The 223,965-nt window shown below is 39.4% G+C and overlaps 5 protein-coding genes, 1 non-coding gene and 1 pseudogene across 10 annotated transcripts in view; all 7 read right to left on the bottom strand.

Moving 5' to 3' along the window:
• LOC122640132 (2-isopropylmalate synthase A-like) overlaps window positions 1–14,775 on the bottom strand; it is a 22,564-nt gene extending 7,789 nt beyond the window's left edge. The window contains exons 1-6 of one of the 3 annotated variants that reach the window (XM_043833269.1): window positions 14,235–14,775; window positions 9,845–10,058; window positions 8,823–8,903; window positions 8,533–8,622; window positions 8,336–8,422; window positions 4,235–4,335 (exon numbers count right to left, since the gene is read on the bottom strand). In XM_043833269.1, coding sequence (XP_043689204.1) covers window positions 4,235–4,335; window positions 8,336–8,422; window positions 8,533–8,622; window positions 8,823–8,903; window positions 9,845–10,058; window positions 14,235–14,746 — 1,085 coding nt within the window. In that variant the 5' untranslated portion in view covers window positions 14,747–14,775. The remainder of the gene's footprint in view (window positions 1–4,234; window positions 4,336–8,335; window positions 8,423–8,532; window positions 8,623–8,822; window positions 8,904–9,844; window positions 10,059–14,234) is intronic. The other 2 variants (XM_043833270.1, XM_043833271.1) reach the window with 2 other exon arrangements.
• Window positions 14,776–16,813: 2,038 nt separating this feature from the next.
• Window positions 16,814–24,378, bottom strand: LOC122640133 (clavaminate synthase-like protein At3g21360). Of its 3 annotated transcripts, none has more exons than XM_043833275.1 (4): window positions 24,355–24,378; window positions 18,923–19,288; window positions 18,120–18,373; window positions 16,814–17,191 (listed from the first exon to the last, which is right to left on the bottom strand). In XM_043833275.1, the coding sequence occupies exons 2-4, from the start codon at window positions 19,286–19,288 to the stop codon at window positions 16,846–16,848; spliced, it is 966 nt and encodes a 321-aa protein (XP_043689210.1). In that variant the 5' UTR covers window positions 24,355–24,378; the 3' UTR covers window positions 16,814–16,845. The 3 variants fall into 3 exon arrangements, with proteins under 3 accessions (XP_043689210.1, XP_043689208.1, XP_043689209.1); XM_043833273.1 differs by lacking the exon at window positions 24,355–24,378 and adding an exon at window positions 19,363–19,384 and having other exon boundaries at window positions 18,923–19,302; XM_043833274.1 differs by lacking the exon at window positions 24,355–24,378 and adding an exon at window positions 19,363–19,381 and having other exon boundaries at window positions 18,923–19,296.
• A 3,076-nt stretch (window positions 24,379–27,454) lies between these two features.
• On the bottom strand, window positions 27,455–145,552 carry LOC122640130 (brefeldin A-inhibited guanine nucleotide-exchange protein 5). Its single transcript, XM_043833268.1, has 33 exons — window positions 145,372–145,552; window positions 127,463–127,538; window positions 114,132–114,363; window positions 110,733–110,854; window positions 110,585–110,643; window positions 104,377–104,434; window positions 104,215–104,299; window positions 103,835–104,068; window positions 103,636–103,694; window positions 103,454–103,523; window positions 103,273–103,341; window positions 85,239–85,361; window positions 85,100–85,153; window positions 84,927–85,015; window positions 75,489–75,585; window positions 75,278–75,376; window positions 74,969–75,169; window positions 74,599–74,709; window positions 74,343–74,527; window positions 72,712–73,338; window positions 72,154–72,571; window positions 69,139–69,378; window positions 68,895–69,018; window positions 68,618–68,766; window positions 63,726–64,082; window positions 37,517–37,683; window positions 37,126–37,427; window positions 36,826–37,007; window positions 35,240–35,356; window positions 30,849–30,985; window positions 30,457–30,745; window positions 29,938–30,033; window positions 27,455–27,673 (listed from the first exon to the last, which is right to left on the bottom strand). Exons 1-33 carry the CDS (start codon window positions 145,478–145,480, stop codon window positions 27,611–27,613), a joined length of 5,400 nt encoding a protein of 1,799 aa, XP_043689203.1. The 5' UTR covers window positions 145,481–145,552; the 3' UTR covers window positions 27,455–27,610.
• A 23,219-nt stretch (window positions 145,553–168,771) lies between these two features.
• LOC122639418 (transcription termination factor MTERF5, chloroplastic-like) lies at window positions 168,772–170,737 on the bottom strand. The gene has a single exon (XM_043832273.1). The coding sequence runs from the start codon at window positions 170,468–170,470 to the stop codon at window positions 169,307–169,309; it is 1,164 nt and encodes a 387-aa protein (XP_043688208.1). The 5' UTR covers window positions 170,471–170,737; the 3' UTR covers window positions 168,772–169,306.
• Window positions 170,738–181,426: 10,689 nt separating this feature from the next.
• LOC122639417 (tubulin beta chain-like) lies at window positions 181,427–184,528 on the bottom strand. The gene is made up of 3 exons (XM_043832272.1): window positions 184,046–184,528; window positions 182,478–182,747; window positions 181,427–182,324 (listed from the first exon to the last, which is right to left on the bottom strand). Exons 1-3 carry the CDS (start codon window positions 184,437–184,439, stop codon window positions 181,651–181,653), a joined length of 1,338 nt encoding a protein of 445 aa, XP_043688207.1. The 5' UTR covers window positions 184,440–184,528; the 3' UTR covers window positions 181,427–181,650.
• Window positions 184,529–185,513: 985 nt separating this feature from the next.
• LOC122640463 lies at window positions 185,514–185,963 on the bottom strand (annotated as a pseudogene).
• Window positions 185,964–211,408: 25,445 nt separating this feature from the next.
• Window positions 211,409–211,492, bottom strand: TRNAL-CAA. The gene has a single exon. It is a non-coding gene; the product is annotated as a tRNA-Leu (tRNA).
• Window positions 211,493–223,965: the final 12,473 nt, after the last annotated feature.

The raw sequence follows: 223,965 nt of genomic DNA, 5'->3' as shown, positions 1-223,965 counted from the left end.
TGCATGAACTCAGCAACCTACACCTATTTCACTAGAACATTATTACTTCATGATTATGAGTGTTAAAACTATGATAAAGATCCACTTTTCAAATTATGGTCATTGGTTGAAATAAATATCTATTTTCCCCCTCATTTTTAGTGTTCACTTTGAGGTTATCATAACAACTTTGTAAACTTGAGAAAAGTAAATACATATTGACTGAGTATTGATAGAGGCCAGAGCATTAAGTTAAGAATGTGATAACTGATAAAAGTCAAAAACAGCAACTCGGTTACTTAAAAGAAGACCATATAAATATTTGATGGATGTTTATTACTAGACAATATAAATTGCAGGACCCTGATACACAATTATCCATGGAAGAGATTAAAAAAATTTTCAACCTTAATCATAAAAATCCTCATATGAGAGAATGAAATCTTGAACTTCTTCTTAATGAGGAATAACCACTAGGGGTTTTATGTTATGTTTATTGGCAATGAAAAGATGCGTACGGTCAAAAAAGAAGGAAGCAGTTTTCCTGGATGGCATGTTCACTATGGAATTCATGGACAGCACAAGTATCTACCATGTGGCAGGTTGGATGAGGCTGAAATTTTGTGGACAAATAGAGCCCAAGATCCAGTTTGCATGTGTTTCATCCTAGTTGGCCAAATGACAACAGTGTTTTGGCCTCTTTTTCTTGGCCCTTCTAGAAGACCTGCTGGGCTGACTTGATCTGGTCCAGTTCTGCTCCATCTGGAGCTGGTTCAATGGGCCTTGGTTCTTCTTCTGGTCAGTCGTGGGATCTACATCAACTGTTGAAAAGATATGAAAGGATGAAAATAAAAGAGGGATCTGCCAATACGTGGGAGGGTATATGATCGAATATGCATGAAATTTAACACAAGGTCAACCCAGCCCAAATAGGTTTCATGAATGGCAGTGATGATAGTTTAATGGAGGAAATGAAGAGGAAATAAATTTGATAGTAAGGACTGGTAATGGTTGCCAAAATTGCAACACAAAATATGAACTAGAATGGATAACAAAGAAAGAGAAGAAGAAGAGATAAAAAACTGTGAATCCACACAGCTGTTCTTAGCCTTGACAAGAAATAAGAGAATTCATTCAATGCTCAGAACATGGGGCAGTACATGTGTAGATAGAGCTGCTCAGCACAACCCAGTTCCCAACAAAACAAGGATTCTCATATCCACCCTTTCTATTTTTTTTTTTTTTCATCCTTAGTATCCATTAACAATTTTAATAAATAGTAAACACCTCTGCTGAAAAGAATAAACTAAATGTAAACCAAATCATATTGGAGAAAATTAATTTTAAAATCCAAATTCCAAAAGAAACCGCTAAAACAATTAAAAATCCAATCTTGCTTAATCTAAATGGCTCCTAGTGTGAGGCTCACAAGCAAAAACAAATCAAAGAAATTCTGCTAGAATATGTAGAAATAATTTGATTTCAACTGCATTTCTTTGTTCCTCAACCTAGCAAAAACTCAAGTAACAAGATTTTCATTTAACTACTTAATCGTGGTTGGAGGCCAAAAGATAATGTTTGCTAAACTTTGCATTCCAATAGTCCTAATACAGAGGGACACTCACGTTATTACACTGTGTTGTAAAATATTCTTTTGGGATCAAGGGGAAGCTCAAAAAAAGGCGTGTATTGGTGTTTGATGAAACCAATCTAGAACCTCCATCAGATAGGGAACCCTCTGAATCAGCCAGATGTCATATGACAAAATTCACTTCAATTGTATGTGCCACTATATATTATGTCTCTTTTATAAAGTCAGAAATTCTAACAAATTCTACTTCAAAAAGGACTAAAGCTAGAGGTATAGTGCTTTTTTGCTGAAAATAACAAGGATAGAGGATGACATTTCCAAAAATGTGGAGCCCCCTGCAAGCTGCCAACTAAGCTATCCTGTGTGTGGAATGTGTATAAGTATGCAACCCATCACTGCAGCTTGTGCCACTTAGGTCAGGTGAACACATCCTACTTCAATATACAAAACTCATGTCCTTGTTCTCTATCTTTGGGAAGCCTACAATAGTTCAAATCCGTGGACTATGAAACGTGGAACGGGAACTTTAATGGGTCGGTCTGGTCAGTTTTGGGTCAGGCTGACCCAATGCATAACCAGTAAGTAACCAACTGATGCAGATACTCACATAGAAGGGCTTATTCTATTAGAAATCAGCCTTGGGTTGGGTTATGTATGTGTTGGGCCTTTGATGCCATGGGTTTTCTTTGTAATGGGCCACTTTAATGGGCCTAAACTAAGGGTAGAAGGTAGGAGAGTACGGGATTTAATTCATTAGTTAGTTAGTTAGTTAGCTAGTCTATTATTTAATTTAAGTTGTTTAGATGTTTTCCTTTGAGGATTATGTTTCCTATTTCACTTATGTTTGCTATTAGCAATAGGATTTGAATTTCCTAGTCAGAGTACGAGTTTGACTTAGTTTTTCTATATAAAGCTTGTAAGAGCCATTGGCTCATGGACGATTTATGATTTATAAAAGTTGAAGTTTTCTTCATGAGTGTTGTGTGATTCAGTCATGGTGAGAAACCTTGGATAGTGAGATTCTGATCCTGTTGGTGGGAAGCCTTGGACGGTGGGATTCTGATCCAGTTGGTCGGAAACCATTATTATCCTTCTCTTTTTCTTATACTCTGTTTTTCCTGCAATTAAGATACTGTTATTCTGTTATTTTCTCTGCTAATCTGGCCAACAAAGTTCCCTGCGGTTCCCATTCCCTTAATCACTAGGACTTCAATTTAAAGGCGAGTTTCAAGCTTGATTTTCATTCTGAACACAGAATTCCTTAATCGATATTGTTAGCTTTCAAGTTCTGTTTTTAGTTTCAGCTCTATTAGCTAATTACAACAGTCCTACTCTTATTAGGATTATCAGATTCTAATAGTTTTATGATGCTGTTTTCTAATCTGTTGACAGAATTCTTCAATTGAAAATTTTATCTATCATATTCTGTCTTCAATTTTAGATTTTGTCAAGTATTTGATAAAATCCTATTTCAAGTAGGATTGGTTCTATGCTCTTAATTGCTGAAATAGATACCTGTTTTTGTTGATCTGATTCTTCTGATTTTAATAGCATACATCAATTTAGAGTTGGATTTAATATTCTGCTATCTGATCATTCACCAAAATTTTAGTTTGCTAGTTTTGCCCCTTTCCTACTTGTACTAGGAATCCTACATAAAGTCGGATCCACCCGTCAGATCAAATTGAAATTTTCAGTATTGATTCTGCCCCATAAAAAGGCACTTGACCAGATTTATAAGCTGATCTGATTTTCTGATCTTGAGTAAGTAAGTTTTCTCCTGTTCTTGAATTTCTGCTTCAAGTTTAACCATTCTTCTAATTACTCTTATTCCAACTGTTGGATCATTACTATATTTTGAAGGACATTTATATTATTAATTTGTGATTAATTGTTAGAGTTTAACCTTCACTTTCATCTAAGAAGGTTGACTTTTGTTGACTTTTTGGGTTTGGGTTTGCTTGGGTCCTTGTAAGAAGACTGTAACCTGAACCTAGAGTTCATCCTACCTAAACCCCCACCAGCAACCCAAATCAGCCCATTTACTGGCCATGTTGGAAAGCTTGAGTTGTGGGCAGATTTATTGCAGGTAACGTGAATAGGTTCTTTAGTAGACTACTGGTTTATTCAGTTTAGACAGTTCAAGAACAATAACTAATCATCCCAAACCTGACCGCTGTTCTTAATTGGACAGGAAAGAGAAATATCAAATTTCAAACCCAGTATAAGAAGACAACCGTAACTAAACAGTGATAATATTAGAGAATGTAAGAAATTAGGAAATTAAAGTATCAATTTTACCCCTACAGAAAAACCCAGGCTCCATCTCTGTAGTTAATTCGAGTCCACATTTCAGAAAAGCAAACACCCAAAGAGAAACCATATGGAAAGATACATAGACACCATTTCAGAATTTAAATTGTTAGTACCCAAAACATTGTCAATAAAAAGAGGAATATGGAAAGATAGACACCATTTCAGAATTTAGATAATTTAATACCCAAAAAGAGGGAAAAAAGCTTCTTTCAAATGGAAAACAAAGTCACAAAAAGTCAATTCCTAGACAGAAGACTTGGAAATTCACACCATAGCCATCATAAAGCCAGTATTAAATTATCAAAGACTGACATCTTAAAATATGGTATTGAAGAAAGTATTCCATACCTAAGTTTTCCAAGGACAAAAGCAGGTTCACTTGACCGAGCTAATCCAATATCTTCAGGAGAAAGGATCTCATATGTACTTCTATGTTTAAGTACTCCATCCTACAAAATAAAGAACATTACAAAATCTTTATAACCATTATCATGTTGCTTTAATGAGAATGACATTGGAAAACAAATCAGCAGAACAAATTAGGCATTAGGCAAGCACATATACTTTTATTCAAAAAATCAATAAATAAAAAGTGAAGTACATGAACGCAAGTGAATAAATGTTTTGTGGAGGCCATTTTATGGGCAATGTGTTTACCTTGCCTTTATGTCAGAAATCACAAGTATAGGGAAATGTGTCAAGTCCTGATACGTATCGACCGTATCAGTCTGATATCTATTGAGTTGTCTATACGATACAAAACCAAAAAATAAGAATATTTATGTAGAGAAATGTATCAAACCGATACGGTAATGATAATGACCAATCCAGTTCAATACGAACATAACCGCTATGGACTGATACTAATGCAACCCCGATTACGGAAACCTAAATTTGGCCCATAGGTGACAAATAACTTAGAACATTTTAGGATCCTTTTGAAAGAGATAAACAAGAATTGGGGAAAATTAGAGAAGAGGATGAATCTGGAATTTAAAACAAGCATGGGACAAACAGAATAAACTTTGAAGAAGAGGGGATTTTGTGCAATTTAAACAGTAACATCCTTAATTGCAAATAGAAGAATAGTCTTCTTCTTCAACCTCACGAAAAATCAGAACCAAAGAACAAACCTAGTTTGATTTCAAGTGGAACAACTCATCCATGGCTTCAATTAAAATGAAAAATTAAATTTATGCTGCTAATCCACAACCATTTGAGATACAATCAACAATAACTCAATTCAGCAAGCTAAAAATTAATAAAGAGTTCTTGAAGCCAGAGAAGTCAGTAACTTCAAACCCAGATTTACAGTCACCCAACAGATAGGTCCTTGAGGGATTTATTCTGGGGTTTCAATTACACAATGAAAGGCAGATTAAGCCCAAATATGCAGAGGCTCAATGGGGCTGGCATGAAAGATCCGTAAGTATATCGTTTCAGTCCCAACAGTAACACCAATAAAGAATAATCCAAACAGGAACAGAAATCAACCAAATAAAAGGGGAAAGAAAGGGAGGGTGAAAGATGAACAGAAATAAGGAAAACGAAGACAGTAGAAGAAGATAGATAACAGAGTATATCGAACAGACCTGAGAGTAGGATTCAGACTAGACAGAGCAGGAATGAATGCGAGAGGAAGGAGAGAACCAGATTTCGACTCTCACCATTGCCAACAACCAGCACGTCAAACCCAAATCAAATGCCTAGCCAAAAAAAAAGAGAGTAATTTATACATACCACCCCGGAGGTTTGACGAAAGTATAATTTTGCCCTCCAGTTTTGGATAATTCTGTATACCCCTATGGTTTACACTTTAACTAATACATCATTCCGTCAGTTCATGACTAACAGTGTTAAAATCAAGGGTTAAAGTGACAAAATACCTCTTCTAGAAGAAGAAAAAAACCTGCAACTCATCATCTTCCCCAAATCGTTTAGGGTTTGAAAAAGGGGAAGATGAGTTGCTGGTATGTATCGTGGTTTCAAAGATCTTAGGAGGCTTTGATGAAATGTCTGGGTCATCAAAGTTGTTGACTTCAGATAATCGAATGGCAATCTGGATTAAGGATTGTGCTAAGGATTTTAGGCGAGCTCTAGCAAGTACATGAATCATAGTGGAATAAGTGAGTAGGTCATGAGTGCAAAGAGATTTCTCTGACCAAAGAAAGAACTGGAGGGCAAGACGAGGATTGTTTCTGATATGGATGATAATTTGAGAAATCTCTGTTGGTGAGAAGCCATCAGGATAGAGAGGGATTTGATGAAGTTCCATCGGCTCTTTGAGCATTGTTCTCTAAGAATCGAAACAACAGATTAGATTAAAGTTTCGTGAGGAGGATTTTGATCTGATGGGGATGATGATGGCAAGGAATGGAAAGATAATAAGATATAGATGGAGAACTGTCTGTATGGAGAGACCGATAGACAACGATGTCATTTCAATATCGCCATTTGGAAAAGCTCAACAGGAAACACAGCCGACAAGAGGTTATCTGCTCTCAACATGCCCACTCACCAAAGCTCTGTGGAGAGAGAAACAAGCTGAAGAGGCAAAATAGAAAAATTCTTCAACAAATAAATCTCTATTGGTCCATCTCGTCTTTGCGCAGAGTTCATGCCAATCTCAATTAACGCTTCTCATTTTTCCAATCAGAACCCAAAAACAAATAAAATGAGTTCATCACATCAAAGACCACATGATATCAATACACACAACTCATCTTCCCCTTTTTCAAACCTCAAACGATTTGGGGAAGATGAGTTGCAGTTTTTTTTTTTTTTTCTTAAAGGGGCATTTTTGTCACTTTACCTTTTGATTTTAACACTGTTAGTCATAAACTAACGGAATGGGTGTATTTGTTAACGTTTGTAAACCTTAGGGGTACATAGAATTATCCAAAACTGGGGGTAAAATTATACTTTCGTCAAACCTCAGGGATGGCATGTGTAAATTACCCAAAAAAAACACCCCTCAAATCAACAAGAATTTGAAAAAAACAAAAGGCAAAATTATAAAAGTAACCCTAACAATTATATAAATCCCTAACTATCCCTAGTAGATCAGGAAAATAGGTTTGGACCTAGTTCTTCTTAGTCACAAATCTGGATTCCCATATTGGGTCAAGCCGATTTAGTAATGAACGTGTAACGGCATTGATACGGTACCAATACAATTCGACATGGATGTCACACTTGATACAAGCGGATTATTATCCTCTCCAATTCCTAAAGTGTGGCAGTGCTAGGTGGAGATGTTGACACCTGGCAGCTATCGTATCCAACGGTCCAATCTCATTGATATGGACCGTTGGATGCAGCAACTACCAGGTGTTGACATCTCCACCTAGCACTGCCGCACTGCCACACTTTAAGGAATTGGAAAGGATAATTTTCTTGATAGAAGCTGCTAAACTTAAAAATCCCAGTTTTGAAAGAAAACTTCTTCCTACATTTTTTTTTTGGAGAAAAAATGCTAACCAGTGTTATGCATCAATGTGTACTTGTGCCTAGACTCAACCCAGCGTGAAAAGACCATCGCACTCTAGTCCTTTCCGTCTTTCCAAGGGGTGTGCCGGACTTTTCACGTTGGGTTGTGTCTGGGCACAAGTACACATCGTGCTAGCGTTCGGTTAGCGTTCCATTTCCCTTCTCTTTTTTTTTGGGAAAAAGAAAGTTGTTTGGTCGCCTGGTTCCTACACTCAAACACATGAGCATGCAAAATGACTGTTTAACCCAAATGTAATAAAAATTCCCATCCAGATAGATGCCATTGTGTGCACTCTCATTGGCCCCCAACCTGATGGACAAAATTTGGCTGCTGCCCGGGTTGCAGTCATGTTCCCTTTTGTGACCCCCCCAAGGGGAAGGGAATTATTCGAAGTTGGAGTCTACGATTGGGGGCAGCAGGAACATGGCTGCAACCCAGGTTGTAGCCAAGCGGATGCATGGGCTACACAATCAAGCAGCAATCTCTTGCCATTTTTTTTCTTTGCAAAACCTAAGTGGATCTCATTTACACTCACAAAAGACCTGGAAGAAGTAAAGAAATAAGCAATAGTTTGCATTAACGCTCATCAAGAGGACTTATAATTATTTTTTGGTCAAACATCAAAGTTGCAGATGGAAGTAAGTTAAAGCTCATTAAGAGGATCTCATTCACCGTGGGTGGAGGGAAACTCGATCCTATTTTTAATGTCAAATCAAATAAGGATGATGTTGCATCAAAAGCAAACAGAACAGTGTAAAGATAAATAAAAGCCAATAAATAAATAAAATAAAATAAGTAAAAGATAAAACTGCTTTAGAAATGAGAAGAGCTTTTGTAAATTTGTTTTGAGACGAAAGGGTGTGCAGATTTACAGAAGTGGTGAGGGTTAAGTTGATCCAAGAAAACAAGCATTTTAAGAGAGTATCTCAAGAGAAAGATATATATATATATATACAAACCTGATGGATACCACTTTCATGAACAAAAGCATTGGCTCCAACAATAGCTTTGTGTGGTTGAACCATGAGTCCAGTATACTCTTCTACCTGCAGGGTAAGGAAACTAATTAAGGGTCAGAAGCTTTCAAGGAGAAGACTACTCAGCCAAAAGACACAAGAAATTAGTCTAAAGAAGTTAACACTTGAAATTAAAATACCATCTTGCTTGTTGAAACAATGTGCCTAGTGTTAATCCCAGTATAAAGCCCTCCCAACTTCTCCCCACGGCATTTCAGAGCCATTACAACCTAAATTGGAAGGAGAGAACAGAAAAAAAAAAAATTAGTTAATAGACCTACTTTTAATCCCCCTTTTCATTTAGTTTCTTCTAAGCATGTCAAGACAGTATACTTCAGAAAACCATTATTCTCTGGCAAAACCTCCATTAATTAGCATGAACCACTTCAACTTATTTATAATAAACCTACTTTTAATTGATAGTTAATACCTCTTCAAGGGAAGCATTTCCAGCTCTTTCTCCAACTCCATTGATAGTTACTTCTAATTGTCTTGCACCTGCAATTGCTCCCTGAATTGAAGTGTCATCAACAAATAAATCAATACTACAAAGTCCCCCTACCCTTTTTTTTTTTTCTAAGGCTCTTTGGCGTAGTTTATATTTATATTTATGACCTATTTATGAGTAATCAATTATGATAATAGGTTATATAGGCTATAAACAATAAGGGAAAAAGATCTCTACGTGGTGGTGTTTCCTACGCCCTCTCATAGGGCATCATGAGATGACGCCTCTGCCCCTTGGGTAGATACCCAGGCATGCTCACCCATTGGCCCAAATGCTTGTGTAGAAACCATGCGACCAAGTAGAGATCTCTCGCCCAAACAATAATTATTTGATTACTACTAGAGATAATATATTGTACAAGCAAAAATAGGTTTGGTATACCTAAGTGAAGAATATATTATGTACTATATTATTCATAATATATTATATATAACAAAAGCCTTATTTTTATACTATATTATATAATATAGTATATATATTATATTATAAGATAACTATATCATATATAGTACATATCATATAATGCATAATTTATTTATATATTATATTATAATTTCTTCAATTGACAAACAGGGGATGAATCGGAAGTCTAATATGGCTTTAAGAGATATATAATATAATATATATAAAGAGAGAGAAGGTTGGAGCAGGGTGGGGCTAGAGAGATATATAGTAGATATCTAAGTTTTGTTAATTTTACCATTTTATCCTCACTTAAGTAGCAATTCTGCACATGTTCATTAATAGTACCCGTATAAACAAACATTATTAACTCTTGAGCTATTTACGAATTTATGTTTATATTGATTTATTTTAATGAAAAATATGGGTTATAAATCATACCAAATACATCTATTTATGTTTGTATTAGATAAACATATATTTAAACTATACCCAAGAGATCCTAATAAGAAAAAGGATTTTTTGAAACGTAAAAGCATTACCGTTATAGCACTAGAAGAAGCTTGCCCTAGGTCATTATGACAATGTGCAGAAATGACGGCATTATCTATTCCAGGAGTGTTGGCCTTAACCGCAGCAATAAATTCTTCAAATTCAGTTGGTAAGAGATTTCCTACTGTATCAGCAACGCATAAAGTCGTTGCCCCACCCTTTAGAGATTCTGAGAAAACCTGACAAAGAAATTCCATCTCGGATCTGAAAAGCAACCAAGTAATGTTATACTGACCATTCAAAAACAAAATAAACGGGGGAAAAAACAAAAGAAAGTTTGATTAGGTCTCATGGAATGCAAAGTTGGGAATGGGACAATAGTAGTGGTGAAGGCAATAAAAATAAATGAGGGATCTAGTGACTCTGAGATATAGTTAGATGAGAATGACAAAAAAAAACTAGTGTTTGATATGGCCATGTTTAAATTGGAATAAGACGGTAAAAAATACAATCAAATATTTTGAGACTAATAAAAATTTGAAAACAAAATATAGGGGTGAAAAAACACAGATATACTCACATAAGTTGAAAAATCATTACCTAAAGTTACTATAACATCTAACAAAAATGCATAAAACATCTATAACATATTCTAAACTCTGAGATTTTTTTTTGGTTAAAAAAACTCCAAGATTGAACACCATATAAAAGAGAGAATATTTCAACTTCTAAAGGCGAGGGAACAATCAACTATCTATTATCTTGTGAAAACATCTCTTTCATCCAAGACCATATTATTACATAAATATATAAAGCGAATAGATCGTTCTCTATCTATGTCTTCATTTTGATTGTAGATCAACTCAACAAAATTGAATCTTCCCTGGATTTTACCAAAAAAAAAGGGAAAATTTCACGAACACCCCCTGAAAGTATCCAATATCTCAGAAACTTACCATACTTGGTCAAAAAGGCACAGACTACCCTTATTTTATGAAGATATATGAACTTAGTCCACTCCGTTAGGCTTTAGGGGTTAAGTTGCTGTTAGTTTTATCATAATGGCCAAATTACCCTTAAAAGGGATAAATGTACCATAATACCCCTTAAAGGTAAAACCCTCTTTTACCAATCTATGGCAGAGAACTGGCATTCTGAAAAGCCTACATCTATCCATCACCGGCGGCATCCAACACCGGAAAGTTTAACAACTGAACCAGAGATCCTTGACTCTGTTTATCCAAGTTTAACAACTGAACCAGAGATCTCTGATCCCTTCATCACTACCACCATTAAATGCAGATTTCTATAGAACCTTTGTCTGCAACTAAGGGCCAATCCACTTTCCGCTATTGTTATTGCTACTGCAACTTCAGACGTTGTTACTGCCATTAGAGCTCTGGGGTATTGTTAATTCCATGTAATTTGGTTAGGAGTAACCAGCCAACCACCGTACTTTGGTTCTCACATCAATGTGTAGCATCAAGCTAAAATGTTATGTCGCTTGTACTACTATCCTCCTCATATGGAGCACTCTATTTCGTTTCTCCACTGCCTTGTTATCCCTCTTCATTCTAACAAAATAAATAGTCAATTCCCCAGCTTTTCAAGCAATTTGTTCATTATCATCCGTTTGCAATCAGGATGGTGTTTTTATCTTTCACAGAAATTTGTCCATCTTCATCCTGTCTAAAGACCAGATAGTTTCGGCAATATTACACCTATCTCTCCAAGTAGGTTCTCCATATATATATTGAGCAAAACCTTCCACTAAAGTTGAAATTTTCTCTCAAACAACCAAAAGAAAGCATTTCTGCTCTCTAGGAATTCATAAGAATGATTAATTCAAATTAAGTTTTATTTCCATAATCGAATTTTTGAAACTTATCATTTTAATAGAAATTCCAACCAAAATAAAATACTCAAAGGGCTCCAATTGCACCAATGAAACCGAAAAAAAAAGGAAAAATGAGATAGACAAATTCAAGCAAGATGGAGAATCTACCAGTGAACCGGAAGTAACAGAAAGACATTTCGGGGTCGATGCAGAAAGTCCAACCAAAGTGGAATCATCAAGAGAATCCACCTTGGCGCCCCGACCCTCCGTTTGATCCATCGAGCAACGGAGAATCCCTGCGTGTAACCGCAGAGACTGCAAGTTACCATTGTCAGAGACTCGGTTTCGTTCAAATCCATCTCCATCAGTGATCTTCGATGAATTGAGTACAGAGTGAAGAAGGTTTTTGGTCGAACAAAGTATCAGAGGCTTCCTTCTCTCCACCATTGATGGTTAATTAACAACAGAATGGAACTACTGCGTGTCGCCCTAGACTAGCTCACCTTCAAACCCACGACTTACCTCCCCAATCTCGAGTCTCCCATAAGGCTGAAAACTCCTACACCATTATCTCTTAACCTTGATTCTGTCTCAACCCCACGCTCGATTATCGCCATCAAACCTAAGCGCCACTTCTCCATTCTAGGGTTATCTCTCACAAGTATTGATTCCTATCCCTGAGCTGGTATATTCCATCTGGTTTCTTCAACTCTGATTCCGTCGAACAGATTATCTCTCTGAAATCGCCGGAGATGAAATCGCCGGAGATGAAATCGCCCACGGTGGTTCTGTTGAAGAATCTGGTCTTGCCCTAGTAATTTCTCCAAGAGGGTAAAATCGACATTTTATCTTAAGGGTCACCCTACTTAACGTCAGGAAGAAATTTATTTTTTTGACCAAATATGGTAAGTTTTTTAGATATTAAATACGTCTAGGGGTGTCCTTGAAATCTTCCCAAGAAAATATTCTTCTTTGGATTGGGTTACCCACGCTACTATAGAAGATATAGCTTTGCTTTAATCCCATTTTCATTTTATCTTTTTATGCTTATCCCTTGCTCCAGCAACCTAGTGGCTCATGCGCATCCCGTGTGCTCCGGCCACATACGTGCTAGTGTCTCAAGGGTTGGAAATTCTTCCTTTCATTGGGTGGGGCAGTCATTTTACTCTCCACTGTATTCTCATAATAATAATAAAAAAGGCTTAATCGGTATTGGTGTAACCCATCATCCTATGTGACACACAAGAGACCAAACCCATTAGTGAGGTAACGTTTTTATTATCTAAAATGCCCTCGTCATAGTAGGAGTGGTAATAGTAGTAGATCCTATGTGACACAAGAGAAGAAACCCATCAGCGACGGTAATTTTTATATCACCTAAAATGCCATCCTCATAGTAGTAAATCCAAAGTGACACGAGACTAAAACCCATTACTACTGAGGGTAATTTTTTTTATCATTTTAAACCCGTTTTGTTGTATGTTTTTCAAATATATAGGAAAAAATGTTAAACAATAAATATTCTCATTTTAAATGTGTTTAAAATACATTTCTTTTGTTTTAGACCTTGGATTTTTTTTAAACAAAGGGTTATTAAACTGACCATATCTCTCTCTCTCTCTCTCTCTCTCCCATACTTTGATCGACTTGATTCTTTTACCGACGTAAAGATAGTTCTAAGGATTACATTTCTCATGATATCATCTTTAACTCAAAGTCAATGCACGGACCCCGAAAATAGAGCTACAAATTGATGCATCTACTGAAAGAGTTTTTAAAGTTAATTTTAAATGTTACAATTATTTTGAACATTAGAAGCATGTTATTTCAATTAAAAATTCCTCAAATTTTATGAGAATTTTTTTGTCATTTTTTTGAAATATGAACATTTAAAATCCATACTATTTATTTGCCATTTTTCACTGTATATTTTTTTGACCATCAATTTGCAATTTTTTACCATTTAAAACTTGTACCATTAGGTTCCCTTTTTTAGCCATTCCCATTTTTGCTAACTATGTACGTGACTCAAATTCAACTACCACAAAATAGAATTTTTCTCTTCTCAGGTTCCCTGCCCGGTCAGGTTCATAGGTTCCTCTCATAGGGAGGATAGAAATGATGACCTCATCCCACCAGGTCAGTGTGTTTGGGCGGGGTGAGGTCGTCATTTCTAGCCCCTTATAAGAGGAACCGACTGGGCAAGGAACCTGAGAGGATTTAACTCCCACAAAATGTTGAGAATGGATCATCTACATATACATGTAGGTGAACATACTTGTGGGAAGTAACCACTTGTCTTTTTTGTTTCCACTAATACCCCTCCTCCCTCTTATAAATGGTAAACACAGGGACATATAATTACCTCTCACACATAAATGCAGAGGAACTAGGCTCACCATCCGTGGATGATACCTTCTATCTCTTTTTGACTTTTTGTGTGTGCCTGAGTGTTTGCTTTTGTCCCTGTTATGTGTTTGAGTCATCACTCATCACCATCCCCAGCATTGATCAACACTTGTGGGCGTGCATGGAGGGTTAGGGTTAGGGTTAGGGTTAGGGTTGGGGTGGGGGGAGGGGGAGAGAGAGAGAGAGAGACCAACCTGGCAGCATCTTCAGCACCAAACTCAATGTCCACAAATCCCAAGCTTTTTGCATAACTAACCATCTCCCTCACAATCTGCAACACTTGCTCCTTCGTCTTCCTCAGTTTATACTTCATATGTATCTCACTCGTTGCTATAAACGTTAAAACCCTCGGCCGTTTCGCCCATTTTAATGCTTCCCAAGCCATATCGATATCAGCACGAGTACACCTAGCCATGCCACAAATAACAGGTACATAACCATTCTCATCAATCAAATTCCCAACTTCTTTTGCAATTATTCTCACAGCTTCAAAATCATCTTTACTAGATGAAGGAAACCCTGCTTCGATTATATCAACACCCAGCTTCGCAAGGCTCTTGGCAATATCAAGCTTTTGTTTGCCGTTTAAGGCTGCACCGGGAGCTTGTTCACCATCACGAAGGGTTGTATCGAAAATGCGAATATAGTTTGGATCAGAGATTTGGTTGGGAATGTAAATGGGGCGGGATGGAGAAGAGTTTGCCATTTTTGGAGGATTGAGAGCTTTAGAAATGAAAGACTGATGATGATAAGAAGAAGATGGCGAGCAGGCTTGAGCCTCCTTGAAGGGAATATAGATGGAAATTTGTAAATAAATGCCAAGATTTAATAAGTGGTACAATTCGACTCCTCTACTTTCGCCTGCAGAGTACTGCCACATACAAGCGTGATAAAAAATATCGCCTTACCCTCATTCAGACAAGAATCCGGATCAGTTATTCACATGAGGATGAGTGGGGACAGATCTGACCTCTCCATGAGGTATGGGTTCCACTGTAGAGTTGGGTCCCAACCCCATGGAGGGTTTAGATCTGTCCCCACCCATCCCCATGTGACACTGAACTCCTTAGACAAGGAGTGATAACCAACTTATTTGACACTTGGTCATTACATGGACAAGAAATCTACTTATTCTTGATTGTTAGTTGATTTGCTTTTGATAAATCTAAAAGAAAATGGATCAACTACACGTACCAACAGGTGAATGTACATGTGAAAGCCGATCATAAGATATCACCTTGAAAAGTCTTCCAAAAGAAATCATGCTATATTGGAAATCTTTGAACCTCTAAAAAGAAGAGTCCTCCAAAAATAGTCATGTTATGTAGGTTATTTTAGTACATGGTATTAAATTGGATATAGATCATTTTCAAAATCGACACAATACCGATATGAATCAATACGGATCGGTCCATTGACAGCAGGCTATATAATGCAGCACATGCCTGCTTTAATTGATTGAGAATCCCTTAATAAATAAAGTTTTCCTTATTTCTTACTTTTTTTCAACATTTGTTTTTTTGGATAAATGCTTCCACCGCAACAACTTTTTTACTGTCTCAAGTGAATGATATAGAAAGTGCTAGGAATCATTTACCGAAAACAGAAAGGTCTAGGAATTGAATAGTTACAAGTATTGACTGCACGGATTTGCTATTGCACATTTAGGGGTTACTAATGACCAAAATTTGTGTCTTCTTGGTTGTCTCATTTTTCAACAATCATTTATTTTAGGATCGAGTTTCTGTTCACCCATGGTGAATGAGATTTTATTCACCGTGAAGTGGGAGAAGTGGGAGAAGAGGGAAATGGGTATCAGAAAGGTATTTTGGAACATACCAAAATTCTAGGAGGGGTTTGTGAACCCTAGGATGGTGGGTGAATCATCCTCTATGGGTGGAGGAAAAATTTATCCTTCATTCTTATCTCCATTTGAAAAAAAAAAAAAAAAAAACTTATAAATAAAAAGGGAAAGGGAACACTATCTGAGCATGTGTAGTATGTTTCCCCTGCGCCAGACCCAGGGGCATGTTAAATGACAGCCCCACCCCTATAAAATTCGGCCTTTTAATGGGGGCGGGGTTGTCATTTCACCCGCCTCTGTGTCTGGGCACTGGGGCAGCACAGTGCACCAGGTAGCATTCTTTCTACCAGGTAGCATTCTTTCTCCCAAATAAAAATAAGGCAAAAGGAACGCTATCCACTGTTGTGCCTTGGCGTGTACCTGCTCCCAAGCACAGTCACACACAAAATGACCGATACGCCCCTGGTCCTTTCCAGTTTTCCTCATTTCCAGGGGTGCATCGATCATTTTGTGAATGACTGTGATTGGGGGTAGATACACGCTGAAACACAACACTAATTAACATCTTTCTCCCTAAAAAATAAAAGAAAAAATTTTGTCTGATAATGGGAAGTAAAGTGAAGCAAGCTAGTGAGACCTTATCATTACCAAAACTTACAATCAAATTTTTTTCCTGAAAGCACAAACATGCATAACAAAGTGGGTTTCAGTTTGTTATTCCACATAATGCATACTTCAACATGAGATTTCCAAATCCACAAAAAAACAAAAAACAAAAAACAAAAAACCAAAAAGAGCTGTCTCATATGTTTATCCCCTCTATTTCTCTGTCCGGTCTAGTACATCAGTGCCCCTAACAATGGAGACGCAATGACCACTCTACCCTTGCCCGGGTGGGGCCTACCTTCCCCCTTATTAGAGGCACTGAGGAATTGAACCGGGCAAGAAACTGGAGGAGATAATTTTCCAGTGCACACACCTACACTCTCCAATGTTCAACTTCACTTACACACAGACACTAACACAGTTCGTGGTGGCTTCCCAGGACGCCTAGCATGTTGAACAGTGAAGTTATCAAGTAACAACACATCTCCCTTTTGCCACTTGAGATCTACACAATTCTCATTCAAAATCTGTTTAAATGTCTCAAATGCCTCAGAAGGAAGAGCACTTCCATCCCCAAAGCTTACTTTCATGTCCTTTTCATTACTAGTGTAACCTAAGATGGTATTGAACCAAACCCTCTTTCCTTCAAGTTCCTGGATTGGATTTAGGGGACCAAATACAAGGTCAGCACTCCCATCCTTGTTGAAGTTGATGGAGCATGAACGTAGCCTTTCGGTAGCCCTAGAAGAAAACAAAACCAACAAGAAAGATTATTAATAACAAAGATCGATAATAAATAGGGTTGAACATGGTGAGTACAAATAAGAACTTCAAAACCCCGATTGTTTTTAAATCATGTCAAACACTATGACTGAGTTTGGTATGTGTTCTCGAAATAGATTCTAGGTGTAGAAAGCATTCTAAAGCGAGAAAATAGAGAAGAACCAGGTTTCAGAATGGGTTTTAGACTCATAATCTATTCCGAGAATGCATTCTAGGTTGATAATGCATTCCAAAAAATCATACCAAACAAGGACTTTAGTTTTCCAACCATTATCTTAAATATATATCTAGACTAACTATTTATTTAACTTATTTTTATAGTTTCATCATCTTATCCTCAACACTTTATGGGTCGCAGGCAGCCCACGGATCATTATCTGCTCCGTTTCCTTGCCTGGTCCATTTCTCCAAGTCCCTCAAATAGGGAGGCCAAAAATGACCACCCTACCCCCTGCCAAACATATTGCCCAGGTGAGCTCCACCCCTATTAGAGGAACTTAGGGAAATGGACCGGGCAAGAAATGGAACAGAAAATTTTCTGGCACCCTACCCCCTGAAGATCTCAACTCTATATTGCGATTACAGAGACTCAACTATATAACTATACTTTGAAAGCATTTCGAATCATGTAGTGGATTTTTTTAAGGCCACATGTTCTCTGTGCCGGGGGTGCAGGCTGCACCAAGACACATGGGGTGGGCGAAATGACCACCCTGCCCCCTTGAATGGCAGGCCCATAGAACATCAACGCTTTTTTTAATTAGGGCTTTAATTGGCATGATTTCTTGCAATGGATTATCAACCTAGAATGCATTCCAAACCAAAACACAACCTATTAATAAACTCCCCTCATTTTGCCATAAAGTCTTCGAAATGTTTTATGTACCTTTGTTTGGCTTCATCTTGATCTTCTGTTTGTAGAAACCATTTCCAAGATCTGCCGCTGATAATATTAGTATCATTCCCTTTTGGAAGACTTCGACCAAATACACAACCTTTTTCCATTAAGTCGGCAACAAATTCCGGCAACTTCTCTTCCATCTTTTCTACTACAATGGAGCTTGGTACAATTGATGTCTCGCCGCCTATCGGTGGTGGTTGGGAACAGAAAAAGAATAGCTTGGAAGGACAGTCCTTGATCTTCAATTCATTCACCCAAAATCAAAGTGTATGTCAAAATAACAAACAAATAAACAATATATTATGGGAAAAAGATCTATGTACGGGAGTGTGCCTACGCCAGCACTCCTATGAGTCTATCTCTCTCCTCCCCATGTAAAAAGACTCCTCTACCCCATTGTTTTAAGGAGGAGAGAGATAGACACACGGGAGTGCTGGTATAGGCCGCACTCTTGTACAGAAAACTAAAGTTTTCCTTCATCATAGGCTGAAGGTTCACCAAAATACCCTAGCTTGACGCACATATGAAGCTCGAGGATGAATGAATTCTCATTCACCGTGGCTGAGGGAAAACTCGATCCTATATTTATCTACAAGGATGAAGGATCCATGCAACCAAGTTTAAATATTTCAGTATTTTCAGTCCAACCGAGTCAACTCAGTGAAATCATAAATCGACTCTGAAATTTCACCTAGCGAGTGAGAGATTCCAGCTGAGTTGACTCAGTCATATCGTGTGAGAGAGAGAGAGAGAGAGAGAGAGAGAGAGAGAGAGAGAGAGAAGTAAACCAGGGACATTTCATGATGGAAGGTGATGAATTTGTCAGGAGGGGATTCATTGGTGGTGTGAACCCTATGAGCAACCTTGAAACGAGAAGCAACTCCCCAGTACTCCATTTCTTCCCATCCGAATCCTTCCACCACTCTTCCAAACTCTTCCGCAGAGTCAACTCGGAATCCCCTAAACAAAATCGCCGAGTGACGTTGCAGCAGCTCTTCCAGCCACTCCCTTTTTGCTTTCACCATCTCTATCAACTCACTGGAACCATACTCCACACCCTGGTCACCATCATTCTTTGGAGGATTCAGTGTCTTTGGGAACACTAAACCCCCAAATTTCTTCTCTTCTTCTATCGTTCCTTCCACAAACTCCATCTCTCTCTCTCAATCTACACAGAACACAGCCAAGTCTCCCTGCCTTTATAATCAGTCTTCCTCGTTCACATCACCTCTTTCTCTCTCTCTCTCTCCATATGGAACGATTGCTGCTACCCTGCTGGCAGCCAAAGAAATGGACAGCTATTGTGGATCCAGATCCTCTACTGGCGAGCTGTTCGTCCTGTCGTGCTGCGCAGACACAGCAAGACGCGCAATGACCGCCTTACCCCTGCCCTACAGCACAGGATGGCAGCTCGGCAGTAGAGGATCCAAATTGCAGCTATTGATAGACGAAGATTTTCGACTATCATTGTTTTTAGTTCAATTTTTTAATACCAACTCATTGTTTGAGGTATCGGTATTCATATATGTCGATCCGTATCAGTATTGTGTTGGTATCAGTAGTCACTGTCCTATGCCGATATCATATCGGTGAAATATTATAGATAAAGGGTAAAATAGTCAAAATATTAAATTTTTTTTTTAAAGAAAACCAGGTTCTAAATCTTGTCTGATAGACAAGCTGACCTGTGTTGACTGTCGATCCATATCAATATAATAGCAAATTTAAAAATGACTGATACTTGATCTGATATCATGCAGTAAAACCATGGCACCGATGTTGATTGAAGGGACTAAACCAGTAAGGGGTATTATATTTTGGATTGTTCTACCTGCAGGTAAACCAATGTGGGGATTTTTTTTTTTATGGGAAGCAGTTCTCTATCCGGGAGTGTGGCCTACGCCAGCACTCCCATGTGTCCATCTCTCTCGTCCTTAAAACAAGGGGGCAGAGGTGTCTTTTCACATGGGGAGGAGAGAGATAGACTCATAGGAGTGCTGGCGTAGGCCACACTCCCGGACAAAGAACTTTTTTCCTTTTTTTATATACCAACATTGGTAGAAACCGATATCAACGGAGGACATTTTCTTTATTATGTTTGCAAATAAAAAATATATATAAAAAAAAAAACAAAATTTATGATGAGATAACAATTTGATTTATGTGTCTCTTTTTCCTTCTCAAATGTTTTAAAATTTTTTATTTTTTTAACTTTTGAACTTAGTATTGTAGAAGAAATGTGCTACGTGCTTAATGGGATTCAACTTAGTGTATGGGTGCTAGATTGGGTCAGTCTAATATGGGATATGTTGAAAGGCTTGATTTAATGCGTTCCATCAACTTTGGAGCTTTTGGCGTATCGGTCAAATACCTAAGATACTCCACTTCGGAGCAGGATTTATTTTTGGTGATATTTAGCCATTTTTTGAGGTTTTCACTTTACTCTAGGTAGTCCTTTCTCTGACTCAAACCTGTGACGCGGGTCGTGTTGTCTGACTCTGATACAAAATGTTAAGTATTTCGCCCATATGCCAAAAGCTCTAGAGTCAATGGAATTCGTTAAATTAAGCCTTTCAACCTATCCCATACTGGGTTGGTCCAATCTAGCAATTCACTTGATCCAACCCCATTACAAATATTACAAAATGAAAAAGCTTTTTGGCAAGACTCCAGAGATTTTTAGAGGTTATTTCATCTCTTATTATTGTGAAGTGAAATATTACAACCAAGTGAGATTTGAGAGAAGGGTAATATCGTGCAGAATTCTTTCATAAGAGAGAGAGAGAGAGAGACCACTGCCTTCGTAAAATTTGCTGGAGTTGAGGTCTGGGCTAGGGTTGTGAAATTAAGGCGCAGTCCCACCCCAATCAGTGTCTTCGTTGACAGGCCCTGAAAAACACAAAATGTATGAAAAAACAGAAACAACACAATGAAGAGAATGGATGAGTTTACTAATAGAAAGTAAATTAAATTAAAAAGGGGGAACATATAATACGTCATGAAGAACAATGGAGGTACTAAGATGACAAGTCCCTCGGTGAGTGAGGGGCATAGTTGTGTCATTAGGGAGACGAACCGGGTTAGGGTGAGTAAGTACTGTGACATTAGTAAGAAGGGAAAAATTGCAGACCATGTGGTCTGAGGCCCCACTATCAAGTAACCATGAGAATGAATTATTACCTGAAACAGAAAGACATTGGTGTGTACCAGTAAAGTTGGCGCTCGATGGGGAAACATCGGTGCTTAGCAAAGAAAGCAATTGTTGAACCTGATTAGGCGTGAGGCAGTGAAACGAACCAGTGGAGGTTGGCTTAACATCAACAGAAGAAGTCGAAGAACCAGGTGGTGCCTTAGCCTAATTTGCAGTGGAAGAAGAGGCACGTTGGGCAGCAGTATCTGGGTTAGACCGGCTATGGCGGGAGTATCCAGGTGGGTAGCCATGAAGGGGCCAACAAATGGTGCGGGTATGGCCATGGACTTTGCAATGATCACAGAAGGCCCAATTGTGGTTAGGATTGGAGCCAGGTTGAGAAGAAGTGTTCGCTAAAGGGCGTGGCCGATTGGATTGTGCATGCGGAGTGGGTCGATGGGCTGCCATGGCCGCTATGTCGGGCACATGAGGTTGAGTGAGATGACGTTGTTGTTCTTGTAAGATAAGGTGATACGATCGATTCACATCATGCAAGGGATCCACAGTGAGGATCAGAGAACGAATCGACGCATAGGCATCAGAAAGCCCTATGCGGAATTGATATATAAACGCGTTCTACTGAACGGCAGCATGAAGAATACCCTAAGCACAACAAGTGCAAGATGGGGCAGTGGTGTAAGAGGAAAGTTCATCCCAAAGGACTTTCAATCGGGTAAAATAATTGGAGAGTGGATCCGTGCCTTGCTTGATTGTTGCAATCTGACCATTTAAGATGAAAAATGCGAGGAGCATTGCTGCGGGCAAAACACTTTTCAAGAACCTTCCAAGCTGAGGAAGCCATGTCGGCGTAGATCACGCTGTCGGCAATGGTGCGGGAGACAATGTTCCGAAGCCAAGAGAGAACCATGTTGTTTCAACGATCCCAATATTGAACCTCAGAAGGAGAGGATTAGGGGCGAGAAGAGAGCCATCGACGAACATCATCTTGTTTTTGGCGAAGAGGGCCATGTGCATAGCACGCCGCCAAGTCGGATAATTGTCACCATCAAGAGGAGTGGAGACGAGCACAATACCCGGATTATCGGCATGGGTAAGATGGTATGGAGAAGACGGATCAAAGCTGCCAGGAGTGGACGAAGAGGACGCCTGGTCGGAGAGAAGAGCGCTGGTGAGCTCGGTTGTGGCTGGAATATCGTCTGGCATAGTGGAAGGAGAGGATAAAAATAAAAATGAGTGGAGAGGTAACAAGGAAATCGAGTTGGACTCTAAGGAGAGGGGAGGCCAAGATCGATCAAATTGATACCATGTGAAATTGATAAAGTAGAAGAAATAGAGATAAGAAAGAGAGATAAGAGAAGAGATAGCACACCAAAATTTAATGTGGTTCGGTTCAATTTGAACCTACGTCCACAAGAATAATTTTCACTTCTGTAGTTACAACGACACGGTTCTCCCTTCTTATAGAGAAGGAGAGAATCAAGGGATGAGGATATGATTGATTAATACAAGGAAAGAGAGTGAATAGGAAACAATTAAGTAGCTGTTGAATGAAGAAAAAGAAAGAAAGAAAGAGCCATTTGAGAGAGGGAGAGGATTTTGATTTACAACACGTTTATCCTCTCCCATAGTTATTTGTTCTTATCTGCAACTGTATTTCCTTGTTTATTGGCTTTGAAATTCTCCAAATTCGATTCTTTTGAATCATATCCTCTTATAGAAATTAAGGAAGACTTATTCATTCAACCGGGAGAGTATTGAGATTACAAGGGTGCAATTATACAGCACCAAGAGAAAGAAGGAATGAAATAGGAAACTATCTCATATCACTTGTGGTAATAGAAGATTGTGATTTACTTAGACTTCTATAACCACATGTGATAAGGATAGAAACAAATAAGATATAGATAGAAACAAATGGGAAAGAGATAAAAATATCGATGGAAGCCAATCTCTTCTAGTAGATTCCGCTATTAAGGGTTGAGGTCTCGGGTTAAGCCTAGCCGGGCCAAGCCATGTGTTAGGTTATGCTTTACAATTTATTGTTTACATTTTCCACTTTTTTGTTTAGTATCTAATTATCTATTGGTTCACCAAAAAAATGTTAATTATCTATTGAACGAAAAATATTTATAATTTTAAGATTAGGCTAAGTTTTTTAACCTGAAGAAAAGTCTAACAATCAATTGAGTATGAAACAAACCAATACCCAATCACTTTTGCCTTATTTTTTTAATGCATAGGACGACGTAAATGGCAAAAAAGTAAGGTAAGTCAGGGCCAACCAGACCTCAGCAAAAATCAAGATCAATCAGGGCCAACTTGGCTCAGCCCGGTCCGATAAGGGTCAATCAGGATTGAAGTGGGTTGGGCTGATCCCGGCAGGGTTGGGCCTGGGCTGAAATGTCTAAGTCCAACCTAGGGCCGGGTTGGGCTTGGGTTGAGCTAAGAGGACTCAGGGTTGGACTAGGGTTTTAAAAAACCCGGCCCAACCTAACCCTATTTCACCCCTAACTATACTATCTTGTGGGCAAAGACAAAAAAAAGTGGTTACAAAAGTTGTAACCACTTTGGTTAAAAATGCTTTATGTGTGATTCCTCTTAAAAGGTAATCACAATGGAAGGGGAAAGTCACCCGTAATCCTCCATGGAAAATTATCCTCTCCAATCTTCCACATATATAAAATCTTAGCAATCAATAAACCATTCCCTAAAGCTTGGGAGTTTGGCAGTGTTAGGTGGAGATGTCGATACGTGGCAACTTGGACATCCAACGGTCCAAGCTCATTGACTATGTTGAGCTCGGACCGTTGGATGTCCAAATTGCCACATGTCAGCATCTCCACCTAGCACTGCCGCACTGCCGAGCTTTAGAAATTGGAGAGGATAATAATCCTTCCTTGTTTAGATTTTTACTGCAATATATAAGGAGATGAATAGTATAGCATAGAGATCTAACACAAGAGGTTTAGAGCAGCCCTGCAGGATGGCTTTTAAGGTTGTCATCGTCCCTAAGATCCTTGTTTACTTACTTCTCATTGCTCTCCTATTGTCTTCAGTTCATTCAGGTAAATCTCTCTCTCTCTCTCTCTCTCTCTCTCTGTATAGAGAGGAAGGCTGACTGAGTATATTGATTGTGTAGGTAGGGATACGAAGGAAGTAGAAGAAATCGCTGGAAAAGTAGAACAAAATTGCACTTTATGTGGTCCACATTTAGAGGGATGTTTCCTTCAATGCTTTCAAAAGAGATGCAATATACAGACTATTATACCAGGTGTTCAAGTCAAATGTTGCTGCTAGTCAGGGGAAGAAGATGGATGATCTGGTGGATGTATTACTCTACCGTGAATAAATAATTGAATAAAAGGGCTCTACTGGCTTAACTTTAGCCTCTCTTGAACTTGTTATCTTGTTAGCGTCTCACGCATGGACAAATTTCATTAGAAACCCTAGACTCCCTAATCGTTGGACTTTGATGTGTAAATTGTTAGGGTTTAGGGTTTAAGCATAAGGTTGCTTAAAGCATTACACCCTGAGTATCTAGTTTGGAATACTCAAACTGCTGCCTCCAGCTAGTATTTATAAGAAAATTAGGGTTTAGGTCAGATGGGCTAATTCTTAGATTGCCCCCTCATAACCTAAGTATTAATACAAGTAAGATTATATTAGAACATATGAAGGGATATTACATAAATATCCTTACATAAATGAAGGGAAAACTACAAATAATACCCATACTTTCCTTTAATTTGATTTTGTTTCTCTCTCATGGAGGCTGCCTCATTAGAGTCTGTGAGAAAGTCTGGAGGAATATAAAAACTTAAGATCTAAGAACTTGAATAAATTATGATTAGGAAGTTAATAGAAGGAATCCTACCTGAAGCAGTTTGGAAAGGTTCGATGGGCACTTAGTGCTATCACATGGTAGGGCAGATGAGGCTAAAATTTTGTAAACAGGTTTTTGTGTTTTTTTTTGCATCGAGATTAATAATATTCTAAGGGCTTGTCTGGTCCCAAGTAATATTTGGGTTACCAAATCATTGGGATGCCATAAAATGTTCAAATACAATTAACATATTCAACAGCATATAAATACACTGGAAATCTAAATCTATGGGATCAATATATACAAATGGGTATAAAAATAAGGAGAAATGTTCTGTACGCGAGACGCAGGGGACACGCCTAGACACACAGGGGTATGGAAGTGACTGTAGCGCCCCCCCCCCCCATGAATGGCGAAAATTCCACCCCCAAATGTGCTAGCGCACGGGCTCTCATTGGCTGTCGCACACGGTGTGGCCCCTACGCTCCACGTAGAGAGCACTCCCCAAAATATAAACTTCAAAATATTTTAAAATTTAAACTATTAAACAAGGGAAAGAACGCTAACCGGTGCTGTGTGGATGTGTATACCTAATCCCAGACATACCGGTGCGAAAAGACCGCCGCACCACCCTAGAAAGTTGTAAAGGTGCAGAGGTGTGGCGGTCTTTCGTGCCGGGCAGGTACACGCCCACACAAAGTACCCCTATTAAACAAGGGAAAGAACGCTAACCGGTGCTGTGTGGACGTGTATACCTAATCCCAGACACACCCGTGCGAAAAGACCGCCGCACCACCCTAGAAAGTTGTAAAGGTGCAGAGGTGTGGTGGTCTTTCGTGCCGGGCAAGTACACGCCCACACAAAGTACCTGTCAGGGTTTCCTTTTCCCATTAAACAAATTGATTCTATAAAAGCCCATCAAATTTAAAAGTTCACCAACACCACAACCATCTCAACTCTCAACTCTCCACTCTCAACTCTCAACTCTCAACTCTCAACTCACGATTGAGGAAAGGTCCGAAAAGTGGCAAAGGGTCACTCTCGAAAACGAAGAGTTTTTAGAATTTTAAGGGGTAATGGTTTTGGATTGATACAATCAAGATTCAGTTCAATCAGTTTATGGTTTTATACGGCTTATTGGTTTTTAATCAATTTGGAACCAACACTTATGAAACCCAACCGAAAATTGATAACCAAATCTGAACCAATTTGTTTCGATTTGGTTCGATTTTAAACAACCAGTTTCAATTTCAGTTCAGTTTTGATATCCTTGGTGAGGTGTTTTTTCCAAAATTTTACCTAAGAGTGCTTAAGCCCGACTGAGTGCACGTGAGGAAAGAATTTACTACCATTCTCCATAATTTGGAACTGGGAAAATGATGTTCACATCAGCATACCAGCAAGGTGTAATTGAATCTTATATGCTCACACTATGTTGAAATGAAAACAAAGTTCAACCTTTTTCGTTCCCATTGTCAATGCAGCACACATCCACTAGAAGCTTATATGCCCTACTTTTGAAAACTCCTCTTTGGATTTCATCAGTAGAAAATGAGTTGTATACAGAAGCATTTTGTTCTTCAGTGACTACTTGAGACACAACTAAGGAATTTGGTAATGCCATATGGAAAACAAGTTGTAAAAGAAACAAAGCATATGAAAATGTGAACAGGATTTGGGTTTAACGACAAAGACTGACCAGAGCAGGGATGGGAATAGATTAAGGTCTTGGCTAAACCTAAAAACAGAGAATAGAAGAGGGGAGAGATTAAGGCCTTAGTTTACATAACCTTTGGCCTTTTCCTTTTTTAATTTGAGTTGTTAGTGGAGTAACAATCATTTGTGACATACTTCATGTCATAAGCAAATTTGAACCGTTCACATTCTTTAGGTTTCTTGACACCATCCATTCTCAACACAAGGATACCATTTTCTGCTCTCTCTAGCCAAATTCAACGGAAAGCCCACCAGAATCATCAGTTCTACTCATAACTTTACAAATCAGAATCATCAGTTCTCACTAATTCTATGCCTTTTTTTTTTAATGAAAAAAAAAAAAAGCCAAAAAGAGCTCATTACTATAATAGTATACAAGTCCATAAAATGGCTGGGAAAAAAAAGGATCCCACCCCAGGGAGAAACCCAAACATGTAACTTAACTTAATCTTGGATACAAATCCATCATGACTTGGAGCACAACCGGGTTTATGCTATGATTCTTTATGTAAGGGATTTCCCAAAGCACCATCAACTACTTATACCAGCATATCTGATCCTCCAGAAAACCTAAAAGAACATTGCCACCCAATATAGCATCAGTGATACATTCTGCTTTTGGTTTTTATCTTTATTCTGTCATCTAGTTTTGGTCTCAACGCCAGCCTACCTGCAAAAATGGGATGAGATTTTGGATTCACAGTGGAGAACTGACTTGTTCAGCAGGCTGTCAGAAATGCTGAAGCCCCAAACTGGAAAAAGACTCAAACAAGTATCCCGACATAACTATGGTAAGAGTGCAGCAAGTTGTGCTCTGAAGAGATCACCAAGAGCTCCACGAACATCCATCTGAAACAAGTCAAGACATCATTCATCATCATCAACATCATCACAGAAACATGATTTAGGCATCTGAAAGGTATAAGTTTCATGGGAGTATTTTGCATCCAGAATACGAGCCCTGGACCAATGCAATTAAAAGTGAAGCCTCGGGTATGAGTATGGGAAAATGATGACCTCCCTTGTATACTTACAGTGTACCCGAAACATGCTTTCTTCCAATCTCCCTTGTATACTTGGAGGGGGGAGGAGGAAGGATGGCTGGTGAGCTCCACAAAATCATCAAGAACTCGGAAACCATAATTTTTGAAATATCATATGGATGCCACTCATGTAATAATTGGGGATGCTAAATCAGAAACTCATTTCGTTGGCAAATCCATTCCATAGTATCAATGATGACTGATTATTTCATACATAGTTGTCAATCGCCTAGGCGAACCAAGGCGGTCGAGGGGGGCAAAATTTAAGGTGACACCAGCAAGGCACCAAGGCACCGCCTGGACGCCTAGGCAACGCCTTGACAACTGTGATCTCATACTCCAGTGCATGTGATAAATGAGATACAATGCTGGTTAGAAGAGAAACCAGACTGTTTGGAGGCCAAAATCATGTAGAATAAAGGCTGGCAAGCAAACTTCATTATTGGGACCTTACAAAGGGTAAGCAATAAAGTAGGGTCCTCATCAAGTCAAAGCTGGAAATTTTATTTTATTTTTTTGTGCGCAGGCGCGGAGGTGGGGGGTGTATTATAAGATTCAATAATCAAGTAGGCATCTGACTGGCACATCTTTCAAGTCTTGCATAACATGTATGATCAAAAGAAAAAAGATCAGAGCTGTGACTAATATATCTGACATTGTTTCTTGATCAGAATCTTAGGGCTTCAAGAATCCAATTAGATCCAGTGTTTTAGTTTATTATCTTTACTTCCAACATGAGTACTTGATTTTCTGCAGTAACACAGTACTCTTATTTTATCTGGCTATTCTTATTTTTTTATTTTTTAAAGGATTTGATGCAGTCGAGACTGCCCAATTGGGCTCAATCTGACAATTAGTTTCAGAGCTACATAATTTCTCCTACCATCCTTCTATCTGATCCTGTTCTAGTGCTATCGATTTCTAAGTGATCCTGGTCATAATTGTAGTTCTTGCTTCAAAAAACTCTTTCTACAACCTGAACTGCAATAGGACTTCAGTTCTTGAAGAAACATAGGCCACCCTGTCAGTTGCACACTAATTAGTGAGATCAATCATGTCTCTCCCTTAACCGCATTCCTTAACACCATTCATAAATAATATCCCCTATCAAATTCGCCTTAATCTGAAACCTCTTCAGATGCTTTCTTGGTTTTCTCTTGCTTGATCCTAGCTACAATACCCTATTTTTATTCTTTACCTTTTATTGCTCTTGCAGCTTCTCGAATCCTACTTACCTTGAATAGCCTAGCATTACAGGATCAGATTACATAATTAGGACTTTGACTATCAGAGACCCCACATTGTTGAAGCCTCTGTGATTCTTATCATAGTTATAAAGGCGGGAAGGCGACCATGGCTTTTTAGTGGGGTAAAAAATCAAGGCGACACAGCCATGGCGGCAAGGCGCCCGCCATGGCACCCAAGGCGTCCAAGGCAACCAAGGAGCCTGGACGCCATGGCGACGCCTTGATAACTATGATTCTTATCGATCCAACATTAGTATGCGGGTATGAGTCGCCTGGTATTCTGTTTCCCCATCCCATCCTGAGCATTCCTTCATTAAAAATATTTCAAATGTTCCAGGTTAAGGTTTAGGTGGATTTCAGCCCTACAGATCAAGTGGATTCCTGATCACATCTTTTCTTAAAAAGGTGAATCCTGAAAAGAAGACCAACATCTGATAAATCAGAGCCATTTTGGGAAAGTTATGGCCATGTTACTGAAGGGGGAATGCTGTGATGGGCATTAGGGTTTTTGGAGATACTATTAAAAAAATGGGAAAAAGAGCGCCACCCAGTTGTGCAGCGCATGCCGCCCCTGCGCCCTTACACAGGAGCGCGTGAAATGACCGCCACACCACTGGTCATTTCCGGGGTTCCAGGGGGTGCGGCGGTCAGTTCGTGCACCGGTGTCAGGGTGCAGTGGCGGCATCCTAAAAAAAATAATCAAAAAGGTGAATCCTGAAAAGTACAAATCTAAATTTGTAACCAGAAATCAAAATAAAATCGAAGAGCCAAGTTGGCCTCTTTGAGCTTATAAAAAATGTTTATCAAGGAGAGGAAGAATTACCTGGTCACAGCATACAAGTTTGGTGATCAAGGGATAGAACTCCCTCAGATGTTTCCTGAAAATCTGACGGTTCATAATGCACATCCCGTTAAGAACCTGGAAGAAGTCAAATAGGCATAAATTGACCTAATCATCATAATACACACAGGAAAACGAAGTTTGGTACCTTTAGATGATTGAACATCATCACCAAGAGACATGGTAGTATATCTAAACAAGGCAACGAGAGAGAGATGTCCGGGTAATTCATTAAGCACACTTTACTTACATAATAAGGATGCACAAGACAAGATAATCTAAGCTTTACCTTAGGTTATCAACCTAGGTCTCAGCTACAGAAAGAATGGGCTAGGTAGATGTAGATCTATTCAGAGGAACTAGATGAACGACATCATTTCATAAATAATTCATGTGGTTGGAGCAAATTATATCAGCAGCACTTGTGAACTACTCTACATTCAATAGAACATAACGAATAAGTAAAACGAGATTTCAATAAAAAAAAAAAAAGATTCATACCTTAACAATAATTGGAGAACGTAACTCTAGCACTCGATGAACATCCACATTAGCTTCCCCTGTGCCAGACTGGAGGTCAGATGCTTCCTTCAGAATCTGTCCACAGAAAGACACCAGTTTCTCTTCTGCTAGGCCTTCAACGCCTTCTTCCACGTTCGAATTTTCAGTATCGGTTGGAACATTTGCTTCAGTCACTTTGTCAGTATTAAATGCTGAAGTTGTTTTCTGTAAGATATCCAAATAAATGCACGTTCCAGCTAATTCTTGGCGAAGAAGATTTGAAGGTGGCCTGTCAACATGAGTGTGTTCGTAAATAATTCACAAGCAGTTAGAGAGTAAGGACCAGAAGAACTTTTGAGCATTTAAAAATGATAAGCTGGAGCAATGAATACCTTTCCGCAGGAATTTGATGCATACGTAGTCTGAAGTTTGAATATGAGTTATATGAAGCAGCAAACTCCAAAACAGACAGCAAAATGTCCATCACTGTAATCTTCTGAGTAGCACTTAACTTGCTCCAGTATTTCTTCTGCATTTATCAAAGATATGTTAATGAAGAACCAGCTCTAGTATAACTGCATTCTACATCAAACTAGAAAAACCCCTTTATCCAAGGTTTTGAGGCCAAAGATAAAACCTTAAACATAAAATTTCATAAGAAAAACTCAATTATTTAACCCATGCATGGGCATTTTCCCTTTGTATTCCAGTCCATTTATTTTAAACATTGCTTAAAACCTCACTTTTAGTGGATTCTAAAGCTTTATTCCATCACGTGACCACCTATGTTTGCACTGTAATTTGACATGAGCACTCAAGAGCCCTACTTGTCCATAAAACTTGGGTCCGCCCTGATACTGCCACGTATCAGATATTAGATCTGTACACGAGGCTGTAAACAGATATCAACAGTCCTGTGATGCAGTTCGGACAGTTTCGACTGAATCATCCTGCCTTACCCAACCTTCATTTGGAGGGTAGCTTTTAATCATTGATGATTCATTTGAAAAAGAAAGATGGGTTTATATCTTTTATGATGATCAAATTCCTGTCTCTTCAATTCGTGTCTTTAATCAATAATCAATTGGATCTTTCATGCATGAGTAGCTGTCTCAAACAATCTATAGAAGATGCAGATTAACGAAGAACCTCATTATTCATCTTCTCTAGAAATTCCAAATTTAATTCATACGATAAAATATGGGTTATATTCAATTTTTGCTAAGACTTCTCCAGATAAATGCATATCCATCCAAATATTAAATATAATATAGATAGATGAAAAAAAAGTACAGTTAACTATAATATTGATTAAGCCAATGGTTATTCATGATTCCGTATTGAATCAATTCCATGCCGGTTCCAAATTAGAGGAATGCTATGGTAAAAAAATTTTTGAAACGATGAAAGCAATGTGTAACTCGAAGGACATGATCAAATGTGGATTCTTACATCCACCATTTTCTAAAGGAATAATGGCGTTCTTGGCTCGACATAGTTAGTTCCATTCCACTAGAACCAATACTTTTTTGGGTTATAAATAAGACCTGATGGAGCTCAAGCAGAAAGTATTGATTTATTTCTCAGGAGCAAGGGTCTAGGGTTAGTCAATCAATAAGTTGGAAGAAGTTTCAACAAGTTTCAACAAATCCAAAAGGAAACTTACACACACACACACAGGTTTGTGCACAATGGCCTTCGGTGACTTATTCGTCAAATGGGAGAGGGGGGAGTTTTGGTATTTTAAGGGGACCATTGTCCCCATCCAATGGTTTGTTTTATATATATATGTATGTATATATATTTCTGTTTAGTGTAAACAGTAGGGTATTGGTAGACCTTATTCATGTTAAGATAAATTGATGCAGGTCCAAGCACTAGGAAGAAGAACCCTTGACCTAGGCTGCTGTTTTGTTTTTTCGTTGGAGCCTTCTATACTTAGTTTTTTTTCAAGTACTTTAATTAAGGGCAAATTAGTCTTTTGGCCCTTAATTATTTCAGCTGTTTTATTTGACTTTTATGTCCCCTCCACGATTTCTTTTAGGAGGATTGCTTTGTTTTTTGAAATCAGATTTGGATTACAAGTCTGATTGTTATGTTTGTAATTAGGATTCAGATTAGGATTACAACTCCTAATATGAGTACGATTTTGGTTCAGTTGTTATGTTTGTAATTAGGATTCAGATTAGGATTACAACTCCTAATCTGAGTAGGATTTTGGTTCAGTTTTGATTATAAATAAAGCTTAAATGTGGGAGGCTCCCCCACAGTTCAATTATTCAAATTTCTGCTTTCAAGCTTGCTGCCATTGCTCTCAGAGTATTACATCCTTGTGGATCTCAAGGTGGATAGGGTGGGTGGACTCCTACGACTCTCTGCATCGTGAAGATCGGGAGGTTTTCTCACAATTGCTCAAGCTGCTGTTGTTGAGGATCTCTTCAAACCAGTAAGCTATTTTAATTTCAGTTATTCCTTTCTAATTCTCATCCTCAAACCTAAACCCCCCATCGATCCAATTTAGATCATCAAACCAGCATCTTTATTCCCTCCATCAATCATCATTAAACTTCATTCACAGCCTTCATACTTTACTCGACAACAACCCTAATTTCAATTCTCCATTGCAGCCTTATAATCCCTTAAACTCTAATTAAGCCCTACAGCCCTAACTTCAACCTAGACCTAACCACCCATCAAAATCTATTCTTTTTATTTTCATCTCACTGCCCATACGGCCATTAACACTCGACCACCTCACTTTCCCCAGATTCCATCTCTAAACCCTAAATTCTAAAAAAAACCAATTTTTACAAGGCCTCTCTCTTGGTATAACCTTACGGTCTTTACATAACAGTCTATCGGGCCTTTCAAACAGGGATACATAAATAATTTAATATATCATACACCCAAAAAAATCAATATATAGTACATATTATATACTTCTGAATATATAATCCGTATTAGGCCAGACTGTCCCACCCCAGGCCAATCCCCATCCAGATATTTAATTTCAGTTTATGAGATTTAAGAGGTTTTATAAATCTTAACCTCCCCCACCCATTCCTTTTGTGGGTTGGGGCCTTGGGGAGTGTTTGCAATCAACAGGATTCTAGGGATATCATCAGTTTCTAGGTTCCTCGACAACCCACCCCAACTGCACACGTTCTCTGTCTGGCATGGCTCATCAATTGATTCAACAACATGATCATCAAGAAGTGTTTTAGCTCTAGAAGCTATAGCCAAATCCTGTAATTGACCTCTTATACTTAGAGATTGAACTTATGGGAGTACACAAGGTAGAAAATTCTATTGAAATAAGACAACACAAAACAAATTTTCCTTACTTTTTCCAATCACATAATATTTGCCCACTATTGATGATGGTGAGAGGAAAGGGTGAAAGTCGTATCAATTTATCCTTGCTACGACTATCCTTCAATCTTTTATGCCAACGTTTCAGAGGAATTCAACCAACCAGACATTAAAGGAACAATTGAGTCACTGAAACTGAAGAGCTTATAGGCGCCCGTAGAGTCAAAGGCAGGGCGCGTTGTAAGGCGATCAATTTTCTATGTGACTCGATCATTAGAATATGGATTTGAATCCGGAACTTGAACTGATGCAAATACGAATGGATCGTGGGTAAGGTAAGTATAGAAGGCACAGTTCGGCTAATGCCACATTGATCTGCTCATGGGTCGAGCAGTTCTACTACGAATAACGGAGGAAAAGTCCTCTTATCTCACCATAAGACTTTTTTTTTACTCCAATCATGGTCAGCTGTGGCTTACCTACCATTTTTGTGCTTTCACCATGGAATTTGAATAAAAAAGTAGGGAGTTACATTCGTAACTTCATTGTGATGATTGTTCAGCTCGGCCTAGCTCTTGCCTTTATCCGCTCAGTTGGCTAGCCTATTTCTTACAGTTACAGCTGGAAAAGAAAAGAAAAAAGTCCTTGCTACATTACATTAATGCGCACTAGAAAGAAGCTTTCCCGTTCACGTACAGAAGGAGCTTTCCATGAGACTAGAAGGAAGTAGGTTTGACACGCTATCTCCAATGCTCTTGCTTCCATTCCTTGGCATTCGCCTTTTTTGGGATGTTCGTTGACATTGTTTTTTTTCTTGAAGGCAGTATATTTTTTGTTTTGAAATACTAGTTGGCAGAGTTCTTTCCTTCTCTTGCAGGTTTGCTATTAAATAAGCATTTCCTCGATCTGCTGATGGGCAACAAGAAAAGCTTCCAATCGACTACTAATGTGGAATCTTTAATGTAACGCTGACTAATTCAATAGATGACTTCATATCTTCCCTACTAGATTATTTGCAAATGAAGAGGAGATCCAGACGGGTATCTGGTCAATGATGCTGGTGGACATGCACACAAGGGCCTCAGTAACCTGAATCTGTGCAAGCCGCCAGAGGTGATTGGTGCTGCTCTGTGTGACAAGGGGGTCGCAGTGCTCAACACCTTCCAACAGTCAAGCGAGCCAGAGGGAGATTTGGGGGACAAAAGAGAAACCTTATTTTCGATAAGTTTCGGACAAAATGGCATTTTGTCATTTTCATCAGAGATACATAAATTATGGCAGTGGACGAAATATACCAAAATGAAGTGAACCTAGCATGTTACTAGGAATTATCCCTTGCTTTGAAGGAGGGTGGTGTCAGGGTTAGTAATTCTTATCCATTGACTAAAGGACCAATAATGGCTAAAACTGGCTTTTAAATCAACCTAGATATACATCAGTAAGGTTTTAAAAAGTCAAAGAATCAGACTACCTGAATACTGTCAATAGCACCTAGCAGAAGTAGTTGAGTGATGCATTTGCTCCTAATTGTTTCCAATAGTGGACTTTCCTCATCATCTTTAGAATCAAGTTCAAAAGAATCAGGGACCTGCATTGATAAGAAACCAAGAAAGAGATAAACGATAGAGAAGGATCCACCAACATAAAAAACATATTCATTACAGCAGAATACTAATGTTTTAAGATTAGATGTGAAGATCTGCTGGTAGTAGAGCTGATAACTGCAACACATCAAATATTTCACTGACCAACTTTTTTTAAAAAGTGTTGCAACAAGACTAACCAACATTCTGAAAATAGAAACATACTATAACCAGACTAAGCAGGGAAAATTAAACGAATTATATTGTTAAATAATATAGTGCAGAGGGTTTTCTGTTTTGTTTTTCTGGGTTTAGTTGTAATTTTGTTAAGTCTGTCCTTACTTGTAGTTGCTTTTTTATTAAGTTATAAATAAGTGGGCCTTGGCTTACGGTAGGCTATCCTAAAACTACTGTAAGCTTCTAGGTTCTTTCCCCTCTTCCCTTCTTTCTTCTTCTTCATCTCTTCTTTCTTAGGTACTGATTTCCTGGTTCTCCTATCGTCACATGGTATCAGTATCAGACGACTCTAAATCAGTTCCTACCATTCCTTTCTCTGTTTTGTAAGTATTTTAAGGCTTTTCTTTTTGTGGTTTGCAGCAACCTATGTTGCTGTACATTCTATGAAACCCTATTTTAAAAACAAGGATGGAAAATTAGGGTTTCTTACATGCTGTGTTGTTGTTTTTATCTACCTACTGGTTGCTCTTTGTGTGTATCGCTCTAAAACATGAATCTACCTTGAAGACATCAAGTGATATCAAGTGCAGGGAGTACATGACCTGTGGTTCTCATTACTCAAAGGATCCCACCTATGACAGTAATTTTCTGGCCTTTTTATACCTGGCGGATGCTCAGTTTTGGGGTTTTCCTGGGCAGCATCGATATCTGCCTTTACTAAGGATCTGACCAACAGATCCTCCTGGTATTTTAAGGTTAAGGCCTCTTCTGGTAAGGTCCTTCGACCTTGATTTGAGGCTGATCCAAGCCACTGATTTATGTGGTGAAAAATCTCCAAAAACCTACGTTTTTTTATTTCGAATCCCTATTTCTTATCCTGTCATTGGATCATTGCTATATTTTGTGGGGTATTATATACAGTTGGCATGCTATATCAGACCAGAATTTGAGCCCCATCTATAGTGTTGACTTTGGCTTCTATTGAACTGCTACTTCTGGCCAGAATTGGTTGTTTTATTGGTGGTATTGCTATTGGTCATTCTTCTTAATATTTTCATCTGCTATTGGCTGCTGTGGACTGTGGTTGACCAATGTTGTTGTTTTTCTTGGTGATAAGTTGCTGTTTATCTCTTCATATATATAATGGATGATTCAAAACCATCCAATAGACTCTATATCGTACAACTTACATCTATCAAGCTTAGTGGTGCCTCCAATTATTTAGTTTCGGCACAAGAAATAAAGGTATACATCAATGTCAATCGTAAATAATTTAAATATCACCTGTATCAATTACCTTGACTGGAGATGAAGGTACGAGCACTTCCGAGGGAGGACTCCTAGATTTAGAGGTAAGAGTTCTAAGTAAGAGATTGTCCATCACATTTCCCATAATCCTTTGGCCCAATGTTTGACTTCGCTGGAGGCCACTAGCTTCAGGTGCAGGTTTTTGAGCTCTCCCTGATGGTGATGGCAGACCTATAAGAAAAATAAATTCAGCTATTAAAAATTCTCGCAAAAAAAATTTTCTTTGATTTTTTCACATGGGTACAAGGACATCTTCCTTTTATTTAAAGAACATGTCATAATTGCAAACCTTCAGATTCCTCCAAGTTTATTGGCGAATTAGTTTCTTGACCATGATGGTGCAAGATTGATGCACTGGGATACTTTCCAGGACTGTCACCACCAATACCAGAGGATGTTTGTCCAAGTACTTTTTGATTCTCACCACTAACAGACCTGAGACCATCCAATTTCCCATTATTTACAGACATCTGACTTTGGCCTTCACTTATGTTGACCTCTGAATCCATGGGTAGCCCCAAATTCTTCTGTGAATTTTCAAAACCCAACGAATTGAGCAGCTCAAGTGGTTGGGTTGTGTACGAAGCATCTCTGACAATCAATATGTTTAAATAAATAAATAAAAGGCATACATAACCAAATAAAAGCTGATGACAGAACACAAAGGAAACACCGTCTACCTTATGCTATTTAGCAGAGTATCCCAGTCATCATGACTGAATTGGTGACCTCCAACATCGATGAGGTGAACCAAAGCACCCAGAGAAATTGATACCACAGATTGATCTGTCTTTTTAGCACAATCCAACAATAAACCCAGGAGGGGTGGCAGCATAAAACAGACCTCCTACAGACAATACGAAGAAATAGATCAAGTTGCAGTGAATATCATTTATACACTATTTAAATGTAGAACAAGCTGTAGTGAATATCATTTATACACTATTTAAATATAGTTTAAAAAAATAAATTAAACAAACTGAAAAAAATACTGATATTTGCCTTGATACAAAGGTGATTAAGGAACTCAGGAAATTAAAATTTAATTTGAACCATGCTTCTGAATACTGTTGAGATTATTGTATATTCTCTCCCGGGTATAGTGTCTACTTCAATCGGTAGGGGGTAGTTTGGGGGTTGGTTTCTTCATAAGGGTATTATTGTCATGGCATTATACTTATTAGGGGTACAGTAGCATTTTGAATTACGTTCTTTGATATAAATAAACTGCTTGCTCATGGTACAGGGTATTCCAAGCCTACCGTGAGTCTCTTGTCCCACTCATCTACTTCTTCTCTTCTTTTCTTCCTCTCCTATTGACTGCTTATCTGATCTGATATTGCTACAAGGAATTAGAGAAATAAATTATCAATAGTTTTGATCCACATCTTTGTTTTTAAAAAGTCTTCTTAAGCCTTTCTTCACTATTGTTCACAGCAACCTATGCTGTTTTGTCTGAAACCCAAGTTTCTGAAACGTGACAACTAGAGTCTCTTATGTTGATGAAGACCACTACTTTGTTCCTTCTTCCATGCGCATAAAGCTGCTGTCTTCTACAACTTGTGGATCTGCTTTATCTTCTCTATGACTGCAACTATCGATTAGCGATATCTACCTATCTACTCACAAGTGTTTGAGATATTTTGGGGTTTATTTCTAGGAACAATGTTCTCATATTGCTCCAGGGTTGGTTCCGATCGGAAGAGTAGATTTCTGTATCTTGAATAGTTACTAATTCTGAAGTTTTTAAATTCTTTTTTGTGCATCTATTAATTTTCGATAACCAGCCATTGGATTGCACGTATTTTTTGGGCTTTTATTTCACCAGTACTGCCTTATATTCTAAGTTTTGGCATCATGAGAGGCTGCATGTTTCTGCCAAATTTCTTAATTACTGGTGATTTGATTACCTTGTGGTATTGGTGTTTTTGGTGGCTTTTCATTCTTTCCTCCGCTACTTGACTCTTTTCTAATTTTATAGGACTATCATACAACGGCTATGATGTATGGTGCAGAATGTTGGGCAGATAAGAAGCATCATATAGATAAATTCAGTGTAGCGGAGATGAGGATGTTGAGATGGATATGTGGCAAAACTAGGAAGGACAAAGCAAGGAATGACCACATTACAGTTGAGTTAGGAGTGGCTCCGTTACATGATAAGCTACAAGAAAGTCGTTTCAGGTGGCATGGCCATGTTCAAAGGAGGCCTTGGGAATTGGGATGCTCCAGTATGGAGGAGTGATTTGATTCAGATTGAAATATCTATAAGAGCCAGGGGCAGGCCTAAAATAACCCTAGGAGAGGTGGTGAGGAAAGGCATGCATAGCTTAGGCCTTGTACCATGTATGACTACGAAAAAGAGCTTCTTCTTCTTCTTGTTTTTTCTGTAGCTGGCTGGTTCCTGGTCCTCTTATATTTTTGCTACTACCCTCTAGTGTTTGTTATTATGGGTAAATCAAAACCTCCTCCGGATAGTGTGAATGTCCAGATTAGTATTATTAAGCTTAGTGGAGCTTCGAATTATCTGTTTTGGGCTCAAGCTGCTGCTAAGGTGTATATTAATGCTGTTGAAGTGTATCGAGCGTATAGGGAAAAGAGAATCTCGATTAGAATATTCCATCATTCTGATCGAGATTCCTCTCCTTATGTGTCTCTTCTATTTTGGTTTAGTTAGAGTCTCTTAGTCCTACTGTGACTCCTAGTCCTCTTCTCTTCCTCTCTTTTTCTCTCTCGGTTCTGGTTTCTTTCTAGTTGTGCAATCTGTTACATGGTATCAGAGCACAGCCGTTAATTGGTTGTTACTCTGCGATTCTGATATGAAGATTCTTTCAAGTTCTACTTAAAGAGGTGCAGAGTTTTTCCCATAAAGCTGCGGTTTCTTCTTGAAGACTATTGCTGCAATTTTCTCTTGAAGATTATTAGTATATCTATTTCTGATCCACTCAGTGGATCATTGTTGAAGACCGAAGACCCTATTGACAAGGTAGTTCTGTTCCTTTTCCGTCAATACCCTAGTTAGGGTGGTATTTCTCCAATCGATCCCCTTTCCTTTTTGGGTTCGGTTTCCCCTCTCCCAGAATAATACTCGGCTGTTTATCTTGCTGTCATTGGAGTTAGTAAACCCCAAAATTGATGTTAGTTGAGATTTGGTCGTTTAAACACCTAATATTTCCCACTGCCGATTGTGTTACTGCTGCTGATTTGGGTTCTTAAACCCTAATATTGCTCCTGCCGAAGTATACTACCGCTGGTTTGAGTTATTTCAAACCCTAATCAGGTTCTATCCAAGAGCCGATTGATATCTTACTGCTGCTGTTACTTTTGATATCAGTCCTTCTAATGGTTGATCCTAAAACACCAATGGACAATGTCCAAGTTCAGATTACTACTATTAAACTCTCCTGAGTTTCAAATTATCTCTTATGGGTCCAGCCAGTGCAAGCTTACATTCATGCCAAAGGGAAACTGAAATACATTACAGTGATCCACTTGATCGTGATCTTAAGGATCCTGCCACAATCACAGCTCATGATGAGTGGATGCAAGAAAACTCTATTATCAAGATATGGTTATGGAACAGTGTTGAACCTGCTATTGCATCCAATGTGATGTTTCACACCCTTGATAAGGATGTCTGGAATGACTTGAGTGAAAGTTTTTCTCAAGAAAGGAACATCTCTCGCATGTATGATCTCTATGAGAAACTTTTTACTTTCCAACAAGGAGATAAATCGAAAATTTTGCCAGTTATAAGGGCATAGTTGAAGAACTCCAGATACATCAGCCTCTGACTACCAATCTGGATCTATTGAAACAACAAAGAGCCGAGTTCCATGTTGCAAAATTTCTAGTTGGACGACATCCTGACTACCAGTCTGTGAAGAGTCAGTTACTCACAGGAGAGAAGGAACAATGAAGTCTTTTCTCGCATTAGTTGGCTAATCCATCCAAACCTGTCAATACACCCAAGGACAACTCAGCCTTTGTTGCCAATCATAGTAGAGGACGTGGTTGTGGCCAATCCAGAGGCTGTGGCTGTTGCACTGGTGGACAAGGTACAGGCCCGCAAACCATTGACAAGTCTTCCCGCCAGTGTTCTGTGGCAAACCAAATCATACAGTGGATACCTGTTGGGCCAAGCATGGAAAACCTGAGTGGGTGAATGAACTTGCTAATGCTGCCATGACTGACATTACTTCTGAGAAACCTACTGGTGATATGAATCAGAGTTCTAGTACTTCATCATCTGTATCTTGCGATGATTACAACCAGCTAGTCAAACGCCTTCAACAACTTAAAGCTGCATCTGCCTCCACCTCTACCGCCGCCTTAGCCTATAAAGGTAACTTTGTTTTTATCCTTCCTCTACTTCATGGCCTATTGATTCGGGTGCTCCATGTCACATGATTTAAGTCAAGTTTGTTTTCTTCAATAAATCACGTTCAAACCTCTTCAAATGTTATCCTTGTTGATGGTCCTCTACTCAGGTAGCTGGTCGTGGAACTGTTTCTCAAACATCCTCCATGACCTTCTCTCTTGTTCCTCATGTTCCTACATTACCTTTAAGTCTTTTATTTGTCAGTTACATACTAAGTCTCTTAATTGTTCGGTAACTTTCTATCCTTCTTACTATGTGTTTCAGGAGCTTCAGACATGGAAGATGATTGGTGGAGGGCTTGAGCGTGATGGACTGTATTACCTGGATGGCACCGGACCTTCTACTGTTGCTACACCTACTACAACACCATCTACCGTGCAATGGCATCTACGTCTTGGTCACCCATCTCTACCTAAACTCCAATTTATGGTTCATAGTTGCAAGTCTACATCTCGTCTTGAGTGTGAAGCTTGAGAACAAGGCAAACATCATCGTGCCTCTTTTCCTACTCGTACTACACCTAGAAGTTCTTCATTGTTTCCTTTAGTTCATTATAATATTTGGGGTCCGTGTCGAGTTCGTAATAGGTTAGGACTTTCTTATTTTATTAGTTTTGGGGATGATTATTCTTGTTCCACTTGGGTTTATCTATTGAAGGACAGGACTTAATTTCTTACTGTATTCAAAAAATTTTATCAGGAAATAAAAACTCAATTTGACACTTCCATAAAAAAATTTCGTTTTGATAATGCTCTTGAGTACACTCAAACTAAGATTTCTAATTTTTGCCTTACTCATGGTATTATTCATCAAACTAGTTGCTCATACATTCCACAACAAATGGAGTGGCCGAACGCAAAAATAGGCACTCACTGGAAGTAGCCCGGTCCATTATGCTCCACATGAATGTCCCCAAACGTTAACGACTCTATAATCGGCCGATTCGCCGGGACTACAACACCGTCCTAGGCAGCGGCAAAGCCAACGCAGCCCCCCAAGTAGGTATATCCCTCCCTCCTCCCTCGACCCCTCCTTTGACTCCTCCCCCTTTCGAGTCTCCCTTCTCCCCACGAACTATCTCCCAATCTCTTTGCCTCCTTTGATTTCCCATTCGATTCTACCTCGACCTCTCTCTCTCCCCCTGATATCTCTCCCTTTTCCCTATATTTCTATCTTGCCCCCTCTGATTTCTTCTCTCTCACGACCTATCTGCACATCTCAAGTGTTTATGTTTCTCACGACACTCTCTTCCCTAGCGTGAAACCCCTGCTTGCTGCGCCCAGTGTTTGTGTTTCTCACGACACAATCTGCCCAAGCGTGAAACCCATGCTTGCCATGCCCAGTGAACCGACCCCGATAAGCCCTTCCCTTATATCCCTCTCTCATTCTCACCCCTCGATCTCCCTCTGACTTCCACTCTATTTCTCTCTCTCTCTCTTTGATATCTTGCCTCCCATAACCTCTATGTACTCTCACGACACTTTCTTGACCCCACGATTATTCTCTCTCTCTGTGATATATCGCCCCCAACCCAACACAAACTTGATTTCCTCTCTACTCCATAGTTTTCCTCTCTCCTGCTGGAAACAAGTGCTGTTGGAGTCATCTCAACCATCCCCAAAAAATCCTGGTGAGGTTTTGTAGAGTCCCTCCATTGGTAGAGCTCCCTTTCGGCTCTACTATTTCCCCTCTACTCTCCCCCCAAACCCCGACCATCCTCACACTCCTTCCGACCTCTTTCTCCACCACCAGACTTGCCGCTCTTCCCTTACTCATCACACAACTCTCAAGACCTACTCCAGCACTGACTCTTGACCGTTTTCAACCCATCAGCCCCAGTATTGACTCTTGACCTGCCCATACCCCCAGCACTCGTTCCCCTATACCTGCCGCTAATACATAGATCTGGTACAGGCCGTGCAGATATACATCACACCGCTGCAGGAGTTGGGACACTAAGGATAGTACGGGATATCTCATATACTACCTCTTTTACCTCCGTAGTAGTTTATCATAGTAGCTCCCTTTATTTGTTTGCTTGATATCAGCATAGTAGCTTTATCTATTTACCTGTTCAATTTGCTTTACTTCCTATATCAGCATAGTAGCCTTGTGTTGATTTGTTTCCTATAATCCTCCTACTGCCCAGTTTGTTTATCTCTTTTTTACCTGATTCGTAGTCTATCTGTGGGGATCGATATCTTTCCTTTAGATTACATAATATTACTTGTGCAGCTGACACTGTTCTACTACTTATTGTTACTACATTATATTTTAACACACTAATTGTTTTTTATTACTTATTGTAAGTGCATTATATTTAATCTCTTTTCTTTAATATCAGCTTGGTAGAGGCTTTAGAGCATTCATTTGTTTAATCTTGCCTGATTTGACCTACTATGGGCCTGGTTGGATTATATATTTCATTTGTTTCACCTGTTGCACGCATTTGTTCCATTTGTCATTTTTACCTAGCTGCCCCATCAGCTACTTTTTTGAGTTAACTGCCTAGACGTTTTGCGTTTTCTTTCGGTATGTATGTCTTGAACTATGTGTGTGGTTTCCATGGTCTGATGCATAAGTGATTTTTGGTCACTCATTGTTTATACTCTACTCTCCTAATAATTTTACCTATTTTTCTATAGTGGTGCGTCAGGTCGGTAGCCGGCACTGAAGTATATTCGGCCAATCACCATTTGCATGGATCCTTTTGTTTTTTGAACTTTTTCTTGATTTCATGTCTTTCCGTCCTCTTTCTTCTAGGGCGTCCCAATATGCGGCACGCCGCGTCGACGCCCGGATGTGGTGATAAGTAGGTAAGGACAAGTGAGAGGAAGTTTGCCAGCCCAGAAACATGGGATTAAATTAGCTTCCTGGAACATTGGATCCTTAATGGGTAAAAGCACGGAGTTATAGATGTTTTGAGGAGACGACGGAGTAATATAGCTTGTATCCAAGAGACAAGATGGAAGGGTAACAAAGCTAAAGTGTTGGACGCCTTCAAACTTTGGCATGCGGGAGGCCAAAGTAATAGAAATGGGGTGGAGATAATAGTGGATAAAGATCTAAGGAATGATGTAGTGGAGGTCAAAAGAGTGAGTGATATGATTATATCCATCAAACTTGTGTTGGAGAAAGAGGTTGTTAATATCGTTTGCGCTTATACACCACAGATAGGATTGGATGAAAGTTGTGAGCCCCAATTTGGGGACCGTATGATGATTTAGTATAGGGTTTTGGCCACGATGAATCGATTATTATTAGAGTTGATATGAACGACCATGTTAGGAGTGACCGTCAAGGCTATGAAGGTGTTCATGGAGGCTTCGGGGTTGGGGATAGAAATGAGGAGAGGACCACAATCCTAAACATTGTGGTAGCTTATGATCTTTCCATTGTGAACACTTTCTTCGAAAAAAGAAAGGAATACTTAGTTACCTACAAAAGTGGGATTCATGTGAGTCAAATTGATTTCTTCCAAACAAGAAGGGCAGATGGATTGTTATGTAAGGACTGTAAGGTAATCCTTGGCTTCTTCACGCTCTATTGTTATGCTGTTGCTTAGCTTTGATTGTTTTTGGTTGTAAAGTGCTGCTCAAGCTGAGCTAACTACAGGTTCAAATGAACTAGGACACCCAGACCTTTCTTATGCAAAAAAAAATACCTGGAGACCTATACAACTCACATAGGTTTACCCTCCCTCCCTTGCCATAGCAGCGGCAACCCCAATAGAAGTGGTAATCGCAGCTCCATTCCCTCCTTCCCAAATAGAGGTTGGTAGTCCCAATCTCACCATAGCAGATCGCGGAAGAGGACATGCTGCTCGGCAGGGCAAAGCACAATCGCGACCCCTGCCTATCACGGGATTCTCTGTTTCCAGGTCTTGTGCAGCGGTGGATCTGTATCGCCATCCACCGCCTGTTCGTTAATACATATAAGGAGAGGAGGCTGATCTTGCATACGAATACGCCGATTGGTGATAGACAGAGTAAATGGTTGTCGGAAGATGATCGAATGAGTTAGAAGGGCTTGTTTGCCCTTGGGGGGTTCGATTCCCACGCGACTAGTGCGACACAAGGCACTAGCTAATTGTCCTCTCTCAATTTACACATGAAAAACGACTCTAATGTGCAATAAACTTTCCTATTGACCTCTTTCTCATCACTTGATCACACAAAAGAGTGATTTTTATAAGTATTCTTGTTTTACCAGAGTTCCTTCCGTTGGGAGCCCAAACTAGGCCTTCTGGACTCGCCCTTGGCAGGGAGATGAATACTGGTTCTTACATGAACAGGAAAAGTGGGCCGAGTGACTTACTAATTGGTTGGCCCTTCAAGATCAAAGGGCCCCAATAAAGAGACATAAACAAAAGGAGAAAAAAACGCTCTCATTACACTATCATTTTTTGGTTGTTAACCCGCCTGCGTAGGAGCTTAACAACCCAACATAGACTGGTGACCCTAGATATGTGTCTCAGTGTCCAGAAGCGTAGGAGGAGAGAACCTATACACCCAAAGATAAGGTGGTGGAGATTAAAAGGGGAATACCTAATGACATTTATTGATAATGTGGTAAACAAGGAAAGTGGGACTTTAAAGAAGACACCAATGCAATGTGGCATGAGATGATGACTTGTATTAAGAGGGTTGCCAAAGATGTGCTAGGGGAAGCGAAAGGTAGTCGCTAGGCCCCTAGGGAGACTTGATAGTTGAACGGTGAGGTCCAAGCAGCTATTAAGAACAAGAAAGTGTGTTTTAAGACTTGGGAAAGGACTAAGGAAATAGAGGATAAAAGAGGTATTATGATGCCAGAAACGAAGCTAGGAGGATAGTGGAGATGGCTAGGACAAAGAAATATCAAGATCTCTATATCAACCTAAATGCAAAAGAAGGGGAAAAGGCTATATAGAAGATAACTAAGATGAGAGAAAGGAAGAGTAAAGATTTAGATCAGATGCGGTGTATCAAGGGTGACGATGGGTTGTGCTTTTATTCTCTTACTACTTTTCATCTTTCTTTTATTTTTATCTTCCATTTGTCCTTTCCCTTTGTCATTTCTCATCTCTTTCCCCATCCCTCTTCTCCCATCTTTTCTGCACCTTTTATTTTTTAGTATAACTTTGGTTCTCTATTTTGTTTTGTATGGATCCATGTAGCCGACCCCATTAAGTTGGGATAAGGCTGGGTTTGTTGTTGCCATCCTTACTGCTTGTTACCTTATTAATCGTATGCCATCCTCTATTTTAAATAATAAAATTCCTTTTTCTATTCTTTAACCTGACAGTTCTTTATTTACCTCTCCACCACATATTTTTGGGTGCGTATTTTTTGTTCACATTCTTCACCCTGCCATTGATAAACTATCTCCTTGGTCTATTAAATGTATTTTTCTTGGTTACTCTCAAACTCAGAAATGGTATAAATGTTTTGATCCGGTTTCTAATAAACAATTTATCAATGCTCACATCACCTTTTTTGAATACTCCTTACTTTTCTCGTTCTTCTACTCTGTCTACAGTGAACAACAAAGATCTTCTAGGTCTACTATTACCTGTGACCATTCCCATCCCCTTACCACAACCGGTTCAGGTATATCACCGTTGCCGACGTCAACCACTGACCTTACCATCCATCATTACTACCATAGTTGTCAAGGCGTCACCTAGGTGTCTAAGCACCTTGATTGACTTGGGCTCCTTGGTCGCCTAGACGGGCGCCTTGGACACCTTGCGCGCCTAATTGGTATCGCCTTGAATTTGGACCCTCTCCACCGCCTTGGGTCGCAGAGACGCTATGACAACTATGATTACTACTAGACCAGCCTCCACTGTCCCGACCACTGAACCTGGTTCATTACACACTGCTCCCAATGTTCCGGACCTGCCATCTACTACAGCAGACACCACTCTTCCCGACACTCAATTTGATTCTAATGCTAAGGGCTCCATCGACTTACCAGTTACTGTTTGCAAATGTACTCGCTCTTGTACTCACAAGTCACACAAATCCTTAACTGTTTATCCTATTGAGCAGTAGGTTTCTATTGAAATAGGCTGCTTACCCGATTGGGGTAAGCAGTCCTAGTTCCACTAGGATTGGTCCTACCTGTCCTAGCTTACTAGGATTAGTCCTAGTCGAGTTAGGGTGGTTAGTCCCACTTTATTTATGTTTCTTTTTCTTTTTTTTTATTTCCTTTTATTGTTTTTCCCTAGCCGAGTCCTAGTTTGGGATTCCTAGTTGTATTAGGAATTCCTAGTAGGACTAGGACTGAGTTAAGTTTCTATTTTCAGTTGTAATTCTGTTCTCTATATAAACAGGGCCTGAATGATCTAATTAATCATTCAAGCATTCTCTACATCTCTCTTTTAACATGGTATCAGAGCTAGTCTCTCAGATCTAGCCTGGTTCCTAGCCCACCACCCTCCTTCCATTATCACTCGATCTCCATCTTCCCCCCCGACTCAACTCTCTTCACTTTTTCTGGTTTTTTCTCCACTTAGGGCAGATCTAATGAGGTGATTTGTAGATGCTGCCCTAATTTTTCACCTCAACAATTGATGATTTAAGAAGTTCTTTGATCGATAGCTGCTGCCCACACTTCTGCAAATTTTTTTTGGAGTTCTCCCTTATTGAAGATCAGATTCTCTTACAATTACAGGCTGGTTTTCTTGGGATCCAACACTGCAGGTTTTTCTGGACAGCTGCTGTCTCTGTTTCTCTTCCTACCATTGAGGCATATATCCATATCACTCTCCAGGTTTTTTTTGAACAAATATTCAAGACCTGCTGCTTCTCAATCTGGTTTATTTCTCCTCTCTGCGTGGGCAGTGTGTTGCACAGATCTGCATCAACTTTGAAGACAGATTCTGCAATTTTTTTTTACGACTTGAAGACCCCTGAATCTCAATCGACTTCTCTTCTAGGGTTTCCTCAAAAACCCTAACTATCGATTTTTATTTAGGACTGGTTCTTGTTGCTACAGAAGGGACTCATCTTTCAGTTTTTTTACTGTTTTGTCTGCAATATGGGGGACTCAGATGTAACCACGGCCAACTCTGGAGTTGATTCTCAGCCGTGGACAGAATTTCTCCCTTATGCTGCAGCTATTAAACTTGAAGGATCAAATTACCTCATCTGGGCCAGATCTATCTCCTTGACTGTGGCTGGTAGGGGACTCACTGGCCATCTTACTGGCACCACCACACAGCCTACTGAAGAAGGTGCTGCCCGTACTAAATGGGCTGCCAATGATGCTATGGTGATGTCCTTTATTACGAATTCTATGACCACTGACCTCTCCAGTCAATATCTACTCCTTGACACTGCTACTCAGATCTGGACTGCTGTCAAGGGAACTTATGGCCGTTCAGGTAATGATGCTCAGGTGTATGACATTAGGAAGACACTCCAACATACCACTCAGCAGGAGCTATCTGTCACTAAATACTATGCTGCCCTCAAGTGTTTATGGCAGCAATTGGATCACTATGCTAGGTTTTCACCTACTACTACTACTGACATCACTGCCTATCATTCCTATGTTGATAAGTTTCGGGTCTATGATTTCCTGGCTGGCCTCAATGATGATTATGATCCTATCCGGGTACAAGTCCTTGGTCGGATTCCTTTCCCCACTTTAGAGGAAACTTTTTCTTATGTTCACAGTGAAGAGACAAGAAGGGCTGCCATGATGATTACTCCTAAAGTTGAGCGATCAGCATTACTGACTGCAGCCTCCACTCCCGTTACTTCTTTTGACAGTGTTGGTGCTACCACTACTAAAGAGCCTGTGAAATGTGAGCATTGTCACAAACCTTATCACACGAAGGCTCAGTTTTGGAAATTACATGGCAAGCCTGCTGATTTTGAGGCCAGACAAGGACGGGCTAAGTCTAAAAGCAAAGCCAATCACACTGAAAGTGTAGCCCCAACTCCTACTGCTGACATCGGTTTCTCTCAGGAAGAACTCCAGGCTCTCCGTCGTATGTTGAACACATCCGCTGCCTCTACTACGTCTGCTGCCAATTCAGGTTCCTTCTTTGCCCGTACAGGTATTTCTTTTGCTGGTCATTGTGCATCGGTAGTATCCACTCCATGGATCATAGACTCCGGTGCTACTGATCACATGACAAGTTCTTCTAGCCTTTTTGATACATATTCTCCTGCTGGTAAGGATAAAGTCAAAATTGCTGATGGGTCCCTCTCCTCCATCTCAGGGAAAGGATCCATTGGTTATTCTCCTTCCCTTACCCTGCCATCTGTGTTGCATATTCCCAAATTTACAACTAACCTTCTTTCCATTAGCAGTATCACTAAATCCCTAAATTGTAAAGTGACTTTTTTTCCAACTCACTGTGTTTTTCAGGAGCTGGACTCGGGGAAGACGATTGGATCGGGTAAAGTGCATGGCGGATTGTACCTGCTTGATGGAGATCCTACACCTACTCAGTCTTTACCTTCGGCATCTTTCTCTTCTGAAATACATAAATGGCACTCTAGACTAGGCCATCCCCCCTTAGGAACTTTATCAAATTTATTTCCAGCATTAGTTAAGGATTGTAATAAGGAAGATTTTTTTTGTGAACCTTGTGTCTTGGCTAAACAGACACGTTCAACTTATCCTATTTCTAATAAGAGATCCTCTTCCTTATTTCATACTGTTCATACTGATGTATGGGGGCCTAGTAGGAAAGCTTCCCTGACTGGCCATCGGTGGTATGTCACTTTCATTGACTGCTATTCTAGGTTCACTTGGGTATACCTTATGCACACAAAAAATGAAGTTTTTTCTTGCTTTCAGCACTTTCATCAATTAATTAAGACCCAATTTACTGCCACTCTTAAAATTTTGAGGAGTGACAATGGGAAAGAGTATACTGAAGGTCGGTTCCAAAAATACCTTCTGCCCATGGAATCCTCCATCAGACCAGCTGTGTTGACACTCCAGCCCAAAATGGTGTGGCTGAGAGGAAAAATCGCCACCTCTTGGAGGTGGCTAGAGCTCTTATGTTTGCTCGCAATGTCCCTTCCCTTTATTGGGGAGATGCGATTCTTACTGCAGCCTATTTAATTAATAGGCTGCCCAGTCGGGTTCTTCTTTCCAAGGCCCCTATTGAGCTATTACTTGGCTCTTCTTCCTTCATAGTCCCACCTAAGGTGTTTGGCTGCGTTTGTTATGCCAGGGATACAAGGTCTTCTCGGTAAACTTGACCCACGTAGTCTCCGCGCATTTTCTTGGGTTACTCGCTACCCGGAAGGGGCAGTGTTATTACCCTCCTTCCCCGGACTTTTGTTAGCATGGATGTTGTTTTTCATGAACATGTTTCATATTATGTGTCCCCACCTCTTCGGGGGAGAGTGTTAGTGAAGATGTGCGACTATTGACTCTCCACCTCCACTTCATCTGCTTTACCACGAGTCGAACCGATTCGGCTGTCCCTAGTACTTCCCCGACTCGGGGGAGAGGTTCCTATACGGGGGAGACTATCTCTATTCAAGAGGAGCAACCTACCCCGGTCCAGACTCCTATCCAAAGGACTATTAGTGAATTTCAGAGGAGGATTGATGACCGTACTGTGAAGACCTATGGAAGGAAACATAAGCAGGTTCAATCAACTGTTGCTCCAGTACCCATCCAATTGCCGAACCCGGATCTAGAACCTGCCTCTCCACCTGGTAATATTCCTTCTCCTGAATTACCTATTGCTCTTCGCAAAGGTGTCGGGACTTGCACGCAAATCCCATATCTCATGTTGTTTCTTATAACTCACTTTCCCCATCCTTTCATGCTTTTGTTTCCTCTCTTTCTTCTGTTCGTATTCCTAACCATTGGCAGGAAGCTCTATCAGACGGAAAGTGGAAGGCAGCTATGATGGAAGAAATGGAGGCCTTGAAGAAAAATAACACATGGGAGCTTGAGGTTCTTCCACCTGGGAAGAAAACCGTTGGATGCAAATGGGTGTTTGTGGTGAAACAGAAGGTTGATGGCACTGTGGATAGGTATAAGGCACGGCTCGTGGCCAAGGGGTTTACTCAGACATACGACATTGATTACCAGGAAACTTTTGCACCTGTTGCAAAGTTGAATACTGTTCGTGTGTTATTACCTTGTGTAGTCAACCTTGGATGGGATTTGCAGCAGCTAGATGTAAAAATGCCTTCCTAAATGGAGCATTGGATGAGGAGGTGTATATGGACGTCCCACCAGGGTTCTCTTGTGACGATAAACCAAGGAAAAGTGTGTAAACTCAAGCGTGCACTTTATGGGCTGAAGCGATACCTCGAGCATGGTTTGGCGGTTCCACAAAGCTATGATTTCGTGGGCTATAAGCGAGTAATGCTAATCACACACTCTTTATAAAGAGGATGGTGAAAAACTCGCTCTTATAGTCTACGTCGATGATATAGTAGTTCTGGTAATGATGGTGATGAGATCAAACGATCAAGACCTTCCTTGACAAGAATTTGAGATTAAAGATCTAGGGAAATTACGATACTTTCTTGGGATTGAAGTGGCCGATCTTCTAAAGGCATTTTTCTCTCCCAGGAGGAAGTATGTCCTAGACTTATTAGCTGAAACCTGGTTGCTAGGCTGCCATCCTTCGGATACTCCTATGGACCCTCTTGTTCGACTCAAGGAGAAAGAAGGGGAGCCTGTTGATAAAGGCCGGTACCAAAGACTTGTAGGGAAGTTGATTTATCTCTCACACACTCGTCTTGACATTGCTGTCGCCGTGAGTACTGTAAGCCAGTTTATGCATGATCCCTATTCTTCTCATATGGAGGTTGTTCTTCGTATCTTACACTATTTGAAGTCGGCTCCTGGAAAAGGAATTCTTTTGTCTACGCATGGTCATCTACGGATAGAAGCATACACCGATTCGATTGGGCTGGTTCTCGGATCGCAAGTCTATTTCCGGTATTGCTCCTTTGTAGGTGGAAATCTTGTCACGTGGCGTAGCAAGAAGCAAAATGTTGTTGCCCGTTCTAGTGCCGAAGCTGAGTTTGGAGCTATGGCACAGGGTATTTGTGAGTTACTTTGGCTTAAAGGGTTGTTACAAGATCTTGGTGTTCCTATTCGTCTTCCTATGATGTTGTACTGTGACAACAAGGCTGCAATCAGCATAGCACACAATCCTGTACAGCATGATCGTACCAAGCATGTTGAGGTGGATAGGCATTTCATCAAAGAGAAGTTAGAAGATGGGCTGATTTGTATTCCTTTTGTGACATCTGTGGATCAACTTGCTGATATCTTCACCAAGGGATTGTCTGGAAAATTGTTTCATCCCAATTTAGTCAAGTTGGGCATGATCGACATCTTTGCTCCAACTTGAGGGGGAGTGTTGAAATAGGCTGCTTACTGCTTACCCGATTGGGGTAAGCAGTCATAGTTCCACTAGGATTGGTCCTACCTGTCCTAGCTTACTAGGATTAGTCCTAGTCGAGTTAGGGTGGTTAGTCCCACTTTATTTATGTTTCTTTTTCTTTATTTTTATTTCCTTTTATTGTTTTTCCCCAGCCGAGTCCTAGTTTAGGATTCCTAGTTGTATTAGGAATTCCTAGTAGGACTAGGACTGAGTTAAGTTTCTATTTTCAGTTGTAATTCTGTTCTCTATATAAACAGGGCCTGAATGATCGAATTAATCATTCAAGCATTCTCTACATCTCTCTTTTAACAGTTTCCATTCCTCATCTTCCATCCCACTATCACCCACTTGCTTCTGCTTTATCTACTAACTTTGAACTTAAACCCACCATGAGGTGTTTTCTCACCCTAGTTGGAAGGCTGCCATGGATATCGAGATGGATACTTTATTCTCTAGAAATACTTGGACTCTGGTTTCATTACCTCCTAGCAAGGATCTTGTTAAGTCTTGGTGGGTTTATACTATCAAATACAATCCGGATGGTTCTGTTGAGAGGCTAAAGACCCACTTGGTTGCAAAAGGATATACTCAAACTTATGGTGTTGATTACTTTAAGACTCTCTAATGATACCAGTTATGGGCAAGGCCTAATTTAATGTAGTCCTATATAGGTAAGGCCTAATAGGAACCAGGTGAAATCAGAATTTTGTAACTGTTTACAGATGTGCGCTGTTTAGGGTAAAACAAGGGTTAGGTCAAAGTTAGGTCTAAGAATTCGGGTATGGCTTATATATGGTTTTAGTATGCAGGTGTAGGGGATTATTATGGTATAATGTAAGTGGGGTTTGGATAGGTTTAGAAGTTCTGCAATTTTAGGGTTAGGGTTAGGGTTAGGGTTAGGGTTTTAGGTTTCAGATTTTAGGCTAATTCTAGGGTTTAGGAAGGGGCTTTGGGGTAGGGTTTGTGATTGAGTGTAGCTGGCAGTAGGGGGGGTGACTCGATCAGGCTTTGGTGGTGTTTTGATGGTTAATTAGGGCTAGACAGAATTTAGAATGGTTTTTAGGGTTTTGGGTTTTATGGGAGATGAGGGGGATTAGGGTTTGAGTGGTCTGATTGGGCTGAAAATAGGATCGAGTGTGGTGGATGTATGCTGAAAGTTTGGAACAGATTTGATGGTGGGATGATGGTTGCTTAGAAACTAAGCTATGATTCGAAGGTGGAAGTTGCAGGTTTAATGGAGGGCTAGGTTTGATGGATGGAGAGGGAATTGGAGTAGGTTTAATGGAGCGAATGCTAGGCAGATTGTGAAGGCTAGGGTTGGAGGATTAGAAGAAGAAGGGAATTGCAGGAATTTAAATAAACCTACTGGACTTGAAGATCTGCAGTAGCAGCAACTTGAAGAAACTTGAAGAAGAACCTCCCGATCATAAACAGATGCAAGGAGTCACTGGAATCCACCAGCCCTTCAATCCTTGATATGGCTCACAAGGGGGGGTCTTGATATGACTCACAAGACTGGATCTCATAGGAGAGAACAACAGCAACAAAGGCAGCAATCATAAAGCTGAGTTTTATTAATCAAATTCGTATTCAATGTTGGCCTCCTTTACAAACTTATATAGAAGGCTCAAAAATAGACTTAGACACTAAAAAAGAAAGGCTTAATCCTATCCCTAACCTATTAGCTAGCTTAAATTGACTAGGAAACTGAAATAGACTCAAAATAGAGTCCTAATCCAGCCCAACTAAACAACTAAAAGAAAAACTAATAAAATCACTTAAATTGAACAATTGGTCGAACCGGTTCAATTTAAAACACCAAATAAAAAGCTAAGTATGGAAATAAAACTAAATATGTGAGCTAATCCCGTATGCAACCTATTTACCCATATTTTAGGCCCATAAAAGTAGCCTATTACATTAGAAACCCATGGGTTCAAAGGCCCAACATGTATGTAACCCAACCCTAGACTTATTCCTAATAAAAGAAGCGCAGTTTGGGGATAAATCTGCATCACGTCTGAATTCAATATGTATCCTTATTTCTCGGGTTGTTAATTTCAATTGGCCCTTTTATCAAATGGATATCAAAAATGCTTCTCTCTATGGTGATCTTAAAGAGGATGTTTACATGGAGCAACCTCCAAGGTATGTTGCTCAGGGAGAGAATTCTACCAAGGTCTACAAGCTTCGTAAGGCAATTTATGGGTTGAAACAATCTCCTAGAGCATGGTTTGATAAGTTCAGCTCCATTATCACTCAGGTTGGGTTCTCACAGTGTTATTTTGATCATTTTGTGTTTGTTCATCGTCAAGGTTGAAAGGTGGTGGTAATGGTGGTCTATGTGGATGATATTATTATAGCTGGTAATGACGCTTCTGGTATTGCTCAAGTTAAATCATATCTTCATCAACAGTTTCAAATGAAAGACTTCAGTGTTCTCAAGTACTTCTTTGGTATTGAAATTTTGCGAAGCAAGGTGTTAGTTTATCTCAAAGGAAATATGTCCTTGATCTTCTGACTGACACTAGCATGATTGCTTCCAAACCAGCAGATACTCCCATGGATCCCCATCAAAAGCTTGGGTCAATTAAGAGTGAGGATTTTTCAGATGTTCATCGGTATAGAAGATTGGTTGGGAAACTTATTTATCTTACTGTCACTCGCCCAGATATATCCTTTGCCATTGGAGTTATTAGTTAGTTTATCCAACATCCAAAGAAAATTCATTGGGATGTTGCTCATCGTGTGTTGCGATATTTAGAAGGTGCTCTTAGTAAAGGTCTTATGTATCGGCCTAATTGGAATGCTAATCTGGTTGGGTTTTTCTGATGCTGATTGGGTTGATGTTGATGATGATAGGTGTTCTACTACTGGTAATTGTACCCTTTGTGGGTGGTAATTTGGTTCCCTGGAAAAGCAAGAAACAAACTATTGTTTCTTGATCGAGTGTTGAAGCTGAATATCGGGCAATGGCACATACTACTGCTGCGTTGATGTGGATAAAATCATTGCTCCAGGAGTTGGGATTTCCTATCACTCAACCTATGAAGATGTTTTGTAATAATTGTTAAGATTATCGTGTTAAGTTATTTGGGGTTATTTCTGTCTTTTATGGTTCTTTCTAGTTAGTTCTATTTAGTGTTATGTCTGAAGGGTATTTTGGGTGTTTCTTATTGTAATTCACTTAAGGTTGATTATAAATAAAACCTGCCTCTCACGTTTTAGTGATTAACTAAATCGTGAGAAGTCTATTCTCTCTCTCTCGGTTTTTACTTCTTCTCTTCTCAGATCTTCTTCTTTCTTTTTTGCTTTCTTCTTCTAGTTCTCTTGCTACAGGTTAGGTTTTATCTTCAGTTCTGTTACATGGTATCAAAGCATTGAATTCTGATCCACGAGATTCTCTTTCTTCTTCTTTGCTTTGAAGGTTTTTCATCCTTTTATTTCTATCGTGGTCTCAAAGAACCATATGTCGCTTATATTGATCGAACTCTAGTCATATATTCATGAAGGACTAGAGTTCCCTCCTTATGCCGCAACGATTGTGTATGTTCCTGCTTCTGTTCAAGCACTTGAAGATTGGTTCCTTGCTTGTCTAAAACCACGACAATCGATATTCCAAAACCCGTGGAAATCGATTTGTTTTTCTTCCGGGATCTGTTCTTCATTCTTGCTGCTTGAGTTACAGTAATTATACATCATTATTGGTGGTTATCTTCATCAAAGATTATACTTCTGTATTGGGCTGTTCTACCCTATTCTTCAAGGCTATCGGTTTTACCTTGATCAGGGTTTTCTTTTGGGCTGTTATCGACATTGGTGTTTACATCTATTATTTTCCCTAATGGCTGATTCTAAGTCTTCTACCGACAACTTTAAAATTCAGATTACCAGTGTGAAGCTGAATGGTGCTTCTAATTATCTTCTTTGGTCTCAAGCATTTGAGGTCTATATCACTGCTCGCCGGAAGATGAAATACCTTACCATGGCACCTCTGGAATCTACTGATGACAAATATGATGATTGGAAGGCTGAGAATGCAACCCTTCTTTGCTGGCTTTGGAATAGCATGGAACCCTCCATTGCTTCTAATGTCATGTTTCATAAAACTGCCAAGGGTGTTTGGGAAGAACTCAAGGAAAGCTACTCTCAAGATACAAATCTGTCCCGAATTTATGACCTCTATGAGAAATTCTTCTCTTTTAAACAAGATGGAAAATCCCTTGGTGAGTATTACAGTTCATTGAAGGGGATGTGGGAAGAACTTAATGTATACCAGCCTATCTCTACTGATGCTGCTGGAATTAAGTCCCCACGATCTGAATTTTTGGTTGCCAAATTTCTCTCTGGGTTAGACTCTGATCTTCAATCCATCAAAAGTCAATTGCTGATTGGAGAGAAGATCCCCTCTATGAATGAAGCATATTGTCGGCTCCAGAGAGTTGTATCCCCTTCAGTGGTGAAATCCGATTCAGCTTCTCCCAACAAAGATAATTCTGCCCTTTTCACTTCTACTGGAGGGCGTGGCTGTGGTGGTGGTGGTACCTCTTCTTGCGGTCGTGGTTCTACTTTTGGGAGTAGTCGTGGAGCTGGTTCTGGAGGTCGTGGGACTATGTCTAACACTGCTGGTTCTAGTTCTGTTGATGCTGGTTCTAGATGGTGCACTCATTGTAATCGGTCTAATCATACTATTGATAAGTGTTGGCTCAAACATGGCAAACCACAGTGGGCCCGTGAGCAATTTGCAAATTCTGCCGTATCTGATGGAGGGGCTGATTTTGTGCACTCTTCCGACACTGCCCCGGGATCCTCTACTGATGGTGGTAACTCTTCTAATGATTTAGTCTCTCAACTCTTACAACGAGTCCTACAACTTGAGACTTCATCTTCTACATCTACAGCTGTTCTTGCCCACTCAGGTTCTACTGCTTGTTTTGTGTCATCATCCTCTCCGTGGGTCATTGACTCCGGAGCATCATCTCACATGACTGGTAAGCCTAATTTGTTTTCATCTTACACACAGCCTTCTATGTCCTCTCGGATTTCTATTGCAGATGGATCCTCCATACCAGTCACTAGTCATGGGAAAGTTTCTTTGTCGTCTGACATATTTTTAACTAATGTTCTTCATGTTCCCAAGCTTCCTCTTAATCTTTTGTCTGTTAGTCAATTAACTAAAACTTTGAATTGTTCTATAACCTTTCACCCTTCTTATTGTGTCTTTCAGGATCTTGCAACAAAGACGAAGATTGGTGGCGGGTATGAGAAGGGAGGCCTCTATTACTTTGATTTGGGAACTACATCTACTGTAGCGGTTGCCACTTCTCCTGGCATATCTCCTTTACATTGGCACTATCGGCTAGGACATCCTTCTCTCTCTAAGCTGCAGCATCTTGTTCCCAGTTGCAAGTCTGTCTTCCGTATCGAGTGTGAAGTTTGTGAGCTTGGCAAGCATCATCGTACTGTTTTTCCTTTGAGTCCAGAGTCTAGGAGTACTTCTTTATTTCAGTTGGTTCATTCGGATATTTGGGGTCCTTGCAGGGTCAAAAGTCGGTTAGGGTTTTCTTATTTTGTTAGTTTTATTGATGATCATTCTCGGATGACATGGCTGTACCTCTTGAAGGATCGATCTGAATTTGTATCCGTCTTTAAACAGTTTTATAATGAAGTTCGAGTTCAGTTTGGTGTTCCTTTAAAAACTTTGCGTACTGACAATGCCCTTGAATTAATTCAGCGTGAGGTCTCTCAGTTTTGTTCACCAAACTTCTTGCTCTTATACACCCCAACAAAATGGTGTGGCAGAGCGCAAGAATCGCCATTTGTTAGATGTCACTCGCTCTTTGATGTTTCATATGCATATTCCCAAACTCTATTGGGCAGATGCGGTGTTGCCAGCTTGTTTTCTAATTAATCGTATGCCTTCATCTGTTCTAAATAATCAAATTCCTTTCAAAATAGTGTTTCCTGATCGGGCTGTTTTCTCTCTTCCTCCTTGTGTTTTTGGGTGTCAGTGTTTTGTTCATGTGCTTCGCCCCAGGCTTGATAAGCTATCTCCTCGGGCTGTTAAGTGTTTGTTTCTTGGATATTCTCGTACCCAGAAGGGGTATCGCTATTTTGACCCTGTTACTCGCCAACAGTTTATTTCTGCTGACGTTACCTTTTTCGAGAGTTCCCCTTATATTGTTGGTCCCTCTGTTGATGTTCATCTTGATGAAGTTGGTCGGGTTGCTGCCCCTACTCCTCTTCCTCCTCTTCCTCTGCCGATAACTACCCCACTTGTACAGGTTTATGTGCGTCGTCACCAACAGCAGTCGCTGCTCCCACTTCAACCTATTGCGGCCCCACCTTTACCGCCACCAGCTGATTCTTTGCCTACAGATCCTCCTATTGATGTTGATGATCTCCCTATTGCTCAGAGAAAAGGTACTCGTACTTGCACCACCCGTCCTCTTTATCCTCTGGCAAATTATGTGTCTGTTTCTCATCTTCCCTCTCATTATCGTGCTTTGCTACGGCATTACATTCTACTTTTATTCCCACTTCTTATACCCTTGCTCTGTCTCACCCTGAGTGGAAAAATGCTATGGATGTGGAGATAGAGGCTCTCATCTCTCGTAAGACTTGGTCTTTGGTTGATCTCTCACCTGGTAAGGATCTTGTTATGTGTCGTTGGGTGTACACCGTGAAGTACAGTCCCAATGGTACTGTGGAGCGGCATAAGGCCCGTTTGGTTGCCAAGGGGTTTACCCAGACCTATGGGGTTGATTACTTTGAAACTTTCTCCCCTGTTGCGCGGCTGAATTCCGTTCGTATTTTGCTTTCTTTGGCTGTTAACCTTGACTGGCCCTTTTTCAGATGGATGTGAAGAATGCTTTCTTATATGGTGACCTGCAGGAGGAGGTGTATATGGAGCAACCTCCTGGGTATGTTGCTCAGGGGGAGGATAGTGTCCGAGTTTGTCGCCTTCATAAGGCAATTTATGGACTGAAACAGTCTCCTCGTGCCTGGTTTGATAAATTTAGCAATGTTGTTGCTAGTTGTGGATTTTCTCAGTGCTACTCTGATCACTCTATATTTGTTAGACGACAGGGGTCTAATGTGGTCATCTTAGTAGTATATGTTGATGATATTATTATCACTGGTAATGATGCTTCTGGGATTGCACAGGTGAAGACATATCTACTTGACAATTTTCAGATTAAGGATTTGGGTAACCTCAGGTATTTTCTTGGCATTGAAGTTGTTCGCAGTTCTCACGGTCTAAGTTTGTCCCAAAGGAAGTATATTCTTGATTTACTTGATGAGACAGGTATGACGGGTTGTAAACCTATTGATACTCCTATAGATCCTCATGTCAAGTTTGGTGCTTCTGATGACACAGCCTTTAGTGATCCACACCAGTATCGACGCCTGGTCGGTAGACTTATCTATCTTACAGTTACTCGTCCTGCTATCTCTTTTGCTGTGGGTGTTATCAGTCAGTTCATGCAGACACTTAAGCAAGTTCATTGGGAGGCTGCGTGTCGTATTTTACGTTACCTGAAGGGTGCTCTTGGCAAGGGGCTTATCTATCGCCGTCATGGACACACTAGCATTGTTGGATTTTCTGATGCCGATTGGGCTGGTTCTGATGGTGATCGTAGATCTACTACTGGTTACTGTACTTTCTTTGGTGGTAACTTAGTTACTTGGAAGAGCAAGAAACAAACTACTGTTGCTCGTTCTAGTGCAGAGGCTGAGCACAGAGCTATGGCTCACACAGCTGCTGAATTGATGTGGGTTCATTCCTTTACTCATGAGCTTGGTTATTTCAGTGATCAGCCCATGGAGATGTACTGTGATAACCAGGCTGCTATCTATATTGCCAACAACCCAGTGTTTCATGAACGAACCAAGCACATTGAAGTTGACTGTCATTTTGTTCGCGATGCTGTTCTAAAGAAGTTGATTACTACTCCTTTTGTTCGATCCCAGTTTCAATTTGGAGATATGTTTACCAAAGCTTTGTTTCGACCACAGTTTGCAAGTGGCTGTTCCAAGCTGGATCTTGGTGATGTCTACGCTCTAGCTTGAGGGGGAGTGTTAAGATTATTGTGTTTAGTTATTTGGGGTTATTTCTGTCTTTTATGGTTCTTTCTAGTTAGTTCTATTTAGTGTTATGTCTCAAGGGTATTTTGGGTGTTTCTTATTGTAATTCACTTAAGGTTGATTATAAATAAAACCTGCCTCTCACGTTTTAGTGATTAACTAAATCGTGAGAAGTCTATTCTCTCTCTCTCTCGGTTTTTACTTCGTCTCTTCTCAGATCTTCTTCTTTCTTTTTTGCTTTCTTCTTCTAGTTCTCTTGCTACAGGTTAGGTTTTATCTTCAGTTCTGTTACAATAATCAAGATGTTATCTATATTGCAAGTAATCTAGTGTATCAAAGTGGGTGAGGTTAAGGGCTTTGCATTTAGGGATGGGGATAACGAGTTTCTGGCCAGTGCAGGATTGAATACATCTGGAGAGAACTTTAAAGGCAAGGGTGAAAAGGTAAGGAGAGAGGGTGCAACCTTGGCGGATACCAATAGAGGAAGAAAAATAGCCCGCTGGACTACAATTGACAAGGACCAAGAAGTGAGGGGAGGAGATGCAATGGTAGACCCAATGAGTGAAGATGGGGTGGAACAACATTTTATTTAGGACATCAACAATAAAATCCCAACGCAAGGAGTCAAAAGCTTTGTGAATGTCCACTTTCATAAGGGTAGAGGGGGAGTGGTTTTTCTAGTCAAAACCTCTCACAATCTAATGGCAAAGGAGAATATTATCTGAAATGCATCTACCAGGCACAAAAGCTGACTGATTGTCACTAATAAGGGAATCGACAACCAACTTGAGACTATTTGCCAAGATTTTGGCAATGAACTTGTAGAGGTTGCAAAGGGAGATGGAGCGAAAGTCAGACATTGAGATTATTTTTCAAGTTAGCCATGGCTGATGTACATGCTCCAGCTTGAGGGGGAATGTTGAGATTATTGTATATTCTCTCCTACTAGTAGAGCATAGTGTTTGAGGCGAAACGGTAAGGTTGCTCCATTGCAACCTAGTAGTCAAGGTTTGACTCGGGAAACAGCCTCTCCATGAAGTGTGGGTAACGCTGCATACATTATGGCCCTCCCCAAACCACGCAGTAGCAGGAGCCTCATGTACTGAGTACACCCTTTTTTTAGTGGAGTATAAGTGTCTACTTCTATCGGTAGGGGTAGTTTGGGGTAGTCTTCTTCATAAAGGTATTATTGTCATGGTTTCATGGCTGTGAAGGCGTCACTTAGGCATCCAAGCTCTTTCTTGGGTCGAAGACGACAATACACCTTGTTGACGCTTCATGAGTTTACGTTGACTTATGTTTATTGCTTTGTTTTTTTATGAATATGATTGTATAACCTATGCTTTGTTATTATATGTTGGTTTTCTCATATTAGGCCATTACTAGCATAATTATATCAAATTGCATTGATATAGCTTCTATGTTGCATATAAAAATAATTCTACAAAATTATCATTGCTATATTACATGTAGTGATTATTGCATGCCTAGGGTGCCTAAGCAACACCTTACCATCTAAGTGCCCTTCCAATGCCTTAGGTCGCCTAGTTGCCTTGACAACTATGCATGGTATGTACTAATTAAGGGTATAGCAGTATTTTTTTGTATCACTAATCTTTAATATAACTAAACTGCTTGCTCACAGAAATGGTAATCCACGCCTAACCTTCACGGGGAGGCTTTTTCCTGACTCAAACCCATGACCACTTGGTCCCAGTGGAGCAACCTTACCGTTGCACAAAGGTCTGCCCTCTATCTAAATTATTCTACACCATATAAAAAATTTCCTGTGTATGCCTTTATTATTTATAAGCTAGGGGATTCTAAAAATTATTTTATATCACATAAATAAAGGGGCGACATGTTTGTTTCAGATTCTGTGTCCACAAACTTCAGACATAGGTGCGGATTCTATTTCTTAGTATCCAAACCGTAGTTAATTAATGCCTGAAAGATGATCTATTAAGGATGTCAACTCATGAACCGCTTGCAACAAGTCACATCTGGCCGTTGTTACGCAGCCAAATTAATTATGTCAATAACACATGCAAGGAGTAAGAAACAAGAAACATACATACGGGACTGTCTAAATGACACCTCTATAGGTATATCTAGAACTTGTAACCTTCTTTTGATTTCCCTTTGTCTTATTCCCAGAAGTTCTTTAGGTCAGTGGTAAAAAAAGGTTTTCAAAATAATTTGAAAATGACTTATTACTATGTCACTGTCAAAAGCTGTCATTGTCTAGCACATTTTTCGAGTACACGTATGAAATGACAAGATTTATACTCAATTTAAAAAAAATGTCATACTAAAAGGGCAAAAAAGTAAGGATACAAATTGTTTGGCACCCTAAGGGATGTCAATAAAAAAAATCTCTATGCATAATATCGGAATCGGTTGTCAAATTTTGAAAATTTTAATAGTTTTCGCCAAAATATTTCAGTTTCAATAGGGAACAACATCTAACATCTAACATCTAACATCTAACATAGAGTTGGCTGAACTTGACCAAAGTCACAAGAAAATTACATGATTTTGGCCAACATCACAATCACCGAAATATTTCAGTTGCTTGGCCAACATCACAATCACCGAAAATTTTCAGTTGCTTGGCCAACATCACCAAAGTCAATATTAAAATGATTAAAATGTTTCAGTTCTATCCTTCTGATTTAATCAGAACCTAAAACAGGTTCTCTTTCTTACCAGCAACTCCAAAATATTCATTAAAAAAATTAAAGATATTGAAGAGTCCAACCCAAAAGCTCAAGCTACTTGGTGGAGAAGCCCTACTGGTATATGAAGGCATCCATGGTCCCAATGTTTTCCAATGTGCGATAAATCCCAACAAAAGATATACAGTGTATATATATAAGTATCAATCTCCAACATAATATATAGAGGCATGCAATAAAAAAGAAATACAAAGTACAGGACGCATTAGTTGGCAATAACAATAATCAAGAGAAAAACTCGTTATATAAGATCCTAGATGACAAGACTTGGAAAAACATACGGTTCTGAACACTATAAAAATAATTGTTAATACCTTGTAGAAAGTGTTAAAAAGATTGCAGAGCAACTGAAGTGAGTGAATACTGGTCTCACGAAGCCACTCATCACCAGAAGACACTAAGGTATCCCTTCCAGCATGCCTCACGTGATCAAAAATTGGAAACAGTACACGGTGGAAGATACTTTCCCAAAATGCTGATGAGAACTTGTGACCTCTCTCATTTAACAAATCAAATAGCACCTCCAGTGCACAGTTTCTGACCTCTGCTCTGGGATCTGAAGTTAGGTCAGACAAACCGGCCAGCATTGGAAACCAGTAGTGCTCAGTGACATCGAAAGTTGTATCTTCATTGGCATCAATGGGTTTCAAAGCACCACCAGGTATAAGGCCCTGTAGAACAAGGAGGGTAATAAGAAGCCCTTTCCAAATAGGGATATGTATATTAACCTCAAAGCACCATTGGTTGAGAAGTGAAGACAAACACAAAGGGAAAAAGTCGTTTCTTATTGCAATAACAGCCTACAACGGTTCCACCATTCATTGAACTCCATTGAATCCAGAAACCCAGAAAAGAAAGCACAAAGAGAGAGAAACCAACTACAGGGACTCATACAGTACATTTGAAGAAGGTTATTTGATACATAATTAATCATAAAGTGCAGTCAATGTTTCTTATTCCATTAATTTTTTCACAACTCTATTTTGTTTGGAGTTTTATGCAGAACATTGTAACGATAAAATAGCAAATAAATTCAGCTCATCAATGTAAATGAACAACTTCTTTTGCTAAAAACCCTACTCCTTTCCCTATCTATCAAAAAAAAAATGTAAAAGAATAACAGAAAAAAGAGATACATAAGCACATCTATTGATAAAATCATACTCTATAAGTTTATCCCAAACAATAAAACATAAAAACAAAGAAAAAGTTCCTCTGGATTGTGCAGTGAAGAGGGAATCTCTTCACTGCATACCTAGTTGTACCACATGGAGGATGTGGCAAATCCCACCATGGGTATCTAGGAAATGGCATGGATTGGCCTTATGTAAAATTTCAGACTCAAGTTCAATCATATACCCTCCAATGTATTGACATATTGGCCTTTCATTTTCAGCAGTCAATTCTATCAAATTTTCCAATTGGATTTTCAAACCTCTATTTTTCCACGGGCGAAGAAGACCTTGTGGTCAATCTGTCCACAAAATTGCAGCTTCATTGAACATGCCACATGGTAGAAAGGAAATCTCTCTTGACATGCTGTCCAGAAAAACCACTCCTAAAAATTGTTTGAACTCCGATGTAAGTTCTATAGAAATAATGTTCTATACATTAAACTACAATTGATGGAAAGCATGGCCTGCCAAGCGAAGTGCCAACCATGTCAACACCTAAACATCAAGACCAGTATCTTCCTACAGGAACAATTTGTTTCTGCAGAATTCATACTACACTCAACCCCAAGCAGAAAATTGGATTATGAAAGCTTCTTAGTACAGTAGTACTAGATTAAAACATCTAAGCACAGCACATGTAAGATACTTGTCAATATAAAGAGACAGAATGATGTCTAAACATCGCCAACTCAAGACACAATTCCCACCCCACCCTAACATCCTCCCTCCCAAGGAAGTGTGTTACGGTATTACTAGGTTTTAGAGTAAAATTTGTAAAGATGTTACGGTATTACTAGGTTTTAGAGTAAAATTTGTAAAGATCTACCAATTCACTGGGGAGGGTGATTCTAACTTTATCCCCTTGAAGCCACTTCTTGATATCAGTCTTTGATTAACAGCCAGTTATGACTATTTTCTTTTTTCCGCAGGATCGAATTTCAAGGCTGGATTCAATCAACATCCCTGCATTTCAACCTACTTCAACATAAAATTAATTTAATATGAGAAACGAGACCGAAGTCATTTCGATCATGTCAGCTCTCTCATTTCCTCGAGCCCCACATGATCCAGTGGATTTGGGTTTGAAGTCTAGCTCCTACACATTGTCCCCAGGATCAGACAATCCAGATACAAATCAGGACTGGATCAGCTGAGACATAAAGGATCAATCCACTGTGGATTTAATGCTGGATTGGTCTGACCAATGCTGATCCTGATTGAGATTTACCAAACCCTTGAAACCATGATAAGAAAAAGAAATTGGATCAATAGCAACCTTATCCTTGTTTTTCTTTCCCCCTTGAGCCCATTTTAATTAGCCAACCTTGTCATAGATAGATTTTCCTTTCAGAGATTGGAGCCACATCTTCGGACTACCCGCCACTAGAGCATAGCTTCCATTATTTCATAGCCTTGAATTACTGGTATCTTTGGGGTTTCAGAACTTTAAGGATAAGCAGAACTCCTCAGTGGTTCATCCTCCCATGAGTTTTTGGAAACTATCCCATGCCATTGAGGAGGCCAAGAAGCAGACTTAGATGAAGTTACTATTCAACTAAATCTATCAATAGCACAGTTGATACCCTAGCCAAAAGTGTTATTGAAAGGGAATTACATAAAGCGTCCCAATGATATTGTTGAGTTCCAATGATAAAGCATTCCAATAATTTATCTTTGTTATGAGTTGATAGGCGAAAGAGGATCCACACAGCCAACCCAATTTGAGTTTGAGGGTGGACCTTGGCGCAACGGTAAGGTTGCTCCATTGTGACCAAGTGGTCACGGGTTCTAGTCAGGAAACAGCCTCTCCACAAAGCGGGGGTTAAGGCTGCGTACAATATGACCCTCCCCAGGCCCCGCCGTGACGGGAGCCTCGTCCACTGGGTTGATAAGATGTATGGATAGAGCAAGGAAAGTAATAAAATAGGTTAGGGAGATTTAAGTTTAACAGTTGAATGGTATGCTTGTACAGGCTGATGATTAAAGGTGATATTAGGGGCTACAATTCATTTGGAATGACCAGGCTAGAGAGATTAAATAGTTGAACAGTATGGTTGTTCAGGCTTTTGATTTAAGGTAATGATTAGGGGCTACAATTTTCTTGGAATGTCCTGGTCTAGCATAGGTTATAAGAGCCATACGGTAGGCCACCACCCAGCACGGGTTTTCGTCTTACATAGATAACTCTTGCTTAGTAACAGAGGTTTTGAGCTTGAAACTTATTTAAAATAAAAAGTTTGTTCTCCTCCAAAAGGTGACTTATACATAATATGCTTTCATGGCTCACTCAGTGTGATGCATAGGAACATAGTTGACAAGGTGATGACTAGGTGCCAGCTAGGAAACAAAACATTCATTGATCTCAAATCATCAGGTCATTCAGAGTACAGAGGCAACAAGACCCAGGAAAGGAAGCAAAACTAAAAAATAATTAACCATACCTATAAAGAACTATGAAATATACAACTAAACAACTAGAAAGCACATAAAATATGTAACATAACTATATTACAAAAATATCTAAAAAAATTAACTGAATAACAATAAAATAAATTCTGGAATGGAATAAATGGCACTCGCCTTGGCACCCTGGCCCATGCCTAGGTGACATAGTGGATAGCCATCACCAGGGAACCAGGATGAAAATGCCTAGAATCTGTCAGAACCATTTGAATAACACCTATCTATCTGCTCTCACCTTTGTATTCTCCTTTATTTAAATTTCTGAAATAATGCCCCTACCCACATCTGAAACCCTATCTCCGTCTATAATTAATCCCAAAATTACATAAACCTTAACACTACTGGAGTTGGGAATGGGTGGAGCAGTAAGCCAAGCTTGTAAGCAGACAGCTCTTGGCCTTGACCTTTTACAATGGACCAGCCCCAGCTTGAGCCTGGGGAAAACTAAACAAATTAGGGATGGGCTGGGCCCAACATATCTTCTAGTGTATTTCCAGCCATTGTATTTTCAGCTGTTAGACCTGTGGAGGAGAACAATTGGATAGATATGGGAACCATGTGGACTGGTCATCAGTCAAAATTTTCAAAGCATCAATGGCAGTGACAAAGAAGCCTCCCCTTGTTATTTTTTCCCTTGTTTTTTTTAAACAGCTTCCAATAATTTTTTCTTTGATCACATGCATCCGTTCCACATCTAAGCAATTTTTTAATTTTCTATGTACAAAATTCCGATCGCATTGTTAGTATTGACATTAGAATAGGTAAAACACTGAAGGGTTGATACACGAGTTTCAATCCTAAGAGATATTCAGTGAACAGTATAAATAAAATTGGTAGTAAAGACCTGTTACAAAACAACTACTTTTAACCACTAAATTAAGACCTATGCATAGTTGTCAAGGCGATGCCTAGGCGTCCAGGCGCTTTGGTCGACTTGGGCGCCTGCTTGGTGTCGCCTTAACTTTTTACCCTCTCCAACGCCTTGGGTCGCCTAACCGCCGTGACAACTTTGGACCTATGGAACAAGCGACGGAAATAAGCCTTTCACTTTATTTACTCAACTATCAAAATAAAACCCAATAAAAATTAAAACCAGGAAAATATAATTTATTCCAGAAGCCATGGCAGGGACCTTTTCCCAGTTATCTTCGTTTGGTATGTTTTCCACAACTATTAAGAGCGAAATATATTCAAATACATTTCAGACCAGAATACTAAAAATTTGATCCAATCTCCAGCTCACTCAGTTCTGGAAACTAATTACAGTGAATGATCATCAACTCCAGCTCGATGCGATCTGGAAGCTATTTTTGCTCAGTTCCATCTCCTATTTGTATAGTTCTTTCTGCTTTGTTTTGTAAAGTGAACCATTAATAAAAACCTTGGCTCATCGAAAAGAGAGAAGGGTGAGAAAGAAAAATGAAGGGGGACAGTTTATCAACACCAACTTCCTCATTTGTAAACCCATCCTAAGGAAAGAATTACAAAGACAAGAAGCAGATAAGACCAGGCATTATGAATAACCAGCATGATTCTGACAACTGCAATAAATAAATTGCAAATCAAACCTCTGCAAGACGATCTTCACATATACGCAGTAAAGCAATAGCCTTCAAACTTATCCTATGAGAGCTTTTGTTATTGGCAAATCCAATAAGGCAGTTGACACAATCCATGAAGCAATCTCCAACGACCTGATCAAAATGTTCCAAGATAACTGGAAAAAATGTTGTTAGAAACACCTTAGTTCCTCCGTGATGAAAGACTATAAAATAAATCAATCTAGGATAACAGATAACTACAATTAACTACAAGAAGAAAAAGAAGAATCAAAGCAGAACCTACCTTGTTCAACATTTTCAAATGCACTTTCAACAATTGATTCCAATTCATCATCAGCGGCAGCAGTGAAGATCATAAACACACTTCTCCAACCTGATTTAATGCTTCCAACCTTTGATCGTATCATCTGCATTGAGCATTGGTAATAGTCAAGTCCAAAATCTCAGAGACAATTACACTGGTGGGGGATATCATTTGCCAAAACTAAATCAATGATTGAAGCTACAAATAACAAGTTATTGCATACTTGAACAATGCAGTCAACGATTAAACCCCGTATTGATTCACTTCGGCTGTTCCGCATAAGAACAACAAATGGCTTCAAAATATCATTCTGGAATGTAAAGTTGGCAAGCTCAGCACGCTCCAAATACTTAATACCTAGCTGCCTTAGTGAGTCAATGGCATACATGGCAATTTTCTCATCATGGTGGCTCCCCGCTGAAATAAAATGATTAGCCAGAACAGACCATATTCTAGCCCAGACCTGGGAAAAAAGAAATGCAACAAAAGCTTATCTACAAATTCAATGCAACGGTACAAGAATTCAAAATATGATGACACCTAACCTCGAACAGCAGCTGGTGATGCTTATTATTCAGACAACAGGATCTAGCAAATATATAAAACCAAAATATTTAACCTACTGAAATATATGGAAGATTCATGGGATGGTTCATGAGATGACTTTCTACTGTATGCACCATTCATCCTCTACTGCTTCCATGCCAGGGTGTTATGAGAGATTATTTACTGCTTCTCTTTCAGGAACTTCTTTAAAAAGATATATGCAATGTGAACTGCAATAACAATCATTCATGGGATCCTAAGAGAAAAGGACAGAGTTCTGATGGTAAATTAATGTATCCATCAGATTATTAAAATGGAAGACCAGGATCATACCAAAAACTTATCTGGAGAAAGCATATAACCACGCAGATTCGTGTCTGATCAGGTGATACAGGTTAGGGTGGATTTTGGAGGAAGAAATTATCTGAGACAATTCCCCCCCCCCTTTTCTATAAACAGTCTCTTTCCCTGTTCAAATAAACAGTATTCATGGAATGGAGTATACAGCCAAAAGTGGGATCAGGGCACCAATATTTGCTGCTGCCACCACTGTATCTGTTCTGGCGAGATTTTGAGTAGATTGTCTTTGGAAGTAAAATGTGGTAAACCTAGCGGATAGAAACAAGTCAAGAGTTTCAAGTAATTTGACATCTCCAATATGCAAACACTTGAGTCTTTTCGGGCCCTGACATGAAATTATTTGACCATTTATTCTCTATTCTTAGAATGTTACAAGTGGTTGCTACTTGAAGAGTAAACCACAAGAAGACCACTCATAATCTGGTGCACAATATTGATCTGAATGTAGTGTAGAAAGGTGCTGTATTGTTGGATTGTGGAGCAGAAAAATTTCCCTTGAAAGCCTAGACGCACCTCCATGTGAAATCTTGCTTTGGAAAGAACAGAGAAAGGTTTTCGGGGTGTAAAAAGAGCTTATTTCCAACTGTAACTGTTCATCAAGTTTGGTTGAATCTGGGTGAGAGACCATAGGGTTTGAGCAGCAAACTCTTCTGTTGAATTGAATGCAAGGTTTGAGGTCGCGGTTTCGACAAAGCCTGGGGCGAGATGGGGGTACGAAATAGTCATGCATTTTCTCATCCGAAATTCTGGCATCTCGATGAGATTTCGGACCGAAATATCATCTCGGCCGAAACTGATACAAAGTACCATATAAAAGGGCTCCATTTCGACAAGACTGGTCGATAATCTCGACCAGTCTCATTAGGTCTCAGTTAATTTCAACTGTTCTCTCCCACCCCCCACCCCCTACCCCCTCCCCCCTCCCCCCTCCCCCCTCCACCCTCCAAATGCTCAATTTTTTACCAAATACAACCAAATCTTGCTCGCATCCACTAAAATTGTCACTCAACAACATTTGGTGGAGATTTGCTGCACAACAACATCAGTTGGAGGAGATTTTAACTTGAAAGTAACACACAATTCCCCAAAAGTGTTTTTTGCAAAAAATACGATGTATAATTTCTTCTTGTTCAATATTTTTTATGTTGAACATGCTTGCCTGATCTATGACTTCATGGAATGAATTTGTTTTTCCTGTGTTAGAATATCAAGACTTTGTAACCAGATTAGAGAGAGAGAGAGAAGAGAAGAAGAAGGAAGAAGAAACACAAGCTTCCCAAGAAGAGGGGACAGCCGGCATCTAGAATAGAATAGATAGCCGCAGGAACTCTTCCTTATATTTATAATATTGCATCACAGAATAAAATAAGTACAAAGGAAAACTTTACCCCTGTACCACCGACTCTACAGTAACCTAGGAAGCAGAGGCGGAGATAACAAAAAGACAGAAATACCCTTTAGAACTTAACATCGTGTTTATAAAATATATTGTAATTTTTCTGCAAAAATAAAATGATTTTCTTGCCAAAAAAATTTAAAGAAAACACGGTTTATACTAATTTTTTGGAGTTCACCTATATATATCATGACATTCCTTTTGTAAGAATGGACACTGCTCCTTTACTTTGAAGAACTCTTCCCATCACACCCAGATGAAATAATTCATGTTTGATGTGATAAATGTTCGTGAAAAGACTATGTTTAGCTGTTGACAACATCATACAGCCATACAAAACCATAGTTGCCAAGGCATCGGCTAGGCGTCCTGACCACTTTTCTCTTTTTGGCACCTTGGTCACCTAGGTGGCAGCGCCTTGTTGGTGTCACACAAATTTTTGACCCCCCTCAACCGCCTTGGTTCACCTAGGTGCCATGACAACTATGCTTCGCATATTGGAAAATTTTAGGATTTGACAAACTCCAACACCAATTAGAAAAAAAATATCGGCCATCAAAGTAGTACCTGCACTGCTAATCCAGAACACAACTTCAAGGAATAATCATAAGGCAAATTCAAAACAGTTTATAGTCTCAGGGTTCAAATGGTCACTTGAGGTTAGATCACCGCACTAGAGAATATCAGCCATCAGAAATTCGTAAGAAATTTGTCAAGTGATTGGATGATCATGATCATCTAGTTGGTGAATTTATCAGCTATAGAAGATTGATTTGAAAGCTGGGTCAGCATCATATTTTACCATATAGACTGATAATAAAGGGCACTATCATTTACAACATGCAAATGAATCACCATATTCTTCCTCATAAATAATGCATTAGATACACAAGCAACATGTAAAAATTTTGGATGACAGAAGAGTTGCCAACTTACCATGCGTATTCGAGCCATATTATAATAACTGATCTCAACAAGCTTTTGCAAGCTATAAATGCGAGCAGGGGTTTGTTTCAGTTCTTCAGCAGATACACCACAAAGAGCTGTGAAAAACTCCACAATTGAATCACTGGGAAGTTTTACACTGCTCACAAATATTTGTTCGGCGGGTTTCCCAGCCAACTCCCGGAGTGATTGAAGAACAGAATCCCTGGAAATCTGATTCGAACCATACATGACAGTCGCAGCAATTGATGGAGTCGAAGTAATAAATTCTAGCCGAGAAACACATTCCAAGACAGCATTCCACGTGTCTTGAAGGGAGTCTGTCTCTGAGTCACACAGAGTTAGTAGAGTCCGCAGTGCCTCCACATTCTTACTACGCATTTCCTTTGGAGCATGCAGAAAAGTAAATCTGGACATAATTCAAAACCATGGTGTTCATGATAAAGATTGTTAAACATCAAATTTCAATATATAAAGTGATTCTTCACAGTACATTTAAATAACCTAATTGGCAATAATAACGGGTAAAAAACAAAATTGAAGTCATACCTAACTAGAGAGGTCAGAAAAGCATAGCGCATCGTGTCCATTCCCAGAACACGAGTAATGTGTATGCCAGCTCTGAATCCCTCCATACAGAGAATGACCCTTGGTTTGTTGTCTCCTTCCTCCATAGTGACGGAAAATGTAGCAAGCAATGGCCACCCCACAGCTTCAACCATTGGTCTCACAAGTTCAATATGTTGTGCTGTATAGAAAACTCCCCTTTTTACACCTTGATTTTTGAATAAAGATTGTGTTTGCTTGATAATATCTTCACTTTCTGATTTTGCATCTGTAGTGGACTTTCTTCTGGGGAGGGCTAAATTAAGTACACTCACAAGTCGGCCTCTTTCTTCTGTTTCTGGCCTTTGCCTGCTGTTTTTACTGGCAAAAGTTGCATCATTTTTTATTTTTATTTCCTCCTTAACAATAGAATCATAGATCTCCTCAAGGAGCCCAATCGGGGCACACTCTTCTGCATCACTCACACTATTCATGCGTACGAAGTCAGACTTCGACATTTTAGGCCACACCATCTGATTGTGGGCATCAGTATTCAACATTATAACAGCATATGCAAGAACATATGCAGTATCTGCATTCTTGAAGAGTCCTGGATTACCAGCACAATATCTGCAAGTGGTCCAACAGATTCAAGGGTAACCTGTTGTCTTAGAGCTAGTGTCATATACATGGAAATAATGGCAATAACAAAACATCAAGATGCATAGTACACATGCAGGGACGAGAACACACAAGAAGATGGGTTCTACCATGGAGATTATTTGTGTATCATTATCACAACCACCAGGAAGAATGTCAGAGTACTACAATGATTAGTATACACAGGTAGTTAGACTTTAAGTAACTACAGGAACCCATTAAGTAATGATTTCCAAAATCCAAAAAGTATTCTTCTTTTCCTGATAATGAACACAAAACGTAAATTATAGTACATAATGCATTATTCATAGATTCTCATTATAAGAGCCTGCTGAATTCATCTCTAAAGTACTACAAGTTAAAAATGGAAAAAAAAAATACCACATGGTAAAGATAACCAAATTTGCAGACTAAGAATTAATATTGATAGATATGTCCACAGACTTAGCGTAGTTGAATGTTAAAGCAGTCAAGAAACAACATATAAACAAACATAGTGTAGTGAGGATGTTGAAAAGGATGAGTGGTAAACCAGAAAAGATAAAATATGGAATGAACATGCTGGAGCTAATTTAGGAGTACCTCCGATACATAATCAGTTAGGAAAAAGTCGTTTGAGATGGGATAAACATGTACAACAAAGACCATTGAATACACAGGTCAGGAATGGTGATACGATTCAGGTTGGAGGAACTAAAGCAGCCAGGGGTAGGCCTTAAAATGACTCTAGGAGAATTGGTGAGGATAGGATATGCATAGTTTAGACTAATAACAAGTATGGCTATGAGTAGAATTGATTGACAAAAGACAATCCATGTAGCCAACCCCATTTACTTGGGATTAGGCTGAGTAGAGTGATATCTCTATAAAAGAAGGAACTTATTCACCAATGGTATTCAGTATATGTAATGTATATCCATGTCTATGCATGTACATTATTATAACTAAAAGTATCTGTATGCATTTAATCATACCGCTCAGCAAACTTTTCCATGATTCGATCTATCTTTTGTGCTTCCCCTGGAAGCCGGAATCCTCTCAGAAATTCACGTATTGCAGTATCAAACTTCATTCCCGAAAATTTCATTGAGTCGACATAAGCATGCATAACAGCAAGGGGAAACTCTTCATGTTGGCCCAAATAATCACCTATCATAGCCTACACAATCAGAAGGATTTTAGCTGTCTCTCCAAAAGCTAAACGAAAGATAAGCTATTAAAGAAACTTACCTTATCCAAACTTGGAGTATTCCTAAGAAACTGGGCAACTGAAGCAGGTGTTCTCTCCACTAATTTATTTGATATCAAGTACTCTATTCCCTTTCCTGGTTGTCTGTTAAACTGTAAAAGATATGAAATCATATTTAAATCTTCCAATATTGCCTAAATATTTTGAGATTAAAAAAAAAAAAGACAAGACAATGAAAAATTTGTTGCCTAGATACTTCAACATAATTAAGGGCATAAAAGAATAATAGAATCCATACCATATTACAACAGCAGAGAATAAGAAGAAAGTGAACACATTTCTGAAATTTATTTTACTTATTTAACATCTTTCTAGCATATAGAGTTGGGAAGTCAGCAACTAAGCAATAACCTCAGAGATAGCAGCTTCAATGGTTGACTTATGCGCCTTAGCCTTCTCAAAGCTATTAGGAACATCCTCTCTGTTTTTAGGCTCAACAGATTCTCTAACCAAGACATCTTCTTCAAGCGATTGACTGCTTTTATTCTGCTTTTCAGATTCTCTACAGGCCCGTTCCCAATCAACGAGCGACTTTAGGACGCCAACAAGGCACTGCAAAAGTAATAAAATGGAATGGAAAAGTAAATGGCAAGCCAAAATCAGTTTCATATCAACCACATCTTTCAATTAGAGTTTATTGCTGACATGAAGTTAAATTACCTGAAGAGATGAACCTTTGATAGATGCTGTTTGGGATACAACAGCTGAGTTTGGATCAGCATTTAGGGTCCCTTGAGCTATTCTTGATAGAGCCGTAACCTTAGTAATAGGCGAGTAGAAAATGTGCATGCATTAGCAGCATAATGAAAAGCTTCATATGGACAGTTCAGCACAGTTCTACTATTCTACTGAATATTACATTAGCCCATACCATGCGTTCAAACAAGTTTGGTGCCTCAAGATCACAATCGTAGTTAACAAATATGTCAACAAGCATTTGAGGATCCTTGCAAATTTTCTCGAGCATCCTGCAAGCAGAAGTAGATCAAAGGTAAGGAAGGCATATTTGGGCAAGACATTGATTCAACTAAGTTTGAATTGGTTAGTTGATTTAAATGGGTACTCACAAATTACCCTGCTCTCCAGAACTAATGTTCCAGCAGAATGAGAGAGACCCTCCATAGTCAAAGTGTCGGATTATGTACACCAGAATATCATGGGGGTATTCTGGTCCTTTGAGTGTTTTAATTATGATTTAATTATGTACTGCTGACTCTCCTTGTAAGAGTCAGCTAGAATAGGGGCAATTCTGTCCTTTTATAATTTTTCCTTCATTATAAATAGAGAGCTTGTTCGATCTATTCGGATCATTCAAGCATTGCATTCTAATTGTTCTGCAAACATGGTATCAGAGCCAATTCATCTGATCTAGGTTATAGAACAACCCCACCATCATTTCTCTCTCTTCCTCTTCTTCTCTCTTTCTCTCAGCCTCTTCTTCTTCTTTTTTTCTGCTTTTTTACCTTGCTTAAAGAGCAGCACTAATGAGGTGATCGAATGATCTAGTGCTGCCCTCCATCATACCTCACAACCAATGATATAAATAAGTTCTTTTTTGCGATAGCTACTGACTTTTTTGCTTCTACGATTTTTGGAATTTCTCTCCTCCTTGAAGATCAAGTCTCATTATTACTGGAGATAGGTTGTTTGTACTGGAGATCCATTCTAGCAGTCCTGGACAGCATCTATCACCAGTCTACATCAACAATTGAAGCCCCCTTTCCCTATATCAATCTCACTTTTAGGGTTTTCAAAACCCTGACACTCATCGATTTTAGGGTTAGGGATGTCACATCTTGCTGATTTTTTTAGGAGAGTTTTGTCCATACCAGAGGACCACTCGACCCTGATATCAGCCTCATCCTTGGAGTTTTTTGCAAAAAAATTCAGGTTTTCTTTTTTGGATTGATTTCTCCTGCATATCGATCTCCTTTTTCTGGTTCTTCTTTGGCTGGCTGCATTAATCTCCTGTTGGTTCTTTTGAGTTATTTATCTACTCCTTGATGGTTCTATTGATTGGTTTCTGCAAGTATGGCAGACCTTACTACTGCTACTTCTGGAATTGATGGACAGACAAGGGATGAGTATCTATCTGCCTTTCCCTGTGCCTATTAAACTCGATGGAACAAACTATTTAATGTGGTCCAGATCCACTTATTTAACCACTTATTTAACCATTGCTGGTCGAGGACTTACTGGCCATATTAGTGGCAGTGACACAATGCCAACCGACACTGGTCCTCTTCAGGATTGATGGGTTTCAAACGATGCTATGGTGATGTCCTATTTACTGCATTCTATGCAACCTGATCTCTCTAGTAATTATTTATTATTGGATACAACCCATCAAATTTGGAGTGCTGACAAGGAAACTTATGGACAGGCAGGGAATGATGCTCAAGTGTATGAGATTCGCAAGAAGGTTCATGACACCACACAGAAGGAATTATCAGTTTCTAAATACTATGCTGCCCTCAAGAGTTTATGGCAGCAATTGGATCACTACTCAGACTTTCAGCCTTCCACTGGAGCTAATATCGCTGCCTATCGCAAACAATGTTGACAAGATTCGTGTTGATGACTTCTGGGCAGGTCTGAATGTTGAATATGACCCTATCCGTGTGCAATTTCTTAGCCGATCCCCTTTACCTCCATTGGAGCAGTCCTTTGCTTTGGTTCACAATGAGGAAACCCGTCGGGCTGCCATGTTGCATACTCCCACTGTTGATAGATCTGCTTTGCAAGCTGCTGGTTCTAGCCCTACTCCCATAGCCGGTGGCAATACCTCCTCCAAGGAGCCTGTAAAGTGTGAACATTGCAACAAATCCTATCACACTAAGGCTACTTGCTGGAAATTACATGGGAAACCTACTGATTTTGAGGCTAAGCATGGTCGTGGAAAAACTAAAAACAAGACTCATCACATTGAAAGTGTAGGTACAGTTCCCACTGCTAACAATGGTCTCTCCCAGGAAGAATTACAAGCTTTCAAATGTATGTTACAGGCTTCCGCTGCCTCTACTACATCACTTTCTGCCAACTCTTCCACTCCATCAGGTTCCGACTTTGCTCACTCAGGTATTTCGTTTGGTGGTCATTCTGCATCGGTTGTCTCCACTCCATGGATTATAGACTCTGGTGCCACTTATGACAGGTTCCTCCAGTCTTCTTCATAAATATTATCCCACTTCTGGCAAGGATAAAGTCTGGGTGGCTGATGGTTCCCTCTCATCTTTTCTGGAAAGGGATCCATTAGTTGCTCTCCTACCCACTGTGTTTTTCAGGACCTGGTAACGAGGAAGGAGATTAGATGTGGTAGAGTGTATGATGGATTGTACATGCTTGATGATGTGGTCACCCTCAAAATACTTTACCTTCTCAATTATGTCAAAGTTCCTCGTTTTCCTCTAAACTGCATGAATGTCATTTCCGATTAGGTCACCCTCCTTTAGGCACTTTGTCTACTATATTTCCAGCATGAGTTAAAAATTGTAATAAGGAGGAATTTTTTTGTGAGGCTTGTGTTCTGGCCAAACAAACATGTTCAATTTATTCTATTTCCAATAAAAGAAGTTCTTCCGTATTTCATTTGGTTCATACTGATGTATGGGGTCCTAGTTGTAAAGCTTCTCTCTCAGGTCAACATTGGCTTGTATCCTTTATTGATTGTCACTCTAGGAACACCTGGGTTTACCTGATGCACTCTAAAAGTAAGGTTTTTTCTTGTTTTCAGCATTTTCACAAGTTGGTTCAGACCCTGTTCAATGCCACTCTTAAAGTCTTGAGGAGGGATATTGGCAAGGAATATATGGAAGGTCAGCTCCAAACCTACGTTGCTGCCAATGGGATCATACACCAGACCAGTTGTGTTGATACCCCAACCCAAAATGGTGTGGCTGAAACTGAAAGAAAGAATCGTCACCTTCTAGAGGTGGCGCAAGCTTTACTGTTTGCTCGTAATGTCCCTCCCAATATTGGGGGGATGTTGTCCACTTGTCCTTACTACTGCTTATCTTATTAACAGGATGCCTACGCGTGTCCTTGACTCTCGTTCTCCTTGTGAGCTGTTACATGGCTCCTCCTCCTTTATTGTTCCCCCAAAAGTGTTTGTTAGTGTTTGTTATGTCTGGGATACTAGATACCCTGGTAAACTTAAGCCTCAAGGGCTCCGTTGTATTTTTTGGGGTTACTCTACCACCCAAAAGGGGTATAAGTGTTATTATCCTCCTACCTGGCGTACTATGGTCAGTATGGATGTTGTCTTCTATGAACATCTTTCCTATTATCCGTCTCCACATCTTCAAGGGGAGAACATTAGTGAAGATGTGCTGCATACAGAATCTCCCCTTCAATATATTCATGATGAGTCCGCTCCTATTCCTCCCACTGTAGATCCCATACAAAGGGAGACCCCAGAGATAAATAATAATGACATTCAATTTCAGGGGGATCAAATTCAAGGAGAGCAAATTCAGGGGGAGCAAACTCCTGTTCAGAAAACCAGTACTGAATTTCAGAGAAGGATTGATGATTCTACTGTGAAAGTATACTCAAAGAACCGGACTAGAAATAAACAGCTTAAATCCACTCCAACACCAGTACCCATCCAGTTGCCAATCCCAAACCCAGAGCCTACTTCTCCATCTGGTGAGATCCCTTCTCCCGAGTTACCTACTGCCCTTCACAAAGGTACTAGGGCCTATACTCAGCATCCCATATCTCATGTTGTTTCATATAACTCTCTTTCTCTATCTGTTCGTGCCTTTGTTTCTTCTCTTTCTTCTGTTCGTCTTCCTCAAAATTGGCAAGAAGCACTTACAAATGGAGAGTGGAAGGCAACAATGATGGAAGAAATGACAACCTAGAAGAAAAATGATACATGGGAGCGTGTGGTTCTTCCTCCAAGGAAAAAACCAGTTGGATGTAAGTGGGTATTTGTAATGAAACAAAAGGTGGATGGCTTCTGTGGACAGATATAAGGCATGACTTGTGGCAAAGGGGTTGACTACCAGGAGACCTTTGCACCTGTTGCAAAGCTGAACACTGTCAGAGTATTGTTGTCATGTGTCGTGAAATTGGGATGGGATCTCCAACAACTGGGTGTGACGAATGCCTTTCTCAATGGAGAACTGGATGAGGAGGTGTATATGGATATTCCATCAGGATTCTCTTGTGACAAAACCCAAGCCAAAGAGTGCAAGTTGAAACGTGCACTTAATGGGCTGAAGCAGTCAACTCGAACTTGGTTTGGGAGGTTTCACAAGGCTATATTTTTGTAGGCTATAGACAGAGTAATGCTAATCATACTCTGGTTATAAATAGGGTTGGTCAAAAGATCACCATTCTCATAGTCTACGTTGATGACATTGTTGTAACCGGAAATGATGGTGATGAGATCAGTCATCTAAAGGCTTTTCTTGGGAAGGAGTTTGAAATCAAGGATCTGGGCAAGTTGAGATACTTCCTTGGAATTGAGATTGTTAGGTCTTCAAAGGGCATTTTCCTCTCCCAACAGAAGTATATCCTAGATTTGTTGACCGAAATTGGTTTGTAAGGGTGCCATCCTTCCAATACCCCCTATGGATGTTAATGTCAAACTTAAGGAAAAGGAGGGTGAACTTGTTGATAAGGGCCGGTACCAAAGGTTGTTAGGGAAGCTGATTTATCTCTCACATACTCGCCCAAACATTGTCAATGCAGTAAGTCTTGCGAGTCAGTTCATGCATGATCCCTACTCTTCTCATATGGAGGTTGTTCTCTATATCCTTCACTACTTGAAGTCAGCCCCTGGAAAGGGCATTCTGTTGTCTCCTCATAATCACCTACAGATAGAAGCCTATACTGATGCTGACTGGACTGGTTCTCCTGACCGCAAGTCTATCTCTAGGTACTACACTTTTGTTGGTGGTAATCTCGTCACTTGGCGCTGCAAGAAGCAGAATGTGGTCGCTCGTTTTAGTGCTGAAGCAGAATTTCGTCTATGGCACAAGGTATTTGTGAGTTGTTATGACTCAAGGGTCTACTACCAGATCTTGGTATTCCTGTTAATCTTCTTATGAGGTTGTACTGTGACAACACGGTTGCTATTAGCATTGCACAGAATCCAGTACAGCATGATCACACTAAATATGTTGAGGTTGACAGGCATTTCATCAAGGAGAAGTTGGAAGGTGGTGTGGTTTGTGCTCCTTTTGTGAAGTCTACAGATCAGCTAGCTAATATTTTCACTAAGGGATTATTAGGGAAAGTGTTTCAGCCTATTCTGGTCAAGTTGGGCATGTTTGACATATATGCTCCAACTTGAGGAGTGTTGGATAATGTACACAGTACACCAGAATACCGTGGGGGTATTCTGGTCCTTTGGGTGTTTTAATCAAGGATTTAAGTCTCGGACCGTATCGTATCGTCTCGGCCGATACGTCTCGGTATTGGTCGTGGTCGATACGATACAGGCCGAGACGTATCTTTTTTTTAAAAAAATGCAGATGTCTCAACTATATCGAGACGTATCGACCGAGACGTACCGATACGATATGATACAATCGATACGTATCAATATAGCCGAGAGTTTTTAAAAATGTTATTTTATTATATTTAAAAAAACGATACGTATCGAGTTGTCTCGATATGTATCGACCGATACATAACGATACATATCGAGACGACTCGATACGTATCGTTACTTAAAACCCACATGTCCATTTCATTTCTGAAAACCAGAAAGTCGAACTTTGAGCAGGCTGGCGGAAAAAACCTCTTTCCAACTTTGAGAAACCCTTCAAAAAACACATTTAAACTTGGTTTTTGGGTAAGATTTGTTAAGGGCTTTCAATCCTTTGCCAAAAACGACCCTAAAGCTGGTGAAATCACATCATTTGGTGCATCTAACAGCCCACATTTGAAATCAAAAGCTGTTCTTGAAGGGAAAGGTAAGTTTTTTGAAAAAAACTTGATTCTTTTGCTTAAATCTTTGATTTTTGGTATGAATCAAAGGGAATATGTTAAACTAACATAGAAATTACATTCTTTGTATACACTTACAAATATTTGACTTCAAATCCATGTTTCTTTGGCATTTTTTACCCAAAACAAAAAATTCCTTCTTTAAAATGAATTTTTTTTTATTTTCTTCTTAAATTTAAAACAAATGCGAATGTATATAGTATATGTAATACATTATATATAGATCTATGACATCCCAACAAGATTATACATTTACCCTAAAATCTGTATTTTTTTAAATTTTTTGGGTATTTTCTGAATTTATAAAATACTTAAAAAAATTGTCAAAAATCATGATTTTTCCATCTATACTCTTTCATTATAGTTTGATAAAATGTATAATTGGCTGAAATAGAAGAGAGGAGTTAGATTCATATATGTACTACATTATGCCATTTTTTTTTCATTATTTGAAAAATTAAATAATGTGTAACTAGTTGTAGAAAATATAAAAATGTTTAAATATTGTTTAGGGCAACTTTGCTAGGTAGTAAATACATGAAAATGATGCAATGCATGACATGCATCATAATGTCTGTCTATACTTGTATAAATTATTGATGTGTGCGTTTGAATATTGTTTAATATATATCTTATATAATTATCTACTTTTGTTTGGTATTTAGGACGATGCCGCGACAACAAGACATTGGGTGGTCTTATTGTACCAAGATATATGCATGATATATGAGTATATGACACAAATTGCTTGTTTATATTGTTTTTTGTGTTCAAAAGTGTATTTTCATGTGTATTTTGATCATTTTCATGCGTTTCTGCACCGATCGATACGCATCTCCGATATGATACGATACGTCTCTTAAAATCGCCTGACCGATATGATACCCGATACCGATACTTAAATCTTTGGTTTTAATTATCGATTGCTGACTCTCCGTGTAAGATTCAGCTAGAGTAGGGGCAATTCTGTCCTTTTGTAATTTTTCCTTCATTATAAATAGAGAGCTTGTTTGATCATCATTCAAGCATTGCATTCTAATTGCTCTGCTAACACAATGTGATACAGTGTGACAGAATATGGAGGAGATATTCTTAATTCTTCAATCATTAAAGTTGTTATTTATTAGGAAAAAAAATACACGAAAGATATGTGAGGCAGAAACTGGTTGGATGGAGGTTTTAAATATGGTTCCAGATGTCAATTACAGTAATCACCAACTCATATTGGCAGTCTTGCAATCAGAATTTACAGCAGTCGGTTTCCTCACCTCAAAAGATTGAGCTATTTTCTAGTGTTTTCACCCTAAGAAACCCTAGTCCTCTGTTCCTCCCTTCGTTAGGAGTCGGACATATATGATGTAAAATTAGGGTTCCAGAGAATATCTAAGCCAACAAAAAGTGGGATCAATGTTTCCACTTGTGACAAGCTACACTAAATAGAAGGCTCACAGAAATTGAAGGAATATAGCTACTGGCTACAGAAAAAGAAGAATTCTAAGAGCACTAGGAGTGGCCAAAACCGTATAGTTCTGGATTAAAAGAAATAATGAAAATATGATAGGTTACGTTAATAGAATCTCAGTTCCATTAAAGTTGATTTTCTAATGGCAGGAAAGTTCTGTGATGATGGGTTAGAAAATAGAAAGGAATATAGTTTAATGGTAAGGTTTTTATGCTGGGTGAATGGGTGAAGGCTACGATTGGTAGGAGCAGGTTATGAAGATGATACAGAAGCGATTAGAGGATGAAACAGTTGTAGAAGAAGCTAATTATGATGTTGAAGTAAGCTGCCAGAACATTAAGTAGAACATAGAAAGCAAGAGGTAGAAAAGAAGATAACTAAGAATCCACTTTAAAGGGGACTAGTGATGAATCCATACAGCAATAGCAAAAGCATTAAGAGAAATAGTTGCATACAGTGATAAAATTTGTGTAGATACATAAATATGTAGAGTTGCTACGCCGCCAAGTCCTATGACACTAGGATTTTTTACTTTCAAGTCATAACTCATAATCTAACAACAGAAACCCCAAAAAGAAATTTTTTTAAAAAATCCCCAAAATATCCTCAATATTCCGAAGGAGAAAGAAATTGCCAAATTGCATATCATTCTTGTGACAAACCAGGATATTTAACCAGTAACTGCAATAGAGGAGAGAGTATTTGCTGAACCCATGATAGATTCAGTCTACCTATCTATCATGGCTATCATCCTATTATTTTTAACAGCAAACCAAATAGACTCCTAGTAGGAGTATACACTGGATAAGACAAGGACTGCCAAATATTACAACGGAATACGGAAACTAGAGAACAAATAGGAAACTACTTAACACACGACTATGGCTAATAGAAACATAACATGACTCAGATAATGACTACTGCAGGGACAAGACAACAATACCTCTGTGGTATTACAAGCATAACTTAACAATCCTATATAAATATATTGACTGCCCTGGATTTCAGAAGAAATATCTATTCTACACAAAGCTTGACGGCTGCTGTGGTGAACATTACGGAGATATATTATATTCCAAATTTACCCTTTGCAGACAGTGAAAGAAGTTCTGGTCACTTTCTAGAATCTACCACCTTCTTCCATCTTTGACAAATAAAGAAAACAGTGACAAAGTGCCCACTGGCAGATGGAATAAATAATGTCAAAATAAGAAGGGGCTAGGTTACTGGTTTGGCCATCCAATTGAAAGAATCTTGGAGCTGAAGATTAGAGAAATAAATTGACAACTGGGTCAGTACTCATCTCCTGGCTGCAGACCTCTCAACAGCTGAACCACCAAAAAAGTCTAATTTGTAGATCTTTCGCTTCCGAGGACAATAAACCAACCATTTCACCATGAAATGGCTATGAACCATTCAAACTTTTTACTTTTTAGTGGTCGTTCTTTGGGTTCGTCTGCCATGCATAGGTGAAGCCAAATTTCAGTGTGTGACTGCAACTTCTTCTTCCTTCGGGTACAAGTCAGAATAGGAGAAACCTCTTTAGTATACCCAGCAATTGCAGCTAACTTTGTCTAGAAGATATATTTATTCCAAAACTTAGGGCACTTCAGATATTTGTTTGGGAAGGTGTTCAATTTGTTAATTTCTTTATACCATTTGAATATCAAGGATAATTTCCCAAAATCCCCAAAATCACAGAATCCTGCGCAACAACAATAACAACAACAAAATTAGGAAGATGACCATCCCTAGCGAGTACAAACCGACAACATAGAGTACCCACATTGCGAATCTCGTAAGTCATATATCTACATCTTCATAGAATGAGTAAATAGTTAGGGTAAAACACCATGTGCAATCAATCAGAAAAGAAGGTTATACCGGAGAACACTTGCTCTTTGGTTAAGGGGACAATCTGAGCCATCCAAGGAACGAAGAACTATCAAGGGGAAGAAGACACCAATTTCACCCTGAAAAGGATTGTTAAAACTGAAGCATCAACAGAAAACACACAAATTTTGTTAAAGATTAAAGAGAGATTGTTGTAAACATACTTTAAGACTTTCCCTAAATCGCAGCATAAGCACTGTAAAGATTCCAGTTGCATACTGCAGAAAAGGAAATGCATAACCATGAAAAGAGAGTCCTCAGAAGTAGATTAAGGAAAGAAATAATTTGAAACACACAAGTAACCTGAAATATGACGGGGGACTGAGAAACTGATGCCCGCAACAGAGCATATGAAAGATATGCTTTGACTGAGTCAATAAAGTGGAAGTTCTTGGTAAAAGAATTGCTAACCCCTTCCAACAAACCCTGCAGTAAAATGGCATTAACCATATAGTGTATTTATAAAAAATTTAGCACAAGAACAAAACCAGGAAGAACAAGCCTTCTTGAACCAGACTTTAACCTCCCATACGTTGCCAGTTGGTAGGAACTCTGACACAAAATTCCTACAGTATTCTTTGATGGCATAATAATTCGAATAATCAGAAAGACGTACAACATGTATGTGCATGCAATGGGTATATAGTCTCTAAAATGGTGTAAGAATAACATCTACACTTCTCCCTGCACTGCAAGGATGCAACACTAGTGCAGGAGAAATTCATGATTTAGATCATGTAGCTGGGACTAATTCTAATTAGTATTAGTTCAGATCTTGTATGTCGGGGAGGATAGTCTTTGATTAATAAGTCGGGATCAATTATTTAACTTTTCTTATTTATAAATATTGATATAGACACAAGGATGATGTAAATGTTCACACATGTTCACATAGTCAACAATTGCAACTAGGGAATTCACATTCTCTTATGCATGGCTGAAAGTTTCTCATTGGCTGGATCACATAATAGGATCGTTTAGAGTTCTCAAATTGGTTTGATGATGTAAAAAGTTAGATTGGAGCCTCCTTATTGGTTGTATGATGGAAGCTCTCTCCTAAGCCAATCACAGGCCTTTGAGACTAGCTATAAATAGATGTAACCACCCCTAGGAGCATGGTTAATGAATAAAAGTTGCTTTGGTTTGAAAACCGAGTTATGAGACCTGTAACCTGTTTCCCTACCCCTCCCTACTCTCTCCACTTTCCAGGTATTGTTCTCAAGTACTGTTCATAGTTCCCAAGGGCCTAAACAGCCCTCCATCTATTTCTACCTTTCTTCCCTCCCCTACAACACCCTACTCTTCTTACTTTTTTGTTGGCTGCAGTGAGTACTAAAATTGTTATTCTGTTTCCTAGTTCTTTACTACCATACATCATTGGGCCTATGTTGCATCTAAGATTCATATCTCTTTGGATATCAAATTGCATCAGTTTGGTATCAGAGCCTATTCTATCCTACTTAAATCCGGCTGTACATACCATGGATTGATACGAGACTTTTGTTTTCTATCAGGAACTTCAAGTGATGCAAGAGAACTCGCAAAAATTGGTGAAAATCTTTGTGTCTCAGATACGACTTGAGCAACCACGAAGCAAGGTTCAAGGTCGAAACTAAAATATGTCGCGAAACCATCGAGAATTTCAGTTGAAACTCTACACATTTCGGAGGTTGATTTTGTTCGACCATTTTGGAGGTCAAATGGTCATATTTTGGCCCGAAACTTCATGGAGTCCCTAATTAAGCATCCTTAAATACAATGGAACCTTTATATTGTTAAAAAACACACTCAAAATGTTCAATTGTTGTACCTTAGGTTGGCAGTGTACAGCGTATCTATAACATACACAAATAAATGAAAACAACTAAAATATGCAATTGCAATTCATAAATGGAGAAAAATCATTTAATATTATTAAATGTCAAAATGTTACATCTTACAAATACAAGTACTCCATTTACATACAAGTGTTACACTATAACTCCATAAGTGAACAGTCAGCCACTAAGTATTGAGTTATTTACCCTATTATTTTTTTCAAAACTTTGTTGCAAGAAAAGCAGTTTTAAACAAAAAAATAATCAGAAAAATAATTTAAAAACTACAAATTAAATCCGAATCCATGAAGTTATAGATCGTCCTATGATATCTAACATATAAAAAATTGAAGCCTAACTACTACACATGTACCCTATGTTTTGCAAAAGAAACAATTCAGGTTGAAAAAAAAAAGGTTAATCCAAAAATGTGAATCTTCAAGAAATCTTGCTCAGATGCATCAAATCTTCACTGTACATGTGTCGTAGAAGCCTCCAACACATTGTTCCACCAAGATTTGCAAGTGGAATGGAAAAAAAACATTCAAAAGCAAGGGATTGGAGTCGAATTGGCAGGTTTCAGTCGAAATATGTCTAGATTTGGTATTTAAATCAAATGAATATTTACCGTTTCATCCCTGCTGGGTTGACTGGTCATCACTGCACTCCTATTTTAGATCTCATGCGTAAGAGGCTCCCTCCAACTCTAGAAGGGCAAGCTTCACTCTTTTGCCAACTGCCTAGAATTGATCAGTTTGTCCTTCAATCCTCCTACATCTATAGGTCTGGTATTTTTGGGCTGCCTCAGTCCACCGTCAAGGATCTGGGATCCCTTATATATGCCTTTCTCTAGAAAGGATCTGAAGCTTCTAGATTTCTTCACCCTATCAGCTGGGCTTCTGTCTGTCTTCCCAAAGCTGAGGGGGTCTTGGTCTAAGAAGAATTAAAAAGGTCAACTTTGTTGGCATCCTCAAATTGATCTGGAAACTAGCGGCTAAGAAGAAAATATTTGGGTTGACTAGCGGGCCCTCTCTAACTACCTCCGAACGCAGTCTTTCCTCATTCACCGGCAGATTCCAATCTCCCCAACCTGTTGTCTTTGTTGGAATGTCTCTGAAGACGTCGATCATGTCTTCTTCGCTTGTCCCTTCTCCTCTTCAATTTAGTACAGGCTTCTAGCTAAGTGTTGCCCCAGGAGGAGAAGAAGTTTACCCTTTAAGAGGGAATGGATTTGAGTGGATATGCCCTTCGCCGGCAAGTCTATCTATGAGATGGGGGGAAAGTATGCTTTTGGAGTGCCCATATCTCATGTTTGAAGGAGCGTAACCTCAGGAAATGGTTTTCTAATTCTAGAATCTTCCATCAAATTTGAGACTCCATAGTCTATGAGGTCAATAGTAAAGTGTCGGGGATCTCTTCTAGATGTGATAGCTCCCCAAGGAACAGGCATATTGTTGTCTCTAGGGGTCTCCCTCCCACCTTGCTCCATTCCCCTATCGCCCTTATTTAAGGGATGAGTTTAGTATTTCTTTGTACTGCTAGTATTGTTATGCTTCCCCCCTCCCCCCAATTTGGAGGGTACCATGTATTTCTCTTCCTTTTGGTAATTAATTTGTATTCACTCGCAAAAAATAAATAAATAAATACCACTTCGACACTAGGAAAACAAAGTGCCGAAAAGGTCCTAAATCTCTAACCGAACCTCTCGAAACATAACATGCCTATAGAGTCACAAGAAGTTTCATTTCGACCAAGGTCTAAACCAAAATATTTTTCAACCGAAATCTTGAACCATGCTATGAGGTCAGCCGATGCTCGCGTTCGAATGCTCGGAAGCTGCTTTGACAAGTTGATATCACTCGTTATTTCGTTAAATAGTAGGTGGAAGAGTAGGAGGACGAGCCATCGAGGATGGAGGACGACCCGGCATCAATTTCCATTGAAGAAAAACCCAAGCAGTTGCTTAAACCAGTTAATCATGTGATTATTGAAGCAGTTGAATTTGGGCTTCCAAGTTACGGCTTCAACAACAAATTTCTTAACGCTGATTTGGAACTGTTGGATCATGGATAGTTCGTAGGCATCATCACTAGATTGAAGGAGGATTGATTCTAATCATGAATTGAAGATCCTCTGATGCAGATTTGGGAAATCTAATACAAGTCCAAGGTTTGGCAGAATTTGGATTGGAAGATCTACTAACACAAAATTCAAAACATGCATGCAGAAAATCAGGTCTGACAGAAGCATATATGATGAATTTTCCAAATACAAGAGCATACAATTCATTCCGAGGATTCATGGAAATTTAATAAATGATACATGATCATGATTCGAGAACTCGCAAGATCTCGGCGAGATCCCGGTTTTTTAAGAAATCGATTCAAGTTGCTATATGATTTTAAAAATCACACTATCTCGGTCGAGTTCTCAAGTAACTCGAGATCTCGGGTCGACCCAAAACTCGATCCATCTACCTCTTTAAAACTTACCTAACTCGACAGAACTCGACATATCTCGGTTGAGTTCTGTCCAAAGGCCATTTTCTTCCCCATTTGAAGCTCCTTCTTCATTTTACCTGTGGATTTCAAGTTCTGACCTTCAGGAGAGTTGAATCAGCTGCAAATTTGAAGGATTCAGCTACACATCTTCAAGTGGCATACTACGTGCAAAACTACAGCAACACTATGACATGGGAATTCTATGTGGATCGTGTTGGGACTGAACACATTAACATATCACATTTTATGTAACATTTGTTTAAAGATTGATGTATTGTACACTTTAACATTTCTAATGCTTATTTAAGTTATTTTAAGAACATTAATTGAATGTTTTGATAGCTTTCTATTACTAAATTATGTGTAGAGTAGGGTATTTTAGTATGTCGTCACCTACCAACCTATGGTCCAAAGTGAAACTCATATTTAGACTTTGTTTTTGTAAAATCTGATAGTTTCATTGTGTTTAAATGGCCTAAAATAGGCTGAATACCAAGTTTCAGTAAACTAGGTCTAAAACCCACCAAGTTGAGGCCTCGAGTCGGAAAAAAAAATGCACCAACTCGATTTTTCAATACCCTTTGCTGTCCCGAAAGATGGAGTGTTGGGATCAAGTGCTAAGTCGCTACCAAACTCCAAAGAATGTGTCCCCAGTGCCTCTTTACTGAGAATTGATTAATCCCCACAGCGTTTGGGGTTGTATTTTAAGCCAAAAGTGCAAAAAACTGGGACAAGTCTGAAAATTTGTTTAAAGCAAGTTTAGGCTACTTGGGAAAGTTGGATTTCCTCAAGTTCTTGTCAAAATATGGTGAAGTAGATCTGAGACTCCATATCAAACCACAAAAATCATATTCTAGCCCAAAGATAAAAGGGGAGAGAGAGAGGGCAATAGCCTGTGAGAAGTAGGGGACAGAATGGGTGCGGTAGCCAAAAAAAAAAAAAAGAAATAGGGGAGAGAAAAGGGGCTTGGCTTCACACCAACTTGGATTCACTCCAAGGTTTGCAGAGAATCACTCATGCTACAAGGGAACGGGGGAAGATCTCACAAGTTCCAACATATTTTCATTACCTTCCATCCCTGAATACATAGTCTTTTGAAACCCAAAAAAAAAATGAGAAATAACTCCCTAATAAGTAATAACTACTCCTCCAACAATAACTACACCAGCAATAACTCCCTAATAACTACTTCTCCAGCAATAACTTCCCAATAACTACTCCACTTAGCATTACAACATTGGTACATAGCAGTTTGACATTAAATAAAATACAATAAAATAAAACAAACTACATATAAGTAAACAGAAATATGCATCCACACAAGATGGTAAAGGACATCTAGCCACAATAAAGTGATGTGTGGTCGTGTACGTCTGTGTCTCCTCTAATATTTCTGAAATCCCCAAGTCATCAATTCTCCCCGGGTGGGAAGAACTCATTTCTGGTGAAAATATACAAATATTTCTTTAGTAAATCTGGATTAAGGCAATGAAGCTCATCCTTGGTGATCCACGTCCAATCGGTACTAGGTTTGTCTCTGCACTTGACAAGGAATTTGCAATATCCCCCTGCAGCAATAAACACGATCTGCTCATCTAAATATCTTCTACCTCTTCTCGTCTTCTTGGCATAGTTGGTAATGGTGGTAAAGGAGGTATACAATATGAAAAAGTTCGAATATTAGTTGGGTTTTGCCTAGAATTAGGAATTGATCCATGAGAGAATGATGTGGAAGGTGCAGGTGTGATCTGGGCAGTTGATGAAGAAGGCTCAAATAGGTTTGGGATGGCGGTTGATCCTTTATAAGGCATAAGATCCTCAACATTAAAAGGTTGATGCCTATATCTGGGGGCAACTCCAAATAGTATGCATTGGCGCTGACTTTATAATCTTGTAACCAGCACTTCTTGAATGCAGGTTCTTCCATGTACCCTTTGGAAACTGCTCAGGCCGGATTCTCACCATAACCATGTCTCCCTCAATAAATTCCTGATACTAGTAATGAACATCTGCACTGGACTTATAATATTCATTCTTAATGGCAATCTTTTTCCTTATTTCTACATGTAGCACATGGATATGGCGGGTAAAGGACTCTACAAGTTCAGAGGGTCTCACTTCTAACAGCAAGGGAATGAGATCTATCGGTTTCCTGGGTTGATAACCTAAGACTAACTCAAATGGGCTGCAACCAATAGCTCTATTGACTGAATTATTGTTGGCAACTCTGACATAAGTAAGACCGAATCGCAACTAGATACATGATCACCCACTAGACAACACCACAAATCCCCAAGACTCTGGTTGACCACCTTGGTCTTGCCATCAGTTTGTGATGAAAAGCAAATTAAAACCGCATCTTTGTTCCCAACATTTTCCAAAGTGTTTTCCAAAAATAACCCACAAACACTGAACGTCCTTATCGGACACTATAGTTTTCAGTAAACTATGTGGCCAAACAACTTCTTTAAGGAATAGTTTGGGTACCTATGAAGCATCACATGTCTTGGAACATGGTATAAAGTGAACCATCTTAGAAATGGTGAATATAGACCAGTATTTTGCTTTTTCTGTTTTGCCATCTGGAAAGTGTGACATTGTTTGATGATCTTTGCATATTTCGTTTCAGGCTACGTCAAAATAACCTGTCTTCCACCACGACAATTGTCTTGTCTCTATCGAAGTGCCCTAATGCACCTTCAACAAACAACTCAAGCACAACAAACTCTCTAATGGATGTACTTGGCAGGCATAATTTTCATTGCAGCCAAGGCAAGAATGACACAAATCTTGACGCCTCGAAATAAAAAATCCACTCTGGAGGGTATATTCGGTACTCATTATTGGGTGTCCCTCACTTAAAGATGCATAAATGTCCCTAAAGTCTAAGCACGATACATAGTCAATTTTAATTCTATCAAACCGGATTACCTTAACACTCATAGAGTGCAAAAGGGTGGACATACAGCACGATGCATGGTTACTTTTAATTCTATCACACCAGATTACCTTAACACTCATAGAGTGCAAAAGGATGGACATACAGCTTAAGGCATCGACGGGTTTATTTTCTACCACCTGCTTTGTGTATCAATATATGTATTCCAGCAGAAATTCAACCCACTTTGCATGTAAGGGGCTGAGCTTCTTTTGCGAGCTCAAGTACAGCAGGGCATGATGATCAGAGTAAAGAACAAACTCATACGGATTCTCTTTCCAAACTGAGGAAGGGGCAGGCAAAGAAAAGGTGGTCCGCATCTTCCACCACATTCCAAAAGAGACAACAAGAGGGGGAGACCGGAATCTGGCAATGGATTAGGAATGACTATGTTAGGAGGCAGTCAGAGAGGACCCGCCATACAGTGAAACTATGGTGGGGGATGTTACCCTTGAATCAAACAATCTTGCGGCAGGGAGACAAGGGGCCACAAACAGTGATGAAGACCCAAGCTGATTTAGAGCTGAAAAGGCCATTAGCGAAGGCTGACCAAACAACACAATCACCCCTACCAGGAGTCCCTCTTGGAATGGAGATCAAGTCATTCTAGACGGAGTGAAGGAGGGGGCTGGTCATCGGAGGAGGAGCCTAGCCATCGTCCTAAATGATTGTTGCAACTGGATCCAGCCTGCTAATACCCAAATTATAGACGGTACTTGCACCAACTAAGTGCAAGAGAATGCCCTTGGGGTGCCAGTTTTCAACCCAAAGGGAGGTAGATACACCAGTGTTTAAAGTATCGGTGTGTATCATACCGTATCGGCCGATACGTCTCGATATTGGTCGGTGTCGATACGATACAAACTGATACATATCTATTTTTTTTTTAAATATAATGTCTCGACTATATCGATATGTATCGACTGATACATGTCGATACGATACGATATGGTCGATACGCATCGATACAGCCGAGACGTACTTTTTAAAATTTTTTATTATTTTTTTAACATATATGTACGTATCGGTACGTATCGATATGTATCGAGTAATGACATACATATCGATACATACCAATACATATTGATACGTCTCGATACTTAAAGAGACATGTGTTAATTTCACTTTTTTGAGCAAAACACGAATCAGAGACTCTCCAGCGGAAAAACCTTTTGTCCAGCCAAGGAAAAAACCCCCAAAATCAAGCTTCAAATCCATTTTTTCGACCAAATCTGTCGAGGGCTTCAATTCCTTGGTGAAAAACGACTTTAGAAGAGCTCGAATCACATCCTTTGCTGCATCCAACAACCCAGATCGAAGATTGAAGGTGTTCTTGAAGGGAAAGATAGGGTTTTTTTCCGATTTTTTGTTTCAAATCTTTGATTTTAATTCTTTTTTCTTTTTTGCTATGCTCCAAAGATAATAGGTTAAACTAATTTAGTGATGCATTCTTTGTATACATTAACAAATATTTGAGTTAAAGCATTTTTCACCCAAAACCAAAAATTGCTTCTCAAATTGATTTTTTTTTTATTTCTTCCAAAAATTTCAACCTATGCTTATATGTATAATATATGTATAATATAATGTACAGATCTATCACTTTGAATCAAGATTATATTTTTACCCTATAATCTGCAGATTTTTTTATTTTTTTTTGTTGGCTATTTTCTGAAATTATAAAATACTAACAAAAAATGAAAAAATTCATGATTTTTTCATCTTTACTTTTTCATTATAGTTTGATAAAATGACTCAATGGCTGAAATACATCAGAAGACTTAGATGCATATTATTAGTATGCTAATGTAATATATTATATTATTATGTCATTTATTTAATTTCTGAAAATTTAAATAATGTGAAACTAATTGTGAAAAATATAAAAATGTTTAAAGTTTGTTTAATATACTTTGCTAAGTACATGCACTGCATGAAATGCATCATATAGACATGTACTTTACTTGTATAAAGTAGTGATGTGTGGATTTTAATATAGTTTAATACTTATATAGTTCTCTACCTATCTTTAGTGTTTGGGACGATGCCGCAACAACAAGACATTGGGTGGTCTTATTGTACCAAGATAAACAACAGATTGCATACACAGTGCAACTTCTGTGACACTCAACATCTTGGAGGTACGGTAACTCGACAAAAAGAACACATGGCAAAAAGATATGGAAATATTGCCAAGTGTACAAAGTGCCCTGTAGAGTTAAGCAGGACAATGCAAAAACACCTTAGAGATGCAAAAAATAAAAATTCACTTAAGCACATGAGGATGAGGATGTTTTGGAGGAAAATTTGATGGAAAATTTTGAAGCTTATGAAGGATCGGATATGGAAGCGGAGGAAGACCCAGAGTTGCCATGGGTGATACGACAATCAAGACATGAAGCAAGAGAGAAACAATGGAGAGTTGAGCAATTGGTAAGAAGTCAATCAACTCGACCCCAACGTCAAGGCCCTGTAGATATTGGTGTTGGCTCCTCTTGTCATCCATTTGTAGGTAAGGCTAAGGAGCCTGCTGGCCTTAGTAGAGCAACCAGTGTCAAGGAATGTTTGACCGGTTTATTAAGAATGGTAAGGGTAAGAGAAAGAAGAGCCCAGATATCAGAGACATGGATCCTAATGTCTACAGACCGAGAGATGATGGCCAACAGAGAATTGAAGAAAGCTTTCAACCCAAAACATTAAGTAAAAGGATAGGTAGAGAAATCTCCAGATGGTTCCACAGTTCCATCATTCCACCACATAAGGCCAAAGATCCCTACTTCAAGGCCATGGTAAAGGAGATTCAGCGGTGTGGGAAAAATGTTAAGCCACCCACACCTTATGAGATTGTTGGGCCTTACTTGGATGATATTGTCTAAAAGGTGCATGAGTATGTTGAGAGGTTCAAGGAGAAATAGCCATTATATGGAGTGACCATGATGTGTGATGGATGGAGTGGACCAACAAGATTATCCATCATCAATTTCCTTGTCTATTGAGACGAACGAACGATCTTCCACAAATCGGTCAATGCATCTAGTGAAATCAAAGATTCCCATTACTTGTATAATTTAATGGATGAAGATGTGGAGGAGGTAGGAGAAGAAAATGTTGTCCAGATAGTAACTGACAATGCAGCAAATTTCAAAAAGGCTAGTGAGTTGCTTATGTTAAGAGGCAACATCTATTTTGGACACCATGTGCGGCTCATTGTATAGATTTGATGTTCAAGGACATAGGAGAATTGCCAAAGGTCCAATAGTTGGTTGGTAATGGAAGGAAGATCACCAAATTTATTTATAATCATAGTTGGGTTTTGGCATTGATGAGGAGTCACACAAAAGGGGATTTAGTGAGGCCTGCAACCACAAGATTTGCAACAAATTACATTGCAATTGATAGCCTCATTTCCCGAAAGGATGGGTTGCTTACGATGTTCACCTCTGCTGACTGGTTGACTAGCAGTTATGCAAGGTCTGAAATTGGGAGATATGTTCTAGACCTTGTCACCTCCTCAAAGTTTTGGGACATGATGCGCTGACTTGATATAATTATGCACCCACTCTTTTGTCTTCTTCGAGAGGTTGATGGGGATAAAGAGCAAACCATGGGTAAGATGGTAGCGCTCATGCAAGAGGTTAAGAAGAAGATACATGATGATAACCCAACATCAAGCAAGAAGTATTTGAAGATTATAACCGATCAATGGGAAAAGATGTTGGTTCAAGATGTTCATTGGGCAGGTAATCTTATAACTCATCCTTATATTGAAGACTTTGGTTTCATTTTAAACACTTACTAAGTTACTATTTATTTATTAGTATTCTAGGTTTCTAACCATCAATTTTGGATACCATGTGCAGCATATTATTTGAATCTGGTTATTAAATATAACAATGATATAGGGTCTAGACCAGATCTATTGAGTGCCCTAAGGAATGTTGTCAACAGATTGGAGCCAGATGTGGCCAAGGCCACACTTGCCATGGATGAGGTTAGTAATACATTAGTTGTATAAAAGATTGAAACCAAAATTATGTCAAATAACAGTTTCAGTGGTGATTGTTGAACTAATATTTTAATACCTCTCTAGGCTAGGTATTTTCGGGAGGCGACTCATGGCTTTGCTGATAGAATGGCTATCCATGCTAGGGGCACACAACACCCAGATAAGTTAGGTTTAATAATTTATTATGTTATTTAAAATTTGTTTCATTATTTTGTCTTTTAATATTTCATTTATTATTGTGCAGCTGATTGATGGCTCAATTATGGGGGTACTAGTGCTCCACACTTAACCATAATTGCAATTCGAGTGTTATCCCTAACGGCATCCTCTAGTGGCTGCGAATGTAACTGGAGTATATTCGGGTTGATACACACCAAACCCCGCAATCATCTCAATTATTCAAAGTTGGAGTAGCTAGTGTATGTCCATTACAATATGAAGTTGAAGCTTAAATATTTAGAGTTGGAAAGAGAAGGGGATGAAGTAGATGTCAACCCAATCGACATCAACCACCTACTTGACAATGAAGATCCAGTTAGAGCATGGATAGAGGACATCGATAAGGTATTGGTGATGGATCAGTTAAGTGAGGACCGCCAGAAAACCATACCTGATCCAATCATAGAGAACATCATTCGACAGATTGATGATGATGAAACAAAGGCCCCATCACAAGATCTTTATCCAAATGCTGAAGAGGATTATAGTAGCCCTGAAGAAGGTTTAATTAGGAGGACGAGGTCAGGTCATTCGTATGGAGGAACTCAACAAAATGTTGATGTTGATGTGATGGTGATGGTGATGGTGATGGTGATGGTGATGGTGATGGTGGTGGTGGTGGTGCTGTTGCTGCTGCTATTGATGATGATGATGATGATGGTAGTGGTGGTGGCGGTGGCCATGGTGGTAGAAGTGGTGCTGGTAGTAGTGGTGGTTCACAGCATTATGCTAGGATGCAGTTCACATGTGAGGCAGGATACACACATGCTACCCAAGATACTCATCATGGTGGTCGCCATCAGACTTACAGTTAAAAGGGCAAGGCTGGAAAGCGTTCCTACAAAGGCCACAATCCATATGATAGTGATGTGCTTATGAGTGGCATGGAGTCACTTAGCATTAGTTCTGATCATGCTGGTGCTTCATCAGGCCATGGGCGTTATGCATCAAGTTCTTCTTCGGGCTATGGACATGGGGCTTCTGTAGGGTATGGAAGTTAAGGATACAGAGAGGCAAAACCACAACCTAGTGCTTTCACGACATTAGCCACTCCAGAGCAATACACACGATTCTACTATGAGTGGGAGAGTCACTACCATTAGTATTTCGACTAGGCTCAGTATTGTGCTTATGTTCGGTCAGTACACAACATCATCCTAGTCGCTCCTAATCTTGAAGACCCTTACAGAGATGACTTTGATCCACCCCGACATTCTTTATGGCAATAGAGTGACTCTACATGTAAGAAATCTCATCTTTTAATCTTTTATAACAATTTTAAAGTGCCGAACTTGTCTGGTTATACATTATTCATAATTCTTAGTGTATATGCATGATATCTGACATAAATTGCTTGTTTATATTGTTTTTTGTGTCCAAAAGTGTATTTTCATATGTATTTTGATCATTTTCATACGTTTCTACACCGACCGATACGTATCTCCGATGCGATACGATACGATACGTCTCTTAAAATCGCCCGACCGATATGATACCTGATACCGATACTTTAAACCTTGGATGCACCATCATCAATTTTTGAGAAGATTGCTCTAAGGGCAAAAGGCCTAAGCTTTAGAATCTTCCTCACCCAAGAAGCATCAGAGATGAGAGGGACTGTCCAAATGGAATCATTGCAAAGGAGGCCAGAATAAACCCAATCTCCCATATGCTTTTCTTCTTTGACAGTTGACACAAGCTTCCATAACAGCTTGAGAATGCCAATAGAGTTAGCTTCTTTAATTCTTTTCAAGCCCAGACCTCCTTCATCCTAGGAAGGCAACCCGCAACCCAAGAGATAGGATGGAGAAATCTGTCAGAATGAGACCCTTTTCAAAGAAAGGAACACATGAGAGACTCCATAGCCTTGCTGGTAGATTAGGGCAAACCAGAAATACCAGACCAGTAGATGTAAGAGGACTGGAGCACTGATCTAATCCAATTTCTTTGGCCTCCTCTTACGTGTTGAAAAGAAAACAGCTCTCCATCATCAAAAGGAAGTAAATGGAATGGCTGTTTAAGAAAGATAATCCATGGTGTGTTAAAGAAATTCTGTCACGGATTCTTATATCATTGGCCAGGCCATATCTTTGAAGACTTGATCTATCCTAGTCAAAAATTCCCTCCAGACCTCCACACAGTCTCTGTGCACTCTACTCCTACTCACAGATGTGCTAGTGCAGCCTTCCCCTTGATAGGGGAATAGTATGTCTCTCCATAAAAGCCAGCAAAAATTCCTATCATTGAATTTATTATCAAACAAGATAATGTTTTCAAAGCCATAAGACTATTCCACTTTCCAAGGAAAATTACAGAATAAACTGTTTCCTCTATCATTATCTCCAGTAGCTTAATGCTTCACCCAACGTGGTTCACCAGAATTCAAATGGTTTAAACCTTACTATTTGCCCTACGAAATGAAACATTACAAGTTTTTTACTTTTTTTAATTAGTCCCCACAGGAAATTTATGCTCTAGTCAAGGCAATTCCTTTCTTCAGCTTTGACCTCTATTTCTCTCTACTATTCAAATCTATGACACTATTTTTTATTATCTCCTCTCCAAAGCTGAGAGTTCTAAAAGCACAACCTGCTTGCAAACGCAAATATTTTATGAAGAAAAGACAAATAGCATAATAGAAAGGCACAGTCCAAACACCACAATGTCTACTACAACAACAACAACAAACTCAGCCTTATCCCAACTTAATGGGGTCGGCTACATGGAATGCAAACAAAACAAAGTAGAGAAGACTGAGGTTTAAGTAAAAAAGGGAATGAAGAGATGGAAAACGAGGGATGGGGAATGAGATGAGAAATGAAAAATGGAAAATAAAAAGAAAAATGAAAGTAAGTAAGAGGAAAGAGGCACAGCCCAGCATGTCAGGAGAATCTCAGCTAAATGGGGTCCGCTACATGGATCTTGCCCTCCAACAAGCTCTATCCGAGGTAATACTTGGTACAAGACCTAGACTATGCATGTCCTTCCTCACAACTTCTCCTATAGTCATTTTAGGCCTGCCCCTATCTCTTTTAGCTCCTTAAATCGGAATAATATCACTCCTCCTTACTGGGACATCCCCAGGCCTCCTTTGGACATGACCATACCACCTCAAACGACTCTCTCATAGCTTGTCATTGTTCAGGGCAACTCCCAGTTTAGCTCTAATACGTTCATTCCATACTTTATCCTTCCTAGTTTTTCAACACATCCTTCTTAACATCCTCATCTCTACTACACATAACATCTCATATGACACTTCTTAACTACCCAACATTCTGCCCCATACTTCATACCTGGTCAAACAACAGTCCTATAGAACTTTCCTTTAAGCTTTAAAGGAATACGTCGGTCACACAGCACGCTGGACGAACCTATCCACTTCATCCATCCTACTTTAATTTTATATGAAACATCATCCTCTATGCCATCTTCTTTATTTATGATTGACCCCAAATATCTAAAATAATCGCTTTGCGGTATCTCTCTTTCCTCAATTCGCACCATGTCAATATCCATCATAATTGACTAAAATTACACATCATATACTCCGTCTTCGTTTTACTAATCTTAAAGCCTCTTGTTTCCAAGGTTGATCTCCATAGCTCTAACTTATTGTTAATCCCTTCTTTTGTCTCATCCACCAAAACGATATCATCGGCAAAGAGCATTCACCACGGGACCTCCTCTTGAATGCTCTTGGTTAGGTCATCCATGATACAGCGCAAATAAATAAGGGCTTAGGGTTGATCCCTGATGTAACCCAATCGTAATTGGGAATTCCTTGCCATGTCCTCCCACAGATCTCACACCAGTCATCACACCATCATACATATCTTTAATTACATCCACATATTTACTTGACACCTCTCTCTTCACTAGAACACGCCGGATTAAATCTCTAGGGACTCGATCATAGGCTTTTTCCAGGTCAATAAACATCACAATGCCTACTGATGTTTAGTATACCCTTATACTTTATGACCACACATTTGGCAGTATATAGGTTGGCACATTTCAAACTGGTCAAGTTCCAGCTCAAAACAAGCAGGGAAGTCCCATGAAACTGAGTTCAAAGTAAAATAAACTACATAAATGTCATTAGATTCCATTCAATAAAAAGGGTTAATGTAGTTCTAGATTGGAAGCTGACCAACTAGAAACCAATAACCAAGATCTGCTATAAACTAGGTAATTCGGCTAGGTCACAAAATAGGTAAAAATTGTGAAATTAGGGAGGGTTTGATGGGACCTAGGGTTTGATGGTAGGGTTATGTTAAGTTGATGTAGGGAAGTATGCTAGAATGAATCGGTAGCAAGGTGCAGGTTAGGGTTTCGGCTTTTTGAAAAGAGGGAAAAATGGATTTTTAGGGTTTATGGTGGGAAATTAGGGCAGGGGTTTGGATCGAGTTCTCCTTACAGTGAGAGGAAAATCCGATCCAAATATGGCGGTATTTTTTATGGCTGGTTTGGACTAGGCAGAATTTAGGTTATAGGAATGATGTTCAGAGATGGAGGGGATGCTAGGGTTTGGTGGTTTAGAGGATTAGAAGAAGAAAGGTTAAGGTTGGGATGAATCAAACTCACTGTTGTTGCAGAATTCCCTTGGCAGCAGCTTGTTATAAAAATTGAATCTTAACCTAGAACTTGAGGGAGATCTTCAAAAGAACTACCCGGGCTTCCCACCGCAAGGTGTCAATTGGATCAAACACCAATCCCACCAGCCTTGATCAAACACAAGAAAAAAATCTTCAATGGAGAAGAAGAGCAGCAAAAAGCTTTTTATTAATCAAAATTCGTGTACGATACTTGCCCCCCCTTACAACCTTATACAAAAGACTTAAAAATAGATTCCTACACTAAAAAGAAAAGGCCTAACCCAATCCTTAAACTAAGTATGGAACTAAAACAACTAATCCTTTATGCAACCTAATTACCTTTATTTTAGGCCCATAAAAGTGCCCTATTACATAGAAAACTCATGGGATCAAAAGCCCAACATGTATATAACCCAACCCTAGACTTATTCCCAAGCAAAGAAGCCCAGTTTGGTGATACATCTGCATCAAGGGCGTTCTTGCAATTTCATAGACCTTCGAGCTCGTTTTTTAACCATTTTTCAGTGCTTGCTTAGGGATAAATATTGATGAGTGAGACGGGTATGGGATCCTCTTTCACACGGACCCACCCATATATACTGCCATGAGGCAGATTGTGAAGTACAAGATAAAGTTAGTGACGTCTCGAAACTTCTTGTACAGAACAATAGCATTTAAAAAGGAACCAAAAAGTAAAATATCTCTAATACCATATTTTAGTGATTATCTAAGCTAGTTACATAATATAGATGACTTAGTTGGAAAACTCCCAGTGTGTTTTTAACTTGACATTTGACAACATTAAACATAATATAAATGACTTAGTTGGAAAATTCCCATTTTATTTAACTTTACAACATTTTTCATCCAACCAGACAGAGCCTAAGGTTCCTCATCTACAGAGCAGATATATCACTAATCCAATAAAACATCATCACTATCGAGCATCGATCGGAAGGCTCACCATCACTGGTCTAGTACAACAACAACAAACTCAGCCATATCCCAAGTTAATGGGGTCGGCTACATGGATCCAAACAAAAACAGAGTTCTAACCAAAAAGGGAAACAAAGATAGGAAAAGAGGGATGAAGAAAGAGATAGGAAATGAAAAAAAAAAAAAAAAAAAAAAAAAGACAAATCAAAGATGGGAATAAATAGAAAAATGAAAGATAGTAAGAGGAAAGAGGCACAGCCCAGCACGTCAGGAGATTCTCAGCTAAATGGGGTCTGCGACATGGAAGTTTGCCCTCCAATAGCCTTTGTCCGAGGTCATACTTGGTACAAGACTTAGACTATGCATGTCCTTCCTCACCACTTCTCCTAAGGTCATTTTAGGTCTGCCCCTAGCTCTTTTAGCTCCTTCGATTGGAATCATATCACTCCTCCTTACTGAGGCGTCTCTAGGCCTCCGTTGAATATGATCATACCACCTTAAATGACTCTCTCGGAGCTTGTCATTGATCAGGGCAACTCCCAAGTCCAATCTTATATGCTAATTCCGTATTTTATCCTTCCTTGTTTTTCCACACATCCATCTTAACCATCACTGTTCTAGTATTGGTCACAAATGGGGGGGAGGGGGGGGAAAAGCGTACCCAGTGCACGACGCTCCCACCATTGCGGGGCCTGGAGAGGGTCAAAATGTACCCCCGCTTTGCAGAGAGGCTGTTTCCTGCCTCGAACCCACAACCACTTGTTCACAATGAAGCAACCTTACCGTTGTGCCGAGGTCCGTCCTCTAACATATTGTTGGCATTCTAACATATTGTTTGTTCTCTTCAACCTACGCTAACCTCCTCAATGAAAACCAGATATAACATAGACAAAAGTTAATTCTTTTATCTCCTAAATGTTTTCTTTTAAAAGAGAAAATGAATAATGGAACAGCTGCAACGGATCAAGGCCAAAGCCATCTCAGGTTTAGAAGCATAAGCACATAAGAATAGAAGAATGTAACAGTAACATAGATACAGGAAAATGAGTAATACTGCACTGCACCCATGACATGTTCATGGCCTGACTGCTCTGTCTTGCTAGGTTATCTACCACATCACTAAATGATCTTGGCCTCCTATTAAAATGAAGGTCATTAGGGAGCCAGATGCCCACAGTGCAAACGCCCTAAAGATCCCCCTTAAAAAATGTAAAAAAGAGATGCATACATCAGCATTTTTAACATCATGCATGCTATTAAACATCCAAAAATATAGAAAAGTAAAGCACATGCACAAGAAAGCACTGGTGGTGGCTTAGAACCTGCAGAAGCTCAAGAGATAACAATCTTGTCTTAGTGGTAACCTCATCATTATCTTCCTTCATACCCATCTGTAAAAGCATTTCATCCAAAAAAACAGGAATATGGTGTTACACACTAAAGGAATCATTGAAGCCCAAGAAGCTTAAAGCAAGGAAACTTTAACATATATAAGTCCTCAACCTTGCAAAGCGTTCGAAATACCAGCAAAGCATCACGTTTCCCTATACTCATGCTCTCAAGATCTATCCCCCTAAAAACCAAATAAAAAGAAATTAAAAACTTAAGGATCCAAAGCATGCAAAATTGCCAATGACAACTTCATCCAAGAAACAGCTGTAACAGAAAATATATTGTCTCCACACCTTTCTATCTTTCTCCCATCTTCAAGATGCACAGCCTTGTCAAGAACAGCCTCTAAACCCTGATTAACATATCCGAATATTGTAACATAAGCATCCTTGCATTAACCAGTAACAGCCACAAAGAGTAACCTGGTAACAAACTAAAATATAACAAAAAGAAAGCACATTCATTTCTAGAGGGATATGAAAATGCAAGAACCTTGATATCAGCACCGCCAGCCAGACTCTGCAGCTCCTCAACCGATGCAACAGACGAACCTTTGTCCCGGTTCATAGAAAGTGCATCCCCAAGAGTGGTTACTTTATCATCTTCATCATTCTGCAAAGTCTCCCCATCTTTTGAGTTTGAACTAACTGCTGATGTGGTTTCTGAATGTGGAGCCGTATCAGATGACGAAGCATTACCCGGAATACTCTGTGAATTACTTATATTCTGGAAGAAAATAAATGTGACTAAATAAGATCTGTCTCTATGCATATCAGTCAACCAAAACCAACAATTCTATCAATGAAACACCTCTTTGCTCACCAATTAAAAAAAAAAAAAAATTCTAGAAATGGAAGACATTGGTGCCAAACCTGGTCAGATTCCATTCGCCTGAATATGATGCTGATCATCTGAGTCAGCATAGCCTTTGATGTTGCCTGATTTATTGGGCTCTTGCTAAACATCCAAATTACATATCAGAAGTTTTTTTTTCAAGTCTGAATCAAATTATAGATGGGGAAAGAAAAAGGTACCTGTTAAGAGCAATGTTATAGCAAATTCTGATAACTCCCAACAAAGATTCTCCATGCACTGCATGTGAGGAAGTGACAGTTTAGTTCTTCAATTCAAAACTTCAATTTGAGAAAAACAAACCACACAAGCATGTGTTTGCATGCATACATATTCATGTACAAAAGGTGCTGAAAATCAAGGAGTTCACTTTTAACTTCACAACCTGATTTATTTATGACCAAAAAAAGGCAAATATAAACAGGTCATCAGACTTTTCCTCCAGACCCCTAATTTCAGCCATGTGTTGCAATCCAAGAAGGAAAACCACAACAATTGAAGAAATCAGGATCAGGTGTCATATTTAGGACCCTAATTCAATCACATGGTCATTGAAAAATTCCACTCGTAGTTTTAATGGTCCAAAATTATTCAAAGGATGAGGGATTCTTATTTCTTAAGCACATATTTCCACATTATAAAACTGTTCAAAGATGAGTGGTATTTAGCCACATTTCTCCAATTTATATTGATGAGTTTCAGAATCTATTTGGGCTCAAATTTGACTGTTGAGTAGGAGAGGATGGGGACCACCTCAGTGAGATTCAGGCCCCCAATAAATCAGCCACATGGCCAATATTAAGCACAACATGTGCATCATCACAAGTCTGGCAACCTCCATCTGCACAGCCAGAAGAAAAAAATTTTGACTATTTTGACTCTGATTTTAATTCCATAGATATTTTTCAGCAGTAACTATGTAACTTTTATCGGACATCAGTCAATTCCAACTGAGGTCAAGAAAGTTTTTATATTCCAATGCCCATCAAATCCAAAAATATGACTTCAGACAGAGATGTAAAATTTGGACTCTGTGACTGAAACATGCAGTTATTACACCTTGCAGATACAGAATGAAAATTCAGAGAGATGTTTATGCACACAAGACTACAAGAGAATCATATGGTGCTAATAGGTAGTAAATTGAACAATTATATAGAACATACAAGACAAAAAGAAAAGTTCACTATTTTTGATAATCCCAGATCCTGAATTTCATTATATTTGAAATCCAAAGATCCTAGAAACTGATTCAATAGATTAATTAATTTCGATTGTGTACTGTGGTTTTCAAATTGAATATTTACAGAAAACAAGTAAAACAAACTCAACAAATCCTGTTATGCATAATGTCATTGTTAGAGAGGGTGTACCTCTATAGCGTGGGATATTGTTCTTAGCTAAGTAGGGTTTGATTCTTATTGCTTCTTATTCCTATTTTAGTAAATTCTCAGTTTCCAAATGTAATTAGGCTTTAGGCTTAGCTAGGTAAGAGTTATATTCCTTTTGTAATTCTGTTTTGGTTTTAATATAAAGACTCACTCTTTATATTAAGATCTAGGGTTCCTAAGTTTTGTCAATACCAGGTCAGAGCCATGAAGAAGAAGAAGAAAATTATATAAAACCCTAGTTGAAGAAGATCTAGGGTTTCCACGGTTTCAATTAAAAAAAGAAAAGGTTGTTGAACCGGTAATTTCAGAGCTTTCGTTTGTTTGCTACTATAGTTTGATAATTTGATGCTGGTTCCTATTATGCTGGAGGTTGAAGCCTGTTGTTCGTAGCCTTTTGTGCTGCGGAAGACTGCTGGTGTTCTATCTGGTTCTGCTGTGGCTGCTCTGCCTTTGGTTTTTTTTTTTATCCTTTGAATACTGTTATGGATTACTGCTACTGATACACTGCAATCAGTATATGATGTGATACCCCTCTGTATTATATATTGCTGATTGAACATCTATTTGAATCGATGAAGATTATAGTTGCTTCTGCTCTACTGGTTTTCTTTTTCTGTTCGAACTTCAGAAATCACCATAGATTCCCTGTCTTCTCTGCATCGCCTGCTCTGGCAGAGGTACTGATGGAGCACCTCACAGTCGGTGCTGTCCTCTTGGTAATCACCTCCCCCCTCAACCTATTGCCGCCATGGAAGAAGATCTCGTGAGATCTCGACGAGTTTCTCACTTTTTGAATTTCTAGAGACGAGATGCTACACGAGTTGGGAAAATACACCATCTCAGGCAAAATCTCCGTCGAGTCGAGATCTCGACACCGACCTAGATTTAGACCCTTTTTCCCTCAAAGACTTCCAGAACTCGACAGATCTCGCGAGTTCTCTGTCGAGTTCTACTAAGACTGCCATTTTTTCCCCTGTGACTGTTGCTGCCTCATTTTGCACCTAGATTTCAACATACAACCTGCCGGAGACTACATTCAGCTACAAAATTGAAGGATTTGCATCATATTTATGATTCATCATCTCAAATTTGAAGAATTTTTTTAAGGTAAACAATTTTTGGCTGGTGCTGTCTCATGTTGATGACAACACTTAAATAAGTTCTGTGGCAAACTATGTGCAACGCTACAGCAGCATTATGACATGGGAAAAATATGTGATGCAGATTCATCACCAAATAGGGCTTATTTCTTTAGAAATAGGCCTACGGTTGGGTTATATAAATGTTGGGCCTTTGTTCCCAAGGGTTTTCTATGTATTAAGCCACTTTAATGAGCCTAAACTAGGGGTATATAGGTTGCATACGGGATTAGCCCAATACATAGTTTATTTTTATGTTTTTTAATTAATCCGGCTCAAATTGGTTGCATCCAATTGGTTCAATTTAAGTGATCATGTGACTTGGTTAAGTGGTCATGTGACAACTTAAGTGGTCATGTGATGTAAGTTGGGCTGGATTAGGACTCTATAAGTCCAGCCATGTTTTGAGTCTATTTCCTTTAGTATTCTAGTTTCCTAGTCAGTTTAAGTTACCTAATAGGTTAGGGATAGGGTTAGGCCATTCCTTTTTAGTGTCTAAGTCTATTTTTGAGTCTTCTATATAAGTTTGTAAAGGAGGCCAGCATTAAATACGAATTTGATTAATAAAAATTAGCTTTATGCTTGCAGTCATTGTTGCTGCTCTTTGTGAGTGTATATCCTTGTGGATCTCAAGGTGGATAGGGTGGGTGGACTCCTGCGACTCCTTGCGTCTGTCCAGTACCGGGAGGTTCTTCTTCTTCTTCAATCAAGCTTCTTCAAGCTGCTGCTGCTGCCTTTGAAGGAGATCAAACCAGTAAGTAATTTTAGTTTCCTACATATATCCTTCCCCTCCATCCATCAAACCCTAATCTCCATTAAACCTGCAACTCCTACCTTAACTAGGACTCCCTCATAACTACAGATCTGACCATCAATTTCAAACCACACTTCCAGCACACAACCCCCTCACTTCTCCCTACACTCGATCCTAAACCCAGCTCATAATTCCCACTTTATCCCCTCCATCCCTCCACTCCATTAAACCCAAACCCTGCAACTCAATTCTGTCCAAATTGCAGAATTTGAAAACCTTCCCAAATCCTATTATTTATATGCCATAAAAGCACCCTAGACCTGCACATTAAAACCCCATTGCCATTGTCCAACCCTAACCCTAGTTTTGATCTAAACTAGTAAACCCTAACCCAATCGGCCAGCCCTTGTGTGTGACCCCATTACCCTGGCTCCTAGTAGGTCTCCTACCTATCTAGGACTACATTAATATGTGGACCAAATCATTCTGCCTAAGTGATTTGGTCACATTTTATGGGATGATAGATTTTTTTTATTTTTTTGGAATTTGAAGCTTTATATATTTTTTTTTTGAATAGAGGGGGGGGATCGAACCGGGGAGGGGATAAGGTACCAACCAGGAGACTCGAACTCGAGACCTCCTGGTGAGCATGGGCATGAAGAGCACCACGTCTCACCAACTGAGCTAGGCAGTTGTTGGTGAATGAGATGATAGATGTAATATGTTAAACAGATTGATGTATTGTACACTTTAACATTTGAAATATTTATTTAAGTTGTTTTATATTAATTGTATGATTTGATTGCTTTTAATTACTAAATTATGTGTAGAATAGGGCTTATTAGTACATCATCGCCTTCCAACCTAGGGTCCGAAGTGAAACTCCTATTTGGACTTTGTTTTTGCAAAATCTGATAGTACCATTGTGTTTAAATTGCCTAAAATAGGCTGAGTACCATGTTTCAGCCCCAAAATTGGTCTAAAACCCATTGAGCTGGAAAAAAAAATTACCCCAACTCGATATTTTGGCTGGTCGAAACCTATACTCGAGACGAGTTCTAGTTCCTTGATTGCCGCTGCCGAAGGTTTGAAGAAGACCGTGGTCTCTCTCCCTAGATATCGCCCCCTCTTTCCGCTGGTTTCATGAGGAAGAAGTGTTCTTCCCCTCGTAAGGGTGTGTTACTGGCGATGCAATCTCCTTTTACGAAAGGGTTTGTTGCTCTTTCCATTGGGTTTCCTTTGCTACATTTTTTTTTTTTCCAAACCTCATAATTACCCCATGTCAACCATGCAAATAACAAATATATACCAAGGAAAAACAAAAAAATGATCCATGAAGCACTGCTTCTTGCAGGCACCAAATAAATTTTTCCCTTCAAATTTAAAAGAAAATGGGAAGATTTCAGCTATGGAAAGGCAAACTCCTCTCTTTTCCAGGTAGGGTTGAGCTGATCAGATCAGTCCTTCAATCCTTTTACATCTACTGGTGTAGTATCTATGGGCTTCCAAAATCCACCATTAAAGCCATGGAATCTCTCTTCTGCTCCTTCCTTTGGAAAGGAAAAGAATCTTCTAAATTCCTTCATCTGATTAGTTGGGCAGCTACCTGTCTTCAAAAATCCGAAGGTCTTGGTATCCGTAGGATCCACGACTATAATATTGTTGGCATCTTCAAGCTAATCTGGATGATATCCAACAACCAAAATTCCATCTAGGATTATAAGTCAATTGGGTCAACTCCCATCTCCTAAAAAATGACTCCATTTGGACCGTCCCCCAGCCCGCAAATCCCTGCTGAGTTTGGCGCAAAAACCCTCTCCACCTTTCCTTAGCCCCTTTCTGCTACCTCGTCTGCGATTGCCAATGGTACTTATATCTCCCTTTAGCTGGACCCCTGGCATCCCCATGGAGTCCTTTACAACATCATTGGTGCCCGTTCGGTTTATTCCTCTCGTATTCCTAAATCTGCCCCCTTTTCCATAATCATCTCCCAAGGCTCTTGGTCTCCCCCCTCCTCTTTTCCCCCGTCTCACCCAAGCCTGGGCATCTCTCCCCCCGCTTTCGCTTGAACAAGGTTATTTGGCTCCCCTCCCCTAAAGGGGTTTTTAGCTCCACCTCAGCCCATAGTTATCAAGGTGTCGCCAAGCCATCGCTATGGCGTCCAGGCTCCTTGGGCGCCTTGTCGCCATGCCGGTGTCGCCTTGATTTTTTACCCTCTAAAACGCCATGGTCGCCTTCCTGCCTTGATAACTATGCCTCAACCTAGGACTTTGTCAGACACCATTCCCCGCTGTTCCCTGTCAAATTTAGTCTGGTTCAAAGGCCACATCCCCACAATAGTTTCAACGTTTGGAGAACCCTTAATCTTTGCCTCCCACCAAATCATTTCTCCTCCACCGCCACATCCCTATCTCTCACTCCTATGTTCTTGGCTGGAATGGCAATGAGAACATGGACCACTTTTTTTCTCCTGCCCCTTAGCCCACACGGAAGAAAGCCTCAGACTTCATTTGGCACCATAGTAGGAGACCTCTTACCTTCGCCAGGGAGTGGCTTTGGTTGGGTAGGGTTTTTTCGGGTAGTATGATCTGTGATACCATCGGCAAGCTTGTGTTTAGGGCTACATGTCTCACATTTGGATGGAGCAAAATCTCAGAAGATGGACCTCCAATTCTCGCTCTATAGACATGATTTGGAAAGCCATCTTCTTCGATGTCAGCTCTAAGCTCTACATGCTTCTCCATAGATCTCTCGTTGACACCCCAAGGAACAGGCATATTGGTGTATCCTGGGGTCTAGATGTTTCTCTTTTTCAGTCTCATGGCCTGCCTTCTTAGGGTTTGAGCTTGTATATCCCCCTCGCTCTCTCTCTTTTCCCCTCTTGTGGGATTTTTGGTAATGATATTTTATTCACCAAAAAAAAAATGGGAACAATAAAAACAGCGACACTCATGAATGTGTTTAGAGAAAAATTGCAAGCACGAACCTCCGGCAAACAAACATTGACTCAACTCATGCAAATAACAAATATATATCAAGGAAAAACAAAATAAGGCAAAGAGATCACATATAACAGCCTAATACTCATTCATCAGTTGGGGTGTACCTCGGAATTTGGTTGATGATACAGCAGTGAGAAGCACCTTCAATACTTGTAGAATGGTACTGCAAATTATACATGCATTTTGCAAATAATTACAAGCATGAATAAACCAGATATATCAGATAAAATTGAATAACATTTAAGAAAATACCTGTCGGATGATGAATTATCAACACAACCACAAACCATGTTGAGAATGTCTGTAGATACGGAAGCATTTTTACCACCATCTAGACCAGGATCACCTTCTAGATGATCATAAGCGATGAGTTTCTGCAGTTTGTCGGAATATAATTTAGCCAGGGTCAATAAAAAGTTTCATGAATGCATTTCCTAAGATGGACACAAACAAAGAAGGTTTATGAATGTCAAAAATGAAATACAGGGGAAGTATGTGTGTCACGTAGCTCACGCTCAACACAAGGATCTCATAAATGCAATGAATTTCCATACATATGGCATTATTATTTAGTCAGGATCATGCAGTGAGTAAAGAAAAGGTTTCATGAATGAATTCCCTAAAGCAGAAAAATCAGAAAGATTTATAAATATAAAAAATAAAATTCAGGAGACCTATTTATCATCTGGATTTATGCTCAAAATTATTAAAACAAATACATATATATTCTTTCTTCAAATGTATGAAGAACTTGATAAACCTCCTCAGTTCAAGAAGAGGAACAAGATGAACCTAGTAAAGGTATATTCTGCCTTTCAGACCATCAAACAGGATAAGATTTTAGTGGTGGATCAGCTCTGATCAGGCTGGCAATGAATAACAGATTTAGCCTTAACTAGGCAATAGTAAATAGTAATAATATACTTCTGGCCAATCCTTTCATCTAGGCCGTATGGGGTACTGGGCTGGACCAGGAGACATTTCTAACTTTATTTTATTGTGGAGTAGTTCCGGTCTGAGTAGAAGGGAGAACTCTGTATCCAAGAGTGGTTTGTTGGGTAATCTGTAATACTAAAAAAAATGCAAGCAGTTTTGGAAAAAACAGACTTCCCAAAGTACAATTTACTGATAAAGATACTGCATATTTGGGGCATCAAACACCCATATACACGGGTATGGGTCCTGATAACTGGACCAGTTAAGGGTATGTGTCGAGTAGTCATATCTGTCATCCTTGTGAGCCTCAAAAACTGCAATCATTTTTTTAAAGCTGGAGATTGGATCAGCCACATCACCCAAGTCAATTCAGTGGTAACCATTTTGTCCAATACTATCCGACCCTAGCTGAGTCCTTCAAAGCTCAGCTAGAATTTGCCAGAAAACCAGATTCAACTCATGATAGGCCGAATCCAAATCCGACTCCGATTTTTTTGCTTAGGACATGGAGGCATGAGTTCAACTAAAGATATGGGTGTGGGGAATTGGCTAGAAGTGCCAAACAAGGGGATAAATGTGTCAAGACTCAAGAAAATAATGATTATATCTTTTTCTCCCACACAGCCATGACCAAGCAATGGTGATCTAAAATTTGAATGAGTAGTAGTGAACCATCTCACTTGTACTAAGGACATGGAGACATGAGTACTAATGATTATATCTGTTTCTCCCACACAGCCATGACCAAGCAATGGTGATCCATAATTTGAATTAGTAGTGAACCATGTCACTTGTACTAAGTACGAATCCAAATCCGACTCCGATTTTTTTGCATAGGACATGGAGATATGAGTTCAACAAAGGATATGGGCATGGGGAATTGGCTAAAAGTGCCAAACAAGGGGATAAATGTGTCAAGACTCAAGAAAATAATGATTATATCTTTTTCTCCCACACAGCCATGACCAAGCAATCGTGATCCATAATTTCAATTAGTAGTGAACCATCTCACTTGTACTTCTTCCATCTCTTTAACTTTTTTTTTTCTTTTTTTTTTTTTTTTTTTTTTTTTTGGTGGTTGGGGGGGGAGTAGTGGGGTTCTAATGGAATCCTAGGGCACCAAATAGTTTCAGTTAATATTCTCAAAGAAAACCAGGATCACAGGGCAGACATTGAACCAGAACTGGGAGAATCTAGACAACTCAAAATGAAGCAATCTGCTGGGGCTGTAACCCAGGTCGAAGGAGACCATGGGACTGTGGATTAAACTCTTAAATCTGGGTCAAATCTAACGGTTGGATTAGGAGTTATGGTACTGAACAGAAAATAGCAACTGTCCCCAAAAAGATTTAGATACCTGTGAAATTAGCAACAGATCTCAGACATCAGAATCTAAACCAAAAAAAAACTTCCAAAGAAAAGAAACTAACATTGGAAGTCCTGCAGCAAAGCTCGACAATTTAGTACACTGAATCAGAATAGAAACTCAGGATTTAGGGGGTTGATTCAAGAATAGCAACTTTCCCAAAAAAGATTTATAAACCTGTGAAATTAGCAACAGATCTCAGAAATCAGAATCTAAACCAAAAAAACTTCCAAAGAATAGAAACTAACATTGGAAGTCCTGCAGCAAAGCTCATCAATTTAGTAACACTGAATCAGAATTAGAAACTCAGGATTTAGGGGGTGGATTCAAGAAATTGAAAGCAGCTGTGAAGCTTTTCTGCAGTCTCTTTTGAACAGCATACACAGGTCACTTGGAGAAGATCTGAGACTTATATCTAACCAGAAATTTAAAACAGATCATATGTGAAAAGTCTGCAATAGAACTGGACGCAAAAGATTGATCAAATCAATGAAAGAAATTACCAACAGTGTAGTGAACCGATACACAGAACATATGAGGAAAAATTTACCACTGAAGAATCTGGAATCAAGAAACTGACCAAGATAGTAGAAGAGGATGACGGAAGAAAGGCATGAAGGTTTCTCACTCGTCTCCACTCTCCAACCTGGAATCCCACCAGGGTACACTGCTTCTCACATCCAAAAGTTGCACATGCAAGCTTTTCTTTTGAAGAGTCAAAATAGTGGGGTGTTGGAATCCCTCTCCATTTATTTATAATAAGTGATGTACATCAATCAAATAGGAAACGCATCTAAATAGAAAGAGATCCTTTTACAATTTAACAACTCCCAAAAATTAGAAAGTCTTAGAAAAGAAATAACTAAGTAGCACTACTAGCTTAGGATAAAAGTAACTACCAATACAATTTAGACACTGGCTAAAAAAAGGTAAAATAGAATATTCCAGCAGCTATAAGGTATATTTCAACAGCACTATCCACCCAAGTAGGATCCACACATGCTGAGAAATAAGACAAGTTGATACCCAGCCCAGTTTTCAAGCCCTAAAAATAACAGTGGGCTGATAGGGCTGGGCCAAGTGGGCTGGTTAAGCTGCTGGTACGATGGCTGGCTGGAAAAGCTAGCCAGAAAAGCTACATCAGTAGAACAGTACATACATGAAAAACTCAACGTAATATAATTTTCCCTTCTTCTCTCTGTACTCCTTCTATCTACATCAGGTTCCTTCCCACTTTTAATATAATTTCTAAATTTTCATCAGAAAAGCACAACGTAAGGTTCTCAAATTTTATAAGAATATCTTTTCTACAAATAATTTATTAATGACAAAGCAAGAAAAGTACATACATGAAGGCAGTCCAAAGCAGGCTCCACAAGCTTTAAATTCTTGGTCTCAAATGCAAGTCGCAATGGCTGTAAAACAAGCTCTGCATCAGCTACTTCTAATGTATGCCCAGCACTTGCTAAGGCCATTACAATATTTCCACCCGTGCTGATGTGTCCTTCCCCCTCCACAGTCACATCTGGAACATCTTGACTTTCATAGTTCACGGCTCCAGCACCATCAGTGTCGATTGAACTAGCAAACAAGGGATTTTAAATAAATCAAAATAAGTTAATAAACATGAAAATCATAAGCAGAAGAGAAGCAATTTAAAAGTGGAAGCGCAGATGCAGGTCCACTGACCAAAGTAAATTTGAAAAGGCCCCTACGGATTTTTATGCCTCCCCATAAGAGAAAGGCGTGGGTATATTGATCACCGCCATGGCGGCGCCATGGCGACGCCATGGCGACGCCATGACAACTTGATCACCGGGAAAACCAAAAGCTAAAACAGAGGAAGCGGGCAGTAATTTAGTAAGAACATGGGTAAGTGCTATTGACCATCATGTTGGTTAAATTGGGATCAGGACATGTATGTCAAATACATGGTGGAAGGGAATGGGGTTGGGTCTGAATCTAGCAGTTCAGACCTTGATAGTGTTCTGTTAAGGGCCTTAATTGTAGCCCCAGGAGTAGGGGATGGGTTTTCTATATGTCAGACCTCTTGTTTAAACAGGTTTTATTTATACAACAACAACTCAGCCTTATCCCAACTTAATGGGGTCGGCTACATGGATCCTAGGAAAGATGGAATAATAATTATAAGAATAGTCAAATTAATAAAAAAGAGAGCACAATGACATCGTCAAAACCTCAGCGAAACTATAAAGAATTTATTTTATTTCTAATGGCCAAATTTAGAAGCCCACATCTGGGAAACTCTTGGATCACATATTTCTTTCAGGTCTTCAGTTCAGCTAGCTATAAAGAAGCCTATTATGTTAGGGGATTTAAGTAAAAGACTGGTTTCTCAGTTAGTAGATGAATCAGAATTTGGTTTGCTAATGCCATTAGGATTTTATTAAATATGGTGTTAGTCCTCAGTTGTAATTATGTTTTAGGAACTTAATTTCTGTTCTGAGAATTCTGTGGATTTCCCAAGAACACAGTTGGTGTTCAAGTTTCTTTCAACTGAGATTTCATGCTCAGCTTTGCTGTCTGTTCTGTTCTGCTACAGTGACAGAACCAGCAAATTATTCCTGTTTTACAGGACTTTTTTGACAATTAACAACTTATAAAAAGTGAATTGAAGGGGTACCTACCTGAGGCCCTTCTCAGCTTCAAATAAGCCAGGAGGCATTAATGAGGAAAATTGAGAAACGGACTATTTGACTGGTGTGAACTTTCCTGTTGAGGATGCTCCCAGGACCACCATTTCAAATTCCTCTCTCCTCGGTTGAAGGGGCCTAGAGGCTCCTCATCTAACCTCTTACCAGCATCAGTTCAAGAAAGCCCTGACAGCAGGTCATTTCCTGAACTTTGAAGGGAATAAGAATGTCGGAGACCCGAAAGGGAAGATTTTGATGACAAGAAGGCTACAATTGTTGAAAATAAGGAGAGAAAAGCAGGTTTTAACAAGAAAAGATGTTTGGATGAAAGCTCATCTATGAACATCTCCGGAAGGGGTGAGAAGATTGCTATGATCCACCTCCACCACCACCACCATCACCCCCTCCATTGAAGAGCTTTGGATTTTGTATATGCAAAGATCAGAGACCAGTTTATGATTGAAGGAGAAGTTCGCATGGAAGATTGGAAGAAGGGAGATTCAAAGGTTAAAAAGACATATGGATGTGGAAAATTTTACTATTCTTATGTGGGTATAAGCTTTAGATCAGGGGAGATCTCTCTTTCCCATTTTGATCCTTTTGTTTTCACTTGGGTACCTTTTTCCCTTTTTTTGGATAGGTAGGGGTAGTGTTTTGTTGTCTAGTTTCCTTCTGGATACCCCTTTTCTCTGGGGCTCTGACGTTCTATTTCCTTTCTTTGTTTCACATAATATTTTTCCCCTTCTTTGTTTCTTATTGTTAGTAGAGGCTGTTTTAAGTTTCGGTTATGTTCAGGGGTAGTTTAGGTATTTTCTGTTTTGTTATTTCCTAATGTGTCTCTTGTGTATCTTAAGTCACTATATATATGAAATGTTGTGGGAGCTCCAAGACTAAGTGGAAACCACCCCAAGGGTTAACCGATTTCCATTGTTCTCCTCTTTCTTCTTCCTCTTCTTCTTTTTCTTCTTCTTTATTACATGGTATAAGAGCAAGATCTCTAGGGACTGTTACACCTTCCTAATGTCTTGTCTCTTCCTTCTTCAAGGGTTTCAGTCATTTGTGATTGATCCATTTCAGTTTCTGTTTTGAGAATCCTTTCGGGTTGTGTTTGAGAGGGTAGCAGCACCCTATGCTGCATTTCTGTACTGTTTAGAGACTAGTTCTCGAATGGAGACTGGGAACTAGGGCTCTTTTGTTGGTGATTTCTGGTTTATGGCATGGAGAAGACATTCAAGGCCTTAGAAAGCAGTTTGGAGCATGTTTCTTGATCGATTTTTGGAGAAAAAGCAAAGATCGCTTTTTCTGTCAGGGTGTTGTGAGGTTTTTGCTGCCTGAGATCAATTTTTTGTATTGGAGCTGATTCCAGCCTGATTTTGGTGGTCAAACTCTCCTTTCCTTGTTTGGAGATTGTTTCTTGGTGTGTTGAAGGTTGGAGATCAATCTCCCTTTGAAGTTTGAAGGACCCTTTCCAGGGTTTTGAGATCGATTTTTCAGGGTTTTGGGTGGCTAAAATCGATTTTGTTTGAGGCTTGAGTTTGAGGATTATGGTTGTTGATTCTTGTGGTTCATTGGAGTGGAGATTACCTTCTCTTTGCAGCTTTCAGGGTTTTGGAGCTGAGATCGACTTTCTCAGGTTTTGTTGCTATCTTAGTGTTGTTGTTATCTTAGGGTTCACCTTGTGTTTGTTGAAATGGGTGAATCATCGAAGGCTGCTGTTGGTGAAGTTGTTTCTTCCTCATCAAGCCGGATTACTGAGACGAAGCTAGAGGGGATCAACAACTTCCAACAATGGAAGAAGATTGTTAGGCTGGTACTGATTGGTAGGGATCAGCAGGATCACCTAACCAAAACCATGCCTAAGGATGATACTACATGGGACACAATTGATGCACGTATTTTGGGACAGCTTTTGAACTCCATGGACCGCCAGATTGTTGATCTTGTCACTCACATTGACACAGTAAAGGACTTGCGGGAATATTTGGATGTTCTGTATTCTGGGCAGAACAACATAGCTCGTATTTACGAGTTATCTCAGGATTTCTATCGGTCTGATCGAAAGGGCCATCCCATAGTCCAGTTCTTTGCTGAGTACAAGAGGATGTATGAGGAGTTAAACTCTTTGCTTCCCATTACTTCTGGTGTGCAGCAGATGCAGAATCAGCGAGAGCAGCTCGCGGTTATGGGATTTTTAGGTGCTATTGGGAAGGAATATGAGTCTGTGCGTTCCCAAATACTAGGTGATGACAAAGTAGCCACACTCTCTGAGGCTTTCTCCCGTGTTCTCTGAGCATCACAAGAGAGCACTCATGATTCTGTGCACGTTGACAGTTCAGCCTTAGCTTCTTTCGCACCTAACCGTGGTCTCTCCACTGGACCAGGGGCTGGTGGTGGTCGTGGGCATGGAGGAGGTTCTGGGAAAGTTCCTATGCCTCCTTTGCTTGGGAAAGCACCCATTTCAGGATCCGAATCTTCTGGTATGGTGAGGACATGTCACCATTGTGGACGTACAGGGCATATCCAACGCTTTTGTTGGAAACTTCATGGCAAACCACCACAGCAACAGTTTGCCAACTCTGCTGCCACTACTGAGTCTACACCTCCCTCATCTTCTTCTGAGAGTAGGACTACTGTGACGCTGTCTGATGAGGATTATGCTCGTTTTTCCCAGTTCCTGATCTCTCAGTCCTCCCCGCCTTCCACTGCTACTTTCGGACAGACAGGTAATGCAACTGCATGTCTTTCGACTGCTTCCCGCCCCTAGATCATTGATTCAGGAGCCTCTAATCACATGACTGGGGTCTCAGGTATATTTTTTTCCTTTTGTGTATCCTCTTTTAGTGTTACCTTAGCTGATGGTTCTTTAGCTAAAGTAACTGGTACAAGCACTGTTCAAGCCACTCCTTTATCCTTATCTTCTGTTCTTTATTTATCTGAGTTTCCTTTTAACCTTCTGTTTGTTACTAAGTTTACTAAAACTTATAACTGTTTTGTAATCTTTTTCTCCGATTCATGCATCTTTCCGAATCTTACGACGAAGAGGACGATTGGTAGAGGTCGTCAGTTAGGGGGTTCATACCTACTTGAAGACACTTTATCTGTGGCATGTTCGAGCATGGCATCTCCTCACCAAGTCCATTGTTGTTTGGACCATCCATCATTGCAGAGTCTACGCATTTTGGATCCTTGTTTTCAGTCTCTTTCGTGTTTACCTTGTGAGTCCTGTATGTTTGGGAAGCTTCATCGTGTGAGCTATCCCCCTAGAGTCAATCAAAGGTCTAGTCAGTCTTTTGCTTTAGTTCATTCAGATGTATGGGGGGCCCTTGTCCAGTTCAAGGTTCGAAAACTCGGGTCTCAGTGCCAACTCGGACCCTTGAAAAACCGAGTCGAATCGAGATCTCGCCGAGTTGGTGCACTTTTCTTTTTTCTCGACTCGAAGCCTCATCTCGGTGGATTTTAGACCTAGTTTGGGTCTGAAACTTGGTATTCAGCCTATTTTAGGCCATTTAAACACAATGGCACTATCAAATTTTGCAAAAACAAAGTCCAAATAGGAGTTTCAGTTAGTGGGAAAGTAGGACAGACACTTACTTATGCTAGAAACCAGGACAGACACAGGACAAACACACTTATTTATGCCTAATATCATTTAAGTAAATGAAATTGTATTTCATTTACTTAAGATATTATTCATAAACAAGCTAATACCCCCTATTTGAATCCAATAAAAATAGTTAAAAAATCAAATTCCAAAAGGAAAAAAAGTCAACCCCCCAGTTCAAGAACAAAAACTAGATTTTCGGCGGTAGGTGCAATTTTCAACTTTCTAATGCTGAGGTTTTTCTCAAATCTAAAAATTCCATAAATCTTAATATGGTAAAACATTGCTAAAAATATTTGTTTTGATGTCCAAATATTTTCATTCAGAGCGATCTTAACAGTATTTGCGCACACCGAATTAAGTTTGACTGGTACATAACTCCTTCAATATAAATCAGATTTAAGCAATCTTGGACTTGTTGGAAAGCTTTGTTTTGAAATCTTTCCAAAAAGTCCAAGATTGCTAAAATCTGATTTATATTGAAAGAGTTATGTACCGGTCAAACTTAATTCGATGTGCGTGAATGTTGTCAAAATCGCTCTGAATGAAAATAGTTTTTTGGACATCAAAACAAATGAATATTTTACCGCACTTTTGGTTTTTAGCAATGTTTTACCATAATAAGATTTATGGAATTTTTAGATTTGAGAAAAAACCCCAGCATTAGAAAGTTGAAAATTGCACCTATCGCCGAAATTCCAGTTTTTATTCTTGAACTGGGGGGTTGACTTTTTTTCCTTTTGGAATTTGATTTTTTAACGATTTTTATTGGATTCAAATAAGGGGGTATTTGCTTATTTATGAATAATATCTTAAGTAAATGAAATACAAATACAAAAACATTTACTTAAATGATATTAGGCGGTTCCTGGCATAGATAGGTGTCTGTATACCAAGAATTTCCAGCAAGATCTCAAGATCTAATACTCACATAAAGGACCTAGATGGGCATTTTCCTATGTCAAACCGAGATCTCGGCGAGATATTGACATTTTGAGACTCGTAGGCAGTCTCGTCTCGGGATTTCGAAAAACCGAGAAACTCGGCGAGATCTCGCGAGTTCTCGAACTATGGTCCGGTTGCCTCCATGTTGGGATTTCGTTATTTTGTTACTTTTGTTGATGACTATTCCAGAGTTACTTGGCTTTATTTAATGAAGAATCATTCTGAATTATTCTCTATCTTTTGTGCGTTTGTGAATGAAGTTAAGACTCAATTTAGTACTCCTTTACGTATTCTTCGTAATGATAATGCTAAGGAATACTTTTCTGCTCCTTTTTCTACTTCTATGACTCAACATGGCATTATCCATCAGTCTTCTTGTGCCGACACCCCACAACAGAATGGTGTGGTTGAAAGAAAGAATAGACATTTGTTGGAGGTCATTCAGTCTCTTTTGTTTGAAATGAAGGTTGCCAAATCTTTTTGGGCTGATGCTGTCTTGACTGCGTGTTATCTCATTAATCGCATGCCTTCCTCTGTTTTACATGGTAGGATACCTCATTCCCTTTTGTTTCCTTCTACACCTTGATTTGCCTTACTCCCCCCCTGTCTTTGGCAACGTTTGTTTCATTCGTAATCATCGTCCAGGAATCTCTAAGTTGGATCCGAGAGCACTTACATGCATCTTTGTTGGATATTCTCGAACTCAAAAGGGTTATCGTTGTGATTCCTTTGAGTTCCAGAAATATTTTGTCATTGTTGATGTTTTTTTCTTTCAGTCTACTCCTTATATGGATTCTCCGGTCGTTCCTTCTGACTTGGACGATGATTTTCCTTTGTATATTGTTCCCTCTTCTGCTTCACAGGTATCTCCACCACCATTACCACCAGCTCCACCGGTGCCACAGAATATTGTTTTCCAACACCATCTTTGGAAGACTTGGGTCCCTCCTGCTCCTCCTTCACCATCATCTTCTTCGTCGGTGGATCATTCCCCAGGTACTTCTTCTTCTCCTGATCCTTCTTCTCCTGCTGTTTTCTCTGACCTTGATGTACCCATTGCTCACCGCAAAGGTGTTCGGAGTTGTACCCAACATCCTTTGTCTAACGTTGTGTCTTACTCTGGTTTATCTTCTCTTTTTCATTCTTACTTAACCACTCTTAAGCAACATCCTATCCCTAAGTCTATTGCAAAGGCAATATCTAGTCCTGGCTGGCGAGTTGCTATGACTGAGGAATTGTTGGCCTTAGAGGTCAATCAGACATGGGATCTGGTTCCCCTACCCTCGGGTAAATCTGCTATTGGTTGTCGTCGGGTCTTTGTGGTGAAGGTGAATCTTGATGGTTCTTTGGCTCGTTTGAAGGCTCGTCTTGTGGCCAAAGGTTATGCCCAAGTGTATGGGGTTGATTATTTGGACACCTTTTCTCTTGTGGCTAAGCTTACTTATGTACGTATCTTGATCTCTCTTGTAGCTACTCATCATTGGCCCTTATTTCAGTTGGATGTTAAGAATGCTTTCTTGCATGGGGATCTCCATGAGGAGGTTTATATGGATCAAACTCCTGGGTTTGTTGCTCAGGGGGAGTGTGGTATAGTGTGCAAGCTCAAGAAATCTTCGTATGGACTAAAACAATTGCCTCGAGCTTGGTTTGGTCGGTTCACTGAAGTTGTTTTGGAGTTTGGACTAACACGTTGTAGTAGTGATCATTCTGTGTTTTTCCGGCATTCTGATGCAGGGAAAATATTTCTTATTGTATATGTGGATGATATTGTCATTACAGGAGATGACTCTTTAGGGATTGAGAAGCTGAAGGTACATTTGCAGCAGAAGTTCCAGACTAAAGATTTGGGAAGATTGAAATATTTTTTGGGTATGGAAGTGGCTCAATCAAGGAAAGGGATTACACTTTCACAATGAAAGTATGTCATTGATCTTCTTTCAGAGACAGGGTTGTTAGAATCTAAACCTCTATATACTCCTATGGATCCTAATTTGAAGCTTACAACTCATGTTGGTGATGTTCTTAGTGATCTTGAGAAGTATCGAAGACTTGTTGGAAAACTAAACTATTTGACTGTGACTCGACCTGACATTGCCTTCCCTGTCAGTGTTGTGAGTCTGTTCTTGTTTGCTCCTCGGACATCTCATAGGGATGTTGTTATTCGTATCTTGAGGTACATCAAGAAGGCTCCTGGACGTGGTCTACTTTACTCTGATCATGGACATGGAAGGATTGAGGATTTTTCAGATGCTAATTGGGCTAGATCTCCTGTAGACAGAAAGGAGGGGGCAGCTACTATGAATGACTTCAGGCCCATTGCTCTTTGTGATTTGCTTTACAAATTCATTGCCAAGATTCTTGCTTGGAGGCTTAAAAGTGTAGTGGATCTCCTTGTCAGTGACAACCAATCTGCCTTCATCCCAGGAAGAAACATCTCAAACAACATTCTTCTTTGCCACGACATTGTCAGAAGGTTTGATAGGAAAAATCACTCTCCTGCTATTCTCCTGAAGATTAACATCCATAAGGCTTTTGATTCTCTTAGGTGAGATTTCATCAGGCAAGTAATGACCTTGATGGGATTTCCGACTAATTTTGTCAACTGGATCCAGGCCTGCATCTCCTCCCCAAGGTTCTCAGTTTTAGTCAATGGCAGCATGGCGGGGTACTTTGATGCTTCTGTAGGGATTCGCCAAGACTGCCCTCTATCCCCATACTTGTTCACCTTGGCTTTGGAAGTCCTCTCCAAGAAAATCCAAATTAGTATTGATCAGCACCTCATTTCTCCATTGCCAAAGTGTAAAGCTCTCAAGCTAACTCATTTGGCGTTTGCAGACGACCTGATGATTTTCTCAAAGGCTTCCATTGTTTCTCTTGAATCAGCTTTACTCTGTCTCCAACTCTTCCACGAGCTATCAGGCCTTCACATCAACCCTTCAAAGTCTCTGTTGTTCTTTGCTGGGGTTTCAGATTTGGACAAAGTGGCTTTAATTGACAGATCTGGTTTCCAAGAGGCGCATCTTCCTGTCAAGTACTTGGGTCTCCCTTTAATTCCTGCTCGGCTTTCCGCTCACCACTGTTCCCCGATGCTTGATATCATCCGCAAAAGGCTTCAGTTGTGGAAAGGAAGACTTCTCTCTTATGCAGGCCGATTGGTCCTTATTAGATCAGTTTCGGAATCTTTCTATATCTATTGTTCTGGCTGCTTTGGTCTCCCTCAAGCTACTATAAAGTCCTTGGAAACACTTTTGGCCTCCTTTCTCTGGAAGGGTAATGATACTTCAAGGTTCCTCCATCCTATCAGCTGGGCTGATGTGTGCCTTCCAAAGAAGGAAGGTGGCTTGGGTATTAGAAGAATCAAAGAAGTGAATTACTCTGGAATCATCAAACTCATTTGGAAGATTGCCTCTAAACAGAAAAGCATCTGGGTTGACTGGATTTACTCGGGCCCTCTTCGTCAGGATTCCATCTGGACGGCTTCAACTTCCTCAGATTCTTCTTGGGTCTGCTGCAAGATCTTAGACTTCCGCCATCTAGTCCTTCACAACATTCACTCACATTGGTGATGGCCTGTCGTCCTATCATTGGCTAGATCATTGGCACCCTCAAGGGATCCTCATCCACTTGATAACTCCGCGAATCATTTATACTTCTGGTCTTCACAGGGTCTCCTTGGTTGCTGACATCCTCGATCAGCATGGTGGTTGGTCCCCTCCTCCTGTCTCCTTGCCGGAGCTTACTCTCCTCTGGAACGAGCTTCCCTCCATTTCCAGAAGGCTTTTGGGTAGAGGTGATTGTGTCTCTTGGTTGGCAAGCAATTCAAATTCTTTCTCCACCAAATCAGCTTGGGATCTTATTCGTCTCAAGGGTCAATTGGTTCCTTGGAGAAAGCTTCTTTGGTTCAAGCATCATATCCCTCGGCATTGCTTCACTGCTTGGAGGATCTTCTCCAACTGTCTTCCAACTCATGCCTTCCTCTGTCACCGGCATATTCCAGTTTCGCCCTCTTGTTGTCTCAACTGGAACTGTGTGGAAGACTTCGATCATCTCTTCTTTGAGTGCCCTACTGCGACAGCAATTTGGAAAGGCATCTTGTCTAAATGCTGGCCTGCCCCTAGAAGAATCCTTCCCTTCTCCCGCAAATGGATCTAAATCGACATGACTTTTGCAGGTTCCTCTATCTGCGACACGGTCGGAAAGCTTGCTTTTTGTGCTACTCTTAACCACATTTGGATGGAATGTAATATCAGGAAATGGACCACCAACTCTAGGTCTTATCAGCAGATTTGGGATTCCATTTCCTTTGAAATTAAGGCAAAATTATCGCATGTTCCTCCTTCTTCTTTTCTTGATACCCCAAGTAATAGGCTCATTGTTGTCTCCTGGGGTCTTTCTTCTGTCTCTCTTATTGGTCCCAGCCCTCATTTGTGAGGGTTAGGTTCCTGATTCTTTGTTTTGTTGCTCCCCTTTAGGGACCCTATAATTTTTTTCCTCTTTGGTAATGAATTTCTTATTCACCCAAAAAAAAAACTATAGGCTATTGCACATTTGTTGGAGGGAATCTTGTTTCATGGAAAAGCAAGAAATAAACTGTTGTGGCTTGATCCAGTGCAGAGTCAAAGTATCGAGTCATGGCACATGTTACATGTGAGTTGATGTGGGTGAAACAGTTGTTGACTAAGCTTGGATTTACAGACGACTCACCTATGCAACTATGGTGTGATAATCAAGTTGTTGTTCATATTGCTTCGAACCCTGTGTTTCATGAGAGAACAAAACACATCGAAGTAGACTGTCATTTTGTTCGTGAGAAGCTGCAACAAGGGCTCATTTCTCCTACTTATGTTCGTACAGGAGAGCAACTTGCAAATGTGTTCACAAAGTCCTTGAGGAGTGCTAGAGTGGATTACATTTGTAACAAGCTGGGCATGATTAATATCTATGCTCCAGCTTGAGGGGGAGTGTTAGTAGAGGCTGTTTTAAGTTTCACTTATGTTTAGGGGTAGTTTAGGTATTTTCAGTTTTGTTATTTCCTAATGTGTCTCTTGTGTATCTTAAGTCACTATATATATGAAACGATGTGGGAGCCCCAAGACTAAGTGGAAACCTCCCCAAGTGTTAACCGATTTCCATTGTTCTCCTCTTTCTTCTTCTTCTTCTTCTTTATTACACTTATCAACCAAGTTGAATAGGTCTAACACATCCATTTATCCATTTGATGCAGTTAAGATTGTCCAATTGGGTAAATCAGACCTAAGAAGACTTTATTTTGGCCCATGGTTGGGTTCTATGGACTTTGGACTCTTATTTTTGGGTCTATTAATGTAATGGGCCTCTTTTATAAGCCCATATTTGGGGTCTTACATTTATACACGGAATTAAGTATATAGATATGAATATGTGTGGGCCCTATGTGCTGTTAAGCAAGTTAGTTTATTATAGAAAGAGTCCTTTTTAGTTGAGCGTTTGAGTTAGAAGAGAATACTTTATAGCTTTTAAGAGTTCTGTTTTGAGCTTAATAGTGTGAGAGTGTGATTAAGAGTCCTTTTACAAGTCAGTTTAGAAATTTCAGATGGTCTTTATATATGTTATACACCTCAAATCAATTATTTATTTTCGAGTAAAGAAATTTGAGTTTTTTCAAGAGTTTTGGCGTTGTTTAGCATTACATACGGGACTGGTATCCCAGACCTGATTTCTTCTCCTCTTTTGCTCTCTTCTCTCTCTTCCCCATGACTTCTTCCTACCCCTCATGCTTGTGATTCTCTTTCTTCGCTATCCTTGTGGCTCCATACTGCCTCCATTGCTAGCAGTCTGTTTCTCTACTAAAAGAAAACCCACCAGCAGCAGATCCTCCGATCGATCTGCATTACTATTGCCCCTTGGTTTCTCTGAAAGTCCTTTAATGTAGCACACAATCAAGAAAACCCCATTGATGTAGATCGAAGCATGAAGAAACAAATGACAAAAATAAAATTTGGGAAAAGTTACCGTTCACATGAACAGTACCACAAGTCCCCGTTCACATGAACAATTGGATCATATGGACAGCTGGCATGGAAGATTAGATGCTGCCAATATCATATCCCTAGTTGCTATTTCATTAGTTTCTATTTTGGCATAGATCTAGTTTCTATTTTTAGTTTACTCCTTTTGTAATAAGTTGGTCTGTCTTTACAAGCAACTTAGTTTCAGTATATAGAAAGTATTAGTTTCCTTTTCCAGTTTGCTTCCTTTCTTGTAAGTTTCTATTTTTAATTCCTCCTTTTTTTTAGGCAAGCCTTGCTGCCTATATAATGTAATAGACTCCCTTGGAGTCCCCCACGATTTGAATGAATAGAAGCTTGCTTTTGCAAATCCATTGTCCTCAGAGAGGCTGAGAAAGGGTGAGATGCCCTGGCTGAGATAGCCATTCTGTCCCCATCCCCCTTCTTCTATTTTCTCCATTGTTTTCTGTTCCCTACTGAGTTTATTTCCTGTGCACGACTGAGATCATCTACTGAAGTCTATATTGGAGTCCCCAAGAGCTGCTATCAAAGTTGCTGATCTCAGAGTCAAATCACACCTGTGGCTGGGTTTTGTTTCTATTTTCAGCTGCAACTTCAGACCACTATATCTCTACAACCAGCCACTGGAATTAGGAGATATTTGGAGCACAGCATCGCCTTATTGTGGCCTACAATCGACCCAAGTTTGGAGCAATTCTGCCGGATGAATCTGAAGATATACACTAAGTTTCTAATTTTGAACTCAGTTTCTATTTCTGTTATCCTGTCATGTCTCGGTCTATAGCCATCCATGAAACTGATCTCTGGAGGGCTGATTCACCGTATTGTTCCTTCCAAAATCGATGGATGTCCTCCTAAACTCTTGGCTGGAGATGTGATATTTTATATCAAGTTTATTTTTAAGTTTTGCCCACAGTTTTGAGCCTGCAACAGGGTAGTTTGGCTGCTGTCATGTGTCTTTTGTGAGGATTATTATATATGTATTTTGGATGTTATGGGAGAGTTTAAAGGACTGTTATGGCCTTGTTTATTTACTATTTAGATTGAGTTTATATACAGTTACAAGTTTGAACCAGATTCTGTACTTGAGTTATGCCTGTGATCCTGACTGGGGTTGGATAGTTACTATCTAGCCTTACATTACCCATGAATCATTATCTTCGAATTTCCCCAAAAAAAACTTTAAATGCCAATCTTACAAACCAACAATCTCTCATACAGAAAGTGCATCCAATAACTGATTAACAGATGATTAGAATAGCAAAACCAATGACGAATTTGGAAAACAGTGCAATGAAATATAGCCAAAAGAAGGAAAATCTAAGAAAGCACCTTCTTTTTTTTCCTTCTCTAAACGCACAAGATTATTAATATATTTCTTTAAGAACTTTAAGGAAAAATTGGTGACCAAAAAACTAAAGAGTTAAAGAAAGATTAAGGTTGTTGAAGATTATGAAACTTTAGATGTACACCTCCCATCTCCAACCAAAGATTCTGCTTGATTTTTCTCACTTGACGTAGAATGCTGATTGATCTCCTTTGTTTTATCTGAAATAAAAAGGTTGAAGAATCACTGAGTTAACTCAATTAATTAGTGAGAAGAAAACCAGGATAAAATTTTCAATAGATACAATTCAAAATCCTATAAACCTCTAGTACATACCAATGTAAAACAAACAGAGTAACAACAAAAATGAAACGGAAAAGAGATAGCTGTTACATGTCTAATGAACTTTTTTTGAACTCCATTTCTTCTTTGTTTTCTTTCAAAATAGTGAAACAATCCATTAGTAAAGAATTGGTCAACAAATGCCAAAAAAAATTTTAAAAAACAAATACAACAGAAAATTTTTAACAAAAAAAAAAAGGGATATGCACATAGAGCAGGCTAGAAAATTTTTGCCTTATTATACACCTTAACCTTCCAAATTTTCTTGAGCGAGAAGAGTTAATCAAACTCATTTTCACACCTTGAACAAAAAAGGTAATACAGTACAAGGCCAGCTCAATCAGGCCCATACATAAACCCAATAACTTAAGTTATAATCAGCCACTCAGCCCACACTAGGCCATGACTTAAGTTATAGTCATGACCACACTTGGGCCATATTCTGGTTATAACCTAAGCCCATCATAGACCATCGTTTTGCCTTGACATTCTAGGCATAGAATCCATCTATTAGGACCTTGCGACTTTAGCTTCAGCCCCATTGATTTAGTGGATTGTGAGATATCATTTTCACCATATTCTGCCCAATTTTCTCAGTATCAGAGCCATGGTCAACAGCGACCCACAGCCATCCAAACAACCTAGCACTGATCATAACCTGAACCACGTTATTGATGCACTTACACAACTTACCCAACGTGTCTCTAACATAGAACAACAACGCATGGAGCCCTTTTTTGGCAGTCCTAGACCTCATGAAGAGGCAATAAATTTACGAGAACCTTCAAAGTTCCAAAAAAATCATTGCTCAACCACCACCACCACCGCAACCCTCTTTTGAGGATCATGTATGTGCATACTTTGAGGCTGGTACTCCTAACCGTCATGTTATGGACAAGTATCATAAAATCAAGTTGGAGTTGAAGGAGTACAATGGCAAACATTATCCCCAGGTATTCTACGATTGTTTATGTTGCTTGGATGGCTACTTTGAATGGTTTAACTCCATAGAGCCACAAAAACTGCACCTAGCTCATGCCAAGTTGATCAGGTGGAGGAATCATGAAAGGCGATTACATGGGATTGATGCATCCATTACTACGTGGGGAGAGATGAAAGAAGTACTAAAAGACAAGTATTTGACTCAAACATTCCAAGCACAACCACATGATAGATTGAACTCCTTACAACAAGGTGATAATGTCAGTAGCTGAATATATGGACCAGTTCAATGCAGTGGTTACTAACATAGTTATGAGGGAGGTGAGGATATTCGAGGTGTCAACCTTATATGCTGCGACACTACCACTGACACTAAGGAAGAGAGCGACATTGAAAAGGACAAAAAGCTTGGTACTACTTCAGAGATTGAAGTGGAGCTTGCACTACAGTTCCAGAAGATTCAATGGAAACACCCTATATAGCTGAGATTGATCCTGAGGTTGACCACATCGAATTCGTGATTCCACCCAACTTCTTCAAGGAGAGGGCCACATCTTGAGGACTTCATCACTAGCTATTGTGAGTTGCCAGAGTACTTGTACAAGCTGAAATTGGACATTCATCATACACAGTTGATTCCTTGACTCAATAAAACTAGAGGATGAGTTTCTTCAAGCCGGGGAGAACTGATGCAGTACAAGGTCAGCAGCTTAGGAGGAGAAAAAATCAAAAGGGCCAGCCCAATCAGGCCCATACTTGGGCCCAATAGCTCGAGTTATAATCAAGCACAATAGGTCATGACTTAAGTTAGAGTCAGACCCACACTTAGGGCCCATTTCTGGTCATAACTTATGCCAATCATAGGCCATCACATAAGCCCATCATAGACCATCGGTTAGCCTCGAAATTCTAGACATATAATACATCTATTAGGACCTCCTTTCAACCCTAGTTTCAGCTCCATTAATTTAGTGGACTGCGAGATATCATATTATCATTCTCCATATTCTGCCCTATTTTCTCAGTTGTGGTTTAGTGATTCTGGTTTTCTAACTGGTTTTCTAGTTCTGGTTTATTCAGCCTAGTTCACCTCATCAGAAAGAACCATTGGTTTAACCTAGAACCGCCCACCTTTGAAGCTGGCCACCTCCAATCAGGTTTTAACTTCTGAAGGATCAATGGTGGTACTAAGGAGCACTTCAAACAGATCGAACAAAGCAGCTCCCAAATACTTACATTTCACCACGGTGTAGGGCCCACAGGCCCCACACAACATAATAACCCTTGATGGAACAAATCTGCTCAAATAAGTCAATGAACTAACCATTAAAAATACCCTCTCCAACCAAGGGATCCAAAACAAGTATTCATCCACACCCAAAAAAATGAAATAAAAGGATCTATAAAATACAAATGCCATATATACAGTAGGAGCACCGAACCCAACTTAGGGGTAATGTGTCCCACAAGAACAGTGAATGTTTTGATGATTGATCGCCTTTAATTCTTGGGTTCTAATGAGCTCAAATATGAAGTCCAAAAATTTGGAAGATGGGGGGTTGCACGAATTCTGTTTTTCGATCTTAGCCTTTTTTCTAGTACAATTAGGAGTTTGAATGTATATTGGTCCCAGCTTCTTCAGAATTTAGATTTTTTATTTTTATAGCCAGTTTAGAAGTTGCAGTCCATTGTTGGTCGACTAAATAGTAATATGAGTTGCATCAGGATTGGGCAAGTCCTAGAAGTAGTAGGAGCCAAATTTCGAGAGTTCTACAAAAGCATATACACCCTGCCTCCTATGGTCATAAAAATCGATTGGAAAAAAATAAATAAATAAGTGTTTTCTTAAGCGGTTTCAACTGCTTTTGAATTGCTAACTGTGGCCAAGGTTCTTCTTCAAAGTTACAGTTCATAGGTATGGTTCACTGAAGCAATCCTGAGGTTCAAAAACCCTATTTGGAATTACTATGGACCCACTAGAATGCTATACAACTCAAATAGTAGAGAGAATGGCGGTTCTGTAATTAAATGGAAGTTAAGGCTACAAGAAATAAAGTGAGGACTTAAATGGAAATAGACATAAGGGTGGAAGGGTAATGCTAGAATACAAGATGAATAAGGGTTAATTAGAATAAAGGAAAAAGGAGAGGGCAAATATGTAAATTGCCCTTAAGATATTACTTCGTAAAGGGGGAAGAGGTATCATCTTCTAGCTCCAGCCTATAACAGAAGTGGAAGAGCAGAACACTATGAAGGATGGTTCTCACTCAACAGTGCCTTGATGGAGCTGAAATTTTGGAACAACCTCTATATGCCCCAGCCCTATGAAGCCCAAGTGATAGTCCAACGAAACAGCAATGGACCGTTCCAAGAAAGCTCCCTGAAACTGCAGATAGCGGCAGGCTTAGGACCAGCCTATTTACAAACTTTGAATATCACAGTAGAGGGACTGGTTGGGGCAGGGAAACTGGGATTTGGATTGTATAGGGGAGGGGTCCCTACGACTCAAATCTCTGAGGAAAAAGGAGGAACCAGGGATATTGATCCCAAACTTATGGACTGGAAGTACCACAGAAACAGGGTATGGGGACCGAGATTGAGGAAGAGGAACTCAGTCGAATTGGTGTTTACAAAGAAGGAATGGCCTTTTTGATGAATGGGAGATCCTATAAAATGACTAAAAACCTTTATTCTTCGCTGCTTCACCCTGATTGTAGACCACCCACCCCTTTCCGGCCATAATCCCATGCTTGACCAACGCATTCAATGGATTCCACAATGAACTGGGAGCGGGCTCTCAACATGCTGATTCTTTCTGTTTCATCGAGCCCCAAGCTTGTGGAGAAACAGAAAATAAAGAAAAAGATGGTGATAAAGGAAGAGGAGAACAAAGGAGAAGGGAATCGAATCTGAGAAGAAGGAAGGGAAGGCTGCACTGTCGGCCACACTGGAAACTCGCCAAGCACTCCACGGTAACACAAAACAACTTAATTCTTATTCATTCCATTTTCTATCACTGAGTACAAGCAAATATAAAGAAAATAATAGAAACTATCCTATTCAAACTCAATGACTGGAATAGAGTCTGAGCAAATTCCACAACCTTATCCTACGACTCTATCAACATAAATAAAATAAAATAAAAATAGGGAAAATTACGTGTACACCCCCTGTACTTTGCCTAAAACAATAATTAACCCGAGGTTTCCAATAACCACCTTGTACACCCTCTCGAGTTTTAAAAAAAAAAAACAAAAACACAAAAATAACAGTTCGGTAGGAACTCAACATTAACTAATGACGTGGAGTATACTTTGGACTTGAAATGACCGTTATACCCTTTCCTAACAGTTCTAACAAACCAATGACCATCTCTTCTTTTCTCTCAAACTCTCCGGCGCCGCCATAGATGAATTCCAGATCCTGAAGACCCGCCACTGCATCATCGGTAGCGGCCCATTGCTCACACCACTGCCATCTACGCCGCCCATTCGGAGCTCAAACCCAATGAAACAAGCATAAGAGGAGAAGGTATTCTGCCCGGAGGTTGCAGAGACACTGGGGACTCTTGCAGCAGCAGGGATGATTGACGCCATTGAAGAAACGTCCATCAAACTCTCATATAACTAACATGGAGTCGTGGAAAGCAGCTACACTCAGGTTTATCAGATCAGCGGTACGCCGGTACATGGTCGATACAATCAGCAGCAAAGTTAGCTGCAAAGTCCTTCCGTTGAATTAAATCAGATGAGTTGGAACCAACGATGGAGAGGTCATATCAAGTTCAATCAACACTTGCATTTGCAGAACCCTTCATTTCAAGGCTCACGATCGAACCTGATGAACAGAGATAGGATTTCAGCTATAGACGATGCAAACTGGGTTCTGATGATGATGAAAGAAATAAGGTCAGAGGTAAATCAGAGGAAGTGAGAGACGAATAACAACTAGAGGTTGAAGAGAAAAGATTATAGGTATTAAGTAGCTTCAAAGGGGGGGGAAACAAGGATGAGATCGGCGGCCATGGCTGTGATTGAGTTTGTGGGTTGGAAAGATGAAGATGATCTGGTTGAGGTTAGAGGTTTGAATGGGCAATCGAAGAAGGTAAAAGGTAAATGAAAGTTCAGTCGGTGGGTTTTGGAGAATGGGTTGAAAAAGGGAAAAAAAAAAGAGTTCGGCTGGGTATTGTGGTGTTAAAGAGTGGAGAAGATGAGAGATGGAAAGGGGTTTTTGGGTCATGTAGAGAATGGGATCAGAGTCTCCTTGCGGTCGGAATGGAAAGAAATTAGCAAAGGTTGGGTGCTTGCAGCAGGAAGGGCGAGGGAAGAGGGTGCTGCACACAGGGAGAGGAGTGGGTTGGGTCGGGGAAGACTGTCAGAGAGGAGAGATTTTTTTGTAAAGGGTAATATTGTCATTTCAAATATGATACATTTATCTTTTATTTTGGGGTGAAAGGGTATCACGGTCATTTCAAGTCCAAAGTATACTCCACGTCATCAGTTAACATTGAGTTCCTAACGAACTGTTATTTTTGTGTTTTTTTTAAAACTCGAGGGGGTGTACAAGGTGATCATTGGAAACCTTGGGTTAATTATTTTTTTAGGCAAAGTACAGGGGGTGTACACAGAATTTTCCTCAAAAAATAACCCAAAGAAATAAATAACTACTACCAACCCTTGTTGGTCCAAAAGCCCGGGTTAGTCTTGGGTTTCCAAACCCAGTCGCTGTTTATTTTTGGCTGGAAGTGAGCATGTGTCTCAGGCATTATAAGCTGGAACAAGATTAAAAGAACGTTAGAAGAAGTGAGCATGTGTCTCAGCCTCTCAGGCATGAACCCAGTCACTGTTTATTTTTGGCTGGAAGTGAGCATGTGTCTCAGGCATTATAAGCTGGAACAAGATTAAAAGGAGGTTGCCACATAAATCACAGTTTACTCACCTTGGGAACTGTTATTCGCAAACTAAGGTTGGTTAACTTTACTTGTTTTTTCATGTTCACAATTCAAGGCAACTTCCACCCTTGCTGTTGACACCTTATGTTATATATCACTACTAGAAAAGTTTAAATGTTAGTCACTCCGACTCACTCTATCACGTTTTTAGTATATCACATAATGTTAGCTATTGATATTTCTGTCGGATTTTTAATATAGTTTACTATATATTTTTCTTCAGAAGCCTGCATTTATTTAGTATTTCTAGTTTGGCTTATATTGTTGCTGTATCAATGATGGAAATTTGTAAAACTAAAATCTTAAATACAGAATTAAAGTCTTTCCTTCTCACCTCTAATGTAATGGATCAATGACTGTAACTTGTACACATACTCTTGAATTCTCAATCATTTGATAATTTGATTACTAACAATGGTATCTGTATAAGAAGAGAAATAGCAATTCTCCTAACGTAGATTGAAATAAAATCCAACTCTAGCTCAGGATCTAGGATTAATGGAGCAGCTACAATAGGGTAGGAGTAGGCCCAAGCAAATGTTTCTAATAGCCAATAGGGATTATAAGAAACTGGATTGTGCATACTATTGTGCAAACAGATCTGATACATGAAAGAAATAAAACATATGAATAGAAGATAGAATAGAAACTCAGAAGTATGCTTTATACTGACAGAAATCAAAAAGGGAAGCAGAATTAGAATTAGGACCGAGAAGAATTTCGAGATCTCTCAAACCACAGGTCCAAGGCCCTACAAACTCAAGTTGAGTTTTCTTAGGGATCAGACCTTTCAACTAAAATCAGAATTATAGATTTCTCTGTTGATTACAAGGATGTGATGCTGCTGATATCAGAACTAACAGAGAACAGGTATGGTAATAGAACATCATTGAGAGCATTTAGAACAGTTTGAGGAACCAGATTTGATGGATCGACCTAACCACTCTAGAGCCACTGCATCATTCACAGTCCCATGACAAAGCTACAATGCACAGGTATGGTACACAGACCAATGACTGTCTGTGTTTTCTAACTCATTAAAATCTCTTCTCTAAACCATATTCAACCCTATGCTTTCCTCTGAAGGAGTGTGTAACCCAACACAAGCAAGCATAACAAAGCTGGCTAGTTATGCTTGCCAGCTTCTTAGTGACCTGCTGCACCCTTTTTTGTCATTAAGGATGGAGTTGTATGCAGAGATTCTCACAAGCTTTGCCATCCAATCAAGAATTACATCTGGCTCACCTTCTCCATCGAACTCAAGAATCCTGACCTTCATCCCATAATCTCTGACAATGTACTGTCAAGAGATGTCTTCAGGAATGATGAGTTTTGTTTGCCGCCTCCACATTCTCACAGCTATCATGATGGAGGTGGACCAAACACCAAACACTTGAGTAGACAGTCTTCATCACTTGGGTCTCCAAATTTCATATTCTCAAAGAACTGATCGAACTTACCATCAAAGGAAATGACTTCCTTTGTGTTAGAAGTAAGGGTAAAATGGGAAGTACCATTCTCGAGAAACAGCGTCAGCTTATGGCACTGAACTTGTGTGTTCTATTTTTGTTTTCCTTATTTACCCCTGTAAAGGTTCTCCTATATCAATGATAATATCTGGCCTCTCAAATGATTATTGAGAAAGCCAGCTTTTCCTCATTCTCTTCTTCTCTTTTCCTCTCCTATTTTCTACTGTCTCTTCTGCTATTTTTCTGCTGTTTACATGGTATCAGAGCAGATCTGATCAAAAGGGCAAGCTTCTCCTTTCATCCCTCTGTCCCTTCCCTCACTTCTACACCAAAAGAAGGTGGAATAAACCCCATTTGATTTTGAAGACCTTCTCGGTTCCTCTCTGCCGTAGGGGGTAGTTTACCCCAGTTGTGATGCCTTGAAGGTGTTAGACAGATTGCAGCAATGGTTTGGTGATGTTGATTTATCTATATTTCAGGTTTGATGTTCTTAGTAATGACCTGTGCTTGAATGCGATGCACTGTTTGGTGATTTTCCATTACTGTGAATCTTTCTTTTGAGCTTTCTTGGACTGTTTTGTTGATGTTCTCCATGTCTGAATTGATTTCTTGGACTATTTTGTACCTATGTGGTCTTTGTTGAGATATGGGTTTGATATTGGAGTGTTCTTTGAGCTTTTGTTGTGCTATCGGATTACTCCTATTGGACTAACTTGCTGTTTAGTATGATGATGAGTTCGTAATTCATGCTTATCTTGGATTAAGCATTGGTTGGTTGTTCTATTTGCACTTTCGGGTGCCTCTTTGGTAAAGATAGAGTTTTGTTTGTGCTGCCTCTTTGTTTCTTGGCTTGGATTGGCTTAAGAGTCATTGCTGTTTGATTGGTGTTCCTCTTTGGTGGTGATTATGGGAGCATAGTTCGAGAACTCGCGAGATCTCGCCGAGTTTCTCGGTATTATGAAAATCCGAGACGAGATGGGGGTCGAGTCACAAAAGTACAATATCTCGCCGAGATCTTGGATCTCGGTCGAGATCTCGGATCTCGGTCAAGATCTCGGTTTGACAAAGGAAAATGCCCATCTAGGTCCTTTATATGAGTGCCAGATCTCGAGATCTTGCTAGAAATTCTTGGTATACAGACACCTATCTATGCCAGGAACCAAGACAGACACTTATTTATGCCTAATATCATTTAAGTAAATGAAATATTTTGTATTTCATTTACTTAAGATATTATTCATAAATAAGCAAATACCCCCCTATTTGAATCCAATAAAAATAGTTAAAAAATCAAATTCCAAAAGGAAAAAAAGTCAACCCCCCAGTTCAAGAACAAAAACTGGATTTTTGGCGGTAGGTGCAATTTTCAACTTTGTAATGCTGGGGTTTTTCTCAAATCTAAAAATTTCATAAATCTTATTATGGTAAAACATTGCTAAAAATCAAAAGTGCGGTAAAATACTCATTTGTTTTGATGTCCAAAAAACTATTTTCATTCAGAGCGCTTTTGACAGCATTCGCGCACACCAAATTAAGTTTGACTGGAACATAACTCTTTCAATATAAATCAGATTTTAACAATCTTGGACTTTAACTCTTTCAATATAAATCAGATTTTAACAATCTTGGACTAGTTGGAAAGCTTTGTTTTTTAAAAGCTTTCCAACAAGTTCAAGATTGCTAAAATCTGATTTATATTGAAGGAGTTATGCACCGGTCAAACTTAATTCGATGTGCGCAAATGCTGTCAAAATCGCTCTGAATGAAAATAGTTTTTTGGACATCAAAACAAATGAATATTTTACCGCACTTTTGGTTTTTAGCAATGTTTTACCATAATAAGATTTATGGAATTTTTAGATTTGAGAAAAACCCCAGCATTAGAAAGTTGAAAATTACACCTACCGTCGAAAATCTAGTTTTTGTTCTTGAACTGGGGGGTTGACTTTTTTTCCTTTTGGAATTTGATTTTTTAACTATTTTTATTGGATTCAAATAGGGGGTATTTGCTTATTTATGAATAATATCTTAAGTAAATGAAATACTATTTCATTTACTTAAAAGATATTAGGCATAAATAAGTCTGTCTGTCCTGGTTTCTAGCATAAGTGTATGTCCTGCTTTCCCACTAACTGAAACTCCTATTTGGACTTTGTTTTTGCAAAATTTGATAGTGTCATTGTGTTTAAATGGCATAAAATAGGCTGAATACCAACTTTCAGACCCAAAAGAGGTCTAAAACCCACCGAGATGGGCTTCAGAGTCGGAAAAAAAAAAATTACAAAAACTCGCAGAGATCTCAGCGACACCTCGACTCGACTCGGTTTTGGGCTGGGCCGAGATGGCTCCAAGACCCGAGTTTTCGAACCTTGTATGGGAGAGACATCGACGGACACCAAGTCTATGCCTAAGGTTGTATCCTCCATTCCTCCTCACCTAATTTTCTAACCTCTAAGAAGCTAAAGGGTAGTCAGAATTTTCAGCAATGGCACAAGATTGTGACCTTGGTTCTCACAGGAAGGGGTGAGAAGTATCATTTGATTGGCATGAAACATGCCACCATGACTGCTGAGGCTTGGGAGGTTACTGATGCTCGCATCTTGGGCCAGATGCTCAACTCTATGGACAGCAATATTGTAGATCTTGTGACCCATATTGACACTGTTAAGGATCTATGGGCGTATCTGGCTGTACTGTACTCTGGACACAACAACCTCTACAGGATTTATGAACTCTCTCAAGAGTTTTATCGAGTTGATAGAAAGGGTCGACCACTGACTGAACACTTTGCTGATTTCAAGATGATGTATGAGGAGTTGAATGCTTTGCTGCCCATTACCGCTGATGTTACTCACATGCAGCAACAGCTTGACCAATTAGCAGTTATGAGCTTCTTGGGCAGTTTTGGCCCTGACTTTGATTCAGTCCGATCTCAGATCCTTGGGGGTGTTATAATTCCATCTCTTGTAGACACTTTTTCTCAAGTTCTTCGTGTGTCTCGTGACACTACTCGAGTCCCTTCTAGTGATAGTACTGCTCTTGTGAGTAGTGGCCGCAGTGGGGGTCGTCAGCCTACCAAGATCCCCCCCCCAGCTGCACCTTATGCTAGTACCCATGACTTGTCTGAGAAGTCTGGTCCTCCAAGGACTTGCCATCATTGTGGAAAATCTGGTCACATTCAGCGTTATTGTTGGAAGCTACATGGCAAGCCTGCAGCCAAGATAGCTAACACTGCCAATGTTGATCCTGCAGCCCCACTTGTGACTTTGACTTTGACAGAGGAAGAGTATGCTCGCTCTAGCCAGGCCAAGGCTGCTCAGGACATTTCTTCCACTACTACTTTTGTCTAGAAAGGTAATGCCACTGCGTGTCTCTCCCCTTCTTGGCCTTGGATTATTGATTCAGGAGCCTCAGACCATATGTCTGGCATCTCAGGTATCTTTTCCTCTTTGCAACCTTCTCGTTCGAGTGTCACTTTAGCCGATGGTTCTTGTGCTACAGTCAGAGGCACTGGTACTGTTCGGCCCACTTCTTCCTTGTCCCTATCATCTGTATTATTTTTGCCTAAGTTACCTGTAGAAAACCTAGGACCTGTAACCAGTAACTCTAGAGAGAAGAAAAGAGAAAGAGAAGAAGATGAGGAAGAGGAGAGAACTATTTAACTTATCAGTCTCCCTCATAATGCTTGTATTTATAATCTCAAATTATAATAAAAAGGGGAACTCCTAATCAGATTAGGAATTCCTAATCATGATAGGATTCCAAGTTACAATAGGAAAAGAACTAGAACTAACAACTCAAACCGAAACTAAGACTAACAACTCACAGTAGAATTAGGACTTAACATAATTAGAAACTAGGACTCCAACTAGGGCTACGAAAATAGAAGATACACATATCAACCAAATCACTGTTCACATGAACAGTGTCACATGAACAGTACTTCAACACTCCCCCTCAAGCTAGATTATACAAATAAGTAAGGAAAGAAGATCCAGCTTGAACTAAAGAAAAAAGAACTCCAAATAATGCTAACACTCCCCCTCAAGTTGGCGCATACAAGGTATTAATGCCCAACTTGAACAAAATGGAAAAAAAAAACTAAGGTGCAGCAGAATCCAGCTTGACATATGAATGCAGCTCCCAAATAAACCTTCAAGAACTTGAAAAAATAGATCTTCAAAACATGGACAGACATGATCAGCAAACCAGGACTGGAATGTCTTTCAAAAAAAACCGAATCAGGGAGCGGAAAAAATACTGTATCAACCCAACTGAAAGTCCTCAAATAGGCAACAACCAAATATCTTCAATACTCTTCAATACTTCAATCTCCCCCTTACGGCAAACTCAATCCAATAACGAAGGATACCCAATGGCAATGGTGGAGAAAACTGATCTTCTATGTTCTGCACCAATGTTCCTCCAAGTTCTGCGTTCTGCAATGTCTGCAGGTGTATTGTACATAATCCCCCCCTCACGCGTAGTACACGTGGACATAACAGATGATGTAAGAGATAGGGCAAAAACATACTATTCCAGAATTGTCCAAGAGGTGCTAAGGGTAATGGAAAAGGAAGAAATGACAAATTAGAGAAACCATTAACTTCCAAAGGGGTTATGGGTATAGGCCAAATGTAGGGGATATGAAGGGAATTAGAATTATTGAAAGGGAACGGTGTTGGAAAAAAGGATGGCATGGCTGTAATTTGGTGGAAATCCACTTTTAAATACAAACCAAGCCAAAGGGCAAACTAGTAATAAACCAAAATTTTAAGGGTCAATTGGGTAGTCAAATAGGGGAATGTATCAAAAAAGAATGGCAGTTCCTTAAATAACCAGAATTTTGCAAGGGTCCCTTGGTAAATAAGAAAGTAATGGGTCATGTAGGGAATTAGATTTATAATGGGGGACACACTTAGAAGGAGAAAAACATAATGGCAAGATGTAAATAGACATGAAATGGTTGGGTAATAATTAAGGAAGGGTAATAGGAGCATTAAATACCAAAGAGGTTAATAGGGGAGAATGAACCGTGAGTATGGAAAACCCATCGTCTTCAACCTCAAGGCTCCAAACAGCAGCGGAAACCAAGGAAGAAGAGGAACCAGCGGCAGCTCATCGACTTCAACCTTACGAAACCCAGCCACAACTCCAAAATTCTCCTCCAGTGCAACGATACAAATCAAATACGAAATTTGAATCGCAGGCAGCAACATTAGCATCGGTAGGAGCATTACAAGTGCAAATAGATTCAGCAAATCAAAGGGAGTTGTGATAAAATAAAAGGAAACATAAAGAAGGATGTTAACTTCTTCCTTACGACTCAACAGAACCAGCAAATCCAGCGAAAACCCAACATGATTCAGTTAATAGATCTCACTCCTGCAACCTTGGTTCAACCTGAAATTTAAGATGTTGTAATGTAATACCAGGGCCTATTGATTCCCACAATATTGAGTCCAGAGAGTAACGATAGAGTTGAAGTGGTGATTCTGAAATCAGCCGTGGCGGTAGTTGCAGCTTAGATCGAAACCAGGGAGAAACCATAAACCAGCAAGTGATCGATGCAGCCAGTCAAAGAAGAACCAGAAAAAAAATAGTTCGATATTTGGAGAAATCGATTCAAGAGAGTGAAAACCTTTGATAGATGCTGTCCATGGCTGCGGGAATGAATCTCCAATAAGAAAAACCAATCTCCAAGGCAAAAAAAAGAGACTTGGTCTTCAAGGGAATAGAGACTCCAAAAAACGCAGGTGAAGTGGGGCAGCAACTACCGCAGGAAAAAGAACTTCTTCAAACCATTAATTGATGAAGTTGAGTGTAACTCCTCCAAAAAATTACTGCAGCAGCAAGCAAAGCAGAAAATCAACTCCAGGAGACAGCATATACTCCATCGACCAAACCTTCGAACCAACAAATATCAGAAACCATAACAGGGACCGCAATAATCGAAGAACCAATGAACCCCAACAGAAGGGGTTTCAACAATATCAAAACGCCATCAACAATCGACTACCATATTCAGCGATTTCAGAACCCCAAAATCGATAGCAAAAACCAGACAATCCACGCGGCAGAATAAACACCACGAGCAGCAAACCTTCGAATCAAATATGTATGATTCATCATATGAAACCCTAGTTCTTCTTCTTTTATGAACTAGGGTTTCCTTCTTCAAACCAAAAAACTTAAAACGACTCTCAAAACAGCTATTATGGAGAGAATTAGTACTGGTTACAATAGCTCTGATACCATGTAGAAAACCTAGGACCTGTAACCAGTAACTCTAGAGAGAAGAAAAGAGAAAGAGAAGAAGATGAGGAAGAGGAGAGAACTGTTTAACTTATTAGTCTCCCTCATAATACTTGTATTTATAATCTCAAATTATAATAAAAAGGGGAACTCCTAATCAGATTAGGAATTCCTAATCATGATAGGATTCCAAGTTACAATAGGAAAAGAACTAGAACTAACAACTCAAACTGAAACTAAGACTAACAACTCACAGTAGAATTAGGACTTAACATAATTAGAAACTAGGACTCCAACTAGGGCTAGGAAAATAGAAGATACACATATCAACCAAATCACTGTTCACGTGAACAGTGTCACATGAACAGTACTTCAACATTACCTTTTAACCTTTTGTCTGTTAGCCAACTTACAGCTGCCTACAACTGCTCAATAACCTTTTATCCTGATTCTTGTGTCTTTCAGGATTTGCAGACGAAGAGGACGATTGGTAGAGGTTGGGTATCTGGGGGACTGTATCTTCTTGAGGACTCCTCTTCTGTTGCTTGTTCGAGCACAGCCTCCCCTTATCAGCTTCACTGTCGACTTGGTCATCCGTCCTTACAAAGTTTGCAGAAACTGTTTCCTAGTTTGCGTTCTCTTTCAGTTTTAAATTGTGAGTCGTGTCAGTTTGGAAAACTCCACCATGTGAGTTATCCCCCTCGTGTCAACAAACGGGCCTTACACCCCTTTTCTTTGGTTCACTCTAATGTATGGGGTCCTTGTCGTGTGTCTTCAAAGTTCAAAGTTGGGTTTTGTTTATTTTGTTACTTTTGTTGATGACTACTCTCGTGTTACTTGGTTGTACTCAATGAAATGTCAATCTGAATTGTTCTCTATCTTTTCTTCCTTTATTGCTGAAATTAAGAATCAATTTGGATCTTACATTAAAGTTTTGCGTAGTGACAATGCACAAGAGTACTTTTCCGCACCTTTTTCTGATTTTATGACCACTTGTGGAATCATTCATCAGTCTTCTTGTTCTGATACACCCCAACAAAATGGTGAGGCAAAACAGAAGAATCGTCACTTGATGGAAGTGACTCGGTCCCTTCTCTTTGAAATGAAGGTGGACAAGTCTTTTTGGGCCGATGCGGTGTTGACTGCCTGTTACCTTATCAATCGTATGCCCTCCTCTGTCCTTGGTGGTGGCATTCCTCATGCCTTACTCTTTCCTTCTAAGCCCTTATTCCCTTTGGCACCATGTGTCTTTAGGTGTGTCTGTTTCATTCGAGACCATACTATAGGTTTATCGAAGTTAGACCCCAAAGCCATCAAATGCATTTTTGTGGGATAATTTCGTGTTCAGAAGGGGTATCGATGTTATTCTCCTATTCTTCGGAAGTATTTTGTTACTGGTGATGTTTCTTTCTTTGAGTCTTAACCTTATGTACATGCATTTGTTATGGATCCTTCTTTGGATGAGGACCTTCCTCTTTGTGTTATTCAACCTTCTTTGCAGATGCTTGTTGCACCACCTCCTACGAAGCCTCCAATTATTCATGTTTATCACCATGAACCACGGAGAGAGGCTGCTGTCCCCAGTGTTGCCCCGCCTACTGCGATGCCTGTATCATCTGCGGATCCTATTCCTGGTCCTATAGTTTCTAGATATACCCATTGTTCATCGGAAAGGTACTCGTCAGTGTGTTAAACACTCAATATCTTCTCATGTTTCTTATTCTGGTTTGTCCTCTACTTTTCGCACTTGCCTTTCCATTGTTGCATCTCATCCTATTCCTAAGACCACTGCAGAGGCATTATTTATTTCTAGTTGGAGGACAGCTATGAATGAAGAATTACAGGCTTTGAAGCATAACTGCACTTGGGATCTTGTCCCTCTGCCACCTGGAAAGTTTGTGATTGGTTGTTGTTGGGTTTATGTGGTCAAAGTTAATGCTGATGGCTCTCTTGCTCGCCTGAAAGCTCGATTGGTGGCCAAGGGCTATACCCAGGTGTATGGTGTCGATTATTTGGATATCTTTTCTCCGGTTGCCAAACTCTCCTCGGTTCGTGTCTTGATCTCCCTTGCTGCTTCGCATCACTGGCCTTTGCACCAGCTCGATGTTAAGAATGCTTTTCTCCATGGCGATCTTCATGAGGAGGTGTATATGGAGCAACCTCCAAGGTTTGTTGCTTAGGGGGAGTCTGGACTAGTTTGTAAATTGAAAAAATCATTGTATGGATTGAAACAGTCTCCAAGGGCTTGGTTTAGCCGATTTACAGAGGTGGTCCTTGAGTTTGGCTTGTCACGATGCAATAGTGACTATTCTCTTTTCTATCACCAAACAAATGCTGGAAGAATCTTTCTAATTGTATATGCTGATGACATTGTGATTACTAGTGATGACTCTACAGGCATTGATAGTTTGAAATCTCATCTACAACAGAGATTTCAAACTAAAGATTTGGGAACGTTGAACTATTTCCTAGGAGTAGAAGTGGCTCAATCTCAGAAGGGAATATCTCTTTCATAGCGAAAGTATACTCGTGACTTACTTATGGAGACTGGGATGCTAAGGTGCAAACCCCTTGATAGTCCATTGGATCCAAATATCAAGCTTATTGTAGATGAGGGAGATGCCTTTGATGATCCAGAAAGATACAAAAGGTTGGTTGGAAAGCTGAATTACTTGACATTCACTCGACCTGATATTTCGTTTCGGTGAGTGTTGTAAATCAATTCATGTCATCTCCTAGGACACCTCATTAGAATGCTATCATTCGGATTTTGAGGTATCTCAAGAAGGCTCCTGGACGAGGATTAGTATACACTGATCATGGCCATACACGAGTTGAGGGATTTTCTGATGCAGATTGGGCTGGATCACCCATGGATCGAAGGTCAACTACAGGCTATTGTATACTTGTTGTAGGTAACCTTGTCTCATGGAAGAGTAAGAAACAGCGTTTAGTGGCTAGATCAAGTGCAGAATCCGAGTACCGAGCCATGGCCCATGCTACTTGTGAGCTGGTTTGGTTGAAGATGCTGTTGACTGAGCTTGGGTTTGAGAGCTCTACACTAATGCAATTGTGGTGTGACAACCAGGCAGCAATACATATTCCCTCAAATCCCGTATTCCATGAAAGAACTAAACATGTTGAGATGTATTGTCACTTTGTAAGAGAAAAACTCCAACAAGGCGTAATCTCTAGAAAGTCTGTTAAGACTAGAGAACAACTTGCTGATATGCTCACCAAGTCTCTAGTAAGTGGGAGGGTTGACTATATTTGTAACAAGCTGGGCATGATTGATATATATGCTCCAGCTTGAGGGGGAGTGTTAGAAGTAAGGGTAAAATGGGAAGAACCATTCTCGAGAAACAGCGTCAGCTTATGGCGCAGGACTTGTGTGTTCTATTTTTGTTTTCCTATTTTACCCCTGTAAAGGTTCTCCTATATCAATGATAATATCTGGCCTCTCAAATGATTATTGAGAAAGCCAGCTTTCCCTCATTCTCTTCTTATCTTTTTCTCTCCTCTTTTCTCCTTTCTCTTCTTCTATTTTTCTGCTGTTTACACTTTGCAACCCAATCCACCCCCCAGCTTATAACCCAGTTTGAGAGAATCTAGATATACAATCTAAGACTTCTGGTTTTTTCTAAATAAGACAAATCAGTGTAGCATATCTGCTGATAATAAGAATAGAAATCCCCACTTTAATTTCCTTGATAAAACTACTGCTGGCTGGTAGTGGGATTCCTTATGAGTTAGTGCTTGTGATAATATATATTTCAGCTTTCCTATTTGACTTCCAGTATGTGTCTTTTCCTTTTGTTACCCTATTCTAGCAGCTATTTCCAGTTAAAAAATAATAATTCATTTCATTAAGATTCATAAAATAAATGACCTAAAAGTAATCCATGGTGTTCTATCTAGTATCTATTCAAGTTTCAAGTCACAGTGATAATCAGAACATTCTTTAAGCATATAATTGTTATTTATGTCCCATGTCAAAAAGATATTCAGCATGGTATAACTTACTCAGAGCAAGAGAACAGTGGACCCCGTTATAACTATTTAGAATAGCCAAATACTTAAAGCAAGAGAACTAACCCAAATAGGTCTGAATAGCTTTCTGAAGCGCGCCATACTTCTTTCCTGAACACTCCTTAAGCATCGACTCAAAGGAGCGAATGACAAAACCGCCCGCAGCACCAGCCATTGGGAAGCCTTTATGCCAAAGCCTTGAGCTCTACAATCCTACTCAAACCCTAAACCCAGATAAACAAAATGCAAACTGAATTGATTAGCCTTCAAATTTTGCAAGTCGAGCAACAGATCAGGCAAGACGAGAGCACGCATCAAATATATTATCCATAAGTAAGAGTGTGAGCCATGGAAAATACAAAAAATAAATAAATAATCGAATAAAAGAACGACAACAATATAAAATGAATTACTGCATAAATACGAATGCAAATGCTACACCAAAAGGGGGGAGAACTAGGAAACATCTCCACAAGAAACCAAGGCATAAAGCCTACAAACTAAGGTCCAAGAAAGAACAGAACTAGACAAGCTACTAACAGAATAAGAGTTCAACTCCACAAACTTCTTCGAATGCTTCTCGAATGACTGAGAATTGCACAAAATTTTCTGATTAATATATCACATAACAACCATTGTGACTTACTTAAAATTAGACAGATTGTCAAGTAATATGTTTTCGTGTTTTATTTATTAAATAGCAAATGGTCGACGAATGCCATTGTCCAGCAAAGTCATCATGTATATGATGCCATACATCATCACACTTGTCTTCAGCAACTATCATATCCATCTCCATCATACATTCATGACACTAATATTGAGGCACAGGCAACTTGTGGTGTCACTTACTTTAACTACTCCAGAGGACCAACACATAAAATGGATTTCAGCTAAACGTAATCAGAAATTAAACAATTGTTAGCCCCTCCAAAAGCAGATCACAAATTTAACAATTAATCTGGATACCATGCACATGTGTTATTTTTCAAAACTCATCATTAACATTACCACTACACTCCTAGAGAGCAGAGGAGCTGAAATAATTGACTTTCAAAAGGGAAGATCACCCATTTGATGAACATTAGCGAGCAACGCAACAGCGTGCAAAGGAAAATTAAAGCAGCAAAGCAACTTCTCAAGACACTGCATGAAGAAACATTATTACTTGCATCTGGTTTTGTTTCCTTTCTCTAATTTCCTCCCCACCCTTATCTTGTTTCTCATAGCAAATGCTAGCAGCCATAAAATTCAGTTTTGATCACCCCCCACCCCAAAAAAAAAACCATTTTTAACAATTTTACAATCTATATTTCTAAAATAAGATAAAGTTTTAGATGTAGGACTAGGTCAATGAAGTCCTAACTTACAGTAAGATCGTAAGCACTGACAATAGTAGGCTTTAATGAATAGTTCCAGCAACAAAATAATAGGAAAACACCCAAAACAGTAGGCTGTCGATAGGAACCTTGAGGGGGTATTCCACCTCTAAGTCTTCAACACACCATAGGGAACTGATGGAGCATGCAATTCTCCAGCAGGTCACAGTATCACACTGTAATTCTCAGTTGCAGTGATAATAACAAATAAGAAGAAAAAACAGAGAGAGAAAATGGTAAAGAAGAGGAGAGGAATAAGAAGGATATGTACATATCTCACCTACTATAGAGAAGGTATCCCACCTATCTCCACAAGGCCTCTCACTTAGGCGGTCTTTCACAGCAGCTGCATCTCACAGGTATCAAAGCCAAAGCTTTCTCTTGTTTTTTTAAACTCAAACTGTGGGTTTTGTTCAGCCTTGTGCTTTATTTATAGAATCAATTACAACCTAATTGATTGAACTAGATCCTTCCCATATCAAAATAAAACTCCTATTCCTAATTGGAAACTAGCCTATTAGCTATTAAATGAAAAAATAGTGACAAAGAGAGAACACGTGATCAAGGGAACCCAAAAGGCGACAAGGGAGGGTCGCAGTGAGGTCAAGCGACAGCGCCCAGGGAAACGGGGCTACCTGGCTGATCACGGCGAGGAGAGGAGCAACCAAGGGAAGTCGCAGCAGCAGCAGCAGCACCGCCGGCGGCGGAGAGGTCGGTAGTGAGGCATAGCAACCAGGAGGGTCACAGAGAGGGAATGCAGCGGCAGTGGCAGCGCCAGCAGCAAAGAAGCCGGCTGTGAGGCAAAGCGACCAAGTAGGTCGCGGCTAGGGAAGGCAGCGGCAGCACAGGGAGGTGGAGAGTCCTGCGGTGAGTCGCGGCGATGGAAGACAGCGGCAGCGCAGGAAGGTAGACCCATGGGAAAAAGGGAGGCGACCAAGGGAAGTCACGGCAGAGCGCCAGCAGCAGCGCCGACGCTGGTGACGCCAGCGGTGAGGTACGGCGGCCGAAGGAGCCGTGGCAAGTGGGTGGCAGCGGCAGTGGAAGAGAAAAATGCGAGAAAAGAGGAAAAGAAAACTTTCTAGGGTTTTGGGCTCTAATACCAAGTTGAGAATCAGAGTTTTAGGGTATTTAGGGAATGATTCAAATTGTCATTAATGACAGAGGTCACCTTTATTTATAATGTGGTTACAACCCTAAAAGTAAGGGTGTCAAAACCAAACCGAAACCATTTAATAAATGGTTTGGTTATGGTTTCAAATATGAGACCGTTTAGTTAAATGGTTAAAACCGAACCGTTTAAACCGACGGTAAACCTTTTAAACCCAATTAATATATACATAGTAAATTAAGTCATTCATGGTTAAAATAAATAACTATGGTAAGAAAAACAAATTCCACCAAAAAGCTAAGAGACATTCAAAGCTTTTGAATAAAAAATAAATAACTATGGTAAGAAAAACAAATTCCACTAAAAAGCTAAGAGACATTCAAAGCTTTTGAATAAAAAATTAAAATATATAAACAATTATAATCTTACAATTATTATAAGAAAACATATAACAATAACCAATTCAATTCAATGTTTAGTTTACATCTACTTCAATAAAAAAAATAAAGAGAAAGAAGTCATTTGAATAAAGAATTTTAAAAACCATTTAAACCGTTGAAACCGAAACCGTCTAAAACCGAAACCATTAAAACCATTTACACCAAAACTGGACCGTTTAACACCCTTACCTAAAAGCGTAAAAAGGTAAAAACAACATAAAACCCTAAAATTAAGGTGCGTTGACAACTTAGACCACACGGATCTCAACAGATACACTCAAAAAGCCTTACCTAAACGGCCCTAAAAATGGCAGATTTTCACATGGGGTCAGATTCTGTGGACAGGCTGCTCACATGTCAAGTTTCAGCCCAATTGGAGTTCGACAAATGAAAAATAGAGTTTTGCAATCCAGGAATATTTGAAAGTGCACAGTAGCGGTTGGAGCACTGTAGGCACGCATAGGTATACATACGGATGCATGCCAATAGAGGGAATTTGAAATGTGACTAATCCAAACCACATCCTCTCTATCCAATAGTCAGATTTGCCACATCATCTGTCCACATGGCTGAAAATGTTGGACCATTTAGGAAGCCCTTCGAGACAGTGACAAGGAACTGTTTCATTCTTATAATATATGAACTTGACCTTTGCCTATTAAGCACATAAAACATCAATCCCATTTAACAGATCAAAATTCAGCAACGAATAAAATCATGATGAACAAAAAAAATCTAAGTTCCAATGTCCATGTATAAATTTCAAAACCAAAGTGACAAATCAACAAACTACCAAAAACAAATTCTCATCAATAAGATAGATCAAGTATATAGTAGGCATCTAATTCCTTAAAATAGGACCTTTGGATCAACCACAGATATTCATATTGAGGCACATATACTTGTAAATCAAGCCATAACGAATGATTCAATTTAACCCAAATCATAACTTGCGAAATTCCACCAACAAAAAAAGGATTTTGCATCATGCAAGGATTGGTATTAATACCAAAACCAATGACATTGGAATAACCTCTAGATCAGACCATGTACGTGATAATAAAAGAGGGGGAGGGGAAAAGGTAATAATCTTTTCAAGAGGAACACTCCTCCAAGTTCCAACCCCCACATACTAGGAACCTTCTGCACCCAGAGGTGGCAAACCAACTAGGCAGGCCTACTTAATTCACAAGATCTCCCAAAATAAATACTCCCATAAGAAAATCCCAGACTAGAGCAGTGTCCTGAAACTAAGAGAAAACACATGCCAACACAATATGTTTCCTAAAGCTCGTGAACCAATTAATTTATCTGGAAAGGGGAAAATCCACAAGGCCTAGTAATAACCATACACTTTATCATGATTCAACAGAACAGGGGGGAAAAAGAATGAGAGAGTGAGGGCTTGAAGAGGAGTAGGAGCATTCCAGAAGCAGAAGCAAAATAAAATGCCGGGCATGCTCCTCAAGCAACACTCAACATTAGTAGAATTAAGTCAAAGAAAACTAAGGCTGAGACATGAAACCAAAACAGGGATGGTCTGCACTCCACAGTACAAACTCAAAGTTCATCATGGAATTTCAGGAAATAGGAGCGACAGAAGAGAAAATTCATAACCTAAGCAACAACGTTTTTGCCAAAGTCATTGCGCTGACCTATCGTAGCCTATAGCTCCCTGAAACCTATGAACTTTGCAAATGCCAAAGCGACAATCCATTCACTTGAAAACTGTAACTAACATCACAAATCCCAAGATGACATTATGAACATTCAACCTCAAGAACCCTAGACTAAAAGTTAACAAAGCAAGCTGTAAAATATTTCTTTTGGTGTATAACCTTGAAAGCAGAATTTGATCAAGACATTATTTTAAACTCAGTGGACTTTACATGACATGGAATACCTGAAATTCTAACTCAGACAAGTTGTTAAAGCATGAAACTCGATAGTTGTTGAAAGTGGATCAACTTGGCTGAGGAAATTGAGTCTCACATACGAGAGCAGCATCAAGAGAACAAAACGTTGTCAACAAAAAAGCCTCATTTAAGGAGAATTTAACAGAAATCAGGAAAACTGACAGGAAACAACTACAATTTCTTCTCATACAAGTTGTTGATAGTGCATGGAATAAGTACGATTCATAAATCATGTACAACAACCATAAATATCGCTCATATTAGCAAAAAGTGAAAAATGTTTTCATTAACTTACATTAAATATTTCAACTTTAAGTTGGTGAAAATTAACAATTTAAGAAATGAAGATGATTACTAATTCTTACAATCTTACCTGTCTTAGAAAAAGTAATTCCAAGCAACTAATAGGTTACTATTTACAGAGCTCATTTATGATTGTATGTTTTTTACTGCTTATTGTCAGTTGGAAAGCATTTCTATTCTTTGATCGGTCCTTGAACAGAAATAAACTAGAGTCCGAATTGCATGGTTGCAGTTACAATAGAAATCTTAATACAGAATTAGAGATATAAATTTAAAATTTATTAAGGAAAAGGATGGGAATGAAAAATCAACAGAATTCTGAAGATTCTTGTCATGGACCGTGTAATATCAAATCAGCACTTGTCATGATCAAAAAGGTGGTCAGGCATTCAGAACCTAATGGAGTTGGTACAAAAATCAGTAAGTGGTCATTAAATATACTGTACGGAAATGACTTCATTATGGCTGTCAACTGTTTATCTCGACTATGCTAACTAAAAGGCACCTGATCTAGGGCATCCATGACATAAGAACTATGAAAATCTGACTACAGATGTGTATGAGTACTGATTGTGACTCCATTTGTCCAAAGAATCTATTTGTTCGGTTTTATTAGAGTCTAAGGAACCTCTTTCATGGTGTCACTCTCATTCCTTCATCTAAGCATCAAATTCCATAATAGTAAAATCTAATAATAACGTCCATCCTTTACTTGAGAGTGACAGTTCTCCTCTAGTTGCCATTAAACCAAAGAAGAAAGTATTCATATGAATTGGAAGTTGTGTTTTAACCAAAGAATAAATTAATATGATCATATAAGTGGAAGCCTACACAAAAACAATAACTCAGCCTTATCCCAACTAAATGGGGTTGGCTACATGGATCCTTGCGAAGACTGAGACTAAAAAGATAATAATAAAGGAAAAGTGCACAGCAACATGTGCAGAAAAAATAATAAAAGGCCACCTAAAAGGGGTCAGCAACATGTATCGTGGTCCTCCAAACATCTCTATTCAAGGCCATGCTAGAAAGGAGGCCCAAACTATGCATGTCTTTCCTCACTACTTGTCCTAGGGTCATTTTAGACCTGCCCCTGGCTCTTTTAGATCCTTCAATCTGAATCAAGTTACTCCACCGAACTGAAGCATCCCAAGGCCTCCGTAGAACATGACCATGCCACCTCAAACAACTCTCTCGTAGCTTCTCATGTATAGGGGCTACTCCCAACTCAGCTCTAATATTGTCATTCCTTACTTTATCCTTCCAAATCTTGCTACACTTCTCTAGTGTGGAAACCTACACTCTATACGTTATTCTACAAAATAGAAAATTCAGTGTGGAACATTGCCTTTGAAAATGCACAGAAACAAATAAATTTTCAACCAAAGGGTTGAAACCTGAAAATAAAATTTTTAGTCAACCTCAATAAATATAAAAATGCAGTAAAAGCCTGATGTAGAGTATAAAATTCACCAAAACGAAATGAGAATTCACTCAAAGGAAACATGGTATGATGACGACTATGGATTTGCAGGAATCTGGGTAAGACCTTGACAAAACCCTTAAGGAATGAAAAGATATTCGAGTTAAACACACTCGTCACTCATGTATCTGTAACCATTTACACGGTTTAAGATAATTCCAATTTGAACAATAAAAACTTCAAAATTCATCATTATACATATTAATATATCATCTGTTATGGAATTACATCCATAATGTAGCTGGCAGTCCTCCATGCTGTGAACTGCAGTAGTAGAATGATATGAGAATGAGTTTCAACTCCATCCCTTATAATCTCAAACTCAGTATGACAATATGCTTTGAACCAAAAATTAAAAAAAAGGTCCTCACTTCCAATTCTGTTCTACAGAGCATACACAAGCTAGGAAAAGAAAATGTCACTGATGGAAAGCTTCAATAGCCATTAAATAGTATAGAGGATCTAAAATTCTAAATTCCTTCGTTAGAAATCTATACCACAGTTTGAACAATTCAATATGGAAAGAGTTGAGAGCAAATAAGTACAAGATATAACTCTATGTTAAAGTTTACAATGGAATATCTTAAGAGTACAATTGAAGATCACAACTTCTCTGCCCGAAGATTTTTTTTTTTTTTAAAAAAAACTAAAACATTGGGTAACAATGATACAGATAAAATGTTAAATAAAATTTCAGAAAATAAATGCAAAAGCTACTGATTTCAAACCCATCTTGAATCAATAAATAATAGCATTGGAAGATAATCAAATTTTCAAATGTTACATCCATTGACCTGAACGGGGTGTAACTTTTAATATAGGCCAGGCTCCCCAACGGTGGGGCTGTGCAGGAGTTGTGGATAGTGTGATAGAGAGAAATAGAGGGGGGGATTGTACGTGAGAGGGAGTAAGGAAGACGGATTTGCAGGAAGAAAAAAAGGGTTAACCTACCTCACCGGAACAGCAGCAGTACTACCGATTGGAGAGAGGCGAACTTTTCGGACGATTGTTTTCAGGTATTCCGTGATCGGAAGAAGCTGTTGCTCGGATCTCAAGAGGTCGTAAAAAAAGGAGAGGTAGTGGTCGCCATTCGAGAGTCAGCAGATCTGGGAGTTGGTTTGGGTCTCGAAATCTAAAATGGATATTTTGAGAGAGAGAAAGAGAAGTGAGAGTTTTATAGCATTTTTTAATGGCACCACCCGTTGGGAGAGACGGAATGTCACTCGAATACGTGATGGTTGTAGTAAAACTAAAACGCGTCTTTTTTTTGGGTAATTTACATGAACCTCCCTGAAGTATCGATTAATTACTAATGCATCCATTTTTCTTCACTATTTGCGAAATCAAGCCACTCACTGTTCTTGCGTTATCTCAAAATACAAATTACCTGCTTTGGATATCTTAACCCAACCATGAAGAAGTGGAGACGAGGGAAGGGAATCAAGTTCACTGCAAGTTTCCGGAGGTCAGAGTTCAGCTGTCCAGGGAACCGGAGGCAGCATGTAACACCACAAACAAGGCAGAATGTACCGCCTTACCCCTACCTGAGTGCCTTGCCCAAGTGGGGGCAAGGCGGTACATTCTGCCTTATTTGTGTGTGGGGCGCGCACGATAGTAGGGGCAGGCGGAAGTAGAGGAGTCGAATTGCATATGTAGTCTCAATACCAGCTACAAGCAAAATGAAGGTTGACTAATTGAATCTCTGCAGACTCCTCCAATACCCACTAACCCTAGATTACCCCTACTAGCACCATCTATATTGATTTTGATTAAACCTGTAGGAGGGTTTCCAAGAGATCAAGGAGTATTGCCTTGAGATTGATCCTTTTGGATACACTTCTATGAAATATTTGGTTATGACATTAGTTTTATTACTAATGGTAGATATAGATGTGTATTTTTGCCAAACAATGAAATCTAGATATGAAGGTCATATGTTTCATAAGAGATTAATAAGATATACCCCTTCTTTGTGTTTCTTCTCTCGAGTGATAAGATGTTACAGAATAGATATAGTTACATCCTTAATAGTTAATATTAGATGATCCAGTTATTAATGTCAAGCCCATTCCCTTCCATAGCTCTTTAGCAATTGAGCAGTCAAGAAGCTAATGATTTATGCTTAGAGTATGATACCTGCATAGATGGCAATGGGGAGGGATATTTAGACGCCGTTGAAGAAAGTCAACAGTGGGGACTTGTTCATGTAGTAATTTCCAACTGAAGAATTGAGCTTTTGGGGCCATCGGTGCATGCTACATTTTAGGCACCAAGGTTGTTGCAAAGAACAAGAGTCTGGTAAGTAGTGAAGTTTGGTATCCAATAGTCAAGCCAAGGGTTGATTGAGAGACCATTCCCTACCTAAAGGAATAAACCTTTCCAAAGAAGAGGAACAACTCACATGATAGACTTCCAATCCCATGATTAAATTGGTGGATGGAAAATATTCTGTTTCATCAACTGACCCCAAAAAGGATGCTTGCGGATTAAGGAGTTTCCAGGATTTCTTTGTAAGAAGAGCTAGGTTCATGGAATCAAAAAGTTTGAGATTAAGGCCTCAATGATTGATATTCTTGCTTACCTTATGTCCTATTTTGCTTTCCCTGTTAAAGTTTGTCGAAGTATTGATTTTATCTGCCTACAATTTTGTAATGGAAATACAGAGGGAGGTAAGAATCTCCACTTAATCTCTTGGAACACAGTTTGCTCTCCTAAAAATGTGGGTGGGCTGGGTTGAGAGATGTTGCTACCCAAAATAAAGCCCTCCTATTGGAACTAGGATGGAGATTGTTAAATAATGAATCATCACTCTGGACCACGACCATGCAAGCCAAATATTTTCACAATAGATCCTTTTTTTGATAATTGAAAAAAAAAAGCCCCATTGTTAAAAGGGGCTCTTGGACTTGGAACAATGTTGCTAACATTATCCCTCTTCTCAAACGCATGGTTTCCCGAAAAATTGGAAATGGTCTAAACACTTTCTTTTGGAATGATCCATGCCTTCCCCCCCCCCCCCCCCATTATGAATGATTTCCCTCATTTGCAACTCAACCATGACCCTCGAGTCAAGGTTAGCAACAAATTTTTAGAACTTTACTACCTTATCCCAGCTCCTAACTCTGTCTTACTATATATGATTTTTCATATCTACCTTATTTGTTCATATCAATCACTGACTAGGATAACTGATCCTTAATTTATTCTTTCCTATCTAAACAGCCTTATCATAGGACTAATTGGGGTGATTGACCCTTGTAAACATTGTATATATTTGACTCTTTACATCAATAGAAAACATAAAAGAATTTCCATTCATTTCCTTACCATATGTTTAACATGGTATCAACCTAGATTGATTCTAGGATTGGCTTTTCCACCATGACCGATTCATCTTCTTCTTCTTCCTCTTCATCTGCCATGACCATTCCCACCCATTCTCCTTACTTCCTCCACTCCTCTGATCAACCAGGCACGGCCCTTGTCACCCCACTACTTGATGGTGATAATTTTCCTACCTGGCATCGTGCCATGCTCATGGTGCTTGAGGCGAAAAACAAGCTCCAGTTTCTCGGCAGCTCCTTGCCCAAACCAGAACCCACCTCCGCTGATCTTCCCCATTGGATCCTTTGCAACGCATGATACACTCTTGGATCGTCCATTCCATCGTCCCCACTATTGACCATAGCATTCTTTGGTTTCATTCGGCACGTGATGCTTGGATCAATCTACAGGATTGGTTTTCTCAAAAGAACGCCCCTCGAATTTTTGAGATCCGACGCTCCATCTCCACTTTGCGTCAAGGCCATGACTCCATCTCGGCCTACTTCACCAAATTGAAGAGTCTCTGTGATGAGCTCTCCTCTTATCGTGCCCTGCCGGCATGCACTTGTGGGACTGTTGCCACACTCAATGGCTATATGGAATCCGATTCCTTAATGGACTTTTTATAGGGTCTCAATGACTCCTTTTTGGCTGTTCACAGCCAAATATTATTAATGGATCCTCTGCCTTCAGTTGCTAAGGCCTACTCGCTGCTACTCCAAGAAGAACGCCAACGTTCAATTCACTCGCTTCCTACTCCAAATGCTGAACTTGCTGCAATGGCAGCCGGCCATTCCAAAGCTCCTAGCCAGCGTCCTAGGCCTCACTACCACTGTGACTTCTGTGGAAAAGGCAGGCACTCTGAAGCTCGCTACTTTAAGAAACACGGGTACCCCGACGGGAAGAATCTCTACCCTCCATCTAAGCTTTGACACGGGTACACTGATGGGAAGAATCCCCGCCCTCCTAGCCAGCGTCCTAGGCCTCACTACCACTATGACTTCTGTGGAAAAGACGGGCACTTTGAAGCCCGCTGCTTTAAGAAACACGGGTTCCCCGATGGGAAGAATCCTCGCCCTCCATCTGCTTTAAGAAACACGGGTTCCCCCCAAACCCCCTTACTCCCCGCTCTCCTCGTCCTCAACGTACTCGGGTTCGTCCAAGTCACCTTAAGGATTACCAATGTTCGTTTCCCCAATCTCAATTACCCTCTTCGGCACTGGTCCAAGGTACTTCTCATTCCCTTCACAACTACTTACAATATACACGTTTTTCTTCCAATCATATTGCTTTTCTAACATCTTTGACTAGCACTACTGAACCTACCACATTTTCCGAGGCCATAAGATTTCCAAAGTGGCGTGACGCTATGCGAGTTGAGATCACCGCTGTATCTGAGAATCAGACCTGGTCACTGGTTCCTTTGCCCGCTCACAAAAAGCCCATTGGCTCCAAGTGGGTATTCAAAATTAAGAGGCACTCAGATGGTTCGATTGAACGCTACAAGGCTCACCTTGTTGCCAAAGGTTACAATCAAGTTGAAGGTGTCGATTATCACGACACATTTGCCCCAGTGGCAAAATTGGTTATTGTTTGCACTCTAATTGCTCTTGCTGCAGTCAAAGGTTGGTTTCTCCATCAAATGGATGTTCATAATGCATTCTTGCATGGTGACCTCGATGAGGATGTTTACATGCCCCCCCCCCTCCTGGATATCGTCACAAGGGGGAGAACCTTGTTTGCAAGCTCCATAAGTCTCTATATGGCTTAAAACAAGCTTCTCGCCAATGGTTTTCCAAATTCTCCAGTAGCTTACTACAATTTGGTTTCCATCAATCCCAAGCCGATCACTCATTATTTATTCTACGATGGGCTAATGCAGCAGTTTATATTGTGCTATATGTGGATGATATCATCCTCACAGGTTCTAATGCCAAATTGATCACTGAGGTCAAGGATTTTTTGTTCCAGAGCTTTCATATCAAAGACCTTGGCCCCCTGAAATATTTCTTGGGTATTGAGGTCGCTCGCTCCACCAAGGGTATATATCTCTCACAACGGAAATATGTCTTGGACATTCTTACTGACTCTGGCCTTACTACTGTTAGGCCTGCGGACACCCCAATGGAGCAGAATTTGTGCCTCACAGACACCAATGGTGATTTATTATCTGATCCCTCGATTTACCGTCACCTCGCCGGGCGCCTAATCTATCTGACAATCACACGACCCGACATCACTCACACAGTCAATATTCTGAGTCAATTTATGCATACACCTCGCCAACCACATATGGATGCAGCTCATCAATTACTTCGATTTCTCAAGGCCACCCCTGGCCAGGGATTATTTTTATTCGGCCACATCATCCCTTCAACTCCAGGGGTATTGTGATTCCAACTGGGCAACTTGCCCCCTCACTAGACGATCGATGACAGGCTATTGTATTCTGCTTGGGTCTAGCCCTATCTCTTGGAAGACAAAGAAACAATCTACTGTCTCCTACTCTTCTGCCGAAACAGAATACAGGGCTATGGTTGTTGCTACATGTGAAATATCTTGGATAACTTATCTTTTGGCAGACCTGGGGATCGTTCCCTCCTCCTCCACACCAATATTTTGTGACAACCAAGCTACCATTCACATAACATCTAATCCCATTTTTCACGAACGTACGAAGCACATCGAAATCGACTGTCATGTTGTCCGTGAAAAACTTCAACAGGGGCTAATCCAACCGACCAAGATTTCTAGCACCAACCAACTAGCTGATTTGTTTACAAAGTCTCTTGGTCGAGAACAATTTCACAATCTCAATTCCAAGTTGGGCGTTTGTGACCTCCAGGCTCCAACTTGAGGGGGAGTCTTACCATATATGATTTTTCATAGCTACCTTATTTATTCATATCAATCACACTAGGATAATTGATTCATATCAATCACTGACTAGGATAATTGATCCTTAATTTATTCTTTCCTATCTAAACAGCCTTATCATAGGATTAATTGGGGTGATTGACCCTTGTAAACATTGTATATATTTGACTCTTTACATCAATAGAAACAGACAAGAATTTCCATTCATTTCCTTACCATATGTTTAACAGTTTGTTTGTTATCTAGCTAATCCTTAGGAGCAATGCTTTCCAGTGAATCTGGGCTTTCCATTTGCGTGTTGAATTCTCCCCTTCACCACCCTCTAATTCCCATTCAAGTCCGCCTTTTTTCATTCACATCTTGTTTTGTGGATGATTTATTAATGTAAGAAAAAAAAAAAAAACAAAGAAAAAGAACAGAAAATATGGGCTGATGTTCTCTGTGCCGTAGTGTAGGCTGTGCCCAACACATGGGCTTGGTATTCCTGCCATTCATGAGGACAAGGTGGTCATTTTACCCACCCCATGTGTCTTGGGGCAGCCTGTGCCCCCGGCACAGAGAACATTTGGCCAAAAAATATATTTCATGAATTATTTCACTCATTTTTTTACCCCCCAAAAATTATTTTACTTGTTTCACTTCTTATTTGTTCAAATAAACTTTCTCTGTCAATCCATTTCAATATGATCCTGCAGAGTGCCATTGTCCATTTATCCTTCCCCTTCAACACTCTTGAGTCCGGGTTAATTGCTCTCATCACTAGTTTACACTAACCTGAATTTCTCGGAGCAGAAAGAAGTGTAACTTAGTAGTGATTGCCCCACTCATAAACAGGCGAAGGGCCCTTCTTAAAGAAATCACTTATGCCTGAGGAATTACTGTGAGCTCCTAAGTTTTGTAGTGAAAAGACTCCAACAAAATTCCATGTTAAACAACCAACTCAATCATCTTTGTCTTTTGCTGTCATAAACGTAGAAGGTTTCAGTCTAGATCGAAGTAATAAATATCGGGATGGGTTTGTAGGGGAGGGAGGGGGTAGGGGTAGGGGTAGGAGCAGGGGAGCATGGTGGGGTGGATTTGCAATGAAGGGAGAGGGGTAGGGGGAGAGTGAGAAAGGGAGGGAGGAGGTGGGTGGCGGTGGTGATGGTGGTGTCAAGGCGGGTTTGTAGTGAGGAGGATGGGGCGGGGTTGCAGGGGAGGGAGGAGGAAGTGGTTGCAGAGGCATCGTCCATGGAAGAAGAGGAGAAGAAAGAAGAAAAACAGAGTAAATGATGTTGAGGGTATTTCGGGTTATTCCTTTTAACATTTTTTACTCTCTATGGGAATTTGGTAAATCTTTTAAACAATGTAAATTGTGATTGTAAAATATAATTTGGGGAAAATTTTCATACATGGCTGTGTAAGCCGTGTATGTGCGAGGGTCTCTCACAAAGAGTTGGAAAAGTCATACATCTCCACTCATTAAATAATGCCTTGAAACTCCCACCCTCTCACATACACGGTTTACACGACCGTGTATGAAAACTTTTCCCATATAATTTATATTGGGGCAAGGTTTCGTACACGGTCGTGTAAACCGTGTACGAAACTTTTCCTCCCCTTTACTTTTTGCTTTTCCCCAAAATCCCCTTACTTTTCATTCACAATTTTCTCTCTCCTCTATTCATCTGAATCCAAGGGTCATGACTATCCAACCTTAACCCTACAGAATACAAAAAAAAGGTTAACAGCTTGAAGAAATTGTGAGAATGCGCACCACAAGATCAGATTAGGTTTTTATTTTTTATTTTTATGAAACAAGATAAGATTAGGATTTAATTCTTCGTCATTATCAATCAACAGACATCATTATCAAAATTTTCTTCTCCTCAAGCATTTTTTATCACCGTCACTTCTTTCCTGCACAGCCACTTGTCTTTGTCCGGCAATTTGCCTGACCAGAGTATACCAGTAGCAAACCCTCTCATTTTTGACTGCTCTCTTCTGGGACACAAATTTAGTCGAACTAAATAGCTCGAAGTAAGAAAAAAAAGGGGGAAATTTTTACGTTCTTCCTCAGAAAAATCTGAATCTTTTTGTGAGCTCTATTAGTTTGCTGATCTCACTTTCCTTCTCTCTCTTGAGCTCTGGTTGTGTGTGTCGACTCGATTGATTGTTCTTTCTATCCAATCACCGATAAAGGCAAAAACGAATGATGGGTACCCACTATTTGTCAAGGTTCAGTCACAATTTCGATTCAGGGAAGATATTTTGTGTATCTGCAACAGATGCGTTGCTGTTCTCCCTCCTTTCTTCAATCAATTTCTCTCTATGTTGCTCTTTCGTGTGAGAATCTCCTTACTTTCTAGTTCCCACATTTAACTAATTTTCTTCCATTATACTTTTTGATAAATAACTGATTATGATACCCAATTACATCTTTTTCTATGTTCTCTAATTCCAGCTTTCCATGTTGTTCTGGGACACAGATTTAGTCGATCCAAATACGATCTCTGGCATTCTAGAGCCAACCTCACCAAAATTACAATCATTCCTGCCAAACCTAGATGTAAAACCCGTTGATTTCCTTGCTATGGGCAACTGAACTGCGACAAAGTGAATGAATCAATGACCCTGCCATCCTCCATACTGAAAACAGGACTCGAATGAAATAACATCCAGAAGGGACTCCCGTCTTTCCGATAGTTCAATAGACTCAACTGAATAGTCCTCTCCTCCCGAATTGCCTCTCAAATCTCCATTACCAATTTTCGATTGGTTTCAAGGCCCTGAAACATCCTCGCATTTCTTCCAATCACCTCATCTTTAGAGTAATGAGACATTTTTAAGAACTCCCTACTGGCAAAGACGACCGGGTGGCCTGAAATACAAGGATCAGTAATGGTGAAACTAACGACCGGGTGGCCTGAAATACAAGGATCAGTAATGGTGAAACTATCGAACATCCTTGTGTTCTTTATTGTGAATAATCAGTTGTTGATTTAACAGGAGAACATACTTGATAATTGTTTACTTCTTACCCTAAAAATTTAAGAACAAAGAGAGTCGCAGTTATGAATTTCCCGCACGTAATTGCAGAGAGGAGGTGAATAGAGATGATAGAGATGAATAGAGGAGAGAGAAAATTGTGAATGAAAAGTAGAGAAGCAAAATGTAAAAGGGGGGATTTTGGGGAAAAGCAAAAAGTAAAGGGGGGGAAAAGTTTCGTACACGGTTTACATGACCGTGTACAAAACCTTTCCCCATTTATATTTGTTAATTCAGTAAATCTTTTTGCTATATGAGAGAAAGAACACCACCTGATCGTGCCAGCACGCCGCCCTTGTACCCTGACACAGGAGTGTGCAAAATGAACACTGCACCCCTGGCCATTTCTGAGCTTCCAGGGGGAGCCATAGTTCAAAATCTCACGAAATTTCAGCGATATATCGCCAAATTTCGTATATCTCGAACTGTCCTAGATACGATACCAATCTGAATTGAAAAAATACAATATTTCAACGATATATCGTGATATATCGACGAAATATCGTGGACTCACGATATATAGCGAGATATTGAAAAAGTAACAAACAACGTCACGTGAGGGGCCATTTTATACCATATTTCGCAGCTCTTGGTCGAAATATCGACCGAGAGCTGCTGAAACTCTGTTTTTCTCTCTTCTTCCTCATCTTTTGCTCTTCTTCCTCCCTTCCAAGCATCATCCAAGCATTGTTGAAGCTCCTTGTCGCCGGAAAGACGTCGAAGGGTCATCTAAGCACATCATCCAAGCCTATTTTCACTATTTAAGGTAAATTCTATTTCTCTAAAACTATTTTTTTTTAAAATACTTTGTACAAATGTTGTTGGATGTTGATGATATTAATATATGTTAGACGTCGGAAGCCGATCTACAGCCTCACGGTGTCGAATTTTTTTTTCTCTGGTTTTAAAAATTCATTTTCCTACAACTAAAATAAGAAATAATTAGGGATAATATGACTTAGATGGTAATGAATTAAATATATGTTAGACACCAATGGTCGATCTACGGCTTCACGGTGTCGAATTTTTTTTCTGCTCTTAAATAATTATTTTAATTTTCAAAAATTAAGAAATATATATATATAAAAATTAAAAAAAATAGAAATAAATAAGGAAAAATATGAGTTTTAAGTTTAAAAAATAATGAAAAAATATGAAAGTTATTTATATGTTTTAAAATGCATTACATGTATATTATGTTTACTAATTTTCGATTTTGTTGTGTTAGGTCAATACTTATATTAACATTATATATAAAAAATTGTTTTTAGTTATGTGAAAAATATAAGGATTAGGGAAAAAATATTAAATAACTATACAAGTGTATTAGTAATCTAAAAGTGTCAATTGAAGTGCATCTACATTAAGTTTTTTAATTATTTGTGTTACTTACATTGCAGTAAACAAATATCATTATGACGGATCGTGATAGACAACGTGCGAAGGGCAAGCAAAAGGTGGGGGAAAGTAGTCAACAAAGGGGGCAGAAGGAACGAACTCAACGAAGAGAACAGAGGGAACAAGAGAGACCAGCAAGCCAGCATATGGGTGACATTGCATGGTTACATGGCACTCCCATTGATGGGGATAAGAGAAAATCTATATGTAACTATTGTCACATGCAATTTATGGGAAATCATTATGGCGGATCGTGATAGACAACGTGCGAAGGGCAAGCAAAAGGTGGGGGAAAGTAGTCAACAAAGGGGGCAGAAGGAACGAACTCAACGAAGAGAACAGAGGGAACAAGAGAGACCAGCCAGCCAACATAGGAGTGACATTGCATGGTTACATGGCACTCCCATTGATGGGGATAAGAGAAAATCTATATGTAACTATTGTCACATGCAATTTATAGGAGGTGGGTCCAGTAGACTTAAACAACATCTGACTGGAAGATCTAAAGATGTTGTAGGTTGTCATATGGTTCCTACTGAAGTTGCTAGGGAGATTGGTGATAGTTTGAGGGGAACGAATAAGAGGAAGGCTGACAAGCAAAGGATAAGAGAACAACTTGAGGATACAGTGAGGAGTTTGATGGGAGGAGGAAGACGATGCCATGATGATGATGATGATGATGAGGACATTGCAGTACCTGATGACATACAAACAGCAGAGGAGGCTAGGGATTTTAGGCGGACTATTTCAAGGAGTAGAGTAAGTTTTCAAGATGATCAGCAGAGACAGAGAGTAGGGGGTAGTGGAGGAGCTGGCAGTTCTGGAGGTTCCAGATCTTTTAATCCTTTTAAAATATCACAAAGTGTGAGGGCAGCCCCAACACCTCTACCAGTACCAGCACCACCATCAGCATCTGATCCTAAATTGCATAAGAAGAAAGGAAGCAGTCAACCCAGAATCAAAGGAGCATTGAAGGAGATGAATGGATTGGTTAAAGAATCAATAGCTAAGTGGATGCTATATCATACCATCCCAGCAAACACTGCACAAAGCCCCCATTATGATACTATAATAGATACCATTGCAGAGGCTGGCCCAGGATTCAAGGGCCCCACCCCATATGAGGTAATGAATGTTTATCTACTTCAACAAAAGAGTGAGATTGATGAGTACATTAGTGAGATGAGGAGTATGTGGGAGACATATGGGGTGACTATAATGACAGATGGATGGACTGGACCTACAAGAAAGTCTATCATCAATTTCATGGTTTATTGTGATGGGAGGACAGTGTTCCTCAAATCTGTGGATGCATCCAAAGAGATAAAGGATGAAAAATATATTTACAGATTGTTAAAGGAAATAGATGTGGGTATTGAGAATGTCGTCCAGATTGTAACGGACAATGGAAGCAACTTCAAGCTGGCCGATGAGAAGATGATGAACAAGAGTAAGTACCGGCTCTTCTAGACTCCTTGTGCAGCCCATTGCATTGAATTCATGCTAAAGGATATGGGAAAGTTAAAGTTGGTGAAAACTGTGGTTGAAAGTGCAAGACAAGTCACCAACTTTGTATACAACCACTCCTATGCACTCAATCTATTGAGGAAAAAATGTGGGGGTGACTTGGTTAGGCTTGGCATCACAAGATTTGCCACCAACTATATTGCCCTCAAAAGTATTGAGACAAAGAAGGCCGGGCTGAGAACTATGTTTGCTTCTGAGAAGTGGTTTGGATGGAAGGGTTCCAAGACTGCAAGTGGGAGGGAAGCACAAACAACGATGTCATCTGAGGACTTCTGAACCAAACTAAGCAAAGTGGTGAAAGTTTTGGAGCCAGTAGTTAAAGTTCTACATGTTGCTGACTCCGCTCTAAAGGGCCCAACCATGCTAGTCCTTTATGCTGCAATAGACTGGATGAAAGATAGTGTCTACAGTGTGGCTCCTCGTAATAGCAAACACTTTTTAGATATCATCAATGCTCGCTGGGAGAATCAACTTATGCATCCACTGCATAAGGCTGGTGAGTAAATTTGTTTTATGTTTACTAATTCATAGTATTATTATTTACTAATTACCTATGCATTTGACAATACTTCTATTCTATATGTCATATTTCAGCATACTACTTGAACCCTAAGTATCAATATAACAATAGGCTTGGGTTGGAAACTCAACTTATTGATGCTGTGAACCAAGTAGTGAAGAAATTGGAGTCAGATGGTGCACTACAAACAATTTGCAACAATGAGGTGAGTCTTAAAATTCATTGCTTTCAAACAAGTAGTGAACAAGTACTTACTAATTTTCCACATGGGTGTAGATCAAGGTATTTAGGGATGCATTGAAAAGTTTTAGAACTGAGGCTGCGATACAAGACAGAGCACGTGGTGATGCTGGTAATTCTTTTAAGTTTTAAATTACATATGTATTGAAATTTAAAAGTTGAAACAACATTTGACCCATGTCTTTTTTGTTGTAAACTTGTAATGCAGCTGAATGGTGGGTGTTGTATGGGGAATCGACTGAGAACTTAAGAAGAATAGCAATTAAAGTCCTTGCCCAAACATGTTCTGCATCTGGTTGTGAAAGGAACTGGAGTGCCTTTGCACTCATCCACTCCAAGAGGAGCAACAGATTGGGGTTTCAACGTTTATCTGACATGGTGTATATGCACTACAACTTGAGGCTGAAACTGCAACACATACGCATGGGACATGAGGGACAGAGGGGCACTATTGATCTCGCTGACATCTTTCAAGTTGACTCAGACGATGAGGACCCTATTGTGGATTGGGTGAGGGATAGAGGTGAGCCAGTGTTGGATGAGGAGGGAGGTAGGCCAGACCCCATGATAGCTTCTGAGATTAGTGCTGATGTGGATGAGTATATGGCTGACGAGGGTCAGATACGTGCACGAGAAGCCTCACCCATACCATTCCAGCCCAGTGGTGGCAATGTTGCTGATGATGAAGACTGGTCTAAGTCCTCAAATGATGATGATGGTGGTGATGGTGATGCTGGTGGTGGTGATGGTGATGCTGGTGGTGGTGATGGTGATGCTGGTGGTGGGGATGGTGATGGTGGTGATGGTGATGCTGGTGGTGGTGATGGTGATGCTGGTGGTGGTAATGCTGATGAAGAATTTGACGGCATGCGAGAGCGTTATGTGGTAGGCCAGGATACGGCGCTTGTAGAGCCACTCCGATTCACTGGAGAGACAGTTTGATCATGCCACACAAGATACGAACCACGGAGCACGTGCCCCCGCACCCCCACCCTCAAGACGCCCCCTACAACCATACAGCAGGAAGCGTAGGGGTCGACAAACACAGTTGCAACCTGATCACATGGACATTGATGACCTATCTAGCTATGTTGGTGGTTTGAGTATGGGTGATAGGGAGGGAGGACCGACTGGACATTGGCATGCCCCATCTTTTGACGCACATACCACTCCATTAACATCGGATTATGGTGCATCACAACCTTACCGGTGGATATGGATCATCATCATATGGGCAGTTTACTGGGGTAGGGGACTATGACTACTAGTCCCAGTCCCGGGGACTATGACTACCAGTCCCAGTCCCAGGGACATACTGGATCATCTTTTATAGATGACATCTTTGCATACCCTAGCGGGACTAGCTACCAACCTCACCAGCCATACATGCAGCCAATGCCAACGCCTCTTGCGCCGACGCCGACATCATATCACAGTGGATCATCTTCTTCACGGACTGGATCGATTAGTAACCCTAGTTTATATCTTAGGATTGGATACCTACAGTATGTTGATGACTCCATTTACATGACACTTGTGGATGACTACACTCGTTTCTTCTTCGATTCTATACAGTGGTCCACATATGTCCTTCAAATAGAGAACAATGGACGTCAAATCCAGCGGGGTACGAGTGGGATTGATCCAGGGAGGCACAGCAACTATTATTAGCACTTGTAACTTATAAGTTGTAATTTGTGAACTTGTGAAGTTGTGACTTTGACACTTTCTGTATTGCCTTTAAGGCTTTAAGCATTTGAGCTATTGAGTTTTGACTTTTGAGTTATTGACTATTAATGTATTATGGAGTTTATGAGAATATGATTATGAATTATGTCTTATGAATTTTAATTAGTTTGTTTACATTTCTTTTATGTCTTTAAGACTTTGACTGTCTAACCAATGTGTATTTAACCAAGGTTTATACATTAGGGTTGACGACCGTATGTCAATCAAGGGTGCAAGCCCAAAACACCAATTTCAATTCATGTTTTTGCAATTTTATGGTTTAAATGTGTTTATTTAGCTTAAATAAGGGTGCCCATGAAATTTCAGGCCTAGATATGGCCAAATCCCCGAGATGGAGCCCCGAAATATTACAAAAAAAAATGCAATATTTCAAGCATATTTCGCGATATTTTGGATATCTCGGTAGGCCCGAGATACCGATATATCGTGAAATATTAAACCTTGGGGGGAGCGACAATCATCTCACGTGCCCCTGCGTCAGGGCGCAGTGACGACGTTCGCTGCGCGACCAGGTGGCATTATCTTTCCCAAAAATAATTTACGAACAACACGGCACGCCAATGCCCAACCCTTGGAAAACCGCCTAGATGCCTAAGGGAAGTCTAGACAACTCTGCTTTGGATGAAAGTAATGTTTTTCTGTTTGTTTTGTATTAATTCAACAGCATAAGGCTTTGGTACGTGGTTTCAAGGATGTATAACAATGACCAAAATGCCGTAACAAAGAACAACAGTTTATGCCTGCCTACCAGAAGGTAATTATCTAAAGGATGGTGGATAAAGAAAAGATGAGATGAGTTCAATGAAGCAACACTAGAGAAACAACCTCCCGTAGCGTACCTATACGATGATGCTGATTTAGTGATGTAGATATACATATGCCCGGTGATGTGCAGAGAAAAGTAGAGGTAGGGGAAGTACAGCAAGCCATGGCTGAGAGTAGATAAGAAGCTGGTACTGACAGTGGTTCGGAGAACTGCGTCAAGGTAAGAACCAGAGGAAGATGATGACCTTAGCTCAACTCTCGAGCTCTTTGAGGAAATACTCTCAACAATCAGCAGAAAATATCCAATGAATTTGAGAATATTCTTGCACGATTTTTCGAAAGTATCATGATCCGCCATTAAGAAGGGTTTCAATTTATTCAAATCATGCAACAATGTGAAGAAGCGGAGGCAAACTACTTTGTCATATCTGTGGTCTCCGGAATTAATTCAATCAAGCTCTAACATGTCCAAGGACTCAAAAATATAGAAATTCCAATTGAATGATAGGGAAATAATCTCACAATCAAATAGATATATGTATATCCCGGAACAAATTAACAAACAATACAACTCAACTAAACCTTACTCCAACTAAAAGGGACAAAACAATAACCCAACAATAGATTACTCAAATTAGCTTATCAATCTGATTTCACAGCAGCAAAGTGACCTGGTGAAATAGAAACCAGAACTTCAATTGCTGTTTCTACTAATGAACTTGAAGAACACCTAACATATGATCCAGCAAAATTGAGCATCAATACCTTCAATAGAACCTCTCAGCCATGTGAATTGAAGAGAGGAAACAGTGAGGAACTTCAAGAAAACTCAATAGATGGCAAAACTAGATGACAAACTATTCAACTAGGGTATAGTAAAACAACAATACTAGAACTTGAGAGCAATAAACACAAGCAGAGATAGAGTTTTTATTTATTTTTCCTCAATGTATAAATTCTACAGCTGCAGCAAAGCTATGAAAATGGTAATCTTGGTCTGCCTTTGCTTGCAACTCTACCATGAATTTAAATGACAGATAGGACCAGAAGACCTCGCTGTCATTGCATCACAAAGAAAGGAAAGTAAAACATTTTAAACAAATAGTCCCATAAAGCTAATGCCTTAGTGTTAATGTTATTCTACTAAGTTGACACATCTTAGTTTCTCCAGACAGGCTAAATCTTAATGTCTTGATTTTGATATTTCTGAAATCTTTAATCAACAAACAAATAAAGATCAAATTCTACAAAAGGGTACTTCATCATTTCACAATCAGCCCAGAGAATTTGAACCTACAAAAATCATCACCAAGCAAACTATAAAATGAGAGTTTATCACCATTGGTGATCATGGAAACATGTTTAAATAGGGCATATGCACAGGTTAGGTGTGAGCAAATTTTAGACTTAAATGTTTAAAACCAATTCATGGTATCTTTTCAGAAGCAGGCCCCTCAAGCTGTAACCCAGCTAAGTTTACAAGATGGGTTGTGCAAAATATTAGAGTAAATCTAAAACAGCCTGAAGTTGAAAATGTGATAAAAACAAATAAATAATTTAAAAAAAAAATAGACTATTTAACAATGGACTAACCAACTGACCCACTATAGCTTGAAAAAGGTTAAAAGAAGGCAGTAGCCCAGTCACATCTTCACCTTCCTGTTCCTTAACCAGACATTTTTTTTACAGTGATTAAGGATCTGACTTCTAAATAATTGTGCGGAGCTTTGCATCAGCCTCATCATAACGGAGACATTTAGCACAAAAGAATTGAAATACAATAGGAACAATTTTAAAAGCATTCACTCCAATTTTCTTTACCATTTAATGTTTCCAGATGCACAAAACAAGCACATATGGAACTAAAATTACATGCATTCATGAGGTATAGGCAGTGAAGAACATACAATTTCAACTCCATACCAAAGCATCCTCATTAAAATTTTCAATTAGTGCATTCCCTCCAATCAGTCTGACCTTGATATACCTTTAGCAGTTGAGGAAATTGACCTTTGAATCTTGCCACATACCTTTTAAGGAAAGACTCCTCCGAGCTTATTACCAGAGTGGCTAAGCTAAAGTCCTTCTCAATCAGTCCATTTGAGAGCAGAACTTGAATAACTGAACACCTAGGAATAATTTTATTATCCAAGCTATAAGTGAGAATACTTGGACATTTGGCAAGTACAGAAGGCTCCAAACCCATTGCTTTAACAAGGAAGTCCATAACTCCTACTACTTTCTTCTCAGACAACATCATACATTGGGGTTGCTTTCTAAATGCTGAAAGAATCTCATCTTCTGTCCAACCCCATTTCCTAAAAGTGTCCAATTTAGCTTTCCAGGTAGATTTGCTCAATCCAGCTATCACACGGATGGCTGAGACAAACGATGCCTCCAAAGGATCAAAACCCATTTCCTTGACCTCTTTGACAATCTCATTAAACCGATCAGGTCTGCGAAGCAATTTTGAAGGATGCGCCAGCAATATCGAAATCAAGGCCTCAGGCACACCGTGATGTCGCAAAGCCGCAATATTGGGTACCATGTAATTTCTAATAGCCCACATGGAATTCCTGGGGAAATTTTTGAAAATCTTGATGACATCTTCATTGGTCTCAACCAAACCCCTAAGGAACTCAAATGAAGGAATTATTTGGTTTTCTAAGCTCCGTAATAAGGTCCCTGGATCTCGAAAGATGATCTGAGCAAGGTCAGGGGATGACACACCTGCTGAAAGGAAGAATTCGAGTTTGGGTTTAAGGGTTTTATCTGTATCACACAAGAGTATGTTCGGGTGTACTCTAATAATTTTGGTGATCTGGGCATTGGAAAATCCATGGTCTCTGAAAAAACAAATTACTAAATCTGGCTTTTTTGAGGTTACGAAGTGAACACGCTTGGATGCAGAGCCGGCAGCTTGTTCAGACAACCCACAAGAGTTAACGAGATAAGAGACCGTGAAAGAATGTCGATCAGAAGAATTTTTTGTTGTTGTTGTTGTTGAGATGAATTTCAGAGATGCGCTTAGGTTAAGAGCTAAAATGGTGACTGTCGAATCCAAAACCCTACTAAAATAACATAGTTTTCTGCACTGAATACGAAACATTGCTGAAGGGAACACAGAACAAACAAAAGGGTATTTTTATTGAAGCTATTCGGAAAGAAGAAGAAGCATTTATGAACAAAGAAAGAATGTGGTGGGAGGAGAGAAGGAATAAAAAGTAGCAAGTTTAGTAATGGAACTCACCCGTTCTAATTAACAAGTGATACTGTTGATGCTCTGGTGCCTAGAAGAAGAGCAGATCTTTATGATCAAGAGGAGCTTAACAGCGGTTCCCTTGATGGTCATCGTATTTGACCATTAGTATTGAAAAATGAGGTCCCTGCTTGGGGCTTGCAGCAGAAGAACCGTTGTTAAGGTACTCAGAGAGAGAGAGAGTCCTGATTTTCACCAAAAAACAAAAAAAGGGAAAATTACACCCCCCTTCCCCTGTACTTTGTCCTAATTACATATTCCTCCCCTCAATTTTACCCAATTACAGACGTATCCCTTATAGAGTTATAGTTTACAATATATTATTAATACACCCATGCCCTTAGCGTCCATCTGTTAAGTCGTGACGTGGCTTAATAGTATTTTTTTTAAAGGTGAGTCGTAGCAACACCACAAAGTCGCGTCCATATTCACACCAGGATTATTTTGAACAATTGATCTTATATTAGATTGATCTCAGTAATTAAATAAAAAAACCTTAAAACCTATTACCTGCTGTCAGTCGGATGAAGATAAAAACACACAATAAGAGACTCGTGATGATTTGGCAATATGGTATCATGGCAACTATTTCGTGATATGGCATCATGGCAACGATTTAGCAATATGGTGCCATGATAATGATGTGACAATATGGCGTCATGGCGGTGATTTAATGATATGTCTGTTATACCCGCACCCCGGGAATAAAATTAAATATTATTTCTTCATCGTGACATGTAGATACCGCTGCCATGTATGCTGGTGACCTGTTCTCCATGATAGTCAAATCCAGCTACAAAATCATTGATCACAGTACGGGCTTGCCTGTGGAGGAAAGATTCCTCAACCGACGGTGGGGGAAATTCGTTGACGGCGACTTCATTGATTTTTCTCCAAGTACTAATCCGGGAAGTGAAGAGTACCGGAGCGTGTACCTCGGAGCGTCACCTCACTGGGACACCTCGTTCAGTGATGAGCTTGACACTGTCGTGGCGAGACTGTTGGGGTCATAGGGGGACAAACCATGACGACTGAGAAGTAAGTTTTAGCCCTTAATTTTATTTATTTACCCTTTCCTTCGATGTTCTCGAAGTGCGGGTCAAGGTTTGAACCATCCCAGCTATTTTAATTGTATAGGGAATATTCCATTCGTGGGTCCCACTTATTTAAGGGAGCGTGTGATGGGCTTATAATCCCATGGTGGATGGACCCATCCCCAAGTGAGTTCTTTTCTATTTGAAACCTATGGGCAGACCCATTTAGTTAAGAGGCCCATTTAACTTGAGGGCTCATTTGACTCTACTTGACCCAAAGATGGGTTAACCCATTCCTTTACCCTAAATAAGACCATGGGTCGACCCATTACCTCTTGACCCATTTGACTTAAAAGATCCAAGACTCATTTTTACAAATAAGTCTAAAGGGGGAGAGAGCACTCATCCCTCATTACTTCTCCCATCCAACCTAAATCGTGGAGAAGAGAAAGAGGAGAGAAAGAGGAAGGAGAAAAGGGAGGAAGAAGGGTGGAGCAGCTTGATAGGGAGGCTTGAGCATCTTGCTTCTTGGAGCCTCAACGTGGGTGCTATTTCCTTGAGGTAGGTAAGTCTTTAAGGCCCTCTTCCTTCTTCATTTTGGGTTTTGGGGTTGGGAGATGGTAGAGAAATCGATCTAGGGTTGTCTTAAGAGCCAAGGATCGATGTGAGTTCATGGCCATGATCATGGTGGAGCTATTTGACTCCATTGGCTAACCTCAAAGCTCCCAATCTCATCCCCATCAATAGACATAAGGTTTCTACCTTATTATGCCCTAAATGAGGTTCTCATTGCTTTCATTTATTGAATCAATGGGTTGCATAGGCCTAATGGGGTCTTAGAACCCTAATGTGCCAAGGAGAAAGCCTTCTTAATGTTTCCTTTCCTCCAATCTACTTGGAAATGGAAGCCTTGGTGAAGAATCCTTTGATTTTGGAGTTTGGAAGCAGGTGGTTTTACCTGCGATTTTAAGACCTACGAGAAACCACCCCTGCAATCACCCTGAGACCATCTCTTAAGAAGCTCTCTGTTGAAGTCAGTTTTACCTGCGATTTCACATCTGAGGTAAAACCACACGTAAAACCGCACCTAGAAGAACCCTTCCTGAGCCCCTGTTAAAGTCGGATTTACGTGCGGTTTCATGTTCTGAGAAAAACCACCCATAAAATTGCCCGTTCCCAGAACTGTTGATATTTGACCTTTATCAACTGTTTTGGCCATAACTTGATCTACGCATATCATATTGATATGATTCAACTTACGTTATAAACTAGACTCAAAGGGCTACAATTACTATGAAGAAACCTTAGACCCAATATGAGTGTGTGATCCTCAAAAATGGATTCAAACCTGACTGATGCGTTTAGATAGTAACTTTAGAATTTAAGTTATATGTCAGTGACCTTGCCTACTTCGTGGCTATTGGAGTAGAACTTATTAGGGTTTAATAGGGGTTTAATTATAACCTAAGGTGCCCCTAATCATACTAATTAATTGATTTATTATAGTACCAAGATCTACCTTTAATGCCCTTAAACCCCCTTTCCCTCATTAATTTTGGGTTGGAAAACTTTGAAAATTAAGGTTAGACCTTGAGGTTCCACTTGGAACCTAAGGAGTGACCTTGGTTCAATGTTGGACCTCATTAGTAAGGCCTAGCCTCTAAATACAACCCTAAAACCCCTCCTTGCAACCTTATTGCTTAGTTTGGATTTCATTACTTAAAACCCTAGAATGTGACCTTTGGGAGTTCAATCCCTTAAGTTCTCTACACCCAATGAATTTAATGATGTAACCCGGCCGTAGTGGACCCTAGGACACCCTTCCCATGTCCTTGGGACTTAAAGATCCAAGTGGGACAAATTGGGCTAAAGAACACCTTCAAAACTGTATCATGCCTTTATCGAATGTAAGGGCGGATGCAAGGCCCTGCCTACAACCGTGCTTGCATCCGTGCTACCCTAAAGGCCTGCAGGCTATGTAATTTATGGGGTTTCCCCTAAGGGACTTTCCCCCACCCTTTCTAACACTCTTCTACACTATCCTAGGCTTTATTAATTGCGTGAGGAGACGCACTTAGCGGACGTCGAACGACAAATCAAATCAACGGAACACAAACTATATTGTGAGTGGGGATTGGATCTTGTTTTATTTTGAGTGTTTCTATGATTAAATGTTGTGCTTGATGCATTCATGTTATGTGATGCACTTTATGCATAAATACATGTCTATACTGTTTATCTATGAATGTGTTCATGTGTGTGATAATTGATGACTATGTGTTACAAATATTGTTGAACTTGTATGAGATGATACTGTGGTTTGTTTAATGTCTTTCTGCATATATTATATTTGGCCTATCATATATCGTGTCGTGATGGCACCCGGGTACTAGATGGTATGGGACGTCGATGCACCCGGAATACCTCTCGATACGATAGTTTTATATAACATATTGCATATTTGACTTGATAATTGTGTTAAAGGGATACAAAAGGTAGATGTGTAAGTTCCTATGCCGTATCGCCTTATTGATAATCCAGCCTGGGGATCAAGGGTATGTTCTGGTACCGTGGCTTAGGATTATCGGAGGCTTGCTGAGAGACCAACGGTATGTTCTGGGACCGGCAGGCTTCTACTGACGTAGTTAAGGGTATATCGTTGGGGATCGAGGGTGTGTTTCGGTACCAGGGATATGGCCTTACTATGTCGTAGATTAATGGTGTTGTATCGTTGGGGATCGAGGGTGTGCTCCGGTACCAGGGATACAATTCCATTACTCTACATAGCATAACATCCATGCATACATTACATCTCATCATCATAATCAGGGATACGGAAGGTAGATGTGTAAGTTCCTACGCCGTATCACCTTACTGATAATCCAACCCGGGGATCAAGGGTAAGTTCCCGTACCGTGGTTGAGATTATCGAAGGCTTGCTGGGAGACCAATGGTGTGTTCTGGGACCGACAGGCTTCTACTGACGTAGTTAGGGATATATCGTTAGGGATCGAGGATGTGTTTCGGTACCAGCGATATGGCCTTACTATGTCGTAGATTAATGGTATTGTATCTTTGGAGATCGAGGGTGTGTTCCGATATCAGGGATACAATTCGATTACTCTACATAGCATAGCATTCATGCATACATTACATCTCATCATAATCATCATCATTATTCATATTACATATCATATTGTTGTGTTTGTCGCATGACTGTAAATCGGATCTGATGTGTAAATCATTATTAGTGGTATGGGACGTCAAGGATGTTTGCTTACCAGGTTCAGCTTGCAGTCCTATATTTGTTGTGTGTGTATGGATTCAATTTTCTGCTCATTGGGCTAGTGGAAGCTCACCCCTCGGGGAATACTTCTTTTTAGAATGTGATGCAGGTTGTACGGTAGCGGTGGATGATAAAGGACCTAGTAAAGGATGTGGATGCGAAGTTGGTCTACGACCGTTGATGTTTATCTTCTCCTTGTTACTTTTGAATATTACATTTCTTGATGTAGGTTTCTTTCCTTTCTTTGTACTTATCAAAGAACTTCTGTTGTATTAACTTTTAAATTCAAGGATAATCCACCTTATGTATTTATTACCATTGTAGTTATTCCCTAAATGAGGATCAACAGTATTTATTATAAGTCTTCCGCTATTCTGATAATTGATCTGATTCTCATTTTTATGACTGTGAGATAAGCCACTGCGTCCATGATCCTGGAGGCGGTTTAGGATGTTGGTAAGCATCCTAGTCATACCTTTTTTTATTATATTTTATCCCTTGTCGGGATGGGGGTGTGACAATGTCGATATGATGATTTGGCGATATGGCATGTTGAAGACGATAATGATACTTTTAGTCCTTTTTTTTGTGGGGGGGGGGGGGAGGAGGGGAGGGGACAATTTCCTAGATCTATTCAATTCGTCAATACAGATTGATAGGGATCACGGTATCTGCTTCGGTACCGAAACTATCAATACTGATACACCAATCAGTATCAAATCATGCGATTCTAGTCAGTATCGATATAATATCGTTTGAATGTGAAGATTCAAATAGGAAGAAGAGGAGGAAGAAGAAGAAATAAAAAAAAAATGAAAAAGAGAGAGAAAAGGGTTGCCCGTTTTGTCAACTAAGGAAACTACTCTGATTTACTTCAGGGGATGATGGATTCTGCTAGTGCCTTTGTAATCCAAGGACTTTTAAATATGCAAAATTGCAAAGATTGCAATGCCAAGAAAAATAAAAAGAAATCAAATTGCTTACTTTGCAGAACGTATCTATTGAAGTCTTTACAACTCACCAAATCCAAATTGATGATGCTTACAACTTGGTATTTACAATACCACTATTTTACGATCAAACTGCTTACTTCCCATAAACGAATATGTTGAAGTCTTCATAACTCTGTCAACCACGAACTGTTGAAACTTGCAAATTGATGATAATGGATGTCTTTTAAAGCAAGCCAAAAGACTTGTTGTTGGATGAAAATCTACATTACACTATTCCTAAGATTAAAAAATTAATAATAATCATAAATAAATACTTGTTATATGTTGATTTTTTGGGTGCCTTCCTTTATTTTTGAACTTCTCTTTTATAGGCATCTTTGGCAATTTTTGTGGTTTTTGTAGTTATCTGGTAATTTTACAACTATATACTTCTTTGAGAATGGTTATAATCACCCTGCTGACCATTCGTCGGTCACTGACCGTTTATCGATCACTGTCAATGTTATACCCGCACCCGAGAATATAAAAAATATTATTTCTTCCTCGTGACGTGTAGATACCGCTGCCATATATGCTGGTGACCTGTTCTCCATGATAGTCAAACCCAGCTACACAATCATTGACCACAATACAGGCATGCTTGTGGAGGAAAGATTCCTCAACCGACGGTGGGGGAAATTCGTTGACGGCGACTTCATTGATTTTTTTCCAAGTACTAGTCCGAGAAGTGAAGAGTACCGGAGAGTGTACCCCGGAGCGTCGCCTCACTTGGACACCTCGTTCAGTGATGAGCTTGATACTGCCGTGGCGAGATTGTTCGGGTCAGGGGTGACAAACCATGACAAGGGAGATGTAAGTTATAACCTTTAATTTAATTACTTACCCCTCCCTTCGGTGTCCTTAAAGTGCGGGTTGGGGTTTGAACCACCCGAGCTATTATGGTTGAATAGGGAATACTTCAATTGTGGGTCCCACTTATTTAAGGGAGCGTGTGATGGGCTTATAATCCCTTGGTGGATGGACCCATCCTTAAGTGGGTTCTATTTGAAACCAGTGGGTCGACCCATTTAGCCCAATAGGCCCATTTGACTTAATGAACTAAAAATGGGTTTCTATTCTAATGTTACCCAACCAAAAGGGTCCTAAAGTCATATTTGCCTATTTAGAACTAAAAGCATTTACTTCTCTTTACTATTCTTACTAACCCTAAAATGTGGAGAAAGGAGAGAAGGGAGAAGAGGTGTGGAGGAGCTTGATAGGGGGCTTGAGGATCTTGCTTCTTGGAGCTCAACATGGGTACCACTTCCTTGAGGTAGGTAAGCCTTTAAGGCCTTCTTCCTTCTTTATTTTGGGTTTTGGGGTTGGGAGATGGGAGAGAATCGGCCTAGGGTTTATTTTGAGACCCAAGGATCGATGTGAACTCATGACCATGATCATGGTGGAGCTATCTTGCTCCTTTGGCTAACCTCAAGGCTCTCAATCCCATCCCAATGGAAAGACCTAGGGTTTCTACCCTATTATGCTCTAAATGAAGTTCTCCTTGCTTTCCTTTATTGAATCCTTGGGATGCTTAGGTCTAATGAGGTCTTAGGACCCTAATGTGCCAAGGAGGAAGCTCTCTTGGTGTTTTTTTTCCTCCAATCTACTTGGAAATGAAAGTCTTGGTGAAGAATCCCTTGATTTTGGGGTTTGGAGACATGTGGTTTTACCTGCGGTTTCAAGACCTACGAGAAACCGCCCCTGCAACCACCCTGAGACCATCCTCTTAAGAAGCTCTCGGTTAAAGTTGGTTTTAGGTGCGGTTTCATATACCCTGAGAAACCACCCATAAAACCGCACCTAGCAGAACCCTTTCTGAACCCCTGTTAAATTCGGATTTACGTGCGATTTCATGTTTTGAGAAAAACCACCCATAAAACTGCCCGTTCCCAGAACTGCTGACATTTGACCTTGACTCGCTGTTTTGACCATAACTTGATCTACGCATATCGCATTGATATGATTCAACTTGCGTTATAAACTAGACTCAAAGGGCTACAATTATTATGAAAAAACCTTAGACCCAATATGAGTATGTGATCTTCAAAAGTGGATTCAAACCTGACTGATGTGTTTAGACAGAAACTTTAGAATTTATGTTATATGTCGGAGACCTTGCCTACTTCGTGGCTATTGGAGTAGAACTTATTAGGTTTTAATGGGGGATTAATTACAACATAAGATGCCCCTAATTATACTAATTAATTGATCTATTATGGTGCCAAGATCTACCTTCGATACCCTTAAAATCCTTTTCCCTCATTGGTTTTGGGTTGGAAAACTTTGGAAATTAAGGTTGGACCTTAAGGTTCCACTTGGAACCTAAGGGGTGACCTTGGTTCAATGTTGGACCTCATTAGTAAGGCCTTGCCTCTAAGTATAACCCTAAAACCCCTCCTTACAACCTTATTGCTTAGTTTGGATTTCATTACTTAAAACCCTAGAATGTGACCTTTGGGAGTTCAATCCCTTAAGTTCTCTACACCCAATGAATTTAATGATGTAACCAGGCCCTAGTGGACCCTAGAACACCCTTCCCTTGTCCTTGGGACTTAAAGATCCAAGTGGGATAAATTGGGTTAAAGAAAACCCTCAAAACCGTATCATGCCTTGATCGAATGCAAGGGCGGATGCAAGGCCCTGCCTACAACCGAGCTTGCATCCAATGCTGTCCTAAAGGCCTGCGAGCTATGTAATTTATGGGGTTTCCCCTAAGAGACTTTCCCCCACCCTTTCTAACACTCTTCTACACTATCCTAGGCTTCATTAATTGTGTGAGGAGAAGCACTTAGCGGTCATCAAACGACGAATCAAATCAATGAGACACGAACTATATTGTGAGTGGGGATTGAATCTTGTTTTATTTTGAGTGTTTTTATGTTTAATTGTTGTGCTTGATGCATTCATGTTATATGATGCACTTCATCCATAAATACATGTTTGCACTGTTTATCTATGAATGTGTTCATGTGTGTGATAATTGATGACTATGTGTTACAAATGTGGTTGGAATTGTATGAGATGATACTGTGGTTTATTTAATGTCTTTCTTCATATATTATATTTGGCCTGTCATGTGCCATGTCGTGCTGGTACCCGGGTACTAGATGGTATGGGACGTCGATACACCCAGAATACCTCTCGATACGATTGTTTTATATAGTATGTTGCATATTTGATTGATATTTGTGTTAAAGGGATACGAAAGGTAGATATCTAAGTTCCTACGCTGTATCACCTTACTGATAATCCAGCCCGGGGATCAAGGGTAAGTTCTGGTACCGTGGTTGAGATTATCGGAGGCTTGCTGGGAGACCAATGATGTGTTCTGAGACCGGCAGGCTTCCACTGACATAGTTAGGGGTATATCGTTGGGGATCGAGGGTGTGTTCCGGTACCAGGGATATGGCCTTACTATGTCGTAGATTAATGATGTTGTATCGTTGGGGATCGAGGGTGTGTTCCGGTACCAGGGATACAATTCCATTACTCTACACAGCATAGCATCCATGCATACATTACATCTCATCATCATAATCATCATCATTATTCATATTACATATCATATTATTGTGTTTGTTGCATGATTGTAAATTGGGTCTGATGTGTAAATCATTCTTGGTGGTGTGGGATGTCAAGGATGTTTGCTCATCAGGTTCGGCTTGTAGTCCTATATATGTTGTGTGTGTGTGGATTCAATTTCCTGCTCATTGGGCTAGTGGAAGCTCATCCCTCGGGGAACCCTTCTTTTTAGATTATGATGTTGTACGGTACCGGTGGATGATGAAGGACTCGGTAAGAGATGTTGAGGCGAAAGTTGGTCTACGACCGTTGATGCTTATCTTTACTTCTTGTTGCTTTCGATATTATATTTTTTGGATGTATGTTTCATTTCTTTCTCTGTACTTATCAAACAACTTCTATTGTAATAACTTTTAAATTCGAGGATAATCCACGTTATGTATTTATTATCACTGTAGTTATTCCCTAAATGAGGATCAACGGTATTTATTATAAGTCTTCCGCTATTCTGATATTAGATCTGATTTTCATTTATGTGAATGTGAGGTAAACCACTGCGTCCGTGATCCTGGAGGCGGTTTAGGATGTTGGTAAGCATCCTAGTCATACCATTTTTATAGTATTTTATCCTTTGTCGGGATGGGGGTGTGACAGTCAATCTGTCCATCATTGACCGTTTTCGATCATTGACTATTTTCGATGATTGACCATTTTCTGACCATTTTCATTCACTGGTCGTTTTTCGGTCACTAACTAACATGTCAGTCTTGATTGAAATAGATTTCAATTTATTTCTCAATTGACCAAAATAAACCGGAAATAGGGTGTAAACAAGTGATCCTTATGTTACGATCTAATCCAGAGTTTGGACAGAGTTCTTTTTTCCTATATAAATTAAACAATTTAATTTAATAACAAAGTTTTATCGACACACTTCCAACAGATTATGCCAAAACTAACTTCTTATTTAAATTCAGTGACCAGTAAGAACACTTACAGAGAACATTCAAAGCTGCACGTCTTGTTTCCACAGGGAAACCAGTGTTCATAAACAACCAAAGCATTCTCTGAACACTTCACAGAACAGATCAAACAGTCCAAAACGATAGAGCTTCAGGATTTCAGGAGGAGCTCTCGGAGAATCTCAATTCACAGACACAAACATGCATTCGGTACTTCTACAGGCTTGTAATTTCCCCTACCCCAATTGCAGTTTGAGAACACGAGCGAATGCAATCTTTGAGTGCAAACAGTTATGGAGTAGCTCAATTCTACAGAGAGGGCATAAAAGGTTCTCCCACCGCAGTATTATATGCTAGTGCTTATCCAGAGGCACTCCCCTTGTAGGTATCGTTGCTGTGCTTCACTGTTGTCAACCAAGAAAACCACCTGTAACAAAATTTGGATTCTACAACCTTAAAGCAACCTGTGCTTAAAATGATTCATTTACAGTGTTTGGTTTGCATTCAAGGAATAGATTTTATGCATTCTGGAAGCCAAGAAAATAGAGAAAGAACCGGGTTTCAAAGTGCATTCTACACCTAGAATATTCCAAAAAACGCATACCAAACACAGCCTTCAAAAAAATATCACTGCTTTGAAGGAGCAGACCAGATGTATCTGCCTGGGGTCATCATTTGGACCATCAACCTTCTCTCTGCTGCATTTCCTGGAACATTCAATATACAATCCTTGACAAGGCAATTGGACCAATATGATCAACCACCTGACCAATCCAATTACCACAAGTCAACAACAGGACGATTAGATCACTAAGATCAATGCCTTGTTCATAAAACATCGCCTTTGTGGGCTAAATAAATCCCTCCCAATTGTGTGGCTTATGTAAAGACGGATGGCAAGAACCAGCCAGTCTAATTGCTACAAGAACCCACAAATTAAAGATAACAAGTAGAATAAGCAATACCAGGTCTAAATAACCTAGTAAGTATAATTAAAAAAGAATTGCGGAGAACAAAAGATAAGCAACTTTGTAAAATTAAAAAAGAATCAAAAGTAACAAAAGAAGAGCAACTTTGTAAGGAAAATAATCACACAACCCAGCTCTAATACATGACAAAACCCACACACCTCATACAAGACATGCTAACTATTCACCATCATGACCAGATAGTCACACCCACTAACAAGAAGCACCCAAAGATATGTCCCAGATCAACTGAAATTTGAAATCCCTCAGCCAGCAACCTCCTCTTCTTCCTCTTCCTCATACTCTTCATCATCTGCTGTTGCATCCTGATACTGCTGGTACTCGGCCACCAGATCATTCATGTTACTCTCAGCCTCAGTGAACTCCATCTCGTCCATGCCCTCGCCAGTGTACCAGTGCAAGAAAGCCTTCCTCCTGAACATGGCTGTGAACTGCTCACTGACTCTCCGGAACATCTCCTGGATTGAGGTTGAGTTTCCAATAAACGTCGATGCCATCTTTAAACCCCTTGGTGGGATGTCACAGACACTAGACTTGACATTGTTGGGTATCCACTCGACGAAGTAGGAAGAGTTCTTGTTCTGCACATTGATCATTTGTTCATCAACCTCTTTGGTGCTCATCTTACCACGGAACATGGCTGATGCTGTAAGGTACCGACCATGCCGTGGGTCAGCGGCACACATCATGTTCTTGGAGTCCCACATCTGTTGGGTCAACTCAGGTACAGTAAGGGCCCGGTATTGCTGTGAGCCTCTAGATGTTAAGGGTGCAAACCCAACCATGAAGAAGTGGAGACGAGGGAAGGGTATCAAGTTCACTGCAAGTTTCCGGAGGTCAGAGTTCAGCTGTCCAGGGAAACGGAGGCAGCATGTAACACCACTCATGGTGGCAGAGATGAGGTGATTGAGATCGCCAACTGAGATAAGGACAAAGCTACAAGTTAGACACGAGGGAACAAAACCTTCAATTTCATAAATGATATCAAATGGATTTCACAATCAAATTGAATGGCAGTATAGAGAAGAGATTTAATCTCAAAATCTGACATCAAAGATAAAATGTAACTTACAGGAGGGATTGGCAAGCTTGAGAGTGCGGAAGCATATGTCATACAGAGCTTCATTGTCTAGGACCATACATTCATCGGCATTTTCAACAAGCTGGTGTACAGAAAGGGTAGCATTGTATGGCTCTACAACAGTATCTGAGACCTTGGGAGAAGGGAAGACGGAAAACGTCAACATCATACGATCTGGATACTCTTCCCTGATCTTGGATATAAGTAGTGTTCCCATGCCAGACCCAGTGCCTCCACCCAAGGAGTGGCATACTTGGAATCCTGTAAAAAGAAGTATAACAAATTTAAAAGATGAAGAATTTGTACCAATATTTCACTAAGCAACATCTGGAAATGCTAAGGGGACATGCTGACAGCACACACATGAAACATTTAAAAACCAACAATATCTTCAATTTCTAGATATTCAAGATGATAATCTCAAACTAAACTATGGTTCAACTTATTAAAAGAGGAAATTAAAATAAAATTAGAACACTAAACCATGTTCTAAATCAAACAGGAACCCCAAAGGTAATAAGAGATCGCATGTGGAATTCAGATCACAAGCATTAGATCACAACCAAAACAGGAGTCTCATTCACGATGAAATCATTTCATTACAACGATCAAAACAATACCTTTTACACAATAAGAAAATCTCTTCAAATGTCAATTTGTAAGAGTGACAGAGTGAAATTGTGTTCCAGCTGACATTGAAAAAGAAAAAAATAGGTTGCCTAAATGCATCACATATAACAGGATAAAGATCACATGTCAGAAAGGGGGGGGGGGGGGAAGGGGTACAGAAGGGCATCCCTCCCGTCAAGTTAATCAAAGGCTGCAGTTATATCGAAGAAACTCTACTATCAGAGGGTAACCACATGGATACTGGCATTTATTTATAGGTCTGTTTTCAATATCTTAATGAGGTGGGACATCTACAAGAGGGTCAGCAGCTACCATAAGATTTAAACTCCTCATCCAGCATACTTGGATCAGATCTATACAGATTCCTATTCCTATGGCCCCAATTTTGAAAGATCTTGGTTTTCTCACCAGAGAACTTGAAACCCCATTCCAAATGCTTCAGGTAATCCCAGACATCATTGAGAATGAATGGAATGTTCAAATCTGATCTGTGTGCAGGCATAAATTGCAACTAACCCATGAACCACGATTCTGTCAAAAGGTCTAACAATTTGTGCATAATCAAATCCTAACATGTTGATAGCAGGAAAGATATTCCAACAACCAGACTTCCAAAAATAAAAAGTGAAAACATATGGAAAAAACCAAATAAATGAATTCAAATGCAAAAACCTAGAAAACACGAAAATAAGATTAACAAAAAAAAATGATAAAAAGCAAGATCAACAACATTGTAACTATTCTCATTCAAATAACCCCGGAACAAGCCACAATCCACAGTGGAACCTCAGATCCAAGCGCAACATCCAAATGAAAACAAACAAAAGTAACAAAATCTTAACAAAACTCAATAATATAAACAAGAAACAACGGATATAGAAGCAAACCAATTCTCAAACAATGGAAACCAGAGACATTGAGAAACAAACCTTGCAAACAATCGCAGTTCTCAGCCTCCTTTCTGACAACATCAAGAACCGAATCAATCAACTCTGCTCCTTCCGTGTAATGCCCTTTAGCCCAGTTGTTTCCAGCACCAGATTGACCGAACACAAAGTTATCGGGCCGGAAGACCTGACCAATGGGTCCCGAACGAAGCGAATCCATGGTCCCGGGCTCCAAATCCATCAAAACCGCCCGTGGAACGTACCTTCCCCCACTCGCCTCATTGTAATAGACATTGATCCGTTCAAGCTGAAGATCAGAGTCGCCATTGTACTTTCCAGTGTGATCTATGCCGTGTTCGTCACAGATCACTTCCCAGAACTTGGCCCCGATCTGATTCCCACATTGACCGCCCTGGATGTGAAGGATCTCACGCATGTTTGGAACTCGAGATTGATTCAAGAGTTGACGGAGACGTCGAAAGATTGCAGAGGGAAGGGGAAAAGGGCTGCGAGGGAGAGGCAGAGGGGTTATTGGTTGACGGAAATCCGCAAATGGAGGGCAAAAAACCGGGAGGTTTTGGTTTAATTTATAGTGGTTTGAGAAAATCAGAAATCGTTGAGCATGACAAGATGGCGGTTTTTAGGACAAATTTGGGATAGTGGCTGGTCCGGTTAGGGTCGGGACTGGATTAGATTGTGATGGATGTGTCAATTTCTCATTTGATTTTGAAGTCTACTCTTGGAGTCTGGACCGCATGGATATAGGATCCAGGTAAGGCCTATAGGTAGATTTCTTATCCTGAGGTTTGACGAAAGGATATTTTCAACCCTCAATTTTAGAAAATTCTACGTACCCCCTAAGGTTTGCAAACAATAACAAATACGCCCTTTTCGTCAGTTCATGACTAACACTGTTAAAAATTAGACTTGAACTAACGGAATTGCCCTTCTAAGAAGAACCTACAAAAAAAAAAAACCAACAAATCATCTTCTGATCTCCATGAATCACAACTTATAATTTTCTAATTCTTCTGATCTCCGAACAAATCAAAACAAGATTTGAAAGGGGATCAAGAGGTGGGAGGGAGGGGGAAATCCAATCTAAGGCTGCAGATTTTTTTTTTCTTGCAAAATTGTTGGAATCCAAGCCCTCAAGAACCCAATTTTGTGTAAGAACTCTCGCAGCTCTGCAGGGATAAACGCTAGAGAAACGAGGAGAAATAAAAACCTTGGTGGAAAGAAGGAGAACACGAGAGATTAAATAGACAAAAACCCACCAAGATGTTCAGATTCCACCATGTAGGAAAAGCAATCTGAGGGAAACTCAGATGGATGCAAAGATCCAAAAGTGATTTGATGGAACAAAAGAACGATTTGGGAAGAAGAGGTTGAAAATTCAATTTAGGGTTTGAACACGCCATTAACGTGAGAGGGTCAAAGCAAGAAACTAATGACAAACTGGGGAAATTGCGCCATAGACTAATTAGAGTTCTTATTGGATTATAGAGTAAGATAAAAACCAACACAACTTGCCACAGTCAAAGTCTAAAATCACCTTGCTTGAGGAAGCCAGGGGAATATTCGAACATATCTTAATGTTTCAAAAAAATCAACTTGTGACTGCCCATTAATGGTGTTCTTCATCTCGAAAAGGTCATATGGACCCCATGGAAACTCCTTGTTACGGATGTGCAAATATGGGTGTGTAGGAGGCTCTTCAGTGTGGGGATGACCCTTCGATAAATTGACAATAGCTAAAATTGTGCACAATACTATGCCAGCATATGTTATCTTTTCCCATTTTGCCGTTTCATGAGCATCATCGTGCTGAGCAGAGGAAGTAAATCCCCTCTTAGAAGGAGCTGTTCTCGCGCCTCTGCGAATGCTGCTTGAAATCCAGATCGCATCATCGCCATCGCCATTGTCGTCTCTTCTCGTCCTTCTCCAAACGATCAACCAATCCTCCAATTGCAGGTTTGCAGGTATGTGTATGTGTTCCAAACCTGCAACTCATCTTCCCCAAATCGTTTGGGGAAGATGAGTTGTAGGTTTTTTTTTTTTTTTTGCAAGGGCAATTCCTTCAATTCATATAAAAAATTTAACGCAATTAGTAATGAACTAACAGAATGGGTGTATGTGTTAACGGTTGCAAACCTCAGGGGGGTACGCAGAATTTTTCAAAATTGGGGGGTGAAAATATCCTTTCGTCAAACCTCAGGGGTGGTATGTGTAAATTTCCCTATTATTAAAGGTGGACCATGGGTCTATCCATCTTTTCAGGGTTGTGGCAGTTTGTTTGCATAGGACTGTGTCTGGGCGAGCGCAAGTACACACACCCACACACGTATTTTTATTTGCTCCATGTTTTGTCCGCTCCATTTCCCCAATTTCCTCTAATAGAGGCGGGATCCCACCCGAGCAGTGTGCTTGGGCAGGGGTAGGGTGGATATTTCCACCCCCTCTATTAGAGGAACTTGGGGAATGGACCTGCCCCAGGTAATGGAGCAGATAAAGGTCCCCCACACACAACGCCAGTTAGTGTTCTTTCTCCCTTATTATTATTATTATTAGAGCAAATTACATGCACCCCCTATAGTTTAAAACAATATCAAAACACCTTCCTAGTTTCACTATTTCAAAAAATCCCTATAATTAGAGGTGTAAATGAATAGCCAAAATTCCCGTTTTCTAATCCGTGTCCGTATCCGTTTAGCACTATCCGAATCTGTCCAAAAGCTAAACGGATGCGGATACGGATAGGCTATAGCTATTCGAAAAGCTATATTTATATGTAAACGGATAAAATAACCGATCTGTATCCGTGTCTATATCCGTTTAGCACTATCTGAATCCGTCCGATAGCTAATCAGATGTGGATGCGGATATAGCACTAACCAAGCCGTATCCGATCCGTTTACAGCCCTACTTATAATTTCTCACGATGTTAGTAAACTGTTAGTTTTGTAAGTAAAAAGATCGTTTTATCCTTTTAATTCAATGACCTATTTTAAATTTCCATTTTACCCTTATTCTAATTCTTCCCTTCAAAACCACCAAAAATGAATTAAGGCTTTGTTACACATCAGTCCCGACCTCCGCCTCGTCGTCCTCTCCTTCATTCCTCTCGTTGTAGGCCTCTACCTCTCTCACGTTGTCTCTGCTGCTTCCTAAAATCCACAAATTAAGAAATGACAGGTCTCTACTGCCCTTCACGGATTAATCAATAGTTCTCTGATCGATCTCTGTAATCGGGTTGTCCACTCCCGATTAGCCATCATTCGACAGATTATATTTTCTAATTTTTTTTGGTTTTGGAGGATGTTTAGCATGTGGGGTTGTTAAGGTACAACTCAAATCAACCAAAAAAACCCTAAAATCAAAACAGGGGTAACCATTTTTCCCTCAAAACAGCAAATTTACAAAGTATAGAAAAGGGTAGAGATTTGAGAGATGGGAATGGGTTTCAATTGGGGCTTTTAGGAGAAGATCTCAAAGGGGAAGAGATGGTTCGGTCATGGCAAAATTCTGGGTTTCGGTTGGGAGAAAATTAGAGAGGGGGTTGGAGATGTGAGATATGGGAATGGGTTTTCAATTGGGCTTTTAGGAGAAGATAATCAAAGGGGAAGAGAGGGTTTGGCCATGGCAGAATTCTGGGTTTCGGTTGGGAGAAAATTAGAGAGGAGGTTAGAGATTTGAGAGATGGGAATGGGTTTTCAATTGGGCTTTTAGAAGAAGATAATCAAGGGGAAGAGATGGTTCGGTAATGGCAAAAAGAAGATAGAAGAAAGAAAGGAGAAGTGGTTTAGATGGTTTCGGATGGGTAGAAGAAGAAGAATTGGTTGGGGCTTACCGGAGAAGGGGATTCTTCGAGGAATGTTGTTTTCAACTCCTCCAACTGCATTTTCTTCCTTCACATCCACATTCAGGGTTGTATCAGATTCGGTTGAGGGAGACTGAGACTCGATTGGTGGGATCTCTGAGACTGAAGAGGTATCTTCTGAACATAATCCACGGAGGAAGGTGAGGGAGGATGTGCGGCTAGACACTGGAAATCCTAGAGAAAATCCCAGATTGCCAAGGAGATAGCAGCTTAGTGACCATTAGTGTGAATCATCCTTTCTGATGAATGGTAAAGCTTGGAAACTTCAGTTGCAGGGATGAAGAGAATCTGTGTTTAGTAATTGTGAGAGCTTTGGTGGTGGACCGGTGGTTTCAATCTCCATCCATGAGATTTGAAGTGGGTAAGGGTAAAATAGGGTTTTTGAAAAATTTAACTACAACTAACGTTTTACACTTGATTTAAGGGGTGTTTTGCTATTGTTTCAAACTACAGTAGGTGCATGTAATTTATTCTTCTTCTTATTATTTTTTTGGGGTTAACTTTTATGTCACTAGGTTCGGTGAAACAATTCATCTCACTATGACTTTTTGAACCTTATTTATACTTTTGCTGACTAAAGAGTGGAGGGATAATTCTTGTAAAATCATCTTTATAATGTTACTGTACCAAATCCGCAATGGTCTTTGGGTTAGGGAGGGAGGAGAGGGGTGGAAGCTTTTGACGGAGGGAAAGAAAGGGGGGGGGGGGGGGGCGGCGGTGGCTACAAGGAGCAGAGGTCAGGGGGAGCACGATTGCTACGGTGAGTAGAGAGGGCAGGGAGGGCAAATGGCAGTAGCGGTAGAGGGCATAAGGGACGTGGCTATGATGACTAGAGGGCAGAGACCGAGGCTACAGGGTGCGTACAGAGGCGGGAGACAAGGTAGGGGCAATGGGTGTTACGTCAAAGGGGAGGTAGTGGTCGGATGGGGGAGAACCGGAGAGAGATTTTCTGTTGGAGCTGGTCGTTGCTTCGCTTCTGCCGTTTGTTGTTGTTCAAGGGAAACATCATAGTGCAACCACCGCCTGCCATAATTCTTTGATAATATCAGTGTGATTATTCCACTAGACCTAACAGAAGATAGACGCTTGTGTATAGGTTCCCAAAAATAGAATTGAAGTCTGAAATTGGGAAAAATAGAAGTTTGTCGCTTGCCATAGTTCGTAGATGTGTGGTCCGTGGTGCCCACGAGGAAGAGGATAGCGACAATGGAGATGCCAGAAACAATGATTTTGGGGGATGCTGATGTGGGTTTGGGAATCAGAGATTCAGAGATAGTGGCAGATTTCATGGGCTGGGCGATCATGGGATGCTGAAGAAAAAGCTTGTAAAGCTGTTAAGGAGGGGTTATAAAAATCCATCGACGACAGAGGCCAATGCTTGAGCTGAGCTTGCACCATGCGAATTCTGGGCAGGTTGCAGAGGTTGAGTGGAGGAGAGGGAAATGCAGGCAATGGAAGGGAGAGGCTGGGCGGTGATGTGGGAGGGAGGGCAAAGGGTGGTGCGACAGAAGGGGGAAGAAGGGTTGTGGCTACTGGGAGAAAACAGGGGAGAGAGCCGGAGAGGGAAGGACCGAAAGGTGGATAACCGGGGAGATTTAAAGTTCTCCCTTCAAGATTTTATTATGGGTGAATTTACAAATTTTACATAAATTGGGTATATAAATATATAGTGAAGGGAACTATTTCACTCTTCATAGTGACATATAGGACGTCCCTATCTAAAAAAAAAAATTTTAAAAAGGCTATTCAAACTCCAAAAACATGGTTTATAACCTCATGATCAGATTTCTACCAAAAAAAAAACCTCATGATCAGATTTGTACACACACACAAAAAAAAACCTCAAGCCAATGCCGATCCCAAATATTGATCTATCTATTCGGATTGGTATCAGCTAAGGGTGTCAAAATCAAACTGAGTTGTTTACACCGAAATCGTGCAATAAATGGTTCGATTTTGATTTCAAAATTTAGATAATTTAGTTAGATGGTTTAAACCAAACTATTTAAATTAGTGATAAGATTAATATATACGTAGTAAGTTAAGTACCCATTCATGGTTAGAATAAACAATTATGGTAAGAATAAAAAAAAACCCACTAAAAAATTAAGAGACATTCAAACCTTTTGAATAAAAAACTAAAGTGTATAAAACAATTATAAACTTACAATTATTACAACAAAAACATATAACAATAACCAATTTAATTCAAAGTTAAGTTTCCATCTATTTAAAATATATATATATATATAATAAAAGAGAAAGAAGCCAGTTGAAAAAAAAAATCTAAGAAAATCATTTGAAGCAATTTAAAACCAAGAGCATTGAAATCATTTATTAAATGGTTTGATTTTGATTTTACCTAAAGCTTTACACTGAACCAAACCAAGCTATTTACACAAAAATCAAACCGTTTAACACTCTTATATCAGCTAAGACTGATCCCAATCCAATTTCTGATACCTAAAACCATTCCAAAGAAGGAATTCTAGATTGGTTCTGCCAGATAGATATGTAATATGATAATTTTGATGATTATTTAGGCTCCTTTTGTTTGCTCGGAAGTATGGGGTGGGAATGTGGGATAGCCTAACAAATGGTCCCATGTCTAGTGGGATGAAAACAAGAAAAGCAAAGGGAGGGAGAGTTTTTGTTCATCCCCACTCCCAAGTTGTTTAGAAATTTTGTTATCAGCGAGAGAGAGAGAGAGACTAGTTGAAGATTTCTTTTACTATGTTGTCAGTCGTAGAAACAAAATTGAGAGAGAGAGAGAACAGTCGAGGGAGATATACTAGTTGAAGATTTCTTTTACTATGTTGTCAGTCGTAGAAACAAAATTTCAAGCTTATGGTGACAATCGGGGAGGAGATCCTTGTTGGAGATACATCATTGTGAGCCTTTTCGAATTGAAAATGGAGGAGGTTTTGTTTCACTTCTTTTGGGCAATTTTTTCTTGCTGGAATTTATTTTTGGCTTAGACACTTGAGATTTTTTTTTATTTGGTACAGTAGACACTTGAGATTAAGGTTAGAAATTTCTAGTCCTTTGTTATCTTCTCTCTTTCTCTCTCTCCGCTTCTTGTTGGCCGTGTTGAATATCATCTATTTGATTGCTACTATCACTTTAAATGACAATGATCACATTTACAGATTCGACAAAAGAACCAACAAATGATATAGAGAAATGTCTAGATTCTCAACTTTGGCATGCCAGATATTTATCCTTTCCAATTCCCTAATCTGTGTAGTGCGATAGTTCGGAGTGGAGATTTCGACATGTGGTAACTCGGACATCCAACGGTCTAAGCTCATTGACTTCCATTTTTTTTCTTTTTTTCCTTTTTTTGTTGAGCTCAACACCTTTGATGTGCAAGCTGCCACATGTTGACATCCACCCTGAATCGCTGCACTCCACAGTTTTAAGGAATTGGAGAGAATTATTTTCCTGGCATGCTTGTGCGAGAAGGATGGTTCAGATGCCTCTAGTTAACTCAAAGGTCTTCTACTTTCCTTAGCATGGATAGGCGGAGCATGCTCATGGTTCATCAATTTTGAGATTTTGCCAAGGATTTTGCCACTCATCCTCTGTCGAGTTGTTGTGGTGCAATTCGGCTCTCCTCCAGCCGTGGCAAGAGTTGGAGGACCAACTCAACAAAACAAGGGGTGTTTGGGTCATTTCATAGTTGGGCCCCCTGTAAAATGACCAAACTCCCCTGTTTTTGTTGGGCTGGATCCTCCTGCTCCCACCACGGTTAGAAGAGAGCCAAGTTCGTTGTGGTGAGGTTCATGACATACTCTACCGTATGAGTCTCCACCAGTGACATACAATGTCGTTTGCAAGATTTGATAAAAATGGAGTAGCGAAAGGCATTCTCTCTATCCGTTTGCATAGGACTGCAACCTGTGATGGAAGAAAGAGGTACAGTTTAGGGCCTCTCCTTTCCGTTTGTTATTGTTCGACAGACCCAGTAATGGAAGAAAGAGGTATAGTTTAGCAGGAAGGGCATTTTGGTCAACATATGATAAATTGCAATGTTTTTAGTCACAGGTAACGGAGAGGGTTAATAAGGGGTACATGCATAAATATTCAAAACTCATAGGTGGATCTATAATTCTATGATACCTCAGGGGATGTACGTGTAAATTACAAAAAAATGGTTTTTTTTCAAATGCTCCCCAAAAAGCCTATTTGTCCAAATGCACCCTTATAATTTTATAATTTACATGTGCCCATCTACTTTCAAAACATTGTAACACTTTAGTCCAGTCCGTTAGTATGGGACATTAAACAGATCCATATCCTCTACTAACGAGTTGCCTGGCAGGACCGTGTTGCCCAGACACGGTGCTGCGTGCAAAGACCGCCTTACCCCCACTCGAGCAAGGTGTTTGGGCAGGAGTAAGGCGGACATTGCGTGCACCACCGTGTCTGGGTAGCATGGTCCTGTCGGGCAGCTCGACAGTAGAGGATCCAAATTCACATTAGACGTTAGTTTCAGAAAATCTAATGACCAAAATGCCCTTGTGACAAAAACCCACCAAAATTAAAGAATAAAGTGACTAAATTGCCCTCATCTTCTCCAGATCGTTTAGGGTTTGAAACTGAAAATCAAACCCGAAACCATTTGGAGAAGATGAACCCTAAAATTAATGAATCTATCCTGGCTCAAAGATTCAGAGCTAACCGAGGATTAATTGCAATGAGAGTAACAGAAAAACTGACAGAGAACAAAATTAATTTAGAAAATAAATGGGGTTTTCACATTTTCTCCATTACCGTCACTTCTAAAGCACAAAGAATTTTAACAACAAGAAGAAGGAGATTCGAAGAAGACTCACCATGATCCCATAAGCAAGACCTTGAATCCCAACATTGGCAATGGAAGCACCAGCAAGTTCCAAGGCACCCAAATGGCCAGTGAACATCTGGGTCACCAAACTGAGCATGAAATTGAAGATAGAGACAGCAATTGAAGCACCAGAGAGATACCAGAGCACCTTGGATTCCCAACCCACCAGCCTCAGCCACCGTCCAACAAACACTGGCTCCTATGCCAAGAGCTCCTCCACAACTTCTGAGGACAGATCGGAGACTCGAGCCTCGTCTTTGATCCCTTACAACAATGGTTGAGTGGTGCCACTATTGATGCCCATGGTTAACGACTCTGTTGCTTTGTGATTGAGATTGGGGTTCATCTTCCCCAAATGGGATAGATTAATTGATTTTAGAGTTCATCTTCCACAAATGGTTTAAAGTTTGATTTTCAGTTTCAAATCCTAAACAATTTGGGGAAGATGAGGGCAATTTGACCACTTTATTCTTTAATTTTGGTGGGATTTTGTCACAAAGGCATTTTGGTCATTAGATTTCTTGAAACTAATGTCTAATGTCAAACACTAACAGAATGGACTAAAGTGTTACAACGTTTTAAAGTAGAGGACATGTGTAAATTATAAAGTTGTAAGAGTGCATTGGACAAATGGGCATTTTGAAGGGAGCATTTGGAAAAAAAAAAAAAAAAAAGGTAAAATACAGATCATCCCTTGATTTTCAATCGAAACTCAGATCACCCTTTGGTTTAGACCCCAAAATACCAAATTAGTCCCCGACATTAGTTTTATGCTGTTAAGTAATGATGTCATCCAATTAAATAAATTTAAATCTTAAACTGCCCTTGATCAGTGTTGATTTACGATTTTACCCTTATAACTAAAAACCCAAAATTCATCCTCTTCCTCACACCTACAACTCAATCTCAAGCACAAGTTCGCCAGAACGATGAAAAAAAAAAAACCCAGAGACAGCGAGGAAGAACAGACAACTTCATATCAGCGTTAGATCTTCTTGAGCTTCTCTGCCTTGACGACAGGGTTGGCCTTAGCTATGGCCTCTCTCCCCAGCGCCTTGAAATCAAAGGTGCAGCTGTGTTGCTCTAGGTACTGGTGCATCCCGCAGAAGATGGTCCCACACCTGCACTTGAACCCAGTCAACCCAACATGTTTTCAACATGTCGAGCACCGATTCGGCTGCGACACCGCATCGGTGGTGGCAGCTACTCTGATAGTGACTCAACGGCGGTGGCAGATGAGATGGTCAATGGAGCCCGTCAGTCATCCTCGGTTTCTGCCGCTGGTAAGGTTAGAGGGAGAGGGGAAAGAGGAGCTGTCGGAGTGGAAAGATGAGAGAAAAGCAAGGAAGGGTTTCTAATTCCTGCATGGAGAGAGAAAAAAATCTGAGAGGAAGAGAGATCAGACAGAAGAAAAAAAAGTTTTTCAATGTCTCTGTTCTGGATCCGCTGGTAAGGTTTGGTGCCAATATTTAATTTTCCTTTCCTGCATTAAAGATTTTGGCTCGTAGTCATGGAAAAATAGGGAAGGAAAGAGAGTGAGGATTTGATTTGGTTCATCTAACCCCTGTTGAAGGTGAAGAAGGGGTATAAAAGGAGACCCAACATGTAGGGTTTTGCTTGAGAAATATTTAATTTTTGGGAACAAAAACGGGTAGGGTTTTGCTTGAGAAATCAAAGGTTCCCCTTGAATTTCAAGCTGGTGTTGATATTAGTTATTGATCAGAGACGATTTTATTCACCCGTGGTTGGGGTTTCTCCCAAAATTCTACTGCTACTTCGACATATTAGGTCTCAACAACTATTCACTCACCTGGGGTGATATTTGGAGTATCAATTCACACCATTAGAAGCACCACTCGACATGGTTATTGGCCTCTTCTGGGGTATGGTTTGTAAGTAATAAAAGATCTCCAAATTTAAGCCTAAATAAGGAAAGTTTGAGAACTCAGAAATCAGCCATCGGAATAGGCTGAAATTTTAAATGGTGGTTTCCCCTTGTAAGTTCACCTCATGATGTTAATCCCTTCCCATTCTCAGCCCTCCACCTGCTGCAATTAATTTTAGACTTACTTTGTCGGAGCCCTTTGCGATGGTGGCGGTGCTGCCATCGGAGTTGCAGGAAAGGGGTGGGTGTTTTAGGTTGGAGATGAAGGAAGGGTAGTATTGTAAATTTAATTTTAATGTTTTAGTACAAGGATAAAATAGTCATTTCACACCAATAACTAACAGCAAACTAACACTGTTAATGAGTTTTTTCAAAAACCAGGGGTGATCTGTAATTTATCCAAAAAAAATAAAAATTTCTGGATTCTTTTTTCTTGGCATGTCTGAAGGTCACTTTTCGTTTCCTCGTTTTGGTTGTCTCGGTCTTTCAACACTGAATCTGGTTTTCTTCACTTTTCCTTCTCCTCGCAAGACCCTTTGTCTCTCAAACTTTCCTTGGTCCCAGTTCTTCTGTTTCTTTGATTTGTTTGTTTCCTCTTCTATTTCGTCTTCTTTTGATCCTGGGTGATGAAGCCTGATGGGGTATCTAGTTTTGGAGGGAAATTTGCTCGCAAAGGTTCTTCATATGGGTTGCATCAATCTCTGGATGGTTTTTTTGGGGATCAAAGTTGGTGTCCAGTTTCCGTAAGGGACGCCATGAGTTGCTAAGGACTGCTACTGAGTCGGAAGAAAAAGAACATCATCATTCGCATCGGAAGTCTAAGGCTCATCGACATTCTCCTTTCAGAGGTAAATATTATACCTCTGATGATCGTGTTTCTCTTTCACAGTCTGATTTCTCACTTTCTACTGCAACCCCCCCATTCTGATAAGGCTTTGAATGGTAAGCATTCTGTTTCGTGTTTTCTTGTTTCACAATCGAATGTTGATGATGGAGTGGGGTTCCATCCGGCTGGCCAAAATTACTGTTTCGTTACTTTATTGGGTAGGCGAATCCGCCGGTGTCGTCTTTGAAGGATCATTTAGCATCGTTATGGCAAACGTAAGGGGGCAGTGAGGGCTGTTGCTACTGTTCCGGGGCTATTTTCTGTTAGAGTTTTTCATTGTTGAGGAGCGTAACCTTGTTGGTTCTGTGAACACCTTTTACATTTACTTTTTCTATGACGCCAGAGCAGTCTATTGGGTGCTCTGAGTTTAGTGAGCTACCCCTTTGGGTTCAGTTTTTAAGTTTTCTACATAACAGTTTTACAGAGGTGTGATTTTTCAAATGGCTTCGGGTCTTGGAAAGCCATCAATGATCCTTATGGACTGGGAGCATTGGGTCCTTCCACAATGGTGGGCAAGGGTTTAGATTTTATTTAATTTGAAGCAGAAGTTATGCTCATCTGCAAGGTTCTCCAGTGAAAAAGTCACTATGATATCTGCTACTATAAAATTTTAATGTTATTTTGCATTTTTTGAAAGAGTCGTCTCTTTCAAAAATGGAGTTTTACAGCTATCTTGAGGCTAGTGCAGTAGAGCCTAGCCCCCGAGAGGCTAGCAAGTATAGTTGATTGTGCATGCTTATTATTTTATCCAACTGATGATGCTATCATATGGTGCCCATGATCGATATGCTGTTACTTATTTGTTCATGTTTAATATATTTGCTTGCTTCAAAGTCATTGTTCTAAATTGGCAGCACTATGATTCCCTGGTACATGGGCTCTTTTCTTCCCCCTTGCATTATGTCTCTTAATATTCCTTTGAAGTATAATTTTCAAGTGCTGAAATTTGTGTCAAAATCTAGGATTCCTGTTCTGTGGTTGGTCTGCATCCTTGGATTGGTGTGGCTTTCAGTTTTAAAAGAAAAATGTGTCTTTCTGGTTTCTTAAATTAATTTCTGTCTGTGAAATGGTCAATCTTTTTTCTATGTTTGTGAAATGGTCATTCTTTTACTAGATCTCATTATTTCCAACCAATAGAAAAGAGCAGAAAAATATACTACTAGCTAACAGTCTTGGCATTCCTTTTTTCTTTCTTGGGGGATAAATATCTTAGCCTTCCATTTGGAAACAGTTCTTAGTGAAGTCTGCGTATGTGTTTTGCGTGTGTGTCTGCATGTGTTGTTGGATATCTGGATTACAGTTCTTAGTGAAGTCTGATGTTCCCAGGCTGACACTGAGAGGGGGGGTGAATCAATGTTCAATAAAATTCTTCCCAAAACTGTCCTGGCAGACCATACACAACTGTCCCTGTAATTACCACTCACAGGACACTCAACTATCCTTGTACTGTCACTGTAATGTTGTCACATGTTAACACCACCGGCCAGAGCATTCTGTAATTACCGGCTACAGTTCGCATGCACCCTCGCCTTCAACCAAAAGAGGTCAGGCCTACCAAAGGTTGCATGCCCATCTTGCAAGCAAGCATTCCAATATACAATACAAGCATACACAAATAATAGGCATCCACAACACCAAGATATACGTGCTTCAGCAAGTTGCCTACGTGCACGGAGTAATGGTCACACTGACCTTAGCATTTACTCAATACTTGGATTTTAACTGCAGCCACTGTCCACGCCCTACACTACTTGCTTCCACTCCTGATATTCAGGGGCAATCAACCCCAATGGTGTTTCAGTCACAATAATGACACATGACACCTTGCCTGCTTCAACCCCTGATATACAAAGGCAAGGGAGTTATCCCCACTGTGTCCAGATGCAACTGGACAACTAAACAAAGATAATTTGGGCTTATCATAATGCCCTACTGTGAAGCTCAGGCTAGTCTAGGTTTACAACATGCAACAACCTAATACTAGCATAGAATGGATACAACAAAGATAATGACCAAGCCAATGTTAAAGAAAAGCTCACAATATGCTGAGTCAATGATGTCTGATATCTTGAGAAGCTTGGTGATGGCAATCCGGCTTCTGAGAAGGTTCCTTGGGTGTGGTGGATCTTCACAGGGATCTCCTGGCAGTAAATAATCCCTTGCACACTCTCTTCTTCTCCTTCTATTTGGACTTTGCAAAAACAAAGTCCAAATATGAGTTTCACTTTGGACCATAGGTTGGTAGGCGACGACGTACTAAAATATGCTACTCTCCACATAATTTAGTAATAGAAAGCAATCAAAACATTCAATTAATGTAAAACAACTTAAATAAGCATTAAAAATGTTAAAGACTTAAGGTGTACAATACATCAATCTTTAAACAAATGTTACATAAAATGTGATATGTTAATGTATTCAGTCCCAACATGATCCACAAAGAATTCCCATGTCATAATGTTGCTGTAGTTTTGCACATAGTTTGCCACAACACTCATATAAGTGTTGTCATCGACATATGCCAAGTCCCCTATCCTAGGGTATGGAAGAGGTGGTTGCCATAAGGCGTGAGATCCACTGCTACTGTCATATTGAGGCATGTATGGCTGGTTTGGGACTAGGAATATGGGCCCAAAACCAGATCCAGTGCTTTGATTGTCAAACTCATGTGTTGAAAAAAATAGATTTGGGGAAAAATAGTTTACTTTTGAAAAATCCTTCAAATTTGTGATGAATCTTGAAGATGTGTAGTTGAATCCTTCAAATGTGCAGCAGAATCACCTCTCCCGAAGGTCAAGTCTTGAAATCCACAGGTAAAATGAAGAAGGAGCTTCAAATGGGGAAGAAGAGAGTAGTGTTGGGACCATTGGACAGAACTCGACCAAGATATGTCGAGTTCTGTCGAGTTAGGTAAGCAAAACAAGAGGTAGACGGGTTGAGTTCAGGGTCGACCCGAGATCCGAGTTCTCGCCGAGATAGTGTACTTTTTAATATTGTATTGGAATTCGACTCGGTTTCTCAAAAAAACCGAGATCTCGCCGAGTCGAGTCGAGTTCTCGAACCATGAAACCAGCCCCATGAGAAGCAGCAGTCTCAATTTGCATTATGTTGTATGTGCAGAGAAAAAGTTAAATCAAAAGCACAAGCACCAGCTGAGAAACCCAAGCAGAAGTCACAGGAAATTGTGAACAAAATCTGGAAAGAAAAAGGGAAATTCAAGGAGACATCAGTTCATCAGTGACACAATCAAACTTCATGAGAAGTGGTGGAGTTGTTGGCAGAGCAACAGAGAAGTCCACTGCAGTGGGTTTGCTTGTACAGAAACAGAGGAAGAAAATTGTGACTGATAAGAAGAGTACACAGAGAAGACAACAAAGTGAAAGGCAGACACAACAGTGGTCCAAGGTAGTTGGACAGAGCATGTGGAGAGAGAAAAGCACAGAGGTGCGAGCAGCATTTTTCACTTCCCAGTCATTACCCAGGTTGGTTATGGGAGTGAAAACACCTCCCAAGCACCAAGGGGCACTCCAGTGCACATGGAGAGGGGGAGCTCACTAGTTGACCAACTAGTGCCCCAGTAGGACTCCAGAAGAGTAGAGAGAAAGTTACATATGCTTGGTGCTTGGAATCATCCATTGACACAGTTTGCAATCCCTTTGTGATTATATATATGGTTGAGTTGTCATCAGATGAGGTGGTGTTAAGCAGAGGGCAGAGTGGATTTGATGAGATGTCAGTGATGGTGTCAGAGGTTTACAGTTGTGAACAGGACAACCAATAGTTTTGTTTGCCTTAGTAGATATGTCAGAGTTGTGTGGTATCATTCTCTATGGCAGTGTCAGAGTGCAGTTCTTCAATATGGATGATTATTTGACTTGGGAGGAGTTGGATGTTTCAGCACTACTGACTAGGAGGGTGATGTTTTTGATTGGATGCAGAGGAGAGACAGTTGAAACAACTGGTTATATCTACAGCTGAGTACTGCAGTTGGTTGTTGTTGGAGGATATCCACTTGAGGCAACACTTGTGCTGATAAGATTGTTGGAGTGGATAAGAGGTCAGGATGAGGAATTGAGTTTTCAACTCATAGGATAGGAAAGATGCGCGTGGGCACTCCTATGTAGTTTGATCTCTCACACTTCTAGGAATGGGAAGATGCGTATGGGCACTCCTAGAGGTGCTTGTATCCCACACTGGGAGAGACTGCTATAGAAAGAAATGGTTATTGTAGATGTGCAAGCTTCAGCTCTTGGCAGCATTTTGTGTTTCAGCTCTGGGCAGCAGTGTGTATGTTGTGAATGCCTACAGTGTGTCAGCAGTTCTAGTTGGTTGGGGAACACCAAGGGGGAGTTAAGAAGTCTACACAGAAAAATTTGGGAGAATTTTTAGACACTGATTCACTCCCCCTCTCAGTGTCAACCTGGGAATATCAAAGTCCATGGTTGGATATCTGGATTCATGGAGTACCTATATTAGCTTGTACTGTCAGTAATTTTCCTCCAATTTTGTCTTTCTTTCTAGGGTAGTAGGGGCCTGTGACTTGGACATCTGCCACTGGAGGCTTTGGTCTGTTTTCTTGTGGAGGGCATTAGTTTCTGGTGCAAATAGAAGCTGCTGTCTTTCAAGGAAGAAACGAGACAACTTTTGTGAAGTGATGATCGTGTGGCTGGAGAATATAGCTGCATGTAGGATAAAGGGTATTGCAGAGGTGTTTTGTGGTAACTTACGTAGAAGGCAAGGCTTTTTTTTGTCAATGGTAGTTTGATGTGGGGAAGGGCAAAGGCAATTGAACTGCAAAAAGTGCAGCTATTACAAAGAATTTGTTTTCAGGGTAGCTGATATTGGGGTCATCCCATTACTTGATTTCCATACTGCATTCAGGTTATAACATATTGATTTTGGGCGAGACCACCTGAATACTACTAATTTTCATAATTTGGTTCATGTATCTTTTGACTTTCCTGAAAAATTTCTTATAGTTATGGTTCTAGATCTCTTGAAAGTTTAAATAAGTTGTATTGTTTTTCATTTTTGGAGATCCCTAGAGTTTCTCCTGTCCTTTCCCACTTTAATGGTGAATATCATTTTCTGTTTTAAACTTCAAGTTCTAGATGTTGTTTTGATTCATACTTTCAATATGATTTGCAGACATAGATGTCGAGAGAGCTCGATGATAAACCTAGAGAAACTCAGGGACAAGGCAGTGCATGAGGAGATCTTCAAAAAAGTAATGGGAGAAAATACTCTTGGCCGGTAAAAGATTTACATGGGCCATCAGGATTCTATGGTGCCTCTATTCCGGAGTGCCGAGTTGCTGAGTGAGGTGGGAGCCTTGAGAAAGCAGCTTGCAGAAACAGCAGAACAGCACAAAATAATTTCTTCAATGCAGTCCCAAATTAATAGGCTTATGATGCTCATGGAAAGGAATCAGTAAGCAGGAATGCAGAACACAGAGGTGTCGTGTTAATATAATTATTCTTTAATTATTCTACTAAAAGTTAATTGCCAATGCAATTTGTTTAATTGTTTATAGAGAACTTGACAGAATTTTCATTCCTTAGGCTTCAAATCGTGTAGATCGTAAAACAAATACATAGTATTCGCATGATCATGATAATCCGAAGCTCGGGTGGTGAATGGCATTTCAGTTATAGTATCCCCTTTCCTCCTCCCTCTCTGGTTTACTATTCCCAATCTGATCATCTCTCCATTTCGCCTTTCTTTCTTGTTTTCTCCTGTATATCTCCCTTTTTCTTCTCTTGTGTTTTCCTTGATCAGATTCTACACCTTGTTGTGTATTATCACTTTATGGCCATGTCCCGACACTCATCACTCGATTTTCCTCCCCTCTTCCCTTCTCCTTCGAATACCATTGGTATTCCTATTCATCAACCCAGAAACTCTCCTCTTCCCTCAGATGGTCAAATCCATCCTCCAATTCTGAACCCATTTCAAACATTCCTGTACCAAGTTCAAACCCAGGTCTGAATCTCAACCCATTGTAGTGATTTCGCAGCCTCAACCTTCCTGGTCTGGTTTATCGAAGTCTTCCTACTATAGAGATGGATGGGTACAAGCAAAAGTTCATTTCCCCAGCCTCATTTGATGGTAAGCCATTAGCCTTTTACCCAACTCATACTTTGGATTCGGTGTCTGCCTTGTGGTCTACTGCAGTGTTAGTCCCTCTCCTTCTATTTCTATTGAACTCCCCAAGTTAATAATGTATATAATTCCTATATCTACTGGTCTGATGTTGTCTTCTTTCCTTTGAAAGGTCAGGAAATCCCAATTTTCTTCCATCCTATTATTTGGGCAAAGGTTTGCTTTCAGAAAGATGGAAGATGGGCTTGGGCTTTGTAGGCTCAATGATTTGAACATTGCGGGCATCATCAAACTTATTTGGAAAATTAAGTCTAGAAAGAAAAGTATTTGGATTGTTGAGGTATACTCAAGATACTTTAATTTGGTCTCCATTTGGACTGCCATCTACCCTATGGCTGCATCTTGGGCTTGCTGGAAAATCTTAGAGTATAGACATCTTGTTCGTGATGCCATTCGTTTAAGCATTGATTATGGATGTGATATATATCTTTGGCTTAATAATTGGCATCCTAATGGTATTCCCCGTAAAAAATAAAAAAACTGGCATCCTAATGGTGTTCTTATTTCTAAATATAGTGATCGTATTAGATATGATTTGGGTTCCGATTGAATGCAAAGGTTTCCTCTATTATCTGAGACAGTTTTTGATGTCTAGGTACTTCAAATTCCTGCAATCTGATTGACTTTTGGTCTCGTCTTTTTTTTTTTTATTTTGTTGAGACTTAGGGGCAGTAGAGATCTAGTTCAATGGCTCTCCAACTCTTCAAAGAATTTCACCTCTGCCTCTGGTACTTTTACTTTGTGGAGAGCATTGACTCTTTTTCCCCCTACCCAAGAATTCCTTCATAAGAGAAATCTATTAATCTCCAATTGTTGCCTTTGTTGGAACTCTCAAAAGAATGATCATCTCTTCTTTTCTTGTTCTTTCTCTAGTTTTGTTTTGAAATGTGTCATTTGAAAATGTTGATCTTCCTATTATTTTTCCGGAATTTCTCCCCCCTTCAGCTTTTGGTATCATTTTGATAGTTGTTTCTCCCCCGTCTTTTTATGTAAATCATTATAGAGCTTGTACTTTTTATATAATTCCTTAAAACTACTAGGGAGGTAGTTGCAATTAGTTGTGGCTGTTGCAACTAATAAAAGCCTATGGATTTATTAGTGTCGAGCCAATTAGCAAGCTCATTGTAAAATTTAATTAATAAGAGGTTCATAAACAAGTTTAAGTAGCCTCCTCAGATGACGGGAATTTAGGGATCCATACTATCAATTTCCCTATTGTACTCTACAACCTAGGGAGAAAGCAGGGAGACAAAAAGAATATATATAAATAGGGAAAATGTTCCGGGGGAGGGGGGGGTTGGTTGAGGCCATGCCCAGACACAATGGGGGTGAAATGATCTCCCTGCCTCCCATGAAAGACAAAAATCCTGCCTCCGAGATGCTGGCGCATGCGCTCTCATTGGTTGCCACGTGCTCGTGGCCCCTGCGTGCGCTCCCCTCAAGAGAACTGCTTCCCATATAAATATAAGGAAGGGGGGAGACCATGATTTTGGTAGTCACCCCTCACTAGGCCCCCAACCTCTCTCTCTTTCTCTAGACTGTGCGAACTACATTTAAGGAGTCCACATCTCTGCACACAAGTGTGGAGAATAGTTAGTAAATTCGTGTATAATACACATTTTTTACTTATTTTCATATGTTTTAGATAAAAAGCATATTTTCAAAGAGTTAGAAAAATAAGTGCACTTTTTACTATCTCATATTAAATTAGTAATATAACTTTTTACCATCTAAGACATGAAAACGAAATTATAAAAAATCCTTCGACCAACCCTTTTCGAGAGACTCAAGTACCAAAAGCCGAGTTCAAAGACACAAGGTACATTAGTCCGGGAAGTATGTTTACCTAATGATATTAGGCAGGTTTATAATTTTCTCTGTTTCATAAAAAAAAATGAAGTACCAAAAGCCCGTCGGCCTTCATCCCTTCATTCCTTCGCCATTACAAACCCTTCTTGCATTCATTTAAACTGAGCTCCCCTTCACTACAAACCTCCTTTCGTCCCCACGGTTCAGCTGGTGCAAAGTACAAACCTTTCTACCCGTCCTTCGTCTCTTAGACTTCGATGACTTGATTGCAATTGCTGGACTAAAACCAATATGCCTCTCTCTCTCTCTCTCTCTACTTTCTTATTTTGAGGGCGGGCCTTGGTGCAATGGTAAAGGTTGCTCCAATATGACCAAAGTGGTCACGAGTTCGAGTTTGGAAACAGCCTCTCTACGAAAGCAGGGGTAAGGCTACATACATTATGACTCTCCCCAGACCCTGCAGTGGTGGGAGCCTCGTGCACTGGGTTTGCCCTTTTTTCTATTTTGGGCCATCTATTTCATTTATTTTCGTATAATTCTTAAACACAATAGTTAGTTAGATCATTTCTTTACATCTGACTTTAGCTTCAGTGATTTTTAGATTGGGAGCATCAAGCTGAATCGTTAAGGAGTTTTATATTAATTTCAGAATCTTATCAAAATTATTCTCTTCTGTCTTTATTTTCCATTGATACATTGATGTGTTTTAGGATAATCTTATGAGATGCAATAGGGGATTAAGTATTCAACTATTATATTGTGTTTATTTCATTTGTGAGGCTTCTTTTTGCTAAATCCATAGCCTGCTTGCTCTTATTCTACTTATTTGGTGATGTACATGTTTATTGTATAGTGAATATGTGTTCGTATTTTTGTTCTCGGATTTTTATATAGGATCTATGCATATTATATACATGGGAGAGGGTTTTCTCAGAAAGCAGATACTCTACACCCTCTCAGTGATTTTTATATAGCTTCAGTGATTTTTAGATTAGGAGAATCAAGCTGAGTCGTTAAGGAGTTTTATATTAATTTCAGAATCTTATCAAAATTATTATCTTCTGCCCTTATTTTCCATTGATACATTGATGTGTTTTAGGATAATCTTATGAGATGCAATAGGGGATTAAGTATTCAACTATTATATTGTGTTTATTTCATTTGTGAGGCTTCTTTTTGCTAAATCCATAGCCTGCTTGCTATTATTCTACTTATTTGGTGATGTACATGTCTATTGTATAGTGAATATGTGTTCATATTTTTGTTCTTGGATTTTTATATAGGATCTATGCATATTCTATACATGGGAGAGGGTTTTCTCAGAAAGCAGATACTCTACACCCTCTCATATTGATTTTTTTAATCATTATTTCTCTTTATTTTAAAAACAATATAATAATCTAATGTGAGGAGGTGCAATGTATCCCATAAGCTTAGAGAGCCTTTTCCCTAAATACATATTGTAATATTTTTGTACGCACTTATTTGCACTGAATTTTTAAAAGTATTATTAATATCTAAAACTTTTAATACTACGTATCTGTACCTATTTTTTTTCTTCTCCCATACTCAAACTACAGAAACGAAAACTTAAAAAGATGCAGAAAAGAATGGAAAAACAAACAATTACACAGTGCAAGAATTTATGTGGTTTGGTAAGATTTCTCATGTCTATACGTCATCCACTATCTATGAAGAGTAAAGTTACAGCCGCTCATAAACCTATTTTAAAGTTGAGATCTTCACGGTCTTGGGTGCCCGGACCTACAAAATGTTGAGGTTGAGAGGATGAGATGATACATATATGTTAAATGTCAAAAGGTTCTTTGAGCCGCTTAGGTAGGCTACATTAGCATCTCTGTGTTTTTCTCTCTCCTCCTTGCATGAAATGACCTTGCTACCTTCCTATGGTAGATATTTTTTTTTTTGATAGTTCCTATTTTATCCTATTCTATGAGGGGGGACGGGGGAAGTGTTAACCAGGAGACAAGAACCCAAGACCTTCTGGTAGAATGGGCTTTAACGCTCCAGACTCTACCAAGTGCTCTAGGCACTTGTTCACTCTCTTATGCCACTTGCTCAGAGAAACCTCTTCCATGTTAAATAAATAATGAATCCAAGATGTTTTAAGATCATGGGTAGAAACCTAAAAGCGCTTAAAGCTGCGTTTAGTATGATTTTTTGGAATACATTTTCAACTTAAAATGCATTCAAAAAATGGATACCAAACACAGCCTAAACCTTTTTTTTTGAATGAACGAGTAAACAAATATAACATTAATCATCGCATGCTGCTTCAAAGATTCTTCATCAATCACTCATTTTATAGTATGAGGTCATCTGACTCAATTCTGAATATTTATGTTTTTGAATGTCATCTTAAAGTAAAGATCAAGCAAGCGACACGCATAACACTATAATCTATAATAGTAGAATACAAAAAAATAAAAAATAAAAAAAATCTAAAGATAGTTAAAAATGAGAAGTTGATGGATTTAATTAAGAAAGGTGGACCAAACAACACAAATTTTCAAGATGCATGACTTGATTGTGAAACTTTTTAAGTCTTTCTTAGTTAGTGAAGCTCTTACTTACCCAAATGTCCCAAAAGATGTCAAGAAGTTAGGTACATTTGGTTCAAATATAAAGGATTTAGAGACAATTAATTTTAGCTTTTTTAACGCAAAATTGCAATTTCTCTGTCACATAGTTTTTATTTTTTTAAAAATTTTTTTTCTTCTATTTATGGATCTTATAAGATGATACCTTTTTCAGAACAACCAATGGTGTGGCACGTAGATTCCTCTCCACATGGACAGCAGAGAAATATTTAAAAACTGAGCATTTAATTCTTTGTTTCAATTTTGGTATTAAATTATTGGTCATTTTCAGTATAACCTAATTGGACCGTAATGACTGACCAAAAAACAATAAAAGACTGATAAAATACCCAAAAAAGGGACCAAATTATTATTATTGTTATTTTTTGGGTAAGGGGCCAAATTGAGGTTTACCGTTTACATATTGATTTTCTTTTTCTTTTGAGATATGGATATATAGGTATCCTAAGAAGGGACAAATCAGTTTTCATATTGGTTGATTCCTGGTCTTTGGCCGTGGGCCTATATATAGATATTAGATTGTGAGGATACTGACTGAACTATCAGTTTTAGCTTAATGTCCCAAAACCAACCAATATCTTATGGGAAAAAGTTTGCTGTAGTGTCTTTTTACAGATTCTTTTATACCCTCCTCACAAAATAAATTGTGGGACTCACACTGATATTTCTCTCTTATTCTAACCATGTGGGCCCTATATGGATGAAACCTATTGTCGTTGAAATCCGTCTGAGCTGAAGCTGCATACAAAGAACCAAGAAACAAAAAGAGATAACCGGAGTGAGCTCTGGGGGGACTCTCTGATGCCTGAGTCAAACTTCAGGTAAACAACAGTTAAGTGGAGTGGAAGAGTAGAAAGAGCAGTACGTTTAAGATTGTATGATTTCACCTGTGTACTTTGAGTACTGTTGATCTATTTATAGGATGAGGAAGGAATGTCTTGAGTTCACGTAATCCCTGGGGTTCACATAGTTGTGAGGTCATGCGTACCGTAATTACTTGAGTTTGACCGAGAACTGCCGAACTTGTGGTTTATCTTTATGTGCAACTGGCACCGTGGAGAGTCCCTGGTTTATTAACCAATGCATAGAGTCTTGATCATGAGTATGTATGAGGAATCTGGTCTTAGCGACTGTCTAGTGGTCTTGAACCGTTTACATGCTGGGCTTGCATACGTGGCTTTGGGTTTGAGTTCCAACCACGTGTCGTTAATATATAAATATATCTCCAACCCTTCATTGATTGTAGTGTGCAGATTCCTTCTTACATTGCCCTCGTAGAAAACCCTCTCCCCTAATGTTTATTGCTTTAGTTTCAATCGTGAGACCATTAGTGTAATCCTTAGGTGAGACCAATCAATACAAATCAATATACCTGGCAGGGTTCCTTCTTGTTCAAAATGCCCAATCTTTTATTACCATGGGTTCAGACAGTCAGTTGAATTGTATTGGTCCATACCATTGTCATGTGATTTTCAAAAACATCATCTTCTATTGTTACATGGATACAAAAGACATACCCAGTGCACGAGGCTCCCGCTACTGCAGGGTCTGGATAGTTATCCATTATTACATGGATAAAAAGGACATACCCAATGCATGAGGCTCCTGCCACTACGAAGCAATTCCATTGAATATTGAATCAAAATCCTTCTTATACAGATTTTTTTTTTTGTGGTAAGAAATTTTTTTTATAATGATTATAGACTAGTTTAAAATTTAAATCCAATATTGACACAGTGACTTGAGACGGTTATTAATATATAAGGATTATTGTTTTGAGGGTTTTGTAGGAGCATTAATTAACAACTACTTAACAGGGAGCATTTGGTTTTTCAAATCATAATCTGAGTTTTATCTTTTTTTGGGAAACATCAATGAGTTTTATCATAGAATAGGGAAGGATTCGGTATCAAAACAGAATGTACTTTGTTCCATTAGAATGCCAAAATTAGTAGGACCCACGAGTTTTTTATTCCAATCAGATGGTTTTTTATATGCAATGGGTCCATTTGTTCATTTTAAATTTTTTTAAAAGGAGTGTCTGAATGGCACCTCTATAGGTGTATTATGAATTTGACATCTTTTAATTGCCCTTATCGTATTCATAAAGTTTTTTTTTTTTTAAATTTAGATATATAAAAGGGTTTTAAAAATTAATTTGAAATTGACATATCATAATATCAATATCAAAAAGTGTCATCATGTACATATTTCGAGTACACATGTGAAATGATAATATTTATCCTTGTTGAAAATGTAATTTTAAAAGGATAAAAAAAAAAGACAAGGTAATAAATTATTTGACACCTAGAGGGGTGTCAGTAAGAAAATCCTTTTTAAAAATATTATCTAGTATTATATTAAAAGCATGAGTTTGGGTGGATGAAAAATGGCATTTGACATGGATTGGGTGTAACATTGACATGGATGCATTGGGTTCCACAAGGTTTAAAGCGAGTCATGTTAGGTTTCACTATGCCTAGTGACGTATAACGCTTCACTATTTGCCACTTGGTAATACATGTGTGCACTATGTGATAGAGAAAACCACATATATCTCAATGGTCAATTTTAGTCCAAAGTAAGCACGGAAAGTTGTTCAAACTTTGGTTCAAAGTTATAATAAAATTATCAAAATGCCATCAAATGGAGATGGATATTAAATATAAAATGACATCTTTTGTAACTTTAGCTACTTCCATTCCATTACTCATTTTAAGCTGAAATTGTACCAATTAGATGTTTGTCTAGTCTTCTACCACATGTACTAACCCATGCATGTACTGCCATGTGGCAAACATTGAAGTGTTATACTTCGCTAGTCATAGTAATGAGTAAGAAAACCCTTTTTTATGGTGAATATAAGCAAGACATTTACTTGGTCATAATCATGATAATAACAATAACAATCTGATTATATATATATATATATGAGTGTTGCATGGAAATAGGGCAGTTAAACCCAACAATCTAGAGTGATGCTTTTCTCTTGGGTTTGGGTTTCAATTTAAGATAGGGATCCGGACTGCCCCAACTTCTCTATTGCCACAGACACAGTAGGGCGTGAAATGACTACTTTACCTCCATTCGGAGAGGTAAGGCGATCATTGCATGTCTTACTATGTCTGCGGCAATAAGAAAGTTGGGGATATTTGGCAGTAGAGGGATCCGACCCAAATAAGAGAGGTTTGGTTTAGTAAATAGTAATGAAGTTTAATCTTTAATATGGGTCTTTTCCTTCAAATATTTATGAGATATTTTCCCTTTAATTCAATTCACTGTTTTTTTTTTTAAAAAAAAATTGTCATTCACAAGTTCCAAATATGTGAGATTGGAGCCAAGTTAGGTATCTGAGTTCACTAGACAACTCATGAAGCACACATTGCTAGTTCAGAAGCTATTGAACAAGCCATAAACTTGGGCAACTATGATTTGGATGAGAGAGAGAGAGAGAGTAAATCAAAAGTCAACAAAATCTGTCATTAAAATAAAAAAGAGAGACAACAGAGATTTGTATTAGCAAAAACAGAAGTCAACAAAATCTGTCACAAAAATAAAAAAGAGTCAACAGTTTTTGAATGTTTGTATCAGCGAAAAGAGAAGTCAACAACATCTGTCATTAAATGGAAAAAGAAAACTGTTTGATCACGTGGTTCCTACACCCAAACGTAGGAGCGCAAGAAATGGTAATTCATCTTTAGAGAAATAAAAAATTCTATTCAAACAGATGCCACTATACACATTCTCATTGGTCTTTGCATTGGTTAAGAGCCATCCGACATTAAAATAAAAAAGAAAAACAACAATCTTCAAATGTAAACTATTGAATCTTTTCTCCCCAATTAAAATCAAAGATATTTGTATTAGCATGCGCCCTGCAGTGATTTGGAAGTTTCTCTATTTAGAAAACCAAAGATTTTTGTATTAGCTTGCTGCAATATATGGAGGGATCATATTTCTTGGGAGAATATATTGTATTAAATTAATTTACAAAATAAAGAAAAGAAAAAGAAAAAATCCTTGTCAGACTGCGTGCAATCTACATCAAGACATAGGACTGCGCAAAAGGACTACCCCACCCCCTGAATTGAAAAAATCTCACCCTATTGATGCCCCTACGCACACTCACTGACTCCATGCTTGTGTAGGGGCCACACAACATGACAACAATCTTCTAACCATAGAAAATAAACTTCAAAATACCTCTTTTGAATTTCTTTATTTTTGTCTCCCACAAGGTTTGAAACCGTTTTTATCGAGTCTCCTCCAAATTCCTTAGCGACTCACGGCCTCAAGGGAGATATGTGGAATAAATCTCCGACTAGAAGAGCAAAGTGAGCAGATTTCCTTCTAGATGAAAGCAATAAATGGGCACTCAAAGTGATCATGAATTTTAAGTTCAACCCAACAGAAAACACAGAAAGGAGACTTATAGATATTCCTCTTCAACTGGTCCCCTAAAGGCAATGTATCAACTAAACAACGCCAAGTAGTGAAGGAATGATGCAATATGTTACCATGTAACCATATTGAGAGAAGCAACCCGAACCAATAAGCTTCTAGATCACCTTAATTATCAGTCTTACCCTAAGCAAATCTTTGTAAACCTGGCAGCCAAGTCCACCACACTTGAATAAGATCCATGGAGGTTAATATGTCATGATTCTAGTCTCCCTCCCGCATAATAGAAGACAAGCAAATAAGGATGTAAATGGATCGAATTCGGTCGGATAGTGGCATTATCATATTCACATTCGATTATATTAAAAAAGATTCTGATAAAATTCTATCTGTTTTCGGACGGATTCGGATAGTTTTCGGATAGTGATTTTTTTAATACGGATTCTTCTAAATGGATATAAACACGGATCGAATACGAACTTTCGACTATCCATTGATATCTTTACTGTTTCTATGATGAGGGTTAGGGTTGAGACTTGAGAGTTCAACAACCACCCTTTCTTCTACTCTTCTTAGTCTTTGATTTTCTTACGGTTTTTGACTTTTGATTTTATCTTGTATTTATTTTAATAGATATGTGATTCCATGTATCACATTATATAAAACAATGTATATAAATCAATAAAAAATATAGAAAAAGAATCACATTATCTTAAATTTTTTTTAGTAAATATCATATTATCTTAACTTATAAAATTATAAAAATAAGATAACAAAATTCAATCTGATAACTTAAAAGAATGGATAGACAAAGATATATTATTTGACAAAAGGATAGATGGACACAAAGATAAAAATTTTGACCAAGTTCATCTCTTTGATCCTCTTCATGTTTTGTAAAAAAGAGTTTAATGTCAGAAGTGGGATTTGAACCCACGCCCTCTTTCGAAGACCAGAACTTGAGTCTGGCGCCTTAGACCACTCGGCCATCCTGACTACATCTTTTCACATCTGATTTTACTTTAAAGAGGTCCTAGTGTCTAATTATGAATCAAATTTGAAGGCTAAGCAAAGATTTGACTGAAATCATAGTGCACTGACTTGCACATGACAACCAACCCCATTGATTGGACCAAAACACCCCCATTTGATGAATTGTGGACAGGGGGTGGGGTGTAGGGCATGAACCCCTACTGGGGGTGTAAGGTTGGCCCTATCGGCCGAGCCTGTCCGCCCTGAGCTCGAACAAGGTCTGGGCTGGATTTTTCAATCCTGAGGGCGGGTTAGGGTTGAAATTTTCAGGTCCAGGGTCATGGTCGGACTGGTCAAGGTTGAGGCCTCGGGCTAAGCCCAGCCCGGCCTTGTGTTAGGGTTATGCTTTATAATTTCTTGATTACATTTTGCAATTTTTTTAGTATCTAATTGTCTATTGGTTTATCAAAAAAAAAACACTAATTATCTATTGAACCAAAGTATGTAAAATTTTAAAATTGGGTTAAGTTTTTTAACCAAACGAAAAGTCTACTAGTCAATTGCGTATGAAACAAACCAATGCCCAATCACATGAGACTGGTAAATCCAGGCTAACCATGTCCTAGTAAAAATCAGGGTCAATCAGGACCAATCCGGCTCGATCAGGAACAATCAGGGCAGGGCTGGGATGGGTCTGGGCTGAGATTTGTATGATATATATATATATAAAGGCGAAGTGTTCTCTGTGGGGAGCGTGGCCCACTGGTCCCTACGCATGTGTGGGGGCCAATGAGAACGTGCACAAAAGCATCAACAGGGTGTGCATTTTTGCCTTTCATGAGGGTGGGATGATCATTTCAGCTCTCTCTGTGTCTAGGCATAGGGGCGATGTAGAGATGTAAACAGATCGAATTCGGTCGAATAGTGGCATTATCATATTCGTATCCGTTTATATTCGGACGGATTCGGATAATATCCTATCGATTTTCGGATGGATTTGGATAGTTTCTGGATAGTGACTTTTTAAATACGGATTCTCCTAAATGGATATGAACACGGATCGAATACGACTATCCGTTGACATCTTTACCATTTTTATGATGAGGGTTAGGGTTGAGACTGGAGAGTTCAATAACTACCATTTCTTCTACTCTTCTTAGTCTTTGATTTTTTCATATAGATATGTGATTTCATGTATCACATAGCATAGAACAATATATATAAACCAATAGAAAATATAGAAAAAGAATCACATTATCTTAACTTATAAAATTATAACAATAAGATAACAAAATCCAATAAGGTAATTAAAAAAGATAAACATACACAAAGATATGTTTCAGATACCAATAAGGTAACTTAAAAAGATAAACGGACACAAAGATATGTTTCAGATATTTTATTACCGTCGGGATTGCTAAATGAATCAGATAATAATCGGTCGGATAAGGGGATTATTATATTCGTATCCTATTAGTTTCGGACGGATTCGGATTCTCCTAAACGAATACGAACGCGGATCGAATACGGATTTTCGAATATCCGTTTACATCTCTAGGGCCATGCTCCCCAACAAAGCTCTTTATCCGAGCAAAGGCATGTATGATTACATCTTCATATTATGATAAAGATGAATTTAATTTAGGTGAGATATCCTTAGGTGAACCAATCAACACATAATGTAAATGGAAGGATATAGTGTCACGGGCATGGTTTGAGGAATCAGTATTGGATCGTTTGAATTAGGTGCTTCGTATCAATATTGGCTAGGGACGTTATCACTCTGATATCGATTTTTACTGAACCATTGATCCGGATTGGTATCAGCAGAGACTGATACTGATTACTTAATCCGTGGTCCTGAGGCCTTTAAATTTCTATATGTAAAAACAAATTGAGTGGGTTAGCCATTCTGCTAGCTTTCCATAAATCAGCAGCATACATCAATCACAAGGCTGGACAGAAGAGGGCAAAGGGGTATTTTGCAATAGGAGAAGAGAGAGGATGACACATGTTGGGAACCTTGGCAGGGTGCCCAGCCTTTTCCCAAAACTTAAATAGGGGTAACCTCAATGATGATTAATGAATTTACCAATTTACTAAAAAAATTAAAAAATAAATTTGCCTTGATAATATCAAAATAGCCTATGTTCATTGTGCTATATAGTATGTTCATTGTGCTATATAGTCCACACTCCACAATGAACATAATCAATAAAAATTCTGACCATAGGATAGATATTATTATTCTCTAGATTAGCCATGAGTCAAATTTTTAGCCTATTCTTGAATTTTTTTTTCAAAACATGACAACTATGGTCATAAGCAAACACTTTTGTTAAATAGCTTTCCCAAATTCTAAAATAACAAGGGTTTTTTATTTTTTAAAAATTTTATGAAATCACAACATGCAAATAAATAACTAAAAAAAAGCTCATGCCAAATAATTGATGGAAAAATGTTCATGCACACTTGGACCAGGAACGCTTTCTTACGTCGGCCTTTATTTGGACACATAGAATAGTAATTTGACACCTATAAAACTGGGGTAGTCTATCTCAATTATATGACCACCATTTATTAATTTTTCTTTTTATTTTTCAATCTAAAATTTAATCATGTACGTTTTCATGTAATGACATACATGCATATCCTCCCATGTATGTAATGCATCCCTATGTAACCATATATCTGGATTTCAGAGTTATTTAAGATTTTAATCATAGATAGATGATGATGTGGACAACTTTTTTCTGATACTGATGATATGGAGAACTTATTAAAAAACTGTGGGCCTCAAACTAATTGCTATCACACCAACAGTTACAATTATGGAGCAGCACCATCATATATTCATGGTCAAACTTTGAGACCAATAGAAAATACCAAAGTATTAATAAAAAGATATTATTTTTCGTGTCTATAAATCAGGTAATCATCACCCTCTCTTCTTTCTTCCCCTTTCCCTTATCAACAAGAACCAAAAGGCCAATTGCATTTCACGATGATAAATCTTTGGTGGCCAATCTATGGGAGAATTATTATTATTATTTTTTTCATTTTTGGGTGATCAATGGTTGTTATTGAAATATGATAATTAATTTGCACAAAAACAAAAAAGAAATGTGATAATTAATTGATTGTATGAGAATAGATACAATAGACATTAAAAATGAATTGCTAAATGTTTTGTCATGAACATTTTGAAGGCTAAAAAGTAATTCTTGAATGGGTGGGAGATCGCTGTCACGCTGTGTGGCCCCTGCACCAGTGAGAGTGAGGGGATTAATGAGAGCACGTGTAGGGCATCAATAGGGATGAAATTTTCGTATTTTATGGAGGTGGGGCCATCATTTCGCCACCCTTGTCTGTGTGCATGCACCATGCAACTTAGGAGGGATCTTTTTCCCTCCTTGAATTTATCAAGAATCCAACTTTGACCCACCTTTTTTTTTTTTATTAACTTATGAAAAAAAGATTTGTAATGTACTCCAAGATTCTCTCACATGTTTTTTTTTTTCTTTTCTCTATATTGTTTCGAATACATGGGTCTTAATGAATGATACGATTTTCAAGAAAACCATTGGTGTGGTGCGCAGATTCCTTCCCCCATTGACAACTTGGGAAATCCTCTCCCCTTAACTTATTATCAAATTCTAAAACTGACAGCAAAATGAATTAAGTGTAAATTTAACTCAGTTAAAATTATTCACAGAATCAAATTAGTTAACTATGCCTTACATAGTTGTGGAGCTTGGGTTTGATGCAATGAATAGACCGAGATTCAAATTCTTCTACTGGGATGGGGTGTCCTTGCTGGTGGGGCTGCTCTTCTAATGCTTCCGCCTGGGAATGCCCAGGCTGTTGATTCCATGTAATTTCTCTGTTTTTTTTCTTTTCTTCTTTTCAATGAATCCTTTTATAGGTCAAGTGCCTAGTGCACTTGGTAGCTAGTGGTGAGTAAAGGCCCATTGCTACCAGGAGGTCTTGAGTTCAAGTCTCCTGGTTCACATCCTACATCCCCCCCCCCCCCCTACCTATCAAAAAAGAAAAAAAAAAAATCCTTTTAGAAAAAAAAATGCCTTACATATATCCAAAAAACTTTTTTGTTAATAAAAAAACCATTTGAGAGGACCTTGTAGTGTGCAAATCTTTTTTTCCTCATAAGTTGATAAAATAATCTGGATCTATGAATAATTTTTAATGAATTAAATTTACACTTAAACTATTTTGTTGTCAATTTTAGAATTTGATGATAAGTTAAGGGGAGAGGATTTCCTACGCTGCCAGTGTGGGAAGTAATCTGCACATCACACCAATGATTTTCTTGAAAAATATTTTTTTTCATAAGTTGATAACACAATTTTAGAATTTGATAATAAGTTAAAGGGAGAGGATTTCCTAGGCTGTCAGTGTGGGAAGGAATCTGCAAGTTACGTCAATGGTTTTCTTCAAATATGTTTTTTTGCATAAGTTTGATAAAAAAAAAATCTGGATATGTGAATAATTTTAAATGCATATATGTGATACATTTTTCAAGAAAACCATTGGTGTGACATGCAGATTCCTTCCCACACTGACAATGTAGAAAATCCTCTCCCCTTAACTTATTATCAAATTCTAAAATAGACAGCAAAATGAATTAAGTGTAAATTTAATTCATTAAAAATTATTCATAGATCCAAATTTGATATCTATGCCTTAAACAAACCCAAAATTATTAACAGATCCAAATTTAGTTCATTCAATTTTTTTAGCTTACACAGATTTATTTTAGTGTCATATCACATGTGAGATTATAAGATTCTTTTCCTCCTAATAGAAAACATGGAAGTGATTATAAGATTCTTTTCCTCCTAATAGAAAATATGAAAGTGTTAGACAATGCTTTAATAAAGAATAATAGGGACAAGAGCAAGTCTACTAAATTTTTTACTCTTTAAGTCTTCTTACTAGAGACTGGTATCTATTTGTTGGGTTCGAGTAAGGATATCATTTCTTTTAAAGTTTTTTTGATTCCATGGGTGTACATATTTGTACAAGGAAATGTTAACTATGTATTCCAAAGATGTCAATTTAGACAAAGGTCCACTTCAATATAAGGTGGTCACCCATAATAAAAGTGTTAGTCTTATTGAAACACAAAGAGCATGGGAATAGCCTTTTTTTTTGGCTTTGCGCAAATAATATATTCCCAAGGGATCATAGTAAGACAAACATTTAGGCTTGGTCTTGTTGCAAGGGAAATAAAGAAGAGGAAATTGGAATCAAATTTTTATTAAAGTAGAAATTTTGTAATCATTACCTCATATGATTGTATAGCTAATTCCAAAATATTTTGAATCTGGTTATTAAATTTTGGGAATGGGTTCCCTTTGACGCCAGAGTACTAATTCAGACTAATGGAGGGTTTTTCATTACAAATCTTATAATAGGGTAGTTATTTAAGACAATTCATTGTCCTGGGGAATATGCTTGCAAAAAATTTCCTTCAAATTTTACATTACTTTTGCTGTTGAATTCCTTTGATTTGAAAAGTAAAACAAAGATTACATTTTTACAGTAATCTTTATTAGCACAATGGAGAGTGAAACAATCCACTTCACTATGAGTATTTTGCTCAAGAATTCATTCCTATTGTTATTCAATATATTGAGGGTATAATAGTTTCACTAGCTAATAAACTACACAAAACACTACACCAGTTCCCCCCACTTCTGGTTTCCCTCTACCCTCTACATCTCCCTCCCCATCCCTAGTCCTTTGCATCTCCTTCCCACTTTCGCTTCAAATCCTGCAGCACCCTCCCTCATTGTCTCTCTCCCTTTCCCCCACTGCTCCTTCCCGCCCCCCCTGCCCCACCCTCTACTCCCTTTCTTTCCCTCCCTTCCCCCACTATATCTCCCTCACTAGCCGTAGCACTACCTCCCTCACCCCTTGCTGCCCCCTGCCATGAGCACCCTGTGGTTGGAAAACCCTCTCACACACCCACTGCCTACCTTTGCATCGTGAACCCTCGATCCTTGCTTCTTGCAACACCCTCGTTGCTTCCTTTGCCACTTGCCATACGCTTCAACACCACTACGAGCTCCTAGAGATCACAATTTATAGGAGGGCATATCAACAATCATGTCAGCCATAGGGAATAGGTGGAGGGAACTTAGGATCGAAATTCCATCAATTTCATCAGTGCAAAAAGCTTCTCCATGCCTCCGCCAATGAAGACCAATCTATTTCAGAACGATACCCCCAACATTGAGGGTTGAACAAATGGGTGAGGGTTTTGGGCATTCTAATTGATTGTTCGGATTATCTTGTTTGGTATGTGCCTTGTGGTATACATTGCTACCATATGTGCCCTGTAGGGTTGGATGGGCAGGCATAATCCCATGCCCAGGTGGAGGTGCAGGATCATGTGGCTGATTTGTTAGGGATAAATGCACAACCCCGAGCAAGAAATCAAGCAAACAATCATACACAACACGAGAAATTTAACATGGTTCGACACTAATGCCTACATCCACCCGATAGAACCAAAGATTTTTCACTAATCCAAAAAACTCTCTAAACTATTCTCCACCCCACAAAGTGATCCACCCTTGCTTGTGTTTGAGTTTTTCCCACAAAGACAATATATAGAGAACCCAAAAATCCCAATCCCTAAACAATTACAATTCTACCCCCGTACATGTAATGGACCCATAACCCGACCCAATTACAAATATGAGACATAAAAATGATTATGTGGACCCATAAAATACAAGACACAAACAACCCAAACAATCTCTCCTTTGGCTTAGATTCTGCAAGCCATCCTGAAGAAGACCGGTGTTGCAAACTCCGTAATTATCTCTGTTTATCCACCATACCAATTGGCATGGCCCACACCCCACCACAGATGTCCTTACTTATCTGTCATACCCAAACCAGCATGGAATACCCTTACTTGGGATGTCTTGTAGAGTTTACTATCGTCATACAATGTGACGTGTCTCCACCTCTCCAATTGCTGCAACCCACACCGAGAGTTCGCTACCACTCACTAAATTCAAAGTGAAAGACACTTCTTTTCAGACTTGAACTTGCTCATAACCTGAATGATCTACAATCTCTGTCATGCATCTGTACCTGTTTCTTGAGTTCCTTCAGTAGCTCCACCTGTTTCAACCTTCCCTTCAAGTCTATACATATTCCTAATCATCCATCCTTGCATCACCACTACAACCCCGCTAGGAACCCTAAGAACTTTGTCTTCAGATGAGCATATGAACCTCTCGAATCAAGTATTCCCAGTGAAATTAGATTCTTCCTTAGATCCGGCACATGCCTTACCCCTATCAAAGCTCGTAAATTCCCATCAAACATGCGAATTTGTATGGTCCCAATCTCGAAAATCTTGCTTTCAACATTATCTACCATGTTGATGGTACCATTATCACATGCATAATACTTGGCAAACTGATCCTTGACTAAAAACATATGAAATGAATAAGTAGAATATTTGATGGAAGTAGTGTGATAAGCATCTCCATTATCACTTTAGAACCCTTCCACGATAGCAACATTTGATGATTCGTTTCCATTTTCCTTCTCCTCCTTACGCCTTGGACGAATCCTCTTTATATGACCTTCTTTCTCACAACAATAACAAGTTATTTTGCGGACTTTTGACTTAGAGCAACCCTTGTACTTACCGAACTCCTCTAGTTACTCATTTGATTTGCCTCTTCCATAACCACCATCTGTGTCTAAAGCACTACTATGCTTTGACGTCCGCTCAATACTCCTTTTCCATCGTATCTCATTCATCAGCAAAGTAGCAATAACTTTGTCAATTTGAAAATATGCTTACCAAACAGTAGTGTAGTCACAATATGATCAAATGAAAGCGGTACTGAAGCCAACAGCAGAAGTGTCTTGTCCTCTTCGATCTTAACATCTAGAGCCGACAATGTTGTCAATATCCTGTTGAACTCATCCAAGTGTTCCTCAAATTTCTGCCTTTCTGTCAACGGAATGCCAAATAACTATTTCTTAAAGAACAATTGATTTATCAACGATCTAGATTTGTACCTGCTCTCCAGTTTTTCCTAGTCTTCCTCTCGATTAGCCAACTCGTTGACTTAACAAAATGAGTTATCTACAAGATACAACTAAATTTTGTATTTCTTTTGCTAGATCTCTCAACTCTTACCACTCATCTTCTCTAGCTTTTCTGATTTCTTCTTAAGAGCTTTGACCGTCCCCTCCCACTCTTCACCCTTTGTTGGAAGAAGGTGAAGTTATTATGGTTATTAAAGTGTTCTATGGAGAAGCTCGAACCTTCATCGCCATCTGATTTACCTGATTTGTTCCTTTTGCGCCTGTCATCAACCCTAAAGAACTTGGACATCGTTGATCTTGCATGAACCCACACAATCCATACCAATTAAGCTGAATCTGACTGATCCATCCTTCGACTAAGTTCAGAACACCGAAAAACCTTAGGAATATTTATCTTCTGTAATACACCCTCTATACAAAATCAGTTACAGAGCCTAAACTTGTAAAATTGACTGAAAAAATATTTTTTTTAATTTCCTTGACATGTACAAACTCTCCTCCACGTTGAAGCTTCATACCCTACCTAGGAAACTATAAACCTATGTTTTGAGTTTTGTATAACTACCTTTTTCTCTTTCTTTTTTCACTCCCTTCTCTTGGAAAGTACGACACCACATTTTTCTTTGTTTCACCATACAAAGCAATTTCTCTTCAATTTTTTGTTCTCTACTTCTCCACCACTTATCATAATCGAATCGTACGAATCATATAGTGTTATTCTTGCACCCCTCTTTTATTCTCTATTACCCTCTCTTTCCACCAACAACTCTGTGGATGTGGAGAAAAATTATATCTGCATTTTATAGTAAAAGAATACCTTCTTTCACCCCTTGCGCTCAACCCTTTCCTCAAATCTCCGTGCACAGAGCCTTTCTCTGATACTAATTGTTGGGCAAGAATGCTCAACCATAAGGAAGAAACCAAGCAAACAATCACACACAATACAAAAATTTTAACATGGTTCGACACGAATGCCTATATCCTCCTGAGAGAACCAAAGATTTTTCAGTATTCTAGAAAAACTCTCTGCGTTACTCTTCACCTCACAAAGTCTCTCCCTTGTTTGTGTTTAAGCTTTCCAACAAAGACAATATACATGGAACCCAAAAATTCTAATCCCCACACATTACAATTCTACCCCTGTACATGAACTAGACTGACCCAATAATAATTATATAGACCAGTAGAATACAAGACACACCCAACCCCAACATGATTCACATATGTTGTTACTCCAATATCATCAATAGGGGAAGGGAAGGAAGACAAGGAGAAAATGAGAGCGGAGGCGGCAATTCCTCTTTTGTTGCAGGAGACATATAAGGAGCATAGGTGATACATTGCTCATAATTTTAAAAAAAAAATTTAAGTTCAATATTTGAGATATCCCTCAAACATGGAACAATGGATTTCAATTTGAGATAAATTTAAACTCTCCAAGTTCAAAAGAAACCCAAATTCTCTACTCTCTTCTACCCAAGTATATGGAACGAATCAACTCTTCATTTTTCTTTTGAGGATAGAAGCAAAACTCCTTGTGTTTAACTCAAAGAAGCAGTTTTGTTGGAGACTGCCAAATCGCTTGGTTATATTGGGAGAGGAAGGGGAGAGGAAAGCCAAAGGGGAGGGGGAGGGATCAAAGGGAGGATGCGGCAGGAGGGGAGAAGTAATGTAAACAAGTTATTAATACCTCCTCAAAATGTGAATACTCTAACTTCCAATCAAACTTTGAAATCCTCCATTTGCCTATTTAACCATACCCAATTTCTTTTTTGGCATGTGAGGGAGAAGTTTGCATTCTAGTGAGCAGAAGAGAGGGAGAGCTGGTGGTGAGAGGAGAGAGAGGAGAGGGAGATGTAGAGTTCTCCCTACAAGATTCCATCAGAGGTAAATTTACAAACTCTATCCTTGCATTTCAATTCACCAAAACGATTTAACAGGGTAGACAAAATTATAGTGAATTGAATTGCTTCACTCTTTATAGTGGTGCATAGAAGTACCCTCATCTTTATTATTGATTTGATTTCACTTCCCTTCTTTATTTTCCTTGCAACTTGACAGAGTCTAAATGTTTGTCTTATTGTGTTCTCTTTAGAATATATTATTTGTGCAAAGAAAAAAAGGCTAATCCCATGCTCTTTGAGTTACAAGAAGACGGTCATACTTTTATCACGGGCTGCCGGCTTGTATTGAAGTGGACCTCAGTGTAAATTGACATGTTTGGAGAATACAATTCTTTTGATTTAAAAAGAATACTTATCAGTTAATGTATAAGAGCTTAGGTAGGTTACACAATTATGATTAAAAAATTTTTCCTTTTTTATTTCAAAACTAAATTTACTTCACTTCCCTTCTCTTTACTTGCAACTATATGGAGCCTTAAGAAAGGAATCATCTAAATGATCTAGGGACAAATTAGACAACTGAAGCACAATTAAAAGGCATTCCAAATGAAGCAGCTACATATTTCATGTGGAATGCTTAACTGGCCATTCAAACCATAGATGGATGGGCCATGTGTCAAATTTGGGAGCCTAACTTTTCATGTGGTTGCCATCTATAAAGTCTTTCCCTCCAAGTAGTAACAAATAGAAAACATTTTTTTTCTTCTTTAAAGTATTGGCAATAAATGTGGAGAAATCAAAATGAACTGAAATTCAACACAGATAATCAAGATGACAAATCTACCAAATTTGGGACTGTTGTATAATATTGAAAATGACATAAAAGAGAGATCCAAAGCTTATCGGTGACGCTAGCCAAATAACTTATCCAATGCCTTTGGTAGGGGATTATTGTGAACAAGCATGATGGTGATACAACTAGTACTTTAGTCAATAGTGGATGTGGGCTAAGTCACGTTACTTAACATTGTCTTAAAGATCTTAGATGTCCCTACAATGCAAACCGAAAAGAGTGAATTGGTCTCCAAGATAAATAATTATTGGTTTACACGAATGTTACTGCTCTCTCCTACTGTGCCCCTTCAAGTTCTACAAAGTTGTGCTTAGACTCAAAAAAACTTTGAAATGAATCGGCAAAACGATAGTGGGTTTCTTGGATGCACACACACACATTCGGAGACAGTAAGAGGAGGAGAATAACACTTAGAATATTTCTCTAAAGTGTCAGGGACGCCCTCTATTTATAGAAGGGAGATACCCCTTGGAAACCCATGTCCAAAAGGGTTCAAAAGATGTGTTACTCGAAGAGAGAAAACAATCTATTACCGACATCCAACGAGTTTTGGCTGACATATAACATACAAATTCCGACTCTGTTGGACAACACAATCGACATCGGTAAAACCTTGTTACACATTGGAAAAATATCAAAATATGTCGGTAAGGTCTTGCAAACCCTAACTATGAATAAGTTCTGTCTACCGCCAATAATCAAATTCCAACATTAAAAATATGACAATGGTAAACGAAAGAATTAATTGTTGAATTGGGCTGCAAAAAAAAAAAAAAAAGAAACCACACTATAGTACCTTGACTTGACTTGGCCTAGCTCGACGCACACGTATGTAAAAATAAAATCTGAACCTCCAGGCACAAGAGAGCATAATGAGTCTTTCTTTCATAGAACCATACCCTTGATGACAACCAACGCGAGTAAAAGAAAGAATTATTGTTGAACTAGACCACCAGTAAAAACTAGGAAACCAAACACAATAACGCTTCAACTCAACACATGCGTTTGTGAAAATAAACCCCGAACCCCCTAATACAAGAGAGCATAGTGAGCCTTTTTCACAAAACCCTACCCTTAAAGTTCCTATTTCAATACATAAACTTTACTGCATTCTCTTCAATATCCAATATGTTGGAATCATATATTGAGCTTCTATCCTTTCAAAATCGTTAGCCTTGTAATAGTGGAACCGTTAGACTGATGAAACCCAACATTTCATTTTCACAGTGGACAAAGAATGACATCACTACATAAAAACATGAATCATGTCCTTCCATTTCTCACTCTGTCACCATCTTTTTTATGATAAGAAAACTATAATTAACTAAAGTGAAGATACTTACAGAGTTCAAAATAGTTTAAATTGTATCTGATCTAGATTTCTTAACAAAACACACAAAATTAAAACTTTTTGAGACAAATCTAATATCATGCAAGAAACAGAAAAGTTCCTTATAATGTAATAGGGACTTGGGTGAAACTCATTCTTAAAATGTAGCCGTTAAAGAGAGGGTGTCCAAGTACCTATAAGTCTTCACATTGGATTATCGACATCCGATGTGAGATTTTATTTCTACCTTTCACATGGAACCTCAACATAATGGCACTGCTAGGTCAAATCTTTTGTTTGATGACTCTAGCCTCTGCCTTTTGTGCGGAATCCTAAGAAAATCACAATATCCATTATAAACAAAAAC

The sequence above is a fragment of the Telopea speciosissima genome, chromosome 9, assembly GCF_018873765.1.
Source record: "Telopea speciosissima isolate NSW1024214 ecotype Mountain lineage chromosome 9, Tspe_v1, whole genome shotgun sequence".
NCBI lineage: Eukaryota > Viridiplantae > Streptophyta > Magnoliopsida > Proteales > Proteaceae > Telopea > Telopea speciosissima.
This window is presented reverse-complemented; position numbering and strand designations above follow the sequence as displayed.

What these genes read in the sequence shown, in the direction of transcription:
- LOC122640130 (XM_043833268.1), bottom strand. Translation starts at nt 145,480, where the DNA reads ATGGCTGGTGCTGCGGGCGGTTTTGTCATTCGCTCCTTTGAGTCGATG. An exon ending in TCTTTGGTTGGAGATGGGAG is followed by an intron (nt 114,364 to 127,462) that starts GTGTACATCTAA and finishes CTTGTTTGCTAG; the next exon opens with TTCAATCGACACTGATGGTG. An exon ending in ATCATCAACCAAATTCCGAG is followed by an intron (nt 104,435 to 110,584) that starts GTACACCCCAAC and finishes CCTCACATGCAG; the next exon opens with TGCATGGAGAATCTTTGTTG.
- LOC122639417 (XM_043832272.1), bottom strand. Translation starts at nt 184,439, where the DNA reads ATGCGTGAGATCCTTCACATCCAGGGCGGTCAATGTGGGAATCAGATC. An exon ending in GAACTGCGATTGTTTGCAAG is followed by an intron (nt 182,748 to 184,045) that starts GTTTGTTTCTCA and finishes TTCTTTTTACAG; the next exon opens with GATTCCAAGTATGCCACTCC. An exon ending in CAAGCTTGCCAATCCCTCCT is followed by an intron (nt 182,325 to 182,477) that starts GTAAGTTACATT and finishes TCCTTATCTCAG; the next exon opens with TTGGCGATCTCAATCACCTC.
- LOC122639418 (XM_043832273.1), bottom strand. Translation starts at nt 170,470, where the DNA reads ATGTTTCGTATTCAGTGCAGAAAACTATGTTATTTTAGTAGGGTTTTG.
- LOC122640133 (XM_043833275.1), bottom strand. Translation starts at nt 19,288, where the DNA reads ATGGAGTTTGTGGAAGGAACGATAGAAGAAGAGAAGAAATTTGGGGGT. An exon ending in TCCATCATGAAATGTCCCTG is followed by an intron (nt 18,374 to 18,922) that starts GTTTACTTCTCT and finishes AATGAATTGAAG; the next exon opens with ATCAAGGACTGTCCTTCCAA. An exon ending in CAAGATGAAGCCAAACAAAG is followed by an intron (nt 17,192 to 18,119) that starts GTACATAAAACA and finishes GTTTTCTTCTAG; the next exon opens with GGCTACCGAAAGGCTACGTT.